The sequence below is a fragment of the Lepidochelys kempii genome, chromosome 11 (genome assembly GCF_965140265.1).
Source record: "Lepidochelys kempii isolate rLepKem1 chromosome 11, rLepKem1.hap2, whole genome shotgun sequence".
In the NCBI taxonomy this organism is placed as follows: Eukaryota; Metazoa; Chordata; order Testudines; family Cheloniidae; genus Lepidochelys; species Lepidochelys kempii.
The window spans coordinates 80,412,270-80,696,851 of NC_133266.1; the positions used below are offsets into that span (position 1 = coordinate 80,412,270).

The 284,582-nt window shown below is 51.1% G+C and overlaps 6 protein-coding genes, 1 long non-coding RNA gene and 2 pseudogenes across 24 annotated transcripts; 5 read left to right on the plus strand and 4 right to left on the minus strand.

Annotated features, from left to right (window-relative positions):
• The first annotated feature begins 5,600 nt into the window (after positions 1-5,600).
• On the plus strand, positions 5,601-9,956 carry LOC140895991 (antigen-presenting glycoprotein CD1d-like). The gene is given in 7 exon segments (XM_073307033.1): positions 5,601-5,697; positions 5,700-5,771; positions 6,249-6,527; positions 7,927-8,208; positions 8,537-8,833; positions 9,665-9,764; positions 9,845-9,956. Coding segments are annotated over 7 exon segments (1,152 nt in total). The 5' UTR covers positions 5,601-5,615; the 3' UTR covers positions 9,885-9,956.
• A 16,758-nt stretch (positions 9,957-26,714) lies between these two features.
• LOC140895989 (antigen-presenting glycoprotein CD1d2-like) lies at positions 26,715-30,841 on the minus strand. Its single transcript, XM_073307031.1, has 6 exons — positions 30,717-30,841; positions 29,961-30,239; positions 28,292-28,573; positions 27,656-27,952; positions 26,931-27,030; positions 26,715-26,850 (listed from the first exon to the last, which is right to left on the minus strand). Exons 1-6 carry the CDS (start codon positions 30,763-30,765, stop codon positions 26,811-26,813), a joined length of 1,047 nt encoding a protein of 348 aa, XP_073163132.1. The 5' UTR covers positions 30,766-30,841; the 3' UTR covers positions 26,715-26,810.
• A 13,064-nt stretch (positions 30,842-43,905) lies between these two features.
• Positions 43,906-60,475, minus strand: LOC140895993 (uncharacterized; annotated as a pseudogene).
• A 5,977-nt stretch (positions 60,476-66,452) lies between these two features.
• LOC140895992 (uncharacterized) lies at positions 66,453-107,944 on the minus strand. Its single transcript, XM_073307036.1, is given in 7 exon segments — positions 66,453-68,299; positions 68,301-69,696; positions 87,347-87,433; positions 87,435-89,373; positions 89,681-89,794; positions 105,806-106,009; positions 107,740-107,944. Coding segments are annotated over 6 exon segments (3,714 nt in total). The 5' UTR covers positions 105,945-106,009; positions 107,740-107,944; the 3' UTR covers positions 66,453-68,260.
• On the plus strand, positions 107,361-190,847 carry LOC140895982 (uncharacterized). 17 transcript variants are annotated; one of them, XR_012154412.1, is made up of 10 exons: positions 107,363-108,074; positions 115,880-116,011; positions 167,846-167,939; positions 171,831-171,957; positions 172,316-172,429; positions 176,229-177,111; positions 177,858-177,925; positions 179,183-180,662; positions 182,743-182,852; positions 190,504-190,582. XR_012154412.1 is itself a non-coding variant. In XM_073307014.1 (8 exons), coding segments are annotated over exons 2-7 (1,308 nt in total). In that variant the 5' UTR covers positions 107,361-108,074; positions 115,880-116,009; the 3' UTR covers positions 190,592-190,617; positions 190,755-190,837. The 17 variants fall into 17 exon arrangements, 11 of the variants coding, with proteins under 11 accessions (XP_073163115.1, XP_073163119.1, XP_073163109.1 ...); XR_012154409.1 differs by adding an exon at positions 187,449-187,564 and having other exon boundaries at positions 177,858-180,662; positions 190,504-190,563; XR_012154410.1 differs by lacking the exon at positions 190,504-190,582 and adding an exon at positions 190,758-190,824 and having other exon boundaries at positions 177,858-180,662.
• On the minus strand, positions 136,849-145,556 carry LOC140895983 (uncharacterized). 2 transcript variants are annotated; one of them, XM_073307020.1, is made up of 2 exons: positions 145,128-145,556; positions 136,849-140,330 (listed from the first exon to the last, which is right to left on the minus strand). In XM_073307020.1, the coding sequence occupies exons 1-2, from the start codon at positions 145,413-145,415 to the stop codon at positions 138,981-138,983; spliced, it is 1,638 nt and encodes a 545-aa protein (XP_073163121.1). In that variant the 5' UTR covers positions 145,416-145,556; the 3' UTR covers positions 136,849-138,980. The 2 variants fall into 2 exon arrangements, with proteins under 2 accessions (XP_073163121.1, XP_073163122.1); XM_073307021.1 differs by lacking the exon at positions 145,128-145,556 and adding an exon at positions 144,050-144,129.
• Positions 190,848-244,688: 53,841 nt separating the features above from the next.
• LOC140895987 (E3 ubiquitin-protein ligase TRIM39-like) lies at positions 244,689-252,743 on the plus strand. Its single transcript, XM_073307030.1, has 6 exons — positions 244,689-245,075; positions 246,659-246,754; positions 247,910-248,140; positions 249,062-249,084; positions 249,173-249,276; positions 251,716-252,743. The coding sequence occupies exons 1-6, from the start codon at positions 244,689-244,691 to the stop codon at positions 252,273-252,275; spliced, it is 1,401 nt and encodes a 466-aa protein (XP_073163131.1). The 3' UTR covers positions 252,276-252,743.
• Positions 252,744-264,791: 12,048 nt separating this feature from the next.
• Positions 264,792-269,292, plus strand: LOC140895997 (uncharacterized). Its single transcript, XR_012154417.1, has 3 exons — positions 264,792-264,915; positions 266,632-266,748; positions 267,539-269,292. It is a non-coding gene; the product is annotated as an uncharacterized lncRNA (long non-coding RNA).
• A 2,708-nt stretch (positions 269,293-272,000) lies between these two features.
• LOC140895279 (butyrophilin subfamily 1 member A1-like) lies at positions 272,001-277,502 on the plus strand (annotated as a pseudogene).
• Positions 277,503-284,582: the final 7,080 nt, after the last annotated feature.

Here is a 284,582-nt window from a genome sequence, read left to right on the forward strand (position 1 = left end):
CTACAAGATCAAACCTGAAGACGGTCCAGGGCAAATAAAGACGGTGCATAGAAACCTTTTGCTCCCTGTGGGGGAATTGGTAAGCACCCCTTGTGAGATGGGCCACGGCAGGGCCGCCGGGCAGAACAGAGGTGCTAGACCAAAGCCGCCATCCAACACAGACAGTGGGCCCCCTGCAGCTAACTTACCCCTATTCTGCACATCTGAGAGTGAGTCTGAGGAGGAAGACACAACCCTGGTGTATCCTGGGATGGAGACAAGATTTCAGTCTCGATCAGCTGAACCAAACGAGAGTTTTCCCTCTTCCGCCCTAAACCCAATGGCGGAACTATTTAGGCCCATTTCTGACACCCCTGTGCCGCTGATGAGACCCCCGTGTGATGACACACACAGGTTATTGGACAATGGGGACAGACAGGTAGAGGATGTCCTGGGCACCTTGGACCCTCCAGCGTTAGAACTAGGAGTGCAGGGGCCTACGCCAGTAGCCGAGGGACCCTCCAGGGAAGCCTCTCCATCCGTCACTCAAGAGGATGTTCCCCCTACCTCGGCAACAGAGATTCTCAATAGACGAGACAGGGTGATAAGACCAGTGAAACGGTTAACTTATGATGCACCTGGGGTGACTAGTGAGGAGCCAATACATTTAGCACACAGGCTTGTGGAAGCTAAAGTGGGCTTCCTGAGGCCCTTTGGAGGAAACCAATGAGTTGGTATAAAGGGAGTGTGATTTGTCGGGACGACAAAGTCTCGGCTGGGGGGAGGATGTAAGCAGTGTCAGGATGAGCTCCACCCTGACATCTGGTGGTGAGGTGTGGCAAGTTGTGGAAAAGAACTTCAGGGGCCGATCTCATTTGCATAGGCACACCCACCCCGCCTAGAATGAGACCATAGCTGCCCAAATGGTCACTTTGGCTGCTGTGGGATCCCCAGTGTCTCTGTTATTGGGGCAGGAAGAATAAATTGTTATTACCCTGATTATGGGAACTGTGCTTGGAACTGTACGTGGCCTTTTGTTACGATGGAGGGATTCACCATCAACTAAGTAGCACTCGCTAGGCAAGGGTCATGGGTTCCAAAACTGTGTGAATGGAGAGAGGCTGGGGACAAGTAGTAGTACTTGGTGGCATGGGCCCCTTGGTGAGGGCCTTACATGCTGATTGCACTTCCTCCTCTCTCCACTGTGGAATATCAGAGCTAATTTTGATTTCATTAGAAGTCTAGTTATAGGCTGCTGAGCTCACTTTGGGCTGACAGTGCACCAGCACTGGGGCTCCCCTACTATAAGCTGAATTCACCTAAGAGCTGAAATCACTGAGTGTTGTGTTAAGTAGTGGGGGAGCCTGAAGATATATTGTGGAGCAGTTTGCGGGACGGCTGGTGAAGCAGTTTGACGCGGAGCAGTGTGTGGATGGCAGGAGCTGCTTGTGGGCCGTGGAGCTGAGTTCGTGGGGCAGCTGAGCGAAGGAGTTCGTGGGGCGGCTGACGGAGCGGAGCGCAGCTGAGCGAAGGAGTTCGTGGGGCGGCTGGCGGAGCGCCACTATGGAGCTATGGGGCGGTCAGCTTCAGATCACGTAAGGTGCCTCTTACCCCCGTCCCATTTCCACCCAGGTTGGGAGGTAAAGCTCCGCCGATAAACTTTCGAACTCTGGGGCTGCCCTGACCAGGGACAGAGACTTTTGGGGCATTGGACTTTTGGGACTTTGGGTGATTTGGGGTTGCTGGACTCAAGAACCAAAGGGAAAGGGGCATGCCCCAATTTGCCTGGGGTGGGGTTGTTTTTGCTCCTGGGTTGTGTTATGAATCCTGTTGGTGGTGTTTCCCCAACATAATGCCACATTGTTTCTCTCTGTTATTAAAAGACTTTTGCTACACTCAGACTCTGTGCTTGCGAGAGGGAAGTATTGCCTCTGGGAGGCGCCCAGCAGGGGTGGTATATATTTGTCCCAGGTCACTGGGTGGGGGCTCGAGCCGGTTTGCATTGTGTTATTGGAATGAATCCCCTAGATATTGAACCCGGCCCTTGTTGCTGCCAACTCTGACGGGCAGAAGGGTTACAAAAGAAAACTTAGTTTGACGCATTCTGTCTGGCAGGCAATCACTTATCAATAGTTGTGGGTGTAAAATCCCCATTTCTTTATGGTTTTGTCTTTATGATCCCCACTTCTCTATAAGAAAAGGAGTACTTGTGGCACCTTAGAGACTAACCAATTTATTTGAGCATAAGCCTTCGTGAGCTACAGCATCCAATGAAGTGAGCTGTAGCTCACGAAAGCTCATGCTCAAATAAATTGGTTAGTCTCTAAGGTGCCACAAGTACTCCTTTTCTTTTTGCGAATACAGACTAACACAGCTGTTACTCTGAAACACTTCTCTATAGTTTTCTCTCTGGTCTCTGTCTGGTTCTTTGATTGTTTTTGTTTGTGACATGGCTCATTTTGTGAGGTGTGAATTAATTAAGGTGGTAGGATTGGTTAGAGAATTTTGTTACACTATGTTAGGATTGATTTCTAACATTTTAGTACAATGATTGGTTACAGTACAGCTAAGCAAGGCTCAAGTTTCACTATCTAAAGTGGGGTCCAAAAGGAAGTTCTTGGGAACCAACTCCAGGACACAGCTCCAAGGTCAGAGCTGCCAGACCTCAACAACCAGCCTCCCCAGATGACCTAATCCTGACTGTCCAGCAGGGAAAAATTATCTGCCTTTTTGGGACTGGGAGTAGTGAGCATTTTAGGGTTAATGTATGCATTTTTGGGTAATAACTGTTGCTGACGAGAGGGTAAGTAGGATATTACTGTGTAAGGCTCTGTCACTGGTAAGACACCCCCAAACCCGCAGTGTCAGGCTCCGCCTGAGCCCTTGGCATGGGGAAAGGGCGGGTGCCTACATTAAGAGGGTTACGCCTTGAGCCCTAGGGCCAGGGTAAAGGTGGGTGCCCCTAAAGGAGTGTGCGACTAACAGAGAATTGTGTGCTGGTAACACAGCCCCCCTGTGGTCCCCAGGCCATAGTTTAGCCCTCCCACCCTCAACTCTGCTCCTCTGGGTTCTTCACCTCCCCAGGCCTGGGGCCTGCCCTGGGGTCCCCTCTCTCCCACTTCCCAGGCTGGCAGGAGATCAGCCTGCCGGGGGCTGACAGCGGGAGCCTCTCTCCCACAGCAATGTCCTGGGGAGAGAACTCAGCTGCAAAAATATATCGGTGACATCTGAGAGTTCTAGCCCCGGAACAGAAGTAAGGCTTCATTTGACTTAGAAATCGCATCTCTGGCGATGAATTGGGGCGCGTTGGCATGTCAGTCCCTGGCACAGCATTGCTCTGCAGGCGGCAGGGGTGCCAGATCCCAGTGGAGGGGGAACGGGCGGGAGAGGTGTCTCTCCCGGGGGCGGGGGGTGTTTCTGTGTAAGGGCCACACACCATTTCACCCTTCTGCTGTCTAGCACTGAAAGACAGCGCGGATGAGACTTCTGTTAACTGCCTGCTGGAGCTCAAATCCCGGATCACCAGGCCTGAGTGCTAAGCCTGAGACCGGCTCTGAGACAGCTGAAAGCAGCTGCTCCTCCTGCCCGAGGTGAGGCCCAGCCGCTAACTGCTGGAGCCCCCCAGAGCTGGGCTGATCCGGGGAGCTCAGGATGTGGCATCGCCGAGGTGGCAATAGAAACAGGTGGCAGCAGAGCCGGCGAAGGCCCGTGGCCAACGGGGTGGAGACACAGCCGCACAGTGGCGCACAGGGTGAACGGTGGCACCTGGGAGCCACTTGCAGTCATGGCCGCAATAGCAGCTGAGGTGTCCCTCATTGTGACCGGGGTGGGACGTGAACTCCTGCCCCGTGAATGCAGCTCTGAACGCCGGGTCTTTGCTGGCCAAGGACAGCAACCGTGAGAGGGGTGAGGAGGTGGGTAAAGGAGCCTTTGTTTGTTGGACTTTCCCAACGCAAGGTGAGGAGCTGAGGCAAAGGACACTGCCCAACGTACTCAGGGGGTGGGCGTTTGGCTCACGGTCATATGCTGATGACTAGTGGTGATGGTGTTTTACCACGATAGTGCCGGGCTCCTTTCCTCTTTCTGTTAAAGGTTTTCTTTGCTATACACGACTCAGTGAGGGGGAAGCACTGGCTCTCAGAGGCGCTGGGGGTGGTGGTTAATTTTCCCAAATTACGGGTGGGGACTCAAGCGGGTTCTGTGCTGAATTGTTATGAGGAACCCCTCGATGCTGAACCTGGCCCTGGTTGCTGCCGACTCCCCCCGGCAGAAGGGTGGCATTTGTACGGCAGGGGCATGCAGTGAAAGGCCGTCAGAGTCTCCACAGCAGGGCGAGGCCAGGACAGTCGGGCAGCTACCACCCCACACCGGAGTCAGGACACCTGGGTTCTGTTTCCAGCTCTGCTGCAGTTCACTGTGTTACCTCGGGCAGGTCACGTCACCTCCCCATTTGCTTCTCTCTGGAACAGGGGTTAATGGTATTTCCTTGTTTGGCTGGAGTGTTAACTGTCAGAGCAAACCTGAAACCACAGAAGGAAATGGAGAGAAACCACGGTCTGCACCGCCCTGGTGCGAACACGTGGCCTGGCAGCGATAAACCGGCCTGGGCCCTGGTACTGCCACTCGTACCAGCCCAGGGACCGGACGCGCGGGTGTGTCAAGGACGCTCACTCGTGTGCTGCCTCGGGGCTCAAATGTCGACCCTAAAAGGCACAAAACAACAAAGCTCCCGGCTGCAAACGCCGACAAGCCCCGGCATCGGCACTGCAGAGCACCCACGGCACAAGCAGCCCGGCACGCCCCGCGCTGCGCGTCCAGGGGCCCGGGCGCTGCTCCCCCGTAGCCCCTGCTGTCTCGCAGCGCAGGGCCCCGCTGCCCCTGCTCCAGGGCGGGTACCGTGATGGCGCCTGGCTTCCTTCGGCAGGACGTGGGGGTCTGTCTGGGGCTACGACTGCCCTGGCCTCCTTCCCGCCGTCACGCAGTTCGGGGGCGGGGGGGGTCACCCTGGGGGACGGCGCCCCCTGCTGGGGGGCAGCAATTGTGTGCTCATTCTGCGCTGGCGGAAATAGGACTCGGTGGGCGACAGGCTCAACCCCCAGACCTGCCCTCACCCCATCAAAGGGGTTTAGAGATGAGCCTGGCTGCTGAGGATGAATATGGGGAGAGGGAGGGGTCGGCGGGGAGAGGGAGGGGCCACTGGGAGGGAGGGCAGATGGCGGGGGGCTCTGCCCTCCCTTCCACTCCGACTCTTCACCCTGATCTCCCCCATCACTTGGGGCAGCCAGGCCCAGCCCCACAGGGCAGGCCTGTCACTGCAGCATGAGTGGGGCGGACTCCCTCTCCAGGCCCCCAAACCTCCCCTCCACGCTAGGCCAGGTTTGGCTGCAGCGCCGGGCAGAGGGTGCAGCTGTGGGCTGCCCCTGGGCAGGGTGAGGACAGGACGCTGGCCACCAAGGCGAGCCCTGCATACCGGCCTAGTTTGCCTAGGCGTGGACCCGGCCCTAGTTCGGACCTTGCCGCCGGGGCTCCCCCTCCCGCGCGGCCTCCGCTCCCCGACTCCCTCTGCCCTGATTGGCTCGGGGCTGGCAGCTGCGGGCACAGAGCCGAGCAGAGACACACAAAGGGAGAAGTTGGTGATGAGGCTTGTGGCCTGGGGAGGAACTGACAGCCTGTGGGCGACCCTGGGCCCCTCGTCCCACCGCACTGACACCGGCCAGAGCCCGGATCCCCTTCCCCTGCCAGGATGCTGCTCCCTCTGCTGCTCCTCCCCTGGGCTTGGGGGGCCCTGGCCGGTAAGTGGGGACCCCCCTCCCTGCCCTTTTTGCTGCTGGGGGAGGTTGCGCATGATATAATGCCGGGGCCAGGGTGGGGCAGCACCACATAAGAACGGCCGGACTGGGTCAGATCAAAGGTCCATCTAGCCCAGTATCCTGTCTTCCGCCAGGGGCCCGGGCCAGGGGCCCCAGAGGGAACGAACAGACAGGAATCATGCAGTGATCCATTTCCTGTCGCCCATTCCCAGCTTCTGGCAAACAGGGGCTAGGGACACCATCCCTGCCCATCCTTGCTAATAGCTATTGATGGACCTGTCCTCCAGGAACTTATCCAGCACTAGTGACCTTTGCTGGGGTGCAAGAGGAGGAGGGAGGCAGGTTAGGGTTCAGCAGGAAAACCCTGGACCTGGGGAGCATTAACAAGACTGAGACGCCTTAATCCCTCTCCTCACCCACTTTGTCCTCCACTTCTTTCCTCTCCCCTCCCTCCCACAGCCTCCCCTCCTGTCTCCCCAGGGTCTCTCACCCTCCGGCTGCTCAAAACCACCATCTTCTACAACGCCAGTTCTAGCAACGTGGAAGGGATGGCCCTGCTCGGAGACCTGGAGACCCACTTCATGGATTGCAGCACCTGCAGGATCCGTTTCCTGCAACCTTGGGCCCACCAGGGCCTGACCCCGAGGCAGTGGCAGGACCTGGAGACAATGTTCCATGGCTACCTGTCCAAATTTATCCTTCTCATGAACAAAGTGGTTAAGGATGAAGGGGAGCACTGTGAGTATGGAGCGGTCCCCACGCCCAGCTGGGAGCTGAGAACTGACACACTCACTGTAGTAACTGAGTGTGTCCTGACAGGGTGGATGGGGGTCAAGACAGCCAGTTCCTGGCCCTTAGGCTGAATGGAGCCAGGGTGCCCTAGAAGGAAATAGCCCCATTTTCCATTCTCCACCCCGCTGAGCCAGTCCCCCAGCTCTGCGGCCAGATTGCAGCCTGTGCATCCTGGAGGGGAAAAGCCCCGTGTCCTGTCCCCTGAGCAGTGGCAAATGGTTTTTCACAGCCACTTGCCCAACCAAAGGCCCTTGTTCATGCTACCGGAACCTGGCCAGCCTGAACACTGAGAACTGACACCTTCAACACACGACTTGGAAGGGCAGGAAATGCAGAGCTAAGCAAATCCCGCCCCGCACCCCCACAACCAGCGCTGCCCCAGGGCATGGGACAGACCCAGCAAGCCTCTTCTCAGCTGCTCAGCCCAGTGTCTGCACTGGGTGTCTGGTGCTGGAGCACTAAAAGAAGGTCCTCGGGGGAGACTTTCTTTCAGGAACCCTTTACCCACCTGCCCCCAAATTTGCACCACAAAGTCTCCCTTGCACCTTGCTGGGGCAGAGCTAGTTTCATGGCAACTTGCCTGGGCATGTGCATTTCATGACAGAGCGACAGCCGGCCCTGTGATCACAGCTCACAGCTGCAGGAACCTCTCGGTGACAGGGCTCAGACAGATGCTCCTGGGGCTCAGAGGTTTCTGCCTCTCCGGCTGACGTAGTGTGAGACTCGGTGTGTCATGCCCTGAGGCGCTGCTGAGGAGACATTTGCTGGCAGAGGTGTGAACTGTCTGTGGGCACAGGTGCGTGTCACCGCCCGGCGTAAACACCACAGACAGAACCAAGGCCCAGGGACTTTTGTAACGCTGAGAAGCCAGACTTGTCCTTGCTACCAGTGAAGAGCTGAGATCGGGGAGCCCAAGGATGTAAGTTTATTGAGGCTCAGGGCCATAATTTACTCTAGAGCATCATAAATCACTTTTTAAAAAATTAACATTTAAAAGTCTGGTGATTTGGGCAGGGGGTCTGTATCTCACAAAACCCATGAGCAAGGGACCCCAAATTTGCACCACAAACTCTAAGGCCCTGATGGAGAGCAGCGATTTTCAAGCCAATCTGACTATGTGTGTGGACCTCAGAGCACTTTGAAAACATCAGCTTTAAACAGAAACTGCAACGTGCCCTTAACTCCATCCAGGGCCGCCCCACAACCCTGCCCCCATCTTTTGGCCTAACATCCTCATTGCTCCTGACATGATGCCTTTATTCTCTCATCTTTCTATTTCTGGCCCCTGCCCCCCCGGTGACCTCCTAATGACCCATCCTCATTGCCCCTGCCCTTTCTGTGCCAGATCCCTTTGTTATTCAGGTCTCCATCGGTTGCGAGCTCCACCTCAACGGCACCTCACGGCAATTCTGTGACGCCGCGGTGAACGGCGAGGATTTCATCAGCTTCAACATGGACTCGGGCACCTGGGTCGCTCAGCACGAGGGTAAGTTGGCCCTCAAGAAACTGGACTTTCTTAACCAGGATAAGAGCACGTCTGCCACGGTTCAGTTCCTCCTGAGAACAACGTGTGTCAGTGAACTCCAGAGCTTTGGGCAGTACGGGAAAGAGTCTCTGGCGAGACAAGGTGAGACTGGACACCACTCCCTGCTCACTGAGATGCAGCCACTTCTGGGGTGGGGTGCAGGGGGCTGTTTAATCAGGTGTCGTGTACCAGTGCAGCTATAGCTGGGGTGGAGCGCAGTCGCGATTTCATAGCCACACTGCACAGCACTTTAAGACAGGACGTGAAGGGGGATTCCGTCAGCAATGCTAACTGCAGAACTGGGGTCTGGCCAGGACAGCGGGTCCAACGCCGGACCCCGGGGGATGGAGCTGGGCTTGGCTAGTGAGTCCCTGAGACTCAGGCTGAATCGTCCCCTCTCCCCCACCCCGTCTCTCTCCCCCTGTCTCAGAGCGGCCGGTCGCCGTGGTGTTTGCCCGAGCGCCTCCCCCAGCCGGGACCCCCGCGCCGTTACTGCTGGTTTGCCGGGTCACTGGTTTCTACCCCCGGCCCATCCGCGTGGCCTGGCTGCAGGACGGGGAGGAGGTGGGGCCGGGCGGGCGGCTGAGCTCCAGCGGGATCCTGCCCAACGCGGACCTGACCTACCAGCTGCGCAGCTCCCTGGCCGTGGGGCCGGGCGACGGGCACAGCTACGCCTGCCGGGTGGAGCACAGCAGCCTGGGGGGCCAGAGCCTGCTGATCCCCTGGGGTAGGTGCATGTCCCCGGGGGGTGGGGGGCTGCAGTCATGGTCTCTGCGGACTTTTCCTGCACATCTCAAGCAGGGTGGGGTCCAGGCAGTGAGACTGGGGTGAAGGGAGGCAGAAGAGGTGTGTGGGGATGGATCGGGGGATCAGGGTAGAGGAGCTGAGGGGAATGGGACAGGACTTGCACAGGAGGGGCAGGGTGGGGGCTGAGGGGAGAAGTAATGGGATGGGGTGGGGAGAGCTGTATGGAGTGTGGCAGAGGGGAGACAATGGGGCAGAGGTAGGGAGGGCTGGGGGGGTTGGGGAGAGAGGCAGGAGTCCAGAGGCGATCGGATAGAGGGACTAGGACTGGCATGCGGGAAGGCTGAGGGGCTGGGAATGTGAGGGGAGCAGTGAGGGTGGGACGATAGAGGGCAATGAGGGAACAGGGTCAGGGTAGGTGCATCTGAGGGCAGTGGGGCTGTTTCAGGGGGAGCAGGGGAGGTGGGATGGTGGGGATGGCAGAAGGAACAGGGCTGAGGTAGGGCAGGGCTGAGGCCAGTGGGTTGGGTGGGGGCAGCAGGGGGGACTGACGGGGTGGCTGAGGGAACAGGGTCAGGGTGGGGAGGCTGAGGGCAGTGGGTCGGGGCTGGGGGAACGGGGGGGGCTGTGGGGAGGCTGAGGGAAGTGGGTCGGATGGGGGCAGCAGGGGGGACTGACGGGGTGGCTGAGGGAACCGCGGTGGGGTGTGGCAGGGCAGATGGCAGGGGGCCCAGGTGAGGAGATGGGGGGACTGCAGGGGAGGCTGAGGGAACAGGATGCCCATTCCCAGCACATCACCCCCTGTGTGTTACAGGGCACAGCAGGCCCTGGGGCCCCGGCCTGGCCGTGGGCATCACGCTGGGGGCTCTGGCCGTAGCCGCCATGGCCGTGGTGCTGTGGTGGAGAATACGCAGGTGAGTCCTCTCCCACTCTGGGGTGGGGGTGGGGAGGCCGTTACACCCCATAACCCATCCCCTCTGCTCTCTCCATCCAGGGGCCACCGGGATGTCAGACCAGGAGAACCCAGAGCCTGAGGGGGCAGCACCGGCTTAGATGTGGGGATCGGCCCCCCACTTGGGGCCATGGACCTTGGGGCTGAATCCGCACCTGGCTCCAGAGCTGAGGGCCCTGAGGCCCCTTCTGGATCGGGGCACTGGGAGTTCAGGGCCCTGATTCGGGGATGGGATTCTCCTCCCTCTGGGACGTTTAGGACACGTTGGTCACTTGGGATACAGGATCCACATGGAGCCAGCACTAGCCTGTGCCATTCAGGAAACCCTGCAGGGAGGTGCTGCTCAGCAGGCCCCTCCAGGGGCTACAGGAGCCAGGGCCTGGATGCAGGGTTCAGGCCCAGCTACATACACAAAAGGAGAGGGTAAGGTGGGGGCCATGGGAACCAGGAGGGGATCCTGGCAGGGCATTTGGGCTGAGCTGGGGTGCCCGGGAAGCAAGCGGATTGGCCGTGGGACATAGGCCCAGCTACCCCCTGACAACAGAATGGCCCATGGGATGCCAGAGAAGCTGCTCCAAGCCACTGGCTGGGTTGAGCGCTCCTGGGGGCAAGGCCCCTCCAGAGCTGGGTGTGCGGCACCACGTGCTCTGGGGATAGATTCTGTTGGTTTGTTCTGTGTCTGCACAGCACCTAGCACAAGGGGTCCAGTGCAACCCTTCTGCCCATCAGAGCTGGCAGCCACGAGGTCCGTGTTCATTATCTCGGGGTTCCCTTTCAATGTAAAACCGGCTCAAGCCCCCGCCCAGTGACCTGCAACAGTTACACACACCCCCCAGGGTGCCTCGAAGAGGCAATAATTCCCATCTCGCAAGCACAGAGTCTGAGTGTAGCAAAAAAAAACTTTTAATAAAAAGAGGGAAATAATGGGACATTAATTTGGGGAAACACCACAAACAGGATTTATAAACATATACCATGAGCAAAAGACCCACCACCAAGTTGGGCAGTGTCCTTTTCCCCTTGGGTTCTTAAGTCCAGCAACCCAAAAGTCCCATTAATGTGCCCATCCCTTCTCTGCACCCCACTCACAGTTGCTGTCCTTTCTCAGTGCATCCGCAGAGTTCACCTGCCACCTTGGGGATGGAGGTAAGGAGGCATCTCACTTGCTCCAGTCTCTGAGGGGCTCTGTTCTGGCCCTCTCCATCAGCCACCCTCCTGGTCACATCTCCCTGCCAGCTCACACACACTGGAGAGTCTCTTGCATCAGAGACACTATCCAAAAGCAGGTCTAATACTTAGACCTAGATATTAATAGCTGTAATTCTGCAACATATAAAACAACTTTTTATTGAATCAAAATTAAACCTCCTACATAACTGAGAGACACCTGATGCCTGTACAAAAGAACTCCTGCTTCCACCACCCCCAATACAAACATCTAGCTCCACTCTCAAGTCACTAGGCTTTGAACCCTTGTCACCTGCCTAGCAAGTACCATTGAATTGGGGGTGAGTCCCTCAGTCAAAAAATGACAAGTATAGTTCTGCTGTCCTTGATTCACACAACCAGGATAACAACCCTTTATAACCCCTGCCCCAATAACAAAGAGACTGGGGATCCCACACCAGCCAAAAGTGACCGTTAGGCCAGCAAGCCCATCATGCTGAGCACCTAGGCAGGCTGGGTGGGTGGGCCCATGCAAATGGATCAGCCCCTGAAGTCCTTTTCCACAGCTCACCACCAGACGTAAGCATCGAGCAAGGGGCCGGGAGGTGGGCGTGAGGACTCCTGGGTTCTAGTCCCAGGTCGGGGAGGGGAGTGGGGTCTAGAGGTTAGAGCAGGGGGTCTGGGAGCCAGGGCCATCCCTACCAACTGTGCTGCCCTATCAGGTGGGAGCGGCCCCTCCACGGGGCGGGGTTCTGCGCTCGAGGGCTGTGGGGTTGCAGGGGCAGGAGCTGTGTGGGGGAAGAAGCAGGGCAGGGAGACTCACCTGAGAGGACGGGGGAGCAGGCAGGAGGCGGCAAGAACAGTGGAAACTGCTGGTGAACAGTGCGGTTTGGGGCAACTGCCCCGGGCCCCAGACTTCGGGGGGCCCTGCAGGGCCCAGGGTGACCCGGGGGGTTAGCAGGCGGGCCTGGCGCCGGCAGCAGGGATCGGGACCACCCCTGCACTTGCCGATGGCGGGAAGCGGAGTGACGTGGCTGGGAGCCGGCGGAGTGGAGCAGACTAGGGCAGGGTCGCTCTCCTTCCCACCACCATCGGCGAGTGTAGGGGCGGGCCTGACACCTGCCGCCAGCGCCAGACCCACCGCTAATCCCCCACCCTGGGCTGCGTCACTCAGGGGAGGAGGCTTGGGGGACGGGGTGGGGTGAAGGTGGGGCAGAGGCAGGAAGAGATGGGTGGGGCAGAGCAGGGGTGGGGGTTTAGGGGAAGGGGTGAGTGGGGGCAGGGTGGGGTGAGGGCGAGGCAGGGGTGGGGCAGGAAGAGGCGAGTGGGGTGGAGCAGGGGTGGGGGCTTAGGGGAAAGGGTGGCGTGGGGGTGGGGAGGAGCAGGGGCAGAGGGGGAGTTGTCCTGAGCCCCGCAGCCCCCTAGTGATGGCCCTTGCAGCGGGCGCAGCCCGTGGCGGGGCTGGCCGGGGGATAGGGCTAGCCACCAGAGCCAGTGCTGCCATATATGCAGCACGCAGCTGCCTAGGACAACACGAAATTCGGGGCAATTTGGGGCCCCAGATTTCCTGGTGTCCTACGCAGCTGCATATGCTGCGAATGCCTAGGGATGGCCCTGCTGGGAGCCAGGACTTCTGGGCTCTATCCTCAGCTGTAGGAGGAGAGTGGAGATCCTGTAATAAAACCTGCTCAATGAATGGAAATAACCTTTAACTATGTACTGCCATCTGCATGACACGGCTGGACCCTCCCACCAGGGCCTACTGGGGTCCCCACAGTCACTGCTTGGAGTGTAATCAGCCCTGCCTGTGAGGATCCCGGAGCCCCAGATGCCTCATTCCTTGCACCTTGGATCAGAGGCTCCCAAAGGTTCCCCGAAGGCAGCAGAGTCAGTGAGAGGGTATGTGGGGCTCAGCTTGGGCAGGGAAAGTGTTAACACAGGAGGGGTTGCCCCTGAGCACTGCTGGGACTGTAAAGTATCAGGAGAAAGGTTATGATCTGCCAGAAGTCATAGTTCTGTCTAGATATGTATATCCTCAATGCATATGAAATTACAAGAATTGTACGGTTTCAGAGTAACAGCCGTGTTAGTCTGTATTCGCAAAAAGAAAAGGAGTACTTGTGGCACCTTAGAGACTAACCAATTTATTTGAGCATGAGCTTTCGTGAGCTACAGCTCACTTCATCGGATGCATACCGTGGAAACTGCAGCAGACTTTATATATACACAGAGAATATGAAACAATACCTCCTCCCACCCCACTGTCCTGCTGGTAATAGCTTATCTAAAGTGATCATCAGGTGGGCCATTTCCAGCACAAATCCAGGTTTTCTCACCCTCCACCCCCCCACACAAATTCACTCTCCTGCTGGTGATAGCCCATCCAAAGTGACAACTCTTTACACAATGTGCATGACAATCAAGTTGGGCTATTTCCTGCACAAATCCAGGTTTTCTCACATCCCCCCCCCACCCCCATACACACACAAACTCACTCTCCTGCTGGTAGTAGCTCATCCAAACTGACCACTCTCCAAGTTTAAATACAAGTTAAACCAGAACATCTTGGGGGGGGGGGGGTAGGAAAAAACAAGAGGACACAGGCTACCTTGCATAATGACTTAGCCACTCCCAGTCTCTATTTAAGCCTAAATTAATAGTATCCAATTTGCAAATGAATTCCAATTCAGCAGTTTCTCGCTGGAGTCTGGATTTGAAGTTTTTTTGTTTTAAGATAGTGACCTTCATGTCTGTGATTGCGTGACCAGAGAGATGGAAGTGTTCTCCGACTGGTTTATGAATGTTATAATTCTTGACATCTGATTTGTGTCCATTTATTCTTTTACGTAGAGACTGTCCAGTTTGACCAATGTACATGGCAGAGGGGCATTGCTGGCACATGATGGCATAGATCACATTGGTGGATGTGCAGGTGAACGAGCCTCTGATAGTGTGGCTGATGTTATTAGGCCCTATGATGGTGTCCCCTGAATAGATATGTGGACACAGTTGGCAACGGGCTTTGTTGCAAGGATAAGTTCCTGGGTTAGTGGTTCTGTTGTGTGGTATGTGGTTGTTGGTGAGTATTTGCTTCAGGTTGCGGGGCTGTCTGTAGGCAAGGACTGGCCTGTCTCCCAAGATTTGTGAGAGTGCTGGGTCATCCTTTAGGATAGGTTGTAGATCCTTAATAATGCGTTGGAGGGGTTTTAGTTGGGGGCTGAAGGTGACGGCTAGTGGCGTTCTGTTATTTTCTTTGTTAGGCCTGTCCTGTAGTAGGTAACTTCTGGGAACTCTTCTGGCTCTATCAATCTGTTTCTTTACTTCTGCAGGTGGGTATTGTAGTTGTAAGAAAGCTTGACAGAGATCTTGTAGGTGTTTGTCTCTGTCTGAGGGGTTGGAGCAAATGCGGTTGTATCGCAGAGCTTGGCTGTAGACGATGGATTGTGTGGTGTGGTCAGGGTGAAAGCTGGAGGCATGCAGGTAGGAATAGCGGTCAGTAGGTTTCCGGTATAGGGTGGTGTTTATGTGACCATTGTTTATTAGCACTGTAGTGTCCAAAAAGTGGATCTCTTGTGTGGACTGGACCAGGCTGAGGTTGGTGGTGGGATGGAAATTGTTGAAATCATGGTGGAATTCCTCAAGGGCTTCTTTTCCATGGGTCCAGATGATGAAGATGTCATCAATATAGCGCAAGTAGAGTAGGGGCTTTAGGGGACAAGAGCTGAGGAAGCGTTGTTCTAAATCAGCCATAAAAATGTTGGCATACTGTGGGGCCATGCGGGTACCCATAGCAGTGCCGCTGGTCTGATCACCAACAACCACATACCACACAACAGAACCACTAACCCAGGAACTTATCCTTGCAACAAAGCCCGTTGCCAACTGTGCCCACATATCTATTCAGGGGACACCATCACAGGGCCTAATAACATCAGCCACACTATCAGAGGCTCGTTCACCTGCACATCCACCAATGTGATATATGCCATCATGTGCCAGCAATGCCCCTCTGCCATGTACATTGGTCAAACTGGACAGTCTCTACGTAAAAGAATAAATGGACACAAATCAGATGTCAAGAATTATAACATTCATAAACCAGTCGGAGAACACTTCCATCTCTCTGGTCACGCAATCACAGACATGAAGGTCGCTATCTTAAAACAAAAAAACTTCAAATCCAGACTCCAGCGAGAAACTGCTGAATTGGAATTCATTTGCAAATTGGATACTATTAATTTAGGCTTAAATAGAGACTGGGAGTGGCTAAGTCATTATGCAAGGTAGCCTGTGTCCTCTTGTTTTTTCCTACCCCCCCCCCCCCCCAAGATGTTCTGGTTTAACTTGTATTTAAACTTGGAGAGTGGTCAGTTTGGATGAGCTACTACCAGCAGGAGAGTGAGTTTGTGTGTGTATGGGGGTGGGGGGGGGGATGTGAGAAAACCTGGATTTGTGCAGGAAATAGCCCAACTTGATTGTCATGCACATTGTGTAAAGAGTTGTCACTTTGGATGGGCTATCACCAGCAGGAGAGTGAATTTGTGTGGGGGGGTGGAGGGTGAGAAAACCTGGATTTGTGCTGGAAATGGCCCACCTGATGATCACTTTAGATAAGCTATTACCAGCAGGACAGTGGGGTGGGAGGAGGTATTGTTTCATATTCTCTGTGTATATATAAAGTCTGCTGCAGTTTCCACGGTATGCATCCGATGAAGGGGGGAGGGATAGCTCAGTGGTTTGAGCATTGGCCTGCTAAACCCAGGGTTGTGAGTTCAATCCTTGAGGGGGCCATTTAAGGATCTGGGGCAAAAATTGGGGATTGGTCCTGCTTTGAGCAGGGGGTTGGACTAGATGATCTCCTGAGGTCCCTTCCAACCCTGATATTCTATGATTCATCTATGATAAGTGAGCTGTAGCTCACGAAAGCTTATGCTCAAATAAATTGGTTAGTCTCTAAGATGCCACAAGTACTCCTTTTCTTTTTAAGAATTGTACGGTTTTCACTGAAACATGCTGTAAATTGGGGAATCAGCCAGATATTAGCTCCCCCAAAGGCAACAGCAAGGAAAGTGACCAACGCCCAACCAGGGTGTGAAACAACCATCAACAGCCATTGTCCAGCAAGGAAGCAACAATGCAATGACTCACCTGCCTGAGGCCACACCAGGGGAATTGCTCAGCCTGACCTTGGAGACTCACTATGGCTCCCAGACATGCCTGGACTTCTGCTCCCAAGCATGTGAGACTGAGAGTATAAAATAGAGACTGTGTCCAGAAGGGGCCTTTCGCCTTCACCCACCTACACTGCAAGCAACAAGGACACTGAAGACTTGAGACTCCAAAGACTGGCCCAGATTTCAGTCTGTATCCTATGGACTGCAATATCCAGTGGGGTGAGAAAAACGGCTTCATCTAGTTGTTGCCCCATCTATGAGGGTTGAGAGTTCAGACTGTGTGCTTAGGTGTTTATTTCTTTTCGTAACTAACTCTGACTTTTTGCCTATCACTTAATACCACTTAAAATCTATCTTTTATAGTCAATAAACTTGTTGACCTGTTTAACTTTACCAGCGAGTTTGCCTGAAGTGAAAGGTAAATTGCTGTTATTGAAGGCTGGTGTATATCCACTTTCCATTGATGAAGTGGTGAACCAATTAATAATATACACGGCATATTCCTGAGGTACAGGGCTGGGAGCTGGGGGGATCTGGCTGGTGCCTCCCGGTGTGATTCAGGAGTGGCTCTGGGAGCATTCATGCAATCCAGCTGGATGTGGGGGGCTCCCCATGTGGTTGTGCTGAGTGATCACAGCACCTGGCGGGGTTGCTGCTGGTCACTGGCAGGGCATTGTGAGAGACAGCCCAGGCTGGAGAGAGTTCAGGGGGCACAGCGGTCCCACAGTCCCAGCCTGCACCCTGGGGGCCTCCTGTCACACTGGGTACTTGGAGACACATCAAGCCCCTCTCCACCGTCTCTGGCTAGGCTAACTATATGTAGCTCCATATGGCTTTCCCAAAGAGGCAGGTTTTTGGGCCTTGACTCATCTTTGTAGCTCTTCTCTGAGCCTCTCCAGTGTCTCCATGTCCTTTGGGCAAGGCAGAGCCCAGAACTGGACCTGGGATCCAGTGCCAGTCTCACCAGAGCCATATGCAGTGGTGACCCCACTGATGTGCTCCTGCTCCCTCTCGTCCTGTGCATATAGCCCACGTCGTGCGTGCCCTGTTCACCACACTCTGCACTGGGCGCTCATGGCCAGCCATGGCCTCGATGTCCTTGTCAGTCTCCTCTAGACCCTCCTGCAGTACTGCTGCGTCCCTGGCTCCCAGCAGGGAAGGTGCCCCTGCTGATGTAGGCAGCCTAGGGTTCAACTCTGCAGGTTATCTCATTGGTTGTTGCTGCCCTTCTCTGTTTGTGTCCTTGGCACGAATGCCACTGGGAGCCCTTTGCACGTTGACAGGTGTTTCCCGAGCCTGTTTCCCCCCCAGACTGCGTATGGGTCACTTAGAGTCCAGATAACAGTGTGCCTAGCACGGGGGTCCTGGGTTTCTCCAACCCTCAGCCCAGCTGACCACCCTTTTACCCAAGGAGAAACCCTGGTGCTGCCATTGTAGAGAGAATTTTTCAAATCGCCATTTTGTTTGCTTATGTTGTGGTTTGTCCACCATTGTGGTACTCCTTCTTGTTGGGCCAGTTGGTGCCCTTTTCAGTGAAGGTGGGAAAGATGCTGTCGTGTGACCTAAATAATCTGCCCAGTAACAGGAGGACATAAAAGGTCACACACACTTCAGTTGAAAAGCAGCCGGCAATTGAGTAGGATGCCCCTGGAAGGATGGGACTGAGAAACCTGCATCATGTGACACTGTACCTGCCCCATGAGGCATTGCAAGCCCTTCCCAAAGCACCCTGCGGCCAGTTGCACAGTGGGATTGGTACCCACAGGGCACTGCTCTCTGTGTCAATGCAAGAGCTGCTAGTGTGGATGCGCTCTGCCGACACAAGGAGCACAGTGTGGACATGTAACGGCAGTTTAATTAAAGCTGTGGCTGTATGTCGTCATAACTTTTGTTGACAAAACTCTGTAGACCTGGCTTAGGACTCATAAAAGGGTGCACACTGGAGATGTGCCATCTGATCAAGATGACTCCAGAGCAGTAGAGGGCACAGAGGCAAACACAGGCTGAACTGGGTGTGAAGCAACACACTGGGGGATAGATGTGGGAGGACTGGTTGGGGATTGGTTGGGATTGTTGGGGATTGGTCCTGCTTTGAGCAGGGGGTGGGACTAGATGACCTCCTGAGGTCCCTTCCAACCCTGATATTCTATGATTCTATGACTGCCAGAAGTGGTGTAGGTGATCCAAAATAAGGATGTGTGCACACAAACCTTGTACCGATAGAACTCATGCCAGAGTAATGTCACTTCCAAAGAGGATTCATTAAAGAGGGATAAGACAGCAGATAAATAAATGGAGCTCAGCTGTTCTCAGTGGTGGCAGATGACAGAACAAGAAGCAATGTTCTCAAGTTGCAGTGGGGGAGGTCTAGGCTGGATATTAATGTAACCCTTCTGCCCATCAGAGTTGGCAGCAACAAGGGCTGGATTCAGTATCTAGGGGTTCCTTTTCAACAACACAATGCAAAAACAGCTCGAGCCCCGCCCAGTGATCTGGGACAATTACACACCACCCGCGGGGGGTACCTCTAAGGGGCAATACTTCCCTTCTTGCAAGCACAGAGTCTCAGTGTAGCAAAAAACCTTTTAATGAAGGAAGGAAACAATTAGGTTAGGGAAACACCACAAACAGGATGCATAAACAGAAATCATGAGCAAACAATTCCAGCAACACAAAAGTACCATTAATGTACCTGTCCTTTCCCTGCATTTCACTCCCAGCTGCTGCCCTTGATGGTGCATACCCAGAGTTCAGAGGTGCATCCACAGAGTTCACTTCCCAACCCGGGCAGAAGGGGCAAGGGAATAAGGAGACACCCTATGCACTCTGCCCCAGGGACACTCACTGCCTGCACTGGTACCCAATTGCCACACCTCCCTACCAGCCTTGCTACTCCACTAGCGCTCCGCCAAGATGTCTTCAGGACCCCCACATATCATAGCTCTTAATGATTTCAGCTGCTAGTGAGGAATCATATACAGGGGGAAGTGCATCATAGATACTGTCCCAAACCAGGTCTAGTACCTAGACCTAAATATCAACAGCCCCCCTCTACAACATATAGCAAAACTTTCAATTCTATCTATTAGCTGTGTTATTACACAGGGCTTTGGAACCCACGTCCCATGCCTAGTGAGTGCTGTTCAGTTGAGGGTGAGTCCCTCAATTGGACAATGCCAAGTACAGTTCTGTTGTCCTTCATTCATACAACCAGTATGATGACCATTTATTACCCCTGCCCCAATAACAAAAAGACTGGGGATCCCACACCAGCCAAAAGTGACCATTTAGGCCACCACATCCTGTCATGCTGAGCACCTAGGCAGGGTGGGTGTGCCCATGCAAATGAGATCAGGCCCTGAAGTCCTTTTCCACAGCTCACCACTAGATGTCAGGGGAGAGCTCATTCAGACTCTGCTTACATTAGGAAACACTTTTTCACTAGGAGGGTGGTGAAGCACTGGAATGGGTTCCCTAGGGAGGTGGTGGAATCTCCTTCCTTAGAGGTTTTTAAGGCCGGGCTTGATGAAGCCCTGGCTGGGATGATTTAGTTGGGGATTGGTCCTGCTTTGAGCAGGCGGTTGGACTAGATGACTTCCTGAGGTCCCTTCCAACCCTCATCTCCTATGATTCTATGATAACATTTCCTAAGCAAGCCTTCTTTATTCTTAAGTTAAAAAGCATTACAAAGAAAACATTGAAAACAACAAAAGAACCTACATGCATGCTAATAACCTTACCAGAGTTAGCCCCACTTCTAACATGGATTCTGGCTGCAACAGTTCTTCAGCCACCCTGGGACATTACCAGGGTACTATCTGGACTGATGGACATCCACATCCCCTCAATTCTCCAACCTGGGATGAGAGCAACCACTCCTGGTCTGTTCTCACAGAGCCTCCAGCATGGAAATCACCCCAGATTTACTGTATGTGTGCTCTTCGCCAGCCACTACTGAATTCTATTAGAGAGAGACACGAGCAAATTCCCAGTCCCAGACTTGGCCCCAGAAATGTGTGTCGCACCCTCCTGGACAATACAAGCCCATAGAAAGTCCACTGTTTTATTAATAGAGAATGTGAGGTCAGGGGTCAGCAGCCTTCGGCACATGGCCCATCAGGAGCTGTGAGGAGCAGCGGCCAGCATGTCCCTGCAGCCCACACCACTTCCAGCAGCTCCCACTGGCTGGGAGCAGTGAACTGCGGCCACTGGGATCTGCGGGGGGGCCGTGCCGTGGACGGTCCGCATAAACAAAGTGTCTTGCAGCCCGCCAGCAGGGTTACACTGATGGGTCACGTGCCAAAGGTTGCCAACTTCTGTGCTAGGCACAGACCCTGTTATCTCAAATGGAAGTTCCCAGACACTTCGATCCAAAGACACTGTCTGAGAAAATAAAGCAAGTTTATGAAGTAGTGGTTAGTTCTGGGAGCCAGGATCCCCTACTGAACTTGCCTGTGCCCTCTGGGTAGGCCCCGTCTCCCCACCAGGCCCAGAGCTACATTGAATCCCTGCCCTGGGAGCCCTGTGCCAGGGAGCTGTGTGATCTGGGTTATCGGTTATAACACAAATCGTGGGTTCCAGCTCCCCCTGGGGAGGGGAACCTGACCCCCTCAGTCCCCCCCATGGGGACTCCTACAACCATTTCTTCTATGAGGTCCACTCCCTGTCTCTATTCAAGCCTAAGTTAATTGTATCCAGTTTGATACAGACAGCCCCCCAACCTGAAGCAAATACTCACCAGCAACCACACACCACAGAACAGAACCACTCACCCGGGAACCTATCCTTGCAACAAAGCCCGTTGCCAACTGTGCCCACATATCTATTCAGGGGACACCATCACAGGGCCTAATCACATCAGCCACATTATCAGAGGCTCGTTCACCTGCACATCTACCAATGTGATATATGCCATCATGTGCCAGCAATGCCCCTCTGCCATGTACATTGGCCAAACCGGACAGTCTCTACGTAAAAGAATAAATGGACACAAATCAGATGTCAAGAATTATAACATTCAAAAACCAGTCGGAGAACACTTCAGTCTCTTTGGTCACTCGATTAGAGACCTAAAAGTGGCAATTCTTCAACACAAAAACTTCAAAAACAGACTCCAACGAGAGACTGCTGAATTGGAATTAATTTGCAAACTGGATACAATTAACTTAGGCTTGAATAGAGACTGTGAGTGGATGGGTCATTACACAAAGTAAAACTATTCCCCCATGTTTATTCCCCTCCCCCCCACACACTGTTCCTCAGACGTTCCTGTCAACTGCTGGAAATGGCCCACCTTGATCATCACTACAAAAGGTTCTGCCCCCCTCCCCCCCCCCGCCCCCGCTCTCCTGCTGGTAATAGCTCACCTTAAGTGATCACTCTTGTTACAGTGTGTATGCCCCCTGTATTTTCCACTGCATGCATCCGATGAAGTGAGCTGTAGTTCAAGAAAGCTTATGCTCAAATAAATTTATGAGTTTCTAAGGTGCCACAAGTCCTCCTTTACTTGATGAAGGAATCCATCAGCTATCGCATCCAGGAACATCTGAGCCCTATTATTATTACTAGCACTCGTCCTCCAGTCTATATCTGGGAAGTTAAAGTCTCCCATGATCACGCAGTTCTCATTAGTATTTACTTCATTAGAAACATTAAAGAGGGCTCGATCCATATCCAGATTAGATCCCGGTGGTTTATAGCACACCCCAAGCACTATCCCAGGGGAGGCTCGAGTAGTTTTCTTCCCCAATGTGATTTTTGCCCAGACAGACTCTGTCTTAACCATTCCATCGCTTCTTATTGCTTTACATTCTACCTCATCATTGATATACAGTGCTACTCCACCACCTTTGCCTTTATTTCGGTCTTTCCTAAACAGCACAATACCCGTAGTCCAGTCACGACGACTATTCCACCCTGTTTCTGTTCTCCCTAGAATATCTGGTTTCACTTCCTGCACCGGTAGGTCTAGTTCCTGCATTTTGTTACCTCGGCTCCTCGCATTAGTGTACAAACATCTTCATTTTTGCTGTTTGGCCTCGCTCACGTTCTGTACCTGATTAGGCACGGTCATTCTACAGCCAGTATAACCTATTAGACTGGTATCCACACTGCCCTTCCTCCTTATAGCCATTCTCCTACCCACGGCTGTATCCTTTCTTACTTTGTTTTCTTCCCTCTCAATGCTAAAATCCGGCGTGGAGATTACCTGGACATCTCCCAACCATCTCCCCCAAATTCCTAGTTTAAAGCTCTCTTAATCAGTTGTGCCAGTCTCCACCCTAGAAGCCTATTTCCTTCCCTACTCAGATGAAGTCCATCCGGAGAGAACTGTCCTCTGTCCAGGAATGCCTCCCAGTGGCCATACATCCCAAAGCCCTCCTTATAGCACCACTGCCTGAGCCATCTGTTGATAGTCATAATCTTGTCACACCTTTGATGCCCTTCTCTAGGAACAGGCAGAATCCCACTACAGATCACCTGAGCCTCGATTTCCTTAAGCATCTTCTCCAGCCTGGCATAGTCTCCCTCAATACGTTCCAGCGAGAATCTAGCCGTATCATTTGTTCCCACATGAGGGACGATCAGTGGATTCTTTTCTGCTCCCCTTAGGATCCTCTTCAGCCTCAGGGCCACATCCCATATCTTAGCACCAGGCAGACAGCTCACCCTTCTGTTCTCTGGATCAGCTCTGGTGCCAGGCCCATCTGTTCTTCTCAGATGGTGCTCTGCATGATGGGACTGCTGGCCTAAATGGTCACTTTTGGCTGGTGTGGGATCCCCAGTCTTTAAGGTGCCACCGGACTCCTCGTCATGTTTGCGGATACAGACTAACACGGCTACCCCTCTGGTACCTGTTTCTTTGTTATTGGGGCAGGGGTAATAAAGAGTTTTTATCCTGGTTGTGTGAATCAAGGACAGCAGAACTGTACTTGGCATTTTTTCCTTGAGCGACTCACCCCCAACTCAATGGCAGTCGCTAGGTAGGGGACACGGGTTCCAAAGAGCGGTCAGTTGGAAAGGCGGGTAGGTGGTGTTGGCTGTCTTGTGACTAGTCTGCTCTCACTTCTGTAATAACAAAGCTAATTGATATTCAACTGAGAGTCTTGTTACAAGCTGCAGCCCCTGCTACCTAGGGCTAAGTATTGGGCCTGCTTTTGGACATGGTTTCTGATGCAAGAGGCTGCCTAATCTACCATTGTTTGCTGTACACCAGCAGTGAGGCTCCCCTCCAATCACTGTAGTCATAGAATCATAGAATATCAGGGTTGGAAGGGACCCCAGAAGGTCATCTAGTCCAACCCCCTGCTTGAAGCAGGACCAATTCCCAGTTAAATCATCCCAGCCAGGGCTTTGTCAAGCCTGACCTTAAAAACCTCTAAGGAAGGAGATTCTACCACCTCCCTAAGTAACGCATTCCAGTGTTTCACCACCCTCATAGTGAAAAAGTTTTTCCTAATATCCAATCTAAATCTCCCCCACTGCAACTTGAGACCATTACTCCTCGTTCTGTCATCTGCTACCATTGAGAACAGTCTAGAGCCATCCTCTTTGGAACCCCCTTTCAGGTAGTTGAAAGCAGCTATCAAATCCCCCCTCATTCTTCTCTTCTGCAGGCTAAACAATCCCAGCTCCCTCAGCCTCTCCTCATAACTCATGTGTTCCAGTCCCCTAATCATTTTTGTTGCCCTTCGCTGGACTCTCTCCAATTTATTCACATCCTTCTTGAAGTGTGGGGCCCAAAACTGGACACAGTACTCCAGATGAGGCCTCACCAATGTCGAATAGAGGGGAACCATCACGTCCCTCGATCTGCTCGCTATGCCCCTACTTATACATCCCAAAATGCCATTAGCCTTCTTGGCAACAAGGGCACACTGCTGACTCATACCCAGCTTCTCGTCCACTGTCACCCCTAGGTCCTTTTCCACAGAACTGCTGCCTAGCCATTCGGTCCCTAGTCTGTAGCTGTGCATTGGGTTCTTCCGTCCTAAGTGCAGGACCCTGCACTTATCCTTATTGAACCTCATCAGATTTCTTTTGGCCCAATCCTCCAATTTGTCTAGGTCCTTCTGTATCCTATCCCTCCCCTCCAGCATATCTACCACTCCTCCCAGTTTAGTATCATCCGCAAATTTGCTGAGAGTGCAATCCACACCATCCTCCAGATCATTTATGAAGATATTGAACAAAACCGGCCCCAGGACCGACCCTTGGGGCACTCCACTTGATACCGGCTGCCAACTAGATATGGAGCCGTTCATCACTACCCGTTGAGCCCAACAATCTAGCCAGCTTTCTACCCACCTTATAGTGCACCTTATAGTCACTGACAGCTGAATCGGTAGGTGGCTGGTAGAGAGGTGTGGTTGGTGAGTGAGTGGGTGGCTGGTGGGGAGGCCTAGCTGGGGGGAGGGGGGCAAAGCAGAACCCCACAGAGAAGGGTGGCAAGTGAGGGCCTGAGCAGCAGAGCGAGTAAACTGCCTCCTTTCCACCCCTTTGCCCCCTCCCACCTCCCCCAGCATGGGAGGTGACCTCTGCAGATGCACCGCTGAACTCTGGGTCTGCACTGTCCAAGGATAGCAACAGTGAGTGGGGTGCAGAGGGGAAAAGGACACTGCTTTGGTGGTGGGTTTTTGGCTCATGGTTTATGTTTTTTATAAACCCTGTTTGTGGTGTTTCCCCAGATTAATGCCGCATTATTTTCCTCCTTCCATTAAGTTTTTTTTTGCTAAACTCAGACTCTGTGCTTCTCAAGAGGGGAAGTATTGCCTCTTCCAGGCGCCCAGGGGGATGGTGTGTAATTCTCCCAGGTAGGATTGCCAGCTGTCCCGGGACCGGACACCATTTTGCAGTGCCGGTGTCCCCATGTGTGTCAAAGGCATTCCTAGTCCCAGGTCACTGGGTGGGGGCTCGAGCCAGTTCTGTGTTGTACTGTTGAAAGGAAACCCCTAGGTACTGAACCTGGCCCTTGATGCTTCTGGATTACCACAGGGTCGAGGAACCCCAGTCGTGCCCAGGACCCCCTAGTGCTCAGTTTCGCACAGATGCAGAACAAAATGGGGGGTGGGGGGAAGAGGGATAGCTCAGTGGTTTGAGCATTGGCCTGCTAAACCCAGTTCAATGAGGGATCTGGGGCAAAAACTGGGGATTGGTCCTGCTTTGAGCAGGGGGTTGGACTAGATGACCGCCTGGGGTCCCTTCCGACCCTGATAGTCTATGATTCTATGAAAAGGACAGAAGCTATCCTCAGAAAGCCCATGGTGCCCCATACCCAGCTCTGGAGATGGGCCCTGCACCCAGGACCTCTCAGCCCAGCCAGCGAGTTGGAGCGGCCTCCCTGGTGCCCCACGGGCCATAGTGTCATCAGGGCTCCTTGCAGGTAGCTGGGCCTATGTCCCAGGGCCAATCCGCTTGCTTCTCGGCCATCCCAGCTCTGCCCGAATGCCCTGCCAGGACCCTCCTGGTTCCCATGTTGTACTTAAAGTTCTGTACAGGATTTTTTCAGGGGGGATAAGGCAAAGTGCCACATTTATTGGTAATCCATGTATCAATCAACACTGTATCATAGGCACATGATATATATTATACTCATGGACTCACACACACACACACGTATACCCCATCTTGTTGCTGTTACCACCTAGTCGCTCCCCTTAACTTCACCGGCCAGGTGAGTTAGATGGGGGAGGGGGTGGAGCCGAGCTTCTGTGGATCCTGATTGATGCTCCAATGTTCACAAGACCCGGGGTCCTCTGCAAGACACCTCACATTTATAGCAGCTTCCCTCTCATGCAAATCTACCCCAGATGCAAAATCTGTGTCTCTGCCCATTGGTCACCCGTGGCACTTCCTTCTGGGTGTGGTCTTAATGCTGCCACATTTATTTTCAAAGAAGAGGGTGTTTTCAAAAGAAGGTGTCAATATGTCTGCTCTCCTGTAGTGAGCCCACTTGACAAGTTTTATTGTTCTTGGATCTGGCTTCCATCCCCCCTCCAAAGGTTGCAGCTGTCTGGAGGTGCTTGCCTTCCACGCCTTACTCATTCACACCTCATTCATTCAACAGGGCAATTGATTAAAAGGGGGGAGATCTTATGCTACTCCTAGTGAAAAGACATTTTTCTTCTACCTTAACCATCCTTAGGGGCTATAACATTATACCAAGGCTCAATACAAAGTTTTTATACAAGGATTTGATACAAAGTTCCTATATCAAATACAAGGTTATATGAAGAGGCATAATACAAAGTCATACAGAGTTATGCAAAGATGCTTAATGCAGAGATTTATCGACACCCATGACCCCCACCTGTACCCTCTCCCTTTGTGTATGTAGCTGGGTCTGCACCCTGCCCCCAGGCCCTGGCTCCTGCAGTCCCCAGAGGGGCCCGCTGGGCAGAGCCTCCCTGCAGGGTTTACTGAGTGGCACAGGCTTGTGCTGGCTCCATGTGGACCCTGGGTCCCACCACACCCTCACATGTCCAACATGCCCCAAATGTCCCAGAGGGAGAAGAATCCCACCCCCCATCCCGTGCCCCGATCTCCCAGTGCCCCGACCCAGACGGGGCCTCAGGGCCCTCTGCTCTGGAGCTGGGGGCAGATTCAGCCCCAAGGTCCATGGCCCCAAGTGGGGGGCTGATCCCCACGTCTAAGCCGGTGCCGCCCCCTCAGGCTCTGGGTTCTCCTGGTCTGACGTCCCGGTGGCCCCTGGATGGAGAGAGCAGAGGGGATGGGTTATGGGGTGTAACGGCCTCCCCACCCCCACCCCAGAGAGGGAGAGGACTCACCTGCGTATTCTCCACCACAGCACCACGGCCATGGCGGCTACGGCCAGAGCCCCCAGCGTGATGCCCACGGCCAGGCCGGGGCCCCAGGGCCTGCTGTGCCCTGTAACACACAGGGGGTGATGTGCTGGGAACAGGCACGGCAATATGGACCCTGTTCCCTCAGCTTCCTCCATAGTCCCCCCTGCTCCCCCCACCCTGACCCACTGCCTTCAGCCCCCCAACCCCAGCCCTGTTCTCTCTGCCTTCCTCACTGTCCCACCCCCACTGCCCTCAGACACCGCTACGCTAACCCTGTTCCCTCATTGTCCCCCATCGTCCCACCCCCACTGCTCCCCCCACATTCCCAGCCCCTCAGCCTTCCCGCATGCCAGTCCTAGTCCCCTCTGTCCGATCGCCTCTGGACTCCTGCCTCTCTCCCTAACCCCCCCAGCCCTCCCTACTTCTGCCCCATTGTCTCCCCTCTGCCACACTCCATACAGCTCTCCCCACCCCATCCCATTACTTCTCCTCTCAGCCCCCACCCGGCTCCTCCCATCCCAGTCCTGTCCCATTCCCCCTCAGCTCCTCCACCCTGCTCCCCCGATCCATCCCCACACACCCCACACACCTTTTCTGCCTCCCTTCACCCCAGTCTCACTGCCTGGACCCTGCCCTGCTTGAGATGTGCAGGAAAAGCCCCCAGAGACCATGACTGCAGCCCCCACCCCCCGGGGACATGCACCTACCCCAGGGGATCAGCAGGCTCTGGCCCCCCAGGCTGCTGTGCTCCACCCGGCAGGCGTAGCTGTGCCCGTCGCCCGGCCCCACGGCCAGGGAGCTGCGCAGCTGGTAGGTCAGGTCCGCGTTGGGCAGGATCCCGCTGGAGTTCAGCCGCCAGCCCGGCCCCACCTCCTCCCCGTCCTGCAGCCAGGCCACGCGGATGGGCCGGGGGTAGAAACCGGTGACCCGGCAAACCAGCAGTAACGGCGCGGGGGTCCCGGCTGGGGGAGGCGCTCGGGCAAACACCACGGCGACCGGCCGCTCTGAGACAGGGGGAGAGAGACGGGGTGGGGGAGAGGGGACGATTCAGCCTGAGTCTCAGGGACTCACTAGCCAAGCCCAGCTCCATCCCCTGGGGTCCGGCGTTGGCCCCGCTCTCCTGGCCAGACCCCAGTTCTGCAGTTAGCATTGCTGACGGAATCCCCCTTCACGTCCTGTCTTAAAGTGCTGTGCAGTGTGGCTATGAAATCGCGACTGCGCTCCACCCCAGCTATAGCTGCACTTGTACACAAAACAAGGGGTCCCTGTTTAAACAGCCCCCCCCGTACCCCACCCCAGAAGTGGCTGCATCTCAGTGAGCAGGGAGTGGTGTCCAGCCTCACCTTGTCTCGCCAGAGACTCTTTCCCGTACTGGACAAAGCTCTGGAGTTTACTGACACACGTTGTTCTCAGGAGGAACTGAGCCGTGGCAGACGTGCTCTTATCCTGGTTAATAAGGTCCCGGATGCTGAGGGCCAACTTATCCCCACGCTGAGCGACCCAGGTGCCCAAGTCCACGTTGAAGCTGATGAAATCCTCGCCGTTCACTGCAGAGTCACAGAATTGCCGTGAGGTGCCGTTGAGGTGGAGCTTGCAGCCAAGGGAGAACTGGGTAACAAAGGGGTCTGGAACAAGAAGGGCAGGGGCAATAAGAGTCAGTGGGGAGAGCGGGGCGGGGGAGGAGGCAGAAATAGAGAGACAGGGGAAATAAATACATGTCAGGTGGAATTAGGGTGTTAGGCCACAAGACGGCAGCGGGATTGTGGGGCGGCCCTGGATGGAGATAAGGGCACATTGTGGTTTCTGTTTAAAATTGATGTTTTCAAAGTGCTCTGAGGTCCACACACATAGTCAGATTGGCTTGAAAATCATTGCACTATATCGGGGCCTGAGGCAGAGTTTGTGGTACAAATTTGGGGTCTCTTGGTCATGGGATTTGTGAGATACAGACCTCCTGCCCAAATCACCGGCCTTTTAAATGTTACCTTTTTTTAAGTTATTTGTGATGATGCTCTAGAAAAAATTATGGCCCTGAGCCTCAATAAACTTACATCCCTGGGCTCCCCTGAGCTCAGCTCTGCACCGGTAGCAAGGACAAGTCTGGCTTCCCAGCGTTACAAAAGTCCCTGGGCCTCTGGTGCGTACGCCGGGCGGTGATACGCACCTGTGCCCACAGACAGTTCACACCTCTGCCAGCAATTGTCTCCTCAGCAGCGCCTCAGGGCATGACACACTGAATCTCACACTCCGTCAGCCGGAGAGGCAGAAACCTCTGAGCCCCAGGAGCATCTGTCTGAGCTCCGTCACCTAGAGGTTCCTGCAGCTGTGAGCTGTGATCACAGGGCCGGCTGTCACTCTGTCGTGAAACCACATGCCCAGGCCGATTGCCGTGAAACTAGCTCTGCCCCAGCAAGGTCCAGGGGAGACTTTGTGGTGCAAATTTGGGGGCAGGGTGGTTAAGGGGTTCCTGACAGAAAGTCTCTCCCGAGGACCTTCTTTTAGTGCTCCAGCACCAGACACCCAGTGCAGACACTGGGCTGAGAAGAGCTGTGCTGGGTTCTCTCCTGTCCCCTGGTTGTGAGGGTGGGGGAGGCATTATTTTAGCTCTGCATTTCCTGCCGATTCTTATGTTGAGAGTTTCATACTGGATAGTATCTCTTTTCAACATTCAGGCAGGTCAGGTGGCACCGTGAGCAGTCTTCCCGCTCCTTCAACAAAGGCCTTTGATAGGGCAAATGGCAGTGAAAAACAGGGTCAGGGGACGGGACACGGGGCTTTTCCCCATAGGGTGCACAGGCTGCGATCTGGCCGCAGAGCTGGGGGACTGGCTCAGCGGGGTGGAGAATGGAAAATGGGGCTATTCCCTTCTAGGGCACCCTGGCTCCATTCAGCCTAAGGGCCAGAAACTGGCTGGCTTGCCCCTGATCCACCCTGTCAGGACACACTCAGTTACTACAGTGAGTGTGTCAGTTCTCAGCTCCCTGCTGGGCGTGGGGACCGCTCCATACTCACAGTGCTCCCCTTCATCTTTAACCACTTTGTTCATGAGAAGGATGAAGTTGGACAGGTAGCGATGGAGCATTGTCTCCAGGTCCTGCCACTGCTTCAGAGTCAGGCCCTGGTGGGCCCAAGGTTGCAGGAAGCGGATACTGCTGGTGCTGTAATCCAGAAAGTGGGTCTCCAGGTCCCCGACCAGGGCCAACCCCTCCATGTTGCTAGAACTGGCATTGTGGAAGACGATGGTTTTGAGCAGCCGGAGGGTGAGAGACCCTGGGGGGACAGGAGGGGAGGCTGAAGGAGGGAGGGGAGAGGAAAGAAGTGGAGGACAAAGTGGGTGAGGAGAGAGATTAAGGCGTCTCAGTCTCGTTAATGCTCCCCAGCTCCAGGGTTTTCCTGCTGAACCCTAACCTGCCTCCCCCCTCCTCTTGCACCCCAGCAAGGGTCACTAGTGCTGGATAAGTTCCTGGAGGACAGGTCCATCAATAGCTATTAGCAAGGATGGGCAGGGATGGTGTCCATAGCCCCTGTTTGCCAGAAGCTGGGAATGGGCGACAGGAAATGGATCACTGCATGATTCCTGTCTGTTCGTTCCCTCTGGGGCCCCTGGCCCGGGCCCCTGGCGGAAGACAGGATACTGGGCTAGATGAACCTTTGATCTGACCCAGTCCGGCCGTTCTTATGTGGTGCTGCCCCACCCTGGCCCCGGCATTATATCATGCGCAACCTCCCCCAGCAGCAAAAAGGGCAGGGAGGGGGGTCCCCACTTACCGGCCAGGGCCCCCCAAGCCCAGGGGAGGAGCAGCAGAGGGAGCAGCATCCTGGCAGGGGAAGGGGATCCGGGCTCTGGCCGGTGTCAGTGCGATGGGACGAGGGGCCCAGGGTCGCCCACAGGCTGTCGGTTCCTCCCCAGGCCACAAGCCTCGTCACCAACTTCTCCCTTTGTGTGTCTCTGCTCGGCTCTGTGCCCGCAGCTGCCAGCCCCGAGCCAATCAGGGCAGAGGGAGTCGGGGAGCGGAGGCCGCGCGGGAGGGGGAGCCCCGGCGGCAAGGTCCGAACTAGGGCCGGGTCCGCGCCTAGGCAAACTAGGCCGGTATGCAGGGCTCGCCTTGGTGGCCAGCGTCCTGTCCTCACCCTGCCCAGGGGCAGCCCACAGCTGCACCCTCTGCCCGGCGCTGCAGCCAAACCTGGCCTAGCGTGGAGGGGAGGTTTGGGGGCCTGGAGAGGGAGTCCGCCCCACTCATGCTGCAGTGACAGGCCTGCCCTGTGGGGCTGGGCCTGGCTGCCCCAAGTGATGGGGGAGATCAGGGTGAAGAGTCGGAGTGGAAGGGAGGGCAGAGCCCCCCGCCATCTGCCCTCCCTCCCAGTGGCCCCTCCCTCTCCCCGCCGACCCCTCCCTCTCCCCATATTCATCCTCAGCAGCCAGGCTCATCTCTAAACCCCTTTGATGGGGTGAGGGCAGGTCTGGGGGTTGAGCCTGTCGCCCACCGAGTCCTATTTCCGCCAGCGCAGAATGAGCACACAATTGCTGCCCCCCAGCAGGGGGCGCCGTCCCCCAGGGTGACCCCCCCCGCCCCCGAACTGCGTGACGGCGGGAAGGAGGCCAGGGCAGTCGTAGCCCCACACAGACCCCCACGTCCTGCCGAAGGAAGCCAGGCGCCATCACGGTACCTGCCCTGGAGCAGGGGCAGCGGGGCCCTGCGCTGCGAGACAGCAGGGGCTACGGGGGAGCAGCGCCCGGGCCCCTGGACGCGCAGCGCGGGGCGTGCCGGGCTGCTTGTGCCGTGGGTGCTCTGCAGTGCCGATGCCGGGGCTTGTCGGCGTTTGCAGCCGGGAGCTTTGTTGTTTTGTGCCTTTTAGGGTCGACATTTGAGCCCCGAGGCAGCACACGAGTGAGCGTCCTTGACACACCCGCGCGTCCGGTCCCTGGGCTGGTACGAGTGGCAGGACCAGGGCCCAGGCCGGTTTATCGCTGCCAGGCCACGTGTTCGCACCAGGGCGGTGCAGACCGTGGTTTTTCTCCATTTCCTTCTGTGGTTTCAGGTTTGCTCTGACAGTTAACACACCAGCCAAACAAGGAAATACCATTAACCCCTGTTCCAGAGAGAAGCAAATGGGGAGGTGACGTGACCTGCCCGAGGTAACACAGTGAACTGCAGCAGAGCTGGAAACAGAACCCAGGTGTCCTGACTCTGGTGTGGGGTGGTAGCTGCCCGACTGTCCTGGCCTCGCCCTGCTGTGGAGACTCTGACGGCCTTTCACTGCATGCCCCTGCTGTACAAATGCCACCCTTCTGCCGGGGGGAGTCGGCAGCAACCAGGGCCGGGTTCAGCATCGAGGGGTTCCTCATAACAATTCAGCACAGAACCCGCTTGAGTCCCCACCCGTAATTTGGGAAAATTAACCACCACCCCCGGCGCCTCTGAGAGCCAGTGCTTCCCCCTCACTGAGTCGTGTATAGCAAAGAAAACCTTTAACAGAAAGAGGAAAGGAGCCCGGCACTATCGTGGTAAAACACCATCACCACTAGTCATCAGCATATGACCGTGAGCCAAACGCCCACCCCCTGAGTACGTTGGACAGTGTCCTTTGCCTCAGCTCCTCACCTTGCGTTGGGAAAGTCCAACAAACAAAGGCTCCTTTACCCACCTCCTCACCCCTCTCACGGTTGCTGTCCTTGGCCAGCAAAGACCCGGCGTTCAGAGCTGCATTCACGGGGCAGGAGTTCACGTCCCACCCCGGTCACAATGAGGGACACCTCAGCTGCTATTGCGGCCATGACTGCAAGTGGCTCCCAGGTGCCACCGTTCACCCTGTGCGCCGCTGTGCGGCTGTGTCTCCACCCCGTTGGCCACGGGCCTTCGCCGGCTCTGCTGCCACCTGTTTCTATTGCCACCTCGGCGATGCCACATCCTGAGCTCCCCGGATCAGCCCAGCTCTGGGGGGCTCCAGCAGTTAGTGGCTGGGCCTCACCTCGGGCAGGAGGAGCAGCTGCTTTCAGCTGTCTCAGAGCCGGTCTCAGGCTTAGCACTCAGGCCTGGTGATCCGGGATTTAAGCTCCGGCAGGCAGTTAACAGAAGTCTCATCCACGCTGTCTTTCAGTGCTAGACAGCAGAAGGGTGAAATGGTGTGTGGCCCTTACACAGAAACACCCCCCGCCCCCGGGAGAGACACCTCTCCCGCCCGTTCCCCCTCCACTGGGATCTGGCACCCCTGCCGCCTGCAGAGCAATGCTGTGCCAGGGACTGACATGCCAACGCGCCCCAATTCATCGCCAGAGATGCGATTTCTAAGTCAAATGAAGCCTTACTTCTGTTCCGGGGCTAGAACTCTTCAGATGTCACCGATATATTTTTGCAGCTGAGTTCTCTCCCCAGGACATTGCTGTGGGAGAGAGGCTCCCGCTGTCAGCCCCCGGCAGGCTGATCTCCTGCCAGCCTGGGAAGTGGGAGAGAGGGGACCCCAGGGCAGGCCCCAGGCCTGGAGAGGGTGAAGAACCCAGAGGAGCAGAGTTGAGGGTGGGAGGGATAAACTATGGCCTGGGGACCGCAGGGGGGCTGTGTTACCAGCACACAATTCTCTGTTAGTCGCACACTCCTTTAGGGGCACCCACCTTTACCCTGGCCCTAGGGCTCAAGGCGTAACCCTCTTAATGTAGGCACCCGCCCTTTCCCCATGCCAAGGGCTCAGGCGGAGCCTGACACTGCGGGTTTGGGGGTGTCTTACCAGTGACAGAGCCTTACACAGTAATATCCTACTTACCCTCTCGTCAGCAACAGTTATTACCCAAAAATGCATACATTAACCCTAAAATGCTCACTACTCCCAGTCCCAAAAAGGCAGATAATTTTTCCCTGCTGGACAGTCAGGATCAGGTCATCTGGGGACTGGGTGTTGAGGTCTGGCAGCTCTGACCTTGGAGCTGTGTCCTGGAGTTGGTTCCCAAGAACTTCCTTTTGGACCCCACTTTAGATAGTGAAACTTGAGCCTTGCTTAGCTGTACTGTAACCAATCATTGTACTAAAATGTTAGAAATCAATCCTAACATAGTGTAACAAAATTCTCTAACCAATCCTACCACCTTAATTAATTCACCACCTTAATTAATTCACACCTCACAAAATGAGCCATGTCACAAACAAAAACAATCAAAGAACCAGACAGAGACCAGAGAGAAAACTATAGAGAAGTGTTTCAGAGTAACAGCTGTGTTAGTCTGTATTCGCAAAAAGAAAAGGAGTACTTGTGGCACCTTAGAGACTAACCAATTTATTTGAGCTTTCGTGAGCTACAGCTCACTTCATTGGATGCTGTAGCTCACGAAGGCTTATGCTCAAATAAATTGGTTAGTCTCTAAGGTGCCACAAGTACTCCTTTTCTTATAGAGAAGTGGGGATCATAAAGACAAAACCATAAAGAAATGGGGATTTTACACCCACAACTATTTATAAGTGATTGCCTGCCAGACAGAATGCGTCAAACTAAGTTTTCTTTAACCGCCTTAAGGTCTGTTCCTTTATCTGGTGATGGTGGGTGCCATTAGGACAGGGGCCTTCCTTACAACCCGATATTACCCTGTTTTAATGTATTTTAGATGGATGTGAGGATGTAATAGCTCATGGCTGCTGCTCTCCTAATCTGGCTGCAGACAAAGTCCTCAGGCTTCATAGAATCATAGCACATCAGAGTTGGAAGGGACCTCAGGAGGTCATCTAGTCCAACCCCCTGCTCAAAGCAGGACCAAGCCCCAACTAAATCATCCCAGCCAGGGCTTTGTCAAGCAGGGCCTTAAAAACCTCTAAGGATGGAGATTTCACCCCCTCCCTAGGTAACGCATTCCAGTGATTCACCACCCTCCTAGTGAAATAGTGTTTCCTAATATCCTACCTAAATCTCCCCCACTACAACTTGAGACCATTACTCCTTGTTCTGTCATCAGCTACCACTGAGAACAGTCTAGATCCATCCTCTTTGGAACCCCCTTTCAGGTAGTTGAAAGCAGCTATCAAATCCCCCCTCATTCTTCTCTTCTGCAGACTAAACAATCCCAGTTCCCTCAGCCTCTCCTCATAAGTCACGTGGCTAGAGGAAAAGCCCTAATCCTTACAGCCGAAGTGAGGAAGGTGAGGGCTGATGGGGTGGCAGGGGCTGTATTGAGGGTGTGAGTAGATGGTGTGAGTGCTGGGAGGGTGAACTGAGGGTGGTGCTGTGTGCGGGAGGGTAGGGGCTGAGGGACTGAACTGAGGGAGAGTTAAATTGAGGGCGGTTGGGGGGCAGAACTGATGGGGGGACAGAATTAATTGCTGGGCAGGAGAGGGGCAGATTTGGGGGTGAGAGCTCCTGGAGCAGGGGCCAAACTCCCCTTCCCCAGTACACGTGGGAGTGGGCAACGCTAATCATCACATGGGCACACCCTGGGGGCGGGGGGCAGGGGGAGTTCAGAAATCAAGAGGCTGACCTAAAAACCCAGTATAATCTTTTTTCATAAAATCTCACGATTTGGGGGCCAATCTCCTGATTTTGGGGGGGAGTCTGATGCACGCTTTTTGATCTCTTGAAGTTGGCAATACTGGTCAGCAGTGTCACTCCTGGGCTCCCAGCCCACCAGGTTCTGCACTCGCCAGGGTGGGATCGAATTCAGGAGCTGGCAGGGAGCCAGGGGAGAGGCATCAGCTCCTGTTAGTGGGGCGAGCGGAGAACAAGGTGGAGTCAAAGTTCAGCTCCAGCCCCTCCCGTTCTCTTCATTTCATTTAAGGGAGATTCTGGTGCTTTTCGGAAGAGCGTTGTACGGCTGGACAGCGGGTGAATGAGATCTTATGGCTCATTGGGAAAATAATCAGCGTGCGTGTGTGCCACCCACGTACGTAACAGAAACGCAGGCGTCATGCACTCGGCCTTTCGACCTGCAAGTTATTACATGCTTTTTATGCATTGAGGCAAAAAGGGAAACACTGTAGAGGGTACCATAAATAAGCCTCAGAATTCAGGGGTGGGATTGCTGTTGCGTTTCTCATGTGAGTTTGGTCTCCATATTTTTAATGGGGGAAGTGTATTTGTTTCATAACTAGAGAGAAATTGGCTGATTTACAGACACCACCAACTGTGCCTGCAACTCCGTGACGTTCCAGGAGTGTGGGGGGCTAGAGAGGAGACCGGGAGGGGAGGCCAGGAGACCACAACTGTAGCTCGGAATCGGAATGGTCTGACTCAGATTTAAGGGAAGCCAGGAGCTGGGATTAGCTCCACACTTCCTGGCCGTGGGCAGAGAGATGGGCAGGAAGCTCCTTGGTCACTAGAGAACTTGATTCATGCTGGAAGGGGAAGCTAAAGTAAATTGTGGTGAATCAAAATTCTAGTGAAACCCTCCAGTGCGATTTCATCATGGCCCCACTGGGGAGTCATTTCCTGGTGCCGCAGTGCTGTCCCGGAGCCATTCACCTTTCTTATTCCTCAGGCGGACGAGCACTCCCAAGACCATGAAGACCAACCACAGCAGAGCCCCGACCCCAGCCAGCATCTTGTCCCTGGCAGAGTCGGCCTGCGCCTCTGTGAATAGAAGAGCACGGGTGGTTTGGGCTAAGCCCAGCCTCTCCTTCCCTTTGGAACGTCCCTGCTCCCTGCCCCCAGGGATGGGGACAGGTCTGAGACATGCCCATGTCTCCCGAGGGCTCCACAGAGCTAGGGGTGCCCCAAGGGCTCAGGGAATGTGCCAGGTTCAGAGTCTCTTACCTAGTAAGAGGGGGCGCTGCAGGCTGATGTGCTCTACCTGCCAGGTGTAGACACCTCCGGGCTGGGAGCTCATCTCCATCATCACCAGGATCTGGAAGGGCCAGTCTCCGGCTGTGCCTTCCCATTCTTGCACTGCTTGATTTCGGTCCCTGAGGAGTAAAACCCCGTCAGGACAAGTGGCACCATGAGTAGCCTTCCCCCTCCTTCAAAAAGGGCCTTTGATAGGGCACATGGCTGGGGTTGGAGCACGTATGGGGCATTTCCCCTCCAGGACACAGAGCCTACAATCTGACCGCAGAGCTGGGGACTGGCTCAGTGGGGTGGAGAATGAGAAATGGCTGTCCCAATCCACCCTGTCAGGACACCCTCAGTTACTGCAGTGAGTATGTCAGTTCTCAGCTCCCTGCTGGGTGGGGGATTCGTGGCCTCTGAGAATAAACAAATAAATGACTACATGGGGGAACCACCCCCATCACAGACACACAGAGCCCCTTACTGTGCTCAAAAACTACCTCCGCCCCTGCAGCTCCTTGTCTGACGTGAGCTGCTGGGGGCTTCGCTGGTGTTCGGCAAGACATGCTGCTAACTGTGGCTTGATGCCGCTTTTTGCGGAGGCATGATCAAGATGGGGTAGCTGGAGGGAAGGGGCTGGAGAGAATTGATGGCAAAAAGTCAAGTTGGGGGTGGTGGTGGAGGGGACAAGGCAAAGTGAGTGAGCCAGGGGGATTAGCCAGGCGGGGGCGGTGCTGTGGGGAGTGTGCTGCAAGCTGGGGTGGCTGCACGGATCACGCGTATGGGCATGGAGCTCTGTGATTATGGGTGTGAGTAACGCGCAGCGATTAATGGTGCTGGGGATTGGGGATGAGCGCAGATTGCCCCAAGACCCCCGACGTGGCTGGGCAGAGGGACCCATATTTAGCTGGGCCCGTATGCTAAGTGGGTTGACTGTGGCCCACCCAGGGCTACCCCACATTGGCCGGAGTGACCCACATGCTTCCAGTTCCTCCCCCAGCCACATGCCTCTCTGCCCAATTCTCTCTCGTCCTTGTCTCTGCTCAGAGACCCGTCCCTAGAGCCACCAGTCAGGGGGATCCCCGGCTGCAAGATCGGAACCAGACTCTGTCCCAGGGTCAGGGTGTGGGAGAGACCCCCTCGATCTCCTCCAGTCTGGGGTACCGCTGCTCCCAGCACAGTCCCTAGCATTGCACATGGGCAGGGGGCCAGCTCTGACTGCCAGGAGAGAGCGGCTGCTGCTGAGCCCAATGCATGCACCACGGGCCCCTTAGCGGGTGACTTCTCCACCACAACACCCCACTGGGCTATGTGACGGAGGGAAGGGGGCTCAGAGGTCACAGCCACGGACATATCCCACGTGTCCTGCTGGAGGATGTCATGCACCATCACTGTATCTGCCATGGAGCGCGGGCAGCAGGTCCCTGCAGAGTGAGACACACCGGGGAGCAGCCTCTGAGGACCCTGGGAGCACAACAAGGTGAGTGCCGTGGTGTTCACACCGTTTTGGCAGTGCTTGTTCTACCGTGTGTGCTCTGCAGTGCTGATGCTGGGGGTTGCTTCTGCAGCAGGGGGCTGTGTTGTTTTCTACATTTTAGGGTTTGAGCCCTGAGGCAGCAGACAAATGACTCTCCTGTGGCACACCAGCGTGTCCAATCTCTGGACTGTTAGTGACAATACGACCGCACATGCTGGTTTACTTCGACAAAGCCACTTGTTCGCACCAGGGCTGTGCAGATTGTAGTTTCTCTCCATTTCCTTATGTGGTTTCAGGTTTGCTCTGACAGTTAACACGCCAGCCAAGCAGGGAAATACCATTAACCCCTGTTCCAGAGAGAAGGAAATGGAGCAATGATGTGACCTGCCCAAGGTCACACAGTGAAACAACAAGATAATGATGGCCTGATAATGATATACATATTTAGAGAGAACGGTGACGTTCAGCAGACCGTAACCTAGCCATGGATCCCTCACATGGTCTGCTTTATATGCCATATCACAATTATATATGTAACCCTTCTGCCCGTCAGAGTTGGCAGCAAAAAGGGCCGGGTTCAGTATCTAGGGGATCCATTCCAATAACACAATGCAAACCGGCTCGAGCCCCCACCCAGTGACCTGGGACAAATATATACCACCCCTGCTGGGCGCCTCCCAGAGGCAATACTTCCCCTCTGGCAAGCACATAGTCTGAGTGTAGCAAAAAGCCTTTTAATAACAGAGAGAAACAATGTGGCATTATGTTGGGGAAACACCACCAACCGGATTCATAACACAACCCATGAGCAAAAACAACCCCACCCCAGGCAAATTGGGGCATGCCCCTTTCCCTTTGGTTCTTGAGTCCAGCAACCCGAAATCACCCAAAGTCCCAAAAGTCCAATGCCCCAAAAGTCTCTGTCCCTGGTCAGGGCAGCCCCAGAGTTCGAAAGTTTATCTGCAGAGCTTTACCTCCCAACCTGGGTGGAGACAGGACGGGGGTAAGAGGCACCTTACATGATCTGAAGCTGACCGCCCCACAGCTCCATAGGCCTTCGCTCCGCTCCGCTCGCCGCCCCATGAACTGCTTCCCTCAGCTCCACTCCGCAGCCCACAAGCAGCTCCTGCTGTCCTATGAACGGCTCCACCAGCCTGTCCACAAGGCGCTCCAGCCGTCCTGCAAACTGCTCCACACTATATCTTCAGGCTCCCCCGCTACTTAACACAATGCTCAGTGATTTCAGCTCTTAGGTGAAGTCAGCTTGTAGTAGGGGAGCCTCAGTGCTGGTGCACCATTAGCCCAAAGTGAGCTCAGCAGCCTGTAACCAGACTCCTAATGGAATCAAAATTAGCTCTGATATTCCACAGTGGAGATAGAAGAAAGTGCAGCTAGCATATAAGGCCCTCACCGGGGCACATACCACCAAGTATTATTACTTGTCCCCAGCCTCTCTCTATTCACAGAGTTTTAAAACCCATGACCCTTGCCTAGCGAGTGCTACTTAGTTGATGGTGAGTCCCTCCATCGTAACAAAAGGCCACGTGCAGTTCCAAGCACAGTTCCCATAATCAGGGTAATAACAATTTATTCTTCCTGCCCCAATAACAGAGACACTGGGGATCCCACAGCAGCCAAAGTGACCATTTGGTCAGCTATGGCCTCATTCTAGGTGGGGTGGGTGTGCCTATGCAAATGAGACCGGCCCCTGAAGTTCTTTTCCACAACTTGCCACACCTCACCACCAGATGTCAGGGCGGAGCTCATCCTGACACTGCTTACATATAGAAATGAGGAATATGGGGATTACAGGGCGCTCTCCCTAGGTATAGAATGTCAACATTAGCATCCTAGTTTGGTCCGGAGTCTCTTTGGAAAGAAAACAATTCCCTAAAGTCATTACAAAAAGTCCACGTTCGGGGAGAAGGTTCTATTGAATGGAGCATAGCGGTCCCCTCGCCCGCCCCCCACCCCGTAAAGCCAACCCCCGATCCTGCACCAGCCCCTATTCTGCCCTCGGTCTGGCGCATCCTGCTTCCTCTCCGGGGGTAAGGCTGTCTGGGGCACCAGCCTCTTCCTCGCCAGTGGACACAGAGGCTTTGGTGCATCCCCAGCGACTGCTCGGGGACACACCGACGGTCCAGCAGGTTTGACGAGCCAGAGGGGTTTTTTTGAGATCCAATCCTAATTCCTGGTCCATGGGTCACCGGATTGGGACACGCCTGCCCCTCAGGCAACTCTGGGAGGTGTGACGGGGCAAGGGGCAGCAGCCACTTTTGTAAGTTGGGGAGCAGCAGGGGTGCTGGAACAATTTGTATAGTGGAGGTGCTGAGAGCCATTCAACCGCACTGCAAAACCTGTATATCGGGGTGGCCAACCTGTGTCTCCGGAGCCGCATGCGGCTCTTCAAAGATAATATGTGGCTCCTGCTAGGAGCCAACTCTGGGGAAAAAACGGTGGGTGCTCAGCACCCCCTGGCAGCCCTATCAGCGCCCCCCTCCTCCCCATGCCTCCTGCCCGCTGCAATCAGCTGTTTTGTGATGTGCAAGAGGCTTGGGTGGGCAAAGAGGCGGGGCAGAGGTGTGGGTGGGGACTTGGGGAAAGGGTTTGAGTGGGGGTCGGGGCCTGGGACAGAGCCGGGGTCCAGCACCCCCTGGCTGGCACCAGTGTCGAGCGTGCTTGAATAAAGCACATGGTGCCTGTAAAAACGTGCCTCACTGATGTGATTCCAACCTTGTCACCAGAGAACGAGAATCTACAGAAGAAAATTTCTGGCCTGCAGCTTTCATGCCACACAATAGAATGCAGAATCTCCGACCTGAACAGTGACATTGAATCGCAACTGCACTCGCAACTTCAGCAGTGTGAGTATCTGAGCATCATTTTGGTTGCACAGGATAAACCTTATTATCAGTATTTGTCCACACTGTGTCTGACAACTGTGTTGTAAGGGAAGAACTCCTCGATATCATGTCACTAGAGGACAGAACTCGTGGCCGAGATCTAAAGGAGGCATTGATGTTGGTAGTTGCGAAAGCCACTTGTCTTTACACAAGCTTGCTACCATTGCAATGGATGGGCTTCGTCCGTGTGGGGATCTGCAAATGGATTAGTAGGGTTTTGTAAGTCTGACGAGAGCTTTCCCGAATTTTGGACATTTTGCTGTATTATTCATCGGAAGAAACTGGTATCTAAAAATCTCAAATTTGATCATGTCTTGACATTGTGAAATTCATTCTCTCAAATGCACTCAGTCACAGACAATGTCAAAATCTAATTGAAGAACTCGATGAAGATGACTCCCCTGACCATTTGCCATTTCACTGTGTAATTCGATGGCTCCCGAGAGGTAAAGTTATTTCTCATTTTTTCGAGCTCCTGGAACAGGTAAAATTGTTTATGGAGGAGAAGCACAGGATACACCCCAAGCTTACCGATCCTGGATGGGTTCTAGACTTGGCATTTCTTGCAGACATGCTGCTACATTTGGATAAACTAAATGTGGACTTACAAGGACAATTCCGGCTGCTGTCTGATCTAGTGCAAGGCATATTTGCGTTCATGAACCATCTGCAGGTGTTTCACAGACAAATGCTTGAGGGAGAGCTGACACACTTTCCCTCAATGTCACAACTTCCAGCCAGAACAAAAGAAGACGCAGCAGAACCCCTAAAACTGAGCACCACTAGGTATGCAAGCGTGATTAAAGATCTTAAGGACAGTTTTGAGGAAAGACTCCAAGATTTGCAGCAGAAAAGACCTCAAATCAGATTTCTGATTGGCCCTTTTAGTGCTGAAACTGATTATCTGAAACCCCCTTTAGTCACTGATGAAGCAACATCCCAGATGGAAATAATAGAACTTTTGGAAGATGACAGATTGGAATCTGTTCAGAAGACAGAGGGGACCCATACTTTCTGAAAATCTGTACCAAAGGATAAATACCCCAACATCAGAGGTGCAGCCCTAAAATTAATCTTGATATTTGCCTCGATCTATCTTTGTGAGTCTGTTTTCTCGACACTCAAACATGTGAAATCCAAGCACTGATCCATTTTGACAGCCAGCCAGCTAAGAGAACTGCTCCGTGAGCACAACTGAACACAAACCAAACTTCAAGGGAATTGTTGAAAGCAAAGATTGCCAGACATCCCATTAAGTAAAAGATTAAGTTGTTACTATCATTAACTATACATTATAAATGTCACTGTCAACTTATATAATGATCGTGTGCGTGTAGATGTAAGCAGTGTCAGGATAAGCTCCACCCTGACATCTGGTGGTGAGGTGTGGCAAGTTGTGGAAAAGAACTTCAGGGGCCGGTCTCATTTGCATAGGCACACCCACCCCACCTAGAATGAGGCCATAGCTGACCAAATGGTCACTTTGGCTGCTGTGGGATCCCCAGTGTCTCTGTTATTGGGGCAGGAAGAATAAATTGTTATTACCCTGATTATGGGAACTGTGCTTGGAACTGCACGTGGCCTTTTGTTATGATGGAGGGACTCACCATCAACTAAGTAGCACTCGCTAGGCAAGGGTCATGGGTTCCAAAACTCTGTGAATAGAGAGAGGCTGGGGACAAGTAATAATACTTGGTGGTGTGTGCCCCTGGTGAGGGCCTTATATGCTAACTGCACTTTCTTCTACCTCCACTGTGGAATATCAGAGCTAATTTTGATTTTATTAGGAGTCTAGTTACAGGCTGCTGAGCTCACTTTGGGCTAATGGTGCACCAGCATTGGGGCTCCCCTACTACAAGCTGACTTCACCTAAGAGCTGAAATCACTGAGTGTTGTGTTACGTAGTGGGGGAGCCTGAAGATATATTGTGGAGCAGTTTGTGGGACGGCTGGAGCGCCTTGTGGACAGGCTGGTGGAGCAGTTCGTGGGACAGCGGGAGCTGCGTGTGGGCTGCAGAGCTGAGCGAAGCAGTTCGTGGGGCGGCTGGCGGAGCGAAGCGAAGGCCTATAGAGCTGTGGGGTGGTCAGCTTCAGATCATGTAAGGTGCCTCTTACCTCTGCCCCCCATCTCCACCCAGGTTGGGAGGTAAAGCTCTGTAGATAAACTTTTGAACTCTGGGGCTGCCCTGACCAGGGACAGAGACTTTTGGGTCATTGGACTTTTGGGACTTTGGGTGATTTGGGGTTGCTGGACTCAAGAACCAAAGGGAAAGGACATGCCCCAATTTGCTTGGGGTGGATTTTTTGCTCCTGGGTTGTGTTATGAATCCTGTTGGTGGTGTTTCCCCAACATAATGCCACATTGTTTCTCTCTGTTATTAAAAGGCTTTTTGCTACACTCAGACTCTGTGCTTGCGAGAGGGGAAGTATTGCCCCTTGGAGGCGCCCAGCGGGGGTGGTATATATTTGTCCCCGGTCACTGGGTGGGGGCTCGAGCCGGTTTTGCATTGTGTTATTGGAATGGAACCCCTAGATATTGAACCCAGCCCTTGTTGCTGCCAACTCTGATGGGCAGAAGGGTTACATATATATATATATAATCATCACATATTACTGTGGCTTTTTGGTAATGTACATTGGTAAGTTCTGGCTCCTTCTCAGGTTCAGGTTGGCCACCCCTGGCATAGCGGGTGCACGGGGAAGTGTGTGTGGGGTTGCATGTCTGCTGAGTGGTGTGGGGTGTTGGTATGTAACAAATGAATCTCATCATAAGGTGGGAATCTTATCATAGCCTCTTAGTCTACACAGCTCTGTTCCAGTAGAATGATTTCATGCTCAGCTTTAATAATACTTGCAGGTCCCTGTTACATGGCTACTCCAGCCTGGCCTGGCCCTCTGAGATTTGTGGGACTCAACAAAGGTGTTATTCCCTTGGCCCATTCCTAGCCAGGACATTCCTGTGTGGAGTCTGCGATGTGTAATGAGGATTGAGCTTGCACTGAGGCCTCTCCCACATTCAGCTCACTTATAGCATCTCTTTTTGTGTGAGTTCTCTGGTGCTTAATAAGGGTTGATTTCCGACTGAAGCTTTTCCCGCAGTCGGGGCCATTATAGGGTCTCTCTTCTGTGTGGATTCCTTGATGGTGAATAAGGTTGGAGCTTTGATTGAAACTTTTCCTGCACTCATTGCATTTGTAGGATCTCTTCTCAAGGTGGGTTCTCTGGTGATTGCAAAGGGCTGAGCTGCTACAGAAACTTTTCCCACAGTCAAGACACTTACAAGGTTGCTCTCCACTGTGCATCCTCTGATGTTTCTTAAGGGATGTGATGAAATGGAAGCTTTTCCCACATTCAGGGCATTTAAACCATTTCCCAGCCATCTGGATTCTCTTGTGAGTAACAAGGGTTGACTTCAGTCTGAAACTTTCCCTGGACTCAGGGCAGTTATAGAGTCTCTCTCCCGTGTGAATTCTCTGATGCATATAAAGGTTTGAACTCTGATTAAAGCTTTTCCCACACTCACTGCATTTGTAGGGTTTCTCCCCCGTGTGCGTTCTCTGGTGACTAGTGAGATATGCAGTGTGATCGAAGCTTTTCCCGCACTCGGGGCAGATATAGGGTTTCTCTCGTGTGTCCATTCTCTGATGTGACAGAAGGGTCGATCTCTGACTGAAGCTTTTCCCACACTTGGGGCACTTATAGGGTTTCCCTCCCGTGTGAATTTTCTGCTGTTGAATAAGGTTGGAGCTCACACTGAAACATTTCCCACACTTGGGGCACTCATGGGGTCTCTCTCTCCTGTGTGGGTTCTATGATGTAATAGAAACTTTGGGCTCACACTGAAGCTTTTCCCACACTTGTTGCATTTGTAGGGTTTCTCTCTCATGTTGTTTCTCTGATGGTGAATAAGAGTTGAAGTCTGACTGAAGCCTTTCCCACAGTCACCGCACAAGTAGGGTCCCTTTCCAGTGGGGATTCTCTGTTCAATAGTTTAGTTTAGTTTATTGGCTCCTCTACTCCTGTGGGTGGATTTACCCTGTCTCTCCTCTGAGTGGTTTCCATGCTGCCTCTTTGGCCTGCTCTGGCTCTCACGGGCTTCTCCCTCCTCAGGACTCTGGGAAACGTCCCCTTCACCTCTTCCCAATACCATCCCCTGTGGTTCCACTTTCTCAGGATCTTCCTGCTGAAGATTCTCCTCCTCGTTCCCAGTCACCATTCCATCACTTGCTGGGACAGAGAGAGGATCCGGACAGGAGTCAGTCCCTGTGCTGGGGGACGGGGAACCTCAGAAAGGGAACAGGAAAGAGGGGAACAAACCCAAATAACTGCTGAGAAGATTGAAGTATCAGGAGCTGAATCCTATCCTCCCCCACAGGCCCCATCCCAGAGGAGAGAGGACTGGACCCATCCTTCCTTCACACCCTCTGAATACAGATGTAGGCAGGGGCTGAAGAGTCAGACAGGCTGGGTGTAAAATGAATAAATGACATCTGCCAGGAGGATAGAACAACTGGTTTTGGAATCACTTTAGCTGATCCCTTACTCATGAGGGCATCTCTTGGGTTCTTCCTTTCTTCGTAGCCCTGGAGATCAGGGACCCCAGCTCCTCCCCTCGTTCCAGCCTGGAGATCACATCAGGTTTGGAAATTGGGAGTCCTGCTTGGGGGACAAGGAAACAAGTGTTGATCCTGTTCATTAAGGTCAGGGCTCTTACTCCTTGCAGACCTAGTGTCTGAGTAGGCTATGCAAAGAGACTCCTTGCTCTCCCCACCCCCAATGCTATGGCGACTAGGCTATAAATCATACAAAATCCCATGACGCACTGGTCTGGAGCAAGGGTTTATCCACCTGGCCTAGGGAATGGCCCCAACTTATTCCCCTGGGGAGCTGAGCAGAGCTGTGACACGCTGGAGGTATCTGGAGTTGTAATCACTGCCAGTCCCACCTCCCCCTTTCACATACCCATATCCCTTCCCAAACAAAGCCAGGACAGGAAGCGGTTACCCAGACTGTGAACAGTTTGGTGTGGGGAATCTCCTAGTACTTGTCCATGCAACACCTGGCTTAACAGGGCCGTGATCCCTGAGTCAGCAACCTAGGTGCTTCCCCAGTTCGAATAGGAAATAGCACCCTGGGCTGGGAAATAAAGATCCTGACACCTGCCCCCATCCAATGCAGAGAGCAAAGAGCCTCCTCTCCCGAGCCATGATAGACTAGGCAGTAGGGCCCCCATATGAGGCCATTCAGCCCTTCCCCACCATGCATGAGGCACGCTGGGCCCCCACCAGTGTCTGGTGCCCACACCTCAGGTCTGGTGCTGGCTCTCCTCACGCCCTCTGCCTGCTTCATACACCTCAGGACAGCTCTGCAGGTGGAGTTGACTTTCTCCTCCTATGACAGCTCGTATCTCGGAATCATAGAAACGGATTGCTGGAAAGAGGTCACCTGTCCCAGACACCAGCACTGAGTCGGAACCAAATACCCTAGCGACCCTAACTGGTGATTGTCTATCCCGTCCTTAAAAACTTCTAGTGAATGGGATTTCACACCATACCTTGGTGACCTATTCCACTACTGAACTGTCCTTACAGGTAGAAAGTTTTTCTTAACCTACATCTCCCTTGCTGCAGGTTAAGCCCATCACTTCATGTCCTACCTTCTGTGGACGTAAAGAACAATTGATCACCATCCTCTTTATAATACTTTAACATCTGTAAAGACTGGTATCAGGTCTCCCATGCAGTCTTCTTTTCTCAAGATTAAACGTGGGCACTTCTTTTTGCCCTTTCTCATAGGATCGTGTTTCTATAACTTTCATCATTTTCATTGCTCTCCTCTGGACACTCTTCAATTGTGCACATCTTTCCTAAAGCATGGCACCCAGAAACAGCCACAATTTCCCAACCGAGGTCTCAGCAGTGCCAAGTAGAAATGACCAATTACTTCCTGTGTCTTACACACAACTCTCCTGTTAATACACCCTCAAACGGTATTAGACAGTTTTGCAACTACATCACATCGTTGGCTCACATTCATTTTGTGATCCACTATAACCCCCAGATCCTTTCCCATAGTACTACTGGTTAGCCAGTCATTCCCCATTGTGGATTTGCGTATTTAATTTGTCCTTTCTCAGTATAGCAGTTTGGACTTGACTTTATTTATTTTTGACAAATCCATGTTGGCTATTACTTATCCTCTAGGTAACAAATTGATTATTTAATAATTTGCTTCAGTGTCTACGTCGGTATCAAATGATTGGCTTATAATTCCCAAGTCATCTTTGCTCCCCCTTTTAACAATAAGTACTAGGTTTGCCCTTCTCCAGTCTCTGGGACCTCAAGTACCCTAGTTCCTTCAGTACCCTAGGGTGAATTTTATCAGTCCCTGATGACTTAAAGAATATTTAAATAAGTTTGATGTATTCAATCTGTTCTTTCTCTAGTCTGTTTTGTTCCTTCCCCCTTGTTTTTGACATTAGTTGTGTTAAGCATCTGTATAACATTAACTTTTTAAATAAAGACTGAGAGAAAAAAGGCCTTTACACCCCAACCATCTTGACGATGTCATATGTTAGCTCTCCTACCCCTCCAAGTAGTGGGCCTACATTGTCCTCTGTCTTTCTCTTGCTCCTTATCTATTTACAGAATCTCTTCTCATTGCCTTTTATGTCCTTTGCTATTTGTAACTCATTTTGCACCTCAGACTTTTTGGTTTTCTCCCCACATGCTTCTGCTGTTCTTTCATCCTCACCCTTTGCAATCTGTCCATGTTCCCATATTTTGTAGGGTTCCTTTTCAATGTTCATGTCATTCAAGACCTCCTGATGCAGCCATATTGGCCCCTTGCTATTCTTCCTGTCTTTTCCTGTCATTGCTGTCGTGTCATAAATACTTTCTGAGAAACCACCAGCTCTCCTGAATGCCTTTTTCCTTTAGATTTTCTTGCCATGAGACCACATGTACTAGTTCTCGGAGTCTGTGAAAGTAAGTGCATTGTCCTCTCCCTCTTTCCTTTCCTTAGATGCAGGAGATACTCCGTACAAACAGATCCCACCAAACACCCCCCGATAATCTCCCAGGCTGCCTCGTGGAGCACACCACTGAAACTTAGTGCTTGAGACCCATTGACTTTAATGGAGGAAATCATGTGTTTATGTGCTTGATAAATAGGGACATTTGCTGAATTGTGGCTTGAATCAACAGACAAGGCTAGCCAGATTTTTGACTAATCTGCATAACTGCAAATATACATTCACAGATGATAAAGTCAGAAGGGAATATTATGGTCTTCTATACTACAGAGGCAAGAGAACCTCACCCTTGAGATTCCTTGCATCAAGCCCATATCTCGTGGTTGAGCTAGACTATATTTATTAGAAAGAGATATCCAGGTTTCATTAAAAGACTCCTAATGATGAAGAAGCCACCACATCCCTGGGTAAGTTAATCCAGTGGTTCACTCACCTCACTCTTAAACATTTTCACTTTATGACTAGTCAATTTATCCAACTTCAGCTTCCAGTCACTGGATCTCCTTCTGAATTTGTCTAGTAGATTAAGGAGCTCTCAGCTGTCAGAAATATACTCCCCATGTTAGGTACCTAGGACCTCTGTTCAAAACATGGCTTAACCATCTCCTGGATAAATTAACTAGACAAAGCTCCTCTAGTCACTCACTCTAAGGCAGATTTTCCAGACCTTGAATCACTCTTGTGGCACTTGTATAGCCCCGTTCCAAAGTGTTGACTTTCCTCTTCAAGTGTGGACACCAGACCGGGACACAGTATCCAGTAATAGTCTCCTAATGCCTCAAACACAAGCAAAGCCAGGCTGGCTGGCTCATGGGGGGAGGGGGCAGAGGCTAATCCCAGGTGATGCTTTCACTCAGGCCGGTAACCAGTTCACGTTGCAGTGAGGATGCAGGTTATATTACTCGAGTGCTAATAATCGCTCAAATCCTTCCCCCAATTCTCACCCTGTGCCTACAATGACACACAAGTTCTCCCATAATTCATAGAGCGGCTCAGCTGCCTGCAGTGCTAAGACCCCAGGGACGGGCCCCCAGAAGTTACAGGGACACACACAAGGTGAGTGCAGCACCAGGGAGGACAGTCACTCGGGCAGGGCTTTGCAGCGGGGCTGCTCACAGCCTGGCTAGACTAACCCCAGTGCTCACCCCCTGGTGTCGGTTAAATCTGCAGTGAAGATACATCCAGCGTTTCTCACAGACAATGTCCAGTCCCACACACACAGCCAGCCACCCCCTGGGCTGGACACAGGTGCCAAACACCAGACCTGCCCCCATCCCCAGCCATGTCGGGCTGCTCCCGACTTCAGACACAAACCAGAACTCTTCCGTTAGCAAGGGTTGCTGAGCTCATCCACGCCAGCTCCCCTGCGCACCACAGGCCCAGAGGGGCAGAGGAGCCGCTCTAGTCCCACCTGGGCTCAGCCGCAGGCACAGAGTCCCGCTAATCCGTGAAGCAGCAGCAGTGACCATCATGCCCCATCCCCAGGAACTCATGAAGACGCTACAGAGGCCCAGGAGCACAAAGACCTGTTAGCAAAGCACCACAGGGGTTTCCTTAAGTCTCTGCTGCTATTGTCAGAGCTCTCGTGTGTGACGCTTCCTGGGGGTTCCCGGCATCGTCAGGCACCTCGCTACACCTGCCCTTGGCATGGGGGAGCTTTGTCTGTGCCCACTGGGCCTCAGCTCCCTACCTCCACCAGCCACTGTCACCAGGAGCTCTCTGCTGTCACTCTGCAGGGATGTTCCAGCCTTCCCAGTGTGTCCCTGGAGTGCCCCGCCCCTGGGCTGCTGGACTCTCACGGGATGCTTCTAGAGCTGGGACTGAATGAAACAAGAATCTCTCCTGTCTAATACAGTGGGGCCCACCCTAAGTTCTTGCAGTATTTTACAGCCAGGAGGCTGGGACCCTTTTTCATGAGAGAAGCGGGCTGTCAGTTTGCCACCTAGGTGACTCCCAGACATACCAGATCGCTCCATTGTCTTTAGTCATCCAAAGAACACGCCACGGCTGCTTCTGTCTTCCTGTCGCTTTCCTCTCCTGTAGACTTCTCACCCTCTCCAGGTGACACCCGGCTCAATCTGCAAACAGCCACACAGCGTGAGGCATTCGGAACAGTGACGGCCAGGCAGGGAGATGGCTGACACTTACCAGCGACACAGACAGGGAGACGGCCAGGCAGGGAGATGGCTGACACTTACCTGCTGCCTGAGTTTTTCAATACAGTATGACAAAGTTCCTGCTCTACCTTGGTGGGTCTTGCGCTTATTGGCGGATTTGCTCACCTTGGAGCTTCACGGCAGCCCTCAGCTTGGCTGTTTTTCTGAATCCACAGTCCAGGTCGACTCCTCCTGTGTCTGACCAAGAGTTGGGAGGTTTGGGGGGAACCCGGCCCGCCCTCTACTCCGGGTTCCAGCCCAGGGCCCTGTGGAACGCAGCTGTCTAGAGTGCCTCTCAGCTCCTCACACACACCACAAACTGAAGTGAGCTCCTTTTTAAAACCCAGGTGCCCTGATTAGCCTGCCTTAATTGATTCTAGCAGCTTCTTGATTGGCTGCAGGTGTTCTAATCAGCCTGTCTGTCTTAATTGTCTCCAGAAGGTTCCTGATTGTTCTGGAACCTTCCCTGTTATCTTATCCAGGGGAAAGGGACCTGCTTAACCTGGGGCTAATATATCTGCCTTCTATTACACTCCTATAGCCATCTGGCCTGACCCTGTCACAATAGATACATAATTCCTCAAATATTATCCACCCACACATTTCACAGTGGTGACAACCAGTGGGCTACTGGCCCTTGGATGAGCCCTCCTATGCCACCCTTCAGTGAACTATTATGCAGGTCTCTGACCCAGGGGATTCCTGAAAAATGTTATGCCCCCATGGGTGTCCTCTGCCAGTTGGCACCAGGGGATGCCTGGGTTACACCCTCCCTATTCTCCATGGTCCTGAGCTAAATTCCCTCTAAGCTGTGCAGCAGGCTATCAAGGCAGCACAGGCGGGGAGAGGTGCCTCTCCCCCAGCCCCAGCTCCGGAGCTGCTGCAGCCAAGAGAGGCTCCTCAGCCCCAGCCAGGGAGCTGCTGCGGACGGGGACAGTTGCCTCTCCCATGGCCCCAACCCCAGTGGGAAGAGGTGCTCTACCCTGGCCCTGGGCTGCTGCAGTGAGAGAATCATAGAATATCAGGGTTGGAAGGGACCCCAGAAGGTCATCTAGTCCAACCCCCTGCTCGAAGCAGGACCAATTCCCAGTTAAATCATCCCAGCCAGGGCTTTGTCAAGCCTGACCTTAAAAACCTCTAAGGAAAGAGATTCTACCACCTCCCTAGGTAACGCATTCCAGTGTTTCACCACCCTCTTAGTGAAAAAGTTTTTCCTAATATCTAATCTAAACCTCCCCCACTGCAACTTGAGACCATTACTCCTCGTTCTGTCATCTGCTACCATTGAGAACAGTCTAGAGCCATCCTCTTTGGAACCCCCTTTCAGGTAGTTGAAAACAGCTATCAAATCCCCCCTCATTCTTCTCTTCTGCAGGCTAAACAATCCCAGCTCCCTCAGCCTCTCCTCATAAGTTATGTGTTCCAGACCCCTAATCATTTTTGTTGCCCTTCGCTGGACTCTCTCCAATTTATCCACATCCTTCTTGTAGTGTGGGGCCCAAAACTGGACACAGTACTCCAGATGAGGCCTCACCAATGTCGAATAGAGGGGAACGATCACGTCCCTCGATCTGCTGGCTATGCCCCTTCTTATACATCCCAAAATGCCATTGGCCTTCTTGGCAACAAGGGCACACTGCTGACTCATATCCAGCTTCTCGTCCACTGTCACCCCTAGGTCCTTTTCCGCAGAACTGCTGCCTAGCCATTCGGTCCCTAGTCTGTAGCTGTGCATTGGGTTCTTCCGTCCTAAGTGCAGGACCCTGCACTTATCCTTATTGAACCTCATCAGATTTCTTTTGGCCCAATCCTCCAATTTGTCTAGGTCCTTCTGTATCCTATCCCTCCCCTCCAGCGTATCTACCACTCCTCCCAGTTTAGTAGTCCTCTCTCCCCACAACAGCCCTGGGGCAGCCTGCACCCCAAACCCCTCATCCCCGGCCCCACCCCAGAGCCCTAACCCTCCCATCCTCTGCCCCAGACGTGAGCTCCCTCCCATCCCCAGCCCCATCCCAGAGCCCACACCCCCAGCCAGAGCCCTCACCCCTCCTGCGTCCCAACCCTCTGCCCCAGCTCTGAGCCCCCTCCCGCACCTCAAATCCATCATCCCCAGCCCCACCCCATAGCCCGCACCCCCAGTCAGAGCCCTCACCTCGCCCCCCATATCACCACCCTCTGCCCCAGCCCTGAGCCCCCTCCCACACTTCGAACCCCTCAGCCCCACCCTGCCACACATCACCTCCATATCATTGCACAGAACAAAATTGACTCCACACTTGCATGGGGAAAATTAGAGGGAACATTGGCTGGGGCAGCTGCAGGAGCTAAAGCGGGAACAGGGAGGCTGGTGATGGCTTACACACAAGCAGAGAAAGAGACTTCAGGACAAGGGATTCTTGTAACTCTTACACCACAGCTGCTGCTGCTGCGGGAAGCCAAATTATTAATTACAGCAGAACCTGGAATCCCCAGTGGAAATCAGGACCCCATTGGGCTACAGTGGTATTTATAGGCCTCTCTCCCCCGTTACCCCGTAACTGGGTTCCTCGCAGTACTAAACATAATGATCCTTCCACTCCTGTGAAACAAGAAAGCAATGACCGCTGCTGGGCAGGTTGGGGACCGAAGCGCATACAATCTGTGTGACTTGCAAAAGGCCACAGGGCAGGGAACTGAGCCAGGTCTCTGAAGACTGAGTCCAGCTGAAGCAGAATACAGGCAAGATGGAGGTGAAGCACATTTGAAAATCTGGCCCCTGGGGACTTAGGCAGAGTTGAGACACGAGATGCTGAGTCCATTTCTGAGAACCCAGAGAATGGAACTTGACCTGGGATGGGGAGAGATTTCGTCTCACATGAAAAACTTGGTTCAGGACAGAGCAGCACCATCGTGTCCCTGAATCACCTGTCCTGTGGGAATGGATGCAGCGGGAACAGTCTCACGCTATCTGGGGACAATTAGGACAGATCCCCCTGAAATCTGGGGGACCAGTGAAGAATTCTGCACAGACCCCTTCCTCCCACTGTCTAATACCCGAGGGAAGAGGGATTCTTACCCAGCAAGGTCACAGTCTCATAATTCTCCTGTATGACATCCCTGTAGAGGGCTCTCTGACCCGGGTCCAGCAGATCCCATTCCCCCTGGGTGAAATACACAGCCACCTCCTCGAAAGCCACCCGCTCCACTGCAGCCATTTCCCTTCCTTGTCTCTCCATGGATGGGACAAACTGGAGCAAACGAGGATTTTATTCTGCAGCCTGTCAGGGTGAGAAGGGCATTTGAGGATGTTCTAGGGGGGGTTGAGCGCATTTCACACCCCAATTCTTTCCTTGTTGACATTCTAGACTCTGCCATGCTGGGAAAATGCTTGAGCCATGATATTAAAAATCCACTGCCTAAAGTTCGGTCCCCAAACCATATTCAGTTCTCTCAATAAATGGCTGGAGTAAGGTTCAAAAATGCCGAGCCTGCAACATTGGGATGTAGTTCTGTGTCCAGCTTTGTTGATAATCAGGCCAATTAGTCAGCTGCCTGAACACAGCTGCAGGCATCTACGTTAGGTTCCTGCTTCTAAAAATCCTGGCCTTCATCACTGTATTTATGACACAGATCCATCCCCGCACACAAGGACTAAACCCATGCAGGCTTTTTAAAGCCCTATCAGTGACTGAGATGAAATGAAGTCAATGAGACCACGCAGATGCTAAATATTAAACATATATGTGAGTTTTGTGAGATGAAAGCCTAAGATTCATAGAGTCTGAACCCAAAAGGGATCAGTAGCTTATCAACTCTGATTTCCTGTAGGCACAGCCCATTTAGGGTTGCCAACTTTCTGACTGAAAAAACCCAAACACCCTTGCCCTGGCCATCCTCCAAGGCCCAACCCTGCTCAATCCATCCCCCCTCCCTCCGTCGCTTGCTGTCACCCACCCTCACTCACTCGCTCATTTTCACCCTGCTGGTGCGGGTCCCTGTTCGACCAGCAAGGCATCCAGTGTTGATCTGAAGACATCAAGAGACGGAGAATCCTCCACTGCCTTTGGTCCAGGGATTAATCATCTTCATTACTGAAAACGTATGCCTAATTGCTAATCCGCATTTGTTGGCTTCAGCTTCCTGCTATGGGTTCATGTGTGGCCTTTAACCGCGAGACTAAAAAGTGCTTTGGTAACCAGTATTTCCCATCTGTGAAGGTACCTGTACTTAAAATGACGTCACCTCTTAGTTTTCAACTTATTTATTCTTTTAGGATAAATTCAACATATGGGGCTTTTAAGTCTCTCAGTGTAACAATTCTCCCTCCCCACATATGTATGACTCTTTTCTGCCCTCTCCCCCAACCTACCTCACAACAGAGTTTTCCCAGCCACTTTTCACAGGCTCCTTCTCAAAAACAAGCTGAGTGGTTTTCCATCAAACTTGCAAACCAAATTCACCCGGGGAGAGAGACTTTCTACTGGAAAGATGAACACAGGAGTTGTCAGACCATAGCAGACTCCAGCTCCGTCCAGTCATTTGGGTATGTTAGAAGCACTTGAAAAGTTCCCTGAGACTGAAATGGGGCAGCTGACACTGTCAGTGTCACTGTGCTCCGGGGCCCCCAGCTGCAGTGAAAGAGCAGAGTCAAAGGACCTGCTTTGGGGGATCCCCCGGACATGCGCCCAGCACCGCAGGCACTAGGCCAGTGGTTTTAACAGGGACTAGGCCAGTGGCTTTTTTCCATTTGTGGACCCCTAAAACATTTTGAATGGAGGCGCAGACTCCTTTGGGAATCCTAGGCACAGTCTGCAGCCCCCCGGGGAGCCATGGGCCATAGGATGAAAACCAGCCACGGCACCAGGCAGAAACAGGACCTGGCTTTTCCTCTCCCTGCCCCTCCCCTTGTCCCCAGGCCAGATACTGCCCCAGGGCAGGGGCTGCAGGGAATGGGGTGGGGGGCGGCGGGGCTGGGACCCTCCCCCCCACATTGCTCCTGCTGCCCCCGCCCCTCACCTGTGGTCTCTGGGTGGGGCTGGGGCGGGCAGAGCCCGGGGGTCTGTGTCCCAGGAGTCCAGCCCCCCACCCAGCAGCAGGAACCCCCGAGTCTGGAGCTACAGTGTTAACCCCTCCGCTGCTGGACGTCAGCCACAATCCTTCTCCCCTTCCCGAACCGAGAGAAACCCGGCCCAGCGTGCCTAAGCAGAGACAGAGTCCTGCAGAAAGGTGCCCCCCGGGGCCATCCCGGGCCGGGCAGCCCGCTGGGGCCTGGGGCACACCTTGTCTCGCCATGAAAGGGCTTGCCTAGAAAAGTTAGTACGAAGTCACTGGCACACGCGTCCCCATTCAGCCCCGGCTGGGAGGCTGATGCATTAGCTACACGCAGCGCAGCAGGACATCCAGAGGCTGGGGCATGTTGTCCTGTTGCTGGCATGCATGCCAAGTCAGAGCGGACCAACTATCCCCCGTGTAACGCTGGGGGCCCTCTTTGCTGTGTCAGTCTCCTCATAATTGGGGGGGGGCCCTCTTCTTGCTTTTACACTGCGATTGTAACGGCTTGGGAACCACACCTTGTGTACAGCCAGGGCCGGATTAACCTTTTGCGGGCCCAGCGTCAAACATGTTTGCGGGCCCCAAGTGGCTGTGATGGGCCCCTTCCAAGTGTGGGCCCGGCCTGACAGCCCCGTTGACGCCACATTGCCGGGATGGGGATGAAAACATTTACTCACAAAGTAAGATATTTGAAGCCACACTGAGACCTCCATTCAGCCCCCAGAGAACAAACTGAGCTAACATCCATGTACCCAGAACACCACTGAATTTGGTTTGCCTGGAAGGGGGTTGTTAGTTAGTTTTGTCTTTTTGTTTAAACACTCAGGACCTGCTTGGGGGCCTTGAACAGAAGTGCTTAATTCTCACACTTATGAGCTATATTAAGCCCGGATGTAGCAGTTAGTGGTGCTGCACCTGCATAGGGTGACCAGATGTCCCGATTTTATAGGGACAGTCCCAATTTTTCTTGGGGGCTTTTTCTTATATAGGCACCTTTCCCCCCCCTCACCCCGATTGTTTACACTTGCTATCTGGTCACCCTGCACCTGCATCTCCCCACCACCATCTCCGCCACCCAAAGTTATGTTTCCTAAATACATGTTTTGAAATCTTCATTTTCTACTTTGGTACAATAATGTTTCCAAAACACTGGGGTGGAGTGTGGGGAGGAATATTGCGGGTGCCCATCTTTTGCAGGGAGAAAGGGCCGCTGAGAGACAACACACACTTCACCACAAAGGCCACCATAATCCAGCCTAAAGTTCCTACCCCAATCTTCACATCTGGGATCTCCCCCCGGATCCTCCTGTCCCCATCCCACGCAACTCACCCCCAACACAGGCTCTCCTCAAACTCCCTGCTACTGCCCCGCCCCCCAGTCACCCCAGGGCTGTCACATCCCTCTCTTCTGCTACCCCCCCCCACGAGCCAACCCCCACCTCAGCCCAGACTCCCCCCGCTTCTCCTCCGCCCCCCCACGACTCACCCCCCAACACAGGCTCTCCTCAAACTCCCTGCTACTGCCCCGCCCCCCCTTCTGCTACCCCCCCACACTGAGCCAACCCCCACCTCAGCCCAGACTGCCCCCCACTTCTCCTCCGCCCCCCCAACTCACCCCCTAACACAGGCTCTCCTCAAACTCCCTGCTACTGCCCCGTCCCCCCTCTTCTGCTACCCCCCCACACTGAGCCAACCCCCACCTCAGCCCAGCCTCCCCCCCCGCTTCTCCTCCGCCCCCCCACGACTCACCCCCTAACACAGGCTCTCCTCAAACTCCCTGCTACTGCCCCGTCCCCCCTCTTCTGCTACCCCCCCACACTGAGCCAACCCCCACCTCAGCCCAGACTCCCCCCGCTTCTCCTCCGCCCCCCCACGACTCACCCCCTAACACAGGCTCTCCTCAAACTCCCTGCTACTGCCCCGTCCCCCCCTTCTGCTACCCCCCACACTGAGCCAACCCCCACCTCAGCCCAGACTCCCCCCCGCTTCTCCTCCGCCCCCCCACGACTCACCCCCCAACACAGGCTCTCCTCAAACTCCCTGCTACTGCCCCGCCCCCCCTTCTGATACCCCCCCACACTGAGCCAACCCCCACCTCAGCCCAGACTGCCCCCCGCTTCTCCTCCACCCCCCCACGACTCACCCCCTAACACAGGCTCTCCTCAAACACCCTGCTACTGCCCCGTCCCCCCCCTTCTGCTACCCCCCCACACTGAGCCAACCCCCACCTCAGCCCAGACTCCCCCCCGCTTCTCCTCCGCCCCCCCAACTCACCCCCTAACACAGGCTCTCCTCAAACTCCCTGCTACTGCCCCGTCCCCCCCCTTCTGCTACCCCCCCACACTGAGCCAACCCCCACCTCAGCCCAGACTCCCCCCGCTTCTCCTCCGCCCCCCCCACTCACCCCCCAACACAGGCTCTCCTCAAACTCCCTGCTACTGCCCCGTCCCCCCCTTCTGCTACCCCCCACACTGAGCCAACCCCCACCTCAGCCCAGACTCCCCCCCGCTTCTCCTCCGCCCCCCCAACTCACCCCCTAACACAGGCTCTCCTCAAACTCCCTGCTACTGCCCCGTCCCCCCCCTTCTGCTACCCCCCCACACTGAGCCAACCCCCACCTCAGCCCAGACTGCCCCCCGCTTCTCCTCCGCCCCCCCAACTCACCCCCTAACACAGGCTCTCCTCAAACTCCCTGCTACTGCCCCGTCCCCCCCTTCTGCTACCCCCCCACACTGAGCCAACCCCCACCTCAGCCCAGACTCCCCCCGCTTCTCCTCCGCCCCCCCAACTCACCCCCCAACACAGGCTCTCCTCAAACTCCCTGCTACTGCCCCGTCCCCCCCTTCTGCTACCCCCCACACTGAGCCAACCCCCACCTCAGCCCAGACTCCCCCCCCCGCTTCTCCTCCGCCCCCCCACGACTCACCCCCTAACACAGGCTCTCCTCAAACTCCCTGCTACTGCCCCGCCCCCCCTTCTGCTACCCCCCCACACTGAGCCAACCCCCACCTCAGCCCAGACTCCCCCCCGCTTCTCCTCCGCCCCCCCAACTCACCCCCTAACACAGGCTCTCCTCAAACTCCCTGCTACTGCCCCGCCCCCCTTCTGATACCCCCCACACTGAGCCAACCCCCACCTCAGCCCAGACTCCCCCCCCCGCTTCTCCTCCGCCCCCCCACGACTCACCCCCTAACACAGGCTCTCCTCAAACTCCCTGCTACTGCCCCGTCCCCCCCTTCTGCTACCCCCCACACTGAGCCAACCCCCACCTCAGCCCAGACTCCCCCCCGCTTCTCCTCCACCCCCCCACGACTCACCCCCTAACACAGGCTCTCCTCAAACACCCTGCTACTGCCCCGTCCCCCCCCTTCTGCTACCCCCCCACACTGAGCCAACCCCCACCTCAGCCCAGACTCCCCCGCTTCTCCTCCGCCCCCCCACGACTCACCCCCCAACACAGGCTCTCCTCAAACTCCCTGCTACTGCCCCGCCCCCCCTTCTGATACCCCCCCACACTGAGCCAACCCCCACCTCAGCCCAGACTCCCCCCCGCTTCTCCTCCGCCCCCCCAACTCACCCCCTAACACAGGCTCTCCTCAAACTCCCTGCTACTGCCCCGCCCCCCCTTCTGATACCCCCCACACTGAGCCAACCCCCACCTCAGCCCAGACTCCCCCCCGCTTCTCCTCCGCCCCCCCACGACTCACCCCCCAACACAGGCTCTCCTCAAACTCCCTGCTACTGCCCCGCCCCCCTTCTGCTACCCCCCCACACTGAGCCAACCCCCACCTCAGCCCAGCCTCCCCCCCCGCTTCTCCTCCACCCCCCCAACTCACCCCCTAACACAGGCTCTCCTCAAACTCCCTGCTACTGCCCCGCCCCCCCTTCTGCTACCCCCCCACACTGAGCCAACCCCCACCTCAGCCCAGACTCCCCCGCTTCTCCTCCGCCCCCCCACGACTCACCCCCCAACACAGGCTCTCCTCAAACTCCCTGCTACTGCCCCGTCCCCCCCTTCTGCTACCCCCCACACTGAGCCAACCCCCACCTCAGCCCAGACTGCCCCCCGCTTCTCCTCCGCCCCCCCAACTCACCCCCTAACACAGGCTCTCCTCAAACTCCCTGCTACTGCCCCGTCCCCCCTTCTGATACCCCCCCACACTGAGCCAACCCCCACCTCAGCCCAGACTGCCCCCCGCTTCTCCTCCGCCCCCCCAACTCACCCCCTAACACAGGCTCTCCTCAAACTCCCTGCTACTGCCCCGTCCCCCCTTCTGATACCCCCCACACTGAGCCAACCCCCACCTCAGCCCAGCCTCCCCCCCCGCTTCTCCTCCGCCCCCCCACACGGAGTCGCCCCGGCTCCCCCAGCGCACCCCGACTTGCCCCGCAACTGCCCCTTTGCGCCGCACTGGGGGGGGCGGGGGCGGGGCCGGGGCATCCCCGGGGCAGGGGTGCGGCAGCCGGCACCGACCGGCCCCCAGACCCCCCCGGGCAGGCCCCCCCCAGGAGCGGGGCTCGGGGGGGGGCAGGAGCTCCGAGGGGGAGGGGCCGCAGCACCAGGCCCCCACCTTCCCGCGCGGGGCGGGGCTTTCTGGTGCGCTCCGCCCACTGGCGCGGGGGCGGCGGGCCGCGTGGCGCGGGGCATGCTGGGACGCGTAGTGCCGCTGGCCGCGCGGGTCCCGGGGCCCCTGCGGAACACAGCGGCGTGGAAACTACAACTCCCAGCAGCCCCTGCAGCCCCCCCGCCCCTGCGGCGCCTGCGCACTGCGCTCCCCGGGCGGGGGGCCGCGTTAACCCTTTGTGGGCCCCTTCCCCGCGTGGGCCTGAGCCGCCCCTCCTGGGTTAGTAATGGAAATCTATTAATCCGTATTTCTGTAGATAATCCGCCCGCTCGCAAACGCGGAGGTGTACACGATAGATACCTTGCATGCGCAGACACAGCTCTCCGACGACGTTACCTATAGCTCTTATTCTGCATTGCCATTTCACAGCTTCTATGTGGGGCCCATATTTTTTTATGACACATTTCAGTGATGTTCCTCGCTCTGACAAGCTTACCGCCAAAAGCAGAGGCTGGGTCTACGCTACAGCCTGAGGTTGATGCAAGGCGGGGGTTACGTCAAAGCCTAGGCTGCCATGCCGAGTCGCCGGCTGGCCCGGCCTAACCCCACCGGAAGGAGAGGCAGGGTGGCCTCGTGGCGCCCCAGCGCTGTGACGCGGGTGCCGTGTCAGTGTAGACCCTGTGTTACCCCACCGGAAGGAGAGGCAGGGTGGCCTCGTGGCGCCCCAGCGCTGTGAGGCAGATGCCGTGTCAGTGTAGACCCTGTGTTACCCCACCGGAAGGAGAGGCAGGGTGGCCTCGTGGCGCCCCAGCGCTGTGAGGCGGATGCCGTGTCAGTGTAGACCCTGTGTTACCCCACCGGAAGGAGAGGCAGGGTGGCCTCGTGGCGCCTCAGCGCTGTGAGGCGGATGCCGTGTCAGTGTAGACCCTGTGTTACCCCACCGGAAGGAGAGGCAGGGTGGCCTCGTGGCGCCCCAGCGCTGTGAGGCGGATGCCGTGTCAGTGTAGACCCTGTGTTACCCCACCGGAAGGAGAGGCAGGGTGGCCTCGTGGCGCCCCAGCGCTGTGAGGCGGATGCCGTGTCAGTGTAGACCCTGTGTTACCCCACCGGAAGGAGAGGCAGGGTGGCCTCGTGGCGCCCCAGCGCTGTGAGGCGGGTGCCGTGTCAGTGTAGACCCTGTGTTACCCCACCGGAAGGAGAGGCAGGGTGGCCTCGTGGCGCCCCAGCGCTGTGAGGCGGATGCCGTGTCAGTGTAGACCCTGTGTTACCCCACCGGAAGGAGAGGCAGGGTGGCCTCGTGGCGCCCCAGCGCTGTGAGGCGGATGCCGTGTCAGTGTAGACCCTGTGTTACCCCACCGGAAGGAGAGGCAGGGTGGCCTCGTGGCGCCCCAGCGCTGTGAGGCGGGTGCCGTGTCAGTGTAGACCCTGTGTTACCCCACCGGAAGGAGAGGCAGGGTGGCCTCGTGGCGCCCCAGCGCTGTGAGGCGGGTGCCGTGTCAGTGTAGACCCTGTGTTACCCCACCGGAAGGAGAGGCAGGGTGCCCTCGTGGCGCCCCAGCGCTGTGAGGCGGGTGCCGTGTCAGTGTAGACCCTGTGTTACCCCACCGGAAGGAGAGGCAGGGTGGCCTCGTGGCGCCCCAGCGCTGTGAGGCGGATGCCGTGTCAGTGTAGACCCTGTGTTACCCCACCGGAAGGAGAGGCAGGGTGGCCTCGTGGCGCCCCAGCGCTGTGAGGCGGGTGCCGTGTCAGTGTAGACCCTGTGTTACCCCACCGGAAGGAGAGGCAGGGTGGCCTCGTGGCGCCCCAGCGCTGTGAGGCGGATGCCGTGTCAGTGTAGACCCTGTGTTACCCCACCGGAAGGAGAGGCAGGGTGGCCTCGTGGCGCCCCAGCGCTGTGAGGCGGATGCCGTGTCAGTGTAGACCCTGTGTTACCCCACCGGAAGGAGAGGCAGGGTGGCCTCGTGGCGCCCCAGCGCTGTGAGGCGGATGCCGTGTCAGTGTAGACCCTGTGTTACCCCACCGGAAGGAGAGGCAGGGTGGCCTCGTGGCGCCCCAGCGCTGTGAGGCGGATGCCGTGTCAGTGTAGACCCTGTGTTACCCCACCGGAAGGAGAGGCAGGGTGGCCTCGTGGCGCCCCAGCGCTGTGAGGCGGATGCCGTGTCAGTGTAGACCCTGTGTTACCCCACCGGAAGGAGAGGCAGGGTGGCCTCGTGGCGCCCCAGCGCTGTGAGGCGGATGCCGTGTCAGTGTAGACCCTGTGTTACCCCACCGGAAGGAGAGGCAGGGTGGCCTCGTGGCGCCCCAGCGCTGTGAGGCGGGTGCCCTGTCAGTGTAGACCCTGTGTTACCCCACCGGAAGGAGAGGCAGGGTGGCCTCGTGGCGCCCCAGCGCTGTGAGGCGGGTGCCCTGTCAGTGTAGACCCTGTGTTACCCCACCGGAAGGAGAGGCAGGGTGGCCTCGTGGCGCCCCAGCGCTGTGAGGCGGGTGCCGTGTCAGTGTAGACACTGTGTTACCCCACCGGAAGGAGAGGCAGGGTGGCCTCGTGGCGCCCCAGCGCTGTGAGGCGGATGCCGTGTCAGTGTAGACCCTGTGTTACCCCACCGGAAGGAGAGGCAGGGTGGCCTCGTGGCGCCCCAGCGCTGTGAGGCGGGTGCCGTGTCAGTGTAGACCCTGTGTTACCCCACCGGAAGGAGAGGCAGGGTGGCCTCGTGGCGCCCCAGCGCTGTGAGGCGGATGCCGTGTCAGTGTAGACCCTGTGTTACCCCACCGGAAGACCCTGTGTTACTTACCTCGATTTTAGCAGCCTCTGGGAGGCGCCCTACACTGACCCACCAGGACCACTCTGGTCACCCTTCTGAACTCTGCTTCTTCGTGGCCAGGTACATAAGAACATGCCTCTCCCCTGTTAAAGGCCTGCGAATTTTTGAAATTCCATTTCCTGTTTGCTTGGCTCACCTAGCAACTGCCCAGCTGAGCGTGCTGGCTCCACGCTCCGACTGTGCTCCCAGCTGGAGTACGCCGAAGGTGGTGGGTCTCCCAGCTCCGTCGGGAGAAGAGTCTGTGCAGGCAGAGCTCCCATCTGGCCCGAGCAAAGCGGAGAGCGATGAGCAGATCGCTCCTGGTGTGGCCAGGGACTCGCAGCAGTGCCGTGTAAAAGTGAGGAACTGCAGCAGACGCCAGAAGACAAGGGAGGCAAACAGTCGCTCTGGTCTGGCGCCACGGACATGCCCCTTTTACAAGGAGCTGCGTGCTCTGCTCTGCTCTGCCCCCACCTCCACCACCAAGGGCCCCGTGGACACATCACAGTCACGGGCCATGGTCAACTGTGTGGAAGAGGAGGAGGAGGAGGAGAATGGGGGCAGGCGACCAGGGAATCCAGTCACGGTGAGCCCGGAGCTGTTTTTAACCCCGGAGCAGTCCAGGCAGCCCCAACACTCCAGCACGGGCGAGCCAGCCTGGTGCCGGGGAAGGCACCTCTGGTAAATGTGCAGTTTGCATTGCTATTGCAGGGACTCATCTTCTCATTTACTATTCTTTATTTGTGTTACAAGTGATAGTGAAATAACCCCTCTACCTCTACTGGTTGTCCACTTCTCATTCCCTGGCACAGGCACAAAACAGTTTGTTTATGCGCATGGGGATGTCCCGTGAATCCTCCAGAGAGCTTGAGGAAACTTTCCTGGAGGTAATCTGTAATCCTCTGCCAAAGATTTCTGGGGCGGGCTGCCTTATTTCTTCTTCCACAGTAAGACATTTTCCCGCCACTCAGCAATTATTTCGGCAGGCATCATTGCAGGCAGGGGCAGCAAGCTGGAAACCATGGCATCTCCAAGCTCAGCTCAGACTGGGAAGAGCACATGGGAGTGGCATTCCAAATTTAAGAAAAAAGCAACATTTGATCCTTGTTGGCATGGAGTCGAGCGTTGAGATGATGCTGTTTCCCCATCGCACCTGCAACAGCAGGGTCCTTATCTGTCATTAACACCTGGCAAATCTCCTGTGGAAGTGAGAGAGAAGGGAGAACATGCACGCTGGTCTTTTAACTGCATCCCACCAGAGGGCCAAGGCATCAAGCATGGAGGGCGGTTTCCTTTCGGCAAGCTCGCAAGGGAGCTCACGGACAAAGGACAGGACATGCAGGAAAGGACACTGGAGGCAAAGAGCTCCACTCCTCGTCTGGCTATATCACCAGCCAGCTGCCATTACATAAGGAGCACCTCATTTGAATGAATGGCAGGATAGCGCAGCTCAGTGATGTTTTCTCCCTGCTGCCTGAGAGCAGTTTGAAAATTGTGCTGATCTGCAAAAACAAAAACAAGTTAAAAACAAAAAAACCAACAACAACAGATGAGTTACGGGATGTCGAGCAAAGAATTGTGGGCATTTGCTAGTTTGACCCTATGCCCCAGAATTCCAAGAGGGAACCCATGATGCACTAGGAGCATAATCCAGCCAGGCAGAGACACCTCCCTGCAGGTGATCCAACCAGATTTTCGTGTGGTTATTTTCATAGAATCATAGAATACCAGGGTTGTAAGGGACCTCAGGAGGTCATCTAGTCCAACCCCCTGCTCAAAGCAGGACCAATCCCCAATTAAATCATCCCAGCCAGGGCTTTGTCAAGCCTGACCTTAAAAACTTCTAAGGAAGGAGATTCCACCACCTCCTTAGGTAACACATTCCAGTGTTTCACCACCCTCCTAGTGAAAAAGTTTTTCCTAACATCCAACCTAAATCTCCCCCACTGCAACTTGAGACCATTACTCCTTGTTCTGTCATCTGCTACCACTGAGAACAGTCTAGAGCCATCCTCTTTGGAACCCCCTTTCAGGTAGCTGAAAGCAGCTATCAAATCCCCCCTCATTCTTCTCTTCCGTAGACTAAACGTCCCCAGTTCCCTTAGCCTCTCCTCATAACTCATGTGTTCCAGTCCCCTAATCATTTTTGTTGCCCTCCGCTGGACTCTTTCCAATTTTTCCACATCCTTCTTGTAGTGTGGGACCCAAAACTGGACACAGTACTCCAGATGAGGCCTCACCAGTGTTGAATAGAGGGGAACGATCACGTCCCTCAATCTGCTGGCAGTGCCCCTACTTATACATCCGAAAATGCCGTTACCCTTCTTGGCAACAAGGGCACACTGTTGACTCATATCCAGCTTCTCGTCCACTGTAACCCCTAGGTCCTTTTCCGCAGAACTGCTGCCGAGCCATTCGGTCCCTAGTCTGTAGCGGTGCATTGGATTCTTCCGTCCTAAGTGCAGGATTCTGCACTTGTCCTTGTTGAACCTCATCAGATTTCTTTTGGCCCAATCCTCCAATTTGTCTAGGTCCCTCTGTATCCTATCCCTACCCTCCAGCGTATCTACCTCTCCTCCCAGTTTAGTGTCATCTGCAAACTTGCTGAGGGTGCAATCTACACCATCCTCCAGATCATTAATGAAGATATTGAACAAAACCAACCCCAGGACCGACCCTTGGGGCACTCCACTTGATACCGGCTGCCAGCTAGACATCAAGCCATTGATCACTACCCGTTGAGCCCAACAATCTAGCCAGCTTTCTACCCACCTTATAGTGCATTCATCCAGCCCATACTTCTTTAACTTGCTGGCAAGAATACTGTGGGAGACCGTGTCAAAAGCTTTGCTAAAGTCAAGGAACATCACATCCACTGCTTTCCCTTCATCCACAGAACCAGTTATCTCGTCATAGAAGGCAATTAGATTAGTCAGGCATGACTTTCCCTTGGTGAATCCATGCTGACTGTTCCTGATCACTTTCCTCTCCTCTAAGTGCTTCAAAATTGATTCCTTGAGGACCTGCTCCATGATTTTTCCAGGGACTGAGGTGAGGCTGACTGGCCTGTAGTTCCCAGGATCCTCCTGCTTCCCTTTTTTGAAAAAGGGCGGAGCTGTGTGTACTCTTTCACTGTGGTTATCCTGATCTAGTTACAGTGGGAAACACACACCCGACAAACTTAGCTGTGTAGACACCTGACTTCAGGGATTCCATCAGACTTCAATTTGAGTTACACAAACTGGATTCTATCTTTAGCCCAGTAACTGTGAGCTTATCTGTCCATGTCACCAGTATATAAAGCAGCAGATTAACTTTTAAATATAATCTCTTATTATTATTGCTTTTGTTCCATACTCAGTTGATCAGGTATATTGACATTCCTGGAAATTAGCTTCAATGTATTTACATAACTAGCTAATTACAACCTTCTGTATCTCGTCAACACAATATAATATTGCAGCACTCAAAGAAACTTTTGGTAGCATTAAGAAGTAGGGTTGCCTGCGATTATATCTTTATGGTCCTTAAGAGAAAGAAATTCAGCGACCACTTTGTTAATTGAATTAAACTGTTCTACACTAATCCCTCCTGCCGTGTGATCACCACGAGCTATATTTCAGAACCGTTCTCATTACTGAGAGGAACAAGCCCAGGCTGCCTGCTATCCCTACTGCAACAAATTCAAATTACTCACTTCCTCGCCTTCGAATTCAGCCCAGGTGCACTTGTTCTGTCCAAAGCTCCCAAACATCTTACATTTTGTAGAGAGTTGTACCATTTCACCAGATTGGCAGCGATGACGTTTGACTTCCTAATGACCCACCAAAAGTTAACATGCAATAAGGCAAAAATGGAACGAAGAATTGCCAAAAAAAATCTCACTCCCATCATGGAATTGAGCAATACAAAATATGAAAGAAGTGATCCTAGATCTCCAATTCCATGCCATTCAATAAACAAACAAAAAAAATCATCTTTACGTGGAATCGGCCACCCCAAAGAATTTACAAAATTAAAGCTATCCCCGATGATCTGTGTTGGAGGTGTGGGGTGCAGGAGCAATGTGTGCACATAATTTTGTCACATCCTGTTGTTTCAAGCTTCTGCGATGATATTAAAACCAGAATTAGCAAGATTCTAGAGGCTTCACTCAGCCTTAAAGCAGACACCTGCAGAAGGGAACATATATCCAGCAAATGGAGGCTATACCAAAGGGAATGGGTTTTGAGACATCACATTTTGCTACACTGGAAAAGTAAATCCCCCCTCAGGGCATAGAGGCCAGTATAGCTGCTTGGCGGATCTGATTGCAAAGGAAAGGATGACATACAATACATAGCGAACCCCAGGAAAATTTGATTCTCTTTGAGACAGATTACTAGAAGTTGTGGACTAATGATCCCTCCAGGAAATCTGGATGAAAGATAGGAAATAAATCACCCTCTTCCTTCCCATCCCTTCTTCTCTTCCTCTCCACAACCCCCACAGCCTTTTTCCTCTTTGATTTTGATTTCTTTAATTTTTATTTATTTATTTTTATATGCGCCATAAAAACTAGCGTGCTGGGAATACTGTGATTAATACTTGGGAGTCCAAACAACGCGTAAACGTCTTGGTCGTTTTTCTTTTCTGACATACGGTACTTTTAAACTTGTTCTGAATTTTGGCACCTGGAATTCCTTCTGTTTGTTATAGGAAAAAAAGATTGAAAATATTTAATAAATTTAAAAAATGCAGTGACTTATTTAATATAAGTGATGCTATGTATTTGTGTTAGAGAAGGCAGGGTCACAAAAATGTGGCTTGTGTTGGGAGCAGAAGGTGGGGAGGTTTGTGATGGTCCTTAGTTCCTGGGGAATAGTCCATTCCACAGTCTCGGACTGTCTCCCAAGAAAGTTCTGTTTCATGCACACACAAGCTTTACCCTTATCGTAGAAAGTTCCATTATGCAAAAGGAGGAAAGAAGTTGACCGTGGTTTTTATCCCAGAGCTGTAGATGGTGTTTTATTTATCCAGGGCCCTGGACACGGAGATAAGGACTGAGATCTTGAACTTGATTTGATGTTCTATGGCCTGATGTGTCCGTGGTAGAAGATGTGCTGCAGTGTTCTGTGCTAGCTGGAATTTCCTAAGCGCTGATGAGTTCATGCCCAGGTATATCACCTTGTTGTAGTCCAGCCATGCAGTGACAAAGGTGTGACTGAAGAAGGCCAGGTCTTCATCCACTAAGACATCTCCTAGCCAACCGGAGATGATAGAAACTGTTACTTGTGGATGTTGGGGATCTTAGTGTCAGCAAGGAATCCAAGAACACCCCTAAATTAGAGAATGAATCGACCAGTTGTTGGTAATTAACTTAAATGTAGGAACTGAACAGAGGATATCCAGAGCTTCTTGAGAAGTAATCATCAAATCCAGTCACAAGGTGGATATCTTATCTCAGCCTCTTGCTCTGCACAGCTCTAGTCCAGGAAGGCAATTTCATTCTCTGCTTTAATAACTATGGCACGTCCTAATTACATCACCACTCCAGCCTGGCCTGACCTCTGCGATTCCTGGGAATTGGCACAGGTGTTATTCACGTGGTCCATACGGAGACACGGGCATTTCTAGCGTTCCTCTTCCAAGTGGATTCTCTGATGCCTAATAAAGGCCGAGTTGATCCCTGAAGTTTTTCCCACACCCAGGGCATTTGTAGGGCTTCTTGTCCGTGTGGATCCTCTGGTGCATAGGGAGGGTTGAACTGTGACTGAAGCTTTTCCCACAGTCCAGGCAGTTGTAGGGTTTCTCCCCTGTGTGGATTCTCTGGTGCATAATAAGATTTGAGTGCCAATCAAAGCTTTTCTCGCACTCAAGGCATTTGTAGGGCTTTTCTTCTGTGTGTTTTTTCCAATGCTTAGTGAGGTCTGATCTGTCACTGAAGCTTTTTCGACACTCGGGGCATACATAAGGTCTCTCCCCTGTGTGGATTCTCTGGTGTATAATAAGGACAGATCTCCGACCGAAGCTTTTCCCACATTTGGGGCAATTGAAGGGTTTCTCTCCTGTGTGGATTCTCTGATGTTTAGTGAGGTCTGATTGGAAACAGTAGCTTTTCCCACAATCGGGGCACTTGAAGGGCTTTTCTCCGGTGTGTTTTCTCTGGTGCTTAGTGAGATCTGATCTGTCACTGAAGTTTTTCCCACAATCATTGCATTTATAGGGCTTCTCTCCTGTGTGGATTCTCTGGTGTATAACCAGTTGTGATTGCCGAACAAAGCTTTTCCCACACTCGGGACACTTATGGGGTCGCTCTCCAGTGTGGATTCTCTGATGGTGAATGAGGGTTGAGCTGACAAAGAAGTGTTTCCCACAGTCGGGACAACTATAGGGTCTCTCTCCTGTGTGCATTCTCTGATGTTCAGTAAGGCGGGAGCTCTGAGTGAAGCTTTTACCACAATCGGGGCATTTATAGGGCCTCTTTCCTGAGTGGATTCTCTGATAGTTAATGAGGGTTGAGCTGTTACAGAAGCATTTCCCACAGTTGGGGCATCCGCAGGATTTCTCTCCTGTGTGCATTCTCTGGTGTTCAGTAAGACAGGAGCTCTGAGTGAAGCTTTTCCCACAGTCGGGGCATTTACAGGGCTTCTCTCCTGTGTGGATTCTGTAATGTTTAAGAAGGTTTGCATGCTGTCTGAAGCTTTTCTCACAGTCAGGGCAACTGTAAGGTTTTTCTCCTGTGTGGATTCTCTGGTGAGTGATATGGGATGATCTCCAGCAGAAGCTTTTCCCACAGTCATCACACGTGTAGGGTCTCTCTCCTGTGTGGATTCTCTGGTGAGTAACAAGGGCTGAGTGGTGACTGAAGCTTATCCCACACTCATTGCATTTGTAGGGTCTCTCCCCCATGTGGGTTCTCTGGGGTTTAGTGAGGGCTGAGCTGTCCCTGAAGCTTTTCCCACAGTCACTGCATTTATAGGGCTTCTCGCCAGCGTGGATTCTCTGGTGAGTAATAAGGACTGATCTCCAGTGAAAGCTTTTCCCACAGGCACTGCACTTGTAGGGTCTGTCTCCAGCGGGGATCCGCGCCTGGACAGTTTCTTTGATTTTCCTAACCCCTTTGCTCCTGTGAGTGGATTTATCCCATCTCTCTGCTGACTGGATTCCCTGCTGCCTCTCTGGCCCACGCGGCCTCTCACGGTTTTCTCCCTCCTCAGGGTTTGGGGAGATGCCCCCTTCAGATGTTCCCCGTACTGTCCTGTGTGGTTCCTCTGGATCAGGATCTTCCAGCTGAGGATTCTCCTCCTCGTTCTCACCATCCCATCACCTGCTGGGACAGAGAGAGAACCCAGACAGGAGTCAGTCCCCGTGCCGGGGGAAAGGGTAAGCAAGGTACAAACTCTAGTAATGGTTCCCCCTCAAAACCCCTTCCCCACTGGACAGAAAGGATGGGATTGATTCTGCCTTCACATCCCATCGAGAGAGTCAGAGAAAAAGCGAGCGACTGCCAGGTGACTGGGAAACCATGACTGATGTCTCCCGTGAGGATCTGTCACTTGCTGGGGCAAACCTGGCCTGGGTGAGACAAGGCAGAAGAAACCAGAATAACCGCTGGGCAGATAAATAAATTCATAGATCAATCAGGGATAAATCCCCTCCAAACCTTCCCCAGAGGAGGGAGAGGAAGAGAGCGATTTTGCCTCCCCATCTCCTCCGTATGTGGATGAGAGGAGGGGTTTTTGCGGTCAGATATCTTTGGTGAAAACCCATTAAGGATGCCTGCCATGAGAATATAAAAGCGGAGCCAGTTTCACTGATTCCTCACCCCTGTGGATGTCTCCTGGGATCCTCCTTTCCTCATAACCCTGGAGACCATGGACCCACGACTCCTCCTCTCGTTCCAGCCGGGAGATCACATCTGGTTTGGAAATTAGAAATCCTGCTGGGGGGCAAGAAATCAAGTGTTGATCTTGTTCATTACGGTCAGGGCTGTTAGTATTCCAGATCCAGGGTCTGAGCAGCCCACCCAGAGAGGTGTTTCCTCTCCCCAGCCCCACCCTGCAGGGACTGGGCTATAAATGGTACAAGATCCCATGACGTGCTGGTCTGGAGCAAGGCTTCCTCCACTCTGCCTAGGGAGTTGCCCTGACTTAGTCCCCTGGGGATCTGAGCTGAGCAGGGCTGCTACCCTCTCCGGGTATCTTGTTTGCATCTAAGCTTCTGTCACTGCCAGTTAACTCCTCTCTCCATCCCCCTCCCCCATATCCCTCCAAAACACAAGCCAGAACTGGAAGCTATTACTTGTGAGTGTGAGCAATTTGGGGTGGAGACTATCCCTATTTCTCCATGCAGCACCTGCCTCAACGGGGCTGTGATCCTGTACTGGGGCCTTGAGGTGCTTTCTCCGTACAAGTGGTGAAGAAACAAACAGAAGAAACGCCAACCAGGGCCTGAAAAGAAGATCATTAAACACCTGTTCCCTGTCCAGCACAGAGAGGGAAGAGCCTAGTTCCGTGGGGTCACAATGGACTAGAGGTAGGGGCTGAAGGGTAAATCGGCCCTTCCCCATCACCCAGGAGACCCACTCTGCTCCCACAGAGGGGCAGACACTGTAGGCCTGGTTCTGGGTCTCCTCACTCCCCCAGTCTGCTCTACAAACCACAGACCCAGAGAGGGAAACTCTACGGGAGGAGCAATTATTCTCCAACCTCTACTCCCCCGGGCTCCAATGTGGAAGACGCCCCCCGCCCGACAAATCTCACCAATCCCATCTGAATTATCTCCAAGGGGCCCCCCCTGCGCAAAGCACTCTAGCTCAGGGCTTGAGCCCCATTGACATTACTGGAAGTTAAGCCCACGCTTCAGTTCTTCACTGAAGAGGGATGCTTGTTGTAACTGGGACCCAAGGAAAAGACTAATTGGGTATCCGGGTAATTACAAAGCTGAAGACTTAGAATCAGACATGCGATGGCCCAAAGGACCATTACAGTCGTTTAGCCTGACCTCCTGCATCACACAGGCCAGAGAAAATCAACCAGCTATTCCTACATTAAGCACACCCAAAACTCCCCTCCCCTACCAGGCATGGATGGGTCTTGAAGGATGGACTGATCACTCCAGCCAAATACCTCACGCTCCTGAATCAATCCTACAGCTAATGGAATGCTCGCGTGCAAAGACCAGATGCTCTCCGTCCTGCAGATGTTTGGCCAGCAGCCTGCCTTGCACAAAGACGTACGAGTGCAGTGCAGACAGGGATCAGTGTGACCACGTGTCTAGAAGTGGCGGCCTAGATGGAAATGACAATGGTGATGACTTTGATGAACAAGGGTTTTCAGTCGCATATGTCAAGGCTAACTTCCCTAGGATTACCAACGATCAGGGTTTTTTCTATGTAAGTAATGTGTCCCTGTGTTAAAATATAAATTAAAAAAGTTGATTTTTAAACATTTTCTCTATTAGGTATCTACATGATTGTTCTAGGTTTGTCATGTTTGGTACCGTTATGTTCATGGAAGAAAAGGCTTTTGAATGATACCCAACTCAACCCTTTCCCTATGACACTGTATTATCAAGATTTCCACTAACTGGAGGAACCTGGAAGTGGGAGCCTGGAGGGATAGTCAGTTTCCCCTCCCAAGCTGCAGAGAGTGACACCATGGAAATTACGGTTCTGTAGATTTTTATGAACCAAATGACACTTCCCTTACCTTTCTATCATGAACATGCCCACGGAATACGATTGTACTACATTAAGCTCCCAAACTATGTTGTTTCCTAGATTGAAAAGCCCTCTTCTCTTCCCCTTGTAGGTATTTTTAAGCTATCAAGTCACCACTCTACTGTCTCTTTGTTTAGGTAAACATAGTGAGCTTCTTAAGTCTCGCACTGTAAACCGTCCTCGGAATTTCTAAAGGTTGGAGAGTAAAACATCCTATATCAAAATGTGTGGCATCCAACATGGGGGAATTCGAAACCTCATCTTGACAAATAAAGAAGAACTGATTAGAAAACATTAGTAAAAGTTAGAACAAATTAGTAATAGCTTAGGTGTAAGCCACAGAATCATAAAAATGCAAGATTGGAAGGGACTTCAAGGGTATGTCTACACTGCTGCATTGTAAACACAGGTCTGTGGGACCCATGCTTGAACAGCCTCACTGAACTGTAAACCTGCCTTACAAGTACCGGACGTGGGTCTTGTTGCCATGCTAACGTGTATGTACTTCACTCTGCAGCCTTCCCACTTGGGTCTCCATCTCGAGCTGCATATATGCTGCAAGATGACAGGGCTTTGCCCTACCTTCGTAGCAGGGTCCTAGGCTGTGGGTCCTGGGAGCTTGCTGAACCATGTCAGAGTGAGGTGTGTGTGCAGGGAAGGGGGGCTTAAGCTTAACCATGAGTGAGAGGCCTGTCTTAGTGCAGTCGTACCCAGAGAAATCAACAAACCCTTCCCCCTGGGCTGAGGCAAGATTAAGTAAACCTAAACCATCCCTGCCAAGAGTTTTTTCAGCCTCTTCTTACAGCCCTCCAATGACGGGGATTCCACAACTTCCCTGCTTGGCTTTCCCAGTGCTGAACTATTCTTAGAGTCTAGATAGTTTTTTCCTGATATCTAACTGAAATCTCCCTTGCAGCGGACTAAGTTGATTCCTTCCTGTCCTGCCCTTGGTGGACATGAAAAACAATGGATTACCATCCTCTTTACAACAGCCTTCTAAATAGTTGAAGACTGGTATCATGTGTCCCTGGAGCCTTCTCTTCTCTAGACTAAACATGCCCAATTCTTTCAATGTTGCAAAGATTAGCATAATGGGAGGATATAACCCATCACACAGAGGAAAGAAAAGGCAAAAATAGGCCCCATATTTCTGGATCACGGTTTCATTAATGTCTCTGTTTTGGAGTTATTATGAGGCAAATTGTCCACAAGGTGCTACACAGACATTACAAAAAAGAACAAGTGAAAGTCAAAGGCCACAAGGGACCATTGTAATCACCTAGTCTGATCACCTGTGTAACACAAGCCATTAAAAGAACTTCCCCCAAATAATTCCTAGAAGAGATCCTTAAGAAAACATTGAATCTTGATTTTAAAATGGTCAGAGATGGAGAACCCACCCTGACCCTTGGTAAATTGTTCCAAAGATTAATTACACACTGTTAAAAATGTATTCCTTATTTCCAGTCTAAATCTTTCTAGCTTCAACTTCCAGGCATTGAAATAATAGAATCATGGGACTGGAAGGGACCTCGAGAGCTCATCTAGCCTGGTCCCCTGCACTCATGGCAGGACTAAGTATTTTCTTCAGTCTAGATTCTAGATCATCCCTTGTGTGACCTGCTCTTAAAAACCTCCAATGATGGAGACTCCACAAACTCCCTGTGCAACTTGTTCCAGGGCTTCACCACCCTGACAGTCAGGAAGTTTTTCCTAGTGTTCAACCTAAACCTCCCTTGCTGCAATTTAAGCCCACTGCTTCTTGTTATTCCTTTCTCTGGTAGATAAAGAGCCCATTGCTAAATATTTGTTCCCCACCTAGGTATTTATTAGACTGTGATCAAGTTACCCCTTAACCTTCTCTTTGTTATGCTAAATAGATTGTGCTCCTGGAGTCATTTACTATAAGGCAGGTTTTCTAATCCTTTAATAATTCTTGTGGCTTTTCTCTGAACCCTCTCCTGCTTATCAGCTTCCTTCTTCAATTATGGGCGTCAGAACAGGACACAGTATTCCACCAGCACCAAAACCAGAGGTAAAATAACTCTCTCTGCTCCTACTTGAGAGTCCCGTTTATGCATCCAAGGATTGCATTAGCAATTGGACACAAAAATCACACTGGAGCTCATGTTCAGCTGATTATCCACAACAACTCCCCATTTTTTTTCCAGAGTCACCACTTCCCAGGACAGAGTCCCCCCCACCCCCATCCCGTCCTTGTGAAAGTATGGTCGACATTCTTTGTTCCTAGATGTTTTCATTTATATTTAGCCAAAATAAAACACGTATTGTTTGCTTGCCCCCAGCTTAGAAAAATAAAAACTGGCTAACTGATAAATCTCAAAACATAGCTGTAAATGGAATCATTGTCAAGCATGTTTGTTTCTAGTGGGGTCCAGTCTTGGCCCTAAGCTATTTAACATTTTTATCAGTGCTGTGGAAGAAAGCATAAAATCATCAATGATAAGATTACAGATGACACAAAGACTGGTGTAATGGTAATTAAAGAAGTGGACAGGTCACTCATACAGAACCCTTTGGATTGCCTGGTGAGATGGGTGCAAGAAAACACTGTGGGCTTCAATATGGCCAAATGTAAAATGATACATCTAGGAACAAGGAATGCAGGCCACCCTCATAGGCTGGGAGACTCTCTTTGGAAGCAATATCTCTGAAAAAAGATGTCAGGGTTATGGTGGATAACCAGCCGAACAGGAGCTTCCAGTGTGTGACACTGAGGCCGGAGTAGCTGCTGCACACCTTGGAGGCATAAACAGGGGACTCTCGAGTACCAGTAGAGAGGTCATATTACCTCTGTGCTTTAGAATCATACAACCACTGCTGGAATACAATGTCCATTTCTGGTGCCAGCAATTCAATAAGGCTGTTGAAAAATTCTGGGGGGGGGGGAGTTCAGAGAAGAAACATGAGTGTGATAAAAGGATTGAAAACAGGCCTTATAATGAAAGCCTCTAGGAGCTCAGTCTCTCCCGTTGATCAAAGAAAAGGTGAAGGGGAGACTTGACCGCAATCTATGAATGGCTACATGGGGAACAGAAATGTAACAATAATGGGCTCTCTGGTCTCGCAGAAAAAGGTATAACAAGATCCAATGGCTGGAAGTTGAAGCTAGACAAATTTAGACTTGACATAAGTTGCAAAGTTTGAACAGTGAGGACAACTGACCATTGGGAAAGACTTAGCAAGGGTTATGGCGGATTCTCCATCACAGGGAATTCTTAAAATCAAGATTTGGGTTGTGTTTTTGTTTTGGTTTTTTTTGCTAAAAGATGTGCTCTATTTTAAACAGGGTAATTCAGGGGAGCTCCTATGGCCTGTGTTACACAGGAGGTCAGACTAGATGATCCCAACGGTCCATTCAGCCCTTATAAAATATGAATCTCTAAAGCAGATTTTCCAGTTGACAAATCATTCTTATAGCTCTTTTCTAAACCTGCGCTAATTTGACAACATCCTTTTTTCAGTGTGAACACCAGAACTAGACACAGCACCCATCAATGGTCTAACCAATCCCATTTAAAGAGGTAATATCACCTCGTTATTCCTATTTCCTATTCCCCTGCTAATCTATCCTAGAATCATTACTAGCCGTCTTTGCTACAGCATTGAACTGGAAGCTATGTTTCCACCATGACCTTTTGGTTCTCTTCAGAGTCACTGCTTTCCCAAAGGGTCCCAGAGCCATGGACAGAGATGCTGTCTGACATGGTGATGAACCAGGCTCATGGTGTTGGGGGACTTGGACATCCACACAAATAATTCCACAGACACAGCAGCAAAAAAACCTTCCATTAGATTTTCCAGCTCCTATTCTCACAGGACGCCTCCAGTCCCACACGTGTAGCCAGCCACACCCTGGACTGGACATGGATCTCAGAAACACCAGAACTGCCCCTCTGCATCCATTTGAGCTACACTATGCAACACAGAACACCAGCACTCGCTGAATAAAAACTCTACCCCGCCAAGAGGACAAGGAGCAGAAAGATTAGCCAAGCATGACACTCGCTTGCCATCCTCCACACAGACCTCCACAGTCCTGGGCACCTGCAACAGCTCCGGCAGGGATGGGGCAAACTGGAGCATTGACGATGGGGAGCCCCAGCAGAGAGGGAGACTTTGGCGCTAGGAATTCTTGTAACCCATTGCCACGGCTGCTGCCGCAGGAGGGAAAGAGACTATTCATTACACCAGCACTTGGTGTCTCCAACTGAAATAAGGGCCCTGTTCTGCGGCCACTGGTTCTGACATGGCCTCCACCATTACCATAGTGTCTGAGCCGCTCACAGTCTTTAATGTATTTATCCTTACCCCTCCCTTGTGAGGTAGGGAGGGGCCATTCTACCCATTTTACAGATGGGGAATGGAGAAACTGAGACCCAGGGCTAGATTCACAAAAGGATTTAGGTGCCCAAGTCCTATAATCGGGCCCCACTGAGCTCAACCAAATCCCTGCTCAGCGGCTGCCGAACCCCGTAGGCCCTGAAACTCAAGCGGCACCTAATTTTTGCAGTAAACATTCTCTCGGCACCTCTGAGCACATGCAGGGCCTCTCTCGCCAGGTCTCCAGGTGGGCATGGGCACAGGAACTAGGGGCATGGGGGGTGCTGCAGCACCCTCAGGTTTTACGCCAGCCTCGGCCCCCTTACCCCTATCCCCTCCCGGAGCCGTGGCCCTGCTCCCATGGGGGTGGGTAGTGCAGATGGGGTAAGGGGGGGCACAGAACCCCCACTCTAGACAGAGTTCCAGCACCATTACAGATGTGGAAGACAGGCGTGCCTCTGCCTGACTTGCCTGTGGGACCCAATTTGGCAAGAGTCCCCAGAGCTCACCTACCGGACTGCATCGCTATAGACAAACTTCCATACAACAGGGAGGAGGGAGAACTCCCTCCCAACTTTTAGTCCCGTGGTTAGGATATTCCCCTGGGCAGTGGGAAGCCCGCCGCTCTGTCTGTGGGATAATCTGATGCGGGTCTCCTTCAGTCTCTCCTGTTGAAGCGTTTCTGCTCTCAAACTCTCCTGGGAGGATGGGCCAGGATGGGATGAGCTATAGATAGTCGAAGAGGTGCCTGAAACTGTGGCTGTGCTAAACAGATGGCAGGGGCTGCATCTGATCCCCCTTTCCTTGACTTCCATTTTTGCATTTCCCCCCACGATGGATAGAGTTCTGGCCATGGCTGCCTAGAATGTTGCCTGGAATTTTGGAACTGATTCGACGCAGCATTCAATAACTATTGTGTTACAGGCAGACAGAGGAAAGCCTTCCAGTTGCAGGTAAGGCCTTCGTTGTCTCAGCAGGCTACTTCATGAACCCTCACTCAGCACCGAGCCCCTCTCCCTGCAAGGAACCCTTTCGCAGAGATCAGTCACGGCCAGGCAAGGACACCAGGAAGACCACCTTCCTTCCAAGAATTCAGCACATGGGCACAAGAGGTGTCCCTGGAGACGCTAATGGTAACTGGATCCTGTCCCGTGACTATGGTCCATGCCCATCTGGGCTGGTGAAAGAGAGCTGAGAACATCTGGGGCTTCACACTAACACAGCTGGCAGAGACAGAAGATGTGCAAATGGAGATGAAGCACATTTGAAAATCTGGCCAGTGAGGACTTAGGCAGAGCTAAGTCACAAGACATTGGTCCAATGGCTGAGATGGCTGAGGGGCCGGAAGACCCACAGAATGGTGGAACCAGCCTCGGTTTTTATGTGCCTGAATTGCCTGTCACATGGGAGGGGATGTGGATGGGACAGTCTCTTGCACACAAGATCTGATCCCTCTGAAATCTGGGGGACTAGTTAAGAAAACTGCACAGAATCTGACCCCTTTGCTTCGAAGACCACCCAACTTCTAATACCTGAGGGGACAGGAATCCTTACCCCGCCAGGTCACAATCTCATAACTCTCCTGCATGATGTCCTTGTAGAGGGCTGTCTGAGTGGGGTCCAGCAGGGCCCATTCCTCCTTGGAGAAATACTCAGCCACCTCCTCAAACGTCACGGGCTCCAGGGAAGCCATTTCTCTTCCCCGTCCCTTGGAAGGATGGGCAGATCTGTAGCACAATGTGGATGTTATTTTGCAGCCTGGCAGGATGAGAAGGCAATTGAGGATGTTTCAGAAGGGCTTTTAGTCCATTTTATATCCCATTTCTTCCTGGGTTTGTCCCCTACAGACAGACATTCTAGACTCTGCCATACTGGTGAAAGGCTTGACCCGAGTTTTCAAAAACAGCAACCTAATGTTCGGTTCTTAGAGCCACGCTCAGTTCTCTCAATAAGTGGCCTGAGTTTGAAACGTGCCGAGCCTGAGACATGACGGTTATCGTCAGGTGCCCAGCACGGCTGCCAGTCAGAGCATTTATTCAGCTACCTGAATACAGATCGAGAACATTAGCTATGGGCTTAGGGTGACGGGATAGAAAGTGTGAGAATCGGGACAGGGGGTGGGGGGTAATAGGCTCCCATATAAGAAAAAAGCCCCAAATAGTGGGACTGTCCCTAACAAATCGGGACATCTGGTCACCCTATATAGGCTCCGGTATGTAAGGACATGGTTCTGTAACACAGCACAGACACAGCCCCTCCCAGCACCCCAAAATCAACTAAGGCCGTTTTAAATCCTCACCGTTATCTACAGGGAGTGAAGGGCAGGGGGCCACTCATGTTCACACACACCATGTGTGTCAATATTTGCCAGGCTGGCACTTAAGTCAGTAAATAAGTGTGATTGACTGGCAAAGAACCAGGCTGGGTACCCTCGGAAACAGAGTTTGACTGGACTACAGAGAGGAGAGGGGCTCCCTGGGATCTCTCTATCAGACGCGCAGCCCAAGGAGGCTGGAGCTCTTCAAAACTGGATCATTTTCGAAGTATTAAAGGGTCATTTCTCTCCCTTCCTCCCAGGATGCTTTCCAAACAGGGGCGAGCCGTGTGTCCCCCCAGCCTCCGAGACCAGTCGCCGGGAGCAGCCTGCCAGTGACCCGGGCAGGGCCATATCGGCTCCGAGCCGTCGGCCCTGCAGACAGACGCTGCCCGGAGCTGACGGCGGAGCAGGGCCAAGGACCCGCTGTGGGGACCCCTGGACCCCCTCCGACCCCTAGCGGACCCCTAGCAGACCCCCGGACCCCCCGACCCCTAGTGGACCCCCCGGACCCCCCCACACCTAGCAGACCCCCGGACCCTCCCGACCCCTAGTGGACCCCAGCAGACTCCCGGACCCCCCCGACCCCTAGCAGACACCTAGCAGACCCCCTGGACCCCCCCTGACTCCTAGCGGAGCCCCCGGACACCCCCCCAACCCCTAGCAGACCCCTAGCAGACCCCCGGACCCCCCCGACTCCTAGCCCCTCTCCGACCCCCTGACCTGTGGGGACTCCCCCGACCACTAGTGGACCCCCCGGACACCCCCCCGACCTATGAGGAGTCCCGAACCCCCCCGACCCCTAGCAGACCCCCAGTCCCCAGTGACCTGTGGGCAGCGCGTCCCCCAGCAGCGGGCACCGGGCAGAGGCAGGACCAGGCTTTTCCTCTCCCTTGCCCCCCGGGCAGTGACTGTTGGAGGGGGTTCAGGGGGCAGGGGCTGGGGGGCAGGCAGAGCCCGAGGGGGGCCGGCTCTCACACAGAGGCAGCAGCGGCCTGGGCCGGTGTCACGCCCTGGAGCTCAGCCCCGGCGCCGCAGGCCGCGGAAGGGGGGGCAGGATTCGCTGGGGGGGTGTTTGGGGCGGGGAGGGGAGGAGGCGTAGCTGGTGTGGGTAGGCCAGGGGTGGGGGCTGCGGAGAGTGGGGTGGGCAGGGAGGGGAGGAGGCATAGCTGGCATGGGTAGGCCAGGGCTGCGGAGAGTGGGGTGGGCGGGGAGGGGAGGAGGCGTAGCTGGCGTGGACAGGCCAGGGGTGGGGGCTGTGGAGTGTGGGGTGTGCAGGGTGGGGTGGAGGCATAGCTGGTGTGGGTAGGCCAGGGGTGGGGGCTGCGGAGAGTGGGGTGGGCAGGGAGGGGAGGAGGCATAGCTGGCATGGGTAGGCCAGGGGTGGGGGCTGCGGAGAGTGGGGTGGGCAGGGTGCGGTGGAGGCATAGCTGGCATGGGTAGGCCAGGGGTGGGGGCTGCGGAGAGTGGGGTGGGCGGGGAGGGGAGGAGGCGTAGCTGGCGTGGACAGGCCAGGGGTGGGGGCTGTGGAGTGTGGGGTGTGCAGGGTGGGGTGGAGGCATAGCTGGCATGGGTAGGCCAGGGGTGGGGGCTGCGGAGAGTGGGGTGGGCGGGGAGGGGAGGAGGCGTAGCTGGCGTGGACAGGCCAGGGGTGGGGGCTGTGGAGTGTGGGGCGTGCAGGGTGCGGTGGAGGCGTAGCTGGTGTGGGCAGGCCAGGGGTGGGGGCTGCGGAGAGTGGGGTGGGCGGGGAGACAAGGAGGCATAGCTGGCATGGGCAGGCCAGGGGTGGGGGCTGTGGAGTGTAGGGCAGGCAGGGTGGGGAGGAGGCATAGCTGGCATAGGCAGGCCAGGGTGGGGGCTGTGGAGCGTGGTGTGGGCAGGATGGGGTTGGGAGGAGGCGTAGCTGTGTGGGGCGGGGCAGGCCAGGGGTGGGGGCTGCGGAGCGTGGTGTGGGCGGGGTGGCTATCAGGGCCTGAGGCGTTGTGATGCTCAGGCTGAGTGTGCAATGAGCAGGGAGAGGAAGGCACCTAAGAATGGGATGCACACCGCATTTTGTGATGACAAGCCAGGAACCCTTCTCCTGGAGCCAGGTGGCCCTGGTGCCTCAGCTGTTCCTTGTGAGAACAAGTTCGGAGTCTCCTCACCCCACACCCAGTGGCCGGCGGAGGCAAAGGTGGTGCCCACCGTGTAGCTCTTCTGGGTTAGAGAGCTCAGCCTGGACCTGGATGAGCCAGGTTCAATCCCCCCTTTGCAGCCCAGGAGCCAGAGGAGTTCCCTCTGCCCACTGCGGCCCCGGGGCTGGGAAAGTTCGCTGTCCCTGGCACAGCCCCAGGAGAGAGGAGCTCTCGCACTCTCCCTGCCACAGCCCAGGAGCCTGCGGAGTTTTGTGCCCCTCGCCAGGCCCCATTGCTGGAGCAGTTTGCTCTCCCCCTCCCCAGAGGAGTTTCACATCCCTCGCCAATGTGCCCCACCCCAAAGCAGTAAAATTTAAATTCCTGCACATGTCCCTGCTTCTAGAGATTGCTGGGCACTGCCATGTTGGGTTAGGTTATGATCTATTAAAAAGAAAAGGAGTACTTGTGGCACCTTAGAGACTAACCAATTTATTCGAGCATAAGCTTTTGTGAGCTACAGCTCACTTCATTGGATGCTGTAGCTCACGAAGGCTTATGCTCAAATAAATTGGTTAGTCTGTAAGGTGCCACAAGTACTCCTTTTCTTTTTTGCGAATACAGACTAACACGGCTGCTACTCTGAAACCTGTCATTATGATCTACTGAATCTATTCATCCTATTTGTATGCATGTGTAATTTTTTATTTGAAGTTATGAATATTGACTGTGTACTTGTTTAATTTTAAGTAGCCTCAGTGAAACAGTTGGTCAGCTTCCTGAGAAAAGACTATTCTCAGTAAGTGCCCAATCAAGAAACACTTAAGCCAGCAATGAACTTGGAGACACCAATCCACATCTGGGCTTTCCCAGGAATGTGGCCTGGCTGGTAAGGAATTCAGTCATGCATAGACATGTGACTTGCCCAGGTGACTCCAAAACTCCATCTTGGAGCTGAATTCCGGATAGGAGAGAGGAGGAGGTCTCCACTCACAAGAGAAAGTCTATTTAAGCCCCTGGGAGACCCCTCCATTTTGTCTTCAGCTGGCTCAAGAGATAGCCTCTCCGCCCCCAAAGGTTACCTGAAAGAGACTGGAACAAAGGACAGTAACCACAGGGGTGAGAGTGATTGCTAGACCCAGACTAGAAGGAGGCTAGTCTGTAAAAGAAGCTTACTGGAACATCTTCGAGAGTGAGATTTCATCTGTAATCACTTTCTTACTGTATTAGGCATAGACGTGCATGTTTTATTTTATTTTGCTTGGTAATTCACTTTGTTCTGTCTGTTATTACTTGGAACCACTTAAATCCTATGTTTTGTATTTAATAAAATCACTTTTTACTTATTAATTAACCCAGAGTATGTATTAATACCTGGGGAGGGGGGCAGGCAAACAGCTGTGCATACCTCTCTATCAGTGTTATAGAGGGCAAACAATTTATGAGTTTACGCTGTACAAGCTTTATACAGGGTAAAACGGATTTATTTGGGGTTTGGACCCCACTGGGAGCTGGGCATCTGAGTGTTGGAGACAGGAACACTTCTTAAGCTGTTTTCAGTTAAGCCTGCAGCTTTTCAGGGATGTGGTTCAGACCTGGGTCTGGGTTTGTAGAGTGTCTGGCTCAGACAAGGCAGGGTTCTGAAATCCCGAGCTACACAGGGAAAACAGGCTCAGAGGTAGTCTCAACACATCAGGTGGCAGTCCCCAAGGGGGTCTCTGTGATCCAACCCATCACAGATACATGTGTACAAAGAGGATAATCATATTCAGTAAATCATAACCTTTGTGATGCTACCTCAACATGACCCGGCTTGCATAAAATATGTTATGATTATGACACAATTATATCATAATTTTACTATGAAAAATATGGGAAGCAGCATCACAGGAGGCTCCTCCTCCTTCCTTTCAGCCTTCCAAATGCCCATTTCAGTGCAAATCTGCATTGACTCAGAGTAGAGTTAAGCAGCTCCTTTCTCCTGTCCCAGTGCCCAGGACAATGATTCATAAGCCAGGGATGCAGACGGTTTCCCAGAATGACAGGAGTATGAGGTACAAAGGGGTTGAACACCGGATGATATTCAAAGTAAATTTACAAACAGAATGATACAATTATCAAAACTGATAATTAGGAGATTCAAGAATTAGGTGGAATTATTAAGTAATTGCTTCTTATCTGAGTGGTTCAAGGAAAGCAAATGAAAACATGGAATTACTGATTATGGTTATTAATGCATTAAGGAGGTAACCACAAACGTTTACCAAGGATTCTTTTTCCTGTGCATTAAGGGAAGTCCAAAAATAAACAATTGAACTTGGATTTGAAGTAGAGAAATGTTTATTTCAGTAATCAACTGGTTTGTCAATTAAGAAACCCGTAATCAATTAAATCAACAAGATGTATGCAAACAAGATACAACAGATAAAAAAGGTAAATAAAACAAGTGATACAATGTAGCAAAACTTAACCCCCTAACTAAACATGACATTCTAAAATACCATGTAAATGAAAAGAAGGTTGGTTAGCTACACTGAATGGACGAGTGGTATAAAATTGGGTTTAACATTCAAAAAACTGTGTGTGATCCATGAGTGTCCCCTAACAGCACCGACAGGTTGTATTATGCTAATTAAGATGAACCACTAGTTCAGCATTATGAAAATAATTCAACAGCGGACCTTTACGAATAAACAGTTTCCGGTAACCAAGAATAAGCTCAATGACGTGATTAGATTAGAGCAACTCTAATGCAACTTGGTATTACAACTTTTGAACTAAAAACCAAGTTAGAGGAAACTGGATATTTTGGCTAAGGTAATACAATTGAAAGGAGGGCCAAGCACACAAAAGCTAACACGGCCATTATTACACTGTTTATTTTTTATTAAAGGCAATGCCATACATCAACAGCTGAACACTCTGTTGCTCAAATACAGAAAGAGAACTACCTCAGAGTACCCTGCTTTTGTTATTTAAAATAGGCAAAGGTAAAATAGAAACCAATGAAATTCCCACCCCAGGACAGGAATGGGGCTAGCGTGGAGTATAAAGTAGGACAACTCTGTAGTTAGAAACACACAACGGCGCTGAAAGTAATGTAGAAGTATTCACCCAACACAAAGGTTGAAGTGAGCCTCAGAAGATGGCTGTTCTTGCTCACACATGCGGAGTGGCGTGCCAAGGGAGAGAGATGTCAGGATGTTTCTCTCACCAGCAGGTAATGCTGTCTCACACATGCAAAGGCAGCACCGGGCGGGTGTGTGTGTAACAGACTGATTGACAGAGTTGCCAGCTCTCAGTAGCTCTTAAAGTTAGAAATTGAGTTGAAACAAGGCAACAACAGAAAATTAGCCCCCAAGCAATGGATTTCCACAAACCAAAGATTTGAAGGGCAGCTCGTTTAGGCAGTAAGATCAATTTAGGAAGCCCGCTCTAGTGAGCTGAGCACCACTCAGACAAGGTGGGAGCAGAAACTCTGGCTGTTGGGAATCCAAACGTGGCAGTTGAAATTGGCACCACCTCACTTTTAGTCACAACGTTGCCCGATTCAAACCCTGGAACTTCGTCCGGTGATGTTCTTAGGAGATTTTTCCTCACTGTTTTGTGCAGACTTAGTTGGCGTCTGAACCCACCGCCTGGACCAGGCCCCGTGGCAGAGGAGCATCCACCTTTCCCGCTTTGTCAATCCCAAAAGGAGATAGGTTCCGGCAGCCAAGAGCGGGAGGGTTAGCACACACCCGTGTTCCCTCCTTGCTGCGCAGCCCCCCAGCAGTCAGTCAGCTACCAGCCCGCTCTGCCTTGGAGCCCGGGGCCAGCCGGTCCCAGGAGCATCCTGTTTGCTGCGCAGACCGGGGAGGAAGGTGGGGGTGCTGATGTCAGGGTGTTCCCCTCCCCCTGCTCATGTATCCCATCTCCGCAGAGCGGGGTGGGGGGGCACGTGGAAGGGAGCTGCTGGTGGCTGCTGTTGTGTCTGAACAAGCAGCCTTCAGACTGGTAAGTGCCGATCTACTTAAAGGGGCAGGGCATCTCTCATACCCTCCCCCTGCACGCACACACATGCCTGCACACACACACAGACACACACAGTGTCTCTCCCTCTCACACACAGTGTCTCTTTCTCTCTCACACACACACGTCCCTGCCTCCCCCCTCTCTCTCTGACACACCCACAGAGTGTCTCTCTCTCTCACACACACACAATGTCCCTGCCTCCCCCCCCTCTCTCACACACACACAGTCTCTCTCTCACACACAGTGTCTTACTCACACACAGTCACACACAATCTCTCTCTCACACACAGTGTGTCTTACACACACACACATCACACAGAGTGTCTCTCTCTGTCGCTCTCTCTCTCTCTCACACACACACACACACACAGTGTCTTTCTCTCTCACACACACACAGTCTCTTTCACACTCACCTCCCAACACATACTTGTATTATTGTTTTGGGTGTTACTTCTTGGTACTTCCCGCAATGCACATTTATTCTCTGCAATTTTATTCTTTCAAAGTGCTGTTGTTTTAGTTCTTTGACTGGTCTATGCATTTCATACTTTTATTTCTCTCTTACACTTCAATTTAATTCTTTGAGTAGTGAGTTCTAAAATGCCCAACCTGTCCTGGCTGAAGTAATTATCCTATGGTAACTTTTTAAAAAGATAGATTATAGCTAGGTTTTTTGTTTCTACTGGTGGCGCACATCCACACATACCTCAGTGCACATAACAAAATTCATTCCACAAATGGATGCAAAATATTAGCGGGACCATAGCCAGAGAGCTGTGTGCCAATCTCCCATTGATTAGCTTAGGCAGTGCCCTGCCTAGTCTGCTGTCTTTTGTCAATCATACCTCTCTTCATTCATTGTACAGGGAGCCAGTGCCCCGAAATCAGGCTTCATTGCTCCAGTGTTGTTCCTGTGATTTTCTAGGTGCCTAAAAATTTAGTCTTGGCATTGCTGAGTGTCACAGCACCTAAGTCCCTTGGCGGATCCCAGCCTACAGTACTATCAACACTTAATGAGAAGTCAGAGCACATAACATAAGGTTGAGTTTAGGTATATAAAACCAAACATCAATGGAGAACCTCAATGAAAACTGGTTGAAAATTATACTCAGATCCCATCACAACGTGGAAGACTTATCTCAGACTCTTATCATGGAATCATAGACTATCAGGGTTGGAAGGGACCTCAGGAGGTCATCTAGTCCAGTGGTTCTCAAACTTTTGTACTGGTGATCCCTTTCACATAGCAAGCCTCTGAGTGCGACCCCCCCTTATAAATTAAAAACTTTTTTATATATTTAACAACATTATAAATGCTGGAGGCGATGCGGGGTTTGGGGTGGAGGCTGGCAGCTTGTGACCCCCCAGATAATAACCTTGTGACCCCCTGAAGGGTCCCGACCCCCAGTTTGAGAACCCCTGATCTAGTCCAACCCCTTGCTCAAAGCAGGACCAATCCCCAACTAAATCATCCCAGCCAGGGTTTTGTCAAGCCGGGCCTTAAAAACCTCTAAGAATGCAAAAGGAGGACTTGTGACACCTTAGAGACTAACAAATTTATTTGAGCACAAGCTTTTGTGAGCTACAGCTCACTTCATCGGATGTATGCAGATTCCACCACTTCCCTAGGTAACCCATTCCAGTGCTTCACCACCCTCCTAGTGAAAGAGTTTTTCCAAATATCCAACCTAAAGCTCCCCCAGTTCTAAACAGCTCTGCTCCAGGCAAGTGATTTCATTTTCTGCTTTAATAATTATGCCGTGTCCTCGTTACATGGCCACTCCAGCCACATCTTGTCTGACCCTCTGAGATTTGCGGGAATTGGCAAAAGTGTTGTTTATTTGGCCCACTGCAAGCCAGGATGCTTCTTGGGTTTGTGTTGCCTGTGGATTCTCTTATGTGTTCTGAGGTTTGAGCTGTGACATAAGGCATTTCCCACAACCAGGGTACTTGTAGGGTCTGTCTCTCATGTGTGTTGTGTCATGTGGTTGAATGTGTGAGATCTGACTGAAGCTTTTCCCACAGTCAATACATTCATTGGGTCTTTCTCCACTGTGAAGTCTCTGATGTGTAGTAAGGGCTGAGCTCACAGTGAAGCTTTTCCCATATTCTGGACATTAAAAGAGAGTTTCTTCCCTGTGTGGATTATCCAGAGAGAAACAAAGGCTGACCTGTGACTGAAGGTTTTCCGCAGTCATGGCAGTTAAAGGGCCTCTCTCCTGTGTGGATTCTCTGATGTAATTGGAGGTGTGAGCTCTGGCTGAAGCTTTTCCCACAGATAGGGCAATTATAGGGTTTCTCCCGTGTGGATTCTCTAATGTGATACGAGGTGTGCGTTCTGATGGAAGCTTTTCCCACACTCATTGCATTTCTAGGGTTTCTCTCCCATGTGGAGTCTCTGATGTTGAATAAGAGCTGCTCTCTCATAGAAACTTTTCCCGCAGACAGGGCAGTTAGAGGGTCTCTCCTCCGTGTGGGTTCTCTGATGTAAGAGAAGGGAATATTTCCGAGTGAAGCTTTTCCCACACCCACTGCATTTGTAGGGTTTCTCTCCCATGTGGAGTCTCTGATGTTCAATAAGAGCTGAGCTCTGATTGAAGCTTTTCCCACAGTCAGAGCAGTTATAGAGTTTCTCCCTTGTGTGGATTCTCTGATGTGATAGGAGGTATGTGTTCCGACAGAAGCTTTTCCCACACTCATTGCATTTGTAGGGTTTCTCTCCCGTGTGGATTCTCTGATGTTGAATAAGGGCTGTTCTCTCATAGAAACTTTTCCCGCAGAGAAGGCAGTTATAGGGTCTCTCTCCTGTGTGGGTTCTCTGATGTAAGAGAAGGGAATACTTCCGAGTGAAGCTTTTCCCACACTCACTGCATTTGTAGGGTTTCTCTCCCATGTAGAGTCCCTGATGTTCAAAAACGGGTGAGCGCTGACCAAAGCTTTTCCCACAGCCAGAGCTGTTATAGGGTTTCTCTCCTGTGTGGATTCTCTGATGTAATAGCAGATGTGAGTTCTGCCTGAAGTTTTTCCCACAGTCAGGGCAGATATAGGGTCTCTCTCCTGTGTGGATTCTCTGATGTGATAGAAATTGTGAATTCTCACGGAAGCTTTTCCCACACTCCAGGCATTCATAGGGTCGCTCTGTTGTGTGGGTTCTCTGATGTCTAATAAGGTGTGCCTTGTTCCTAAAGCTTTTTTCGCACTCAAGACATTCATAGGGTCTCTCTCCTGTGTGGGTTCTCTGATGTGATAGAAGGGCGTTCTTCTGACGGAAGCTTTTCCTGCACTCACTACATTCATAAGGTCTCTCTCCCGTGTGGATTCTGTGATGGAGAATAAGGATTGAGCTGTTCCTGAAGCTTTTCCCACACTCAGCGCAGTTATAGGGCTTCTCTCCTGTGTGGATTCTCTGATGTGATCGAAGGTGTTTCCGACTAATGTTTTTCCCACACTCATTGCATTTGTAGGGTTTCTCCCCTTTGTGGAGTCTCTGGTGTTTAATAAGGGCTGAGCGCTGACCAAAGCTTTTCCCACAGTCAGGGCAGTTATAGGGCTTCTCTCCTGTGTGGATTCTCTGATGCTTGAAAAGGGTTGACCAGTATCTGTAGCTTTTCCCACAGTCAGGGCAGTTATAGGGTTTCTCTCCTGTGTGCGTTCTGTGATGTGATAGGAGGTTTGAGTTCCGACTGAAGCTTTTCCCACACTCATAGCATTTGTAGGGTTTCTCCCCTCTGTGGAGTCTCTGATGTTTAATAAGGAGTGAGCGCTGACCAAAGCTCTTCCCACAGTCAGGGCAGTTATAGGGCTTCTCTCCTGTGTGCAGCGTACGATGCCCACTAAGGGTTGACCTGTGTCTGTAGCTTTTCCCACAGTCTGGACACTTGTAAGGGCTTTCACATGTGTGGATTCTCTGATGTCTAATAAGCTCTGATCTGTACCGGAAGCTTTTCCCACAGTCACTGCACACGTGGGGTCTCTCTCCAGTGGGGATTCTCTGTTGAATAGTTTCCTTGACTTTCTTCTCTCCTCTTCTGCTGTGAGTGGATTTAACCAGTGTCTCCTCTGAGTGGTTTCCCTGCTGACTCTCTGTGCGGCTCTGACTCTCACGGGCTTCTCCCTGCTTGGGACTCTGGGAAACGTTCCCTTCATCTCTTCCCGATACCATCCCATGTGGTTCCTCTGGATCAGGATCTTTCAGCTGAGGATTCTCCTCCTCGTTCCCACTCACCGTCCCATCACCTGCTGGGACAGAGAGAGAACCCAGACAAGAGTCAGTCCCTGTGCCAGGAGAGAGGGAACCTCAGAAAGGGGAACAGGAAAGGGGGGATCAAATCCAAATAACTGCTGGGGATATTGAACTATCAAGAGCTGAATCCTGCTCCACCCATACCCTTCTCCAGAGGAGAGAGAAACGGATCAATCCTTCCTCCCCACCCCCAAGTATAGATGACGGCCAGGGCTGAAGGGTCAGACAGGCGTGATGAAAATGCATGAGTAACGTCTGCTAAAAGGAGACAACAACTGGTTTCTGAGTCGGATGATTCCTCACCTCTGTGGGGATCGCTTGGGATTTCCCTCTCCTCACAGCCCGGGAGATCGGGGACCCATGGCTCCTTCCCTTCTTCCAGCCAGGAGATGGTCTCTGGTTTGGAAACTGGAAATCCTGGTAAGGTGCAAGGAAACAAATGTTGATCAGGTTCATTCCATATCACTGTTACTGGTTGTACTTCCCTGGTCCAGCACTCTCAGGACCTGACTGGTGATGAACCAGGGAATTTGCTGGACCAAGGTAGGTCAACATCGGCCGGCCCCTCTGCAGCCAACAGGTTCCTGGCCGCCGGGCTTCACTCCTGGCCCTGACCGGGCTCTGCAGCCATCCCCAGCTGTGGTCCCAGCCTGGGCCAGTGAGGGGCGTGGACAGGGTAAGGCTGGGACCACAGCTGGGGGTGGCTGCGGAGCTCTGGGTCGGGGCCAGGAGCGGAGCCCGGCGGCCAGTAACCTGGCGGCTGCAGAGGGGCTGGCAGCTGCCATGGGTGGCTGTAGAGGGGGCTGAGGGGGAACTGGGGCCAGCGGCTGGGACCCCGAGCGGCTGCAGAGGAGCTGGCGGTGGGGACCTGGGGCCACATCTGCGCTTCTGGCTGGGAACTGCCAGCACGCTCCACCTATGCCAGACAACGGATGTTGCCGGACCAGGGAGTGCTGGTTTACAGAGGTACGACCCGTACTACAAAATCCAGCGTCTGAGCAGCAAAACCCAGAGAGGTTCCTTCCCCTCCCCAACCCCACCCTACAGGGACTGGGCTATAAATAGTACAAAGCCCTTGATGCACTGGTCTGGAGCAAGGGTTCCTCCACTCTGCCTAGGGAATGGCCCCAACTTACTCCCCTGGGGAGCTGCGCAGTGTTGCTACCCTCTCTAGGTATGGGGGGGGTACAACTATGTCCCCATCACTGACACTCCCCCACCCCCACGCACATACTCCTATCCCTCCACAATGCCAGCCAGAATGGGAGGAGATCTCTCTGGAGTGGGGACTGTCTCTCACTACATGTCTGGGCAGCAACTGGCTCACTGGGGCTTTGGTCCTTTATTGCCACCTCTCGCTGATGCCTAATTTAAGCTGTGAGGAAATCAAGAGAGGAACCTCCACCCCCGGCCTGGAAAGATGGTCACTAGACCCCACCGCAGTGCAGCAAGGAGAGCAAAGAACTTCCTTGTGTAGTGTGTGTGATGTGGCATTTCATATGCTTTATGAAAATATGCTTATGACATGAATATGACATAACTGAAATATAGTTTATGCAAGATGGCTCTTGCAAGGTATCATTGGAAAGGTTATGATTTACTGAATATGATTATCCCATTCGTATGCATGGATCATTTTTGTAGATGAAGTTAGGATACCTGTGTATCTGTTTTTCATATTTGCTGCTTTGGGTCACTTCCACTGCTGACACTGCAGGTACAACAATGGAAAAGCCAGACAGTGCTAATGGACCATCAGCACTGACAATGAATTGTAAAAGAGCTTCCTCTTCCTTTGAATGTGTGGGTCAGCCTGTGAAGAATGGCTACAGGGGCCTTGCAGAAGCATGGGACCACATCACCGGATGCTGGAACCCACCTGGAATTCTGTACTTTTCCATGAGAAGCGGGGGGGGTGGGGGGGAGGGGGGAGGAGAGAGGGCAGGGTGGTCAAATTAGGAAACAAAGGACTCCTACCTTATGCAAATCTTATTTAAGGGCCAGGAGTGAGTGTGACATTGCACTCCATATGCTTTATGAAAATATGCTTAGGAATATGATTATGACATAAATGGAATATGCTCTTGTAATATATCACTGAAACAGTTATAATGTACTGAATTTGATTTCCCTATTTGTATGCATGTATCGTTCCTATATCTGAAGTTAGAAATATGAGGTATGAACTTGTATTACTGATGTAGTCTTAGCAGGTGAGGGCCGTCAATGGGGCATTAGGAACTTGATGGCTCCCATTTACCAGGACAATTAGCTGCAAATGGCCTTGTTTAACTGCAAGCCTGCCTGTATACATGTGAGCCAGCCTGTGGGTAATGGAGAGTGGGGTCTTGCAGGGACATGTGACCATGTCACCTGATACCAGCATCCATCTTAAACCTTGTACTTTTCCATGAGAAGCTGGGTTTTTTTTGTCAAACTGAGACAAAGAACTCCTGCCTTTTGCCAAATTTATATAAGGGGGTGGAGCAGGACAAAGGAGATGGTCAGTCATGAGAAAACCCCTGCTTACCACTTAAGATGTCTGCTGGAACTAACAAAGATTGAATCAGGGAAGGACTGGGCCCAGACTAGGAATGAGTCTAGTCTGTAAAAGAAGATTATTGGAACATCTTTGAGGGTGAGATATTACATGCCATCAGTTTCTTAGCGTAACAAGCTTAGCCTTGCGTGTTTGTTTTATTTTAGTTAGTAACTTACTTTGTTCTGTCTCTTATTACTTATAACCACTTAAATCCTACTTTTTATACTTAATAAAATCACTTTTGTTTATTAATAAACCCAGTGTAAGTAATTGTTCCCAGGAGGGGCAAACAGATTGTGCATATCACTCTTTCAGTGCTGAAGAGGGCGAACAATATGAATTTATACTGTATAAAATTTTATACAGTGTAAGGCAGATTTTTCTGGGGTTTAGATCCCATTGGGGCTGGGGAACTGGGCGCTGAAGACAGGTACCTTGCTGAGCTGTTTTCAGTTTAGGTCTGCAGCTTTGGGGGCATGGCCCAGACCCTGGGTCTGTGTTGTAGCAGGCTAGCATGTCTGGCTCAACAAGACAGGGTTCTTCTGGAGGCCCAGGTTGGCAGGGAAAACAGGCTCAGAGGTAATTTCAGCGCATCAGCTGACAGTCCCAAGATGGGCTCTTTGACCAAACCTGTCACAGTGAGGTAATCCTGGTGGTCAGTTCTCCCCTGCTACCCAAACCAAGATGACTGCTGGAAATAATTAAGATGAACATGAGGAAAGAACTGGACCCATCCTGGAAGGGCATCTGGCCTGTGAAGAAGATTATTAGAACGACATTTAGGGTGAGAACTCACACGTAACCAGTTTCTTTAGTGTATTATGCTTAGTTTGCAAGGTCCGTTTTATTTTCTTAGTAATCTGCCTTGTTCTGTCTGCTACCTCCTTAACTACTTAAAATACACCTGTTATAGTTAATAAATTTATTTCTGGTTTATAATATAACCCAGTTTATGGCGATTTCTAACTGGGGGATGGGGGTGTGGGTGAGAAATTTTGCATAATCTCTTCCACACTGAGAGAAGAGGAGAATTTCATATAATGTGTGGTTTGTACTCCAAAGGGGGAGTGGACATCTGGGTGTTGTGGCAAGTCCCTTAAGCTGAACAGACTCAGAGCAGATCTCTGTCTCTCTGTGCAGCGGGGTGTGGCCCTGCCTGTGTGTGCTTGGCTGGAAGAGGCTGGGTAGACTAGCCCAGCAAGTCCAGGTAAAAGGGGGCCCAGGCTGGCAGAAGAGTCTGACTCAATGGTGTCCCGGTGTCTCAGGTGACATCCCAACCCGCCACAGTGTGATCCTTTGTGGGTTCACTCAGAGCAGTAGGGGGTCCCTGCCCAGCCTGCCTCTGTCCTGTGCAGCTTGGCTCAGATCCCTGCCACCTGCAGCAGGCTCACAGAGCAATGGTCTCACCCTGGCTTCCACCAGCCTGGGTACTCCCTGCAAAGGGACCCCAACAGCCCTTCCAGACCTGAGTCTCCCCAAAACCATATCCCTGGCCATGCCCAGGCCCTCCCACTTCACCCTCACAGACGTCATTAAGCTTGTTGCATTCAAGGAGACAGAACACACACCAGCCTGGTAGTTTATCCAAATTCCCACACATCAGTTCAATAGAACAGCACTGAGATGCTTTTCTAGTAAAACCAGAGTAAGTTTATGATGACAGAACGTAGGTTTAAGTGTTTTCAAGGAAGCATGAGAGAGCTATGAAATGTTACAAACACAACATGCTTTCTAGTGATTCAAAGTTAACTGTGTCAACTTACAATCATTGTCTAAGCAGGTTTCTCACCTCTAGTAAGTTCCCAGAGATTTCAACCCCTTTTGACCGACAGATCCCCTTTTCTCAGAAGATCAGAGCTCTGGCCTCTCGTATTCCTCTGGTGATGGATGCCAAGATAGCTCTCTGGCTCTGCTCAAATCTCCCAAAGTTCATCGCCCTGTTTCCAGTGGCAGAAAGGATTCCAGGAGTTGCACCCTCCACCCCCTGCCATGATTGTTAAGTGGCATCTCCCCCACTTGGCAGTTTGATGTACTTCCATTCTTTTGAGCCTCACCTGCTTCAGTTTACACTGGAGACACAGTCAAGCTTTTGAAACAATTTTCCTTTGTCTAGGACAGGCTGGCTTTATGCACTGAAATATGTTTAAAGAACATATTTCAACACACGTTTATAATTATTTATACAGCACTCCTAGGTACATCACTCACTCATATTGATCATGACCACCAGCTTGTTACCAGGTCACCTAGGATTCCTCACATGACCCCTTTTAGATACAGATTATGACAGCAGTGAGCTGCGGCAATGAGCGTGCTAGGCCTGGTGTGAGTTAGACTATGGGGTTACCTCTGCCGGCTGGCATTGAGGGGCTCCATGGGTCACACATGAGTCATGATGGACTAGCACCAACGCCATACTCCCATGCTGATCAATGGTCATTCAGCCCTTCCCCATCACCCATGGGACCCTGGCTGACACCACCAGCCTGGTGCTGGTTCCCCTCACACCCTCAGCCTCCTCCATACAGCACAGACCCAGAGAAGGGAACTCTGCAGGAGAAATATCCAGTCTTCTCCCACATGGGCTGAAATGCGGGGGACGCTCCGTCCCAATGAACAACTGCACGTCCATCTGTTTAGTCTGCCAGGCACCCCTTTGAGCAAAGTACTTAAATCTCAGAGCTTGAGTCCCATTGACATTATCTGGAGTTAAGCATTTTCTGAGGTGTTTTTCTGAACAGGGAAGATTTTTTGGACCTGGGACCTGAATCCAGAGACAAGACTAACAAGTATCCAGGTAACTTACACACCTGCAGGTACAGAACCAGACATCTGACGTCCAAAAGGACCTTTATTTCATTTAGTCTGACCTCCTACTCAACTCAGGCCAGCTATTTCTGCATCAAATCGGCATCATCTCGTTAACCTAGAGCAGGGGCTCTCAGCCACTTTCTTTCTGAGTCCCCCCTCAACATGCTATAAAAACTCCTTGGCCCAGTGCCAGGCAACTGAGCCAGGACTGGGGAGTAGCAAGCAAGGCTCTTCCCTAGGGCCCTGCGCCACAGGGGGCCCCACAAAGCGAAGCTGCTCAGGCTTCAACTTCTGCCCCGGGTGGCAGGGCTCAGGGCTTCAGCTTTCTGTCCTGGGCCCCAGCAAGTCTAACACTGGCTCTGTTTGGCGAACCCCCTGAAACCTGTTCGCCCATTCAGCTAGACCCCATTGTAACAAAGAGATCTCCAGATCTGATTTACATTTCTCAAGTGACAGAAAATCCACCTGGTCCCTGAGGAAGACGTTTCAGTGGTTAATTCACATCACTGTTCTGTATTTACACTTCATCTCTAGCTTGAACTGATCAAGCTTCAGCTTCCAACCATAGCAGCTTCTTTTCCTTTTATTTGCTAGACTGAAGACCCCTGTCCTATTTCCCATGTTAACCTTTGTGTACCAGGATCAAGTCATAAGAACATATGAATGGCCATACTGGGCAAGACCAAAGGTCCATCTAGCCCAATATTCTGTCTACCAACAGTGGCCAATGCCAGGTGCCCCAGAGGGAGTGAACCTAACAGGTAATGATCTAGTGATCTCTCTCCTGCCATCCATCTCCACTCTCTGACAAACAGAGGCTAGGGACACCATTCCTTGCCCATCCTGGCTAATAGCCATTAATGGACTTAACCTCCATGAATTTATCCAGTTCTCTCTATAGTACTAGCCTTCACAACCTCCCCAGGCAAGGAGTTCCACAGGTTGACTGTGCGCTGTGTGAAGAAGAACTTCCTTTTATTTGTTTTAAACCTGCTACCCATTAATTTCATTTGGAGGCCCCTAGTTCTTATATTATGGGAACAAGCAAATAACTTTTCCTTATTCACTTTCTCCACACCACTCAAGATTTTATATACCTCCATCATATCCCCCCTTAGTCTCCTCTTTTCCAAGATGAAAAGTCCTAGCCTCTTTAATCTCTCCTCATATGGGACCTGTTCCAAACCCCTAATCGTTTTAGTTGCCCTTTTCTGAACCTTTTCTAATGCCAGTGTATCTTTTTTGAGATGAGGGGACCACATCTATACGCAGTATTCAAGATGTGGGCGTACCGTGGATTTATATAAGAGCAATAAGATATTCTCCATCTTATTCTCTATCCCCTTTTTAATGATTCCTAACATCCCGTTTGCTTTTTGGACTGCCGCTGTACGCTGCGTGGACGTCTTCAGAGAACTATCCACAATGACTCCAAGATCTTTCTATTGATTTGTTGTAGCTAAATTAGACCCCATCATATTGTATGTATAGTTGGGGTTATTTTTTCCAATGTGCATTACTTTACATTTATCCACATTAAATTTCATTTGCCATTTTGTTGCCCAATCACTTAGTTTTGTGAGATCTTTTTGAACTTCTTCACAGTCTGCTTTGGTCTTGACTATCTTGAGCAGTTTAGTATCATCTGCAAACTTTGCCACCTCACTGTTTACCCCTTTCTCCAGATCATTTATGAATAAGCTGAATAGGATTGGTCCTAGGACTGACCCTTGGGGAACACCACTAGTTACCCCTCTCCATTCTGAAAATTTACTATTTATTCCTATCCTTTGTTCCCTGTCTTTTAACCAGTTCTCAATCCATGAAAGGATCTTCCTTCTTATCCTATGACAACCTAATTTACATAAGAGTCTTTGGTGAGGGACCTTGTCAAAGGCTTTCTGGGAATCTAAGTACACTATGTCCACTGGATCCCCCTTGTCCACATGTTTGTCGACCCCTTCAAAGAACTCTAATAGATTAGTAAGACATGATCTCCCTTTACAGAAACCATGTTGTCTTTTGTGCAACAATTTATTTTCTTCTATGTGTCTGACAATTTTATTCTTTACTATTGTTTCAACTAATTTGCCCGGTACTGACGTTAGACTTACCGGTCTGTAATTGCCAGGATCACCTCTAGAGCCCTTCTTAAATATTGGCATTACATTAGCTATCTCCCAGTCATTGGGTACAGTAGCTGATTTAAAGGACAGGTTACAAACCATAGTTAATAGTTCCGCAATTTCACATTTGAGTTCTTTCAGAACTCTTGGGCGAATGCCATCTGGTCCTGGTGACTTGTTACTGTTAAGTTTCTCAATTAATTCCAAAACCTCCTCTAGTGACACTTCAATCTGTGACAATTCCTCAGATTTGTCACCTACAAAAGACAGCTCAGATTTGGGAATCTCCCTAACATCCTTAGCCGTGAAGACTGAAGCAAAGAATTCTTTTAGTTTCTCTGCGATGACTTTATCGTCTTTAAGTGCTCCTTTTGTATCTCAATCATCCAGAGGCCCCACTGGTTGCTTAGCAGGCTTCCTGCTTCTGATGTACTTAAAAAACATTTAAAGTATTTGAAGTATAGAGAAATTTTGTCTCTGCATTTTGTCCTGAGGTGACATGTACCCAGTCAATATGGAGATAACTGAAATCCCCCACTATTATTGAGTTCTTTATTTTGATAACCTCTCTAATCTCCCTTAGCATTTCATCGTCACTATCACTGTCCTGGTCAGGTGGTCGATAATACATCCCTACTGTTATATTCTTATTAGAGCCTGGAATTACTATCCATAGAGATTCTATGGAACATGTGGATTTGTCATAACCATACAGCTAAAGATAGCCTAGAATTCCTCCTTTCCTGTAAGGGGTTAAGAAGCTCAAATAACCTGGTTGGCACCTGACCAAAAGGACCAATGGGGAAAGAAGATACTTTCAAATCTGCGGGGAGGCTTTGTTTGTGTGTTCTCTGGGGAAATCAGGTCAAAAACTCCTTCTCCTATAAACCATCCTGTACAAGTCTCTGATATTACAAAAAGAGTAAGTAAATAAGGGAAGGAGCATTAGATTACCTTTTGTTTTCAACTTGTGAATTTTCCCTTTGTTAGAGGGAGGTTTATCCCTGTTTTTTTCTCTCTGTAACTTTGAAACTAAAGCTAGAGGGGGTTCTTCTGTGTTTTTGAATCTTTTGTTATTCTGTAAAGTATTTACCATCCTGATTTTACAGAGGTGATTCTTTTACCTTTTCTTTAAATAAAATTCTTCTTTTAAGAACCTGATTGATTTTTCATTGTTCTTAAGATCCAAGGGTTTGGGTCTGTGTTCACCTGTACCAATTGGTGAGGATATTATTCTCAAGCCTCCCCAGGAAAGGGGGTGTAGGGCTTGGGGGAATAGGACTCCAAGTGCTCCTTTCCCTGATTCTTTGTCTGAATCACTTGGTGGCACCAGCATACTGTTCAAGGACAAGGTGGAATTTGTGCCTTGGGGAAGTTTTTAACCTAAGCTGGTAAAAATAAGCTTAGGGGGGTCTTTCATGTGGGTCCCCACATCTGTATCCCAGAGTTCAGAGTGGGGAAGGAACCCTGACAGGATTCATTTAAGATTTTTATTTCATTTGATTCTACATTTTCTTTCACATATAGTGCCACTCCCACCCCCGCACGACCTGTTCTGTCCTTCTGATATATTTAGTACCCCGGAATGATTGTGTCCCATTGATTTTCCTCACTCCACCAGGTTTCTGTGATGCCTATTATATCAATATTCTCCTTTAACACGAGGCACTCTAGTTCACCCATCTTATTATTTAGACTTCTACCATTTGTGTACAAGCACTTTAAAAACTTGTCACTGTTCATTTGTCTGCTCTTTTCTGATGTGAATGTTTCTCGTCTGATCTGGCCCATACTTTATCCTCTTCCAGCCTCTCCTCCTGACTAAAACCTAGAGAATCTCTATCAATAGACTCTCTGAGAAGAGACGTCTCTGTCCGATCCACGTGTGCCTCTGCAGTGATCGGCTTTCCCCCATCTCTTAGTTTAAAAACGGCTCTGCAACCTTTTTAATGTTAAGCGCCAGCAGTCTGGATCCACTTTGGTTTAGGTGGAGCCCATCCTTCCTGTATAGGCTCCCCCATCCCAAAAGTTTCCCCAGTTCCTAATAAATCTAAACCCTCCTCTCTACACTATCGTCTCATCCACGCATTGAGACTCCGAAGCTCTGCCTGCCCACCTGGCCCTGTGCCTGGAACTGGAAGCATTTCTGAGAATGCCACCCTAGAGGTCCTGGATTTCAGTCTCTTTCCTAGCAGCCTAAATTTGTCCTCCAGGACGTCTCTCCTACCCTTCCCTTCGTCATTGGTACCTACACGTGCCACGACCACCGGCTCCTCCCCAGCACTACGCATAAGTTTATCTAGATGCCTCGAGAGATCCGCAACCTTCGCACCAGGCAGGCAAGTCACCATACGATTCTCCCGGTCATCACAAACCCAGCTGTCCTTGTCTCTAATGATCGAATCTCCCATTACTAACACCTGCCTTTTCCTAATGACTGGAGTTTCCTCCCCCGGAGCGGTAACCTCAGTGTGAGAGGATACCCCAACATCATCTGGAAGGAGGGTCCTCACTATGGGAAGGTTCCCCTCTGTTTCCGTTGACTGCTCTCCTTCTCTGGGTCTTTCATCCTCCTCAACAGCGCAGGGGCTGTCTGACCGACGGTGGGACAAATCTACGGTGTCCCAGAAAGCCTCATCAACATACCTCTCTGCCTCCCTTAGCTCCTCCAGTTCCTCCACCCTGGCCTCTAAAGCCTGTACGCGATCTCTAAGGGCCAGGAGCTCCTTGCACCAAAAGCACACATATGCCACCTGCCCACAGGGCAGGTAATCATGCATGCTACACTGAGTGCAATAAACAGGATAGCCCCCACTCTGCTGCTGGACTTCTGCCTGCATTTTCTCCTACAGCTACCTAGGTTAATGATAGGGTTTTTGTTTAAATCAAGAAGTTTTCATTATAGTTTAGTTAAAAGGTTTTAAAGAATGGCAAGTGTATCTCGCCCCCTTCCCACTCCCCTGCCAAAGTCCCTCTCGAAACTCCCCTGGTCGCTTGCTCACTGCTTTATAGCAGTGATAGCCTCCTTGATAGCCTGGCCCCCTAACTAAGTCTCAGCCACTGAACAGAAACTTCTAGATTTCAAACCTTATTTAGAAGCTCACAGCTTCCAAATGCTGGCCACAGCACACAGTCCTTCAAACAAACAAACAGACAGACAGACAGACAAAACACAAGCTCAGCACACAGCAAGTAACCCCCAAACACAAACACACACTACAGACAGCCACTTACTCCAAGGGTCCCATATTTGCTCCTCCTTCACCTGGAAAACTCCCTCTCGAAACTCTGTTAGTGGTCCCTGTTCGCAAAACATCCCCTGGCAAAGAGTTCCACGAGTTGACTGTGCGTTGTGTGAAAAAATACTTCCTTTTATTTCTTTTTAAACCTTCTGCCTATTAATTTCATTTGGTCACCCATAGTTCTTGTGTTATGAGAAGCAGTAAACAACACTTCCTTATCTACTTTCTCTACACCAGTAATGATTTTATAGACCTCAATCATATCTCCCCTTAGCCGTCTCTTTTCCAAGTTGAAAAGCCCTGGTCTCATTAATCTCATATGAGAGCAATTCCATACCCCTAATAATTTTTCTTGCCCTTTTCTGAACCTTTTCCAATTCCAATATATCTTTTTTGAAATGGGGCGAACACATCTGCACACAGTATTCAAGATGTGGGAGTACCATGGATTTATATAGAGGCAAGATGATATTTTCTGTCCTATTATCTATCCCTTTCTTAATTGTTCCCAGCATTCTGTTTGCTTTTTTGACTGCCGCTGCACATTGAGTGGATGATTTCAGAGATCTATCCACAATAACTCCAAGGTCTCTTTCTTGAGTGGTAACAGCTAATTTCGACCCCATCATTTTATATGTATAGTTGGGATTATGCTTTCCAATGTGCATTACTTTGCATTTATCAACATTAAATTTCATCTGCTATTTTGTTGTCCAGTCACCCAGTTTTGAGAGATCCTTTTGTAGCTCTTCACAGTCTGCCTGGGTCTTAACTAGGGTGACCAGATGTCTCGATTTTATAGGGACAGTCCTGATTTTTGGGTCTTTTTCTTATATAGGCTCCTATTACCCCCCACCCCTGTCCCAATTTTTCACGCTTGCTGACTGGTCACCCTAGTCTTAACTATCTTTACTAATTTTGTATCATCTGCAAATTTTGCCACCTCATTGTTTACCCCTTTTTCCAGATAATGTATGAACATGTTCAATAGGACTGCTCAGAACTCAACCTTCTCTTTGTTGAGATAAATAGATTGAGCTCATTAAGTCTCTCACTATAAAGTGCCCTCAGAATTTCTTTAAAAAGATGAAAATGTCTAACTCCAAAGGTCTTACATCCAACACAGGGGAACTCTACAGCAGACTTCATCTCCATAGAGAAAGAGGAACTGGAAACAGAACAACAGAAATGTAAGGCTGGCAGTGACCTCAGGAGGTCATCTAGTCCAGCCCCCTGCACTCTCCCCCCATGCTTAATGAGGATTAAGCAAACTTCACCATTAATAACAGGTCTCTCTCAACTCCTCTTTAAAACCTCCAGTGATTCCACAACCTCCCCACACCACATTCTCCAGTGACAATATATCCATTAGCATTAGAAAGTTTTTCCTAATATCTCACTGAAATCTCCACTGCTTCATACCTTTTTGTCCTGCCCCTTGGTGAACATATGATACAATTCATCACCCTTCTCTATTTAAAGGCCTGTTACATACTTGAGGTCTGTTATCATGTGCCCCTACAGCCTTCTCTCTTATAGACTAAACCTGCCCAGTTCCTTTAACATTGCAAAAATTACCACAGTATAAGGATTTTACCCACCACCTACAGAAAAAGAAAAAAAAATCTGTAATCGATCAACGTTTCATTAAACTCCTCTGTCGTAGCGTTATTATGAGCAAATAGCCTAACTCACGGTACACAGACATTTTGAAAAAGAGATGTTAAAGTATATGAAAGAGTTCACTCCTTCTTTGGTGATACTGCAGAATTCCATTATTTATTTATTTTATTTGCAGTGCAATTTATTAACACCTTTCAGTTACAAAGGAGAATTTAATCCAAAGGTAATGCTCAAACATGGCAATGCAGCTCACTCCGCATTGCTCAGATTGCATTTGTTATGTGGAAATGGAACCAACTCTAAACCAAGAATATATCTATATCTATACACACATAAACAGACACACACTTTAGAAAGGTTTCAGAGTAGCAGCCGTGTTAGTCTGTATTCACAAAAAGAAAAGGAGTACTTGTGGCACCTTAGAGACTACCAAATTTATTTGAACATAAGCTTTTGTGAGCTACAGCTCACTTCAGTTTCACAAAGCTACAAACAACTATGTGGCAAATCTGCTGGGAGAATGAACTTATAACAGACAAATGCAAATGCGTGTGTAGAACTGTTCAATAACATTTCAGTAGATTTTCAAAAAAGCCACAATTCTGCAAAGAAGAAGGAAGGACATATTGTATAGTAAATTAACCAACAACCACCAGCTAAATGGGAAACAAAAGCATATATATATTAGAAATTGGGAATTGTAGAAAATTGATAAGGGAAGCAAAGTGACACAAAGAAAACTCTCTAGTCTGCAGAATAAAGGAGCATAAGAAGGAACTTTTAAAAGTACATTACTATATGGAAAGGGTAGAATGATAATGCAGAAAAAAGGAGATGGGGTCAATAAATACTAAATTAACCTGGTATCCTTTTTTGATGAGATTACATGTTTGATTGATAAATAGAGTATGTTAATGTAATACAGTTAGCGTTTATTTACTGTACTCCCAATTGGAGTTGGACAGTTCAATATAGTTAAAATCCGGTCCTCAGACATTTGACTTGGTAGCTCATGCCATTTTGATTAACAAATCTAGAAAAAACAAAATTAACAAAACTAGAATGATACAAAACAAATGTGGCACACATTAAAGGGGCTAACTGATAGGTCTAAATATGTAATTGCAAACTAGGGTTGTGCTCACAATTAAAGAAGGGTGCTGAAAAATTAGAGAGAGGCCTCAAAGAAGAGCCACAAGAATTATAAAAGGATCGGAAAACGGCCTATAAAGGAGCTCAACCTATCTAGCCTATCAAAAAAAAAGATTAAGGGATGACTTGATAACAATCTAAAAGTCCCTACACAGGGAACAGAAATTAAAACAATAGATCGTGCTTCATTCCAGCAGACAAAAGTACAACAAGAGCCAATGGCTGAAAGTAAAAGCTAGAGATATTAAAATTTGAAATAAGTTGTAAAGTTCACGGTGAGGCTAACTGACCATTGGACAAAACTTACCCAGGGCTCTGGTGGTTTCTCCATCACTGAAAATTTTTATATCAAGAATGGAGTTTTATTCCAAAAGAATCACCTTGTTTAAACAGGAATTAATTCAGGTAACTCCTATTGACCTGTGTAACAGAGGAGGCCAGACAAGATTATCACAATGATCCGATTAGGCCTTAAAAACTATGAAACTATAAAGCAGGTTATCTAGTCCTCTAATCATTCTTGTAGCTCATTTCTAAACCCGTGCTAATTTGTCAACATCCTTTCTGCAGTGTGAACATGAGGACTAGACGCAGTTCCCACTAATGGTCTAATTAATGCCATATGACAAACTAATGAGGTGCCCCTCATTACTGCTACTTCATAGTCCTCTGTATAGCTTCCCCAGGATCACATTAACTCTCTTAGCTACAGCATCACACTGGATGCTCATATTCAGATGGCTTCCACCACAACCCTTTGGCCCTTTCCAGAGCCACAGATTCCCAAAAGCTCCTCATAGCAGGGGACAGAGACACTGTCTGACATGGTGATAAACCAGGCTCATGGTGCTGGAGACAGTGACAACCTTACAGACAATTCCTCAGACACAGCAGCACAAAACCTCCCCTCAGGTCTGTCCAGCTCATTTCCTTCCAGGAAATCTCTGCTCCCACAGCGCAGCCAGCTACACCCTGGACTGGGCACGGATGTCAAATGCCAGAACTGCCCTTTATAGCCACTCGAGCTACTCTGTGCACCACAGCCCCAGAGACCTGGAGTAACTTCTCCGCTCACAGCTTTACTCCAACGCAGACACAAAGCCCTGTAAATCTGTTCCATTCCCATCATGCTTCACTGCTGGAAATTCGTGAACCTCAAACAATGGCAGCATTGACTGAATGCAAACTCCACACAGCCACCAGGAGCAAAAGAATTAGCCAGGCATGACAATCAGTTCCCCACTGCTGCTGTCCACCGCCTGGCACTGCGGAGCCCCTCCATACAGACCTCTGCAGTCCTGGGGCTTCTGCAGCCCCTAAAGCGGGGAGGGAGAACAGAAGAGCATTGACGATGAGGAACCCCAGCAGAGACAGAAAGTTTGGCACAAGAAATTCTTATTACCCTTTGCCACTGCAGGAAGGAAAGAGAGTATCAACTACAGCAGCAGCTGGAATCCCCAGCTGGAATAAGGGCCCCTTTGTGCTGTCAGTGGTACTTATCTGTCTGTCCTTGTACCATTAGCACAGGGTCCGAGGACTACAAGACACCAAACAGAGATCTCTGGCACAGAGGGAGCTGGAGCCGGAGATCACCCACAGCCACACTTGCAGCTGAGACTCCAAGGCAGAGCGAGACGCCTCCCTGCAGACGGGATTTAGGTGTTTCTTTCAGAGAGAGGGGCAGGGCTAAGCAAACACCCCTCTGTTGGGCATCTCTAGCTGGCGAGGTTAGGGGAGGAGCCACCTAGGCTGCTGGCTGTTGTGAATCCCATCCAGGTGTGCCATCTCTCCTCACTACAGGGAGCGCAGGCGCGTAATGCAGGCTTTGTGAGTCCCAGCAGCTAGACCTGGCAACACTCAGTGTCACCACAGCTAAGTTTCTCTCTGAATCTAGCCCCAGGTTATTAGCATAAGGTCAGGCACGATGTTGGGGCAGAGCAGGGAATTGAACTCGGGTCTCCAGAGCATCAGGTCACTGCCCCAACCACTGGGTCACCCTTCCTCTGACAGCAGGCCCCCAACATTCACATAGTGAGACACAGTCCCTGCCCCAAAGGGCTTTCGCTGTCAAGAGACGAGCCAGACAAAGGGCAGAGTCTCCACTTCACAGAGGGGAAACTGAGGCCCAGAGAGATCACAGCTGGGACTTTCAAAGCAGCATAATGGGAGAGGTGTGCAAGTCACCTCCCTCTGGACCCTCTGAAACCAGCCTAAGTGACTGCCAAGAGCCCAGACAGGGAGTCTGTGGCACAACCAGGGATCTACCCGTCTCCTGAGTCCCAGCCTGGTTCCTGACACAGGAGAGCAGCCTTCCTCTCTTGTGTCTGTGCAGAGAACAGCCCCCACAATTCTTCTGCATCACTCTGGTCGCACACCTCGCTGCTTGTGCAGACCAAGCTCACTGCACACACCGGAGACTCCTTCCACCCTGTCACCCCCTTCCAGGGTTTGTGTTGTGTGCCCCTTTCCCTCCCCCTCCCATAGCAGGGCTCCTCATTCTACTCCATAGCAAAGACTCTATGTGTCCCCATTTCCCCCTCTCCCCACCCCCGCTGCCCCCTATTGCCTATACGCCATCTCTCCCCTCCAGTGCGCCCTTCATCTCCCCCCACTCTCAAGTCATCTCTCCCCTGTCAGGGATTCTCTGTGCCCCCTATTACCCCTCCCCCTAACTCCCATTCCCCTCCACCTACCACTTGCCTTCCTGCATCTGTCCCCATCCCTCACCCCCAAATAAATTTCCATTTCTCCCCACAATAATCAGCTTATGGCCACTGAGGTACAGAACATTCCCTGACCCAGGGACAGTATCTTACACAAAGGGGCTGCAAATTACATGGCCTGATCCCCCTGAATTCCGGGGGGCCAGTGAAGATTCCTGCACAGACTCTGACCCAGATGCTTCTCACACCCCGGGGACAGGAATCCTTACCCAGCCAGGTCACGGCCTCATAGTTCTCCCGCATGACGTCCCTGTACAGGGCCCTCTGAGCCGGGTCCAGCAGGGCCCATTCCTCCTCCGTGAAACACACAGCCACCTCCTGGAAGGTCACCGGGTCCGCCGCAGCCATTTCCCTTCCCGCGCACCCGGCAGGATGGGACCATCACCAGCGAAACGGGGACGTGATCCTGCAGCCTGGCAGGGTGAGAAGGGAAACCGGAGGTTTCAGAAGCGGCTTGTGTCCAGTGAAACCCTCCGTTTCTCCCAGACTCTTCCCCTGCGGACGGACGGTCCAGACTCCGCGGTCCCACGGAAACGGCTCAGTTCAGACTTGTGAAAAAGTGCTGAGGCTGCCGGACCGTGGTCCGGGTCCGGGTCCGAGAGCCCGGCTTGTCCCGCCCCGGGGTCCGGGTCCGGGTCCGGGTCCGAGAGCCCGGCTTGTCCCGCCCCGGGGGCCGGGTCCGGGTCCGAGAGCCCGGCTTGTCCCGCCCCGGGGGCCGGGTCCGGGTCCGAGAGCCCGGCTTGTCCCGCCCCGGGGGCCGGGTCCGGGTCCGAGAGCCCGGCTTGTCCCGCCCCGGGGTCCGGGTCCGGGTCCGAGAGCCCGGCTTGTCCCGCCCCGGGGGCCGGGTCCGGGTCTGGGTCTGAGAGCCCGGCTTGTCCCGCCCCGGGGTCCGGGTCCGGGTCCGAGAGCCCGGCTTGTCCCGCCCCGGGGTCCGGGTCCGGGTCTGGGTCTGAGAGCCCGGCTTGTCCCGCCCCGGGGTCCGGGTCCGGGTCTGGGTCCGAGAGCCCGGCTTGTCCCGCCCCGGGGTCCGGGTCTGGGTCCGAGAGCCCGGCTTGTCCCGCCCCGGGGTCCGGGTCCGAGAGCCCGGCTTGTCCCGCCCCGGGGTCCGGGTCTGGGTCCGAGAGCCCGGCTTGTCCCGCCCCGGGGTCCGGGTCTGGGTCCGAGAGCCCGGCTTGTCCCGCCCCGGGGTCCGGGTCCGAGAGCCCGGCTTGTCCCGCCCCGGGGTCCGGGTCCGAGAGCCCGGCTTGTCCCGCCCGGGGGTCCGGGTCCGGGTCCGAGAGCCCGGCTTGTCCCGCCCGGGGGTCCGGGTCCGAGAGCCCGGCTTGTCCCGCCCCGGGGTCCGGGTCCGGGTCTGGGTCCGAGAGCCCGGCTTGTCCCGCCCCGGGGTCCGGGTCCGGGTCTGGGTCCGAGAGCCCGGCTTGTCCCGCCCCGGGGTCCGGGTCCGGGTCTGGGTCCGAGAGCCCGGCTTGTCCCGCCCGGGGGTCCGGGTCCGGGTCCGAGAGCCCGGCTTGTCCCGCCCGGGGGTCCGGGTCCGGGTCCGAGAGCCCGGCTTGTCCCGCCCCGGGGTCCGGGTCCGGGTCTGGGTCCGAGAGCCCGGCTTGTCCCGCCCGGGGGTCCGGGTCCGGGTCCGAGAGCCCGGCTTGTCCCGCCCCGGGAGGCTCGTGGTAGAATGCAGAGCCGACGGCACTAAAGTTGCTGGGACGGAAAAGAGATTTTTTTAATTAGAAAAATATTACCCCCCCCCGCCCAAACCGCTGCTGTTTTGTACGTGCCTCCCACCTTCCCAGCATGCCTCCCGGGACAGAGGAGTCCAGCCCGAAGGATGCACACCGGGCTGCCTCCACCGGAGATGCAGCTGGGGACCTGGACGGGGGGAGAAGCCCATTCAACAGGCCCCTGCAGACGGAAAGGCTGCAGCGGACACTGCCCGGCAGGGACGGAGCAGGACCGAGGAGCCGCTCCGGGCGACCCCGGGCAGCGCGTCCCCCCAGCAGCGGGGACCGGGCAGAGGCAGGACCTGGCTTTTCCTCTCCCCGCCCCCAGGCCAGGCACTGCCCCGCGGCGGGGGGCTGCAGGGAATGGGGGGGGGGAGCGGAGCCGGGAACCCCCCCCCCCCATGGCTCCCGCTGCCTCCGCCCCTCACCTGCGGGCTCCGGGTGGGGGCTGGGGCGGGCAGAGCCCGGGGCTGGTCCCCCCGGCCGTGCCCAGAGGGGGGGTCCGTGCCGGGCTCTCCCGCACCCCCCGCGGGGTCCAGCAGCGGCTCCGCCCGGCTGTGAGCCCAGCCCACAATGGAGGCAGCCGCGGGCTCCGTGTCCCGTGGAAACGGGTCCCTGGGCAGGAAGTGAATCGGATTCACTGCCGCGTTCAGCCCGGCCCCGTAACCCCGCTGCTGGCCCCGCCCGTGTCCCGCAACCCCTCCGCTGCTGCTGGCCCGGCCCAGGCCCGTCTCCTCGCGGGGACCCCCCGCGCCCCCCAAAGGTGAGCGAGACTCGGCCCCCGCCTGCCGCGGGGAGAAACCCGCCTGCCGGGGGGGCGGGTTATGGGGCCCCCGGGGGGGGCGGCGGCGGGTTATGGGGCCCCGGGACGGACCCCTCCACAGTCTCTGGTTAAACTGCCCCACGGCTAGAGCCCTGACTTGGACTTCGGGAGAGGGCTGCTGGGGTCTGAGCTCCGCTCCAGCCTGGGTGCGACGCTGGGCCATTCACTGGGCCCGGGCCACAAAGGTATTTCGGCTCCTATGGGGGTGGCCAGGTAGCAAGTGTGAAAAATCGGGACAGAGTGTGTGTGCGAGGGGCGTAATAGGCACCTGTATCAGAAAAAGCCTGGACTGTCGGGACTGTCCCTATAAAATCCCACCCTCCGGGATTATTGTCCCCTGATTTCAGTGGGTGATTAGATATTTTTGTGGACCTGGGCAGGCTGCAGACCTGTTTTTTTAAATGCGACTGGGCCCCGCTCGGCTCTTGGGGAGAGGTTCCGAAATCCTGGGCGTAGGGAGGCGGCACCGCCCCCTGCGTGGGGGTCTCCCCTGCAGCCCTGTCTTGGCCTTCGGGCCTGTGCCCTGTTCGCAAGGAAGAGGCGGCGTTTAGCCCAGTGTCAGAGCGCTCAGCTGGGGTATAAAGCAGCCCTCCTGCGCGTCCCTTCTCCACCGAATGCAGCCTTATTGGGAGCCTTGCAATTAAAGGCATAAATATAGCGTTTATGCCATTTTCTGAGAAAAAATATGGGGATTCTGTACATTTAGTGCAATTCTAAATCAAGTCCAGCAGACAGGTGTTCCTTGTCTTAATGGCAGAAGAATACATTGCTAACATGCATTCTTAGCAAAAGCGAATTTTAATGCAGTCCGTGCATTTCTAAATAGTCATTAAATAATTGACAAAACCTTAGGGCAGGCCTACACCTAAAACCCTGCTTTGGCAGAGATGCAGTACTTTAATGTAAAGACGTTCTAGGCCGAAGGGAGAGACCTTTCCCATTGGCATAGTGAATCCACCTCCAGGAGAGGAGAAGGGAGACCCTCCCACCGACCTCCCTTTGGCTACTCTAGGGGTTAGGTTGATATAACCATGTCCTTCGGGGTGTGGATTGATGTAAGTCTGTATTATAGCCCACACCTTGGTAACAGCAGCATAAAGAAGTATCAATACATATATAGAAGCATTAGAGAAAAATAATTTTAATGCGGTTAATACAACGAGCAATCCTGCGGCACCTTAGAGACTAACAAATTTATTTGGGCATAAGCTTTTGTGGGCTAAAACCCACTTCATCAGATGCATGAAGTCTGTGGTTAATGCCATTCTAAATAAAGCTGATTAAACAATTTCACAAAGGTGACCAAATATGAGTGATAGAAAGAGAAACTATAATCATAGACCTAGTTACATATTACAGAGGTATAGCCACCTTTCAGAGATAACCGGGAAAGTTTTAAAACAGCAAGAAAGGGGGAAAAAGGCAGAAAAGAGAAAATATGGCATAGAATCATAGAAGTGTAGGACTGGAAGGGACCTCAAAGGTCATCTAGTCCAGTCCCCTGCACTCATGGCAAGACCATGTAATAACCAGGGCCATCCCTAGGGGGGGTGCGGGGCCCGGGACAACCCCCCACGCTCCACCCTAGGCCCCGCCCCTACTCCACCCCTTCCCCCAAGCCCTGCCTCCGAGCGATGCCAGGAGCTGGCAGGGCGCAGCAGGGCCAGGCTGGTAGCACGGCTGCTGGCCCCTGCTCCCGCACTGCCCTGGCCCTGCCAGGTCCTCCTGAGGCGGGGGTGCGGTGGAGGAGCAGGGCCACCCAAAGCGCAGGGCCCGGAGTGACTGCCCCAATCCGTCCTATGGACGGCATGGCTCTCTGGTAATAACTATACCATTCCTGATGGGTGTTTGTCTAACCTGTTCTTAAAAACCTCCAGTGACGGAGAGTCCACAACCTCCCTAGGCAATTTGTTCCAGTGCTTAACTACCCTGACAGTTAGAAAGTTTTTCCTAATGTCCAACTCAAGCCTTCCTTGCAGCAGTTTAAGACCATGTCCCCCCAAATACCCACTCCTCTTTTTTTCTAAGACAGCCCTTCTTTGCAGCACCTTCACTGAAGTTGGCCCAGTAAAAGATATGACCTCACCCACCTTGTCACAGGATCGTCGGTCAAGGGCCACAGTTTATCTTTGTGAGGCTGCCTGGGACGACGTGCCTGTGTTAAAGTATAATTTAAACAAATTACAAACATGCTTGGTACATGCGTGTTCATGGGAGGGAGGCCTTTCGAGTGATGCCCAACTCAGCCCAGTTCCCATGACACTGTAATAAAAATGTCCAGCAACTGGAGGACCTGGGAGCCGGGTGACACCGAGTCCCTCCGCCACAGCGCAGAGGGTGAGACAACTGAAATTACAATTCTGTAGATTGTTACACATGGAATGACACATCTCCTACCTTTCTGTCATTTACTTGCACACAGAATTACACATGCTCCCATGCCTTGGGGAAGGGGCTCTATGTGCTCTAGACCAGACTTTCCAACTTGTGGATCGGGACCCAAAATTGGGTCACTGGAATGTTTCGGCTGACAGTGCTTGTGATGGCTGCAGGGAGATTAAAGAACAGGAGCCTGTCTGTGCAGCCTGTTGCAAGGCTTTCTGCTGCCGCCATCTTTGCTGGGATTAACTCCTGAGGCAGAGACCCCCGGGGAGTGAGGGAGAGGTTGAAAGGGCTGGGGATGGGCAGGAAAGTGACTGTCTGCCCCAGGAGCCTCAGATCTTGCACCCTGGGGAATCAGCTCTCTTGTTAATATGTATGTAGGAGGGATCAGAGCCGAGGAAACGGGCAAGGGGGCTGCTGCCTTCAGCTAGGGTGACCAGATGTCCCGATTTTGGGATCTTTTTCTTATATAGGCTCCTGTTACCCCCCATCTCCTGTCCCAATTTTTCACACTTGCTGTCTGGTCAAGGAGCAAACCTGGGAATGGGAGGAAAATAGTGAGAAAGGGATGGCCGCGGGGTCATAAACAGGCCCCCGGAGGGGTTTCTCCGCTGTATCTCTGGGGAGCAGAGTTGCCAGGATGAAAATAAGATGGAGAGAACAGGAAGGAAGGAATGGGAGGGGAGGGGAGGGAGAGACAGTTTGAAATGTGGTAGGTTTAACAAGTAACAGGGAGAGGAGAAGAGCAAGTAGCAGAGGGGACACGGGAGAAGGAGGGCTTTATTCCTCCTTTATCTAATCTAACCCCCTTCCCAGCCCCTCCTCCCTCAAAGCCTGCGTTGCCAGACAGACAAATCTACCCAACATGGAAGTGTTGGCAGTGATGTGTTTGCTTTGTCCGACATGTCAGGCCCAGCATGACGTGGAGCATGTTTGTGTTTATGAACCTTTCCTCACGCACACCTCTTGCTGGGAATAATGCGACGGTCCCTGAAATGCTGCACACAGATCTCTTGGAAGCATCAGGGTCCTGCTCTCCCTCCCTCCCCCCCACATCTGAGCAAACTGACTATTTTTTATTGAGGCCACACACAGAGCAAGGGGGCCCCTTAATAAATCTCTGTTTGACACACCCAGGCCTTAATAGTGGCTTTAAAAATAGTGATGTTTTGCTGGGGAGAAAAGGTCTGTCACATTTCATCCCCAAAGGGAGACATTTCCTCTCCTAGTGTTGGCACTTTCCCTGTCCCCTCCGCATGCTATTTATTAGAGCGACTACACGATGGCAGAGAGCTCTGATTACAGGTTTAGCCAGTTTACTTAGCTTCTGTTGCTTCCAGCCAGAACAGCGAGTCAGATGGTGTACCCAGGGTTTTTAAAGGTGGCCTGCCGAAGAACAAACTGGCCAGTTTTGTGACCCTTTTTGCTTTTTTATGATCAGTAAAAAGGTCCAAAGGTTTTTTTTCTTCTCCCCTGCTATGTCTGTTTTTAAATATTGTAAGTTCTTGTCTTAAGTACCCTAAGAGAGGCTGTGGCACCTGGAGAACCAGTAGATCTGTAGCATTGAAGAAATAGAATCAATTTTAATTTGCCTTATCTCAGGATTTTTTTTAGCACTAATCCCCGTAGTACCTCAGAGCCAGATTTTCCATCACTGCACCAGAAATCAGTGGTAGTTATGAGTGCTCAGAGCCTGTGAAAATTTGGTGCTGTATGACTTGATTGAGAGGAGAAGGGACTTTTATTCAGATAGTTTAAACATTTTTTAATTGGTTTGATTCTAGTAAATACTTGAAAGAAAATATCTGTTTGTTCAAAATTCAGCAATGCCCCCCATTTTCAAGCTGCCCTGATGTTTCTGAAGGGGGGTAAAAACAGAATGTTCTTTCTTTCTCCCCCTCCTTCTCTCCCCCCTCTCAAATTCTTGAAGATTATCCCTCTGATGTTGCCTTATTTTCTCACTAATAATACACAACATATAAAAACCTTGGATTATGCGGTGTTTCCTACCCTTTTAATCTGCAACAATTTCCCCTTGTTTTGCAGAGAAGGTGTTGCCCTGAGTTACTATCGCAGATATGTGGAGAGGACCTGAAGAAGGGGAATAAACTCCCCACTAATCAACTTTCCCCCTCATGTCTTAATCCCCCCCCCACACACACACTTTATGTACATTAAAATTGACTCACTTGCTGTCTTGCCCCATATGTAGTAAACATCACAGCCGGGAGCCTCCCCCCATTCAGTCTCTGCTGCTCAGTGGTCTGGGCCCAGGGGACCTAAATATCATTTGAAGCTTCAGGAGAAGAGCCATGGTCCACAGCTCCGTTCCTCGGGCACAGCGTAGCCGTGAGCAGGTGGGGTAGAGCTCATTGGGGCTGGAGATAAAGAGCTACACAAAGAGCTTTCTCAGGAGCTGCTCCCAGGCTGTGGGACAAGAGCATCCCCATGCTGCCTTCCCAGGGCCAGGTGCACTTTTTACACCTGCCTTCAGTAATTCGCAGAGACGACAGGCATCACATCCACAGATACACAAATAATAAATTACATTTTAAAAAACCTCATGGAAATTCCCCTTTGGGGAGAGGAGGGAGCAGGCGAGAATCCCAGGGGACGAATGTGAGACGTGTGGCTGGTGCCCAGCTAGACGGTGCTGGGACCCTGCAGGCATGAGGGGCTGTAAGGACCAAATAGAACAGAACACGGGGGAGTGGTGCTGCCCGGCTGCTAACGGGGCAGTTGGCTGGACCCTGAGTGACTGGGTTAAACTCCCAACTACTCATTAAATACTGATATGAAATCCTCTGCAGACAGTGCCCCATTTCCCCAAATTATGGAATATCAATAAACTGCCCAGCCCGTTTGCCACACCCCAACTCCACAGTTCCCCTCAGCCCAACTTCGATCCCCAACCCCAGCTGCCAATCACCGGCCCCTCCTCCATTGCTGGAGTACGGGCCATATTTTTAAAAAGGACTTAGGTGCCTAAACATGCAGATAGGTCTCTAGTGCAGTTTTCAGAAGCATCCATCTGTGTCTTTAGGCGCATAAATATTGCTTAAAAATCTGTCCCTTAGTGTCCTCAACTGAGACGAACCCCAGTTTGCCCTGACCCAATTTGCCAACCCCCTGTCCATGCTCCACTCCTGCCGCTCCCAACTGCCCTGGGACCTTCCAGCTCATCCTGTCCCTGCCCCTGTTAAGGCAGCATCACCCAGAGGTCCCTGCTGCCCATGTCGGTGGCTGACCTGGGGGCATCAGTTACGCAAGATAGAGATAAAATCTCCCCAGATTTTGTACATTTTCTCTCTAATTATCTCTTACTAATGCTGTAAGAAAGTTGGGGGTATGGGTGTATTTTTGTTCAAAAGTCATGGCCACGGCTATTTAAAATAGCTGTTTTGGTGCAGTCAGTACCACAAACAGGCCCTAAACTCTTGTTCAGTGTCAGGTGGGCGGCAGAGTCCTGTACCCTCCAAAGGGGATGGATACCGTCCCCCATTCCTCCAGTCCCCACAGAGTGGCAGCTCTGGTGGGCCTGGGCTGGGCCGGTGGAGGGGCACCTCTCCCCACCTGCCTGGGCGGCTCTTGAGAGCCTGGTGCATGGCCACGCAGCTTAGAGGGAACGAAGGTGGGTGTTGCAACCTGGTGCACGGGGTCGCAACACCACTCACATTTGTGGTGTGTGCTAAAAGTTGTGCTTTCTGCAACAAAGCAATTTTCTTACTGAATTCTTCAATTCTGAGTACAGATCTAAATTCCCCTTGAGTCGCCTCTTTTCTCCCTAGTTACTGAATAAGGATATAAAATCCCCTCACATTTTTCTCCAGTTATCGACTATTAATATCAAATCTCCTCAGATTTTGCCATTTTCCATCTCATCCTCAAAGTTTGATTAAAAAAAACAAAGCTCCTCACACCTTGCCCCCGTTCCCGCTATTTTAAAAATATTTATATAACATGTTCTCAGATCCCCCTCCCCTCCCATACATACACCTTTTGAACTGAAGGAATTTGTCTGTATTTGGAAAGAAATGTGACTGACGAAGACATACTGCTGAGTGTGTTTTTAGGATTGTACTGCTTTATAACGGGCTCAGGTTTAAAATCACGGAACATGCTTTGTGAGAAATATCCCGCAGAATCATCAGGTCTCGCTTGTTCTCTTTCCCCTGAGCAGGATTTCCAGGGTTGATGTAGTTTCCCGGTTGGAATGGGGTGAAAAGCCAGGGAAAGGAAAGGGAGCTGCTGAGAGGGTGAGGAATAAAATCACTTGACACAGTTAAGTATCAGCAAGCGAAGCTGTAATTCCCACCAGCGCCTTCTAAATAGGGTTGCCAGGTGTCCGGTTTTCGACGAGAACACCCAGTTGAAAAGGGACCCTGGTGGCTGACAGCACTGCTGACCGGCCGTTAAGGGCCTGTTGGTGAGGTGCAGCAGGGCTGGGCAGGCTCCCTGCCCAGCTCCGCGCGGCTCCCGGGAAATGGCCAGCATGTCCTACTCCCAGGCAGAGGGGTGGCCAGGGGGGCTCCACGTGCTGCCCCCACGCAGCAGCAGCTCCCATTGGCCGAGGCTTGAGTTGCGGTCCGTGCCCTGGAGGTGACCCTGCCCTCTGTCTCCCCGTCGCCAGCACCCAGGAGCTCAAGGTATCCCCATCTCGGAGCGCTGCAAGGGGCTCTGGGAATGGGGCTGCTGGAGGGGAGGCAGATGTGAGAGTCCCTCTCGGGGCTCTGTGGCCTTCAGGGACTCCTGCACATCCTCCCCTGTAGGGCCCCACATCCTGTCGGTGCTGCGTGCCTCAGCCTCTTCCCAGCTCACCAGTGGGGCCCTTCTGGTCTCGGACCTCTGGCTCTTGCCGATCCTGGGCCCTGGTGCAGTGGCCTGGCCCTGCCTGGGTCTGCGGCCTATAGCAGTGCCACGGGCTAACCCTTGCCACCCCCACTGTGTTTGCTAACCTCCGCAGGCCAGGGAGCAAGCTAGAGGTTGGGGATGAGAATTAAGCAAGTGTCAAACCTGTTTGTTAAAGCTGCAAAACTTCCCAAATGAACTACGGTACACAAGAAATTAATGAAGGTCCTGTAGCTGCTGGAATGAAAAGCAAGTTTAGTAGTTCCCAGATGTTCTGTCCTTTGGTATTAAGGGCCCTGTTTGCTCTAGCCACCACAGTATCTGATACTCCTTCCTGAGATTTCCCTTTAGTGTTCAGGCCATATAATTAAAAACATGTCCAAACTTTAAATCCAATCAAGGATTTGGAAAAGTCCCACCATTGCTGAAATTGCCATGTATTTATGAGTGATATTACAAAGTAAAAATCACAGTGAGATTATAAAAGTCCTGTAATTTAGTATTTATGTGCTTAGATACTACTGTGATGGGTGACACAGACAAAGAAACATAGCTACAGAGTGGAGCAGTCCAGCTCAAAGAACAGAACGATTCAGGCTGAATCATTCAGGATTTCTGTTTCTGCTTCTAAATTTGAAACAGCAAATGTAAGTAAAATTAATGTTCAAAAAGTTGTTTTTAGCACCAAAAGAGACATTAACGTACAATCATACATGATTAAGAAAATATACATGATCTTTAACAACAACCCTGCTGAAGTACATATTCTGACAGAACTAGGACTTATATGTTTAATTTCTAAAATTCTTTTTGAGGACTCTTGGTAAAGGAAAAGCTCTTTTATAAGGAAAACCTTGCCCACACAAGATATGATAGCGTCTAACTCCCAACTCAGGAGCTAAATATGAACCCTTGTCTGGGAGGGGGTGGCAGCAGGCAGAGGGGTACTTGATAACCAGGTGGCAGAGCAGAGAACATGCTAAGGATGGGTGAGTGAGTAATATGGCCTTGTGGTACAGCTAATTACCTTGTATGCTAGTTCATTCTTGTGTGCTGTTTAGAAGCTGGTAAGTAATTCCAGCTAATTCAGTTTTGTTCTGTAGGGGAGCTCCAGTGGCTGTGAGAAATAGGCTTGGGGGACTCGGGGTCACCAGCTGTTTTTATCCCCCTGAGGTTGACCTGCTGAATCCTTCTCCTCCTTTTTTGAGAATTTTTATTTCCTTGGGATGGAATTTTTTCCAAGGGCCCCTGTTGTCAGTTCATTTGGGGCCATGTTGGAATGTTACTGTCATGGACAGGCCAGGGGCTGTGAATGTTTGTTTACTGCCCGTGACCTGTCCATGACTTTTACTAAAAATACCCAGGACTAAAATGTAGCCTTATCTGTTAGTGAGGAGAACAGTGTCCCAACAATGAAGGGCTGGGAGATTAGGAGGCTCAGAGTACTAGTTAGTGGGAGCCAGACCCTGTCCTCTTCAGGTCAAGGGTGTGAATCCAGCTGTAGGCCAGTAATTAGTCCCATTCGGTTCCATAAGAATATTCAGGTGAACAAGGGCTTGCAGCATCACGCCCTAGGTTCAGTCCCACGTTCGTGTTATAACTGGCACTCCCAGCAAAGAGACAGAAGTGGGAATCAAGAGCAACAAGATACCTCATGGCTGGGAGGCTCCACCGCACAGCTGAGGCACGTTGGTGAGGGCAACACAGAGAAGCTTGCATTGCCGTTGCTCCCCCTGTCTGTTCGCTAGATCCACCTTTTGTCTCATATGTAGACGGTAACACCTTTGGGGCAGGGACTGTATGTTACAGACGTGTACGTTGCTTAGCGCAATTGTCTGGTGTAAGTGCTACTGTCATACAAATAAATAATGTTTACAACATTACTTCAATGTGTCGAGCACTTAAGGTGGAATCATGTTGCACTTTTTATAAAAGATATAACCTAGAAGATATATCACTGGATTTAATCTAATTCTCTGTCCTCTATACAGCTAGTATTTTTGCACTGGAATGGTGAGACTTTTGGCTGGTCCCCACGTAATAGGAATGTAATTAATCCAGTATTTCAGATCCTTTTGTTTTTTCCAATATAAATTACTCGGTGGTAAAAAGCAGTGAGTAGCAGCTTTGTATCGACTGAGTTATGGAAAAGGTGACCTGCATCAGTGATTAATCTTGCTTTTTGATTAGTCTGAGTCCTAAAGCGCCTACCCAGTATTTTGCACTAAGGTAGATGTTTAATCATAATGATAATTAGCTAGCAGAATGCAGTTTGATGTTACTGAAATCTACCTAGGGCCATTTATAACCAATTTTACATGTAATGCACTGTTGTTTTCCTTTATCTATATGTATATAAAACCTTTAAGACATGGCTTTTGGGGTGTGTGTGGGGGGGGTTTAGTTATTACATACATTTTCTCCAGTTAACCGGTGTCCTCTTCTTTTGTATAGCATTTAGCAATAACCACTATTCTAGCAGAGGGTCCAAATCCTATAAATTAAGGGTTGCCTTCACTCCAGATTGTGCAAGTAAACCACCATTTTTGGTATGGCCAGAAGTCTCAAGGTTACTTGGCACCCATAAAAATAGCACCCCATTGCAACTGCCCATCACCAATATGGCGATATTTTGAGATGAGGTGACAATGTAAGCGTCAGGACAGGATGATGACCATTGAATATCCCCATCTTACTATGTATATGGCAGATAGATATTTTTTAAACTATGCCCTGCTCTCTTCTGGGTGGGTTTTTTATTGTCTTAAAGGTTAAAACAAAATTCTGACTCTATTATCTTAATACAGTTGAGTTAATATATCAACAGGTTAGTGCCTTGTTTTGTGAATCTTGAGAGCAGCTGGTATCCAGAGTAAATGATATTGTTATCTTATAGCTCTCACATCATTTTGTCATGGCTTAATAAAACTGTACTAACCATGAAAAATGGTGACACTGTAAGCATGCCGTTTTCTGTTTGATGTGCCGGCTGCAGTTTCATGCTGTTCGCAGGGTGGTGCTAATTGAACTGATGCAAATATAGAGAGGTCTTTGCAGAACCGGATGTTACACACGCTGGTCAAAACACCTGTGTTAACTTTAGCTCCACTGAAAACAGAAAATAGCTTATGACAAATTATAGAGGCTAATATAATACAATAGAATAGAATAGAAAAAGTCCAGTTTTAAGGGGACCTGTGCAATCAGAAGTATTGACCGGACACCATAAGTCCGGTTACAATAATTTTCTATCATTTTCTAGTGTGCTGTAAAAAATAAAACCTAAAATTAGCGTAATATATCTGTCAAAACAATATATATGATTGAATCTTTGAATAACTTTTTCAGTCTACAATCAGAAGCAGTAGGGATCAACTAGCCTTTAAAGAGCTAAGCCAGCCGGCATCAACGGTCAGTAATGTAGTTAGCGTTTCCCCATCCACAGTCAACACTGTTTTATCTATCAGCTAAATTGTGCTGCAGTTACACTAGTGCGAGGTGAAATGGCGGAACCCGAAAAGAAAAGGATTCGAAGGCTGTGCTCTTTTAAAGACGAGTGGTTGCAACTCCCAGAGTATCAGAATTGGCTTTCAAAGGCAAGTGAGGAGTCGGGATACTGTTCTATTTGTCGTGTTCAATTCAAGATTCAGTTTGATTCTGTAAAAGCTATCCAGCATCATGCAGAGACAGCGGGTCACGAAATCAAAGTACGAGCACAAGTCCAGTCCAATATAATCGATAAATTCTTCGTATTGCCTGATACCTCCGAAGAAGAACAGGTGTGCACGGCTGAATTGCTCTTAACATACCATGGAGTTAAACACCACCACAGCTACCATTCTCAAGACTGTGGAAATAAACTGTACCCCTCCATTTTCACTGATTCCAAGATAGCTTCCAAAATTCACTGTGGAAGGAGAAAAGCGGAGGCTTTGATTGAGAATGTATTAGCCCCTCATTCATTAAAACTGGCTGTGCAAGACATTGGATCAGCATCGTTCTCAATAGTGACAGATGCTTGGAATAAAGGGAACACAAAATTATTCCCAGTTGCCCTCCACTACTTTAATAAAGATAAGGGAAGCTGCACATGTATCCTAGACTTTTTCGAGGATGCAGATGAGACCTCAGAGGCAATCGCAAACAACGTAAGAAGTTGTCTTCAAAATGCTGGTCTGATACATAATAAAATTGTGGCATATGGAGCAGACAACGCATCTGTCAATTTTGGAAAGCACAAGTCTGTTTTGGTGCACCTAAAACAAATGTTGGATTTACCAAATCTTGTGCCAGGGCATTGCAGCACTCACATAGTGCACAACACAGCAAAACATGGCTTGAAAATGCTCTCTTATGATGTAGAGAACTTGGTCATCAAGGTTTTCAGTGAATTCTCGTCCAGTGCAAAGAACATTAGTGAGCTTAAAGAGTTCTTTGACTTCCTGGAGACAGACTATTCGGAAATCTTACGCCATGTACCTACACATTTTTTGACCCTTTTCACTGCCGTAGACAGGTTACTGAAGCATTGGCCTGCCCTCAAATCTTACTTTGTGAAGAAAGGAGAGGAAAAAGTGAGCTGCGCAATATGGGCCTTTCTCTCTGAGCAGGAGGATGCAGTATCCGATGATGACATTGTTACACTTCCCGAGCTGTACGTCTACTTTGTGCACAACATTCTGAGCCAATTTAACAACACCGTAAAGGTTCTTGAAAGTGATTACATTCAGGTAACTGAACTGTATGGCGTATTCAACAGGCTGAGAAGAGAGATTCAGAATCGACAAGAGCAAGGCTTCTATGGGTACAAGGCGACACAGTTCTTGAAGAAACTGCCGCCTAATGAGCAGAATAAATTTGTTGGAGATGCCCAACGGGCTTACACACGCATGCTGCAGTACCTAGAAAAGTGGTTTGATTTCAGCGAAAACTCTTTCTATGTGCTGTGTGCACCACTCAACCTAGACGGACCTCTTGAGCTAGACAAACTGTGTGCTTTGACTGCAAACTGGGACATTCAAGTAGACGGAGATGAACTATTTACAGAAATGTGCTCACTGAACGATGCGCTACCAGCCCTAAAGAGTTTGACAAATGATGCTGAATTGCCATTGTCCCCCCAGCAACAAGAGCGCCGCCATCGAATCAGTGTCTCCGAGGTGTGGGTAGAATTCTTTAAGCGCTGGGAGGCCCCAAATTTACTTAAAATTGTGCAGCATGTGCTTGCCGTACCACCCACCAACGCCTTTGTGGAACGCGTTTTCAGTGTTATGAAGAACTTGAGGACTGGCGAAAGGAATCGGCTCCGTGTGGGCGCGGTGAAAGCTGAGCTATTCGTGCACTTCAACTACACAATGACATGTGCCGAGTTTGCTGGATTTTTGAAGACAAAAGCAGCGAAGGAGCTTGTGGCGGCAGCGAGGCAAGAGCAGAAGTATGAACGTAAGTCGCTTCACTGGCCACGCTCATTAAACCTGGTTTTGTTTTATTTTGTTTGTATCTTCGTTGCATTGCAGACGCAGTTAAAAAGTAGTGTTTAAAATCTCTCCCTGGTGAGGCGAAGGCTATGTGAGTCTCACGTTCCGTCTCCCACATTCAAACTATTGCAGCTCCTGGCCTTCTACCGGTGCCTGCTCAGGCCTTGCAGTGAAAATGAGCGAGTGAACGAAGGTGGGAGAGAGCGAGCGATGGAGGGAAGGGGGTGGAGTGAGCAGAGGTGGGGACTTGGGGCAGGGGGCGGGGCAAGGGTGTTCGATTTTCTGCAGTTAGAAAGTTGGCAACCCTACTTCTAAAGCCCCCCAGGGTCTGCTTCATCTTAGCCAGATCAGAGTTGTTCCTAGAACTCTAGACACTTGGCAGTAGCGCCCTCTCTCCTGCCCTCACTACCTCTGATTTTTCAGATGGGACGTGGTGTCCAGATTTGTCCCTTTCTCTCTCTCCCTTGGGAAAAGTTTGGGGAGGATTTTGTTCCTGATTTTTCAGATTCTCCAGTGCTATTTGGGTTTGTTTCTCTCCTTTCCTTCTCCAGCGCAGGGAATGACTCATGTTTAGATTCTCTCTCTCTCTGTCCCAGCAGGTGAGGGAATGGTGAGTGAGAATGTGGAAGAGAACCCTCAGCAGGAAGATCCTGAGCAAGTTGAAACTCACGGGACGTTATTGGGTAGATCTGAAGGGACTGTCTCCTGGAGTCCAGAGCACGGAAAAGCCGGTGGGTCTCAGTGCAGGCCAGAGAGACAGCAGGGAAACCAGCCAGGGAAGAACGCGGGTAAATCCACTCAACTTGACGGTGGTTCGACGAATCTTAGTAAAAACATGATGCACCAGAGATCCTCCAAAGGGGAGAGGAAAAACACCTGCACCGAGTGTGGGAAAAGCTTCAGTCGGAGTTTATACCTTATTATACATCGCAGAACCCACACAGGAGAAAGACCTCATAAATGTCTTCAGTGTGGGAAGAGCTTTATTGGCATCCCAACCCTGAAAAAACATCAGAAAATCCACACGAGAGAAAAACCCTATAAGTGCCCTGACTGCGGGAAAAGCTTCGGTGAGAGATCACACCTTATTGGCCACCAGAGAGTCCACACAGAAGCAAAAACCTTCATATGCTCTCAGTGTGGGGAAACCTTCTGTAACTGGTCATCCTTTCTTAGACATGAGAGAATCCACACCGGAGAGAGATCTAAACCTCATAAGTGCCCTGAGTGTGGGGAGAACTTCCGTGATAGGACTGGTCTTATTAGGCATCAGACAACTCACACAGGAGAGAAACCCTATACCTGCCTGAAGTGTGGAGAAAGCTTCAGTCGGCGCTCAAACCTTACCAGGCACCAAAAAGTTCACACTGGGGAGAGACCCTATAAGTGCCTCAAGTGCGGGAAAAGCTTCAGTCAGAAATCAACCCGCAGTAGACATCTGAGAACGCACTGGGGAGAAAGTGAATAAGTGCCCTGACGAGGGCTGGCTGAAGTGGGTTAGACCGGAGCAGTTGCAGTTAAAGTTGAGACTAGCTTCCTTTTTAACTGCCAGTTTTCCTGTGTGCTCTAAAACCCACATGTGGGCTTGGATTGTCTTGAAAATTGCCGTGCCTCCTCTGGGCCGCGGGCAGAGTTAGTGGTGGGAGGTTGTGGTCGTTTGGTCTTGGGGTTCCTCAGATACAGCCTCCCAGTAAGGAGCTGCTTTTACCATTCAGATTGCTCTGAAACCCTGTGCAAACTTAACCCCCATGAAAAGCAGGAAATATTACATTAGAGTAAATGCTACCCCCACAACATAACCTTAACTCTGCCCTCTTTGAGTGAAGTCCCAACATACCGATAACACACATTTGCTCTCTACCTTTGCAGATGTGACAGAACACTTCAGGAATAGAGCACTGATGAGCAGTGTAGGACAAATTCGGCCACCTTCTGTTGCTAAGGGAAGACTCTGGGGTAGGTCAGGCACAGTGAGCAGCTCTCACTTACACTCAAAAACTGAGCGTGCCCCACACAAACCACCCCAGAACGACAAAATGTTCCCATGTTCCCATGGCTTCACCCTTGCCCTGAGGGACATGGCTTTCACTGGCAGAGTTAAGGTTGCACAGTGGGAATGACATTTACCTTAATTTCTTGGATTTTAGAGGTGTAAGTTTAGCCACTCTCCACATTGTGGAAGGGCACAAGGCAGCACCGGGCAACCTTAGCTCTGCATTAACTAAGGTTTTGGACAGTTAATATATTTGCTGATTCCACAAATGTCGTCACCGTTTGACTTTTCAGAGTCTGGTTACCCATCTCTGCTGTTAGGAGACAGCAGCCCTCCTCTGGCTCTGCCTGGGTCAGCAAAGGAAAAGGCCCGATCAGCCCGTCCACCTTCCCAGCTGCTGGGATTCCCTGCCTCAGCTGGAATCTTCTCCCCCATCTTGCCTGGTTCCCCAGCCAGTGTCCTATGGACTGGGTATCTGAGGAACCTTTTGTGCCCTTTATTCACAAAGACCTCCAGGCACCTGGAGCGATCCAGTGTTTAGGGACTAGGAGAGATGGGTGTTGGGCGGGGAAGAGCCTGTGTTTGAGCACAGGGGGATGGGAACCCAGGGACTGAGTGTGTGAATCAGTGAGTGATGGTGAGAGCGCTGACACTGGAGAACTCGTTGCACTAGCAGAGCACAGCTCCTCCTTGCAAAGAGGAGCAGCAGCCACAGCCAACACCCAGAGAAGATAAGACAGCATTTGCCCAGCTGCAGATGGCTCATTGTTACAGTCTAAAGGGATCTGGCAGCCCCTGCAGCTGCCAGCGGCTTGGAGAGAGACAGGCATTCAGCTCAGGGAGTTCAGCCAGAGCCCTAACGCTTTCTCTCGCGGTTGTAACCTTTGGTTAAGATGCCAGCAGAGTGCAGTGAACTCAAAGGGAAATTAACGAATGGCCGGGGTTTTGCCTCCTGAAGAAATGTCAAGAGCAATGAGGGCACAGTTCTACAGTAATTCTCTGCAATTGGCATTGGGCATGTGGTGTCCTGTGTGTGTGTGTTTGAAAAACAGGATCTGGATTATATAAATGGATGGGGAGGTACTTTGGACATTTAAATAAAACACAGTTACTGTTCCCTTTCTTTTCAGTCCCTCACTATAGAAAACAATCCCCAGCGACAGTTAATTTGTCTTCCTTGGAATCAGCCTGATGAAGCTCCTTAGGATGCCTATAAATGACGTGCACATGGCTGGTGATGCCTTTCTCCAAATACAGGGCAGCGCTCAGTGAGGCTCCTGCATGATAACACGCTGGTCACAGGGTTCAACGAATGGAGTTATTCTTTGACACATGGGGCCCGTTTCAGGTGACGTTTTGCCCCCTCTACTCTGGGTCGTCCTTCTCTCAGAACCATCATCCAGCCACTCCTGTTATTTCTCTTTATGCTTCGTTCTGGTGAAGGAAACCTGCAGACACAGACACATCTGGAATCTGTTTCTTCAGTCCCCAACCCATCTGTGAGAGGAGCTGGGATTGTTCATTCCAGCCATGCAGCCCTTGGGATTCAGATCCAGATTCCTTACCTCCCACCTAGCTCCTCTCTGCCCTTCTCCCCACATCCTGCCAGCCCTTCCCCTGCTGTCTCAGACACCTCCTATCCAGTTCCAATTTCTTCCAGCCCCCCTAGGGATAAAATGATTTGCCACAGTCCCACCTTGGTCACCTATTGCTGGGGCTGCTGCAACCACTTCTCTGAATTCCCCCTATTGCCTTGCTGTCCCCCAGGCCCGACCCCAAAATACCACAGCTGGGCCCCTCCCCTTTGCAAATCCCCTGCTTGTATCTCCTGAGATATTAAGTTCCAGGGCCTGGTCCCGCCTCACCCGCACTGGCATCTGGCTGAGTCTGGAGTCCTGGGGAGACGAGAACAGGAATCACACTGGAGTCGCACGAGGTTGGTTCCTCCAGGGCTCCATCCGGAGAGCAATAGAGCCAGCAAGGAACTAGCCTGTGTCACAGCTTGCTCACCAGAAGGGGCCCCAGGCCAGTGCCTAAGGGTCTTGGTGTTTTCCCATCTTCCCTGGGCCAGGAGACGGGGCTCAGCCCTCGGGGATGCAGAACCTTGATGTAGGTATCACACGGTCGTCAGTGGGCGGGATAGAACCTGGGGCCTCTGAAGCTTAGGGTGGGAGCCTCTGCCACATGAGCTAAAAGCCAACTGGCCGTTAGCTAAGGCTAAACATAGAGCAGACTCATTTTACCTCTGTCTCATGGAATCATAGAATATCAGGGTTGGAAAGGACCTCAGGAGGTCATCTAGTCCAACCCCCTGCTCAAAGCAGGACCAATCCCCAATTAAATCATCCCAGCCAGGGCTTTGTCAAGCCTGACCTTAAAAACTTCTAAGGAAGGAGATTCCGCCACCTCCCTAGGTAACACATTCCAGTGTTTCACCACCCTCCTAGTGAAAAAGTTTTTCCTAATATCCAACCTAAACCTCCCCCACTGCAACTTGAGACCATTACTCCTTGTCCTGTCCTCTTCTACCGCTGAGAATAGTCTAGAACCATCCTCTCTGGAACCACCTCTCAGGTAGTTGAAAGCAGGTAGTCTCTCAGTGGTCTCGGTGCCCCTAGATGGGCCAGAACCCCACACCCAGCAGGTGTGTGGGGGTTACATAGGCACCCAGCCCATTGTCATCGACTTGTCCCCCCCATGGGGGTCATGGCCTGTAAACCTCATTTCTAAGAGTTACACTCAGACAATCAGGGACCAGGAATTACAGCTTGTGACAAGGGTCAGTCAGAAACGGTTCCCACATTCAGATTGTTTCCAGGTTTATTTGGAAAAAACCCTTGGAATAACGAATAAGTCCAGGAGCACTGAGCTCCGTGTCTGAGTGAGTAATATGTAGGGAAAGGATCTGAATTCCTGCCTCTCGTTCACTGCACGCTCTGTGCTCGGCGATGCTGGGAGCCCTTTTCTCATCCCCTCTCTGGGGTTCTGCCTCTTCCTGCCTTTTATTCCCCCTTTGCTCTGCCTGGGAACCATGAGCAGGGCTGCGGTTCCCACCATGTGTAGAGAGAGCCCTGGACAGGCCAACTAGAACTGTGGTTCCCACCATGTGTGAGCTCACAGACTTTTGCGCTGCCGGCAGGATTACTGTGATTCTTAATATCACTGGCTGCAGCCCAGCCAGCCCCACAGACATGGCCCTGCCCAGGGAGCTCATGCACTGCACAGCCCTGGGGCACTGACCCGTGTTTAAATGCTCCAGGCACAGAGGGAAGGGCTGAGTGTTCCCTAGAGAAGAAGGTTTGAGGAGGGGCGGGAGGGAGGGTGGAGGCTGGAGGAGCAGGGTCCAAGGCAGAGGTGAGGAGGTGTGTGTTTGTGTGGCCAGGGGTGAAAAGTGGGCCCATTGCTCACACAAGCCCTGGGGCTGGGCTCTCACTCCCCTTCCCCTAGTCCAGCTACTGAATCCCCTTCCCCAGCTCTTCCCACCCCTCCTTCCAACGCGCTGGGACCAGGTCCCCCCCAATGCGGCTGAGTCTGCAGCGCAGAGCAGCCCATACAGCAGGGTCCCGGCGCTCTCACTCCTGCCCCCGCACTGCCCCTGTGGCCATTTTGCTCCCCTCCATGGGCGGAGATTCCCCCGGGCCAGGAAATGCCGGGACATACCTGCCACTCACTGGCCCCCATCGTACTCACTGGGCTCCTGGGTTTGCCTTTTCTTTGGGAGTCTGATAAGGTAGTTAATAGCCCTGACAGGACCTGGAAATCCCCCAGTTCATCCCATCACCACCACCAGGTAATGCTGAGTAGGACCCTGTCAGGGGTAGATAAAGGTCTCTGTCACGTTGGTCCTTGTGTGTAATGGGGGTGAATTCAGTTCAATGGGCCTAGGGTGATCGGACAGCAAGTGTGAAAAATCGGGACAGGGGGTGGGGGGTAATAGGCGCCTATATAAGATAAAGCCCCAAATACTGGGACTGTCCTTATAAAATCGGGACATATGGTCACCCTAAATGGGCGTGAAGCACATGCTGAGGGGCTGTAGTGACTTGGCGAGCGGCTAGTTGCCATTGGTCCCCATGCTCACGGCTTCCTCTGTTCAGCCCCGGCTGGGTGGGAGCGTTTCTCTGACTGTCATTCCCACTCATTTTAGAAAGAATGGGATCTGAAACATTTGCAACACGAGACACATATGCCTCACTTTTAACCCCTTTTAAACAACATTGGGTAGTGGGTGCAGGGCAAAACTGAAGTTTGGGCTCCTTGCAGTGAGGGGGTCTGAGATGGTAGGGCAGGAGAAATCACTGAGGCCCATCTGGGGCCCATCTGCCAGCAAAAGCCCTGTCTCCCCCAGCAGCCACCATGTCTCCTGATACAGAGAAATCAGACCTGGGGTGAAGGAGTAGGGGGTTGAAAACTTCTTGTCCCTGGCATTTCTATGTTGCACGACCCCATTGTAACTCCCTTATCTCTGTCCCATTCTCTCTCTTTCTCTCTGCTAGTTGGCTGCCCCCCGTTGCTGGTCACTGCCCCTTCCCCAGTGTTGCCAACGCTCGTGATAATGATTGTTTTCCTTAAAGCCCCAGCTACTGGAGTCAAGTGAAGAGGTGATGATTTCAGCCTTCATTCTCAAAGAAAAAGAAGTTTCTTGCCCTCGTGGCTGTGGAGGAAGCTTCAAAATGTGACCCCCACTGCACCCTAAAGGCTCAAAAAGCAGAAGGGAAATAAAATGAACCCCAAAGCTGTTGTTCTTACATAATCTCATGATTTTAAAGCCAGTCTTCTGGGTTTTGTTGAGCCTGATTCATGATTGTTGAACAGTTGGGTTGGCAATCCTGTTTCCCCATCAGTGGCCTGTTCTCCCTCACCCCTCCCCATCTGTGGGCCTGTCTGCACCATCAAACCACCAGCCTCAGAATCTGATCCCTGGACAGAACGACTCTGGCCCGGCTAACACCTGAATGGGGTTTGCAGTAGAACCCAGTTCTGATCCACATTCCCCTTCCCTCAAGTCGTGCAGGGTTCTGCAGACCCCCCCTGGGGTGGTGCAGCTCAGGTCTCAGATGGGAGCTGGGTCAGTCCTGTCTACACTGCGGAACCCTCAGGGTGTTGGGAACCACTATGCACTTAGTGGCACTCCCAGAACAAGAGTGAGAATGCAGGCAGGGCCCAGACCGCTCCCACACCCTTCCCTCCTCCACGTCCCGCGCTGCTTCCTGCAGCCCCCATTGGCCTGGAACAGTGAACCACAGCCAGTGGGAGCAGCAGGTAAACAAACCGGCCCAGCCAGCGAGTGGATTTCCCTGATGGGCTGCGTGCCAAATGTTGCTGATCCCTGGTGTAGACATAGCCTTAGATCTAAAGGTGCTTATACCAGTATAATATATTTCTGCAAAGGAAGGGGAATAATCCATACTGGCATAGGATACCTCTGTCCTGATTCAACTATGTCCTCAGTGGAGATTGTATTGATTTAACTATATCATATAAAATCACCCCTGTGAATGACATAGTTTCCCAGGGTAAGGACTGGGTGTACACCAGCTCTTACTTTTCTTTAAAAAATGAAAGCTGAGATTCCCCTGTAATTACAAGACCTCCAAGAATAGGGGCTTAAAGAAAGACCCCCAAATATTGTGAGAAATATTCCATCAGAACAGGAGCCATTGGGTTTGTCCCAGCCAGTAAAATTTCTAAGTCCCCAAAGCTGCCCGTGTGAGTGCGTGTGAGAACGCCATTCGGCGAGGGTTTCAAGGTGCAGTGGGGGAGGTTTAGGTTGGATATTAGGAAAAACTTTTTCACTAGGAGGGTGGTGAAACACTGGAATGCGTTGCCTAGGGAGGTGGTGGAATCTCCTTCCTTAGAAGTTTTTAAGGTCAGGCTTGACAAAGCCCTGGCTGGGATGATTTAATTGGGTATGGGTCCTGCTTTTGAGCAGGGGGTTGGACTAGATGACCTCCTGAGGTCCCTTCCAACCCTGATATTCTATGATTCTATGATTCAGCGTGGTCGCAGGGAGAGCGGAAGCCCATCTGAATACTCTTCTATCATGACAAATTTCCCAGCAGCCAGTCCTCAGGGAAAGAACTTGAAACTCATTCCATTCGCTGCTTGGAATATTGTGCTGAAGCTGCTAAAAACTCAGTCTCGGTACAGAGCCGTGGTCTGGTTGTGAAAAAGGAAATATTCACAATGGAAAAGCCCCTCCACTGTTGAAAGCGATTCATAAAACCTTTCAGTAGCAAATCTACCTCTGCTCTGAGGGACGAGCAAACAAACAGAGCGGAAAGTGGTAGGAATGATTTGGACTCGTGTGATATCAAACAATGAAAAGGATGTGAAAAGTCTGGCAAAAATCTGTCAGCCTTGTTTGATGTTTGCCTGCAATCAGAGGGTCTGGACAGCTGAAGCAACGTCTACGCTAGGAGCACGGTGCTGGTATAGCTTTCCCGGTACACCCTACTGGCAAACAGCCATTTATACTTTAACCGGTGTAGCGCATCCTAGCCCCCCAGATGAAACAAGCTCATCAGTCTTGCTGGCGTAGCTGCATCTGGACTACAGACTTCTGCCTGCACAGCTCTGTCGCTCAGGGACCACACCTCTTCACACCCCTGAGCAACAGCAGAAGTCTACCGAGTAGGCCTGGTCTGAGGTCTTTTTTGCTTAAGTAAGCAGCTCTTTTTGTAGAATGAGCCTGAGACATTACGTGAAGCCAGGAGAATGTTATAAATCCATCCATGAATTCTCCTTCATAGACACCTGTCCCAGATCCACAGAATTGGTACAGCACCCTAGCTTTTAAGCCATCCCTAGGAGGAACCCCTTCAGTGTGTCAGACCCTGAAGTGATCTCATTTTTCCTTCATGGTGGGCCAAATGGCCTCAGTGCCTCCAAGGCTGAGCCCCTGGGCTCCAGCTCCCCCTGCTTCAGACCCACAACATTTTGGCACCTGAGCGGGGGAGCTCAAATGACGGCCCCATGCCCCTCACCTGGGCCAAAACTTCGAAAGGTCTCAATTCTGCCTTCTTCCTGTTCTACTCCTCTCATGGTCCTGCTCTGCTACTTACCCCAATAAAGGAGAACTAGCAACTTAAAATGCCTTGTTCGAAAATTTTAAGTAACACTTAACTTTCAAATGCCTGAATGGCAAATGTAACTTTTCTTGTCTGCATAGTAAACACCGGCATTTTTATCTGTTTGAATAGTCAAAGTGGTGCTTTCCGTGCCTTCCTGGTTGCAAAGATTTGAACTGCTTCCTGCTGAAGGTCCACAGTCTGGGCCAGCTCATGCTCTATTGAGCTGGTTGCAAGGCCGACCAGCCTCTCCTGTGTCATTGTGGAGTGTAGATGTGTTTTTATTAATTTCAGCTTGGAGAAGCTGCATTCTCCACTGGCAACTGTTACAGGAAATGTTAGAAGTATGCGCAGAGCAACAAAAGCATTTGGAAAGAGGGTGGTCATCTTATTTGTGCACATATTTTCCAGAACAGCCTTTGGAGTTGATCCTGCTGAAATGTATCTTGAAAGGGCTTTCAGTTCATCACCTAAATCACTTGCATCAATATTGCACATGTCATTATGTGTCAACACTGTCTCTAGTGCCCTGCATTGCTGGCGTAGGTCTTCTTCAGGTATAGTGAGGAGTTTTGGAATATCATACAACATCCCAAATATACTGCTGTGTTCCTTGAGCTGCATGAAATGTTCTTCAACTGACTGTATTGCACAATCTAGCACCTGGTTAAAGAATTCAACTTTGAATTGTTGTTTGGGGTCTCTTATGGGATTATCCCATGCCTCATAATCAAAATGTCTTCTTCTTCGGTGACTCTTGTATTCCTGAATGGGTGGGAAAATAGCTTCAGTGTGAAGTCCCTCTGCCAACTTCTGTGGACTCTTCAGAACGTTTTGAAATCCCTCATCTGACCGGTAAGATTGTAGGTATGACTTTGCTTTGTCCAGTTTTTCCATTGCTCCAGATATATCAAGATCAACACCTTGGAGTCTCTTGCTTATAACATTTATTTCAAACTATCAAGGTTCCTTCCCCACTCTGAACTCTAGGGTACAGATGTGGGGACCTGCATGAAAACCTCCTAAGCTTACTTTTACCAGCTTAGGTTAAAACTTCCCCAAGGTACAAACTATTTTACCTTTTGCCCTTGGACTTTCGTTGCCACCACCAAATGTCTAACTGGGTTTATTATTGGGAAAAAGCTATTTGGACACGTCTTTCCCCACAAAAACCTCACCAAAACCTTGCACCCCCCTTCCTGGGGAAGGTTTGATAAAAATCCTCACCAATTTGCATAGGTGACCACAGACCCAAAACTTTGGATCTTAAGAACAATGAAGAAAGCATTCAGTTTCTTACGAGAAGAATTTTAATAGAAGAATAAGTAAAAAGAATCACCTCTGTAAAATCAGGATGGTAAATACCTTACAGGGTAATTAGATTCAAAACATAAAGAACCCCTCCAGGCAAAACCTTAAGTTACAAAAAGACACAAAGACAGGAATATCCATTCCATTCAGCACAGCTTATTTTCTCCAGCCATTTAAAGAAATCATAATCTAACGCATACCTAGCTAGATTACTTACTAAGTTCTAAGACTCCATTTCTGTTCTGTCCCTGGCAAAAACATCACACAGACAGACCCAGACGCTTTGTTTCTACCCCCCTCCAGTTTTGAAAGTATCTTGTCTCCTCATTAGTCATTTTGGTCAGGTGCCAGCAAGGTTATCCTAGCTTCTTAACCCTTTACAGGTGAAAGGGCTTTTCCTCTGGCCAGGAGGGATTTTAAAGATGTCAACCCTTCCCTTTATATTTTTGACACAAACAGTATGTCATGCCACAACACTAAACCACACAGAAATTGGAAGTTATTTATGTTTCTGGTGATTCCATTTCCCTCTGCCACTGTTCTCCCATGAACAGTTCCTGTCATAGCATTATCCTCCATAATGGCAACTTTGGCATCATCAATCTTCCCAATTTGGTGTTTGATAGGTTTTATTGCCTCCACTCGACTTTCCCATCGTGTGGCATGCAATGGTTTCAGTGTCAGAAAGGATGTTCCCAGATGTTGATTCAAAATTTGCCATTGATGAGTTGATGCAGAGAAAAATACATCGATGCTTTGAATTATGTTAAAAAATTCAGCAGCCTCGCTCGAAGCTGATGCTGCATCACTGACCACCAAGTTCAATGAATGAGAACTGCATGGGGCAAAAAAACCTTGAGGGTTTAACTCTCAGATCCGTGTCTGCACTGCTCTGTTCTTTCCTCTCATGTTGGCACCATTATCCTAGCCCTGACCTCTCATGTCAGCTATTGAAATTCCTGTATCTTCCAGCTTTTTAAGAAGCACATTTGTCACACCAACTCCTGTAATATCATCAATGTCAATAAATTCTAGAAAATGCTCTCTGACAGTCACCACTGCAGGGACATTTTCACTAGGTTCTCTTGTTGTTACAAAATGCACCATGAACATCATTTGTTCCGTATGGCTGATGTCAGGTGTGCAGTGCAGAATAACAGAGTAATATTTTGCTGACTTCAGATCTGCCCCAATCTTCTGTTTGACTTTTGTTGCCAGTAACTGTATGGTCTCATTTTGAATTGTTTTTCCAAGGTAGTGGTGTGTGTACATTTCTTGGGTGGTGACTCTTCTTCGATGCTCCTGGAGTACAGCATCAAACGCAGCCATCAGCTCCACAATTTTAAGGAAGTTTCCATTGTTTGGCACATACGGCTGATCTGAAGTGCCACGCAGTGCGAGGTTTTGGGTTGCAAGCATTGTCGCAATGGCAATGAACCTTTTCAGAACATTTTGCCAGTAAAGAGACTCTAATGCAATCTTCTCTTGTTGCTGATCATCTATGGTGGCCTTTAACCTTAATCTCATCTCAAGCTCTTTCCACCTATGGAATGCTCTCTGGTGATTTGCTGCCTTCTCATGGCATGCCAGATTTCTTGCCAGATTTTTCCAGTCCTTTGTTCCTGTAGAACCCAATGTGGCTGGAACATTAGACTGGCAGTTTGCAACAAAAACAGTATGCGGCATTCTGGGTTTTTGAGTACATAAGCCATGGCCTCTCTACTTTGTCACCACTGGGGATTTCACACCAGTAATGTGTTGGATGGAAACTTCTGTTTTCATTGTCTTTGGGGAACATGAAGTTTTTCACTTGCTGTGGCCCACGCAGTACAAGGAAGTCCCTCAGGCTACTGCTCAAGTGGGTCCACAATCCTGGATCCTCTGGACTCAAGGAACTAAACTCAGCAGCAGCTGTTTCTTGAGCCTCCACCACACTCTTCTCTGATCTACACTTTTCTTCAGGAATGTGCAGGGCTACATCCACTTGAGATGGAGATATGGATGCTGCAGTAGCTGCTAGGTCACCTGCACTCTGACTAACTGGAAGATCAGGCATCTCCTCACCACTCACATCCTCCCTGGGGCCGGAAGGCTCACCGTGAACATTTGTGTCTATGCATCTCAGGAGAACTCCTTCCTGCTTAGATAGAAAAGCTTCCTTTGCTTTCTTTCTTTTTGCTGAATGCTGCCCCAGAGGGCCGTTTTCTTCTTTCACTCATGGCTGCTGTTCTGGGCCAGCTAGAGTGGCTCCCGGCACTCAATTGAAGGGGACAAATAAGCAGGCTGGTAGCAGCGCCTGAGTGAGGGAAGATGTCAGCGTCTTAAGGGCCTAACTGGCTCCTACTACTTCAGCTGACGGCCTGTTCTCCTCAGGTGGGTTCAGGGAAGCAGCAGGAAACAGGAAGCTCCCTGAGATGCTGGAGTTAATCAGTCCAGGCTCCTGGGGTGCTAGAGAGGTACATAAGAGGCTCCTTCTCCTCTCTCTCCCTGTAGCTCTGCTGCTTTCTGTTATTCCCTGTCACCTTTTCTCCTACATGCCTGTCATGTCTCTTGTGCCCTCCTTCCTCCAGCACAGCACTCCACCCTCTCTGTGCATCTAGAGCAGAGAAAATCCAGATGCACCAGCAGCAGACACCATTTTCTACACTCTGGGTCCTAGTGGCGCCCCCCCACAGTCTGGCACGTGAGGCGGCCGCCTCAGTTTGCCTCATGGTAAGGCCAGCCCTGTTCAGACTGTCCAACTTCTATCACACTCCTTATTCTCTGAAGTGGGAGGATGAGCCTTGTGTTAGGAAAGTGTTAAATACACAACTTACGCTCAAAAGTCTGCCCCAACCTGGACAGGGACCTGCCAGGCCCAGAATGCTGTCACTGCTCATGAATGGCCGCAGTGCACAAGAAGAGACCAGCTCCGAGGGACACCTCTCGCTCATTCAGCAAGAAAAGCACACACAACTTACCTGTGCTAACAATCCAGGGATGCTCAGCAGCACTTACAGTGTGGGTTCGTTTTCCGACCTGCTGGGAATGCCCTGCGCGATGCCCGCACTGGGATACCTTACAAGGCCTGCTTTGTATGTAAGACCGCGCTGATATAAAAATGAGGCGTACTGTATGGGGGTTCTGGGACTCTCCCCCAAGGTATAGAATGTTACACCCTTGTTCATGGCTTGTGTTCTGGATTAGTTCCCTCCCTCCTTTTCTCTGGTGATAAATATTCATAATTAATAATTGGGTTGTGACAATCAGGGTCCAGACACCACAGGGGGCAAACAGCGGGTCTGAGCCCCAAAGAATAAGCTGTCGGATCAACTGGCTGTATACAATATTATTGTGCTGTTGAAGTGTGTGGAGTAAGGTATCCTGTGTAAAGGGGTCCGGTTCTCCCGCAGGGGAACCCAGTTTGTCACATGGCGTACTTGTCTTTTCTTTAATCGTGATGTGCCCTCAGTGATGGCAACAATCCCAAATTCACATCCCCGAGCTGGCGCTGAGATTAGGCCTCTGCCATTTCTCTATACTATGATGTGGGAGGAGAAAACCACTTGGCGCTCAATGCCCGAACACACCCCTCTGTACCCACAACCTGCAGTGGTCACCGAGCCATGCCAGTTAGTCCATGCCCTAGGATCTCCTCCTCCTGCCCACTAACACAGTGTGTGTCTTGGGGAAGCGCTCACCGTTCTGTAATCAGAGATGCCGTTTTGACCCCTGCCGTTGGAGGGAAGGGAGAGAAGTTGTCCTCCATGGGAGGCATGGGGGAAGAACCCTCCACAGCTGCAGGAGGAGCAGAAGTGGGGCTGGGGGTGAAGGACAGATGTGGAGCTGGTGGGGCAGAATTGATGTGGGTCTGGGAGTCGGGGCAGATGCCAGGGTGGGAGGGGGGCACAAAAATTCATAAGGGGCTGGGGAGACCTAATCAATGAATAGGCTGGGGATGGACAGATGTGGGGCTGGGCGGGTGCAGAGTTAATTGATTGGCATTTGGGGTGGGGGTGGGGAGAAGCCGGAAGCTCCACACTTTCTGGCAGCCCTTTGTACAGTGTTGTGCAATAGGACCGCAGTTCGGTGTGGAGGCCAAATTCCCTTTACTCACGCTATGTCAGGGAGAGTGTGTAGGGAGCACATACAGACACACACATGGCAGGGGGAGCTCAAACTGAGAAGACAGACCAAAAAAATACGCCACCCTATACACTTCCTCAAGGCATGACTTTGGGGCAGCCTCATGCTTTCTGGGGGGAATCTGAGTCGTGATTTTGAACGTTTGGGGTTGGCCATGCTGAGCTCACACACTAGGGCAGTGCCAGCCATTTGGGTCTCTCTGGGGCATGCGGTTGGGTGCCCTATTTGTCAGTCAGGATCCAGATCCAGTTCCCCCCACCCCCGGCAAGGCTCTGTGTGTGTCCTTCGAGGCTAGGTATGTGCCCCCTCTAACTTCCACTCTGTCTCTGCTGCTTTGCCCAAGCCCCAAGCTGGCCAGCTGGCGACACAAATAATATGTCAGCTTTGGTTCCATAAAATCCCTCCACCGAGCTCCCAGAGGAACAGAAAAGCCAATATCCCCCAAGGGTTCAGTGCACCAAATATCTATTCAGTTCGCAAAAGTTCTGAGCATTTCACTCATTCCAGCCTTGCACCAGCCCACAGTTATCCCCAAAGGAGTTAACAGGGACTCTCTGGATCCTTGCTGCAGAGAGCAGAGGGGAACCCAGAACAGAAAGTTTGGGGCATGGTGTGATCATTTCAATGGCATTAATGGGCCCAGAGAGTCAAAGGTATTAACCTAGCCCTGTCACTGTACAGCAGGGACACATGGTGAGTTCTATCCTTGCAACAAAGCCCGTTGCCAACTGTGTCCACATATCTATTCAGGGGACACCATCATAGGGCCTAATCACATCAGCCACACGATCAGAGGCTCCTTCACCTGCACATCTACCAATGTGATATATGCCATCATGTGCCAGCAATGCCCCTCTGCCATGTACATTGGTCAAACTGGACAGCCTCTTCGTAAAAGAATAAATGTACACAAATCAGATGTCAAGAATTATAACATTCAAAAACCAGTCGGAGAACACTTCAATCTCTTTGGTTACTTGATTACAGACCTAAAAGTTGCAATTCTTCAACACAAAAACTTCAAAAACAGACTCCAACGAGAGACTGCTGAATTGGAATTAATTTGCAAACTGGATACAATTAACTTAGGCTTGAATAGAGACTGGGAGTGGATGGGTCATTACACAAAGTAAAACTATTCCCTCCCCCCCCCCCCCGCCCCACTGTTCCTCACACATTCTTGTCAACTGTTGGAAATGGCCCACCTTGATTATCACTGCAAAAGGTTCCTCCTCCCCGCCCCCCCCCCGCTTTCCTGTTGGTAATAGCTCACCTTACCTGATCACTCTCGTTACAGTGTGTATGGTAACACCCATTGTTTCATGTTCTCTGTGTATATAAAATCTCCCCACTGTATTTTCCACTACATGCATCCGATGAAGTGAGCTGTAGCTCACGAAAGCTTATGCTCAAATAAATTTGTTAGTCTCTTAGGTGCCACAAGTCCTCCTTTACTTTTTGCGGATACAGACTAACACAGCTGCTACTCTGAAACCTGTCATGGTGAGTTCAGCGACCGTGGCCTGCTCAGAATCATGACAACACACTAGAAAATCCATGCCACGGTTTAATAATTGATTGATTAGGCTACACATGAGAAAAAGGATTGAAAACAAAGCACAAATCATTCTGGGACTGAAATGGAGCATTAAGGAAGAGAAATTTAATCGAAGCCTCTGCAAGCCCCTTTTTCAGAGGGAGGATATTGGTTAGAGTATCTCGTCCCGTTGGGAGACCCTTTGTACTGGGGACGAAAGGACTAGTTCTGTGGTGGGGCTCTGAGCTGATTCCTGTGAATGATGGTTCCCTTTCCTGATCTTGACAAGACAGACAGACACAACGGGGGAGACGAGACAGCACAGTATGAGTGGGGGAAATACAGCTTTGGTTGATGCTGTCAGGACACCAGGTGGCTGGTCAGTCACGGATGTAGGCTTTGGCTCTGGGCTGGCAGATTGGCCATGATACCTGTTGCTCTTGCCCTGGCTCACTACGCTGGTCAGGGACCTCATCTGGCTGGTCTGGCTAGGCCCCTCTCCTTCACTGGTCCTTACTGGAAAGAGCCTCCTGTCACGCTGGCGCCATGTCGTGCAGCTGGCTGCAGGGTCGGGAATAGCTGAGAGAGAGAGATACGAGGGGAGGAAGAGAATAGAGAAAGGAAAGCGATACGTGAGGAGAGGGCAGACAGAGCAGGAGCTCACCTGTATCAAGCAGGGTGTTTGCTGGTCTAGCAGTGATGGCCAGGTGTCCTCGCCAGGGTGCTGGCCTGGATGGCCTGGTGATCCAGGCTCACCAATGAAGGACAGAGTCTCTGAAGCAAACCAGAGGCCTGCTGGCTTTTCCCCCAGGAGTCCACTCCACACTTTCTGGTCCCCAAAGTCTCCTTTTGAAGCTCTAAAAAGGATGAGTGGGGGAGGGGGAATGGAGAATCCCCTCATTAGTTCATTCACTAATTATCCTGATTTCTGACACACCATGTTTGGTCAATTGATTTCTGAGTCTGTCCTTCCTTGGTTTATCAGTCACGATCCTAATACAGTGCTGGGGTTGCATTTTTGTTTGGACGAATCCTGTCTTTCTGATCCCTTCTCGTAACCCTCCTATCTATCATCACTGTTACAGGTTATTGCAATGTTTTCTGAACTTCCACCCACGCCACGTCCCTGCACGTGATCTGACAATTAGGAGAGATCTGCAGGTCCCAGTTACTGCAAGGGTATCTTGGTAAAAGTGGATCAGATTGATAGATTAATATACATCAATGAGGCAGAAAGGAACTTTCTAACCATCATGTCTGAGCTTCTGGGCCACACAAGCCAGAGACCCTCACCTAGAGATTCCTGCACTGAGGCCAGTATCGTGTTGTTGGATGAGAACAGATCTTTTACCACGATATCCTAGACCTAGCCTGATTTAAAGACCTGAAGTGACAGAAAATCCATCACATTCCCAGTACATTGCTCCAGTGGCTAATCCCCTCACTGCTTAAAATTTGAGCCAATCTGTGGAAAATTCCTGCACAAAAGGACTTTTAAAAACTATCTGAATGATGCCATCGTCGACTTTTCCCAACCAATTCTGATGACAAAGCTTAAATGCCTGTGTTTTGGGTGCACAAAATGAGAAGCTTTATGGGGATAAATTTCAAACCACCTAGGAGATTTAGGAGCACCACTTCCAGTGACTGCTAATGAGACTTGTGCTCCTAAACTCCTGAGGCACGTTTAAAAATGTCCCCCGATGGTGGCTCATTTCGGAGAGGCCGGGTGCTCAGCACGCTGTGCAAACCACCCTTTTTTAAAGTGTCTGAAGTCGGTCATCCAAAGTCTGTAGTTGGTTTTAAAGATGGAGCCCAGTCCTATTGCATGGAGACCTTCGAACCCAGGGCAGCCGGTGGAAGAGACTCTCCTGTTGAAATGGCTTGAAGGTGCTGTCTAAGATTCTGGGTCGGAGGGAGATTTTTTTTTTATGACATTTTAAAATCTAAAGAGACAGATAGAGGAAATGGGTGGAGTCTCTGCATCCGTGGGGCAGGGCCTATAGCACTAATAGATTAAGGTAGCTGGTTCATTTCTTCTCTGCTGTGGTGTGAAGGAGCCAGACAAGCACCCAGTTGCCCCTTCCCTCCCCAGTGGGCATGTCACGGGGTGCACTCCCTCCAGGCTGCCTTTGGGTCCTGGCTGTAACACCACTGGTAGTCAGAGCTGTGGTACCCACAGTAGTGCTGGGGGGAGCAGCAATAGTCCCAGTTGTCTCGATAATCTGTATAGCACCAGAAGTAACTTGTCTCATAAAGGCCACAGGGATGGTCAGCCCGACAGGCCTTCCCAGAGACGGTCACCGTGGAGTACTGGGGTGAGCATTCTGTGGTGGAACCATCTCCTCGTGGGCACTCGTATCGTTTAGACCTTGGATCCACTGTGCACTTCTCCGTACAGCAGTAATCCCAGTCATTCTTGTAAGACGTGTAACACCAGCTGTATTTGTATCCATGCTCGCCACAGGTCTGCCCAACACAGCTCCACCCTTTGGCTGTTACACCAGAGTTCAGCAGGTGTTTCTGCTCCTGGAGGGTGCAGACTCTGTCCGAAATCCCGGAAGCCTTTGCCACTCCAGCCACAGCAGGGGCCAGCACACAGGCCAGGTTGTCCTGTTCGTACGTGTTCTCAAACTGACTGTGCCAGTCTGCCAGGCTGGAAATACCCATCAGGAACCCAATGCTCGTCAGCTGCATCTTGTTCTGATCCAAGTTTGTGCTTGTCATCACCTGGGTGGTCTCCCTGTCCAGTTTACTCCTTTTCGCCGGTGGAAGGAGCTGGGAGTAAGAGTCTATTACAAAGTTCCGGAAGCTGTTGTACAAGGCTTTCTTTACTGCTGACAAAACCTGTAGTCCTTTCGGGCTCCTGGAGCCACAGTCATCTGCAAAGACCTCGACTGGCTCAGAAGTCTTGTACAGATGTGAAAGGTTTGTGTTTAGCTGCTCCACAGGGATGATTTGAAGACTGGATGCCTCCTTGTTCTCTCCTATGAAGGAGAAGGAGAATTTGCGGTTGTTGTCCCAATGGTCGCAGCAAACAGCTGTCCAGATGTGGGTGGGCACCGAGACCCGGTTGTATGGCCGGTTACGGTCCCCTTCCTTGTCCTCCCCCTCTATGGGGATTTTCTTACTGTCACTGGGAACAGCCCCTGTCACCAGGTACGGGGTGCCTCCCACATTTCTGCAGCTCCCAGTTAGCTGTGTCTTGAGGGTTTCCTCCAGCCTGTACCAGTGGATCCGGTTGAAGCAGGGGTCCATGGGGGCAGCGTTGGTGAGGGTGAAGGTGGCTGTGCGGCCATCATTACACTGGAAGGCGTTTGGGTTCAGGTGCCCCCGGTCGTATGACGTGTCTTCATAATCCTCATTGACGGCCTGGCTGGATCTCCGCTCGTCCAGGCTCAGTGCTGACTCAGCCTCCGTCTTCATTTCTGGGGACTTACTCGGATCAGCCAGCTGGAGACACACAAGGTCAAAACATCTTGGCTTTGTTTGGGCTTCCCCTTCCTCTCGTGGGATCTCACACAGACCCTGGACCCGCCTCTCCCCCAGAATCTCACCCCTGTCCCTCCCTCCCTAGGGTCTTCCTTCCTTCCTTCCCTCCCTCCCTCCCTCCTTCCCCCAGGATCCCCCCCTTCCCATGCCTCCCCCCCTCTCCTCCCTCCTCCAGGAACATCACTTCCTGCCCCTCCTACCCCCAGGATCCCACCCCATTCTCTGGAATCCCACCCACAGCCCCAGTGTGACAGAATTGGAGATTTTCTGTAATGGTTTTCTGAATGCTGTGCAGGGCAGTGACTTACGGGACTAGGGATTGCTACCCAATAGGCATAGAAGCATCAAAATGCCAGGACATGAGGGGTGTGTGTGTCACGTAGCTGTCTGGGGAGGAATGACTGGGTCACGGAGGGTTTGGCAGAGACAGTGGAAACCCTAGTGGCTGGGACCTTCACACCTCATGACCCACAGCCAGGAGGAAGGAGATCCCCCCATCTTTCTTCAGGGAAGCCCAGCAAAGGCCTGAGATGGAGAACAAAGGGGGAAGGTGTCACCTGGAAAGGTTATGAACTGAGCTCACAGAGACACAGGGCTTATGTCTTAGACTGATGGATAAAGATACAGAGAGACAGGGCCAAAGTGATTCCTTCCTACACAACAGCGTGGCTGGGTGCAGAGCTGGCTGGGCCAGGGTGGACCATGTCTTCCCCTTTGCTTCCCTCTGCTAACCTGAAGACTTCATAGAATATCAGGGTTGGAAGGGACCTCAGGAGGTCATCTAGTCCAACCCCCTGCTCAAAGCAGGACCAATCCCCAACTAAATTATCCCAGCCAGGGCTTTGTCAAGCCTGACCTTAAAAACTTCTAAGGAAGGAGATTCCACCACTCCCTAGGCAATGCATTCCAGTGTTTCACCACCCTCCTAGTGAAAACGTTTTTCCTAATATCCAACCTAAACCTCCCCCACTGCAACTTGAGACCATTACTCCTTGTTCTGTCATCTGCTACCACTGAGAACAGTCTAGAGCCATCCTCTTTGGAACCCCCTTTCAGGTAGTTGAAAGCAGCTATCAAATCCCCCCTCATTCTTCTCTTCCGTAGACTAAACATTCCCAGTTCCCTCAGCCTCTCCTCATAAGTCATGTGTCCCAGTCCCCTAATCATTTTTGTTGCCCTCCGCTGGACTCTTTCCAATTTTTCCACATCCTTCTTGTAGTGTGGGGCCCAAAGCTGGATCCAGTACTCCAGAGGAGGCCTCACCAATGTTGAATAGAGGGGAACGATCATGTCCCTCGATCTGCTGGCAATGCCCCTCCTTATACATCCTAAAATGCCATTGGCCTTCTTGGCAACAAGGGCACATTGTTGACTCATACCCAGCTTCTCGTCCACTGTAACCCCTAGGTCCTTTTCTGTCGAACTGCTGCCTAGCCATTCGGTCCCTAGTCTGTAGCGGTGCATGGGATTCTTCCGTCCTAAGTGCAGGACTCTGCACTTGTCCTTGTTGAACCTCATCAGATTTCTTTTGGCCCAATCCTCCAATTTGTCTAGGTCCCTCTGTATCCTATCCCTACTCTCCAGCATATCTACCTCTCCTCCCAGTTTAGTGTCATCTGCAAACTTGCTGAGGGTGCAATCCATGCCATCCTCCAGATCATTTATGAAGATATTGAACAAAACCAGCCCCAGGACTGACCCTTGGGGCACTCCACTTGATACCGGCTGCCAGCTAGACATGGAGCCATTGATCACTACCCGTTGAGCCAGACAATCTAGCCAGCTTTCTATCCACCTTATAGTCCATTCATCCAGCCCATACTTCTTTAACTTGCTGGCAAGAATACTGTGGGAGACAGTGTCAAAAGCTTTGCTAAAGTCAAGGAACATCACATCCACTGCTTTCCCTTCATCCACAGAACCAGTTATCTCGTCATAGAAGGCAATTAGATTAGTCAGGCATGACTTTCCCTTGGTGAATCCATGCTGACTGTTCCTGATCACTTTCTTCTCCTCTAAGTGCTTCAGAATTGATTCCTTGAGGACCTGCTCCATGATTTTTCCAGGGACTGAGGTTAGGCTGACTGGCCTGTAGTTCCCAAGATCCTCCTTCTTTCCTTTTTTAAAGATGGGCACTATATTAGCCTTTTTCCAGTTGTCCGGGACCTCCCCTGATTGCCATGAGTTTTCAAAGATAACGGCCAATGGCTCTGCAATCACATTCGCCAACTCCTTTAGCACTCTCGGATGCAGTGCATCCGGCCCCATGGACTTGTGCATGTCCAGCTTTTCTAAATAGTCCCGAACCACTTCTTTCTCCACAGAGGGCTGGTCCCCTCCTCCCCATGCTGTGCTGCCCAGTGCAGTAGTCTGGGAGCTGACCTTGTTCGTGAAGACAGAGGCAAAAAAAGCATTGAGTACATTAGCTTTTTCCACATCCTCTGTCACTAGGTTGCCTCCCTCATTCAGTAAGGGGCCCACACTTTCCTTGGCTTTCTTCTTGTTGCCAACATACCTGAAGAAACCCTTCTTGTTACTCTTAACATCTCTTGCTAGCTGCAACTCCAGGTGTGATTTGGCCTTTGTGATATCACTCCTGCATGCCCAAGCAATATTTTTATACTCATCCCTGGTCATTTGTCCTGTCTTCCACTTCTTGTAAGCTTCTTTTTTGTATTTAAGATCAGCAAGGATTTCACTGTTAAGCCAAGCTGGTCACCTGCCATATTTACTATTCTTTCTACACATCGGGATGGTTTGTCCCTGTAACCTCAATAAGGATTCTTTAAAATACAGCCAGCTCTCCTGGACTCCTTTCCCCCTCATGTTATTCTCCCAGGGGATCCTGCCCATCAGTTCCCTGAGGGAGTCAAAGTCTGCTTTTCTGAAGTCCGGGGTCCGTATTCTGCTGCTCTCCTTTCTTCCCTGTGTCAGGATCCTGAACTCGACCATCTCATGGTCACTGCCTCCCAGGTTCCCATCCACTTTTGCTTCCCCTACTAATTCTTCCCCGTTTGTGAGCAGCACGTCAAGAAGAGTTCTGCCCCAGTTGGTTCCTCCAGCACTTGCACCAGGAAATTGTCCCCTACACTTTCCAAAAACTTCCTGGATTGTCTGTGCACCGCTGAATTGCTCTCCCAGCAGATATCAGGGTGATTGAAGTCTCCCATGAGAACTAGGGCGTGCGATCTAGTAACTTCTGCGAGTTGCTGGAAGAAAGCCTCGTCCACCTCATTCCCCTGGTCCGGTGGTCTATAGTAGACTCCCACCACGACATCACCCTTGTTGCTCACACTTCTAAAATTAATCCAGAGACTCTCAGATTTTTCTGCAGTTTCATACTTGAGCTCTGAGCAGTCATACTGCTCCCTTACATACAGTGCAAGTCCCCCACCTTTTCTGCCCTGCCTGTCCTTCCTGAACAGTTTATTTCCATCCATGACAGTACTCCAGTCATGTGAGTTATCCCATCAAGTCTCTGTTATTCCAATCACATCCTAATTCCTTGACTGTGCCAGGACTTCCAGTTCTCCCTGCTTGTTTCCCAGGCTTCGTGCATTTGAGTATAGGCACTTGAGATAACTTGCTGATCGCCCCTCTTTCTCAGTATGAGGCAGGAGCCCTCCCCTCTCACGTGCTCCTGCTTGTGCTTCCTCCCAGTATCCCACTTCCCCACTTACCTCAGGGCTTTGGTCTCCTTCCCCTGGTGAACCTAGTTTAAAGCCCTTCCCGATGCTTCATTCCAGTTGACTAATAACCCTTCTGGTCTGTTTGGAAAAGGCTGCCGGGTGTCACTGCAAATATCTGCCGGAGGTGCATTGATCCCTGAAGAGGGGACAAGTCTCTGACCAGGAATCTACCTCAACTGGATTTGCTGGGCAGAGCTCACGGTGTGAAGCTGGAGTGCTGGACCCCAACAAGGCTCAGTCTCAGTGGCACTGAGGCTGTGAGGATCGCCCTTAAGGAACAGTGGGATCCTTGGTGGGAGGGGGGTTGTCTGGCCCATTAAAGGGGTATCTTCAAGAGATTATTTAAAAGCTGGGGCATAGCACAGATCCTGGGGAATCCATGAGAGTGGGTGCAGAGGGTGGGACATTGAATGCACCAAGAGTATTCTGCAATAATTAACTTGCAGCAGTAAAAAGAAGTTTAGTCCCAGAAGACAGCAAGACATGACATACATCCACCTTCCTGAGACGAGCATCACTGAGCTGGGCGGGAGGAGAGGGGTACGTGCTGGGAAGTTAAACGAGCTGCAGAGGATTGCATCGCTGGAGCAGGATGATCAAGCCAAGATCTAGGGTCCAGACCCAGACAGAGATCCAAGAGAGTCCAAGAACAATGAAGGCAGCAGCAACTGGGCGTCCCACGGCCCAATTCCCCGTGCGGCAGGGCGTCCCACGGCCCAATTCCCCGTGCGGCAGGGCGTCCCACGGCCCAATTCCCCGTGCGGCAGGGCGTCCCACGGCCCAATTCCCCGTGCGGCAGGGCGTCCCACGGCCCAATTCCCCGTGCGGCAGGGCGTCCCACGGCCCAATTCCCCGTGCGGCAGGGCGTCCCACGGCCCAATTCCCCGTGCGGCAGGGCGTCCCACGGCCCAATTATCTGCGCGACAGAGCGTCCCATGGCCCAAGCTCTCTTGAAGAGTGACCCCTCCCCTTTTCCTTCTCCACCCATTTCTCCTTGCACCCCCTTATTCATGGGCTGCCTAAGCAATTCCGACCCCTGGAGTGCATTAGACAGAGCTCTGGGACTGACCTGGGGCTCCACAAACCACTGGCTCATCTTCTTGGCCTGCCCTGGGCAGGCAGCATCACCCAGCTTGTACGCCGACCAGCACGGGATCCGGTTGGCCCTGTCATAGAGGGTTGCAAAGTAGTATAGATTGTTGTACTTCTGGCAGATCTCGGCTGTATTAGCCACGTCCAAGCCCTGTGGCTCAGCTCTGTGGTAGAAAAAGTTTCTGCAGTCACTGAACGACCCCACTTCAGCCAGCGCCAGCCCCACCCACAGCGAGACGCAGCCCAGGAGCATCAGCAAGTCCATGGTTCTGTTGTGGAAAAATGACCACGCGTTGTGTTTGGATCAGAACCAGCCCGAGGCCCACTTATTTCAAGCATGTGCATGCAATTGAGAGACAGCCAGGGCATGCTGCTTTGCCAAATACAGAAACACAGGAGCGTATATAGCTTAAAACCACAACCGGTTACACTTCCGCATCGATATTTTGCCTTATTAGGAATCTATTAAAACAAGCGCCCTTATTTGGGCTATAGAAAAACAAGCTTTTTCCTGTTATTCACAAGTGTTTCTCTTGTGGTTTAACATCTTTTCTAACACTACTGTTGTGGTTATACTTTAACATGCCTGTCTATTACAAATTGTTCTGCTTAAAATTTTCCATTCTGCCCCCCCTCCTGCCCCTTATACACAGGAACAAGCTTGACTATTGTCTAAGGGCTAGACAGGCTTGACCAAAGTCTGAGGTCTATTAAATTATCCTTCTCAGTTCGGTGAGACATCAGCACTGAGTGCTGGGCACCTGCAATTTGTCACACCCTCGCTAGGTCCCCTCCTATTTATAGGATCCTGGGAGCTGTGTGTGATTTTGTTCTTTGCAGGCTCCTTGCCAGGGGCTAGCCAAGTAAACACATCCGATGAAGTGAGCCGTAACTCACGAAAGCTCATGCTCAAATAAATTGGTTAGTCTCTAAGGTGCCACAAGTACTCCTTTTCTTTTTGCAAAGACAGACTAACACGGCTGTTACTCTGAAACAAGTAAACACAGTGACTCAGCCTCTCCCAGGCCTGTCTCATCTGTTCTCAAATCAAGGTGAAATCTGAGCATGCCAGTTTTTGGAGCCAGCATTAACATGCACCCAGGGATGCTGGGCTCTCTCTGCCTGCCCAGAATGCAGCTGGAGAGATGTTTTTCAAGGATGGAAATGGATTGTGGGACCAGCCTTGCTCGCTGTGGGCAGGCAAATCACAAAGAGTTTTAAGCAATGGGAGACGTCTGAGATGGGATTAGAGCAGTGCCATGGTGGAAGAGGGGTTCCTTGGAGGCGGGGTGTCATGGATCCACAGGATGGGTGCTACCCCCAGCTTTTAAACAGTCTCTTGGAGGATTCCCTTCAGTGGGCCAGACCCCGAAGGGGTCCCACGCTTCCTTCAGGAGAGGTAATGCAGCCTCACCGCCTCCTGGATTGAGACTGAGCCTTTGGGCTCCAGCCCTCCAGCTTCACACTGCGAGTTCTGCGTAGCGAGTCCAACTAAGCCCGACTTCTGGGCAGAGACCTGCCCGCCCTGCAGGGACCAGTGCACCTCAGCCAGCATTTGCAGGGACACCCGGCAGCCTTTTCCAAGTAGAGCAGGGTTTCTTAGTGGGCCGGGACCCAGCATGGGGAATCCCTGAGATCAGCAGAGAGAAGCCACAGGTAAGATTAAGCCAGGCCTCCCTTGGGCCCTGCTGCTGTAGGAAAGATCTCTGCTCTCACTGCCTTTGTCTGTCAGTCCCAGATGCAGAGCTCTGTGTGTCTATGAGCTCAGCACTTAGCCCCTCCCTGACACCTTTGCCCTTTGTCCTCCTGTTAGAGATCTTTGCTGGGCTTCCCTGCACAGAGGTGGGGGGGATCTCCTTCCTCCTGGTCCTTGGCTGCTAAGTGTGAACATCCTGGCCAATGGGAATTCCTTTGTCTCTCGGATCCCCCGATCCCTTGTGTGCACTCTGTATGTTAACAACTCTGCTCACCAACGAGGTGTGCGTGTGTCACACCCCTTGTCCCTTCCCTTCACACTCAGTGTATAGCTGTGCAAAGTCCACGGGAACCTGGAGAATATGACCAACATTCCTATCTTTCAGAGTAACAGCCGTGTTAGTCTGTATTCGCAAAAAGAAAAGGAGTACTTGTGGCACCTTAGAGACTAACCAATTTATTAGAGCATAAGCTTTCGTGAGCTACAGCTCACTTCCACATCTGAGGAAGTGAGCTGTAGCTCACGAAAGCTTATGCTCTAATAAATTGGTTAGTCTCTAAGGTGCCACAAGTACTCCTTTTCTTATTCCTATCTTTGTCACATCTCTTCCCCCTTCAAGACCAACTGAGCAAGGTCACTTTTACCAGCGACCACGGGCAGTTCAAGGCCACAAACGCCATCCAGCGATGCCAACAACAATTTCCCATCCTGGTGGTGTCTGGCGTACTAGGCACTTTCAAGATTCTTACAGTCCAGTTTCCAGTTCATGGTTCCGAGCAGTTTTATGTCCTCCCCTGGGTCTGGGCTGTCAGATGACACTTGTAGGGTGCACATGGGGAGTTTTCATGTGGCTCTTTTGCCACCCTATTACGCTGGCAGACCAGGGGCCAGCTCATGCCAGAGCCCCAGGCCAAGTCATTTGTGTATTAGAGAGCAAAGTGATTGTTAAATATATGAGTGTAGCTGGTGTTTCAACTTCATGAAAACTAATGGGCTGTTAACTTCATTGTTTTCATTTATCTGTGGCGGATTATGGTATGGTCTGACGGGGCCTGTGCCCAGTAGCCCTGGTCAACTTAAGGGCCCCACAGGAGTGCCAGGACTCTGGCCCCACCCCTTGCTCCTCCTTCCCCTCGCCCCCCAGACCCTCAGCCCTGCTCCTTCTCTCCCCCCCGAGACCCGGCCCCCAGGCAAGCCAGACAGTGAATGAATATATCCCCCCACACTCTCTCCCTGCGTGGATCCTGACCCAACCCCCCTCTCCCTTCCCCTCCCAACCCCCACGTGGAGCCTGGCCCGAGCCCCCTCTCCCTTTCCCCCAGAGTAGGGATTTCCCTACACCCCCTCTAGGGAGGGTGTACACCCCCCTAAAATTTCCACAACACCCCCACCCCCCCAGTTTTGTAAACTAGTTACATGCAGTGTTGCCAATTTAGTGATTGTTTGGAAAATTAAAACATTAATACACCCTTTAAAAGCATATAAAGTGTATGATAAAATACATGTATCTGAAAAAGTATAATAGATTTGAAAAGTATGAACACAAACTAACTTCCTTATACAGCTGTTGTTTTTTATGACAATGTCAGTGCATTCATGCCGGTGATGTTGGCCAACCTAATAATTTCAAATGATGATTTGTAAGCAAAGTCTAAATGAGCTCTCCCTGACAGCTAGTGATGAGCTGGGGGGAAAGGCTTCAGGACCAGTTGGTATTTACATTCACACCTATCTACCTAGGTATCCAGCAAACAGAGCTGTGTTGCCCAAGTGATAGATTTTGGCTGGGGTTGGGTTACAAATCCCTTGAACAGGGGGGTAGGGGAAGAAATGTTGTTGTTCTTATTGTCTGAGTAAAGGGCAGTAGACGTGCACTTAGCCTGTGCTGACTGAGGGCATCGAGAGAGCGGGTGGGGACAGGTGTTTTGCTTGATGGTCTGCCTGAGTCACAAGTACTAGTTGACCTGCCCCTCTCCACTGATTAAAGACAGAGCTGATTAGGCTCCATAGAGAGTCTTTTGTTCTGTTCAGTGACCATTGCAGCTGAAATCACTGATAAGCAGGTCTAAGCACGTAGGCCGGCTGTGGGACAGGGTTTCTGTGGCAGAGACGGCCCAGTCTGCACTCGCAGCGAGGTTCCCGCACTGAGAGCTCGGCTGAAATCACTGAGAGCCGGTGGAACCTCCAGAGACCCACTGGCAGAGGTCACAGGGGAGGTGGCAGCCGAAGGTGACGGCGCAGGGCCATGGGCTACAGCGCGATGGAGTGAACGGTGGCACAACGAACAACAGCGGCCAGAGCGAACACTGAGCAGCTGGAGGAACGAGCAAGGTGCCTTCTTGACCCCCACCTGGGAGATGAATTCATGTGAAAGCACCTCTGAACCCCGAGTCTCCGCTGACCAAGGACAACACCGGTGAGTGTTCATGAGGCAGTTAAGAATGCTGGAGACACAACGCAGTTCATGCGACCAAACATGGCTGTGGCATCCTACCTTCTATTTCAGCAAGAGATGCCACAAAACTACAAACTGGAGACCAATGTTAAGTGAATTGACACTTGTTCATCCTGAAGTTGAACACTGGCTCTGAACAAGACCAGCAAATGCTCACCGTCTTTCTGCAAGAAACCAGCTGACTGGCTAGACACGTGGTGCAACAGTGAAAGACTCAACAGTTGAAAAAGTGAAGAACTCTCTCCCCACATTCAAAAAATTTGCATGCATGGCTGATGAACGCACCGATGCAAATGGTCATAAAATATTAAGTCATTGTGTACGTTATCTTGATGTCAGTGGTAGGCCAGTAGATGCATTTCTAGATGTTCACGTTATAGAAGACACATCGGCGGCATCTGTGACAACCCACATCTTAGAAGAGTTAAATGCTTGTCAGTTGGACCCCAAACAGATGGCTGCTTGTGCATTTGATGGAGCTGCAAACTCCTCTGGAAGACATGGTGGAGCACAAGCTTTGCTCAGAGAAAAGTGTAACCCTAGTCTCTCCTATACACACTGCAGAGGCCATCTACTCCAACTAGCGCTAATACGAGCTGCAGACTCTTCAAAAGACATTTAAAAAGCTATAAATTTAATATCTTCATTACAGACTTTTTTCAGCAAGAGTCCAAAAAGACTGAATATCTTGGAAAACATAGAAGATACACTGGGACTGAAGTTCAGATTAGTCCAACCTGGGAAAACCCTCTGGCTTTCTCATGAGCGATCCTTGGCTGTTGTCTTAAAATTATTCCAGCCGGACTGGCTTTGGAAAGTATCTACCAAGATGAGATGGATCTAAGTAGTGAGGCTGGTGGATTACTTTTGCGACTACGTTCAGAGAAGACTATTGCCATTTTCTCTCTTGTAAGTCTACTGTTGAAACCACTTGGGTCATTAAACAATGCCATCCAGGCATCTGCTACAACAGTAGTAGATCTTTGTCCAGCAATAGAAGATACGTTTGGATCAATCCGAGAGCTAGCCATTGAAAAAGTACTGGAAGAAGCAAAGATTTCAGTCCAAAAGTTAACTAATGAAGGCATTTATATTGAATCCTTAAGTGAAGAGGACAGGAAGTGTTTGTCCTGAAAAAGTACTGAAAACTGAAAAAGTACACAGACTTGTTTTGCGTGGCAACCCGGGGAGCCTTCCTCCCAGAGCCCCACATGGAGCCTGGCCCAACCCCCCTCTCCCTTCCCCTCCCAACCCCATGTGGAGCCTGGCCCAATCCCCCTCTCCCTTCCCCTCCCATCCCCCATGTGGAGCCTGGCCCAACCCCCTTCTCCCTTCCCCCAAGAGCCCCGCATGGAGCCTGGCCCAACCCCCCTCTCCCTTCCCCTCCCAACCCCACATGGAGCCTGGCCCAACCCCCCTCTCCCTTCCCCTCCCAACCCCATGTGGATCCTGGCCCAATCCCCCTCTCCCTTCCTCCCAGAGCCCCACATGGATCCTGGCCCAACCCCCCTCTCCCTTCCCCCCAGAGCCCCGCATGGAGCCTGGCCCAACCCCCCTCTCCCTTCCCCTCCCAACCCCACATGGATCCTGGCCCAACCCCCCTCTCCCTTCCCCCCAGAGCCCCGCATGGAGCCTGGCCCAACCCCCCTCTCCCTTCCCCCCAGAGCCCCGCATGGAGCCTGGCCCAACCCCCCTCTCCCTTCCCCTCCCAACCCCACATGGATCCTGGCCCAACCCCCCTCTCCCTTCCCCCCAGAGCCCCGCATGGAGCCTGGCCCAATCCCCCTCTCCCTTCCTCCCAGAGCCCCACATGGAGCCTGGCCCAATCCCCCTCTCCCTTTCCCCCAGAGCCCCGCATGGAGCCTGGCCCAACCCCCCTCTCCCAACCCCACGTGGAGCCTGGCACAACCCCCCTCTCCCTTCCCCCCAGAGCCCTGCATGGAGCCTGGCCCGAGCCCCTCTCCCTCTCCCTTCCCCTCCCAACCCCACATGGAGCCTGGCCCAACCCTCCTCTCCCTTCCCCTCCCAACCCCACATGGAGCCTGGCCCAACCCCTTTCTTCCTTCCCCCAGAGCCCCACATGGAACCTGGCCTGAGCCCCCTCTCCCTTCTCCCCAGAGCCCGACGTGGAGCCTGGCCCAACCCCCGTCTCCCTTCCCCCCAGAGCCCCACATGGAACCTGGCCCGAGCCCCCTCTCCCTTCTCCCCGGAGCCTGACGTGGAGCCTGACCTGAGCCCCTTCTCCCTTCCCCACAGAGCCCCCAGTGGAGCAAAGCCGGTTTATGGCAGCTGGGGATCTGGGGTGGAATAGCTGCCCCCCAAAAGAAGAACTGGTTTTATTGCAGCTGCAGAAATAATCCACTGCCCCAGATAACACAGACGTTGCCGCCCAGAAAATCAGCCCTTGTGTAATCTCTCCTGTTGTTCTATTTTTGTATTTATTTGAACAATCCACATTGCACTTTGCTTTGTAAAGGCTCAAATTCCCCGAAGTGGGGTGGTTTACAGTCCGGAGCACTGGCGCAATCTGAAGCTGCAGGCACAGAGTATTTCCAAAAGAAAACGTGACCCACTGCATCTGCCACGAATCGATTGCCCAGAAAAATGAACCCAGGGTGGAGATTTCAAAGGAGCTCAGCTGGGTCCTGCAGTGCCTGAGAGGACCACAGCCTTCCTCTGATGGTACCCAGCAAAGCCTCTCTTCAAGGGGACCCATCACAGCCTGTCTCCAATGCCAGTCTTGAAACTGGGCCATGCATCCTCTCATTGGCCCAGCAGTAGATTGACACAGACCATCACTGGGTAGCGGTTTGTCCTGGCTGGACATGGCACCTGCATCACCCCCGATCTCACATTTGGGCCACTCCCACGGCCAGACACCCCGGAGGGAAAGGGTGACCCACACCACCAGCAGGGCGCTGTGAGTCTACTGAGGCCTCAGGCCTGGTGTCAAGGCCATAGCCTGTTTGAGATGATGTTGACTGGGGAGAGAGGGGGGAATTAGAGAATGCAGGAAGGGAGATGTACTGTACTGTGGGCCTGTCTAAAACAAGCCCTGTGTAGTGCCCGTGGGGCTGTCTCACAGGAGCTGGACACGCTCCGAGCTGCATGCTCAGAATCTGGGAGCCATCTAGTTACGTAGCTAATAGAGAGAGCTCTGGTTAACCTCTATGGCAGAGGTTCTCAAACTGGGGGGGTGAGACCCCTGGAGGGGCACAGAATGTATTCTGGGGGGGGGGCATGCAAAACTTTAGGAAACAAACCTTACTGTGCCCGTTCAGAGCTGAGCTCCTGCAGAGCAGCAGCTGCTGGCCGGGCGCCCAGCTGTGAAGGCAGCGTCGTCTCCAGCAGCCGTGGAGAAGTAGGCATCGCATTGAAGGGTATTGTCACCCTTACTACTGCACTGCCGCTGTCTGCCGCGCTGCCTTCAGGGCGGGGTGCTCGCCTGGCAGCCGCCGCTCTGCGCTCTGGCTTCAGAGCTGGGCGGCCGGAGAGCGGTGGCTGCTGGCCGGGTGCTCAGAGTGGGCTGGGGAGCGTAAACTACTGCAGCGACAAAGAAGGGCAGGGGGCGCAATCCTTGCCCTAGATCCCTGGCCTCCTTCAGAGTTCCTAAAGTACCAAGGCTGCAGCAGACTCACAAGGAGATTGTCTCAGCTGCCTGGCCCTGCTGGAAAGCCCCACAGAGCTGCCCACTCTCCTCTCTGTCCCCTCTCTCTGCCTGAGCAGCAATGCATTGCCTGTCCCCAAACCAGCCCTTGCACAGTCCCCAGTGCTGCTCAGTTTTTGTATTTGTTTTAACAGGGCACTTTGCTCTTAGGGCCTGGGCTTCCCCGAAATGCTGCAGCTCAGAGGAGCCATGTTGCTTTAAGCTCAGGAGAACGGGCACAGTCTGAAATTCCACCCACCGGGTATTTGCAAAAGTGAGCATGGCCCGTGGTGCGCGCTCAGGAAAATTCAAAGGGGTGCAGATGGGTCTCGCAGTGCCTGAGATGGGGCCCAGCCCCAGCTCCACTCTGCCTCCAGCACAGCTCCTTGGGCTGCTTGTCTGGCTCTCTCGGGCTGCTGCTCCCATAGGCGCCGACTTCTGCTTGCACCCCTGGGCGCTCAGCCCCCCACCCTGACTCCACCCTGCCCTGCCCCATTGCAACCCCTTCCCCGCCTCCTCCCCTGAGCACGCTGCATTCCCGCTCCTCCCCCCTCCCTCCCGGAGCTGGCTACAGCTGTTTGGCGGTGACAAGCGCTGGGACGTAGGCGGAGGAGCGGGGACGCGGCGCCCTCAGGGGAGGAGGTGGAGAGGAGGTGGGGCGGGGGGAGGCGGGGCAGGAGCTTGGCTGCTGGTGGGTGCAGAGCACTCACTAATTTTTCCCTGTGAGTGCTCCAGCCCCAGATCACCCACGGAGTCGGCGCCTATGGCTGCTCCCCTTAACTCAGCCCCGCTCCGCTCAGCCACCTCCAGCTCACATGAAGGACAGGACCCCATGGTCCTCACTGCCTCATTGGCCTGCCTGCCTTGTCAACCAGGTTGACCTGGAGCATTGGCTTCCCCCCTTTCACCCTGGGGACTGTCAGTGTTAGGGTCTTGATTTCTCATCACCCCTTCTCCATTCTTTTGGTGCCAGAAGAGGGCAAACCAAAAAACCCCCAGTCCATTTCAGTAAGGGGACACAGGACTCAATTAATAAAGAATTAAAGGGAGGTGGTGTAATTATGCAAATCAACAAGGGTTTATAGAAAATACATCCTGTCAAACTAACTTGATATCTGTTTTTGATGAGATAACAAATTTGGTTGATAAAGGCAACAGTGTTGACATAATATACTTACATATACAATCAGTTGCACACCTAAAAAAGGGGAAATGACTGCCTAGGAAGGAGTACTGCGGAAAGGGATCTGAGGGGGTCATAGTGGATCACAACTAAATATGAGTCAATGAGTGTAATGCTGTTGCAAAAAAAGCAAACATCATTCTGGGATATATTAGGAGGAGTGTCGTAAGCAATACAGAAGAATTTTTCCACTCTACTCAGAACTGATACGTCCTCAGCTGGAGTATTGTGTCCAGTTCTGGGCGCCACATTTCAGGAAAGATGTGGACAAATTGGAGAAAGTCCAAAGAAGAGCAACAAAAATGATTAAAGGTCTAGAAAACATGACCTATGAGAAAAGGTTAAAAACACTGGGCATGTTTAGTCCTGAGAAAAGAAGAACTGGGGGGGGGACCAGTCTTCAGATATATTAAGGGCTGTTCTAAAGCAGACGGTGATCGATTGTTCTCCGTGTTCCCTGAATGCAGGACAAGAAGTAATGGGCTAAATCTACAGCAAGGGAGAATAACTAACCCTAGGTTAGTTATCAGAAAAACCCTTCAAATTTTTAGGGTAGTTAAGCTGCACAGACACACGGTGACCCAGATCAGGCCCCCGGCGCGCCAGGCGCTGCACAGACATACGGTGACCGAGATCAGATCCCAGCTGGGGTCAATGGACCGTGGTTCCATTGGAGTCAATGGGGCCAGATCCCAGCTGGTGTAAATCAGTGTTGCTTCACTGGAATTAATGCCAGTTTACACCAATTGATTGTCTGGCCCAGTACTTTCTGCTCTGTAAAAATATACTATTTGTTGCCATGGACAAAGTGCCTGGATGGTTCAAGGTAATACAGTAATACACATACCGACCGGATTCTCCACTCCCTCAGGCCAGTGGAAATCTGGAGTAACCTCACTGGAGTCACTGGGCTGGTTATACAACGTAGCTTCCACTGGCCCCACGAGGCTATTTTGCAGCATAGTGATTCTCTTCCAAAAACTGCCCATGTCACCTGAAGCCTCCATGCTACCTGTACTTGGGGGGTAACCATCGCTCCCTGCCTCAGAGGGGGCTGTGAGGGTGAACTCATCATGCTCAAAGTGTGAGATGTTCAGACATGACAGTAATGGGAGCCAGATAAGCACTGAGAGCTCCATCCGTCAACAAAACCCAGCCCCCATTGCTCTAACGAACCAGACCCCACTCTCCTCCCAGAGCCGGGGAGAGAACCCAGGAGTCCTGGCTCCCAGCCCCCCTTGCTCTAATCCACTAGACTCTACTCCCCTCCCCTCCCCGAACCAGGCATGGGCAGTGGGTGAAGCTTCCACTTGGGAAGGAGGCAGTAATTCCCAGCCCGCCTCTTCTGCCTTTGCCCCCGCCCATACTCCACTCCTGCTCTGCCCCAGGCCATGCCCCTTGCTCCGCTGAGGCTCCACCCCCTCCCCACTGTTCCCTCCCCCTCCCCACCACCGCGTGCTTGTCCCCTTCCAGCCAAATTCCTGAACCCAAGTAAATGATATTTGAAAAAAAAACCCTCCACTTTTCTGCAATTTCTTTCTAAACAAAATGGAGCATATTCTCCACTCTGTGCAGATGGTGTGTGCGAAGACTAGACATGCAGCAGGTACCTAATTAAAAGCACTAATCTTGGGAATAAAAAATGTCAGTCATAGGTTTTTTTTATATGTGGATAGCGGACATGCGGGCAGCCTGCAAGTGCCCCAACCCCTTCTCGTTGATCCTGGGGAACATATAATGGCAAGCAGCAGTGAAAGCTAATTGAGAAAGCTCTGCCCTTTCTTCACACAGTAAAACAAGGTGCCGGGCCTCACCCTGAGCTGGCATTTGCCCCCTGACAGGAAGAAATAGCTGGAACCAGATGGCAAAAGCTGCCCCCTCATTTTCACTTCACACAGACTAAGCTGGAGCACTTCCCGTGTTTACACGTTCACCAGCAGCAAGTGCCTCAGGCAATGAATAAGAACTGCCCAGAGACATGGCTCCTGGCAGGAAAATAAAGGCTGGCTGCTACTTTAACAACGACACCCGCTCAGCTCACAGAACCAAGGAGGCAAAAAGTCCCACGGAGGCAGCATGGTGATGCCAGCTTTATGCACCAGACCAGCAGACGCTATATCCCGAGGGGTGAAGGAACCAAATCCCCAACCCCATTCTCATGAGGAGCTGGCCACCAGGCAAATGCAATCTCCCATCCACTGAAAAGAGTTGAGTCCTATCCTGCCACCATGTCCCTCCTCCCTCTGCCCCGTTCCTTCCCTCCACACCCTTCTCCCCCCACCCCCGAGGCTCCTCCCACTCAAGCTCTCCCCCCCCCCCCCGTGCTCCCCCTGCCCATTCCAGAATTTGAACAAATACAAAACACCTAATTGCCCCCAGCCCATTGCTTATCCGTGGGAATGCTCTGAAGGGCTCTGGCCCAGGGGGATCCATTGCTCCTGGCCATTTATTGCTCCTGGCCAGTTATTGCTCAGCCTCAGCCGCCCAGTCCCACTTAGCTGGCACTGGCCCAGAGGACAGGACAGCATCGGGTGTCTGGTGCCATAAGTGATCCAGCCCTTCCAGCAGCACACTGACTGGGCTGGCTGGCCTGCCTGCATCTTTGCCTAGCCCTCCCGCCTCCTACTTTGAAAGTTATGATGGGAGCAGGCCTGGCCAGGCCCTGCTTCCCCGCTTCCGGCCAGCTGCTCCAGCATCACACAGTGGGAGGAGGTGTCATCCCATGAGAGTGACCAGACAGCAAGGGTGAAAAATCAGGACAGGGGGTGGGGGATTGTCAAGGTTCCTTCCCCACTCTGAACTCTAGGGTACAGAGGTGGGGACCTGCATGAAACCCCCTAAGCTTATTTTTACCAGCTTAGGTTAAAACTTCCCCAAGGTACAAACTATTTTACCTTTTGCCCTTGGACTTTATCGCTGCCACCACCAAGCGTCTAACAGATATATAACCGGGAAAGAGCCCGCTTGGAAACATGTTTCCCCCCAAAATCCTCCCCAAACCCTACACCCCCTTTCCTGGGGAAGGCTTGATAAAAATCCTCACCAATTTGCATAGGTGAACACAGACCCAAACCCTTGGATCTTAAGAACAATGAAAAAGCAATCGGGTTCTTAAAAGAAGACTTGTAATTGAAGAAAAAAAGTAAAAAAGTCACCGCTGTAAAATCAGGATAGTAAATACCTTACAGGGTAATCAGATTCCAAACATAGAGAATCCCTCCAGGCAAAACCTTAAGTTACAAAAAGACACAAAAACAGGACTCTACATTCCATTCAGCACAACTATTTTATCAGCCATTTAAACAAAACAGAATCTAACGCGTATCTAGCTAGATTACTTACTAAGTTCTAAGACTCCATTCCTTTTCTGTTCCTGGCAAAAGCATCACACAGACGGAGAGAGCCTTTGTTTCTCCCCCTCCAGCTTTGAAAATATCTTGTCTCCTCATTGGTCATTTTGGTCAGGTGCCAGCGAGGTTACCTTTAGCTTCTTAACTCTTTACAGGTGAAAGGGTTTTTCCTCTGGCCAGGAGGGATTTTAAAGGTGTTTACCCTTCCCTTTATATTTATGACAGGGGTATAAGAGCCTATATAAGAGAAAGACCCCAAAATCAGAACTGTCCCTATAAAATTGGGATATCTGGTCACCCTACGTCCCATAAAGTCTCAAACTGAAATTCTCCTGTGATCCAGGAGGAGGGCCTACTGCATGAACAAAACATAAAGGTTTGGGAATTGTAAAAAACACTTTGAAAAATTGCACTTCTAAGCACTTTCCATTTGAGGACCTCAAAGCACCTATCCAAAACCAAGGAATTTACACAAACTCCTGTGAGGCAGGCTTGTGTTCTTATTATCCCTGTCTTTCAGATGGGGAAATTGAGGCACAGGCTAATTAAGTCCCCTTTCTGCTGCCTTTTTAAATCAATGGAAAGACTACCCTTGAGATCAAGCCTTAAAAGACAGGTCCAACGTCACACTGGAAGTCTGTCATGGTGAGGAGGGGCATTAATAAAACCCCAGCTTTTCACATTTCTAGCAGTGGGGAGCACAGGCCACCAGCTGCATTGAGGTGGGCAATCAACTTGAAGCCCCCACCTCCTCCAGTACAGCGACTCAGCAGTGAGGCTGCACCCGACCCTGACACATGCAAGAGCTGGGCCTGCCCCACAAACAACCCAGAGCCCTGTCCCAGGCGCACCAGGTGAGGGCGGGCTCAGCCCAGCAGGATCCAAGTGTGGAGGGATCCAAGTGTGGGGCAAGAGGTTTCTGTGTGGGGCAATCTGGGTGTGGGCAGCTTGGTGGGGGGATCTGGATGCACAGGGGCTCGTTGCTGGGTTCTGGGTGCAGGGGCCATGGGATTCTGCGGGATCCAGGTGATGGTGGTTGGGCTCAGCAGGGGTGTGGGGGGGTCTGGTTGTGAGAGATGGGACTTGGTGGGGGGGTCTGGGTGCTGGGGAAGTGGGGCTTGATGTGGTGGGGGTCTAGGTGCAGGTTGTTGGAGCTCAGTGGGGTGGGGATCTGGGGGTGGGAGGCTCGTCGGAGGGATCCAGGTGCAGGGGGCTGGGGCTTGTCCGGGAGAGGGTTCAATGGGCCTGCTTAACGGGGGAGGCCCAGTGGCTGCTGAGGGGACGCCTCATGCTGGGCTCCTACTTCCCCCTGCGATTCCCCTTTTCTTCTCCACTCCCCTCCCCACCCTATTCCACCCACTTCCTTCCCCACTGCCTCTACCCCCCACCCCCACGACCCTTCCCTCATTTCTCCCACCCCTCTACCCAGCCCCACAGGAAACAGGAAGGCTCCCAGCACGCAGAGGGGCAGCGCGACTGGTTCTAGGACCCAGGGGGCTTCGTTCAGCTGCTGGGTCTGTGGAGCCCCAGACAGCAGGGCAGCTCTGCGTATGGGGGGTGGGGGTGGCACGTGACCCGGGTGCCCTCAGACAGCCCCCCCCGCCCCGACCTGGCTGCGGCCCCTGTGTGGGAAGGCAATGCCTCCCTGTGCCTCAGATACGTGCCCACCCATGGAGCCAGGGAGAGAACCCAGGCGTCCTGGCTCCCAGCCCCCCTGCTCTAACCACCAGCCCCCACTCCCTTCCTAGAGTCAGGGAGAGAACCCAAGAGTCCTGGCTCCCAGCCCCCCTGCTCTAACCACCAGCCCCCACTCCTCTCCCAGGGTCGGGGAGAGAACCCAGGAGTCCTGTCTGTTACTGCTGCCTCCATGCGCAGAGGCACAAGCCGCAGCTATCTCAGCGCAGGGGATTAGCTGTCTCCTGCACCCAGGGTTGCCATGTCCCGAGCGTGATTAGAGGTGACCTGTGACTGGGACAAAAGTCTACCCTCCTTGTTGCGTCACACTTTGAGTTGTTTTCCAGGCTGCTGGCAGCCTCTCGGAGGGAAGAGGACTGAACCCAGCAGGGTGGGAGATTGCCTGGCCCCCAGCCCCGAACCAAATTCCAACTGCCCAGCACTGCTGAGGGCAAGGCTGGGCACCAAGCCTCATCTCGGCAGGCGCTTCAGGGGCTGGGAACACATGGGGATTGGATAAGCAGCCCCCAAAGGATCTGTATGAGCCAGGAGGGGTCAGGCAGCAGCTAGGCCTGAGCAGGTAGGAAGGCATGAGGCGAGTCCCTCACAATGGGCAATTCGTATGGGTGGACCGGGTGGGTCAGCGGATAGGACACTAGGCTCGGAAGCAGGACTCCTGGGGTCCATCCCTGGTTTGGAAAGGGGAGTAGTGAGGTCTAGTGCGGGCCTGGGATCCAGGACTCCTGGGGTCTATCTCTGGAAGGGGAGTGGGGTCAAGTGGGTCAGAGCAGGGGGGCTGGGAGCCAGGACTCCTGGGGTCCATTCCTGGTTTGTGGAAGGGAGTGGGGTCAAGCAGATTAAAGCAGGGGGAGCTGGGGTCAGGTCTCCTGTGTGATCACAGTTAGTCTGTCTATGCGTCAGTTTTTCCTCCATAAAATGGGTGTAGTGGTCCCATGCCCTTATAGGGGGGTTGTGCGGATAATTTAATGTTGGCTAAGGGAGGTGGGATAGTCTGGCAATGGGGGTGGGGTGGCTCAAAGGTATACCGACAAGTCCCATAGAAAGGACAGTCCCTGTGGGATGGCGGCACAGAAGCTGGAAGTTATGTCTGGCAGGTTCGTTCCACAGCAGCAGAGATTCTCCTCCAAGGATCCACTCCGGATAGCTGCTTTAGCTCCTGAGCCGGAGGCTGGTTGGTCACTGCAGATCCCATATCCCCCTTTGGCTGCCCACATCCTAGCTGTCCTCCTGGGCTCCGATTCCTTGCGGGGTTACCTCAGGATGAAGGTCTACAGAGAAAAAGGTAACTACTGCATGGTTCCCAGGGTATCAAAGAAACAGACCCCTGCAGGCCCCGGTGCAACGTCACGGGGCCCTACGCACCAGCTAGCCACACCATCGAGATACCCCATTCTCCCATCCTCTGCAGGGAGACGGACAATCCCCACCCCCCTCTGCTGCCCTGTGCCCATGATACTGTATAGCCACCCCTTCCCCTTCCCCACCCGACCCTCTGCTGCCCTGTGCCCATGACACAGTATAGCCACCCCTTCCCCTTCCCCACCCCACCCTCTGCTGCCCTGTGCCCATGACACAGTATAGCTGCCCTGTGCCCATGATACAGTACAGCCACCCCTTCCCCTTCCCCACCCCACCCAACCCTCTGCTGCCCTGAGCCCATGACACAGTATAGCCGCCCCTTCCCCTTCCCCACCCCACCCTCTGCTGCCCTGTGCCCATGATACTGTACAGCCACCCCTTCCCCTTCCCCACCCCACCCAACCCTCTGCTGCCCTGAGCCCATGACACAGTATAGCCACCCCTTCCCCTCCCCACCCCACCCTCTGCTGCCCTATGCCCATGACACAGTATAGCCGCCCCTTCCCCTTCCCCACCCCACCCCCTGCTGCCCTGAGCCCATGATACTGTATAGCCACCCCTTCCCCACCCGACCCTCTGCTGCCCTGTGCCCATGACACTGTATAGCCACCCCTTCCCCTTCCCCACCCCACCCAACCCTCTGCTGCCCTGAGCCCATGACACAGTATAGCCGCCCCTTCCTCTTCCCCTTCCCCACCCGACCCTCTGCTGCCCTGAGCCCATGACACAGTATAGCCGCCCCTTCCCCTCCCCACCCGACCCTCTGCTGCCCTGAGCCCATGACACAGTATAGCTGCCCCTTCCTCTTCCCCTTCCCCACCCGACCCTCTGCTGCCCTGAGCCCATGACACAGTATAGCCGCCCCTTCCCCTCCCCACCCGACCCTCTGCTGCCCTGTGCCCATGACACAGTATAGCCGCCCCTTCCCCTTCCCCACCCCACCCTCTGCTGCCCTGTGCCCATGACACTGTATAGCCACCCCTTCCCCACCCCACCCTCTGCTACCCTGAGCCCATGACACAGTATAGCCACCCCTTCCCCACCCCACCCCACCCTCTGCTGCCTTGTGCCCATGACACAGGAAATAAACTTGTTTGTCTTAGCGATTAACTGAGGACTGAGTGGACTTTATAAATGATCTGGAGGATGGTGTGGATTGCACTCTCAGCAAATTTGCGGATGATACTAAACTGGGAAGAGTGGTAGATACGCTGGAGGGGAGGGATAGGATACAGAAGGACCTAGACAAATTGGAGGATTGGGCCAAAAGAAATCTGATGAGGTTCAATAAGGATAAGTGCAGGGTCCTGCACTTAGGATGGAAGAATCCAGTGCACCGCTACAGACTAGGGGCCGAATGGCTAGGCAGCAGTTCTGTGGAAAAGGACCTAGGGGTGACAGTGGACGAGAAGCTGGATATGAGTCAGCAGTGTGCCCTTGTTGCCAAGAAGGCCAATGGCATTTTGGGATGTATAAGTAGGGGCATAGCGAGCAGATCGAGGGACGTGATCGTTCCCCTCTATTCGACATTGGTGAGGCCTCATCTGGAGTACTGTGTCCAGTTTTGGGCCCCACACTACAAGAAGGATGTGGATAAATTGGAGAGAGTCCAGCGAAGGGCAACAAAAATGATTAGGGGTCTGGAACACATGAGTTATGAGGAGAGGCTGAGGGAACTGGGATTGTTTAGTCTGCAGAAGAGAAGAATGAGGGGGGATTTGATAGCTGCTTTCAACTACCTGAGAGGTGGTTCCAGAGAGGATGGTTCTAGACTATTCTCAGTGGTAGAAGAGGACAGGACAAGGAATAGTGGTCTCAAGTTGCAGTGGGGGAGGTTTAGGTTGGATATTAGGAAAAACTTTTTCACTAGGAGGGTGGTGAAACACTGGAATGTGTTGCCTAGGGAGGTGGTGGAATCTCCTTCCTTAGAAGTTTTTAAGGTCAGGCTTGACAAAGCCCTGGCTGGGATGATTTAATTGGGTATGGGTCCTGCTTTTGAGCAGGGGGTTGGACTAGATGACCTCCTGAGGTCCCTTCCAACCCTGATATTCTATGATTCTATGACTTATAGGTGCTGAAGTTGTACATTGTTTTGTTTTTGGAGTGCAGTTATGTAACGAAAAACCTACATTTATAAGTTGCATTTTCATGATACAGAGATTGCACTACCATACTTTTATGAAGTGAATTGGAAAATACTATTTCTTTTATCATTTTTACAGAGCAAATATTTGTAATAAATAATAATATAAAGTGAGCACAGTACACTTTGTATTCTGTGCTGTAATTGTAATCAATATAGTTGAAAATGTAGATAAAAGAACATCCAAAATATTAAATAAATTTCAATTGGTATTCTATTGTTTAACAGTGCGATTAAAACTGTGATTAATCACAAATAATTTAAATGTGATTTAAAAAAAATTTTTTTTAGTTAATCGCGTTAGTTAACTGCGAGTAATCAACAGCCCTAATAGTAAATGTTTTTATGTTCTATGAGAATCTCTGCCCAGGGCCCTCCCTGCTGTAGTTAGTTTCCAGAGCCTGGGAAAGGGGAATGGATGAGCTCTTGTTTGAGCTACTGCAATAGGCTTTGCTGCTTCTATCTGTAAGCCTAGGATCTCCCCTGCTGGGTTGTCTCTCTCCACAGAGGATGTCATTCTGGACCCAGACACAGCTCACCCCAGTCTGACCCTTTCCAAGGACCGGAGAAGCGTGACAGCCACAAACACAAGGCTGGCTCTGGCCAATGACCCGGGGAGATTCGACGTTTACTCCTGCGTGCTGGGCTCTGATGGCTACATATCAGGGACGCATTATTGGGACATGGAGGTGGCCGACACAGGGGGCTGGGCTCTGGGTGTCACTAAGGAGTCCGCCAGCAGGAAGGGATGGTTCAATTTCAGTCCCGAGCAAGGAACCTGGGCCATCCAGCTCTCCATGGGCCAGTACCGGGAAGTCACTGCAGATTGGAGCCCGCTGGACCCGCCGCAGAGCCCCAGAATGATCCGAGTGTATTTGGACTATGAAGGTGGGGTTGTGTGCTTCTATGATGCAGACACCATGGCCCCCATCCACACCTTCACTACCTCCTTCAAGGGGAAGATCTACCCATTCTTCTGGGTCTGGTCTGTAGGGACTTCCCTTAGACTGTGTCCCCCCCGCAACTCTCCAATAACTGAGGGCACGGTCTAGAGGCTGCTGCCCTTTCTAAGGACATCAATGGACATTGGATGGTGTTTTGTCTCAGCCAGAGATTGAAGTGTGATCAGGGTAATGCGTCTGCATTTTAGCCTATGATGCAGCATCTCCCGTAAACACCTCTGTTCTGCCTGCCATGCTGCCCTTTGTGCATGGATGGGAAATGCTCCCTAATAAAACCCAAGCAGCCGCTACCTCTTCCTTCCCCTTCTTAATTGCCGTCTCTGCCACAATGCCTCCAGAACTCAGGCTGGTGATCATGGCTAGGCAGGTGATCTGCTGTGACTGACTCTTCTTTATCTTTCCTATCCTACTCTACCTCTACCTCCAGTTGAAAAGAAATACACTGGGTCCCCCTGTAGCTAGCTAAGCTGGTCCAATTCTTCCCTGTACCATGGAGAAATGAGAATTCTGGCTTAGCACAAACATTCAGTGTTTTGTTCTAGAGGGAACTGATGAAGATAAGATGGCAATGCAGGTCTTTCCTTCTAGGGGTATAGGGTATAAACTGGCAATAAATACACTGAAGCTGGAAATAAGGAGGAGGTTTCAATTCTAACCATCAAAGGAGTGAGTTTCTGGAACAGCCTCCCGACTGGAATCGGATGGGGTGGGGGGGAGCTGGGGGAAACAACCTATTCAAGGAGGGATTGTGAAAAGTTTGCGAACGAGATTATATATGGGGTTCTTTGCGATGGCACAGACTGAACTCTGTCACCCAGAAGGTCCCTTCCAGTCCTATGTCCCTAGGTGAAAAGAAACTAAGACAAGCCATGACCTTTAACACATTGGCTTCCTCCCTAATTTTCTTACCTGAGGCAAGGATGCAACCACCTGTCATGGGATAATTACATTTCTGGCGTGTTGAGACGGTATGTGTAGGGTGAGAGCAGAGATGCTGGGTAGGCCACTAGCTGTTTTTAAGAAACTACATAGGCTCATAATAGATGCTGATGGAGGCTAGAAGTAGTCCCTGTCTTCTCCTATTTTGAGCTTTTGAGAAAACATGGCATGTGGTTGCAATGGCAGATCTTTCCAGGGACCAGTCGCCCCGAGCAGGACTTTCCAGAGTGATTGAACTCACTCGCTCATTTGCACCATGCTGGGCAGGACAGGGGGTTGAGTTGCGGGAGGAGGTGAAGGCTCCGGCTGGGAGTGCGGACTCTGGTGTGGGTATGGGGATGAGGGATTTGGGGTGGAAGAGGGGGCTCCGGGCTGGGGCTGAGGGGTTCGAAGTGTGGGAGGGGGCTAGGGGCTGGGGCAGGGGGATGGGGCGTGGGAGATGGTGAGGGGTGCAGGCTCCCAGAGGTGCTTACCTCAAGCAACTCCCGGAAGCAGACGCATGTCACTCCTCCAGCTCCCAGGCGGATGTGTGGCCAGGTGACTCTGCACGGTGCCCAGTCAACAGGCACCACCCATTGGCCACTGTTCCCAGCCAATGGGAGCTGCAGAACCGACACTTGGGCAGGGGCAGCAGGCCGAGCCCCCTGGCTGTCCCTGCACGTAGGAGCTGGAGGGGTAATGCCCAACGCAGGCAGAGAGCCTGGCTTAGCCCTGCTGTGTCGCCGACTAAAGGCCGGAGCTGCCAGGGTCACTTTTTGACCAGGAGTTCCAGCTGAAAACTGGACGCCGACCTGGGAACCCAAACCCCTTTAAAAGTCCACACTGGGAAACGTGCCGGTAGTGAGTCCCTAAACGTCTGCCCTCAGTCCCTTCACTGGTTCTGCCTCTGCTAGGGCGGCCAGCTTGGGATGGGGTATTCCTGGGGGGCCCATCATGCGACACGATCTTTAATTAAAGATGAACCTTGATCCCTGGAGGCTGGCGCCCCTGGGAGCGCTGAGCGGAGCTGCCATGGAAACGTCCTCCTTCTTTTGCAAAGTACTCAGCAGACTTGTATGTTGCATGCTGTGCGGGGCGGGGGCGGGGGCGGGGCGGGATAAAAGGGATCCCGGTTAAAGTTGCTCCCCCACTGAGGGGGCGCCCCTGCCTTGCCCATTGTCTGCGCCCCCGCACGGGGGGGGGAAGCCCCGCTGGAGCCCGATCCTGCCCCCCTCCAAGCCCTTTGGCTGCATTTCCTCCGCCTGAACCATGAACCCCCCCCGCAGAGCCCGCCCCGGGCAGGTGGGAGCTGAGCGGGGGAGACACCCAGGGGCCTCGTGTCTGCGCCCCCCGCCCTGCAGCGGGCGTGTTCACCACTAGGGGGCGCAGCGTGGGCTGAGACAGAGCCTTCAGGGCTGCAGGCGGCAGCCAGAGACGTCGGCCGGTGGGCCGAGCAGCTCGGCGCTCCGCTTGTCAAGCCTGGGTCAGGCGGCGAACGGGCTGGAGGGCGGGGCTCGGCCTGGCGGCGCGCGGCGCGCAGCCGTTGCGGACCGGTGAGTGCGGCCCTTCCCCCCACCTCCCACTCACCTGCCTGAGAGCCTCCCTCACAGACCCCGCCCCGCGCCCCCGCCCGAGGAGACTCCCCCACAGAGCCCGCCCCCTGCCCCTCCCACACGGCGAGACCGCCTCCCACAGACCCTGCCCCGCCCCCTCTCCCACAGACCCCGCCCCTGCCCCTCCCACAGGGAGAGACTCCCTCCCACAGACCCTGCCCCGCCCCCATTCCCCCACAGACCCCGCCCCCTGCCCCTCCCACAGGGAGAGACTGCCTCACACAGACCCTGCCCCGCCCCCATTCCCCCACAGACCCCGCCCCCTGCCCCTCCCACAGGGAGAGACTGCCTCACACAGACCCTGCCACGCCCCCTCTCCCACAGACCCCGCCCCTGCCCCTCCCACAGGGAGAGACTCCCTCCCACAGACCCTGCCCCGCCCCCACTCCCCCACAGAGCCCGCCCCCTGCCCCTCCCACAGGGAGAGACCGCCTCCCACAGACCCTGCCCCGCCCCCTCCTGAGGAGACTCCCCCACAGACCCCGCCCCCCATGGGGAGAGACCGCCTCCTGCAGACCCTGCCCCGCCCCCACTCTCCCACACAGAGCCCGCCTTCCACCCCTCCCACAGGGAGAGACCGCCTCACACAGACCCTGCCACGCCCCCTCTCCCACACAGAGCCCGCCCCCTGCCCCTCCCACAGGGAGAGACCGCCTCACACAGACCCTGCCATGCCCCCTCTCCCACAGACCCCGCCCCCTGCCCCTCCCACAGGGAGAGACTCCCTCCCACAGACCCTGCCCCGCCCCCACTCCCCCACAGAGCCCGCCCCCTGCCCCTCCCACAGGGAGAGACTGCCTCACACAGACCCTGCCCTGCCCCCCCGCCTGATGAGACTCCCCCACAGACCCCGCCCCCCATGGGGAGAGACCGCCTCCTGCAGACCCTGCCCCCATGCGGAGAGACTGCCTCCCACAGACCCTGCCCCGCCCCCTCTTCTCCACAGACCCTGCCAGACCCCAAACATTTTTCACACCGCAATAACAATAGCGACAATAATAAGGAAATAGAAAGATTTTGCGATCCATTCAAAAGCTTCTGGTGGGTCCAGATGTGGTCCGTGGTCCACCTATTGACTGCCCCTGAGGGGCAGGGCGGGAGTGTTGGTTTAGTGGCTTCCCATAGAAACCAGGAAATCAGAGGCAAAATAGACACTCATGGCCCCCCAAAATGTGGCAATCCCCTGCGAGGTTTCCATGTGCACAAAGCTGCTTTTGTGCCACAGACGCCATCTGCACGTTCACCTGGGGGATGGGCAGGAGGGGAATGCCTGGAAAATGATGGTGGGAGCAAGTTCACAGGATGATCCCGGTCACCAGTGCAATTGAAAAGAGGGAGGGTTTTCCCAGCGTGAAGAGTCTAAGTGTCTGGCTTTGTCTACACTGACAGCGGCAGCGTTTTAATGCTATAATGCGGTCGCGGCGCCAGCACTGTAGGAAAACCACCTCCACGAGGGGCGTAGCTTCCAGCACTAGGAGCCTGTCTACACTGGCAAGTTACTGCGCTGAAACTTGCTGCGCTCGGGGGTGATTTGTCACACCCTTGAGCGAGAAAGTTTCAGCGCAGTAACTTGCCAGTGTAGACAGCCCCAAGTGTGTAGGGCCTGGGCAGTGGAATCAGGGAGTGAACTGAAGCCCATTCTGAAACCTCTTCAATGCCCTTTTCACCCTGACAGGCTGCAGAGTAACAACCAGGTTTCGCTCCAGATTCACTCCAGATTGTCACCTTTTCCCAAGGGACGGGAAATGGATTCCGTGAAGCCAGCTCAGGTAGGGGATTGTCAAGGGGTTGTGGAAGCAGGGCTTTTGCCTGACTGTGCAGTGGAAAGGGGAGGGAGCAGGATATGCAGAAGTTGGGGAGACCATTTACTGGTCATGGCAGAGGGGCCATGTACATTGGCCAGACCGGACAGTCTCTACACAAAAGAATAAATGGACACAAATCAGACGTCAAGAATTATAACATTCAAAAACCAGTAGGAGAACACTTCAGTCTCCCTGGACACTCAATTGCAGACCTAAAAGTCGCAATTCTTCAACAAAAAACCGTCAAAACCAGACTCCAATGAGAAACTGCAGCACTGGAATTAATTTGCGAACTGGATACCATTAAATTAGGCTTGAATAAAGACTGGGAGTGGATGGGTCATTACACAAACTAAAAACTATTTCCCCATGCTAATTTTTCACCTACTGTTATTGACACCTTCTTGTCAACTGTTTGAAATGGGCCATCTTGATTATCACTACAAAAGTTTTTTTTTCTCCTGCTGATAATAGCCCACCTTAATTGATTAGTCTTGTTAGAGTTGGTATGGCAACCCCCATCTTTTCTTGTTCTCTGAACATATATATCTTCCTACAGTATTTTCTACTGCATGCATCTGATGAAGTGGGTTTTAGCCCATGAAAGCTTGTGCCCAAATAAATTTTAGTCTCTAAGGTGCCACAAGTACTCCTCTTTCTTTTAGCTCTGAGGTAGTGGTGAATACTGAGCATCTGCAAATGAAGTAATTGCTTCCAAGACTAGAAAGGTATACTAGATGAGAGCCAGCATGCAGAAGGGTTTGGATTAGAAAAAAAGAGAGAGTCGATCAGGAAAAGTGGGACAGGCAGGGAAGCCGGAGAAGAGCTACTGGAAACATATTAAAAAAGGTGCTTCAGAGAGAGAGAAAGAAAAACAGAGCGGAGCAAAATTGACTGACCAGGAACTGAAAAGCAATAGCGATTAAAGAAAAATACCAAAGCATTTATAAGAGCGATTTAAAGGGATACCAATGGACTTATAAAGTAAACCTGCTATTCTTTTAATTATAGTAGAGAATAGACATAGTGTAGGATAGTATATAGGATTTGTGTTTTTGAGTTTATAAGAATGCATACATTTGTGTTACCGATTGCAAGCTAACTATGCAAACTTGAAAGCAATTTAAGAAATGCTGTCAGCAATTTGTTACAAACTGGCCATTTCTAGCAAAGTGCTTTCCTTAGAATCATTTAAACTGTATGCTGTTGCAGTTTCAATGCTTTGTAATTTGCAGTAAGGGATTTGTTTGATTCCTATTTCTAGATTAGATTGTAGGAGGCATTGTTACTTTAATAAAAGGACACTGTTGTTTAGGAAAGAATACTGCCTGTGTCAATTACTTTATCTGAAGGTTATATTGTGTCCTTTAGTATTTGCCTTAACAACCCTGGGAATTTATACCTTGGGGAGGACAGATTAAGGGAGCAACAGGCAGGTCATTACCTAGGGGCACCCAAAACCTATTTTGGGGTAACAAGTTTGCTGCCTATTCCCTGGACCTCCACACCTGCAGCACCTTCCTCAGCTGGTTACCCACCTCCCTGCCACAAGTAACCCCCCTGCATCCTCTTCATTCTGCCTCCCGTATCCCATCCACTGCTGCTTATCCTCCCCTCCTCCCGGGGCCTCTTCCAGCTACCTCCTGCCAGTTCCCCACAACACATGAATCCCTGTGTGCCCTTAAGGGTCAGTCTGCCTCCCCACCTCCCACTTACCCCCCATGCATCCTCCTGTCCAGCCCTCAGTCTGCTCCCACCCCTTCCCAAACACATCCCCTGTGACCTCCTTCATCTGCCTCCTGCCCACACTCACGCTTCCTGTCCGATCTTTGGCCTACCTTCTGCCTTCACTGCCCTGCACGCAACTTGGTCTGCCTCCTAGTGGCTGTCGCAGATCCACAAGATCCATGCTACCCCCCCAGCTTTTAAAAAGCTCCTTGGAGGATCCCCTTCAGTTGGCCAGACCCCCAAGTGGTCCCACTCTTCTATAACGGCCTCACCGCCACCAAGAACGAGGGTCTGGGCTCCAGCCTTGCTGCTTCATGCCGTGAGCTCTGCCCAGCGAGTCCCGCTGAGCCAGGGTCCTGGGCAGAGACCTGTCTGCTCTGCAAGGACCAGTTTATCTCAGCCAGGATTTGCAGTGACATCTGGCAGCCCTTTCCAAACAGAGCAGGGTTTACTACTGAGCCGGGACCCAGCATGGGGAAGCCCTGAGATTAGCAGAGAGAAGCTATGGTTAAGGTTTAGCCATAGCCCGTCCTGGCCAGGCCAGTGCAATCAGCCAGCCAAGCTGTGATGGATTCCATTACCGGCTCTGTCTCTTTGGATGTGTCTACATAGCAACTAGACACCCGCAGCTGGCCTGTGCCAGCTGACTCGGGCTATGAGGCTTAGGCTGTGGCGCTGTTCCATTGCTGTGTAGACATCTGGGCTGGAGCCCTGGCTGTAGGACCCTGTGAGGTGGGAGGGTCCCAGAGTTGGGGCTCCAGCCCAATCCTGGAAGTCTACACAGCAATGAAACAGCCCCTCAGCCAGCGCCTCATGAGCCCAAGTCAGCTGGGACAGGCCAGCAGCGGGTTTCTCTTTGCTGTGTAGACAGATTCTGTCAGTCCAAAGTGAGAGCTCCATGTCTCTCCAGAAGGCAGCACCTAACCCTGCCACCTGGCACCTTTCCCCTTTGTTTTCCAGTTGGGGCCTCAGCTCATCTTCCCAGTCCAGCCATGGGGGAGGTTGGGGGGAGTCTCCTTCCTCTGGGTCGTTGGTTGCCAGGGGTGTGTCCCAGCCACTGGGGCTCCCGCTGTCTTTTCAGATTCTCCATTGATCTGGGGGTTGGTTTCCAGCAAGCCCTTTAATGGCCCAGTCATTCCACCCCAGACAGCAAGATGACCACACCCCCCACACTCCCGGCCCCCTGCATGTCTTCTGTGCTGCTCCAGAAGAGGTGTTAACCCTCCTGCACCCACTGGGTAGCTATGCAAGGTAGAGAGGAAAACTGAGACATGCACGTAGGAATCACAGAAAATATTAAAGAAAATTTCCACTTGGTCACACGTACCCCAACACGCATCCATCTGCACCCCCCCAGCCTGCCCCCACCCCAGTGACCCTGCACTCTTCCTGGTTAAGCTCCTCCCCACACACATCCCTTTTCTTTCTATTTTTCACAAATCCTCCTTCCCCTGCCAACTGACTCCCTGTTGTCCCCCTCATCCCTCCTCAGTTTGCCACCCCAAATATATGCCCTCCTCTGCATCCCGCCCCGCCACACACACGTCCCCTGTGACCTTCCCAGTCTGCCAGCTCACCCCACACACACACGCCGTCCACTTGTTTCTTCCTCTTCCCGCCTCTAGCTCTGTACTCAGTCTGCCAACTCCAGAGCCCCAGCCACGTCCCCCCAGGAGAGCCTGGCTTCAGCCTCCGTGAAAACAATGGTAGCTGGTGGCCACCTTCGCTAGGGGAAGCCTCTCTTCCACACGTCAAATGGTGGGGAAATGGAAGACATCTTGAGTAAGGGCATCTTGGCATCAGGCTCTCCACTATCACAAAAGCAATGGCAGAGGCCAGCCATGTTGAACATGTGCGATTTCACTGCCAGGAATGCTGAGACCACACATGTCAATTCACAGATAAATACTGTGATACCCACGATAAAATTACTGGAGTCATGGTTTCACCACTGTAACAGCATGTTTTTAAGCTAATCTTTCAGAAATTAGCCCCCTCCCCATCATCCCCAAGGACTGTTCCTGCTCTCTGTGAATGTTCCCAGCTCTTTCTGCAACTGAGCTGGGGCGGGGTAGGCTGTGGCTGGGACAGCAGGTTGTAAGTGGGGGATGCTTGTTATTGATACAGATGCCAGTGACCTTTGAGGAAGTGGCTGTATATTTCACCCAGGGGGAATGGGCCTTGCTGGACTCGGGTCAGAGAGCCCTCTACAGGGACGTCATGCAGGAGAATTACAGGAATGTGACCTCGCTGGGTAAGGATTCCTGTCCCCTTGGTGTTAGAAACTGGGCATCTTTGATGTGCCCAGGTCGGCTTCTCCCCAGGGTTCTTCCCTGATCCCTTAGATTTCAAGGGAATCAGTCCCATAGTCCCAGGCTGAGTAGGGTTAGGAAGGTGTAAAGAGTTTGCACAGTGATGCTGTACCAGAGTCATAAAATCCCCCAGTGAGTGGAGATCCCAGAATCCCTTTCTGCCCTCCCCAAAGGCTCTCCAGGAACACTTCCCATCCCTTTGGTTTATACAAGGGCACCCATCCACCCAGCACACTGGAAATAGCTGTCTGAGAACAACGGTAAAACTCAGCTCTCACTTCATTTCTTTTCCCGGGGCAGGTTTTCCAATTCCCAAGCCCAGCATGATCTCCCAGCTGGACCGAGGGGAAGAGCCATGGGTGTCCAATGTCCAGGGGTCCCAGGTTAGAGAGATCCTGAGAAACATCCCCAGAGGTGAGAAATTGGTTAAACGCATGTGGAAACCGTCCGTCATTGACTTACAGTGCTGGGATTCCCACGCAGGCCCTCTGAGCTCCTCCGATTCTAACTCAATGCCCCCAGGTCAGGACTGTGCCTGGCATGTGTCGTGTCCTGCTGGCAGACGTAATTCATGGCTTTCCACTCACTCTGACAGACTCCTGACAGTAGCTCCCTGCCCCCTGAGTGTTCAGATGGGATGTGGAGGCAAAATTGGCTGTTCTCCTTCCAGGTGTGTGAGAGCTGAGTGACCTATAGCCAGAGAGTTTTCCCTGGTGGTTCCTGTCAGTTTGCCATGCATGTCTTCATGTATCCAGGCAAAGGAATAAAAGGTGGAGACACCCAGCACCCAGACAGCTCCTTCTCACCTGCAGTGGCTGGTGGTCAGAGCTCTCCATCGGCTGTTGTTCACGGGTTTCCTTCTTTCTTCCGAGGAGACTTTTTTCTGTAAATAGTTCTAGTAACTTATTGTGCACCCATGTTTTTCCCACTAGAGATTTGGTTCTTTCTTATTTTATAAAGTTGTTTTTTCTTGTTTTTCTCTGCGGCTCTATTACCTGGTACCTAGGGGCTTGGTTATGTCAAACTCTCCTAGAATTCAGCACTGTCTCACTTGCAGGGTGTCTAATCCACTGAACAACCCTCACACTCGGTGAGGGGCACATTAGAGACAAATGCTCTATTTGTAGATCCTTCAAGAAAAGAACACAAAAATATAGGGACATAAGGTGGAGTGTGCTGTACATCTCTTCTCAGACCTCAGTCATCTGGAGTCCAGTACTTTGTCCTAGGCCAGGAGTTTTCCTATGGATCTTTGTTCCCCTTATCTCACCATATCCTGTAAGAGCTGTAAGTCAGTCTCACAGCAAGACTTCACTTATAAATCAAAGACCTTTTCTTCTTCAGAACTGGACCCTGGGAGCTGAAAAGCCTCAGCAGAGTCCCCATGAGAACTCTCAGGTAACAAGGTTAGAGAGCAGGTAGAGATTAGCTGTTGCCCAGTGCTGACAGTCAATCAGAGCAGGAAATCCAGCCATTGACTCCAGGACCAGAGCATGTTTCCTTGAGAATGGCTCTGACAATGTGATAAAGGCATCAACTTCAGTACTGCCAGAAACATTATTGTGACCCACGACACCTGATGCTCATGCAATGTCATGAGATTTGCTCTGTCTGTGGGTGCAGGATTCCCCTTTGGTGCAACAAGGTCCAACTCTGACTACTCATAGGGACAGCCTTTATTACAGTTGGAGATGCCCTCATCACTGGCTAGAACATGTGTAGGACCAATACCATCAGCCATGGCATTCTCGGCCTCTTCAAAGCCTCCAGTACCGGTTTCTTCTACACAGATTGTTCCTATATGACTCAAGCCATCAGTACCAACATTAAAACCTACCGCCAAGAGGCACAGATCCAGAGGCTGTACTCTGGTGAGTCCTCCTAGTATCACACCACCGATGGCCACCGACTGCCCATATTCATTATCAGATTCAGAAGAAGAACCCTATATCTTGTTCTAGAGAGGGAGATCTGGATTCTCTCCATTACATTTTTTGGTGACAAAATAGAGCATTCAGTGGAGATACCACAACGGTAGATCTAGACATAGATCTCAATGATGTTGCCGATAAACCCCGTGTCATATGAGTGCATGCAATAGCTGTACTAGAGCCTATGCAGCATCCCTCCAACCTCTGGGCTGGCTTCTCCAGACTGTTTTTTAAGAGAGTTTTGTGTGGGCGGGAGTTGAGTAAGGGGTAAGACTCACCTTATAACTCAGGCTAATTGTGCAGAGAAGACACACTCTGCCAATAAGATTTGTGAAAAAAATAACTAGTCTTTTTTCTCAAGTTACGGTGCCAACAACCCTGAGATTAGAGATTAGCATTGTCTCCTCCCCAGGATCTCCCTTTGAGCCTATGGCTTTTGTCCTCTTCAGTACTTAGAATCATAGAATCATAGAATATCAGGGTTGGAAGAGACCTCAGGAGGTCATCAAGTCCAACCCCCTGCTCAAAGCAGGACCAACACCCACAAAATCATGGGTGGCCACTCATGCAGTCCCGGAAAACAGGACATTCTGGTACTTCCCAGAATGTCATGAGCCTGTTCTTGCTGACATGACCCCACCCCACCAGTGTGACTTCTCATGCATGGTGTGTGTGAGCTCACTGCACGTGGGGGGTGGAATTTTTAAGAACACGCCACCCCACACTCACCAGCATGCAAGGACACACTGTCAGGGGTAGAGCGATGCACTCTTCAGTATGGCATCTCCTGTCTGATACGGGACAAAACCAGTTTTGTCTGAGTACTGGATGGGGAAGTGCTCTAGAAAAGCAGGGCTATCTGGTTCAATACCAGACCAGTGGCCTGCCTGATTTATCAGCTAAGATCACCTTTCCAGTGGCAGTTACTTCTACTAGAAGGGTTTGGAAACCACAAGCATGAATTTCATATCACTCCCCCCACCCCTTGGTGTACTCTTTTTATAAGAATAAAGTTGCTTTAAGGCTTCATCCACAGTTCTTCATCAAAGGCGGTTACCGATTTCCATCTCAATCAAACCATCTTTTTCCCTCCCTTTCCCCCCAAACCATGTTCACGTAAGGTTGAGGAGAAACATTTGCTGGATGTCTGCTGGCCCTTGCATTTTATCTGGACAGGACAAAACAGTTTCAGTCTTTGCCACAATTCTTTGTTTCCTGTATGGAGAGAATGAGAGGACAGGAGGTTCCCATACGGTGAATTTCTGGGAGGATCACCTCTCATTCACTACAAGTTATGATCTTGCAAAGTTAAAACCTCCTTCCAAGCTGACAGCATCTTGTGTGAGAGCCTCGGCAGCTTTCCTACAGGATATTTCCATCCCAGATAACTGCAGGACAGCAACCTGGTCTTCAATTCACACTGTTCCCAAGCACGGTGCCCCTTCAGCCACTTCCAGAGACTGTGCTAGCTTTGGAAATTCTGAAAAGCAATTACAGAACAGCTAGACTTCAAACCCTTCTCCATAGAACACTGTTTGGGAGTCACCTGAAGTGGACTAGGCATACAGAATCACTCAAAGAAAAAAAATACATACCTGTACTGGTTGTTTTCCAGGGCATCTTGCACATATCTATTCCAGCACCGGCCCTGCTCCCTTCTCCTTCAGAGTCCATTAGGACAGGATCCTGGTGGGAGGGATAGCTCAGTGGTTTGAGCATTGGCCTGCTAAACCCAGGGTTGTGAGTTCAGTCCTTGAGGAGGCCATTTAGGGATCTGGAGCAAAAATTAGGGATTGGTCCTGCTTTGAGCAGAGGGTTGGACTAGATGACCTCCTGAGGTCCCTTCCAACCCTGATATTCTATGATTCTATGGTGCAAATGAACTGAGATGGTGCAGGGGGAGCTCTGTCCTTCATGTCCTCACCTGGATGCATGAGGGCATGTATGGCACATGTGCCACCCCAGTGGGTACCACTACAGAAACTCTCCAATTACAGTGCATTCAGCATTCACACCCATAAATTGGAATAGACATGAAATGGAACAGACATGTGCAACATTTTGAAAACATCAAATACAGTGCATGTAGGTAGCTGATTTTCCCCTTCTCTCTTTCTTCATGGAAAGGTTTTGGGTGGGAGGGGGCGGGATTCAACTCCTGATTTGTCATTGTTCCCAGCAATTATTTTGGTTTGTTTCCCCACTTTCCTGTTCTCCTTTTCTGACCTCACGTTCCCCCAGCACAGGGACTGACTCCTGTCCGGATTCTCTCTCTGTCCCAGCAGGCAATGAGACTGTGAGTGAGAGCAATGAAGAGAATCCTTGTCCCACAGGTCCTGAGCGAATGGAACCAAAGGGCACATTGCCTGGAAAGTGTGAAGGGGATGATTCACAGAGTCCTGGGCAGGCCAGAGAAACTCAGTGCAGGCCAGAGAAGCAGCAGGGAAACCCCCCAGGGAAGACATTGGATGAATCCACTCACCGAGGGGGACGTTTGGAAGATCCCACTGTGGCCACGATCCAGGCGAGAACCTGCACTAAGGAGAAGCGGTTTGAATGTGCTGAGTGCAGGAAATGCTTCAGTTCTGGATCACACCTTATTAGACATCAGAGATCTCACACGGGAGAGACCCCCTATAACTGCCCTGAGTGTGGGAAACAATTCAATGACCAATCAAACCTTATTAGACATCAGCGAACCCACACAGGAGAGAGACCCCATAAGTGCCCTGACTGTGGGAAATGCTTCAGTCAGAGATCAGGCCTTATTGTACATCAGAGAATCCACACAGGAGAGAAATGCCATAAATGCCCTGACTGTGGACAAACCTTCACTCAGAGTGCACATGTAACTCGACATCAAAGGATTCACACGGGCGAGAGACCCTATGGATGCCCAGAGTGTGGAGAAAGCTTTGCTTGTACCTCAGACCTGATTATACACCTGAGAGTCCACACGGGAGAAAAACCCTATAGCTGCCCCGACTGTGGACAAAGCTTCACTCAGAGTCATCACCTTACTGACCATCGGAGAATCCACACAGGAGAGAGACCCTATATCTGCCCCGACTGTGGGAAAAGCTTCAGACAAAAATCTGGTTTCAATGTCCATCGGAGAAGGCACACAGGAGAGTGCCCCTATCAGTGTTCTGTCTGTGAGGAAAGGTACAAGACCAAGACTTCCTTAATATTCCACATGAAACTCCACATAGACTAGTGCCGGCCATTTCCCCTCCTCCTCTCTCTGTATCTGTAGCGATCGGAGGAACGGGGGGATAATAAACAGTTGCCCAATGCCCTAGGGAGCCAAGTGGCACCACTGTTGACGTGTGTGCTGGGTGTCTCAGGAAGATGGAGGCACCGGGAGCTTGACATTATTATTACAGTATTGCATTATTCTCTGACCTTCTCCCATTCCTTCCCAGCGCTCTGTGTCCCAGGGAGACTTTTACCGAGCCAAAGGGTTCAGCTGGGTTTCCTGTTTTCAGCCAGGGGCTCAGTTCACATTGTTGCACTCTGGGATTATTCTGGAAATTGCCGCCCTGGGAGGCATTTTCTCCCTGTTTCTGCATGGTGGAGATGAGGAGAGGTCTGAAATTTCTGGAAATTCGGATGTCTGTGGAGTCTTTATGGCTCATTGAATTATTTTCTCACTATTAATTATGTGTTTTTTATCCCCAAATAAGATGCAAATAAAACTTTTCTGGCAAATCCCATTTTCCTGAGCAGCCTGGGAATTTCAATGGTTCTTGAGCTCTGGGAGGGGGAGAGGCCAAGTGTCCCAGACTGGGCGAGTTGTTTGCCTCAGCAGGAATCACTCATTCCCCCATGTTCAGCCCTTTCACTGATGTCCCAGCCCATCCAGCCTTAGAAGTGGGAATGCAGGTACATCTATATCTTTGCTCTTGCAGCTCTACTGGCCTCTGAGCTTGATCTTTGGGTCTTGCCTTCCCCTCCACAAGGGTTCAGGTGTACTCTGGTAAGCTTATGAGCATGCATGAAGGCTCGTTCATTGTTTTCAGTATGTTTTCTCTGGAGTTCTTTTACGTGAAGACTAAAATAGGGTTGTATAGCAGGAACTGTGTGGTGACACGTAACTGCTGACAGTCACTGTTTTCAGTCTCTGAAGAGACACTGTTTTCAGTCTCTGAAGAGACAGCAAGCAGGTGCCCTGGGGCAGACTGTCTGAGCTGGGAATAACACAGGGAAGGCAGGGAGCTTTGCAGCCTGGAAATACTCCACACAGAAATGTAATGCCTGCGGAGCAGAAGCCTGAGATAGGTCCCCTGGCTGCATAGACAGCTAGTGCCTCCCTAGACGGGGCGGGGCACAATCTAAAGGGGAGGAGGACATGTGACCACCCCATGTGTCTCCCCTGCACAGTGCCACCCCCCGCCCCACCCTGCATGCAGCCTCGGGTCACAGCTCTCTTCCTGCCTGACATTACCTGAGGGGAAGGGAGTTTACTCTCTTTCCTTCTCTCACAGCGCCTCCCCACCACACATTTGGCCACTCTCCCTGCAAGCTGGGTGGGAACGAGGATGGAGCCACTTCTGCCTGAGAGAGCCTGGCTGGGAGGCAGCAGCGGCCCGTTTCCTGCCCAGGCTCAGCAGCCGGGGACAGGGGGCAAGCTAAGCTCAAGCTCCCCCCTCCCAGCAGCTAATTGGGGGCAATGCCAAACAGCTGATAGGTGGCACTGCCATCGGCAGCTTGGGGGAGGGTGGAGACCAGTGAGCAGCCAGTGGGGGCCTTGTGGGGATGGGAACAGGTGGAGTGAAGGCAGGGCCCTAGGAGATGGGCCCTCAGTGCAGAGAGAAGGTGGAGCACCCGGGTGTGGGGGAAGTAAAAGTCAGCATCTTTGCTTAGCCTGTCTGGATTGAGGGGGGCACCCTCAACTGAAATGAACTTGCTAAACCAGAGGCTTGAAGGCTGGACCCCTGTGAAAATAAGAGGGGGTGGGGACAGGTGTCCCTGCCAGAAGGTGTTGGCTCTCTCTCTGAGTCCCAGGCATGGTTTAACCTGCCTCTCCCCACGGTTCAAAGATAGAGCTAAGTAGGGCTCCATTTTTTTAAGTGCTCACTAAAGCTGAAATCACTGGTTGTGGGACAGCATTTCTGCCCAGCATGCTTCAGCAGTGAAGTTCCCCCCCTCAAGAGCTGATAATCACTGAGAGCTGAAAGTCACTAATAGCTGGGGGTGGGGGGAACTTCAAGAGGCTGACTTGGAGAGGTCACAGTAGAGAAGCAAGTGGCAGCAGAAGGTGACAGTGTGCAATGCAGCAGCTGGTAGAGTGGCCAGTGGAGTGGAACGGCAACTGGCGGGGCGGCCAGCCAGAGCAAGTGCTCAGAGGGCAGCGCAAGCAAGGTGCCTTCTCCCCACACCCCCAGGTGGGAGGTGACCTCACACAGATGCACTTCTTCACTCTGGGTCCTCACTGACCAAGGACAACCACTGTGAGTAGGGTGTGGTGAGGGAGTAGTGGGGGGCATGGTAAAGGAACTTTTGGTTGTAGAACTCAAGAACCTGAGGCAGAAGACTCTGCTCCATGGACTCTGGGGTCAGCGTCCTGCTCACAATTTCATGAGTATGAATCCTGTTTGCAGCATTTTCCCTGATTAATGTCAAGTGACTTCCCTCCTTTCAGTAAAAGTTTCTTTTCTACACTGAGACTCTGGGGAAGGATTGCCTCTAAGAGGTGCCCAGAGATAGTGTGTAATTTTCCCAGTTACTGGATGGGGGCTTGAGCCTGTTCTGTGTTCTGTTGTTGAAAGGGAACCTCTAGATATTGAATTGGCCTGGTTGCTGCTGACTGCACATGGCAGAAGGGTTACACATACATTAGTTTATTTTTTAGCTGCCTAGTGTCACTCTCTTATGGGCAGGTGAAGCATCAGATTATGCAGTTTTTCACTGGTACATTTTAGACAGGCCTAAATGTTTCCACTCCATGGCTTCTGAGAATACGGATGGCAGCGTATGAATATGAGCTCTCAAGGGATATTTTCTCATATTTCCACGGGACACACATAGCTCAGGTATTTCATCTTGTCCCAAAGAATGAACAATCAGCTTGTCCACACATTCATCAGGAACTTAATATCCATATCGGTGAAACATAACTTCATCTGTATCAATCACTCTTCAAAAACATGTCTTCCTTACCAGAGGATCCGCCTTTGGCGAAAGATACCTTCTTTGTGGATCCATTTGTATTGATCATAACTCCAGTCATCTTTTCTAACCTTTTGCCTTTCATCGTTGTACAGGAACAGCTTTCCATTTTGGGGTTTAGGGGCTGGGAGAGTCTGTGACGGGATCCCTGGGGTGCAACCTGGAAATAGGGTATCACTGTGCCCCCTTAACTCTCCAGCCTGGGCTGTCTCTCACAATGCTTTGCTAGTGACAACCAGCAGACACCTCCATACGCTGTTACTCAGCACAAAAGCATGTGGAGCCCCACACCCAGCTAGATTGCATGAATACCCCAAAGCCACTCACAAATCACACAGAGAAAGGCACCAGCCAATTACCCCCCAGCTTTGCACATCACAGCTGTACCGTCCTGCCCTGCTCAAAAGCCTGACCGGTGTATTTTGTATTTTGTATTTATTTTGTGGTCCGTGCCTTCCTCGATGTGGAGAGGATATGCAAAAACATTTGTAAACCTTTGTAAGCTGAGGTTTCCCAAGCTCTTCAAGCAAAATACATGGTTTTAGGTAATGTATAAAACAGATTTATTAGCTACAGAAAGATAGATTTTAAGTGATTATAAGTGATAGGCATAAAAAGGTTGGAGATCGTTACCAAAGAAAGTAGAAGATAAATGCACAATCTAAATCTTAAACCTTATTACACCAGGCAGTATTTACAGCAGCAATTTTCCTCACGCCTCTGGATGTTACAGTTCATAATACACAGGTTTCCTTCTTTCACCTAGACCAGTCTCCGTAGGTGAAGTTGTTGTGTTCTCAGTGTTCCTGTTGATTCCAGAGTTGGCGGGGGGAGCAAGACCAAGACACAATGCCACTGTCCCTCAGTTTATATTCTCAGTCCATGTGCATGGGTCGGCAATGTGTCTGTACACTGAGACAGGTGTCCACCATAAAAATGTTTAGGTCTGTGGGCTCAGGGCAGGAGGGAGCTGGGGTGGGAGAGGCTGCATGGCACAGCCGGGTTCTGGGAGGGAGTTTGAGTCCGGGAGGAAACTCGGGGTGGGGGCTTGGGGAGGCTTGGGGTGCCGCATGGGGGGTGCTCATCTCTGGCAGCTCAAGAAGCTGCCTGACCCCGTCCCTGCTGCTGTAACTGGTGGGAGTGGCAGAGGCACAGCCGGACGGCTCTGCACGCTGTCTCTGTCCCCGCTCCCCAAGTGCTGACTCCATAGCTCCCAGCCCATTGGCTAGGCTGCCGGGAACTGTGGCCAATGGGAGCTGCGGGAGGCGGCACCTGCAGATGGAGGCAGTGTTCATGACCTTCACAGAGTTGCCTGGCCAAGCCTCCGCCAGCAAAAGCAGGCACGGCACGGGTTGCTGCTTGTGGGGAGCTGCTGGAGGTGAGTGCTCCCCCCACCCCATCCAGCACCACGCCCCCTCCCCCGCACCCCAACCCCCTGCCCCTGTCTGTTTTGGAGAAGGGAGGTTGAAAGCATGTATGGGGGCAGGCACTTTGTCTAGTGGAGTAAGTGTCTGTTCAGCTTGGGGAAGGGTATCAAAATCTGAGTTGCCAACTCTCATGGTTTTATCACAAGCCTTGTAATATTTGGTGTTTTAAGCACTTGGTTAGACAATACTGGAATCTGGTTATTAGACTATAAATTGCTGAGGGCAGGGAGCCTCCTCCTGGTCCTAGACCCAAACTCCCTCCCAGAGCCTGCGCCCCCCCCCACTTTCAACCCCCCCCACCCCCCCGCACAAAGGACTTCAGTGTAGCTGTGGTGGTGAGGTACATTCAAAACCGCTAAAGTGAGTTGAATTTATGATTATTATTGTTATTATTAGCTAGCTAGCTAGGTTACTGGGGTTTTTCAGTGTGGAAAATTGTGTGCTATTTTGCGGGTTGAATGACTGAATGACATAACCACTCTCCAATGTCTGTCACTAAGTCCAGTGATTTTGTCAAGGGTCCATCGTGCAACATGGTGGTGCCGACCCCTGTTCATGTGCCTAGAAGACACTTGCCCAGACATATCCCAGATCAGCCATGAACGAGTAAACCCCCATTGTGCAGGCTTGTGCAACTGAGCCATAAAGTTGATTAGTGGCTGATTAACACCCACCTGGCAGTAGAGATTCTCGAACTTACAACGTGTTTCAGTACCAACCATACAGCAAAAACTCATAACTGCATACACATTAATGATATGCATAATGGGGCAGACCAATGAGTTTCAGTAGATCATGACTTCTCATACGATACCTTACATGGCATGTTTTTTATGAAATATCACAGCCATTTATGTATAATGAATATGGGGGTTACAGGGTGCTATTTTGAGGTACATCATGTCACAGAGTCCAGTGCTTCTTCATAGAATATAAGGGTTGGAAGGGACCTCATCCAGTCCCACCCCCTGCCCAATCCCCAATTTTTGCCCCAGATCCCTTAATGGCTCCCTTAAGGATTGAACTCACAACCTTGGGTTTAGCAGGCCAATGCTCAAACCACTGAGCTATCCCTCCTCCCCTCTTTCTTTTGGTGAAAGTGGTCCCCATTTATTCATATAAACTAATCTACTCATGCTGGAGAAAATAAAAACTAAACCATGTATTTTACTACAGTTGTGCACTTTATGAACTGCAGGTTTCATTAAAGCTTCCTCAAAGCTTTGCACAAATCATGCTTTGCACAGTGAAGAGTCAGACATGCTGCCGGCTGGACAGCTGTCAAGAGGCAACCGATCATAGAGCAGGGTGAGTAAAAGGGAATACTGTATTGCAATTACGTGGCACTCACTACCAGCTGAACTATTGGCAGCCACAAAAGGGACCTAGAAATTGAGAGGCCTATTCTGGAGCTCTTTACTCCACATATCAGTTGCGCCCGTGGGATTTCCATACCCGCTCCGTGGCTTTGTGCATTTTTGATACCGACTGAAAGCTGCAAGCCGGCGGGAAATGCCAGGGCTCCATACTTCAGGGGAGCACAGATGAAAATACTGGGTAAACAGCAAACTGTAGTCAAGAATTAGTTCTAGAAGAGAAATGGTTTCAGGAATGGAACGAGCCTTCAGATTCTTTCTCTCATGCATGATCTTGAGCTTGCCAGAATTTTTCACTGACTAAACGGTACCAACCAAAAGCAGGTGCAAATTTTCTGCATGATCAGAAATAGTGGTAAACATTGCCTAAATCTGGTACAGTATCATGATGGACGTGTAGCTCATGTCTGTGTGTGGAAGAGAAACAAGGACATTTATGCCTCAACAAAATTACCATCTCCCCCCCCTCCCCCCCCACACACCCCCTACCAAAACTCCCTCTCTGAAGTTGTTACAATTTGTCTCATGTGATGGAAAACCTGCCAGAGTTAGACTCAGAGGAAAAGGGTGGGAGTTATACTTTGATGGATTTCTTTTTTGATTGGGAGAGTAAAGTTTCCATCTCTCCCTGAGCAGTGACTTCCTAAGTTGCAGACACTAGGGAGATGGCTGAAAGACAAATCTAAATGGTGGTTCTAGCAACGTCACTCTCTCCCACCGCCACTCTCACTGGCCCACTGGAAGCAGTCACTTTGCCCCCACAGCTCCCTCCATATAAGCAGTGCAGCTGGCTGGAGAAGAAAATGCACATTCTCCTGGGTCTGTGCCTGTGCCCTTCTCCCCACACACTTAGCTCACCTTTGCACGTATCCTTCCCGAGAGCAGGAAAATGAAAGGAGGCAGTTGATTCCACTGCCCCCTTACCTGTGCTCCACCTGTCCACATGGGTTGCAGCATTCTTATTCTGCACAGGCAAGGAGTAACCTCTCTCTGCCGGACCCAGTGAGCCTTACCATGGCATCTACTGGGGGCAGCCAGAACAGCAGTCCTACCCTAGCAGCTGAGCGCTTTCAACAGTGGCGTCTAGCGGCAGCATCAGCTATAGCTCAGCCAGGCGCCGGAGCTGCCGGGCCAAACAAAAAATTTAAATGTCACCCTGCCTGGTGCATGCCTACGCCTCCTTAGGGAGGTGGGCCCCACAGCTTGAGAACTTCTGCCCTGCTCCCTTCAAGGGCACCAAGAGACACCAGCTTTCCTTGAGCATTTTGATCTTTATCAGATATATACAAAGGAAGAGACAGGTGTTGTTCCTAGGGAAACTCTCCAGCCTCCACGCTGTCTGCCGGATCTCTATTCTGAACAAGCAAGAGCTACTTCACACTAAGATGGGAACTGCCACTCCTCAGCGGATAGAAAACTAGGGTGCCCATGTGCTCTGTTTTGCCGGGACAGTCCTTTTTTTAAGCCTTGTTCCGGCCATCCTGACTTTTTTTTTTTAGCAAAAATGGGCATTTGTCCCGTTTGCTCTTGCCGATTGAACAAGTTTCCCACTTTTGTCCAAAATGTAGGGTGCGGAGGAACAGGAGGGAGGGGAGCAGCTCAAGTGAGCAGCAATGCCAATGCTAGCCTCACATGGGGGGCGAGCTGCGATACCAGCTCCAGCCTCGTGGGGGGGGGAGGGGGCGGGGGGAGCGGCTCAGGCCAGCCCCGCATAGGGGTGGAGGGAGGGCTTTGGCTAGCCTCACACGGTATCCCATTTCCCCTTTGGGAAATATGGTCACTCTACAGAAACCCCGCAATTTCTAAGATGGCAAAATGCTGTGTGTGTGTGTAGGGGTCGGCAGAATCATTACCCAGAGGTAAACAACGGCCAGCCTCTGCCAGGCTAATGGCTACTCTGCATGTGTGGGATGAGCGGTGAGAGAGAGGTCAGTAGCTGACTGGTCACAGCCTGCTCAGACGGGTTACAACTAGTTCTACAGATTAGCGCTGTCCGTCATCGCTGGGAGAGAATGGCTGATACTGAGCATCTGCGAATGAGGTAGTGGCTGCTAAGAACAGAAAGACCTATGAGGAAGGAGCCAAAGTGCAGAATAAAAAAACAGCTGCCAGGAAGTAGATATGGATTTGGAGAGAGCGCAGCTGCAGGGAGACGGAGGTAGGAATTGACAGTCAGCAAGAACTGCTGGAAGAGCTGCCAGAGGGAGAGAGCGCCAGGCCGACCAAGAGGGCAGAAGAACAGCTGGAAAGACAGTTTCGAGGTCTGAAGGAAGCTGAGGCAGCAACAGTGATACAGTAACGAACGCAGGACAGAGTGAGGAAAGCGGCTGCGAGCAGGGCAGAGAAGCAGGCAGCAACTGCAAGTTAAAGGGGTACCCATGGATTTATAAAGGAAGCCGGCTGTTTTAAATTATAGAGCAGGATAGTATATAGGACTGGCGTGTGTGTGTGTGTGCTTATAAGAATGCAGAAAACTCTGTTATTGATTGCAATGGACCTATGTAATCCTTAAAGCGCTTTCAAAACCTGCTGCCAGCGATTGTTTGCAAACTGCCGATTTGTAACAAAGTGCTTCGCTTAGACTCGTTTAAACAGCGTGCCATTGTAGTTTGATGCTCTTTCCACTTGCACTAGGGGATTTGGGTAAGGGTCTTTGTGCCTTGTTTAGGATTTTTAGACTGTAGTGTATGAGGGATTACTAGCTTCGTTAATAAAAGGAGACTGTTTTGGAAAAGAATACTGCCTGTATCAATTACTTCATCGGATTGTTATATCCGGGTCCTTTAGTGTTTCTCTTAACAGCCCTGGAAACGTATACCTCCGGAAGGACAGCCTAAGGGGGCAACAGGGAGGTTTTTCCTGGAATGGCCAAGAATCCATTTTTCGGGGTAACAAAATGAGTCAATATGGAAGGCTGCGGAGGGGCTACAAATTCCTCATTTACACAGCTCCAGAGGCCCAAACACCCTGACACTTCTCTCTTCCGCTGCCTTACCTGGAGTGTCAGGTGTAGGGCCCTGCACGCAAGTGTAGGTATTGCAGATTCGCCCTCAGGAACTAGAGAGGTCCAGCAGGGAGACATTAACCTTCTTCTTCAACCCAGGAGGATGCTTAGCCCTGGTCTACACTGGGTGGGGGCAGATATGCAAAATAGCGTAGCTGAAGTTGGCGTATCTTAGGTCGATTTACCTGGCCATGAGGACGGCGGCGAGTCAACTGCTGCCACTCCCCCGTCGTCTCCGTTTCCACCTCTCATGAGCTGGAGTTCCAGAGTCCACGGGGAGCGCGTTTGGGGATCAATTTATCATGTCTAGACGCGACACGATAAATCGATCCCCGATAGATCGATCACTACCTGCCAATCCGGAGTGAAGGCCTGCCCTGATGTTTTGCTGTTCTTACGCATTAAAGAAAAGTGTGTGTGTGTGTGTAAGCCTGACACAGATATGTTTTTTCCCCTGCAGATTAGATTTTTGGCCCTTTCTATAGAGAAAGCTGAGCAATCTGGGTTTTTATCTGATGCTGGGTTCAAGGTCTGTGATGGGCAAAGTTCATATGAAATCAGAGCGGGATTTATATGTGTGGGTCTAGAAATAGCCCTGGCAGAAAGTGCTTCAACATGAGCTTCTGTTTCCCTATTCTCTGAGACTACAGATGATCCAAACATGGATGTGACTGGAATGGACTAACGACAGTGCACTATTAATCAGTTCTTATTAGTGAAATGCTCTCAAGTTTGGCTAACTGTATTTGCTCTATTCTAAGTTAATTTTAGTTATGAAAATGTTGCTGTGGCTCAGTCTGTTATATTTTTGTTTCTCTGTGGCACTTTGGTTTTATTAATAAAGCTAACCAATTTATTTGAGCATAAGCTTTCGTGAGCTGGAAAGCTTATGCTCAAATAAATTGGTTAGTCTCTAAGGTGCCACAAGCACTCCTTTTCTTTTTGCGAATACAGACTAACACAGCTGTTACTCTGAAACCTGTCATTAATAAAACTGTATGCTGCCCAGCATGGGCACTTGAAGATAGGCTCAGAAGCGGTTTTCTGCAGTCTCGTGTTCTTCTGTTCATTATAAATATATCAGCGTGGTTCCCAAGCTGCCTCGGAACCAAGTGTTCTGGGTCCTTTTGAAAGGTTCTGGGCTGGAATGGGCTAATAACCATGCGTTGTTAGTGGGTTCCTATTACTGAAATGTTGTTCTTAGGTGTCTGTAACTTGATCCAGTGTTTTTGTGCAGGTTTCAGAGTAGCAACCATGTTAATCTGTATCCACAAAAAGAAAAGGAGGACTTGTGGCACCTTAGAGACTAACAAATTTATTTGAGCATAAGCTTTTGTGAGCTACAGCTCACTTCATCGGATGCATTTTTGTTTTTGTGCAATAATTGTATTTATTAAAATGCCATTCTGGCTTTTACGCCATGCCAATAGATGCACAGGGGAACACTGACTCCCCTAGCTAAGGAGGAGAACAGCTTCTTGTGTGAAAGTCAGTGATTCTGTGTGCTCTACAATCCTCGTGCAGGTGCGTATTGGTTTGAAATGTGGTGTGCCCTTTAAGAGGGAGCAGATTCTGAGATCTGAGGCTGCAGGGACCATCTCTGAACTAAGGGCAGCAGCTCTGGAACTCACCGAGATGGGGTGAGGAGGGGCGGTTTGTGCAGAGTCCAGCTTTCTCCTGCCAGTCCCCTGCAACAAACAAATCCCTGTCACCCTCCTCAGCCTGCCTCCCCACTGCCCACGCATCCCCGTGTCTAAGCCTTGGTCTGTTCCCATTCCTGCACAAAGACATCCCCCTATGAGCTCCTTCCTCTGTCTCCTGCACTCCCGACATCCCCGTCCAATCTTAGGCCTCCCTCCTGCCTCCATCCCGCTTATCCCCCTGCACCCTCCTCAATCTGCCTCCTAGCTGCTGTCACAGATCCACAGGATCGGTGCTACACCCCCTAGCTTTTAAACAGTCCCTTGGAGCAGTGGTTCTCCACCAGGGGCACACATATCCCTGGGTGTACACAGGGGTCTTCTAGGTGGTACCAATTCATCCAGATCACTGTCTCTCAGCCTGGTGATTGCACCCGCCCTGGGGGGTCACAGGATGGTTTTAGGGGGGTCCAAAGTGCAGGGCTGGCATTAGGAGATGGCAAGCAGGGCAATTGCCCAGAGCCCCCATACCAAAGGGGGCCCTGCAAAGCTAAGTTACATGCTTCAGCCCTGGGCAGCATTCCCCGGCATTCAGGAGATGCTGGGAGGGAGGCGAAGGAGTTGAGGGACGGGGAGGAGTTGATCCGTGGGGCCCGTAGACCCCCTGGAGTACCCTTGCAGATCCCCAGGGTCCGCAGACCCCAGTTTGAGAAACGCTGCCCTAGAGTGATCCAACTCTGCTTCTTCATGCTGTGTCCTCTGCCCAGTGAGCCAGGGTCCCGGGCAGAGACCTGTCCACTCTGCAAGGCCCAGTGCACCTCAGCCAGGATTTGCAGTGATACTCAGCAGCCCTTTCCAAACGAGAGCAGGGTTTTTTTAGTAGGGCTGTCAATTAATGGCTGTTAACTCACGTGATTAACTCAAAAAAATTAATTGGGATTAAAAAAATGTGGATTTTATTTACATTTTCAAATATATTGATTTCAATTACAATACAGAATACAAAGTGTACAGTGTTCACTTTAGATTATTTTTATTACAAATATTTGCACTGTAAAATGATAAACAAAAGAAATAGTATTTTGCAATTCATCTCCTACAAGTACTGTAGTGCAATTACTTTATCATGAAAGTGCAGCAGAGAAATGTAGATTTTTTTTGTTACATAACTGCACCTAAAAACAAAACAATGTTCAACTTTAGAGCCTACAAGTCCACTCAGTCCTACTTCTTGTTCAGCCAATCGCTAAAACAAACAATTTTATTTACATTTACAGGAGATAATGCTGCCTGCTTCTTATTTACAGTGTCATCTGAAAGTGAGAACAGGCATTCACAAGGCACTGTTGTCGACCACATTACAAGACATTTACATGCCAGATATGCTAAACAGATGTATGCCCCTTCATGCTTCGATAGCCATTCCAGAGGACATGCTTCCTGCTGATGATGCTTATTAAAAAAATAATGCATTAATTCAATTTGTGACTGAACTCCTTGTGGGAGAATTGTATGTTCCCTGCTCCGTTTTACCGGCATTCTGCCATATGTTTCATGTTATAGCACTCTCAGATGATGACCCAGCACATGTTCTCATAGACTCATAAACTTTAAGGTCAGAAGGGACCATTATGATAGTCTAGTCTGACCTCCTGCATATTTGGGGTCGGGAAGGAATTTTTCTCCGGGGCAGATTGGAAGAGGCCCTGGGGGTTTTTCGCCTTCCTCTGTAGCATGGGGCACGGATCACTTGCTGGAGGATTCTCTGCACCTTGAAGTCTTTAAACCATGATTTGAGGACTTCAATAGCTCAGACATAGGTGAGAGGTTTATTGCAGGAGTGGGTGGGTGAGATTCTGTGGCCTGCATTGAGCAGGAGGTCAGACTAGATGATCATAATGGTCCCTTCTGACCTTAATATCTATGAATCTATGAGTGCAGGGGACTGGACTTCGTGACCTTGCGAGGTCTCCTCCAGTCCTATAATTCTATGATTCTGTGAAAACAATGGGAGCTGGTGGCCACCTTCACTCGGGACAGCCTCTCTTCCACATGCCAAAGGGTAGTGAAATAGTGGCCATCTTGAGTAAGGGCATTTTGACATCAGGCCCTCCCTCACAATGGGAGAAGGTGGCCATTTCGAATAAGGGAAAATGTGCGATTTCATTGCCAGGAATGGTGCGATCATGAGAAATTTTTCAAATCCCAGATAAGCACTGTGAGATCCAGGATAAAATCACCAGAGTTGGCAGCTCTGGGCATCTCAGTTTCAGCATAGTAACATCATGCTTTTCATCTAATCTTTCTGAAATTTCACCCCTCCTCCCAGCCCCCGAGACTGTTCCTTCTCTCTGTGGCTGAGGGGGATGTTCCCAGCTCTTTCTGTGACTGAGCTGGGGGGACTGTGGCTGGGACAGCAGGTTGTAAGTGGGGGACTCTTGTTGTTGATACAGATGCCGGTGACCTTTGAGGAGGTGGCTGTGTATTTCACCCAGGGGGAATGGGCCCTGCTGGACCCGGGTCAGAGAGCTCTCTACAGGGACATCATGCAGGAGAACTATGAGAACGTGATCTCACTGGTTAAGGATTCCTGTCCCCTTGGTGTTAGAAACTGGGCATCTTTGACATGCCCAGGTCGGCTTCTCCCCAGGGTTCTTCCCTGATCCCTTAGATTTCAGGAGAATCAGTCCCATAGTCCCAGGCTCAGCATGGTTAGGAAGGTGTAAAGAGTTTGCACAGTGATGCTGTACCAGAGTCATAAAATCCCCCAGTGAGTGGAGATCCCAGAATCCCCTTCTGCCCTCCCCAAAGGCTCTCCAGGAACACTTCCTATCCCTTTGGTTTATACAAGGGCACCCACTCACCCAGCATACCTGGAAACAGCTGTCTGAGAACAACGGTAAAACTCAGCTCTCACTTCATTTCTTTTCCCGGGGCAGGTTTTCCAATTCCCAAGCCCAGTGCGGTCTCCCAGCTGGACCGAGGGGAAGAGCCATGGGTCCCCAATGTCCAAGGGTCCCAGGCTAGAGAGATCCTGAGAAACATCCCCAGAGGTGAGAAATTGGTTAAACGGATATCATTCTTCCCAGCCATTGTTTTGGTTTGTGTCCCCACTTCCCCATTCCATTTTCTGACCTTCCCATTCCCCCCACACAGGGACTGACTCCTGTCCGGATTCTCTCTGTCCCAGCAGGTGATGAGATGGTGAGTGAAGAGAATCCTTGTCCAGCAGGTCCTGAGAGAATGGAACCAAAGGGGACGTTGTTGGGAAGGTGTGAAGTGGATGATCCCCAGAGTCCTGGGCAGGGACAAGCCCCAGAAACTCAGTGCAGGCCAGAGAAGCAGCAGGGAAACCCTCCAGGGAAGACACTGGGTGAATCCACTCACCGAGGGGGAGGTTCAGAGGATCCCAATGAGGCCACGATCCAGCAGAGAACCTGCACTAAGGAGAAGCGGTTTGAATGTGCCGAGTGCAGGAAACGCTTCAGTTGTAAAGAACACTTTATTAGACATCAGAGATCTCACATGGGAGAGACCCCCATCACTGCCCTGAGTGTGGGAAACAATTCAATGACCAATCAATCCTTATTAGACATCAGTGAACCCACACAGGAGAGAGACCCCATAAGTGCCCTGACTGCGGGAAATGTTTCAGTCAGAGGTCAGGCCTTATTACGCATCAGACGATCCACACGGGAGAGAAATGGCATAGATGCCCTGACTGTGGACAAACCTTCACTCAGAGAGGGCATGTGACCAGATATCGGAGGACTCACACGGGCGAGAGACTCTACTGATCCCCCAGTGTGGAAAAAGTTTCACTTCCACCTCCGACGTTATTGTACACCAGAGAGTCCACACGGGAGAGAAACCCTATAACTGCCCCGACTGTGGGAGAAGCTTCAGTCACAGCCATCACCTTACTGACCATCGGAGAATCCACACAGGAGAGAGACCCTATATCTGCCCCAACTGTGGGGAGAGCTTCAAAAGTAAATCTGGCTTCAAAGTCCATCGGAGAAGGCACACGGGAGAGTGCCCCTATCAATGTTCCATCTGTGGAGAAAGATACAAGACCAGGACCTCTCTAACACCACCCATGAAACGCCATACAGACTAGTGCCGGCCACTTCCCCTCCTCTTCTCTCTGCATCTGTAGAGATGGGAAGAATCATGGGGACAATGAACAGTTGCCCAATTCCCTAGAGAATCAAGTGGCACCACTATTGACATGTATGCCGTGTGTCTCAATAAGATGGAGGCACCAGGCGAGTGACATTATTATTATTACTGTATTGCAGTATTCTCTAACCCTCTCCCATCCCTTCCCGGCTATCTCTGTCAGGGGCAGGCTGAAGGATTTAGCTGAAGTTCCTTGTCCCTGTTTTCAGCCCAGGGCTCCGTTCACATTATTGCACACTGAGATTATTCCTGAAATTGCCGCCCTGGGAGGCATTTTCTCCCCATTTCTGCATGGGGTGGTGGGGAGAGGTCTGAAATTTCTGGGAAGTCAGGTGTCTGTGGAGTCTTTATTGCTTATTGAATGATTTTCTCAGTATTGTTCAGTTATTTGTTCCTTCCCCCAAAATAAGATGCAAATAAAACTTCTGGCAAATCTCATTTTCCTGAGCAGCCTGGGAATTTCATTGGTTCTTGAGCTCTGGGAGGGGGAGAGGCCAAGTGTCCCAGACTGGGCAAGTTGTCTCCCTCTGCAGGAATCACTCATTTGCCCATGTGCAGCCCTTTCACTGATGTCTCGGCCCATCCAGCTTTAGAAGCGGAAATGCAGGTACATCCACGTCTTTGCTCTTGCAGCTCTGATGGCCTCTGGCTTGATCTTTGGGTCTTCCCTTCCCCTCCACAAGGGGTTGAATTGGGGCGGGAGAGAAACAGCCTCAGAAATAGAATCCAGGAGCCCTGGCCGGGTGGCAGCCTCAGAGGACACACACAGCTGGAGACGATGGGTAGATGGACATTTCTAGATGGGGAGCAGCCCATCTCTGTCTCTCCAGCAGCGTCTCCAGCATCTGTCCCAGCTGCTGTGTGACTCCAGGGCAGAATTGTGACATTTCCCATGGACACAGAGCAGCTGCAGGGCCAGAACATCCTGTGTGTGTAAGATGGCAAAGCTGGGTAGGTGGGGGAGAGAATAATTTGCCATGCAGAGACCGTATGGGAGGGCAGACATGGGCAGCACGACTGGCTGAGGGAGACTGACAAGAGGCCGGGAGTCGGAGCCAAGGACCCAGGAGTTTTCCATGTGATAAAACATCAGCAAAGGCCAGTGTGATTCTCAGGCAAAGGCAGCCCACAGAGCGGAGCAGGGCGGGGAGAGTCACTCTAGTCTCTGCACAGCTCTGGGGACACCCACCTGGGAGCCTGGACCCAGCTGGCTGCCCTGGGCCCTGAACTGCCAGGATCCTGATATTCCTGTTTCATGGTTCCCATTCTGGGGGATTTCTTAATGAAACAGGACGGTGCCCAAAGAACTCCTGAGAGGGGAAAGTTGCTTCAGGCACTCTTCTGTGGGGCTGCAGAGAACCGGGAATCTCCCAGGTGTTTGCCAGATCAAATTCATTAGTGCCGTATCTTCGTAATTTACCATACTGCTCATGAAATATGCACACTTTGCAACAGCAGTACAAAAGATAACATGGATAGAGATCCAACCCTGCTCCCAAATGCAAATTACACATAGAAACAGCCCATGAGACAATAAAAATACACCTACAGAAATGAATATGTGGATCCATTTAGTGCATAAAGAAAATGAATTTCACCCAGTTCCTTTCCTGGTTTAGTCACTGACCCGGCAAATAGAGCAACTGCCCGTGTCACTGAAATGGACCAATGTTCTTCTTTTTGAGCCAACAAGGCAAAACACATCTGTGCCAAGGCTGGAGAGAGTTGCTTATTGCCCTCCGGTAACAATGAAAATTACAAAATAATGTGGCAAATCTTTACCCTGGTGAGACCTGCTTAGGCATAAATGGTTGGGCCTCTTCAGTGCCAGGATATTTCCCCTCCTCCTGAGTGAGCCGACAGCCTGGTTTGGAGACTTTGCTCTGTAAATGCCCTCCTTAGGTTATTACTCTTCAGCATTTCCAAATATTGAACGGATGGGACCATTTCAAATAGTTGCTGTTGGTTTGTGCTTGTAGGGAACTCTTTTCATAGGTTTTATGCTACAATATAATATTTTTAAATAAAAACAGAGTTTTAAACATAGCTTTACTTTTTCTTACAATGGAGTATAGTTAGGCCCTATTTCTGAAAGGCAGTGATAAACTCATTTTATTTACACTCTTAAGCCTATATTGCAAAGGTCTGGAATTGGTGGTTACCTATTAACTGCAATTGTTTGCCCTAAGTTTAAACAACGTCTGATTAACACACAACTGTAGCGCTACAAAAGTGTCACAACATTTTATTGGCACATACTTACTGCCCCATTAGTGTCATAATTTTTTTTTTCCCCCTTGCAATTCAAAAACTTTTCTAGGGCACTAGCAATCAACCAGTTGAACTGATAGAGAACCAGAAAGAATGACTGAATTCTCACTGGCTTAAGAATAACCATAAAAAACCCCAGACGTGTTATCAGGAGCCATTTTTCCTTAGATCTCTAAGGGTGTGTCTACACAGCAGTTAGACATCTGTGGTTGGCCCATGCCCTGTGGTTGGCTCTAGCTCCGGGGCTGTTTAATTGCAGTGTAGACTTCTGGACGCCAGCTGAGACCTGGGGGGCTGTGAGGTGGGAGAGTCCCAGAGCTCAGGCTGCAGGGAGCTTGGAAATCTACACAACTCTTAAACAGCCCCCAGGTTCAGTCAGGTGGTACAGGCCAGCTATAGATGTCTAACTATAGTGCAAGCACTAAGGCTATGCCAGTGGATAGCTGGATATTGGGTTGCATGTCTGAGAAGAGTATGTTCTCAAGTTGAGAAGGGTGAAGGCATGGGTTCCCAAAATATGGGCCACGGCCCCCCACTCCTGGGTGGTCCACTGGTGCAACTGCATGCTCCAGTCAAGCTCTTAATAAATGTTTAATACCGTGTGACTCATATAAGCTAAGTAAACGCTACATAAATGTCGTGTTTTGAGCTGTATATGTTGGACAGAACATAGAAAAAACTTTCTTTCTTTCTTTCTTTCTTTCTTTCTTTCTTTCTTTCTTTCTTTCTTTCTTTCTTTCTTTCTTTCTTTCTTTCTTATTTTTTTTTAAAGAAGCTGCAATATGGCCAGTTTAATTCTTGTGAGTACAGCGGTGCATATTACTGCAAAGTGACCTAGCAACGTACACACAAGTCTGCCATTTACAACTGTAAAAAACAGCCAGCAGTATTTCAGTCTAATCAGGGGGGGTCACGTTTTTTTTTTGGAAAAGGTTTTGAGAAGAGTGCATGGGTGGAGAAGATCATCAAAGTCATGGACCAGCTACAGCAAAACGAAATGAGCCAGCCAATAACATAAAGTAAGTGTAAAAATGTAAGATGAGACATAATTGAAGTTTGGAGTCTTCTTTATGGGGTCAGATGAGAACCCATTGCTTCAGTGTGTTATAAAGCAAAAGGAAACCTGCACATTGTTTAGTCACAGTGTTATAGTTTATATCGATGTAACAGTTAGGATTATTTTTCCTCCAGAATTGTGACTACTGAGCCACTGTGCCTATTGCAGCTGCACAGGCAGACCTCGGGGGAAAAGTTTGGGGACCCCTGGGTGAAGGGCGTAGGCCACCATGTAGAACAAGTGCATAAAATCGTTCATGATGAATTTCTTGTAGTGTTGAATTCAACTTTTATAAAACTATTAGTGGGCAAAATCCTGAACTTCAAGAATGAAAAACATTATTGACTTAAATACGAAAAGAAATCATTATCAAAGAGTTCAGGGCCTGCCTGGCAGGGCAGCTGAGGGGGAGGGGGGCAAAGAGGGCAGCTGCCCCAGGGCCCAGTGATTTAAAAGGGCCTGGGGCTCCCAGCCCCTGCCGCCGCCACAGCAGTAGCGGCAGTGACTGGAGCCCTGGGCCCTTTAACTCATAACAGAAGCCCCAGGTGCTGCACGCTGGACGGTGCTGAAAGGCTGGCTGGGGGAGGCTAGCCCCCAGCCCCGCCACTTCTGCCTGAGGCCCCGCCCCTTCCAGCATACGTGGGGGAAGAGAAAGGCCGAGCCATGATGCCAACATCCCTCATTTTGTACCCTCAATCCATGTGCCTGTATGTCACTTGCCCAGATATGTCTTGGTGAGCTTCGCTGTGTCACAATGATGGACTAACCCCCCATTTATATTTACATATCTGACGAGACATACAAGTGCATTGTCACTAACAATTTACAGCATGCGGTGTCATTAAGAGATTGCTGGCAATGTTCATTTTTAAATTTCTAACTATGAATGGGCTCCCCCATCAGTTCCTGCAACCCTGGCTGGCTGGCAGATCTCTGTGTGAATTAAGCAGCAGGCAGTCTGCCAGGGAACCTCCACCAAGTGTCTCTATTACCCTTTATGGTGCATCACAACCTAGCAGCAGTTATGTGGCCCCACCTTCCTGCTCCCTGGTTCAGCCTTTTATACTGCTGCTTTCTTCTCAGCGCTGAACTAGTGACCTCATCAGGCCCCCTACAGGTGCCAGTGATCCCCTCTGTCCTTCCAAACCCAAACTACTCTGTCCCTCCTCCTCTAACTGCACCCGGTGCCCTGGGTGCTGGCTTTCAAAGGGCTCAGCTTGTAGCTGCTAACAGCCCCATCACAAGGCCATGATTGTGTAGGTGACCATGCAGTGACAATAACACCAAATGTAAACTGTTACCTCGTTATTATATTCAGAACCCAGATCTGCCAGTATCTGCTCTGGACAGCCATGCTGATATATAATTTTCACATGTTCTCTTTCTACCTCATGTGCTGTCAAGTTGGAGCGCATTAAATCAGCCCTGGGCACTCTAAACTGGAGGTGTGCACACTGGCAAGGCACTTAGAGCGCCCTGACACCACGGCTAGAGCACTCCTGGTAATCCACCTCGGCGAGAGGCGTAGAGCTTTCTGCGCCCGGGCCAAAGCGCCGCGGTTCCAGTGTGGATGCCCTGCTCTTTTGCTGCACTCTCATCGGCCTCCAGGACATGTCCCACAATGCCTGTTCTAGCCACTCTGGTCATCGGTTTGAACTCTACTGTCCTGGCCTCAGGTGATCAACTGTCAGACCTGCCCTTAAAATTCTCTGGGAATTTGGAAAGTCTCCTTCCTATTTATTCAGCAAGGCGTAGAGTGCTCTCTGCGCATCTTTCCAGGTGACGATGCCTCCACGTGCCAGGCGATCCCCAGCTGTTACCAGATGTGCCCGTTACTTTGGAGTATGCTCATTTATTAGGGTTACTTTTCGGGGGGGAGAAGGGGGCAGGGTTCTGTAATTCTATCGATGTACTGCTTGTGTTTTCATATGGAGCTCTACTTCTCCTTTCTGCAAGTCCCCCCCCCCAATGGAGCGATCTTGCAGGACCTAGGTTCCCCAGGGCTGGGTTCCTCCAGCCCCAGAACCAGATGAACACACACACACATTAACAGAGCAAGTCTGAGTGGACCAGGTCAATCAGCACTTTCAAGCCAACCCCTTATATGCCACAGGTACCGCACAGGAATAGAGTAAGCCTGAGCAGGCGGGGTCAAACAGCACTTCCAGGCTGCCACCCTTGTATGCCCCTGGACTCAATAGTCTGGATCCAGCAGCGCTTCCCAGTTGCCACCCTCGTATGTCCCAGGTTCAGCACGTCCCTATCCCCACTTTCACGTTACAATTGTTCTGGTCGTAACCCACTTGATGAGCAAACCCCACAGGATTTTTGGGCGCTACAGAGATCTTTAGCTTAGATAAGAGAAGCGTTGCTGCAGAGTAAATGAGGAAGCTAAAAACACGAAAGAGTAAAGTTCAGAGAGAGAGAGAGAGAGGGAAGCAACCAGCTTAACCATAAAAGTTATTTATTGAATAATAGTGATAACTACACAAGGAGAGCCTAAACAAACAGAGTTTGGATCCATGCATCAGAACACTTACTTGAACATAGGTAGGAGGTTTTGTAGAGAAACAACAATGGTTCAAGGGAGAACACTAGATTTGTTTATCGGTAAACTGATGACTCAAGGTTTTCTTTAGGCTAGACCAGGGGTCTCAAACTCAAATTACCAAGAGGGCCACATGAAGACTAGTACATTGGCCCGAGGGCCACATCACTGACACCTCCCCCCCGCTGCCCCCACCCCGACTCCACCCCTTCCATGAGGCCCTGCTCCTGCCCCATCTCTTCCCATCCCTTCCATGCCCCCATTCCAACCCCTTCCCCAAAGTCCCCACCCCAACTCCGCCCCCTCCCTGCCCCTATTACAACCCCTTCCCCAAATCCCCGCCCTGCCCCGCCTCTTCTCCACCTCCTTCCCTGAGCATGTGACTCCCCGCTCCTCCCCCCTCCCTCCTGGAAAGGGCTAAGTGCCGCCAAACAGCTGTTTGGTGGCAGGAAGCTCCTGGAGGTAGGTAGAGGAGTGGGGACATGGTGCGCTGGGAGGGGTGGCGGGGGAGAGGAGCTTGGTGGCCACAGCAAATAGCTCCGTGGGCCACGTGTTTGAGACCCCTGGGCGAAACAATAGGAGCTGATCACTTTTGGCTATGGATGGTGTTCCTTCCAGGGAACTCACAATGCAATTAGTCTCCTTCAGTATTTTGGACATCAGTCAAGGATTTATTACTAGAATTGGTCTGATAACTGCTGAGCTGGGTGTGTGCAGGCGTAGGTTCATTAACATTTGGAGCAGAGATCCCCCATGATGCCATGCTTCCCTGCTTTTCTGCTCCCAGAGTTCAGTGCGGTTCCTGCCTTGGAATCTCTGTTCTCCATTCTACATGCTAATGGAGATGCCTCCCTGTCCCATCTCTGATGCAGATGAGGCTATGGGATTTGCCTTAATCTTGTCACCATTGTCAGGAGGGGTCTAGGTGTCTCCCACCACCCTTCACTGCTCTCTGCAAGTCTTTTCTCTGATTGATTTTGGTTCAAGCAGAGGCTGGAGGGGAGAGGTGGGTGTCCTTCGTGGGTCAGACAGGCAGGATACTCCCCAAGAACACAGAGCTGACTAGTATCACAGCATGGAGCAATGCCGAGGGCTAGACCTCTCAGCATTTGGGGACAGGAGGCTATGCAGTCCCAGCTGCACTCCAGCCGTAGGATTACGATACCTATGGATGATATCAAGGGCCATGACCGAAAGGGGCCATGACTTGCATAACTTGCATAACTTGTCAGCAAGTTAAGGAAGTATGGGCTGGATGAATGCACTATAAGGTGGGTAGAAAGCTGGCTAGATTGTCGGGCTCAACGGGTAGTGATCAATGGCTCCATGTCTAGTTGGCAGCCGGTATCAAGTGGAGTACCCCAAGGGTCGGTCCTGGGGCTGGTTTTGTTCAATATCTTCATAAATGATCTGGAGGATGGTGTGGATTGCACTCTCAGCAAATTTGTGGATGATACTAAACTGGGAGGAGTGGTAGATACGCTGGAGGGGAGGGATAGGATACAGAAGGACCTAGACAAATTGGAGGATTGGGCCAAAAGAAATCTGATGAGGTTCAATAAGGATAAGTGCAGGGTCCTGCACTTAGGACGGAAGAATCCAATGCACAGCTACAGACTAGGGACCGAATGGCTAGGCAGCAGTTCTGCGGAAAAGGACCTAGGGGTGACAGTGGACGAGAAGCTGGATATGAGTTAGCAGTGTGCCCTTGTTGCCAAGAAGGCCAATGGCATTTTGGGATGTATAAGTAGGGACATAGCGAGCAGATCGAGGGACGTGATCGTTCCCCTCTATTCGACATTGGTGAGGCCTCATCTGGAGTACTGTGTCCAGTTTTGGGCCCCACACTTCAAGAAGGATGTGGATAAATTGGAGAGAGTCCAACGAAGGGCAACAAAAATGATTAGGGGACTGGAACACATGAGTTATGAGGAGAGGCTGAGGGAGCTGGGATTGTTTAGCCTGCAGAAGAGAAGAATGAGGGGGGATTTGATAGCTGCTTTCAACTACCTGAAAGGGGGTTCCAAAGAGGATGGCTCTAGACTGTTCTCAATGGTAGCAGATGACAGAATGAGAAGTAATGGTCTCAAGTTGCAGTGGGGGAGATTTAGATTGGATATTAGGAAAAACTTTTTCACTATGAGGGTGGTGAAACACTGGAATGCGTTACCTAGGGAGGTGGTAGAATCTCCTTCCTTAGAGGTTTTTAAGGTCAGGCTTGACAAAGCCCTGGCTGGGATGATTTAACTGGGAATTGGTCCTGCTTCGAGCAGGGGGTTGGACTAGATGACCTTCTGGGGTCCCTTCCAACCCTGATATTCTATGATTCTATGATTCTATGATTCTAAGATATTTTCAAAAGCTGGGAGGAGGGAGAGAAACAAAGGGTCTGGGTCTGTCTGTATGCTGCTTTTGCCGGGGACAGAACAGGAATGGAGTCTTTTTTAGTAAGTAATCTAGCTAGATTATGATTATGATTTCTTTAAATGGCTGAGAAAAGAACTGTGCTGAATAGAATGACTATCCCTGTCTGTGTGTCTTTTTTGTAACTTAAGGTTTTGCCTAGAGGGATTCTCTATGTTTTGAATCTAATTACCCTGTAAGGTATCTACCATCCTGATTTTACAGAGGGGATTTCTTTACTTCTATTAAAAGTCTTCTTGTAAGAAAACTGAATGCTTTTTCATTGTTCTCAGATTCCAAGGTTTGGGTCTGAGGTCACCTATGCAAATTGGTGAGGATTTTTACCAAACCTTCCCCAGGAAGTGGGGTGCAAGGGTTGGGAGGATTTTGGGGGGAAAGACGTGTCCAAACTACGTTTCCCAGTAAACCCAGTTAAAGTTTGGTGGTGGCAGTGGAAATTCCAAAGGCAAAGGGTAAAATTAATTTGTACCTTGGGGAAGTTTTAACCTAAGCTGGTAAAAGTAAGCTTAGGAGGTTTTCATGCAGGTCCCCACATCTGTACCCTAGAGTTCAGAGTGGGAGAGGAACCTTGACATGTAGATACTGGACAATCCGGTTCCATAGGTTCCTTGGCAACGCTGCTGTGTTCATTGTCCCATTAAGGGTAACATTCCCACGCCATTGTGCCAGTCTCGTCTCGTAGCTAGTATGCGTGGCGATATCATCGTCGGACTCCTCATCGTCACTTTGTAGTTTAAGGAGTGACTGGATTGCCATTTGTGAGGTGTTAGTGAGACCCATCAGCACATTCCTCACCAGGTCAGGATCCATTCCAACAGACCGAAGTGGCAGACAGAGTGCACAGTACAGAAACCATTGAAAGATGGCGCCAAATGGAGATGGAAGCAGTGGGGCTGCTGGGATGTGAAGAGATGAATGATGGGGCATTGGGACAAGACCCAGGATGCCCCGTGATCCCCCCTTCTGCCTTCCCACAAGCCCTTAGTGGCAGAAGGAGAAGAGGTGCTCTGTGGGATAGCTGCCCAGAGTGCACCGCTCCGAATGCCACTGCAAGTGCCGCAAGTGTGGCCACGCAATTGCGCTGGCAGCGGACGGTGTGAACACACAGCAGCACTTTCCCTGGAGCGCTCTCTGATGGGTGGTTTAACTCCTTGCACTTTACATCTGCACATGTAGACATGGCCTCACTGGCTTAAGCTACACCAAAATAAACCACTCTGGACCACGATAAGCGCTTTGTTGTGCAAGTGTGGTCTTGCACGCGCTCCCTGTGCTCCTGGTAATCCACCTCCATGAGGGGAGTCGATCGGAGACTGTCCACACTAGTGCCTTAAAGCACTTAAACTTGCTGCGCTCGGGGGGTTGATTTTTCACACCCCTTAGCCAGCAAGTTAGAGCGTTTTAACTTGCCAGTGTAGACATGGCCTGAAATTGTTGTTTAAACCAATTTAGTTAAACCAGAGCAAACCCCTGTGTGGATGCTCCTCTTATTTCCTTTTAAATGCATCTTATGGAGGTTTACAATGACCTGATTCCTAGCTGTAGCTCACGAAAGCTTATGCTCAAATAAATTGGTTAGTCTCTAAGGTGCCACAAGTACTCCTTTTCTTTTTATGGCTGATTCAGAAGATGTTGCAAATGGTTTACCAGCCACACACACTATGGGGGTCATGAGAGCCTCACAGACATTCACTTTCCTTTTTTTTTATTTATGTAACCCTTCTGCCTGTCATAGTTGGCAGCAATAAGGGCCAGGTTCAGTATCTAGGGGTTCCATTCCAATAACACAATAGTATCTAGGGGTTCCATTCCAAAACCGGCTCAAGCCCCCACCCACTGACCTGGGGCAAATGTATACCACCCCCGCTGCGCTCCTCCAAGAGGCAATACTTCCCCTCTCCCAAGCACATAGTCTGAGTGTGACAAAAAGCCTTTTAATAACAGAGAGAAACAATGTGGCATTATGTTGGGGAAACACCATGAACAGGATTCATAACACAACCCAGGAGCAAAAAACCCACCCCAAGCAAATTGGGGCATGTCCTTTCCCTTTAGTTCTTGAGTCCAGCAACCCGAAATCATCCAAAGTCCCAAAAGTCCAATGACCCAAAAGTCTCTGTCCCTGGTCAGGGCAGCCCCAGAGTACAAAAGTTTATCTGCAGAGTTTTACCTCCCAACCTGGGTGGAGATTGGGGGGGTTAAGGGGCACCTTACGTGGTCCAAAGCTGATGGCCCCACCCCTCCATGGGGCTCCACTCTGCCAGCCGCCCCATGGGCTGCTCTAGGCCTCCAACAAACTGCTCTGCTCCACCAGCCGCTCCGCGTCCCGCAAACTGCTCCACCATATATCTTCAGGCTCCCCTGTAGTTAGCACAACACTCAGTGATTGCAGCTCTTAGTAGAAAGAAAAGGAGTACTTGTAGCACCTTAGAGACTAATCAATTTATTTGAGCATAAGCTTTCGTGAAGTGAGCTGTAGCTCACAAAACTTATGCTCAAATAAATGGGTTAGTCTCTAAGGTGCCACAAGTACTCCTTTTCTTTTTGCAAATACAGACTAATACAGCTGTTACTCTAAAACCAGCTCTTAGTAAGTTTAGCTCTTTTGTGATTTCAGCTTGTAGTAGGGGAGCCTCAGTGCTGGTGCACCATTAGCCCAAAGTGAATTCAGCTCAGCAGCCTGTAACTAGACTCCTAATGGAATCAAAATTAGCTCTGATATTCCACAGTGGAGAAAGGAGGAAGTGCAATTAGCATGTAAAGCCCTCACCAGGGGGCCCATGCCACCAAGTATTAATACCTGTTCCCAACTTCTCTCAATTCACAGAGAATTGGAACCCATGTTCCTTGCCTAGCGAGTGCTACTGAGTTGATGCCGAGTCCCTCCATCATAACAAAAGGCCAAGTGCAGGTCCACTGTCCTTGTTTCCCATAATCAGGGTAATAACAATTTATTCTTCCTGCCCCAGTAACAGAGACACTGGGGATCCCACAACAGCCAAAGTGACCATTTGGTCAGCTATGGCCTCATTCTAGGCAGGGTGGGTGTGTCTATGCAAACGAGATCAGCCCCTGAAGTTCTTTTCCACAACTTGCCACCAGATGCCTACTTGCACCCCACCACCAGATGTCAGGGTGGAGCTCATCCTGACTCTGCTTACATTTAAATCAGATTTTTGAGGAAAAAACCTATCTAAAGATAGTTTTAATTAAGACTATCATCTTCATCATGGAACAGGGATTATAAATTCTAATTCTATAGTATGAGTTGTCTCATACTATTGAGACAACTCATATATTCATGCCATGTTTAAGAAAAGTTTTGTAAATGAGTTCCAGTAGTTCATGGAGTAGGGACCTAATCTTATGGGGTTCCACAGGCTTCTGTATAGATTATTTAGGTTAATCTTTCTATCTACCCAGTGGGGCTCAGTGCTCAGTCTAGAAGATACCATCAGAGATGCTTAGTTTTGCTGTTCTCAAACTGTGGATTTGTGTCTCCAGAGATAACATGCTTGTTAACAGCAAAAATGTTTTTAAATAAATAAATAATATATAGAGGTGAGAAATAACATACCTCAACTCTATTGTCCCTCTGCAAATTTGTGTACACAGAGTCAATCCCTTACCTCTCTTTAAAAGTGAAAAGTTTCAAAAAGTTCAATGAATAGAAGATTGTTGGGGGCAGAATAGATCTGGACAAGGAGAAGAAGTCTGGAGATAAATGTGAGAAGTGAGGGACATATGCTTTTTTGTTAAAATATTATGTTTGCTGTTGAAGAAAAAAATCAAGAATACTTAACGTTGTTGTTTTAGTTAAGTAAAACAATTTAAATGTCTGTCTAGTGATGTTCTCCTCCTAATACAGCCTGGCAAGAAAATCCTCCAAATATTAATGATTAACTTGTTGAACTGGAGATAGTTCACCTCCCAGTGACTTCATAAATATCTGCTTCAATTATCTTTAGTAAATGAAATAACCAAACCAAACCAAATCATTCATTTTCTGATATAGCTGTAAAACTCATCTGAAAAGTTTTCAAAATAGATCACGGTTTAAAAATGTATAGTGTGTACCTTCTAAAAATGAAACCTACATCTATCTCTGAGTTGTGAAAAATATGTATTAAGGTTATAACAACCAACAAGAATGCACTTTTAGGTAGAAAACCATGATTAAATCGAGTCTTTCTGACCAGTGATTTAAATTGTGATTTAAATCAAATCCACCTTGCCCGCTGTGCTCTTGCCCCTGGCCTCTTCATTCCCCAGGGGGGCCCACCAATATGTTTGGCGCCGGGCCCACAAAAAGTTAAACTGGTCCTGTTTAGAGCTACTTCCAGTCACTGCAAACAGAGCACGGCAGGCACCACATCCACCAACGGATAAACAGATTTAAAATCCCTGCCACTGGGGAGAGAAGGGAGCAGGAGAGAATCCCAGGGACGAATGCGAGTTGTGTGGCTGGTGCCCAGCTAGACGGTGCTGTAAGGACTGAATAGAACAGAACAGAACATGGAGGAGCGGTGCTGTCTGGCTGCTAACGGGGCAGTTGGCCGGATCTCGACTGACTGGGTTAAACTCCCAACTACTCATTAAATGCTGATATAAAATCCCCTGCAGCCTGTGCCCCATTTCTCCAAAAGATTAAATAATTAACTCAACCCAGCTGCCAATCACTTGCCCCTTCCCCACTGCTGTCTCCCCCAACTCGCCAAAGGAGCTTCCTGCTCCATCCCGCTCCCTGCCCAGGCATCACCTACAGCACCATGTCAGTGGCCGGGCTGGGGCATGGGGGGGCAGGGTTAAGTGCAGATTTTCAGCCACTCTGTGCCCTGCCTGTGGGGAGCAGGGACCCAGTCACACACAGAGCATCCCCCCTTGGGGGAGGGGGGAGTGACCCCTCATCCTGCTGCATCTGGGACTAAAACCAGATCAGGTCTGGCCAAGTGTCCCACTAGCAGCTGGGAGACCCCGTTTCCAAATGGGGAAGGCTCCTGGCTCTGATGGTCACCACCGACAGGTCAATTCTAATGAGTGTAAAGGGAGAAACAATTTGATTCTGAGACATGAGGGGAAAGTTGGTCACTGGGGGGGTTTGAGCCCCTTTCCCTGCAGCCCCCCAACATGGAGAATGACTCAGGGCAACAGCTTCCCTCCAGAAAAGGAGAAGTTGCTGCACTTAAAATGTGAGGGGGGAAAACCCCAATCTGAGAGAGTTTTCTGTCAGTAACTCATAATTATATGGGAAAGAGCAAAGCCAGAGGAGATTTTATATCAACATTCAATTATTAAAGAGGAAAGGGTGGGGGTTTAATTGATGTAAAGGTGGAAACAATCTGATGCTCAGACATGAGGGGAAAGTTGGTCCTTTGGGGGTTAGCTCCCCTCCCCTGCACTGGGGTAATGACCGAGGGCAACAGTTTCCCTTCAGAACAAGATGTGGTGGCAGACAGGGACTGGGGAGCCCAGAGCCGGAGAGGATTTTACATCAGTATTTGAGAATTAGACAGAAAGTCTGAGGAGATTTTATATCAATCACCAGTAACGAGAGAGAAGGGGCCGAGCTGAAGGGTGTTTTACATCTAATTTGGGAATTCAATAGGAAATGGGGGAAATCTTTGGGGGTTTGGTCAATATTGGGTTATCAGAGAGAAAAGGGCGAAATCCAAGGGAACTTTCCATCCACACTCAGGGATGTGCTGCGTCCCTCGGCCCTGCCATTGACGCGGGCAGCAGGGAGCCACGCCGCGTTACCAGGGCAGGGGGGCTGTAACCCCCTGACCATAAGGGGGGCAGTGACGCTTACTGGGGCCCAGCCAGGGCTGAAGTTTACATCCCCGCCATTGCTGCCCCCTGCCAGGTGACCCCCCACCCCTGAAGCAGGGAGGAGGCTGGAGGGACGGCACTGAAGCAGCAGCTGCCTTGTGAGCGGGGAGCTCTGGGGGGTTCCTGACCCCAGAGCCCAGGTGCCAGGGAGGAGTCATCCCCTCCCTCGGGTGACAGCTGCCAGGAAGGAGAGGGCAGCGCGAGCCAGAGAGCAGGGACCATCCAGCTCCCTGCACTGTGCGGCTATTCAGCTGTTCCCAGGTCTCAGCTGGGAAACTCCCTAGAGCTGGTCCCCACAGGGCCTGGCCCAGCGTGGGGAAGGGAGGGACGGCCCCACGGGAGCTCAGCTGGCCCCTGCCACTCAGCTTCCAGCCTGGTCACTGACAGTCCCTCAGCCGCAGGACGAGTGGGAAGCCGAGAGCTAAGCTCGGGACCCTGCGTGAGGAGGATTCAGAGAAATCCTGGGAGTGGAAAGGCTGCGTCAGACCCAGCCGGCTCTGTGGGTCACCGGCCCCCTCAGATGAGACAGACCTCGGAGCACAGCGCCCCACCAGCCACAAGCGCCCCACCCACAGGGACTGGCCTGGGGCCTGACGTGTTACCGGGCTGGCTTAGCAGCTGGAGCAGGGACACTTTGCGGGGGCATGTTAGTGACCAAACAGACACCAGAGAGGTTACGGCAGCCTCGGGGGGTGGCCGCACAGAGACGGTTCAAACCCCAGCCCCCTCGGGTGTGTGTATTAGAGTCACTGGCTCTGTGCATGGGGCATGTCTGCCATTGCTGGGGTTTCTGTCCAGCTGAGTGGGGCTGTGGGGCGGTGTGAGAATTGGGCACGTACCTAGGCAGTGAGCACAGTGTGGGGGGTGGCCCCCATTAGCTCCCAGGAGCCACTGCCCTGGAGTAGCAAAGAGCCCGGCTCACCCATGGGGGGCGGGGGGAGTTCAGCAGGGAGACCCACCCTGGCAGCGGGACCCAGGACCCAGGAGGTAAAGCCCCCGCACCCCCCACTCGCCAGCCTGTACCGGCCAGGTGCCAGGGGCTACGGGGAGCTGGGCTTCGCATGGCAGTTGGGAGGGGACAGCAGCGGGGGAGGGGCAGGTAACTGGCAGTTGGTCGGGGGATGGGGAGCTGGGCTGGGAGGGGGCAGCAACTGGGACAGGGGGGCCTGGGGCTGAACTAGGGTTGCCAACTCTCCTGGACTGGGTGGACCGGACACTACTGACGCAAACAGGGACGCCGTCGCTACAAAATGGCATCCGGTCTGTCCGGTCCGGGAGAGTTGGCAACCCTAGGCTGAACAGTTTCCTTTGGGGATATTTGAGAGTTAGGGGGGAAATGGGGCAGAACCTGATTGGGGGGTGGTCATAGATCAATATTCAATAATGTGAGAGAAAAGGGAAATCTAGGGGGATTTTTTTCTCCATATTTGATAATTAGAGACAAAAAGAGGCAAAATGGGAGATAATTTTCTTTTCAATAGTTCAAGTGACAAAACCTGAGGTGATTTTCTTTCCAAGTGAGAGAAAATGGCAAAAACTCTAGGTGACGACACGTATCCAGTAATTTATAAACTGTCCGTTCCTGAAGCTGAGCTGAAGAGGGGAGAATAACTAGGGGGCTGAGCCCCTTTGTGCATCTCTCGGGGCACAGGGGAGGCCTGACAAGTTCCTGGAGCTTTTCCATCCTGAAAAAAAGAACCATTCTGTCATTTGTCTGTTTCCCTCCAGCAGCCTCCAGGCAGTGGAGCCTGGTCTTCCCTGCTGCTTCTGGGGCTGGTTGAGGACCCCCACTTATGTCAGAAGGTTTCTTATTGGAAATGGAGGGGCTGAATCTGGAACAAGCAGATCTTTTCCCCCAGGTGTTCTGCAGTTGAATAAGTGTCACAAAAACAAATAAATAAAAAAATCCGTTTGAACTGACAGAATGAAACTAACTCCCTCTCTCAGTCCATTTAAGGCCACGCGTTTAAAAGTATGTAGGCACCTAAAGATGCAGATAGATGCCTAGTGGGATTTTCAAAAGTGTCTGCGTGCCTAATGACCATTAATTTCTTATGTATTAACAAGCACCTATAACTGAGGGACCTTAGCGTTGTAGCAACCCCGGCAGTCTGTAGCAAAACTGCAATTGTCCCTGCCTCAGTTTCCCTTACCTGGTTCAGGGATTAAACCTAGATCTGTCAGTCTTTGGCTGTAACTCCAGTCCTCCGGCTGATTTACTTGAGTCTCTTTGCTTTCAAGCTGAAAGGAGTCTTGCCCCACCCTGAGTGCTCCTGGCTCCTTTAGTGGACCTTTGCTCAAGAGACCCAGAAGTTTGGGCCTTTGTCTCAGGGCCTCTCCTGACCCCTTTTCCGCTACTCCTCCTGTACAGATTTCTTCCCTTCTTACTTCAAAATACAGAAATACAGTAAATTACAGCAGGAACACAAAGGCAAAGTTCACTATTCCTGTTCCTGTTACCACCTCTGGTCAGGGTTCTCAGCAGTCTCTACCCACATCCGTTCCTAGGTGGTAGTGGGACCCAGGCCCATCCTCTCCTCTGGGTCCCAGCTCAGGGAGCCTGAGTGATGCAGTCAGGGACTGTATTTAAATCACCTCCTGTCTCAGGGCCTTGCACGCACCTCCTGCCTGGTAACCTTCTCTGGTTCTGGCAGAGAACTGCTTTCTGTGGGCAGGGCCGGATTAAGACCTTTAGAGGCCTTACACACTGAAAAGATTATGGTGCCCCCCCATATGTAATTCAAAATAAAAACAATACCATACTGTAAAATAAAATTGTATTTTTCGAAATGACACAAAATGTACATGTATGCTGAATTTAAAATAGCTTCTTTCTAAATTTTCTGATTGCAAAATTCTGGATAAGCTCATCGAAGCTGACTCGATGAAGCATGTCCGCTTCCATACACAATCGAGAAAGTGAATCAAGTCTGTCCTGACATGTTGTTCTCTGAGGGTTTTTTATTCTTTTCAGCTGAGAAAAAGAGCTTTCTGCAGAGCAGTTAGTTATCATCAACGTTAGAAAAACACGTCGTGCGATCTCTACATTGGGAAATAGAATCATAGAATATCAGGGTTGGACGGGACCCCAGAAGGTCATCTAGTCCAACCCCCTGCTCGAAGCAGGACCAATTCCCAGTTAAATCATCCCAGCCAGGGCTTTGTCAAGCCTGACCTTAAAAACCTCTAAGGAAGGAGATTCTACCACCTCCCTAGGTAACGCATTCCAGTGTTTCACCACCCTCATAGTGAAAAAGTTTTTCCTAATATCCAATCTAAATCTCCCCCACTGCAACTTGAGACCATTACTCCTCGTTCTGTCATCTGCTACCATTGAGAACAGTCTAGAGCCATCCTCTTTGGAACCCCCTTTCAGGTAGTTGAAAGCAGCTATCAAATCCCCCCTCATTCTTCTCTTCTGCAGGCTAAACAATCCCAGCTCCCTCAGCCTCTCCTCATAACTCATGTGTTCTAGACCCCTAATCATTTTTGTTGCCCTTCGCTGGACTCTCTCCAATTTATCCACATCCTTCTTATAGAATGGGGCCCAAAACTGGACACAGTACTCCAGATGAGGCCTCACCAATGTCGAATAGAGGGGAACGATCACGTCCCTCGATCTGCTCGCTATGCCCCTACTTATACATCCCAAAATGCCATTGACCTTCTTGGCAACAAGGGCACACTGCTGACTCATATCCAGCTTCTCATCCACTGTCACCCCTAGGTCCTTTTCCACAGAACTGCTGCCTAGCCGTTCGGCCCCTAGTCTGTAGCGGTGCATTGGATTCTTCCATCCTAAGTGCAGGACCCTGCACTTATCCTTATTGAACCTCATCAGATTTCTTTTGGCCCAATCCTCCAATTTGTCTAAGTCCTTCTGTATCCTATCCCTCCCCTCCAGCGTATCTACCACTCCTCCCAGTTTAGTATCATCCGCAAATTTGCTGAGAGTGCAATCTACGCCATCCTCCAGATCATTTATGAAGATATTGAACAAAACCGGCCCCAGGACCGACCCCTGGGGCACTCCACTTGACACCGGCTGCCAACTAGACATGGAGCCATTGATCACTACCCGTTGAGCCCAACAATCTAGCCAGCTTTCTACCCACCTTATAGTGCATTCATCCAGCCCATACTTCCTTAACTTGCTGACAAGAATACTGTGGGAGACCGTGTCAAAAGCTTTGCTAAAGTCAAGAAACAATACATCCACTGCTTTCCCTTCAAAACCTGAGTGTCTCTGGATTAAGTTTAGAAGTGTGTGCAACAAGAGTGATGTAGTGGTGGGAGTCTGCTATAGACCACCGGACCAGGGGGATGAGGTAGATGAGGCTTTCTTCCGGCAGCTCACGGAAGCTACTAGATCGCATGCCCTGATTCTCATGGGTGACTTTAATTTTCCTGATATCTGCTGGGAGAGCAATACAGCGGTGCATAGACAATCCAGGAAGTTTTTGGAAAGCATAGGGGACAATTTCCTGGCGCAAGTGCTAGAGGAGCCAACTAGGGGGGGGGCGCTTTTCTTGACCTGCTGCTCACAAACTGGGTAGAATTAGTGGGGGAAGCACTTCTATTCCATTGTATTCCGTCTTTCAATATTGTGTCATGAAGATCAATGTGACTGAATTTCATTTTTCCTGCTTCATTAAACTTTGCATGCATATAATAGTGGAACTGCTGTACTTCTCCACAGAGATTCATGTTCAAGTCAACAGAGTATGAGTCAACTATCTCCTGGGAACCTTGTGAATATTGTTCATCAGATAAGTCCATAGCATTTAGAAAAGAAAATCTACTTGATACTTCTTTGTACACTTCACTTCTCCTCTTCATATGAGCTTCAAGTGTATCAATTATAGTGTAGTAAGTAGATACACGAAATTTGTCTCTAGAATTCAATGCTGTTTCTGTTGCACTGCTATAATTTGCTTGTTTTTTCCTGATTCGCTTGTGGGACTGGGCTTTTTGTAGTTAGTATCAGGCAAGATATCTTTTGATATGTCTTCAAATCTTTCAAAATCATTCCTCAAAGTGTGTAAGTGGTCTGCTAATGATTGACAGAGGTCTGCACATGTTTTCAAATCCAATTCTTTTTCTTTGAGAGCTTGACTTGTGTGGTAAAAGTGTTGTAAAATTTCATTCATCATGGTCAACATGAATACAAACTCTAGCTCTTGCATCTTGTTTGCCATATTTCTGCCTCTCGTATAGTTTCTCCCTTTTGTGATTGGTCTTCAGCTATACCTTCTAATGCATCCACAGTCTTTGAGTAGGACTCCAGAATTGCACTTGCTGCCACTGCATGTGCCTCCCAGCAAGTATTAGAAAGAGATTTCAACACACCATCATTGCCCAAATATGTTTTAAGAATTGCCCATCAGTGTGTTGAGGCAGAGAAAAATGTATAAAGTAACTGGACTGTTGAGAAAAAATACTTACTGCCACTGGACAACAATCAACAGCACTGCGGCCAACAAGATTGAGAGAGTGTGCAGCACATGGTGTGAATATGGCATATTTGTTCTGTTCTAAAAGCTTCTTCTGCATTCCTTGATAACGCCCTGACATGTTGGCAGTGTTGTCATAAGATTGACCTCTGCACTTTGAGAAATCTATTTTGCAAACTTGGCACAGATAATGCAGTACTTGATTTGCCATTTCTTCACCAGTGTGGCTTTTCAAATTGAGGAATGTTATAAATTGTTCAATTGGTTTTCCATCTGTGGGAGACACATATCTTAGTACAATACTCAATTGATCAATATGTGAAAGATCAGGTGTAGAGTCGACAGATAACTGAAGTACCCAGCAGTACTTATTTCATCCACAATAGCTGAACTAACTTTGTCACTCATTAGACCAATGAGCTCATCACATACTGTCCTGGATAAGTATGATGGGTTACCTTTGCCAGCGTTCCCATATTTTGAGATATGGCCTGCTAAAAATGTGCCAGACTGAGCCACAAGTTCCAACAATCCCAAGAAATTTCCATTCTGCAATGATCCAAATGTGTCATTTGATCCCCGGAAAGGCAGACCATGTTCAGCTAATGTTTGAACAACAGCTATAACATGCTGCAAGACATGTTGCCAGTATTCACACTCCCCTTTAATTTGTTCTTCTAATTTTTGTGTCAATCCAAAGCCCTGTCTTTGATTTAAACATGTCAACATTGAATCTCTGTCAGTAGTGCTATTTTCATGTTGTTCAATTAAAACAGTATTCCACCAGTCACTAAATCCATCTGCCGCAAACCAGGATGTTGAAGGGTCATATGCAAAAAGTTTGCAAACAAAACAGTACACAGACCGCATTGATGGTGAATACAGTAGCCATTCTCAAGTATATTTCTCACTATTCGCTTTCATGCTGAAAAATATTTTTTGTGGACAATATCTTGTTTGTTTGCCAGTGGTAAAAGTCCGACATGATTTCTCAAATGGCTCAGTGTGGTGTTGACAGTCATTTGGTCCACGATCTATCTAGTAAGCTACATCATCGGTTCTGAAATCAACCCACATCCCAGGATCTTTTCTCCTATTATTTACAGCATGAGCAGATTCAGTCTCTGACACATCCACACCTTCTAGAACAATGTCTGTTTTACCACCAGGAGTAGGATGATCAGTTACAGTCTCTGACACATCCACATGTTCTGGAATGGTGTTTGTTTCACCAATAGAAGAAGGGCCAGTCTCTGAGTGTGTAGTGGAGTGTAAGGAAGTCTAACAAAGTTCTGATTTTTCCCATGATGACTACTTCAATGCTTTTTTTGAAATATCAAATATCAAATTTTTTCAAAAAAAAAATCTAATTTTTTTTTATGCCCCCTGCTTTGCTGGTGCCCTAAGCACGTGCTTAGTCTGTCTGTTGGGTAAACCAGCCCTGTCTGTGGCCAGCTCCCTCCAGGCCTCTCCTTCCCTGGGTCTCCCTGTAGCTCCCCCAGGCAGATCCTGAGCAGAGCTGAGAGCTGGGTGAGGGCAGCAGCTTCACTGATGTTCACACAGCTCAGAGCCCTCCTGCAGGCACATGAACAACAAGGGGCAGATTCCCAGGGGCAGCGAGATCAAAGGCTCCTGGGGCCCTTTGTGCAGTTTTGCTTTCGTGCAGGCCCCAGCACTTTCCCCCAGGTCTCTCTCACCACCTAGAGCCTCCAGCTCAGGAGTTGGTGTCAGCAGAGCCAAGCGCTGCCTGGGGGGCTGGTTCCAGCCACAGGAAACCCATCCTGGGCTGGGCACAGAAAGGGGCTTTAATGAAGGTCTCTCCTTGGCACAGACCCCCCTGGGGAGCAGCAGCTGATTAGCCTGGGATCCCAAATCACAATGAAGGCAGCAGCATCATGTAACAGACTTTATCACTAACTCAGGGCTTGTCTACACTGGCAAGTTTTGTCACCAAAAACTGCCTTTTGGCGACAAAACAGCGAGAGCGTACAAACTGAAATGGGACTTTTGTCGGAAAAAACGTGCAGTTTGGCGACAAAAAACTTCAACCTCTGTGAGAGACTTTTGTCTTTTCCCCTCCCTTTATTGTCAACAAACAGCCAGGGTAGACAGCACGCCTTTTTTTGCTTTTATTGGCCTCCAGAAAGTGTTCCACAATACCCATGCTGCCACTCTGTTCAGCAGTTTGAACTCCGCTGCCCTTTAGGCAATCCACCTTGCAAGCCCTGGGAATTTTAAATCCCATTTCCTGCTTGCTGGCTCAGTGTGAAGAGGTGTCCTGGTATCTTCCCAGGTGTTGCTGGCACAGAGTGCCTGAGGCAAGCAACAGCAGGGTTTGTTGCCCGGTGTGCGTCGCCCAATAATCACAACGGGGTGGAGAAGCAGAAAAGTTTATTTGAAGCTTCAAGTGGTACAGGAAGACATTAATCTCAAATCCTGCACACAGAGCAGGAAGTTACACAGACTTTTATACATCCTTTTTTTCAGCATACTTATCCAATAGCAAGCTGCCCTAAGTATCCATATAGCCAGCCAATCCGGTATACCGGCTAATTCCCTTTTTCTTTGTAGCATCTGTTAAACTATATATGGAGTTGTTTTGTTCAGCATTGTTTTGCCATATCTGCCCTGTCTGACCTTGTTCGGTTTTGGACAGTCTGCACTTGCAACATATTGTTGCAAGATCCTCAGCATAACTGCTGCGAGTGCCTCCAGGTGGGGGGGGCAAGGTCACTTGGGCCTAGTGCGAGGGGGCTTCATCGACACTCGTGGTCTTCCATCCCCTCGAGTTACCTAGTGGCCATACCCAGTGTCCTCAACACAGGTAAGCATGGCTGGCTATCGTACTGAACGCACTCCCACTTGGACCACCGTGGAGCTGTTGGATCTGATCAGTATATGGGGAGAGGAGTCTGTTTAGTCACAGCTGAAAGTGACCCCGTAGGAACTGGGACACATATGGGCAAATTTCTTGAGGTTTGTGTGAAAAGGGCTATGATCATGACACGCAGCAGTGCAGAGCGAAGATAAAGGAGCTGAAGCAGGCCTACCATAAGGTGAGGGAGGCAAACCATCGCTCCGGTGGTGCACCTAAGACCTGCTGCTTCTATAAGGAGCTGAATGCTATCCTTGGCAGTAACCCCACCTCCATCGCTGATAGCCCCGTGGATACTTTGGAGGCAGCAGAAAGAGGGGCTAACCTGCAGTCTGAAATTCTTGATGAAGAAGTGGAGCTAGAAGAGGATGAAGAGCGCCCAGCAGGATCTCCTGGTAGGGCAGGCAGCCAGGAACTTTTCTTCACTCCAGAAGTGCTCTCCAGGGAGCAGGAAGCAGATGAGACGCAGTGTAAGTTGCTGTGGCTTGTGTCAGGAATAGAAGAGTGGGAGGCAGGTTGTGTTTTTATGAGAGCTGGACATTGCCCTGTGTAGCTAATCTGCATGGCCAAGCAGGATGTCAATGGACATCGAGATCTCCATGGAATTCTCCAGAGAGAGGCTCTGGAAAATTTCCAAGAGATACTTGTTAATCCTCTGCCGCAGATTCCAAGGGATTGCAGCCTTGTTAGTTCCTCCATTGTAGGAAACTGTCCCCTGCCATTTAGCAATCACTGGAGCTGGGACCAAAGTGGCACATAGCTGAGCTGTATATAAATCAGGGTGAAAGCTGCAGGAATGCAGTTGTTGCGCCCTAGTTTCCCTGATTACCTGCAGCAGTGAGATGTCAGCTAGAGATGTGCCCGCCTGTGGAAAAGTATTTGATAATTTTTAGAATGAGTTCCCTGGAAAGCTGCACTGCAAGCCGTGACTGTTTTGTCCATACGCACAACCACTCTCCCCCCGATCCTGACACTCACCGTGATTTGGGTGCTTGTGGAGCTGTGTGCCTGCCTAGAACCAGTGATAAAGTTATTGCTACTAGTTGCAAAAGGCCCTTATTACCAAAATGTTTCAATCATTTGCTGGAATGTAAAAACATAAGACCATAAGAATGGCCAGACTGGGTCAGACCAAAGGTCCATCTAGCCCAGTATCCTGTCTTCCAACAGTGGTCAGCACCAGGTACCCCAGAGGGAATGAACAGAACAGGTAAACCTCAAGTGATCCATCCCCTGTAACAATCCCTCTTCTATGTATTGACCTCAGCAGCCGAGACCTTGAGGAACACACCCTGCCGACTGGCTTCAGCAGATAAGGAAGAAGCCAAGATGCAGCAAAGAAGATATGTTCAGAGAGGTGCTGCATCGCTTTGACTAGGGAACACAAGAGTGCTGGGAAGCCAAAAGGCAGGACAGAAAAGAGAATCAAGCGACTGAGTAGATGTTAAAATTAATGGAGGATCAGACAGAGATGTTCAAGCCTTTGATCCAGCTGCAGACTGAGCAGATCCGTGGTCGACCTCCACTGCAGCATGTGTACATGCACAATTCTTTGCCAACCCCACCCCCCTACGCCCACACATTCCTTTTCACTTTATGGTGCTCCTCAGTTTCCCCATCACTCCACCCCTCTCACAGCTTGGACAATGATGGCTGGAGCTACACACAGTTGTGAGGTTTTACCCTTTTTAACAATAAATAAAGGCAAAGGTTTCTAATGGTACAATGTTTTTATTCTGTGTTCTACAAAATCATATAGCAATCAGTTCAGCATCAGGAACAGGCTTCTAAAGCATTTTCTTGCACGGATCTTGGGCCTCAAAATTTAACATGGATGCACCAGGAAAGCACCTCCAAAGCAGACATGTGTTAGTGCCCCTCATTGTCAAAGTGGTTCCTCAGAGCCTCTCTGATGTTAATAGCAGTCCTCTGGGTTCCTTTGACAGCCCTAGCATCCGGCTGTTCAAACTGTGCAGCCAAGTGCTCTGCCTTAGTGCTCCACAACTGAGCAAACATTTCACCCTTAGATTCACACAGCTTATGCAAAGTGCAGCACGCAGCTATGACCATGGGAATATTATCCTCGGTAAGGTCTAACCTGCCATTGAGACACCTCCAGCGAGCTTTCAAATGGCCAAAGGCACATTCAACTATCATGCTGCACCTGCTCAGCGTGTTATTATGCAACCCTTCTGGCCGTCAAAGTTGGCAGCAACAAGGGCTGGGTTCAGTATCTAGGGGTTCCGTTTCACTAACACAATGCAAAACCAGCTCGAGCCCCTGCCCAGTACCTGGGACAATTACATACTACCCCCCTGGGCACCTCTAAGAGCAACACTTCCCCTCTCGCAAGCACAGAGTCTGTGTGTAGCAAAAGCCTTTCAATAAAGGAGGGAAACAATCATAGAATCATAGAATATCAGGGTTGGAAGGGACCTCAAGAGGTCATCTAGTCCAACCCCCTGCTCAAAGCAGGACCGATCCCCAATTAAATCATCCCAGCCAGGGCTTTGTCAAGCCTGACCTTAAAAACTTCTAAGGAAGGAGATTCCACCACCTCCCTAGGGAACGCATTCCAGTGTTTCACCACCCTCCTAGTGAAAACGTTTTTCCTAATATCCAATCTAAATCTCCCCCACTGCAACTTGAGACCATTACTCCTTGTTCTGTCATCTGCTACCACTGAGAACAGTCTAGAGCCATCCTCTTTGGAACCCCCTTTCAGGTAGTTGAAAGCAGCTATCAAATCCCCCCTCATTCTTCTCTTCTGTAGTCTAAACATCCCCAGTTCCCTCAGCCTCTCCTCATAAGTCATGTGTTCCAGTCCCCTAATCATTTTTGTTGCCCTCCGCTGGACTCTTTCCAATTTTGCCACATTCTTCTTGTAGTGTGGGGCCCAAAACTGGACACAGTACTCCAGATGAGGCCTCACCAGTGTCAAATAGAGGGGAACGATCACGTCCCTTGATCTGCTGGCAATGCCCCTACTTATACATCCCAAAATGCCATTGGCCTTCTTGGCAACAAGGGCACACTGTTGACTTCTATCCAGCTTCTCGTCCACTGTAGCTTCTCGTCTCTTAGGTCCTTTTCTGCAGAACTGCTGCCGAGCCATTCGGTCCCTAGTCTGTAGCGGTGCATTGGATTCTTCCGTCCTAAGTGCAGGACTCTGCACTTGTCCTTGTTGAACCTCATCAGATTATGCAGAACCAGTGCAGCATTATGTGGGGAACACCGCAAACAGGATTCATAACATAAACCATGAGCAAAAGACCCACCCCCAAGTAAGTTTGGCAGTGTCCTTTTCTGATGAAGTGAGCTGTAGCTCACGAAAGTTTATGCTCAAATAAATTTGTTAGTCTCTAAGGTACCACAAGTACTCCTTTTCTTTTTGCGAATACAGACTAACATGGCTGCTACTCTGAAACTTTTCCCTTTAGGGTCTTAAGTCCAGTAACCCAACAGTCATCCCACCCATGGTTTCTGTTCTTGGTCAGTGCAACCCCCAGAGTTCAGAAGTTCATCTGCATAGTTTACCTCCCAACCTGGGTGGAAGGGGACAGGAGGTATGGGTGAATTTTACATGCTCTACTGCTCAGGTCAACAGCCAATTGCCACACCTCTCCATGGGGTTCTGCTGCTGTCTTCATCCCCAGCCTCGCCTTGCCTCCCTGACTACTCCTCTCTGCCAGCTGCTCACCAATATTATTTCAGCCCCCAGCCCCACTTAACACAGCTGTCAGTGATTCCTGCTCTTAGCAGAGGAACCTCAGTGCTGCCACTCTCAGAACCACTAGCCCAGAGCAGGTCTAAGGCTTAGACCTACAGATCAGGGATTTCAGCTCTACAGTATATAACAAGACTCCTAATGAAGTCAAAATTCACTCTGTAAACACAACCCTACACCTAACCTCTCTCAATTCACTAGGCTTTGGAACCCATGTCCTTTGCCCAGCAAGTGTTACTTAGTTGAGAGTGAGTCCCTCAGTCATAAAATGCCAAGTACAGTTCTACTGTCCTGGATTCACATAACCAGAATAACAACGCTTTATTACTCCTGCCCCAATAACAAAGAGACTGGGGATCCCACAGCAGCCAAAGTGATTATTTGAGCAAGCAGTCCCATCATGCTAGGCAGGATGGGTGTGCCCATACAGAAGAGATCAGCCCCTGAAGTCCTTTTCCACAGCTTACCACCAGATGTCAGGGTAGAGCTCATTCTGACTCTGCTTACAGTTAAAACGCTCCTTGCTGCTGCCAGGTGCCCTGTGTAAGGTTTCGTGAGCCAGGGCTGTAAGGGGTAAGCTGGGTCTCCCAGGATTACTATGGGCATTTCCACATCCCTCACTGTGATCTTGTGGTCTGGAAAGAAAGTCCACGCCTGCAGCTTTCTATACAGGCCACTGTTCCTGAAGATGTGTGTGTGTCATGCACCTTTCCAGACCAGCCTGCATTGATGTCTGTGAAACGTCCACAGTGATCTACAAGCGCCTGCCACACCACAGAGAAGTATCCCTTCCTATTGATGTACTCTGATGCAAGGTGGTCTGGTGCTAAAATTGGAATGTGTGCGCCATCAATCGCCCCTCCACAGTTAGGGAAATCCATCTCTGCAAAGCCATCCACTATTTCATGCACATTTCCCAAAGTCACGGTCCTCTGTAGTAGGATGTGATTTATTGCCCTTCACACTTGGAGTAATACAGCCCCAGCAGTGGACTTCCCCACTCCAGATTGATTTGTGACTGACCAGTAGTAGTCTGGACTCGCCAGCTTCCACGCAGCAATTGCAACATGCTTCTCTACCGAAAGGGCAGCTCTCATTCTGGTGTCCTTGTGCCGCAGGTCGGGGGCCAGCTCAGCACATAGCTCCAGGAAGGTTGCTTTACGCACCCTAAAGTTCTGTACCCACTGGTCTTCATCCTACACCTGCATGACAATGCGATCCCACCAATCAGTGCTTGTTTCCCTAGCCCAAAAGCGAGGGTCTACCATATGCAGCTGCTCTGTGAATGGCAAAAGCACTACGTTGCTGCTGTCCATATCATTCAGAATGTCGAGCACCTGCGATTCCCCCTCTGTCAGTAACTTCACGAGTAACTGTGCTGCCATGTGCAATGTCCTCACGACAATTAACAGCTCATAGAGAGACATGCAGGATCCATCCTCGCTCACTGCAGATGCTGGCGCGCGCTTGCAAAGACTGACCGTTGGAAAAACGGTGCAAAAGGAAGCTGGAAACCATTGGAGGGCTGGGACGCAAAGTAGTGCATGACGGGACATTTTGCACATCCCAGGATGCACCGTGCTCCATTTCCGCCTTCCCACAACACCTAGCAACAGACAGGAGCAGCAGGTTTGTATCATTTTTGGTGGTACTCCCGCCCCCACCACACCTGCCTAAAGCTCTGGGAGGGAGTTTATGTGTGGGAGGGGGTGTAGGTTGCAGGCTCTGGGATGGGGTTTAGGTGCTGGGTGCTGGCTCTGGGCTGGGACAGAGGGTTGGGGTGTGGGGCATGGTGCTGGGCCAGGGATGAGAAGTTCAGGGTGCAGCAGAAAGGCTGCCCCGGGGCTGGGGCAGGAGGCCAGAGAGGAGGACTTCCCCCAGCCCTCTCCCCTCTGGCAACAGTGAGCTGTGGGGAGGGAGGGCCTCTCCCCACCCCAACACTCACCCAAGCCCCCCCAGGCTGCTGCTCAGGAGGTCCATCCAGGATAAGCCCCTCCCTCTCGGAGTCCCCTGCAGGGGGGGGTCTGCCATGCGCCTCCTCCTCTCCCCTTTCCCCTCCCCCCCCACAGCCGCAACAGCAGCCGCCTCAGCCTTCCCCCAGCACCGTTCCCTTGTAGTCAGCAGCGGTCAGTGATGGAGCTCAGTGCAGAGCTGCAGCGGGCAGCCACCCGCTGCCCAGGGCAGGCAGGGACTCACGGGGGAGGCAGATGGGGCTGGGGGACATGCGGGGGAGGGGGCACGCGTGGGTAGCAGGTGGAGCCAGGGGAGAGACCTGGCCCCGAACATTGGTGGAGCTGGGTCCCTGGGCTCTGAGTTTGCTGGAGCCCGGGCACTAAGGGCCCATACAACTCGCCACCCCTAGCGACAATGGTGCCCCTAAGGTGGAAACGATCTGTCGACACAGGGAGCACTGTTCAAGAGCACCAGACCTATGGCAGGGAAACAGCCTGGAGATGATGGTGCTGGGACGGAGTGGGCCTGGCCCAGCAGCTCTGCTGGGGAGCTACCTTGGAGCTGAGGTCACTTTTTCAGAGGTGTTGGAGAAGGGGGACCTGCTCAGTGAAGCCTCACTCTGCTCAGTGATGATGTTATCGCTGGACACAAACCAGTGACCCCAAACCAGCCCCCAGAGCCATTGTTTGTTTGCAGGAGCAAATCCTGACCCGCCTGCAGCATCTGTGGGAGGAGACAGAAGAGCTCCTGGGCCTGAAATCCGACTGGGACAAGGAGAGTGAGAGGCTCCTGGTAGGTGCCCTGCCCTGCCCGGCCACTTTGCACAGGGGTGTCAGCAACAGCAGCAGGGGGTCTCTGCGCTGCTTGGGGACTGGATCATTCAGAAGGTTAAAGGGTTTCCAGGGTCGCTACAGGGAGACAGGTGAGGGTCATTTTAACCAGTGCAGGGCAGACTCTGCTCTCAGGTACCTGGTGTACACCAGGAGTGAGCCCACCGAAGTCAGTGGGGTCAGGGTCAGACTCCTCTGGGACTCTGATGTTAGTTCCCACTTGGGTCAATGGGTTTACACCAGGGTAGCTGGGAGCAGCCTCTGTCTCTGTCTCTCTAGCACGGGGGAGGGGGAAAGGGGGGGCGGAGGGAGAGGCCAGTAAAACACTGAATAGGCACAGATGTGGCAGGGGTCAGGGCAGAGCAGGGGGAGACTTTTGCTGATCACAGGGTTCGAGTGTCAGACGTTCCAGTGATGCCATTGGGCAGTTTGGGAAGCACCATTTACCACAGCCTGGTCTGCACTTCACTCTGGTGCTGGGACAGTGGTGGGGACGGGCTGGGGGCTGGTGATTTTGGGTCACGTTTTTATACTAGCAAAAGCTCTAGTGTAGCCACAGTTACTCTGGCAAAGAGATTGAATGAAACGCTCTGGGGAGCCCGGACAAGGCTTTGTACCATTTCCCAAGACACCCGCTCTCCCCGTGTCCCTGCCCTGCCCCTGTGTCTCTCTGTGCACCCCAGAGGCAGACGGAAGTGGAGCGGCCTCTGGTGGTGTCCAAGTGTGAGGGGCTGCGCCAGTTTCTGGCCGAACAGGAGCGCCTCCTCTTAGCCCGGCTGGGAGAGCTGGACGAGGAGATTGGGAGGAGGAGGGAGGAAAATGCCACCCACCTGGGTGAGGAGATTTCCCGGCTCAGCGCCCTGATCACGGAGCTGGAGGGGAAGCGTCAGCAGCCGGTGCTGGAATTGCTGCAGGTGAGACAGTGTCGGATGCACCCAGAGCCCAGTGCAGGGAGGAGACGGTCCCTGAGTCACTCAGGCTGACAGGGTAACTCAGTGCAGGGAGCACGGCCCGGGGCGTCTGCAGGGCCAGGGGCCCAGGGCTGCAGAGAGACAGGAGTTTGGGCTGTTGGGGAGGTGGAGGGAGGCTGGTGAAATGCTGTTCCAGCCCTGGGGCTCAGTGCAGGGGGCCCAGCCGTCTCTGCAGGGCAGCTGGTGTGAACGGGGCTCTGCTCCCACTAGCACAGCCCTTCAAAGTCTCCACCCCACTGGGGGAGCAGCCTGTGGGGCCGGGGCTGGGGAGCAGAGTGACCTGTCTGGGGCAGGGGGCCAGCTGGGCCATGGCCACTGACTCTCTGCTCTGTCTCTCCTTCCCCTCTAGGGTGTCAGAAGTGCCATGAGCAGGTACGTCCAGGCTCCGTCTGCCCCTCACGCCCCGTTGTGCTGGGAAGAGACTCAGAGCCCCGGCTACAGACCCAGCCCCCAGCGGCCCAACCGTGGGACAGTCTCACCCTCTGGATCCAGCCCCCCTCCGTCCCCATTGCCCTGAGGCTGAAGCCACTGGGTCTGTGTGACCCACTCTGGGGAGGGGAGTGCCCCACAGCTCTGGGCTGCAGAACCCTCCCTGGGGGCCTGGCTGGCTCAGGGGATCATTAATGGGGCTGGGGGCCTGTCACTCCAAGGGCCCAGCTAGGACCTGGCCCCAGCTCTGTCATGGCCCAAAGCCTGTCCCGTGTGAAGGGGATGCTAGGGCCTGTGGGGAAAGAGCTGAGTGTCCCAGCCAGGCCCTAGTGGGGCAGTGTCTCGGTCCCAGAACCCCCACCCCACGGGGAATGACCAGGCCCTTTGGAGGCTGAGAGGAGAAGCTGAGGAGAAGCTGGGCCTGGAGAATGAGCCCCTCTCTCATCCCTGGGAGAAGCCCCTCCAGGCCCTTGTGGGGAACGTGGGGCTGGGCCAGGTGTGAGGGGAGCTGGGGCTGGCCCTGCCCGGGCTGGGTTTTCTCTCTGGATGGAGAGGCCGATCCTGGCAGATTGTGCAGGCAGTAAATTCCCTGGGAAATAGAGGTCATGGCCCCGTTAGCCCTGCCTGTGGCCCAGCTCCCACCCACTCCCCATCTGGCTCTGGAGGGCAGGAACTTAGGGCTGAGGAATGGGAGGAATAAACACGCTCGTGTCTCTGCAGGGATGAGAAGGCCATGTCTCCGCATCCGGTGCCCGAGTCCCCTGAGCTGGAAAAGAGAATCCTGGATTTCCCTCGAGAGAACAATCTCCAGGAGGCGGTGATGGGATTCCTGGGTAAGGGGCGCTGCTGGGGGCAGGGGGAGGGATTTGGCCCAGCAGGTTGGGTTATTATGAGTTCCTGTGTGCCCGTATTACTCGTGGATCAGAGCTTCATTCAGAGCACTGTGACTGCCCAGCCCAGAGAGGCCCAGATCCTGGGAGAGCCCTTGGGGTCCCAGCTTCCCTGGCTGCTCAGAGCAGAGCCCAAAGGGGAAGATTTCAGGAGAGCAGATAATTCATAATCATGAATCTGTGTGCCCAGTGCTGTCTCCTGCTCTCTCCCTGGCTATCTGAGTGCAGGGGCAGGTGCTCTTGGTTAACAGGAGATGTTATCACGGATTCTCAGCCTCTCTGACTGACACCAGCTGAGCCTCAAGGCCCTAGTGTTTAAGCACCTTGGGCCACACTTTCAATGGTATTTAGGTGTCTGGTGGGAACCTCCAAAGCACCTAACTCCTATGGACTTGCCTAACCTGCTTCAGCCCTTTTGAATATCCCATTCAGTGTCTACCTGCATCTTTAGGTGCCTAACTATCTAGGAGAAGCTCCCTCCTTGTGCCTTGGTCGCCAGCCTGTCCTGTGATATTGTATCAGCTTGAAAGAGCTGTGACTCTAGTAGTGGTGAGACAGGGATTGTGACTAATTATTCTTTCTCTATCTCTCCTGCCAGAGGGGCTGGCTGCAGAGAGAGGTGAGACTCCTGGGTCTCTGTGCTAGGGCAGGGCACGACAGCTGCTGGGAGCTTGTTCCCCTGTATGGAGCAGCTCCCAGGCTGGGCGTGTGTGCACAGGGGAGAAACCCAGCGCGTGAATGTGGGACAGAAAAGAGGAGGGGGAGTTGGAGCCTGTTGAGCTCTGGTCTGTTGTGAGATGGTGCAGAGCCGGGTGCTGTGGGGAGCAGGCCCATGTACGGACCTGGCTATAGCTGCTGCTGAACAGTCAGGTCTGTTTGTGTCAGGACTTTGGGTCTGCCCCACAGTCTCTGCAACGAACCCTGCTCTGGGTGACTCTGCTGTGTGAATTCTCACCTCTCTTTCTCTGCCGGTTGTTCCAGGACTCACAAGAGGATATGCAGGTAACTGAGGCCAACCCTGTATCAGTGACTCCAGCCCCCTCCCTTGGAAGAGGTTCACTCTCTGCAGCTGCTCCTGGCACCACCCCCAAATGATGCCTGAGACCTGGGTTCCCGGCTGGCTGGGCACAGGGTCTCCAGCAGGGCTGTAGGTGCTGGTACCGCGCTCGCTGCCAGAGCTCCCAGCCCCTGACCCAGCCTGGCCTAGTGCCCCAGCGCTGACCCCTCCCCTGCAGGTGGGGACCCTGTCGCTCTGCCTGGCTGAGCCCCCCTCTCTGCCGCTGCCTCTGCTGCTGGGCTCGCAGGCTCAGTCCATGCCAGGACCCATGCGGCGCTGCTGGGGCTGCTCCTCCCTCGGCACCTGGATTCTCTGTGTCGGGGACAAATGGCCGGGCGAGTGGAATGGGATCTGCTCAGAGACACATGCCCTGTGCTGCACCCAGAGGGCAGACACCAGCCAGGGCCGGGCAGCAAAGCACCACCGTGCTGGGATTAACCCTTTCCTTCCACCCAGCCTACCAGCCCCAGTGCCACTCGACTGCCTGAACTCTGATCCCAAGGACCCATGTCCTACAGCTTGGGGGAGTCGCTGGATGTGTGGGGCAGTAACCAGGGCTCCCTGCGTCCCAGGGTCCCCGTGTGCAATGGGGAAGGCCCTGCGCTGTCACAGGCAGGCTGGGCCCTGACTCCCCTTAAAGGGCTGGCCCCCATGACCTCCCTTACCTGGTTCCCCAAAGCCGAACTCTACCTAAAGGCAGGATTGACCCTGGCTAACACTCGGTTATGTTCTGCAGCCAGGAGGCACTTCCTGCCCGACTGCCACAAGGAATCCTACAAGGCCCTTTTGACCATATTTTTATTCTCATCACTGAATTGTGAAAAAATGTAGAGACCGGGAGTTGTGTTCCCCACAGTCCTATGTCACTCATGTGATGGGCAAAATCCCCCCTAGTCTTCACCATGGCGTAGTTCAGAACAGCTTGTACTCTGTAAGTCAGGCCCTCTGGCCGTAGCGGAGGTAGGCAATAGCATTGGGCTTCCACCGCTGCTGTCATGCTGCTGTGACAAATACGCACTGGCTACAGAGCTTCCCTCTCAGCCAGGTACACACCAGGTGTGTTCATCCCAAGGCCCTTCAATGCTCTGCCAGGTCTGGCTGGGGTCAGTTTAAATAAGGGCTGTTACACACAGCACTGCCTAGTGGCTGAACAGTAAAATACAGTTTAGTGTTCCATGACAGGTTTCAGAGTAACAGCCGGGTTAGTCTGTATTCGCAAAAAGAACGAAGAGTACTTGTGGCACCTTAGAGACTAACCAATTTATTTGAGCATAAGCTTTCATGGGCTAGAACTCACTTCATCAGATGCATGGAGTGGAACATACAATAGGAAGATAGATAGATAGATAGATAGATATACATATATACAGAGAACATGAAAAGATGGAGGTTGCCGTACCAATTCTAAGAGGTTAATCAGTTAAGGTGAGCTATTATCAGCATGAGAAATAAACGTTTTTAGTGATAATCAGGATGGCCTATTTCAAACAGTTGACAAGAAGGTGTGAGTAACAGTAGGGGGAACTTACATTGGGATGTAGATATCAGTTTGTGTAATGACCCAGCCACTCCCAGTCTTTATTCAAGCCTAATTTAATGGTATCTAGTTTGTCAATTAATTCCAGTTCAGCAGTTTCTCGTTGGAGTCTGTTTTTGAAGTTTTTTTGTTGAAGAATTGCCACTTTTAAGTCTGTTACTGAGTGACCAGAGAGACTGAAGTGTTCTCCGACTGGTTTTTGAATGTTATAATTCTTGACATCTGATTTGTGTCCATTTATTCTTTTGCGTAGAGACTGTCTGGTTTGGCCAATGTACATGGCAGAGGGGCATTGCTGGCACATGATGGCATATATCACATTGGTAGATGTGCAAGTGAACGAGCCCCTGATGGTGTGGCTGATGTGATTAGGTCCTATGATGGTGTCCCCTGAATAGATATGTGGACAGAGTTGGCAACGGGCTTTGTTGCAAGGATAGGTTCCTGAGTTAGTGTTTTTGTTGTGTGGTGTGTGGTTGCTGGTGAGTATTTGCTTCAGGCTGGGGGGCTGTCTGTAAGCGAGGACTGGCCTATCTCCCAAGATCTGCGAGAGTGAGGGATCGTCCTTCAGGATAGGTTGTAGATCTTTGATGATGTGCTGGAGAGGTTTTAGTTGGGGGCTGAAGGTGATGGCTAGTGGCATTCTGTTACTTTCTTTGTTGGGCCTGTCCTGTAGTAGGTGACTTCTGGGTACTCTTCTGGCTCTGTCAATCTGTTTCTTCACTTCAGCAGGTGGGTATTGTAGTTTTAAGAATGCTTGATAGAGTTCTTATTGGTGTTTGTCTCTGTCTGAGGGATTGGAACAAATGTGGTTGTATCTTAGAGCTTGGCTGAACACAGTGGATCATGTGGTGTGTCCTGGATGGATGCTGGAGGCATGTAGGTAAGTATAGCAGTCAGTAGGTTTCACTTGGTATAGGGTGGTGTTTATGTGACCATCACTTATTAGCACCGTAATGCCCAGGAAGTGGATCGCTTGTGTGGACTGGTCGAGGCTGAAGTTGATGGTGGGATGGAAATTGTTGAAATCCTGCTGGAATTCCTCAAGGGCTTCTTTTCCATGGGTCCAGATGATGAAGATGTCATCAATATAGCGCAAGTAGAGTAGGGGCGTTAGGGGACGAGAGCTGAGGAAGCGTTGCTCTAAGTCAGCCATAAAAATGTTGGCATACTGTGGGGCCATAGAATCATAGAATCATAGAATATCAGGGTTGGAAGGGACCCCAGAAGGTCATCTAGTCCAACCCCCTGCTCGAAGCAGGACCAATTCCCAGTTAAATCATCCCAGCCAGGGCTTTGTCAAGCCTGACCTTAAAAACCTCTAAGGAAGGAGATTCTACCACCTCCCTAGGTAACGCATTCCAATGTTTCACCACCCTCTTAGTGAAAAAGTTTTTCCTAATATCCAATCTAAACCTCCCCCACTGCAACTTGAGACCATTACTCCTCGTTCTGTCATCTGCTACCATTGAGAACAGTCTAGAGCCATCCTCTTTGGAACCCCCTTTCAGGTAGTTGAAAGCAGCTATCAAATCCCCCCTCATTCTTCTCTTCTGCAGGCTAAACAATCCCAGCTCCCTCAGCCTCTCCTCATAACTCATGTGTTCCAGTCCCCTAATCATTTTTGTTGCCCTTCGCTGGACTCTCTCCAATTTATCCACATCCTTCTTGAAGTGTGGGGCCCAAAACTGGACACAGTACTCCAGATGAGGCCTCACCAATGTCGAATAGAGGGGAACGATCACGTCCCTCGATCTGCTCGCTATGCCCCTACTTATACATCCCAAAATGCCATTGGCCTTCTTGGCAACAAGGGCACACTGCTGACTCATATCCAGCTTCTCGTCCACTGTCACCCCTAGGTCCTTTTCCGCAGAACTGCTGCCTAGCCATTCGGTCCCTAGTCTGTAGCTGTGCATTGGGTTCTTCCGTCCTAAGTGCAGGACCCTGCACTTATCCTTATTGAACCTCATCAGATTTCTTTTGGCCCAATCCTCCAATTTGTCTAGGTCCTTCGGTATCCTATCCCTCCCCTCCAGCGTATCTACCACTCCTCCCAGTTTAGTATCATCCGCAAATTTGCTGAGAGTGCAATCCACACCATCCTCCAGATCATTTATGAAGATATTGAACAAAACCGGCCCCAGGACCGACCCTTGGGGCACTCCACTTGATACCGGCTGCCAACTAGACATGGAGCCATTGATCACTACCCGTTGAGCCCGACAATCTAGCCAGCTTTCTACCCACCTTATAGTGCATTCATCCAGCCCATACTTCCTTAACTTGCTGACAAGAATACTGTGGGAGACCATGTCAAAAGCTTTGCTAAGGTCAAGAAACAATACATCCACTGCTTTCCCTTCATCCACAGAACCAGTAATCTCATCATAGAAGGCGATTAGATTAGTCAGGCATGACCTTCCCTTGGTGAATCCATGCTGGCTGTTCCTGATCACTTTCCTCTCATGCAAGTGCTTCAGGATTGATTCTTTGAGGACCTGCTCCATGATTTTTCCAGGGACTGAGGTTAGGCTGACTGGCCTGTAGTTCCCAGGATCCTCCTTCTTCCCTTTTTTAAAGATTGGCACTACATTAGCCTTTTTCCAGTCATCCGGGACTTCCCCGGTTCGCCACGAGTTTTCAAAGATAATGGCCAATGGCTCTGCAATCTCAGCCGCCAATTCCTTCAGCACTCTCGGATGCAACTCGTCCGGCCCCATGGACTTGTGCACGTCCAGCTTTTCTAAATAGTCCCTAACCACCTTTATCTCCACAGAGGGCTGGCCATCTCTTCCCCATTTTGTGATGCCCAGCGCAGCAGTCTGGGAGCTGACCTTGTTAGTGAAAACAGAGGCAAAAAAAGCATTGAGTACATTAGCTTTTTCCACATCCTCTGTCACTAGGTTGCCTCCCTCATTCAGTAAGGGGCCCACACATTCCTTGGCTTTCTTCTTGTTGCCAACATACCTGAAGAAACCCTTCTTGTTACTCTTGACATCTCTGGCTAGCTGCAGCTCCAGGTGCGATTTGGCCCTCCTGATATCATTCCTACATGCCCGAGCAATATTTTTATACTCTTCCCTGGTCATATGTCCAACCTTCCACTTCTTGTAAGCTTCTTTTTTATGTTTAAGATCCGCTAGGATTTCACCATTAAGCCAAGCTGGTCGCCTGCCATATTTACTATTCTTTCGACTCATCGGGATGGTTTGTCCCTGTAACCTCAACAGGGATTCCTTGAAATATAGCCAGCTCTCCTGGACTCCTTTCCCCTTCAAGTTAGTCCCCCAGGGGATCCTGGCCATCCGTTCCCTGAGGGAGTCGAAGTCTGCTTTCCTGAAGTCCAGGGTCCGTGTCCTGCTGCTTACCTTTCTTCCCTGTGTCAGGATCCTGAACTCAACCAACTCATGGTCACTGCCTCCCAGATTCCCATCCACTTTTGCTTCCCCCACTAATTCTACCCGGTTTGTGAGCAGCAGGTCAAGAAAAGCACCCCCCCTAGGTGGCTCCTCTAGCACTTGCGCCAGGAAATTGTCCCCTACGCTTTCCAAAAACTTCCTGGATTGTCTATGCACCGCTGTATTGCTCTCCCAGCAGATATCAGGAAAATTAAAGTCACCCATGAGAATCCCATGCCATGCGGGTACCCATAGCAGTGCCACTGATTTGAAGGTATATATTGTCCCCAAATGTGAAATAGTTGTTGGTGAGGACAAAGTCCAGCCACCAGGTTTGCTGTGACATTATTGGGGATACTGTATCTATGTCACTCATGCGACTGTATCCCCACGCTGATTCTGTAACTCTCTCCCCAGTGGACATGACTCTGGATCCAGACACGGCTCATCCCGACCTTGTCCTGTCTGAGGATCGGAAACGTGTGAGATGTGGAGATAAATGCCAGGATCTGCCCGGCAATCCTGAGAGATTTGATCCTTTGCCCAGTGTCCTGGGCACTGAGGGATTCACGGGTGGGTGGTGTCAATGGGAGGTGGAGGTGGGAGATAATCCTCACTGGATTCTGGGGGTTTGCAGGGAATCTGTGACCAGGAAAAAGTGGATTGTTGCATCACCTAGCAATGGATACTGGGCCATGTGACTGAGGGATGGGGAATACAAGGGCCTCACCTCCCCCTTGACTCTGCTCCCCGTGAGTGTCAGACCCAGCCAGGTGGGGATTTTCCTGGACTCTGAGTGGGGCGAGGTCTCATTTTACAAAGTGACTGACAGGTCCCATCTCTTCACTTTCACTGACACCTTCTCCAGGACCCTTATTTCTATACTGGTCTCAATGCTGACAGTAAAAATGCGGCTCCCCTGATAATCAGCCCGGTCCCAGCTCAGGCTGGAGAGAATCTCAGTCCCTGACAGTGACCCTGCGGCAGAGACTGTCCCCTCTGAGTGCAGGCTAGCCCCCAGGCCTGTTCCCGTGGGGAGGGTGTAAAGGGCATCACCTGCCTCCCCCAACCTTCAGCTCCCAGCCCCAGGCCTGTGAGCTGTGAAAGGGGAGAGGGGGAGAGAAGGGGTGGAGGGAGCTAGCTGCTGGTCTGTGGGGTAAGGGGCTGTGGGTTGGGTGGGTGCAGTGTCAGAGGTGGATGCTGAAGGTGGGGAGAGAAGGGGAGATCCATGATCACAGGAGGAAGACTGGGAGGGAGATATAATGAGGGGGGAGGGGAGAGAGGCCCAAGGAGGAAGAGCCCCTGGCAAAATGACCCAGGGGGGAGAGGAGTCCAGTGAGTGTGATGGGGCCAGTGAGCGATGGGAATAGCCCGATACTTCCTGCCCCTGGGGGAGTCTCTGCCCATGGAGGGGGTGAAACAGCCACAGGGGCAGTGTGGGTGCAGGAGTGAGATCGCCGGGGCCCTGCTGTAGGGGTAGCTCTGCGCTGCAGACTCAGCTGTGGGGGGGGCGGGGCGGGGCAGGGGAGCTGGTCCCAGCGCGATGGAGGGAGGGGTGGGGAGAGCTGGGAAAGGGGATTCAGTGGCTGGCCAGGGGAAGGGGAGTGAGAGCCCAGCCCCAGGGCGGTATGAGCGAGGCTCCAGGCTCAAATCTCCATTAAAGTTTGCCTTGTCTATGTAGCATCATTTGTACAGGCAGTTCTTGACTTTATGACATTCAACTTATGAAACACAGCACTTACGACATTCTGAATTGATCCCCTGAGTTGACTTATGACGATTGGTTTAAACTTTACGATGTTTCAACTTACGATGCAATTTTCAGGAACCAATTGTGTCATTAATTATTATTAATTAAACTGTCAGACAGGTTTGTTCTGTTACAATGTACATGTGTCATAAACATCACAACTACGCACATGTGCAGCTGCTCTCTCTCTCTCTCCTTATTGTCTTGACTGGTTCCCTCTGGAAGCTAGGGCACATGCAGGACTCACACTGCACCTTTGCCAAGTAATAGGTGAAAAAAATGATAGGACAGAATTAATAAAGCAAAATATTTCAATAACTCACACAAGATAATAATATTCCTAGAACTTCTGCTACTATTAATTCATGTGATTTGCAGCTTTATAGCTACATATAATCATTAATCAAGATATGACCCTCCCCCCTTTCTTGTTCTCCTTCTCACAATCAATTAACAAACCATGGTCCCCAACCTCAAATTCTGTTTTCCTATATATCGAAATCTCTTCTACCAGATCCTTTTGTGTTTGTTTTTCTTTAGAAATATTATTCACAGCCAATGTGCTGTCTGTGTCCACTGCTGATTTTAATGGGCTCTTTGTGTTCTTGGTTTTCAAGACACAACAAAAGTAATTTGGTAAAGAAACAGAGAAGGGGTGTGTGGGGTGGAAATGGGGCTTTTGTTGGTGTTCTCAGGATTCCGGTGGCAGGTAAGTCACAGACGGATGCTCTGGGTTGGCAGGTCAGCCATGGAAGCCATTACCCGGGGCTCAGGCTCCTCTTCCAGTCTGTGGTCTGGGATGTCATCTGGCTGGTCTGGTCCCTCTCCTCTCCAGTCTCCCTCAGGCTGGGCAGAGCTGGATGGGTCATCTTCTCTTACTGTGCTGGTGCCGTGTGGGCGGCTGATCTTAGGGTCAAATGGAAATCCAGGAGAGAGACAGGCCAGGAGGACAAATAGTGGGGGTCGAAGGAACACACAAGGGAAGGGGAGACAGAGCAGGCTCTCACGTGTCTCCAGATGGCATGTCTGGTGTGACAGTGGTGGCTGGGTGTCCCCACTGATGTGCAGAGGTCTGGGCTTCCTGATGATGCGATGACTTTTGAGATCCCCAGGTGAAGGACAAAATCCCTGGGGTGGTGGTGACAGTTGCCCCCCTCTGGGAATCCCGCAGTCCCCCCACATGTTCCTGCCCCACAAAGTATCTTTTGAAGGGCCCCTGAAAGAGGGTGATGGACAGAATTGTCCATCCTCTTATTCTTCTGTTCACCAATTAGGCCTCACTTCCAATTTTTGGCCCATTAACTTCTGGTTCCCCACTCTTTTTGTTTACTAGAGATGGTCTCAACACCATCCTTCAGGTGCATCAGAAAAGCCCTGCTTGTTTAGATTCATTTAGTTTTTCTGTTTTTCACTTTTACCGGTTTTTTATAAACAGTCTTATGTAACAGGCTGAGTTGGACTTTTGTTACCTTTTCCCTTTGGTGTTTATTATTGCAGGTGCCATAAACATACAGCTAAGGATAGCCTAAAATCCCTCCTTTACCTGTAAAGGGTTAAGAAACTCAGGTAACCTGGTTGGCTCCTGACCAAAAGGACCAATGAGAGGAGAAAATACTTTCAAAATCTGTGGGGGCAGGGGGTTTGCTTTTGTTCTCTTTGTTGTTTGCTCTGGGGTCAGTGAGGAACCAGGACAGGGAAAATACATCTCCCTGAGCCATATCTGAATTAAGCATCTAATTTTACAGAAATAGTAAGTAATAGCAAGGAAATGTGTTAGATTATCTTTTATTTCAGCTTGTGAATTTTCCCTGTGCTAAGAGGGAGGTTTATCCCTGTTTTTGTAACTTTAAGTTTTGCCTAGAGGGGAATCCTCTGTGTTTTGAATCTGATTGCCCTGTGAGATTATCTCCCATTCTAATTTTACATAGGTGTTTCTTTTACTTTTCTTTTTAATAAAGTTCTGATTTCTTTAAGAATCTGATTGGGTGCCGGCAACAGCTTTTGGCGTCTCAACGTGGGGCGACGACGCTGCAATTTAGCCTTGCCTGGATCCCTTCCGGCGGTCGAGGATTGCAGCAACAACCGACGCCCAGTGCGCACCGGTGAGTTCATCAGGGGCCTTGGAGGAGACGCAGTTTGATCGACCCTGGCGGGCACAACGGTGCAACGCACTCACATAGTGGAGAAGCAGCTGTGGGCAACGGTGGGGAACCAATCCCTTGGATAAGGTAAGAACCTTTTGAAATCCGGATTGTATGCTCTGTTGGAACCTGGGGACGCCCAGAGTTACCTTGTAGGTATGGGACAGGAACAGAGCACGGGAGGTAGGGTATGGTGCACGCCCCTAGAGTGTATTTTAGTAAATTGGAAGGTATTTGGGTCAGATCCAATGACTAAGGGTAAATTGAAGTGATTCTGTACGGTTGACTGGCCTCAGTACCAATTAGAGGACCAGGAACAGTAGCCTCCTGGAGGATCACTAAATCATAATACAATCCTCCAGTTACTCCTGTTCTGTCAGTGAACGGGGAAGTGAAATGAGCATTCGTATGCTTACTTGTTTATGACCTTGTAGTCTCCTACTGATATTTTATGACGCTGTAATTTAATCCCGATTGGCCCGATAGCAATTAATGTCAGTCCCCAGACCCCCACCCCAAATGTAATGGCAGATCCGGTGTCTCCTTCGGCCCCTACACCCACACAGAGTGAGGCTCCTTCGGCCCCTACACCCACACAGAGTGTGTCCCCTTCGGCCCCTACACCCACACAGAGCGAGGCTCAGAGTAAGATTCCTAGTGAAGCTCATAGTGAGGTTCGAGCTCCATCTGCTGGACTATACCTGTTACTTACCGAGACTAAAATCACCCGTAATGCAATAGAAAGGACAAGCTCTTACCATGCAGGTCTATACTCATGCACCTTTTAATCCTATGGACCTGGCCGCTTTCAAAGCACAGGCTGGAGAATTTTCTATCAACCCAAGCAAGTTTGTATTGGTTTTTGAGGGATTTCTTAGTAGCTACAAGCCAGACTGGGATGATTGTAATGTCCTTCTGCGAACATTATTGACTGTGGTTGAACGAGAACAGGTCATAGCTAAAGCAAGGGAGGAAGCAAAGAGGCGATATGATCAGGACCGTAACAATATCCCGACCCCAGATTATCAGGTTCCTATAAAGGATCCTAGGTGGGACCCAAATGGCAATCAGGCTATGACCCACCTCACCTCCTATAAGGAGCTGCTACTGTATGGAGTCCGTCATGCAGCTGTCAGACAGAATAATTGGACTAAACCATATGAGGTAGCACAGGATCCAAAGGAAAGCCCTGGAGCCTTTTTACAGCGTATTCGAGACACGATCCGATAGTATACCAATGCAGATCCTAATGATCCACAAACTGAGGCAATTATTAAAGGAGTATTTACAAGCAGGGCAGCCCCCGACATTAAGAGAAAGCTACAGAAAAAGGAGGATTTGATGGGTATGACCATGGCACAGATTTTAGAAGCAGCAATTCGAGTGTATAGTTTAAGAGAAGTGGAGAAGGAGAAGAAGCAAGTGAGATTGATGGTAGCAGCAGTGCAGACAGGCACGAAGGGAAGTGAACGAGAAGGAAGGGGCTGTGGATGCGGACATCCAGGCCCGCGGGAGAGATGACTGGGGCGCAATCAGTGTGCCCTGTGTTGGCAAGAGGGACACTGGAAGAATGAGTGCCCAAACAAGAAGGAAAGGGGGGTACCTCTATGATGGCGATAGAAGAACAGGAATAGGGGTGTCAGGGGAGACGGATCATCCTACCCCCGGAACCCCGAGTAAAAATGCGGGTGGGAAATGAAGAAATAGATTTTTTAGTAGACTCTGGAGCGGCGCGAACTGCTGTAAATCAACCCCTTCGGTTGCCAGTAGCAGACTCCCTCACTGTGACAGGAGCCACAGGCAAAGATACCAAGCAAAGCTCTTAGAGAACCCTGAGGTCACGCTGCAGCCTTGTCCATCCCTTAACCCTGCCACCCTCTTACCAGAAACTGAGAAACAGGAACATGACTGTTTGGAGATCATAGATGCCCAATATTCTAGCCGCCCGGACTTGAAGGATGTGCCCCTCCCAAATGCAGATTATGAGTGGTACACTGATGGCAGCAGCATGGTGATAAATGGGCAAAGAAGGGCGGGTTATGCTTTTGGGGTGCTGCATGCTCATGCTGGCCTGTGGAATCAGAGGGGAATGCTGACAGCCCAAGGCTCCCCAGTCAAGTACGGGCCCCAAATTCTCCGGCTTCTAGAGGCAGTGCAACTCCCTTTGGAAGTGGCAGTGGTACAAGCGGATTGCTTAGTTTGTCAAAAGAATAACCCCCAACCAGGACACCCAGTACCACCAGCGGCCCTGGAACCCACTCCAGGCCCCGGACGGGTGTGGCAAATAGACTTTACTGAGTTTCCCCAGACCCAAGGGTTCAAGTATCTCCTTGTTATAGTGAATAGATTCAGCGGATGGCCGGAAGCCTTTCCATGTCGCAACTGCACTGCCAGGACAGTGGCTCTCAAGTTTGTTAAAGAGATTATTGCTCGCTTTGGACTTCCCCAGTGGATGGAATCTGACTATGGAACACGCTTCACGTCAAAAATCGTCCAAAGCATCTCAGACGCCTTACAGATTCCTGGAAACTCCATACACCCTGGAGACCGCAAGCCAGTGGGGTAGTGGAGCGGACCAATCAGACCCTTAAGCGACATCTCTCGAAAGTATGCCAGGAGGCCTCCCTACGGTGGCCTGATGCCCTGCCCCTAGTTCTGCTCTGCATCCGTGCTCTCCCAAAGGGTAGATTAGGGCTCAGTCCCTTTGAAATTATGTTTGAAAGGGCATGGCCTATGAATGGTACACCGGTTGTGTCAGGGGGAGAGTGGGAATTGGGGAATGGGTTTTTGTCTCAGTATATGTGTTCCCTGTCTGCTGTTCTTTTGTCTCTTCACAGGTATACTAAGGATTCCCAGTCTCTACCCTTGGATTCGCCCATCCACTCCCTGCAGCCTGGTGATTCAGTGCGTGTACGTACCTGGAAAGACGAGCCCCTCCAGGAAAAGTGGAAGGGACCCTATACCGTCCTGCTGGTCTCCCACATGGCAGCAAAGGTCGAGGGACACAAGAATTGGATTCATTATACCCGGCTGAAAGCGGTGTCAGCCCCCCCCCCCCCGGCTGAAAGGTGGACCGTGCATTCAGCCCCCTCCACTGAGGATCTTGGACTAAAATTATTATTTAAACGGCAGCCCGCTGGGAAGGCAGGAAAATAGATGGGAGGGTATATTTTATTCCCCCTCTTGGCCATGTGCCTAACTGGTACTGCTGTTTCAGGCATTGTACCCGTAAATACCTGGCTGGCACTGGCCCAGAGTGCAGTGAACGCAACGTCGTTCTCAGAGAACCTTATTCTCAGAGAGTGAGGCAGCAGCTCTGGCCTTTTCCTTAGTTGTATCCCTGGGCTTGTGGTGCATAATTATCACGCAGCAGAGCACCTTGCCTGCACGGTGGCAAAGGCCATTAACTTAACCTCAACCGTCCTGGCCCAACTCTCACATGAGTTAGGAGAAGTACGTCAGGGTATGCTACAGAACAGGCTGGCTGTGGACTATTTGCTTCTACGCCATGGTCACCTATGCCAGGAGTTTGCCGGCATGTGTTGCTTTAATATAACAGATGCAGGGCCATCTGTAGAAGCTGATTTACAACGCCTAAAGCAGCTGGTAAAGGGCATTCATTAGCAAACTAGGGAGGATTGGCTACGCTCTTTATTTTCTGGTTGGGGCCTTTCCTCATGGCTAAGTGGGTTCTTTAGCCTATTATTTAAGGTTTTTTTCCCCTGTATTAATCATGTTATGTTTATTGTGTTGTATGTGGTCCTGTGTAAAAATACTTATTTTGCATAGTTTTGAAAATTTTAATTTTATGCATAACCCGCTAGTAAGTAAATAAAGATGAGAAGACTCAAGCAATAGAAATGAGTATTCTCAAAGGAGGGAATTGTTGGAGACCCCAGGGCATGGCCACTAGTTAAGTCGAGGGGATGGAAGGCCATAAGGGTCGAGGAAGTCTCTTTGCTGAAGGCCTAAGGGCTTCTTCTCACCCCCCGTTAATAGAATTCAGGCCTGGCTGGTTAGAGTAAGCTCTTTTGCTCTTAAAACAATGTTGCAGCCGCAGATAATGCCTCATAGTGTAAGGTTTGCTGACGCCAAGCTAAAGATAATAGGAGATAGTTACAAGGCCAGACAGAATGTGCTGGTTGTTTAAGTTGCTAGGAATGCTTGTTAGAGGTTGCAGGAAATACACATTGTTGTAACCTATATAAGGAAGGCAGAGTATTTGTGCAAAGTTTTAATTGGCTGATGTGTAGTGCAGTAGCATTAAGAAATATAAAAGTGTGTGTAAAGACCTGCTCTGGTGTGCAGGATTAGAGATTCTATTCTCCCTGTACCTTGTTTGCAGCTGCAAATAAACTTTTCTGCTTCTCCACCCCATTGTGATTATTGAGTGAAACACACCGGGTAACGAACCCCTGCTGTTGTTTTGCCTCTCGGCACTGGGTGCCGGCAACAGTTTCAGCTTGTGAATTTTCCCTGTGCTAAAAGGGAGGTTTATCCCTGTTTTTGTAACTTTAAGTTTTGCCTAGAGGGGAATCCTCTGTGTTTTGAATCTGATTGCCCTGTGAGATTATCTCCCATTCTAATTTTACATAGGTGTTTCTTTTACTTTTCTTTCTAATAAAGTTCTGTTTTCTTTAAGAATCTGATTGGAGTTTTTAGTATCCCTAAAAACCCAAAGTTGGTCTGTGCTCATCTTGTTTATTCTCAAGCCTCCCCAGGAAAGGGGGTGTAGGGCTTGGGGGGATATTAAGTGGGAGATAGGGCTCCAAGTGGCCTGCCATAAATGTTTGAATCACTTGGTGGTGGCAGCGTTTACCTAATCCAAAATACAAGGGAGAATTTGTGCCGTGGGGAATTTTTAACCTAAACTGGTAAAAATAAGCTTAGGGGGTCTTTCATGCGGGTCCCCACATCTGTACCCTAAAGTTCAGAGTGGGGAGGGAACCCTGACAGCAGGTGATTAAATCATTTCAGAAACTTCCATCCACTTTCCCATAGTTAGGCCTACCTCAGTTGTGAGCCTAACAGGCCCCAATTATTACAACAACGTCACCTCATCCTTCTGTGTCTTGCTCATGGATCTACAGGATCTGTGCTGTGCCCCCACAGGAACCCTTTCTGTGTGGCAGACCCCCTGTCAGGGTTCCTTCCCCATTCTCAACTCTGGGGTACAGTTGTGGGGACCTGCATGAAGGACCCCCTAAGCTTATTTTTATCAGCTTAGGTTAAAATCTTCCCCAAGGCACAAATTCCTTCCTTGCCTTAATATTGCTGCCACCATCAAGTGATTTAAACAAACATTCAGAGAGGGCCACTTGGAGCCTTACTTTCCCCAAATATCCCCCCAAGTCCCTACACCCCCTTTCCTGGGGAGGCTTGAGAATGATATCCTCACCAATTGGTATAGGTGAACACAGACCCAAACCCTTGGATCTTAAGAACAATGAAAAAATCAATCGGGTTCTTAAAAGAAGAATTTTAATTAAAGAAAAGGTAAAAGAATCACCTCTATAAAATCAGGATGGTAAGTACTTTACAGAATAACAAAAGACCCAAAAACACAGAGGATTTCCCCTCTAGGCAAACTTAAAGTTATAAAAACAGGGATAAACCTCCCTCTTAGCACAGGGAAAATTCACAAGCTAAAACAAAAGAAAACCTAATGCATTTCTTTCCTATTACTTACTATTTCTGCAATACTAGATGCTTAGTTCAGATATAGCTTAGGGAGATGTATTTTTCCCTGCCCTGTTTCCTGGCTGGATCCGAGAGACACAGACAAAAAAACCTTTCCCCACAGATTTGAAAGTATCTTCTCCCCTTATTGGTCCTTTTGGTCAGGTTCCAACCAGGTTATCTGAGCTTCTTAACCTTTTACAGGTAAAAGAGGAATTAACCCTTTACAGGGTAAAGAGGGATTTTATGCTACCCTTAGCTGTATGGTTATGACACCCCCAAAGGGGTCTCACTCTTCCTTAAGGGTAGACCACATGGCCTCTGAGACTCAACCTCTGGCTCCAGTGCTCCCATTTCATACCATGAGCTCTGCCCAGGGAGTCCAGCTGAGACAGGCTCCTCGTCAGAGGCTTGTGCACTCTACAGGGACCAGTGCCCCTCAGCAAGTATGGCAGCCCTTTCATCATGGAATAGGGTTTATTAGTTAAGCAAAGAGAGCAGCAGAATTCCTTAGGTTAGAGAGAAATAAAGGTTGAGAGACGTTGTCCTCCTGGCCAAGCCAGTGCAATCACCAGCCAAGCTGCTCTGGCCGCCACTTCTGTCTCTGTCAGGCCAAGGTGAGAGTCCTGTGTCTCTCCAGAGGCCAGCACTTAACCCCTCACGTGACACCTTTTCCTTTGCTCTCAGGCTGGGGCTTTGCTCTGCTTCTCTGCAGAGAAGTGGGGAAAAAATCTCCTTCCTCTTGGTCACTGATTGCTGGGTGTGAATGTTCTGGTCCCTGTGGCTCCACTGTCTTTTCGGGTTCTCCATGGACATGGTGGGCCTTGGCCAGCCCTTCACTGTCCCATTCAGCCCGCTCCAGACAGCTAGGTGACACACACACCCCATGTCTCCTGTGCTGCTCCAGGAGCAGGTTAACCCCCCCGGGCAGCAGTGCAAAGTACAGAGGGAAACTGATACACATAGGCTTCATAAAAATATTACAGAAAATTCCCCTTTCACCACAGTCCTAAGGGGAGAGGAACAGAGCCCTCCCTGGATGGGACATGGCTTCTCATCCCAATCTCTATTTCCAACTCACCCCGCAGCAGCAGGAAGTTTGCAGAAGAGAAATGGCCGGTTGCTGTTATGGCAGCACTTTTATGGGAACAGGGAAATGAAATTAAACCTGTTATTCCTGGTTCACACAGTGGTGAGCAACAGAAAATCAGTCCAAGTGAATGAGAGGGAGCTACCAAATGGCCTGTGTCATTTTCCAAGTCTGCAGCAGCTGCTCCGTGCAGAGCAGGGTGGGGAGGATACACCCTGACAGGCCTGGGCTGTTGTGCCTGTGGGCGGTCTCTCTCCCCAGGCCCCAAGGGAGATTGGCACCTTTGGGTGGAGATGACACAGCGCTGCTTTCTCCAGGGCATGCAGAGAGGCACCGAACTCGGGAGGAGCCGGGGGCTTGGCAGCTCCCAGGATCAGAGAGAGCCTGGGGAGACACAGAGCCCAGAGACAGAAAGGTGAGGAGCCCCACCATCTCTTCATTCAGGCCCTAAGCCAGGACAGAGTCCCAGACCCTGGAGACAGATTCAGGGTCCCGTGTGTCTCTGACTCTCCCCAGGATACAGAGCAATTTGTCTCCGTGCAGCTGGGGCAGAGCTGATGGGGGATCCCACTGCTGCCTGCATGCCCCGGAGAGGAGAGATCTCTGCTCTGGGGCAGGGCGCAGAGACAGCTGGGCTCACCAGCCCCCAGGCCCAGGGTAGGACAACAGCAGGGCAGGGCTCATCAGTAACCGGGGGCTGTATGTGGCTCAGCTTCAGGGCTTGTTTGGGCCACCAGGGTTTTTATCCCCAAGGTGAAGGGTTTGTGCAGACGGGGCTTCTCCTCTCGGGAACAGAAGCCCTCCAAACCTTCTCATGCCTGGGGTATCTGCAAAGAGGTACTGGAAACCTCCCTTCCCCTCCCTTCACATCACCTGTGGATCCAGGCAGATCTGGGAGCTGGGACTCTCCCTCCTAACTTATTGCTCCTGCTGCCCTTTTCGGTCTCTCCCTCTTCTTCCCCTTTCCTCCCTCAGAGCGTTCACTCTCCTGCGTTCAGCAGCTCTGGGACTCGCAGCCCCCCCCCCCACCAGGTAACCGTGATTGTGTAATGCGGGTCCATTTGTGCAGAGTCACTGTCCTGCCCGGCCCCAGCCTTTTCCCCTGGGTCTCTCCCCTCACCTGCAGGCTCCGGGTGCGGGGCTGGTGCGGGCAGAGCCCGGGGCTGCCCCAGGGGCTGGCTCCAGCCCCCGCAGAATGTCCGCCTTTGGACAGAATTCTAAGTTTAAGTAGAAGGTCCAGGGAGGCTCAGGGCTGGTGCTGAAGGCCTGTTGTGGGCTGAGACAAGGAGGCAGCAGGATGCCCTCTCAGTGTTGTCCTAAGGGCAGCAACAGCAGCAGCCCCAAGAAAGGGACCCTGCCCCCATCCAAGCAGGGTTTGAGGGGAGGGCTGGGGTGTCCATGGGATCCCTGGGGCTGGGCCAACGGGCTGGATTCTGATCAATCCTGGCTCCTTCCACAACAGGAAATGGGAGCAGGAGGGGAGCAAATAGCCCAGATGGTGCCATGTCTCTACCGCTCAGCACAGATGCTCCCAGCTGCAGAGACCCTCTGTAACATCCCCCTCAGCACAGCACTGCCTGCTACTGCCTCCTCTCAGTCCCCAACACTCCCCTTTCTGCCCAGGATCCCCACTCTTCCCCCCAAGCATCACACTTCATCTCCTCTGCCCATCCTCACCCCTGCCGCCCCCTATGCCCTGAGCCCCACTAATGGGCAGGGTAGGGACAAGTGGTACCAGGGCCAGGTATAAATTTTTCTGGAAATTTCCATGGCAATCGGTGGAGCAAGCAGCCCCCAATCCTCCTTTTGTTACACAGGCCTGAAGGCACCTTAACCCCTTTGGAAATCTGGCCCATTGTGGGTAAAGCTGAGAGTAGCCAGACTGATCTGTCTGAGTCATCACATGTGGGGCAGGAGTTCACAACCCCCAATTCTGTCCTGGCACCTCAGCTGTGCTGAGAGGCCCCAGCTCCCGTTGAAACTGAGGTGGATTGCAGGTTCGCAGCCTCTGAAAAATAAGGCCATGAACCATCCGTGGGAGCTGGGGGCCTCTGCCCGAGAACCTGCCCTTGCACCTCCACCACTCAGCTCTCCTGACAGCAGCTGTCAATGGCTCCCTGAGAGAGGGCAGGCACTGGCTTCTCTCTTGGGATTTGTACTACAATTTCAGCTGAAGAAACTCTCCCTTGGTGATGCTGAGAATCCAGCCGACCCCATTGTAAGGGACCAGGACCTAGGCAGCCTTGCCTAGGCATCACTGATGGGCTGGGGTCTGCACATGAGTGACAGCAGACGCTGAGCAGGACTGAGAGGAAAGCAAGATCATGGACAGAGTCCAGCCAGGGTTGGAGACCTGAGATCACAGCCAGGCCACAGCGAGGAGGCAAGACTCAGGCTGCGATAGAGACCGGCAATCAGGAGACAAGGCAAAGTGTAGCAAGCCAAAGCCGGGGGTTTCCCAGACAACTTCCTGGGCAACGCCCAGGGTTAAATAGGGTGCTAGGCAAATCAGAGGGCAGCAGGGTGCCGTCACGCCAGCTCCCTTGGGTGGTAATTTCTGAGGCACGATCGCACCACAGTGATCCCCAGCTGTGCCTCTGTAGATCCAGGCTCTAGGTCACAGGCCCTGACAACCACCAATACCTAATCTCTTCCTGCTTTATTACACCAATATAGATAAGGCTGAGATGAGCTTATTGTTTCATAGCTGGTCTTTGAAGTGCTCTAAAATCCACATGCTGGTTTGGGCTCTCTTGAAAGCTGCTGTGCCCTGTCGAGGTCTGTGGTCATGTTCTTGGTCCAAATTTAAGGTTATCTGAGCGAGATGTTCCCAAGATACAGTCCCTCATGTTATCTGCACACTCTGGGGGCACCCACCTTTACCCTCTTCCTAGGGCTCAAGGCGTAACCCTGTTAACTTAGGCACCCACCTTCATCCTTCCCTGGGCTCAGGGTATAACCTCACACTCTGTGGGTTTGCAGGGTCTTTTACCAGTGAAAGAGCCTTACACAGTAATATCCTACTTAACCTCTCGTTATTAACAATCACCAAAACAGAATACACACACTAGGTATATATTGCTCACCACTCCCAATAGACGAACTTTTTCTGCCGGCCAGTAAGAATCAGGTAACCTGGGAACTCCAGTTTCTGCACGATCTAGTCGGCAGGGTGTTGAGACCTGGCAGCTCTGCTCTGGGGCTGTGTCCTGGAGTTAGGTTCCAAAGAACTTCCTTTTGGATCCCAGTTTATATAGTGAAACTTGAGTCCTGCTTAGCTGTACCTTAACTAATCATTTACTAAAGTATTACAAAATAATTCGTTGACCAATCCTACCATATTGAGAAAAAATCCTCTACCCACCCAGACCCCACCACCTTAGCTCATTTACGAACTTGCAAAATTAGTAGTTATGTAATAGACATAAACAAGCAAAGAACTGAACAGAAACCATGCAGCTAAACAATAGAGAAGCAGGGACCATAACGGCAAAACAATAAAGAAATGGAGGTTTCACACCTACAACTGTTCATAAGTGATTACTTGCCAAACAGGATGCTGTCAAACAAGGTTTTCTTTAAACGTCTTAAGATCTGTTTCTTTATCTGGTGACGGTGGGTGCTCTTAGGGCAGGATCACTTCCCTAACAGCCCCAAATCACATGTTTTAATGTAATTTTGATAGAATGTGAGGATGTGACTTCCTGCTTTCTCCTAATCTGGCTGCAAAAAAAGACCTCAGAACATACACCTGCTCCAAAAAAGGGATAGGGACATTTCCCGCTCGCTTCTTAGATTTTTGCACAAACGTACGGCTCTACCTTTGGCTCTGAACTGCCCCACGTGGATCTCAGCTGATCAGGATTGAGCTCAGGTAACGTCCAGCACCCACGGCCCCTTTGGGGAAGCAATCCTGGAGTTGTTAGGAGGGGTTAGCGTTAGCTCCAATCGCCAGCTCCAGTCTGCCTGACACACTGGCTGCTGCTCTGTGGCCGACAAGTGTGTGTAGAAGCACAGCTGACATCGGTCACGGGGTAGCTCAAGGCACCGTGCTGTATAGACCAGAGACCAGAGGTGACAGTAAGCTGGTACGCTCCGTACCGTACTGGGGCTGCCCGGCTTCCCCAGGCGGCAATTTAAAGGGCCTGGGGCTTCCAGCCGCGGCTGGAGCCACAGGCCCTTTAAATAGCCCCTGGAGCCCTGCTGCCAGAGCCCTGGAGTAGCAGAGGCAGACCGGGGCGCCGGCAGCGGTTTAAAGGGCCTGGAGCAGGTGCAGCGGCCGAGCCCTGGGCCCTTTAAACTGCTGCTGTAGCCCCCAGCTGCCGCTGCTACCCTAGCGGAGGAGGGCACTTACTGGTACAGGGCAGGTCGGGGCTGGCTCTGACCCCCCCATTCTTGGCCCTTCCGCCCAAGGCCCAGCCCCTTCCAGGGGCCAGAGCCGGCCCCAACCCAGCCCGGTATCGGTAACTCCTTATTTCTACTTTCATCCCTGCCAGAGACGGAGTTGGAGCCGGTCCCTTGACAGCGGTCTGAGGCTGTCTGACTGCTGGGCATGTTATTACTCAGTCTGCTCCAGGAAATGGGCGTTTCTTGGAAGTTTTGCCTCAAGAGCAGAGCTTTCCTCTCAAAGAGCCAATAGTTCCAAGTGCTGTAAATCCCCCTGCAGACTCAGATTACTTTAAATATTGTTGTGTCAGGTTAGGGCTGGGTTAGAGTGAGTGGTGCAAGTTGGAGTCATTTGGTCAAGGGGTTCCTCTGATATAGCTGCCCCCAACCCCAAAATAAAGAGTTAATGTTAACGAAGTGCAGTCAAATCCATCTCCATATGAGGCTCCAAAACCCTACAGAAGGTCAATAATCGTGTCTTACCTGTTCTCTTCTCTCCATCTCACCCCATTTCACTTTCCCACCTTCTCTGTGGCACCCCCCCTTCTCCCCCCCCTCCTCCTGTTCTCACCTTATTCTGGGCATGTGAAGAGCTGATTCAGGCAGCAAGGGGACCGCCCATCAACAAGACACAGAAGACAGCCATGGCCTCAGCAGCGCCCATAGGGAAAGCGTTAGAAGAAGCCACTTGCTCCATCTGCCTGGAGTATCTGACGGTGCCAGTGACCATAGACTGTGGGCACAACTTCTGCCAAGCCTGCATCACCCAGTACTGTGAGCAAAGGAAGCCTGAATCAGGCACACAGTTCCCCTGTCCTGAGTGCCGAGCGCTGTTCCAGAAAGGGAATTTCAGGCCAAACAGGCAGCTGGCCAATATTGTAGAGAGCATCAAACCACTGAGGTTACAGCCTGAGAAAGCTCAGAATGAAAATCTGTGTGAGACACACAAGGAAAAACTCCAGCTTTTCTGTAAGGAGGACGGAAAAGCCATCTATGTGGTCCCCATAGAGGAAGTTGCCCAGAGTTATAAGGTAGGAATCACTGCTGCTCTTGCTGAAGGAACCCCTTAAATGCCCCATTGTGTTTCTCCAGAGCCAGCTGCTGGGAGGGGGGAGTGGGAACTCACACGACTTAAGGGAGGTGGATCCAGGGATCCAGGTGCTGCCAGGCTGGGCAGTGAGGGGTCCGTCTGGCTCCATCTCTCTGCCAGGCAGGGCTTCCAATGCGAGGTGACCACGGCCACCTTATGGCATCTGAGTGGAGGAAACCAGGACTGGTGCTCTTCCCTCGTCAGTGTGTGGGTGAGGGCTGAGGGGTTGGCTCAGACTGTGGGTTTGGGGCTTGCTTGCAACTTTGCAACATCAGGAAGGAAAGGCCTTGGATTCTCCATTTTGCAGGCATCTCCCATGGAGACCCGGGCATATCCCATTGGGGCTTTACCCAGCATGGGTGTCTATGTGTGTTATGGGGTTGGGTGAGGGAGGGTTGTTTGAAGAGGGGCCCAAAGGGGAGGGGAAGTGGAGTGTGTGAGAGCAGGAGAGGGAGGTATGTCCAGTGTGGGACATTGGGAGCTGGCCTGAGATGAATGACATCCCCCAAACAAATGACACCTGTGAGATGAGGAAATGGGGAAAGGGGAATAGAGATGGGGCTGGATCCTGGGCCCCATGGTCTGTGCTTGGTGTTGCACCATAGACACATAGATCTTCCCCCCCACGTGAGGATTCCCCTGCCCTGGTTAGCGCTAGGGGCTGCAGGGCCTGGGCTGGACTCAGTGTCTTGACACTTCAGCTAAACTCCTGCGTTCCAGAGGACTCTGAGTGCGACAGCCGGGTGGGGAAGAGTCTCCCCTGGGATCAGCGTCTCAGCCAGACCATGCCCCAGGCCCTGCAGTGCTGCCCCTGCTATCTCTGCCCAGGGCATTCTCCTGGCTTTGTTACTGAAATGTGCATTTCACACAGGACCAGATTGAGGCCACCCGAGGCCCAGGCTCCACACACTGTCACCGGGCCCTGCTATGACCCTGCCCCACTGGCAGTGGCTGTAAAAGGGACCATACACCCAAGGGCTGTCTGCTGCGGGTGGGGCCTGCAAACTTCTTTGAACAGGCAGGGCGTGTGGCTGGGGGCTCCCTCCCCTTGGGGACACTGGGGACAGGAGCGGGGGGGGTCCCCTCTCCCCTGAGAAAGAGAGATACAGGATCAGGGAATCCCCTCTCCCTGCAGTACTGTCTCTCTTTTGGTGGGTGGAAGAGCTCTCCCCTTCCTGCCACACACAGCGTCCTCTGCGGGGTTACGGTTGGCAGGTTAACACCCCCTACAGACACATGGCATTACCTTTCTGGGTGACTGGCTCAGGCTCTCTGCAGACTTAGGCAGGTGTCACTGTGTCTGTCACACTCAGGGCATGTTTCAATATTTAATTTGCAACCCGGAGGGTTTGAATCATGCATTTTTAATGGATGCCAAGAGCCTGAGGTAATCACATGACTCCAGTAGCTGGGGTCTAGACATGGTCCTATAGGGCCTCTGCTTTCACCAACCCTACCTCCTGCAGTCTTCACCCAACAGACAAGCAGACTAATGGATGTTTATCTCACACGGTGCCCCTGAAGGTGAAACTCCAGGAAGCCCTGGGCCCTCTGAGGCAGGCACTGGAGGAGGCCCTGGAGCTGACATCTAAAGAGCAGAAGAAATACATGAATTGGCAGGTGGGTGTCTGGGTTCATCCTTCCCTGAGCCCTTCCCCCTGCAGTGCTCCTGGGGATGCGGGGCTGTAAAGCTGCAGGCTGAGGTTATAACCTGCTCTGGCTGTTTGCCCTGGGACAGTGCAATGGTGCCAGGAGCAGGAAATGTCTCTGACAGGGATCCTAGTGCAGCAGCCCTGGTTGGAGGAGCAGTTCCTGGCCCATGGGTAGCAGCACAGACTCACCACAGGACTGTCCATACACCCAATCCCCACTCACTGCACCCCGACCTCTGCACCCCCCCATCTCATCCTGCACCCACCCACCCACTGTCCAGTACACGCAGACCCACTCGCTCCTCATGCAGCCAGAGCAGCCAATTGGGGGGGGGGGGGTTCAGACCCTTCTAAAGAGTGGGCAGGAGACACCCCTCGTTTGAGGGGAAATCCCCTCTGATTGGCTGCCTTTCCCCTTCCTGATAGTGAAGGGCAGCCAATCAGAGCTATGATGTATGTTGATGGACAGCCTGGTCCCTCAGCTTGTGTAGCAAGGAGAGCTCCTGCCCCTATTCCCACATGCCTCCATATGCTGACCCCCACCCATGTACCACTGTCCCTGTGCTGAGCTTTATCCAGCACCCATGTACCACTGCCTCTGTGTGTGGACCCTTATCCCACTCCCCATGATTGATCCTATCCTCCCCCAGTCTGTTCCCCCCCCCCCCGAGTCCCTGGTCCCAGCTCGCCCTTCTTACCACAGGGGTCTTCTTGGGACCTTCTGATTTCAGGGAGAGGCCAGATGATCCCATCCCAGCTTCACTGTTCAAAGGGTCACCAAGGGTGGCCACTACCTGCCCCCAATGCAGCAAGAGCACCAGGATCTACAGGAGAGGGACACGGCCCTCCCACCCTGCCCCTGAGACTCCCACCCCCAGATCAGGGGAGGGGGTGGGGGTGGAGATACAGGAGCAGCGATTGGGAGTGTGACCCAGGTACTTTTTCTCAGAAGAGCATTTTGCATTTCCCTTATGGTGATCCATTACTCTAAAGCCTCATATGGATACGTGATCATCGCAACCCAAGACTAGCAGCCCTGCTCACTAACCCCGAGGCAGACTCAGTTCAGTGTGTGCCCAGCTCTGGCTCCTGCTGTTTGTTCCTTCTCCATTTTTTACTAAAGGACAAAGTGGAGAATCGGAGACGGTCGATCACACGTGAATTTAAGAAACTGCACCAGCTTCTGAGTGAGGAAGAGCAGCTGCTCCTGCGGAGACTGGCGGAGGAGGAGAGAGAGAGTCTGCAGAGACTACAGCACAATATAACAAAGCTTTCAGAGCAGAGTGCTGCACTGATCAGTCTCATCACAGAGATGGAGGAGAAGCGTCAGCAACAGGCTGCTGAACTGCTGCAGGTGAGACTGTTAACAATCTCCCCATCCATCCTGTGGCCTTAAACTCTCTGGTCAGTGACTAGATCCCAGGAATTAGTGACCAATCCTATTTCCTGTGCCTGCTCTGACAGTTTCCCGACATGAACAGAAGCCCAGGCGTGACATCCTGTCGGTGCTGACACGCGCAGTCTATGTTGGAGAGAAACGCAGATACAGCAGGGGCTTTGCCTGTCGAATGGGTGGAGCAGAAGGAGCAAGGGGCTGATGTGGTCCCTGCTGAGCCAGCTGGAACCTGCCCCAATGCTGCTGATGAGCAGAGATTCTCAGTGGTGACAAGGGGGCGTCCAGAGGGGGGAAGCACAAGACAAAGTGAACTCTCAAATTCATGAAATGAAAGGGCCAAGACTCTCATCACTGGCCATTGGTGCTGGGGGCCTTCATCTCTGGGTGCCAGCCTGGGATACCTGGGGGCTGATATTGGGAAGGGCTGAGCACCCACACAACAGCTGAAGCAATGGGAGCTGCAGCTGCTCAGGGTGAGGATCTGGGTCCTGTCTCCTTAGATCTGCAGCAGGAAGCCGCACAGGTGTGAGGCTGGGAACAGTTTGGTGGAAAATCTGCAGGTAAGTGGCGGGACAGACAGAGGTGTGTTAGGGATTCTGCTGCTTTCCTTGTCCCAACACAGCTCCTTGTTCAATGTTCGCAGAATGTCACATCCCCCGAGTCTGTGCCATTGTCACATGACACTCAGCTCCTCTGAGAGTCAGAGCCAGGGTGACGGGGCACCTGAAATCGGTGATCACTGCTGAGTGTCCTGCAGAGAAGCGGCTGTGTTAAATATTGTGGATTCAATGTGGTAGAGAATGGAAAGTCTGAAGCCTTTTTTTGAAGGCTTTTGCACATGGTGTTAACCCAGCTCCCTGTCTTTCTGTCTCCTTTCAGGGTGTGAAAAGTACATTGATCAGGTCTGTGCCGATTTCCATTTCTCCTTCTGTTCCCATGAGCGATGTGGGTGCAGAGCAGATGAGTGATCATGGGACGTTTTCTTCACAGGAGTGAGCATGTGACACTCCAGCCACCAGAAGCCATTTCTCCTGCCCTGAAGAATGGGTATAAAATCTGCCTTGACATGAGGGAAATGCTGGCGAGATTCACTCGTGAGTGAGAGCTGCTGGCTGGGTTTCCTTTACATGTGGGTGGGGAGGAGAATTGGCATGTGTTGTGCATGGGGACAAATGGTGTAGGCCACATTGTGACCAGCAGGCTGGTGTGGCAGCAGCCCCAAAGCCAAGACCTGGCCTCCCTAAACTGGGAGAAATCCCCTTGCTAGGGTGTTGACAGTCATTCACTGCAAGTCACCGGGATCTGGGCTCCATTTCTTAGAGAGGTTTGAAGTAGAGCTGGGCAAAATGTTTTTAGTTAACTTGCCAGAAAATTATATTTCAGGTTGACTGAAACGATTTGTGAATTCATGCTGAGTTTTCTGAATAGTTTCAAATGAACTGAAAAAGGTGCTGTGGTGGGCTGCACTCCTGGGGTGGAGCCTGGAAGCTACTGGAACCACTGCCCTCCCCCGAACTATCCATCTGGGTTGGCCTCTCACACAGCTTTTGCTGATGGCGCACAGCCAGCCCCTCCTGGCCCTGTTATCACCCAACATAACAGTAGGTGGCGCCACACCCCCAGCTGAGTTACCTGAGTGCTTTACCTAAGCCATGGAGGCACCAGCCAATTTCCAAGATCCCAAGCCCTGCCCTTCTGGAGTGTAAACCCAGAATTATACCATCTTGCACTGGAGAGGGATCTGTACAGTGCAAGCTCATTAATTATTCTGCTCCCTCCTCCCTGTAGGGAAGATATGCACCAGCCTTTGTTAACAGAGCTAAGATTCCCTAACACTTTACTCAAAAACTCACACTGGCTAACATAAAACAGATTTATTAATGACAGAAAGATAGATTTTAAGTGATTATAAGTGATTACCTAGCAAATAAACAAAAATGCAATCTAAGCCTAATATACTAGACAGGATTTAAATCAAACAGTGTCTCACCCTGTTAGCAAGTACAAGCAGTTTGTAGATGTTCTATACACAGGCAGGAATCCTCTCTTCCAGCCTAGGACCAGCACTTCCCCCAGGTCAGTCTTTGTTCCTTAGGTGTTTCCGAGTGTTGAGCTGTAGAGGGAGTGAGGCCCCTTGGTGAGATCACTTCCCCCTTTTATAGTTTCTTTCATATGTCAGGAACCCCTTTGTTCCAAGCCAAGTTCCCAGCCCAATTTGTGGAAAAATACAGGTACCCAAATGGAGTTCAGTAACATTCAGTCTAGTCACATGCCCTTGCATGCTTGATGAGTCATGGCAGCCATTATCCACAGGGTGGCTGAAGCGTCCCCAGGTGAAGACAAGCCTTTTCCATGGCCTGCTGTTTTCGCTGCTGAACCATTGGCACTGTCTAGCTTTTTAATTGTTGTACCTGAAAGGCTAGTTGTGGGTGTTACCCAGAGCACGCACATTTGAAATACAGATACATAGTCAATATTCATAACATGAGAGATAAAAATGTTACATGCACACAAATAGGTTAATCATATTCAGCAAATCATAACTTTTCCATATACACCTCACATGGCACATTTTGTACAAGATGTAGCATAAAGTGTAAAGTGGGACTGGCAGCCCGTGCAGCTTATCCTAGATGGAGGAGGCAGTAAGTGGGGTAAAGGCCCCTCCCCTCCTCACTGCCCCAGCCTCATTAGCAACAGCCCCTGTTCCCCCAATGCCCAGTTACAGTTCCCAGCACCCCCCTCTACCCTGCCCAGTCATCCTTCCCATGCCCTGGGGGAGAGGCCGGGTTGAGCAAGGGAAGGGCCTGGTTGTGGGGTTTGCCTGGCTGGAAGGTGATGCCCATCGGGCCAGCATGGAGAGTCCCTGCTGCACCCCCTGGGGCAGGACTGCCCATCCAGTGTGTGTGGGGACAGCGCCGACCTATGCTTAGTAACAAACCAGCCACACATGGCCTCAAAGCAATAGAGCTTCCCTGGGGCCTGGCCCTTCCATTGCTCCCCTCTGCACCCTAGGCACCCACCTCTCTCCTCATTCCCTCTACCCCTCCCCTTCCCCCTGCCCCCTCCAATACCAGCCAGTCCCTTCCTCCTACACTGTGGCACTCTTACGCTCCCCCTTTCCTACTCCCTTTGACACTCCCAATGCCTGCTTTTCCTGCATTGGTTCCAGGGCCACCCCTCATCCTCCAATGCCTGCCCCTCCCCACACCCTTGGTTCCCCCAAGCCTGATCCTCCTCTTCTCTTTGCTTTCCCAGCCTAGTATCTGCCCTCTGGGGCCTGCCCCTCCCCTACCCCCACTGATATCTCCCCTTTGTCCTGCCCTTCCCCTCTAACCCCACTGACACACACACACACGCACTCACATGCCAGTATTCTCCTCAAGTTCTTTCCCGTGGGTGGACAAGGCCCTAACTCCCCTTTAAGGCAACAACACCCCGACACAGCGATTAACTGGGACACAGGTTAATTTCCCTTAGATCTTAGTGACCAGCCCCTGCCCTCAGCACTAACTCTGTGACTTTCTCCCCAGTGGGCGTGACTCTGGATCCAGACACGGCTCATCCCAACCTTGTTCTGTCTCAGGATAGGAAACGTGTGATACGCAAAACCAAACGACAAAATCTGCCCAATAATCCTGAGAGATTTGATCCCTGTGTTTTTGTCCTGGGTGCTGAGGGATTCACAGGAGGGAGGCATTACTGGGAGGTGGAGGTGGGAGACAAGACTGGATGGACTCTGGGGATTTGTAAGGAGTCTGTGAGCAGGAAGAGTCCAGATCACCTGTTGCCTAAAAATGGATACTGGACTATGTGTCTGAGAGATGGGGAATATGAGGCCCTCACCTTCCCCGCAACCCCCCTCCATGTGGGCATCAAGCCCAGCCAGGTTGGGATTTTCCTGGACTATAAGGCAGGCGAGGTCTCATTTTACAATGTGACTGACAGATCCCATCTCTTCACTTTCACTGACACCTTCTTTGGAACAGTCCGTCCTTTCTTCAGTCCCTGTGCCAATGCTGGAGGTAAAAATGCAGCTCCCCTCATAATCTGCTCAGTCCCAGCTCAGGCCAGAGGGAATCCTGGTCCCTGAAGGTGACACCTAAGCTGGCCACTCACACATTGCTGGAATACCAGACTTCCTGACACTTCTGGAAACAGCCTGCTTCTGCCCCCCCTGGTGTGATGGTGAAAAGGACATCAGCTTCCCCCCACTTCCCACCCTCACTCCTTTCACTTTCCAGAACCCAGCCTCTGATGTGGGGGAGAGGAGATAGGGGTGCAGGCATGAGGGGATGGGGTGCAGGCTGCTGGGCTGTGTAGGATCCAGGGCAGGGAGGAGTTTGTAGAAGCAGGAATGGAAAAGCCCAGATCACAAGAGGCAGGCTGGGCGGAGGCAGTTGTAATGAGGGGGTAGGGGAGAGAGGCCCAAGGAGGAAGAGCCCCTGGCAGAAGTGACAGAGGGGAGGAGAGGAGCCCAGTGAGTGCGATGGGGCCAGTGAGCGGTAGGTACATCCCAGCATTTCCTGGCCTGGGGGAGTCTCTGCCCATGGAGGGGAGCGAAGCGGCCACAGGGGTGGTGCGGGGGCAGGAGTAAGAGCGCCGGGGCCCTGCTGTAGAGGCTGCTCTGCGCTGCAGACTCAGCAATGGGGGGGAGCTGGTCCCAGAGCGATGGAGGGAGAGGTGGGGAGAGCTGGGGAGGGGATTCGGTGGCTGGGCAGGGGAAGGGGAGTGAGAGCCCAGCCCCAGGGCGGTGTGAGCGAGGGCCCGGGCTGGGCGAATGGCACCCACTTGCTGGGAGGAGCAAGCTTTTTCCCCCCTTCCAATTTTTTGCTCCTCCCTTGTGCATTGTGACAAACGGCTCCCAGCACGGGGCAACACTGGCGAGAAATACTCAGATACCGCTAACGGATTTCTGCTCCTCCCTTGTGCATTGTGACAAATGGCTCCCAGAACGGGGCAACGCTGGTGAGAAATACTCAGATACCACCACTAATGGGCTTTTGCTGCCCCGTCACAGTTTGTTCCCCCTTTTACCCATCCCCTTGTCCAGGGGTTGCAGATTGTGATGGACAGGAATCATTCACTCCTGTCAGACTTTCTACCCACGTAACAGCTCAATTTTAAATACTGAGAGAAAGAAAAAAAGAGATTTTTCTGATTTAGAAAATGCTATGATTGTAACAAGGTGTACATACGAGAATATTTTAATTTACATTTCAACAGTATTTCAAAAACATGCCTCTAAACACACTCTTAGAAATGGAATTAGCACGTATTGTTTGAATGTTCATTGACAAGTACATTAAAATTTAACTTCTCTAAATAGCTGATTTTTGTTGTTGTTTTAACTGTTATTTCAAGAAATCCCAAATATTTATTGTTACAAAATAATTATAAAACTGTCAGACCAGTTTATTCAATTCTACGTACAGCACAATGTTCACGGGTTATAAACATCACTACACACGCGCTCAGGCAGCTCTTCCTTTCGCCCACCAGGGGCCGATGTGGCACGACAACAGCTGGCTGCTGTCATCAGAGCAGCCTCTGGCGGAGCCAGGCTCAGGGGCAGAGGGGGGCCACACAGGGCTGCTGAGGGGCCACAGGCTGGGGTTCAGAAGGGCTAGTTGTGGGGACAGACTGGGGCGTGGGCTCAGGAGCTAGTAGGATGACAGCACTGAGCTAGGGTCTGAGTGGGTGGGGGGCTCCATATGCGGATGGAGGGTAGGGTGAGTGATGGGGCACATGGGGATGGAGGGAAGGGTGAGTGACGGGACACATGAGGAGGGGGAACGGGATGCAGGGATGGGGCAGATGTGCCTGACTGAATGGGAGAGGCTCGGGGTCAGCCAGAGTCTGCAGGGGGGAGGTTCCCCAACTCCCTAACAATCCCTCCCCCCCAAAAGAAGCTGTTCCAGGCTTCTCCCACCCACACTCAACAACCCTCCAGATTCACTCCCAGGCTTCTTCCCTCTCCCTCAGCTCGTCCGTTACCCTGACTCCCGCAAGCCTTTGCATGGCTTCTGAGGGGTGCGGGAAATACGTTTCTGTATTGTAGTTTAAATGAATTAGTACTCAACTGTCATAAATATAAAGGGAAGGGTAAACCCCTTTAAAATCCCTCCTGGCCAGAGGAAAAATCCTCTCACCTGTAAAGGGTTAAGAAGCTAAAGGTAACCTCGCTGGCACCTGACCAAAATGACCAATGAGGAGACAAGATACTTTCAAAAGCTGGGAGGAGGGAGAAAAACAAAGGGTCTGTGTCTGTCTGTGTGATGTTTTTGCCGGAGACAGAACAGGAATGGAGTCTTAGAATTTAGTAAGTAATCTAGCTAGGTGTGTGTTAGATTATGATTTCTTTAAATGGCTGAGAAAATAGCTTTGCTGAATAGAATGAATATTCCTGTCTGTGTGTCTTTTTTGTAACTTAAGGTTATGCCTAGAGGGATTCTCTATGTTTAAATCTAATTACCTTGTAAGGTATCTACCATCCTGATTTTACAGAGGTGATTCCTTTTTTACTTCTATTAAAAGTCTTCTTGTAAGAAAACTGAATGCTTTTTCATTGTTCTAAGATCCAAGGGTTTGGGTCTGTGGTCACCTATGCAAATTGGTGAGGATTTTTACCAAACCTTCCCCAGGAAGTGGGGTGCAAGGGTTGGGAGGATTTTGGGGGGAAAGACTTGTCCAAACTACGTTTTTTCAGGAACCCAGATAAAGTTTGGTGGTGGCAGCGGAAGTCCAAGGGCAAAGGATAAAATTAGTTTGTACCTTGGGGAAGTTTTAACCTAAGCTGGTAAAAGTAAGCTTAGGAGGTTTTCATGCAGGTCCCCACATCTGTACCCAAGAGTTCAGAGTGGGGAAGGAACCTTGACATCAACGTTCTGTACTAATACGCCTAGTAAAGAATCTATTAGTCAATAAAAAAATTGCTGAATCTTTTTATTTGTATTGTTACAGACATACTTGTTGACAGGTATTTTGAAATAAATTACCACTTATTTCTCCTGCTGCCTCCCCTTTTTCCTCCCCTTCCATCTCCTTCCCCCTCTGCCCAGGAGTCGGTCCCTGGGGGTGTTTGCTGTCCTGGAGGGGCTGTTGGTGCAGAGTCACTTTCCTGCCTGGCCCCAGACCTTTCCCCCGGGGCTCCCCTCACCTGCAGGCTCCGGCCTCGGGGCTGGTGCAGGCAGAGCCTGAGGCTTGGACAGACCCCACTAGGGAGCAGCAGTGGCTCGGCCCAGGCTCCCAGCTCACAATGGAGGCGGCTGGAGCAGCCTCTAACCCAGGCAGCTCATCCGCTGGAGGGAAGGGCCAGGGGAGACTCTGCAGGAAATTTCCCACGCTGTTGAGCTGTCACGGGGCAGGCTGGAGCGAGCGGGCCATGCCCAGTAACAGCTGCTGACGCTGCTGCTCTCACTTGCCATCAGACTCTCCTCCCCGCTGAGGGCTGCAGAGGGGCCTGGTTTGTAGCAGGGGGAGGAATGGGGAGAATCTGTGCAGGGACCAAAACATGGCCAGAGGCAGGTGGAACAGGTGGTGGTGGCAGGGGAAGGGAGAGAACCAGGGAGAAGGCGCAAGAAACCAGGTTAGTGTAGGGGGAGATGCGCTGCCAGACAGGGGCAGAGGGGGAAACACCGGGATAGGGAGGGGCAGAGGGGCTATGAGTTACTACAATGGGATGAGCCATCTGCTGTGGTTGCCAAAATAGGACATGGGGGCAGAGGCTGGTGTTCCTGGCTGGCCCATTGCAGCACCCCCCTCCCCAGGGCTGTGGTGTTAAAACACATTGCCCTATATGTCTTGTTACATAATAATTCATGGTCACTGTATGTGGGTGTGATCTGCTGTGCCGATGCCTGACAGTTACTCTGTTTCCTATAAGCCACTGTGAATGCAACTTCACTCCATTTTATTTGTTTATTTTTAATTCCTTTTTAAAAGCAGTGTTTTGGTTACTCCTGCTTTTCTTAGCACGCCTTGGTTAACACTATGCACATGGGTGTTGTGCTGCTTAGTGTATGGTTTTAATAATAAATAATCACATAAAATAGTAATTGATGTTACTATTAAGCAATCACTCCCAGTGTTTGTAGCGGAACAAGGTCCCTCACCAAAGGCTCTTACTTAAATTAAGTTGTCATGGGATAAGAGGGATGATCCTTTCATGGATTGAGAACTGGTTAAAAGACAGGGAACAAAGGGTTGGAATAAATAGTAAATTTTCAGAATGGAGAGGGGTAACTAGTGGTGTTCCCCAAGGGTCAGTCCTAGGACCAATCCTATTCAACTTATTCATAAATGATCTGGAGAAAGGGGTAAACAGTGAGGTGGCAAAGGTTGCAGAAGATACTGAACTGCTCAAGATAGTTAAGACCAAAGCAGACTGTGAAGAACTTCAAAAAGATCTCACAAAACTAAGTGATTGAGCAACAAAATGGCAAATGAAATGTAATGTGGATAAATGTAAAGTAATGCACATTGGAAAAAATAACCCCAACTATACATACAGTGGAAGGAAAAGGCCTGGGTAGAGACCGTCAAATCGTGGAAGTCAACGAATGGCTATGCAGGTGGTGTCGGAGAGAAGACTTTGGATTCTTTGGCCATGGGATGGTGTTCCAAGAAGGAGGAGTGCTAGGCAGAGACAGGCTCCACCTAACAAAGAGAGGGAAGAGCATCTTCGCAAGCAGGCTGGCTAACCTAGTGAGGAGGGCTTTAAACTAGGTTCACTGGCAGAAGGAGACCAAAGTCCTGAGATAAGTGGGATACCAGGAGGAAGCACGAGCAGGAATGCGTGAGAGGGCAGGGCTCCTGCCTCATACTGAGAAAGAGGGACGATCAGCGAGTTATCTCAAGTGCCTATACTCAAATGCACGAAGCCTGGGAAACAAGTAGGGAGAACTGGAAGACCTGGCACAGTCAAGGAATTAGGATGTGATTGGAATAATAGAGACTTGGTGGGATAACTCACATGACTGGAGTACTGTCATGGATGGATATAAACTGTTCAGGAGGGACAGGCAGGGCAGAAAAGGTGGGAGAGTTGCACTGTATGTAAGGGAGCAGTATGACTGCTCAGAGCTCAAGTACGAAACTGCAGAAAAAACTGAGAGTCTCTGGATTAAGTTTAGAAGTGTGAGCAACAAGGGTGATGTCATGGTGGGAGTCTGCTATAGACCACTGGACCAGGGGGATGAGGTGGATGAGGCTTTCTTCCGGCAACTCACGGAAGTTACTAGATCGCAGACCCTGGTTCTCATGGGAGACTTCAATCACCCTGATATCTGCTGGGAGAGCAATACAGCGGTGCACAGACAATCCAGAAAGTTTTTGGAAAGTGTAGGGGACAATTTCCTGGTGCAAGTGCTGGAGGAACCAACTGGGGCAGAGCTCTTCTTGACCTGCTGCTCACAAACCGGGAAGAATTAGTAGGGGAAGCTAAAGTGGATGGGAACCTGGGAGGCAGTGACCATGAGATGGTTGAGTTCAGGATCCTGACACAGGGAAGAAAGGAGAGCAGCAGAATACGGATCCTGGACTTCAGAAAAGCAGACTTTGACTCCCTCAGGGAACAGATGGGCAGGATCCCCTGGGAGAATAACATGAGGGGGAAAGGAGTCCAGGAGAGCTGGCTGTATTTTAAAGAATCCTTATTGAGGTTACAGGGACAAACCATCCCGATGTGTAGAAAGAATAGTAAATATGGCAGGCGACCAGCTTGGCTTAACAGTGAAATCCTTGCTGATCTTAAACACAAAAAAGAAGCTTACAAGAAGTGGAAGATTGGACAAATGACCAGGGAAGAGTACAAAAATATTGCTTGGGCATGCAGGAGTGAAATCAGGAAGGCCAAATCACACCTGTAGTTGCAGCTAGCAAGAGATGTTAAGAGTAACAAGAAGGGTTTCTTCAGGTACATTAGCAACAAGAAGAAAGTCAAGGTAGGTGTGGGCCCCTTACTGAATGAGGGAGGCAACCTAGTGACAGAGGATGTGGAAAAAGCTAATGTACTCAACACTTTTTTTGCCTCTGTCTTCACGAACAAGGTCAGCTCCCAGATTACTGCACTGGGCAGTGCAGCATGGGGAGGAGATGACCAGCCCTCTGTGGAGAAAGAAGTGGTTCGGTACTATTTAGAAAAGCTGGATGAGCACAAGTCCATGGGGCCGGATGCGCTGCATCCGAGAGTGCTAAAGGAGTTGGCAGATGTGATTGCAGAGCCATTGGCCATTATCTTTGAAAACTCATGGCGATCGGGGGAAGTCCTGGACGACTGGAAAAAGGCTAATGTAATGCCCATCTTTAAAAAAGGGAAGAAGGAGGATCTTGGGAACTACAGGCCAGTCAGCCTAACCTCAGTCCCTGGAAAAATCATGGAGCAGGTCCTCAAGGAATCAATTCTGAAGCACTTAGAGGAGAGGAAAGTGATCAGGAACAGTCAGCATGGATTCACCAAGGGAAAGTCATGCCTGACTGATCTAATTGCCTTCTATGATGAGATAACTGGCTCTGTGGATGAGGGGAAAGCAGTGGACGTGTTGTTCCTTGACTTTAGCAAAGCTTTTGACATGGTCTCCCACAGTATTCTTGCCAGCAAGTTAAAGAAGTATGGGCTGAATGAATGGACTATAAGGTGGATAGAAAGTTGGCTAGATTGTCAGGCTCAAAGAATAGTGATCAATGGCTTGATGTCTAGTTGGCAGCCGGTATCAAGTGGAGTGCCCCAAGGGTCGGTCCTCAGGCCAGTTTTGTTCAATATCTTCATAAATGATCTGGAGGATGGTGTGGATTGCACCCTCAGCAAGTTTGCAGATGACACTAAACTGGGAGGAGAGGTAGATATGCTGGAGAGTAGGGATAGGATACAGAGGGCCCTAGACAAATTAGAGGATTGGGCCAAAAGAAATCTGATGAGGTTTAACAAGGACAAGTGCAGAGTCCTGCACTTAGGACGGAAGAATCCCATGCATCGCTACAGACTAGGGACCGAATGGCTCGGCAGCAGTTCGGCAGAAAAGGACGTAGGGGTTACAGTGAACAAGAAGCTGGATATGAGTCAACAGTATGCCCTTGTTGTCAAAAAGGCCAATGGCATTTTGGGATGTATATGTAGGGGCATTGCCAGGAGATCGAGGGACGTGATCATTCCCCTCTATTTGACATTGGTGAGGCCTCATCTGGAGTAATGTGTCCAGTTTTGGGCCCCACACTACAAGAAGGATGTGGCAAAATTGGAAAGAGTCCAGAGGAGGGCAACAAAAATGATTAGGGGACTGGAACACAGGACTTATGAGGAGCGGCTGAGGGAACTGGGATTGTTTAGCCTGCGGAAGAGAAGAATGAGGGGGGATTTGATAGCTGCTTTCAACTACCTGAAAGGGGTTTCCAAGGAGGATAGATCTAGACTGTTCTCAGTGGTAGATGATGACAGAACAAGGAGTAATGGTCTCAAGTTGCAGTGGGGGAGGTTTAGGCTGGATATTAGGAAAAGCTTTTTCACTAGGAGGGTGGTGAAACACTGGAATGTATTACCTAGGGAGGTGGTGGAATCTCCTTCTTTAGAAGTTTTTAAGGTCAGGCTTGACAAAACCCTGGCTGGGATGATTTAGTTGGGGATTGGTCCTGCTTTGAGCAGGGGTTTGGACTAGATGACCTCCTGAGGTCCCTTCCAACCCTGATATTCTATGATGGGGGCTAATTTAGCTACAACAAATCGGGAGAAAGATTTTGGAGTCATCGTGGATAGTTCTCTGAAGATGTCCACGCAGTGTGCAGCGTCAGTCAAAAAATCAAACGGGATGTTAGGAATCATTAAAAAAGGGATAGAGAATAAGATGGAGAATATCTTATCTATACTTACACCAAGACAAGGAATACAGGGAATGAACTGGAAGCATTAGCACATTAGCTAAATTATGACTTAATTGGCATCACAGAGACATGGTGGGATAAATCTCATGTCTGGAATATCAGCAAAGAGGAGTACAGCTTGTTCAGGAAGGACAGGTGGGGGAAAAGGGATGTGGTGTTACGTTATACATCAAGAATCTATTCACTTGTTCTGAGGTCTAGAAGGAGATGAGAGGTAGCTCATTTGAAAGTCTTTGTGTGTAAGGACCAAAGGCGCCGGAAAAGGGGAGGGGACAGCAGAGGCCACCGCCGTGTGTGTGTGTGGGGGGGGAATGGCCCCCGCACTCCCCCACACTCATACACGCGTCACCCCTGCCCACAGTGCCACTGGCAGGATATGCGGAGGTACAGCCAGGGAGCACTGTGGAGAGTAGGCACTGCAGGAAGTACCGCCCAAGAGACCCAGAGTGACAGTACCCTGCAGCCCTCAGGGTGGACAGGTGTCCCTACTTAATCCAGGAAGATATCTGGGCAACCACATAGATCTTGGTCTGCTACATCTCCTGATTCCAGCCTAACTTTGACCCTGACTCATGATCCTAACCCGATACTGCCTCTGGTCTCTGACCCAGCCTGACCCGGACTCTTTTTTATGGAACTTGGCTTTGTGATTCCTCTAACATTGACCCAGTGACTCTCTTCCCTGGTAGGCAGACCTCATTCCAGCTGTGTTTTGTAGGCAAGACTGCCTATGCTCTGATCCCTTACAATGGGTTAAGATAAAAGTGTGGGGGGGAACAGAAGCTATGTCATGATAGGGGTCTATTAGTGACCCCCAAATCAGGAGAAGGAGGTAGGTGTGGCATTTCTAGAACAAATAACAGAAATATACAAAACATAAGACCTAGTAGTAATGAGAGGCTTTAGCAGATACCTGTTGGAAAAGAAATACAGCAAAACATAAATGGTTCCTATATGTTTTTGGAATGTATCCGGGAGAACCTTTTGTTTCTGAAGGTGAAGAAAGTAACCAAGGGAGTAGCCATTTTCAACATGATTCTGACTAATGGGGTGGAAGGAATTGGTCGTGAATCTGAAGGTTGGAGGCAGTTTGGGTGAAAGTGGCCCTGTAATGCCAGATGCCATGATTGGAAGGGAAGGAAGGAGTGAGAGTAGCAGAACAAGGACAATGACCTTTAACGAACTCAGCGAGCTGGCAGCTAAGATCCCACGGGAAGAAAATCTATGGGAAAAAGGAGTTCAGAAGAGCTGGCAGCGTGTCAAAGAGACACTAATAAAGGTCCAGCCCAACAGCAAGCTCTCCTGATATGAAGGACAGATAGGAAGAATAGTAAGAGGCCCATATGGCTCCATCAGGAGCTTTGTAATGACCTGCAAACCAAAAGGGAATCCTATAAAATGTGGAAACATGGACAAGTTGCTCGGAATGAGTCCAGATGACTAGCACAAGCACATAGGGACAAAATGAGAAAGGCGAAGTCAGAAAATTAGCTGCACCTAGCTAGGGACAGAAAAGGCAGTAAGACGAGGTTCTGTAAATAGGTTAGGAGCAAGAGAAAGAGGAAGGAAAGTGCAGGCCCCTTACTTAGCAAAGGAACAGGGCTAATAACTGACAACCTCAAGAAGGCTGAGTGTCAGGAATCAGACCCAGTCTCTGGGCAACCTAATGAGCACAGCTGGCCGGCAGTAGGCTGCTTGGCTGGCTACAGGACCGGATTGGTTGGAAGAGTCAGCAGAGCAGTTCTTAAGCCCAGCAGCAGCAGTTCAAAGGCTGCTCAAAGCGTCACCCATGTCTGTGATAGCACCTGCCCCTGCCTTGGCCCCAGCCTTGCCCCTTATTTGCCTCATTCCAGCTAACCCAGTTCTGACTTCTCAACTCAGATTCCTGATCTCTGACATCAGCGCTGATCCCCGACTCTGGCATCAAGGCTCTGACTCCAGTTTTGACCATGGGCTCTGATGCCTGGTTACTGACCCCTGCTCTGACCTCTAGGCATGATTGCCCATTGTGACAGATTTCTGTTACCAATCTGCCTGAAGCATCAGGTGATCAGTCTAAGGCCACAGGGAGGAGATAACGGAACCCAGCAAGGGTCTACATTTTAAAGCTTTATTGATAAAATAATAAAATAACAGCGTAGAGTACTGGAAATGCTTCCATGTCACTCAAAGGAAGGAAGGAAGCGTTAGTGCTCCAAGCCCTAACCCACTTTCATAGAATCATAGAATATCAGGGTTGGAAGGGACCTCAGGAGGTCATCTAGTCCAACCCCCTGCTCAAAGCAGGACCAATCCCCAATTAAATCATACTCATAAATGCCCCACCCAAAGCTGGCCAAGCCTGGGTGTGACGTAAGAAGAATAGGGGGGGAAGGGTGGACGGGAGTGCTGTCCTGGGCCCAGGTCGTCCGAGGATCAGCTGTGATCTCCAAATTGCTCCAGCTCTCGGGAGGGTTTTAAGTCCTGGGTACCTTGGGAGGGGGGATGCTTCGTTCAGGGACCCCTGCTCCTGGTGCCCTCTGTGCCAGTCCAAACCTGCTTTTCATGGTGTCTTCAGCTTTCTCAAAACACCCTGGCTCCAGGGACGCAAGACTCAGCTCCCCCTCTTGCTGTCTTGCTGGTGTTTTCAATCTTTGCAGTCTTAGACCTTGTTTTCTTCTTTGCTGGCCTCACTTGCCTCGTTTGTTATGGACTGGCTCTGCAGGTCTGTTAAGTTGAATCTCCTTTTCTCATGGCTGGTCGGTGAATTCCGGGCCCCCTCTTTCTTGGCAAGCAGCCGAAAGCCAGATGTGTGCCGTGGCCTTGAGCTGGCTGGAGTCAGCGTCTTATCTTCGGGCCTAGCATGAGCGTGGAGTTAACCCGTTCTCTGCTCTCTTCCCCCCACCCACCCACCCCCTGGCCTCTTGCAACCTGCAAAGGAATCCTCCATTCCACACTCACTCAGACCTTTGACCCTTTCCAAAATATCCTGCAATGCTTGCAACAGCGTTAGCAATATACAAAGCCTATCTGCCTTCCCCAGGGGACCCTTTGAGGGAGGGGGTCATCGGGGTGTGACACCATGTCCCGGTCACTGACACTGAGGTGTTTAATGCCTATTTAGCTTCATTCTTCACTAAAAAAGTCAATTATGACCAGGTACTCAACACAATTCATATTCACAACAAGGGGGAAGGAGCCCAGCCAAAATAGGGAAAGAACAGGTTAAAGAATATTTAGGTAAATTTGATGTATTCATGTTGGTGGAGCCTGATGAAATTCCCCTGAGGGCACTTAAGGAACTAGCTGACGGGCTGTCAGACCCGCTAACAGAGCCGTCCCATCCACAGGTCGGTTTGAGCAGGGGCGACTCTAGGCATACCTCCCAACATTTTTGAAAATTTAATTGGCTTTATTGCCCCCCCACCCCATGAATCACTTTACTGAGTGAAAGGTTTCAGAGTAGCAGCCGTGTTAGTCTGTATTTGCAAAAAGAAAAGGAGTACTTGTGGCACCTTAGAGACTAACAAATTTATTTGAGCACAAGCTTTCATGAGCATCCAATGAAGTGAGCTGTAGCTTATGCGCAAATAAATTTGTTAGTCTCTAAGGTGCCACAAGTCCTCCTTTTCTTTTTACTGAATGAGCTTTACTGAGCTTTACTGCTTCCGGAGGATGTGGGGCCTGGGCGGCTTGGGGGCCAGCGGCAGTGTCCGGCCCTGCTCCACTCCACTCCGCTACGCCCCTCCTCACTAATTTCCGGTGTCACTCAGGAGAGAAAGGGGCACAGGCTTGGGGAAGGGGTGGAATGGGGGCAGAACAGAGATGGGAAGAGGTGTGGTGGGGGTTTGGGAGAAGGGCCTGGGGTGGTGGTGGTGGGAGTTGTCCCGGGCCCTGCACCCCCCCAGGGACGGCCCTGCCTCTCAGAACTCATGGAGGATGGATGTGGACCCTGGGACTGGAGAAAGGCAAACACTGTACCTGTCTTTAAAAAGGGGAACAAAGAGGACACAGGGAGCTATAGACCAGTCAGCCTAACTTCAGTTACTAGAATAAATATTTTAGAGCACTCTCCCATGCAGGGCCATCCCTGGGGGTGTGCAGGGCCCACTAGGAGAACTAGGCGGTCGCCTAGGGCGCCAAGTGATTGGGGGCGGTGGAGCGGAGGTGAGCTGGGGCAGGGGGGCGCGGGGAAGGTCACCTGTAGCAAGTAACGGGGGGCGGCACACAGGGCAACCGCTCCCCACCCCGGCTCCCGTCTGCTCCGGCTCCTCCCCTGAGCCCTGCCCTGCTCTGCCTCTCTCCCTCCTAGGCTTGCGCACCAAGCAGCTGATTGGCCCGCAAGCCTGGGAGGCGGGAGAAGCAGCGGCGGTGGCCTGCTCGAGGAGGAGGCGGAGCAGAGGTGAGCTGGGGCGGGAGGTGCAGCACGCAGTTCCCCAGGCCGAGGGGAGGAGGGGAGCTGCCGGACGGCTCCCCGAGGGGGCGCTGGGGAGCTGCCGCAAGGGGGGTGCTTCAGGGCGGAGGGGGGTGCAAGGTAGAAGTTTCGCCTAGGGCTCCAAAACATCCTTGCACCGGCCCTGCCTACACTGGCACCCCCAGCAAACTACCCCTACCAGGCTAATTCCCTCCAGCTCAGGGCCCTGTGGGTTGGGTTGTTCCTTTAAGAGGAATTTCCTCTCTGCCCCACTCAGCCAGGGATGCAGACCGTTAGTTTCTGATGCTTTTTGTACTTTTGTTTTGCAGGGAGTGAAGGGACAGGAGGGGAGAGTGCTCAGCTCAGTCAATTCAGCTACAAATGTAACAAAAACAACCATGAAGAGTCTGGTCCCAACCACCCGGCTTTTTGTGACTCCCTGTGCAGAGTGGGGGCAGCAGCCTCGGTAAGTGAGAGGGGGATTTATGGTGCAAACTCTCCGTAAGGAACGGCCGCGGGTGTCAGAGACTCTGAGAGCCCCCTAACAAAGATGGGCACGGGTTCAAAGCTTCTGTCCAGGATTCGGCAGGGAGGGGTGCTCTGGGCACTGGATCCCCTGCTACAGTGCTTGGTCTGAGACCTCACATACAGCACTGACCCTTCAGATGAGCTGTTGGCACCAACAGGCCGCACTGAAGGAATTCTTAGGAGAAACCGGTGCCTCCTGACTTTGAATGTAAATCTGGCTGTGGGAATGTCCCTGCAAATGCAGAGATTGCTCCGTTCATCTGAATGCGGACTGGGTTGGCACAGTGCTGGGCTCATTGGCACTCATTGGTTCTGTTCAGTGATGTTAGATGTTGATTGGCCAGTAATCACCATGTGTAGTTTTCCTTATGTGATGTTGTGATGCGGGGGTTATTTGTTTGTGATTCTGCCCCCCTTCTTCCCCTTTATTATTAAGTCACTAAACTGAAGTTCCAGAGTGAGGGGGTGAAAGACAAGATGAGCAAAACCTTTGTCAGTGTACCCCTGTCAGCCCCTTGCCAGTCTGCGGGGCCGTTGCCCCGAGGGACGGCAGGTGCTGTTACTGCTGGCACTCATCCTATGGGTGTCTGCCAGGGCAGGGGGTGCTTCACCTGCCCCAGAGCCCTGTCAGTGGGAGTCACAAGGGGAGTGGTGGTGGGGTGGTGGCGGCCTTGAGTCTGTGCCCTGGAGCCTTGGTCAGGCTCCCTTCCTGGCCAATGCTGGCCGCTCTGTGGAAAACACTGGCTGGCGGCTGTCCCAGTCTAGGGAAAGTCCCGGGCACAGTCTGGTTCACACTGACCACTGCACGGCCTGGCAGGAGCCGCACGGCTGGGTGCAGCGTGCCCTGAGTGACTAAAACTAGTGCAATAAAAACAGCAGTGTAGCGGGGGGGTTGCGTGGGCGGTGGCTCAAGCTATCTTCTCAAGTACATACCTAAGGGGGTCCAGGCGGGGTTGTTCTCAGGCAGGTAACCCGAGCTGCTGCCCGGGTTACCCCAGCTACACTGCTAGTTTTAGTGTACTAGCTCGAGCAGACCTAGCATGTGTCTGTCTACACCCACGGAAAGCTCGCTCCCACCTGCAGTGCAGATGCACCCTGAGAGAGGTTTAAATGTTTCAGATCCCAGGGGGCAAAGAGCCGGGGTGACCCTGTTCTGAATTCATCCGACCTTTGCACCAAGGCTGGAGCCAATGAGGGTGGGTCACTGACATGTAAAATCACCAGGGCCAGGGACTCATCTGCTCATTGAGAGATCCCCAGAGAGCCTTCACCTGGGACAGGTGTGGTCAGGCGATGGAGCCACTTTTCCCCACAGCAATCAGTGGCCATTCATACCATGCTGGCTTGTTTTCCTTAATACGTCCCATTCTACAGTAGTGCCTAAATGCCCCAAGCGAGATACCCCATTGGGCCGGGCCCTGGACACACCAATAGTCAGGGACCATCCCTGCCCTGGAAAGTTCCTTACAATCTAATAGACCAGACAGCTCCACAACATCTGACCCTGCTCAGAGCCAGGCAGGCAAGACCTGTGGGGGAAATCCCTTCCCTTCTGGAGCATGGTTGGCTTGTTACCTCCTCCCCACTGCCCTGTGTCGCTGTCACCACGTCCCACTCACTCGCTGTCTTGTTTGTTGTTTCTCCTGTTCCCCAGACCCAGCTACGATGATGGGGAAGGTTCCCTTGTTCTCTCCCGGCTCCACAGTGAGCTTCGCTCTGCCCGGCTACGTCGCTCTCTGCCTCGCTCTACAGGTTCACAGTCTGGTGTCAGGTAGGAGCTCCGGCCTTCTCGCTGGGTTTGCTGCTGTTCTATTGCTGGTCACTAACACCCATCTTACCTCACTGCCTTTTCTTATAAACCACATCTGCGCAACCTGCCAACAACCAGCAACGTGGAGCAACCACAGGGAACAGCTGGGTCGCCAGTAACCGTGTTTGCTACCTATATACAGTCTTGTTGTCAGGCCTAGCTATACGCATGCTGCTGCTCTGACTAGAAGCTTCTAAGACATAGAAAATGGTGACCATCATTGTAGGGCTCTCATACTATTTAAAGGGACACTACCCAATTCCTATAGATTATACAGCTGGACTGTGTAAGTCACAGAACAGACTCTTAAGCCACAAACAAATTATGAATCCCCGTCTCTCTGGTTATGAAATGAAAACCCACAAGTTATTCACATTGCACTAGGCACATCTAACTAGGGCCGAGAGCGAGACCTCATCTCACAATGGGGATGTGAGGATATTTACTGGCTTCTTCATTCTGTGCCCTTGGTGAAGACCTTATGTCCCACTCCACCCCGGGGCTGCTCCCACAACTACTCAGGCATTTTGGTTCCTCCTGCTGTGGTTTCCATCCTGCTAATTTAACCAGCTCTTGCTGCGTCTCTGCCCATAGACACGCCTCCCCCCCCCCTTTTCTGTGCAGTTCCACAATGGCTGGTTCTCTGCCTCCAGCACTTTTCTATCTGCCGCCTTCTCCCTCTCCATTATCTGACCTGTAACTTTACCTGCATAGTGATGACGATCAATTTTCATATCTTTACACCTTGCAGGCCCTTACACCATCCCTACACCAGTTGGAGAGGCCCTCACGCTGTTGCAGCATGAAAAGTCCTTGGTGTATCAGAGAACCAGACCCCCCAGTATCCATTATACCCAAGGAGCCCTATTCAGAGATAATAGGGACAGTGTATAACATTCACATGTGAACTCTGGGTGACCGACATTGGAACCACATGCAATATTTTGGGGACTATCAAATTAACATGATGCATGTACTGTATATCTTTGTACCCCTTGATAAATAGTATCTATATGTAGTTTTGTGGGCTTAGGACTATAATCTCCTCCATCGGGGAGGGTGTGACGCTCTGTAACTCGGGGGAACACCAAGCACCCCATGTTCATCCTTGTAAAATGATTGTGTGGTATCCAATGCAAAGTTTGTCATGTTGGGTGTCTTCGGAAGGCTCAAGATGCACTGAGCATCCTTGTTACAGTAATGTTATAGTAATTGTTGTTACAAGTAACGTTCTAGTAATGTTATAGGTTATAATTTCATGTATGTAGTTATGAGGCTGAAAACATATTCTCCTGGCTTAAAATGAGCCCAGGCAAAAACTATCCAAGAGCAGAGGGGCAGTTCACACTTCATCAGGGCAGGTATGAAACAAACCCAGCCCAGCCTCACAGGAACAAAGGACACTGGCCTAGGCAGCAACAAAAGAATCTGTTGGACTCTCGAGTGAGTCACCCCTCCTTCCTTTGGTTAGTTTCGGACTGTGATGAGGTAATGCTCACCTGACTCTGAAGGGGTGCAGGGGACAAAGCCAAGAGGAAAAAAGAACAGGATAAACGGGAGAGACGTTTGCCATGCTCTCTCTCTTCCACCTACACCTACAGACACCACCACCAAGCGACTGAAGCGCTGATCAAAGGGGAGAGCCTGGCTGAAGAGCAACCAGCCAGCCTGTGGTGAGAAGCATCTAAGGGCATGGCTACACTTGCAAGTTAGAGCGCATTAAAGCAGCCCAGTGCACTCTAACTCACGACCCATCCACACTGGCAAGGCACTTAGAGTGCCTGGACTCTGCAGCTGGAGCGCTCCTGGTAATCCACCTCCACAGGAAGATTAATGCTTGCTGTGCCTCGGCTGAAATGCCCGGGCATCAGTGTGAACGAGGTGTTGCATTATTGCAGTCTGATCAGCCTCCGGAAATGTCCCATAATCCCCTTCAGGCAAGTGGCCACTCTTCTCATTGTTTGGAATCACTGCAGGAATGCGGATATGCCCTTTCAAAGCTCCATTTCTGACAGCCGGCTGCTTATAAAGCAACCATTACTGTGCAATGCTGTGTGTGTGTGTGTGAGAGAGAGAGGTGGGGGGGAAGGGGGTCTGAACTTACAAGACAGCATGCCGATATGCTCTCAGCCCCCCAAAAACCCACTCTCTCTCTCCCCCCACATACACACAACACACTCCCTGCCACACTCCCCCCCCATTTGAAAAGCACGTTGCAGTCACTTGCATGCTGGGATAGCTGCCCAGAATGCACCGCTCCCCATGCCGCTGCAAGTGCCGCAAATGTGGCCACGCCAGTGCGCTTGCAGCTGTCAGTGTGGACAGACTGCAGCGCTTTCCCTGCCATGCTCTGTAAAGGCTGGTTTAACTCAAAGCACTCTACATCTGCAAGTGTAGTCATGCCCTACATTTGTAAGGGCATTGAAAGTGTTAAGATCAGCTTAGAATGCGTTTTGCTTTCATTTCATTTGACCAAATCTGACTTGTTATGCTTTGCCTTATAATCACTTAAAATTTATCTCCATAATTAATAAATCTGTTTGTTTATTCTACCTGAAGCAGTGTGTTTGGTTTGGAGTGTGTCAGAGACTCCCCTTGGAATAACAAGCCTGGTACATATCAATTTCTTTATTAAATTGATGAACTCATATCAGCTTGCAGTGTCCAGTGGGTATAACTGGACGCTGGAAGATGGAGGTTCCTAGGGTTGTGTCTGGGACTGGAGATATTGGCTAGTGTCATTCAGTTGCACAATCCAAGGAGCAGATTACATGCCAGAGGCTATTGCACTAGGAGGGTGGTGAAGCACTGGAATGGGTTACCTAGGGAGGTGGCGGAATCTCCATCCTTAGAGGTTTTTAAGGCCTGGCTTGACAAACATAGTGTTTCCTAATATCCAACCTAGACCTCCCCCACAGCAACTTGAAACCATTGCTTCTTGTTCTGTCATATGCCACCACTGAGAACAGCCAAGCTCCATCCTCCAAGTGCTTTAAAATGGATTCTTTGAGGACCTGCTCCATGATTTTGCCAGGGACTGAGGTGAGGCTGACCGGTCTGTAGTTCCCTGGGTTCTTTTTCTTCCCTTTTTAAAATATGGGCACTATATTTGCCTTTTTCCAGTCATCTGGGACCTCCCCCGATTGCCATGAGATTTCAAAAATAATGGCCAATGGCTCTGCAATTACATCAGCCAACTCCCTCAGCACTCTCAGATGCATTAGATCTGGACCCATGTACTTGTGCATGTCCAGCTTTTTAAAATAGTCCTTAACCAGTTCTTTCACTACAGAGGGCTGCTCACTACCTCTCCATACTGTTCTGCCCAGTGCAGCAGTCTGGGAGCTGACTTGTCTGTGAAGACCAAGGCAAAAAAAAGCATTGAGTACTTCAGCTTTTTCCACATCATCTGTCACTAGGTTGCCTCCACTATTCAGTAGGGGTCCCACACTTTCCCTTGATCTGTTTAATATCCTGTTGAATTCTATGTACCATCATTTCATGTGAAGTTATGAAGTATCGCTATAGGTTTGTTACTGAAATATGTGGTAAGTGGGAGACACCCAGAGCTAGCCTTTCAATGACAACAAAGGAGCAAGCGTCACTGGCCAGACAGGTGTTGATGGGCCATCAAGAAGAATCCACTCTCCCATAGGCTTCTCATAGAGGGCACGCATGCCACAGCGGCTACCAACCCCCACGTCACCTCAAGGATCTTTCTAGCATGTGGAGAGAAAATATAAGTGAGGGATGATGACATCCCAGCTGGGCCTCTCTGCTCCCCTCTCTGAACACCTCGAAGATTGACGGAAGACAGAGACTTTGAACTGGGGAGATTGGTCCCAGGCTGAAAGAGAATACAGCCTGTGTATTAAGAACTGTGAGCTGCCTGTAACATCAGTTAGGGTGAGAAACTACTTGATTCAAATCTTGCTTAGTCTGTACACTTTACACTGTGATTTTATTTTGTATGTAATTTACTCTGATCTCTCTGCCTGCTACTTATAATCACCTAAAATCTATCTTTCTGTAGTTCAGAGGTTCTCAAACTTCATTGAACCGTGACCCCCTTCTGACAACAAAAATTACTACATGACTCCTGGGGGGGGGGACTGAAGTCTGCACACCACTGCCTTGGTGGGGGAGGGGGGCAAAGCTGAAGCCCAAGGGCTTCAGCCCCAAGTGCGTGATCTGTATCCTGAGCCTCACCACCAAGGGCTGAAGCCCTTGGGCTTTGGCTTCAGCCCTGGATGGTGGGGCCTGGGCTTTGACTTCGACCCCAGGGCCCAGCAAGTCCAAAACAAGCCCTGGCAACCCCATTAAGAAGGGGTGATGACCCACTTTGGGGTTCCGACCCACAGTTTGAGAACCACTTCTGCAGTTAATATATCTGTTCTATATTTTACCTAAAATAATGTGATTTTAGTTGAAGAGCTTAGAGAATTTCAACCAAGGGCATTGGAGCCTTCCCAAAAGTGGGAGGACCGGGGGCCCGCACCCCCTGAGGCCCCTCCCCTTCCCCCCAAGGGCCTGCCCCGCTGCTCCTCTTCCCCTGGAGTCCCCACCACTGGCCAATTCTGGAAGCTGCCAAAAGCAGCCTCTGCCCGTGTCCCTGCCCCCTGGATCTCCACTCAGTGCAGCTGGAGGGACCTAGGCTCACCAAAGCTGCCCACGCAGCTCTCCCCAACCTGGCTCCAGGGCAGGGTCTTGGAGCCACAGCTGAGCTATGATAAGAGCTGCGTAGGCAGCTGTGGGGAGCCATGGCAGACTCTCCACATGCCTGCAGTGTGTGTGTGGGGGGCACAGAGAGCAGCCCCAGGCCCATGTCCCCATCCTCCAGGTCCCAGTTCCAGGTTATACTCTGGGGATCCTATCACAACCACCCAGAGGGGAAACTGCTTAAAGTAATTCAGACCAGCTCCCAGAAGTTGAAGAGAACAATTTTTGGTTAAATCCTTTATTTAAACTGAGAAGAGACCTGGGATTTTGGGCTACAAACTGACATCACCTGTTAAGCAAGAGGGATACCATTATAGACATTTTTAAAGAGTCCCATGTGCCAGATGAGAATCATTTGGTATAAGCATAACGTGTTCAGACCTTTGATTTACGATACGTTTTCTCTGTCAGGCTTTTGCTCTGCTTTGGAAGTGCGATTTGATTACTGGTAACCGCTCACACATGCTGTTTGTAGCTCTGGAAGAGAAGGCAAAATGCAGGTGCTGGACTTTTCTCAGGCCTGCTGGGAAAACCACGGTGAATTGCCGGGAGCTGTAAAACCTCAGTGTGGTGAGAGAAGGACATGGATCCCTGCCCAGAGAGAGGTGATGGCTGAAGGCTTGAGACCTAAGGGGACATTCCTTGAGCAGACCCAGAGGAAGTCAGAGGCCAAACCTGTGACTCTCTACACTCACAGACATGTCGAGAGCGCTGCCTGGGTACATGGTGTTCACTGCTAATGCAGGGTACTCTCTTACTGTATATCTTACTGCTGAATTAATGCCACCTCCAGCCTCTCGCCTATTTCATTTCCTTTTTCCATTGTACATTTCACAGCACAGTTCACAGTGATTGGACCTGACCATCCAGTCACTGCCTCCCTAGGGGATGAGGCCGTCCTGCCCTGCCACCTCTCCCCCAGGATGAGCGCTGAGAACATGGAACTGAGAAGGTTCAGATCCCCGTACTCTGTACCGTGATGGGCAGGATCAGTATGGAGAGCAGATGCCGGAATATCGAGGAAGAACTGAGCTCTTGAGCGATGACATCACCAATGGGAGAGTTTCCCTGAGAATATACAATATCCGACTCTCCGACAAGGGACAGTACACGTGCTTTTTTCAGTCCCGTGTCACTTATGAAGAAGCTTTATTGGAACTGCAGGTGGCAGGTCAGTAACTTGTGATACTTTGACGTCTTCAACAGGGTAATAAGTGGAGTCAGAGGGGCCATTGTGAGATGACACCTGATTTATCTCATTTTAGTGGGGCAGCAGCTCTGCTCTGGTTGAGGTTTATTCTAGTTGACTGTTAACAGCTGTTTTTCCTAAGGGCTCTAAAATCCAGACCCACACTCATAGAATCATAGAATATCAGGGTTGGAAGGGACCCCAGAAGGTCATCTAGTCCAACCCCCTGCTCGAAGCAGGACCAATTCCCAGTTAAATCATCCCAGCCAGGGCTTTGTCAAGCCTGACCTTAAAAACCTCTAAGGAAGGAGATTCTACCACCTCCCTAGGTAACGCATTCTAGTGTTTCACCACCCTCTTAGTGAAAAAGTTTTTCCTAATATCCAATCTAAACCTCCCCCACTGCAACTTGAGACCATTACTCCTCGTTCTGTCATCTGCTACCATTGAGAACAGTCTAGAGCCATCCTCTTTGGAACCCCCTTTCAGGTAGTTGAAAGCAGCTATCAAATCCCCCCTCATTCTTCTCTTCTGCAGACTAAACAATCCCAGCTCCCTCAGCCTCTCCTCATAACTCATGTGTTCCAGTCCCCTAATCATTTTTGTTGCCCTTCGCTGGACTCTCTCCAATTTATCCACATCCTTCTTGAAGTGTGGGGCCCAAAACTGGACACAGTACTCCAGATGAGGCCTCACCAATGTCGAATAGAGGGGAACGATCACGTCCCTCGATCTGCTCGCTATGCCCCTACTTATACATCCCAAAATGCCATTGGCCTTCTTGGCAACAAGGGCACACTGCTGACTCATATCCAGCTTCTCGTCCACTGTCACCCCTAGGTCCTTTTCCGCAGAACTGCTGCCTAGCCATTCGGTCCCTAGTCTGTAGCTCAGGGTTGTCTTGAAAATTGCTGTGGCTCACTGGACTCTGGGGTAGTGTTAGAGAGCTAAATTTAGGGTCATTAGAGCCAGGGATTAATGAGACACACAGACACCAATAAAAGGTCACGTGATACTAACAGATAGTTATTAGAACGTTTTTGTGCACATCAGGGTGTCAGACGATGGCTCTGATCCTCCCCTCACTGATGTCACCAGTGGGGATTGATCTCGGCTGGTGTCTGGCACCCACAGAGTAACAGTGGTTGATACAGAGAGTCCTGTAGCCCAGGCCTGGTCTAAGAGTGGGAGAGCTGAGGAATTCTCCACGAGGACAGGTGAAGGCAGGAGGTCTGACCCCTGAAAGTGCTGCCAGACAGACCAGCCAGGGGTCAGGTGTAGCTAATTCTGTGACCGTGACAGGAGGCTTAGGTCAGGTGCCGTGAACACCAGACTGCTGACAGACCCCGTGGCAAGAAGACGCCTCTGGGCAGTTCTGCTGACACAGTCTACCTCAGCACTGAAATAAGACACGTATGTGATCCCTCAAGGTACACACACCTCTCCTCTTATCACAGTGACAGCTCTGCCAGCTTGCTCGAATGAATCCCTCCCCCAGTCAGTACGGCGACTCTGAACATGGGGAAGGCAGTGGGAGTGCAGGCAGATAGATGCTGGAATCCAAATCCGAGAAACACAACACCAGCAACGGCACCTTCCCTAGCCCTTCCTCATGCCTGTGTATGATGGCACCACCCTTATTGAACTGTTTCCAGCACCTGTTGCCAGCCCAGGAGGCAGAGATCAGGGGGCACGGCTGGGGTGGTGGGTGCTGTTACTTTGTATCTCTTGCATTTCAGAAATTTAAGTTTAGCTGCTCTCTGCATTTTGGAAAGGGACAAGGGACTGCTGGGCAGCCTTAATTCTGCACTGACAAGTATTTTGTGGAGCACAGCAGGGTAATTCCCTTCCACCATAAGGGCACCTGTTCCAACCCCCCCACCCCCCATCCCCCAGGGTAAATGCACACACCCCAGAATAGTACCACAAATATAGGAAAGGGAAATATTGACTTACAGAAGGATGAAGGTAGACAAACAACAGGGGAGAACATAGTGGGAACAGGAAAACGGGGTTCGAGCCAACACGGGCCCAGTGGTACCACAATACGAGAGGGCAGACACACAGCACTGCAGCTACAGTCAGAGTTCAGGGATCCTGGGCAGAGATCCAGTGCAGCTTTGAGTCTTGGGTGCTCCTGGTCGTCTTCGGCGCCAGTGAACTTTCCCCAACAAACCCCTTCAGTGCCCTCTTTTGCTGCTCTCTGCAAACCCCACAGAGCGACCACCTCCCCATTTAACTGGCTACAGCCCCCTCCTTATTCCCACTGCAAAGTCACCAGCACCAGTAAGGGGTGACATATTCTTCCTAAAAGGGGCGGGGGCCACGAGGCCCCATCCCCTCTGTGGCCCTGAATCATAGAATCATAGAATATCAGGGTTGGAAGGGACCTCAGGAGGTCATCTAGTCCCACCCCCTGCTCAAAGCAGGACCGATCCCCAATTAAATCATCCCAGCCAGGTCTTTGTCAAGCCTGACCTTAAAAACTTCTAAGGAAGGAGATTCCGCCACCTCCCTAGGTAATGCATTCCAGTGTTTCACCACCCTCCTAGTGAAAAAGCTTTTCCTAATATCCAACCTAAGCCTCCCCCACTGCAACTCGAGACCACTAATCCTTGTTCTGTCATCTGCTACCACTGAGAACAGTCTAGAGCCATCCTCTTTGGAACCCCCTCTCAGATAGTTGAAAGCAGCTATCAAATCCCCCCTCATTCTTCTCTTCCATAGACTAAACATCCCCAGTTCCCTCAGCCTCTCCTCATAACTCATGTGTTCCAGTCCCCTAATCATTTTTGTTGCCCTCCGCTGGACTCTTTCCAATTTTTCCACATCTTTCCTGTAGTGTGGGGCCCAAAACTGGACACAGTACTCTAGATGAGGCTTCACCAGTGTCAAATAGAGGGGAACGATCACGTCTCTTGATCCGCTGGCAATGCCCCTACTTACACATCCCAAAATGCCATTGGCCTTCTTGGCAACAAGGGCACACTGTTGACTCATATCCAGCTTCTCGTCCACTGTAACCCCTAGGTCCTTTTCTGCAGAACTGCTGCCGAGCCATTCGGTCCCTAGTCTGTAGCAGTGCATTGGATTCTTCCGTCCTAAGTGCAGGACTCTGCACTTGTCCTTGTTAAACCTCATCAGATTTCTTTTGGCCCAATCCTCCAATTTGTCTAGGTCCCTCTGTATCCTATCCCTACCCTCCAGCATATTTACCTCTCCTCCCAGTTTAGTGTCATCTGCAAACTTGCTGAGGGTGCAATCCACACCATCCTCCAGATCATTTATGAAGATATTGAACAAAACTGGCCTGAGGACCGACCCTTGGGGCACTCCACTTGATACCAGCTGCCAACTAGACATGGAGCCATTGATCACTACCCGTTGAACCCGACAATCTAGCCAGCTTTCTATCCACCTTGTAGTCCATTCATCCAGCCCATACTTCTTTAACTTGCTGGCAAGAATACTGTGGGAGACCGTGTCAAAAGCTTTGCTAAAGTCAAGGAACAACACGTTCACTGCTTTCCCTTCATCCACAGAGCCAGTTATCTCGTCATAGAAGGCAATTAGATTAGTCAGGCATGACTTGCCCTTGGTGAATCCATGCTGACTGTTCCTGATCACTTTCCTCTCCTCTAAGTGCTTCAGAATTGATTCCTTGAGGACCTGCTCCATGATTTTTCCAGGGACTGAGGTGAGGCTGACTGGCCTGTAGTTCCCTGCCCCTACCCCTTCTCTCCCCCTCAAGGCCTCGGCCCCTGGCCAAGCTGGAAGCCAGAAGCTGGGCTGGGGAGCCTGGGCTCCTCCATCTGCCAGGGGTGGGGGGGCCTGAGAGCAGCCCCCTGCCCATGTCCCTGCCTCCCTGGCCCCCACCCAGTGCAGGTGGTGGGTGTGTGTCTCCCCAGAGCTGGCTGGGCTCCAGCTTCTGGCCTGGCTGGGGAGCATGGCCTCGGGAGGAAAGGGAGGGGCACGGGTTCTGCCCATACTGAAAAGTGGATGGGCCAGGCCCCCTGGAGAATGCCAGAAGTGGGTAGCAGAAAATTTGGTACCTCTGAAAGCCAGGAAATACACTGAGCAAAACAAAATCACAAACACTAGATAATGGAGGCCAAGGCAACTTGAACTCCCTTAGAATGACGATTTTTATTTGTGTATTATTTAAGGCTTGTCTACATGTACATGTGCACTGGTTTCAGTAAACTAGTGCAAACCTCTGTGTGGATACTTACATGGGTTTAGAAATGACTTATATTGATTTAGCTTGAGTGAATTTCTTCTTGATTTAAGAGTGTCCACACAGGAATTTGCACTTGATTAACTAAATCAGTTTAATTAAACTGGAGCAAGAAAAAGCCCTGACATTAACATTAATTTTACTGTGTATCAAATCGGAAGCTGACCAGATTAACTTACCTAACGCACTCGTGGTCTCCCATTCAATTATTAGTTTGAGAGGAAATGGCTTTTGATAACGCTGTAATAAATCTTTTGGCTCATTACTGGGCACTGTAGGATTATCACAAGTACATTTATTTCTTCTGTAGGTTTGGGTTCTGCTCCTGACATCTCTGTGGAGGGACATCAGGATGGAGGGATCCAGGTGGTGTGTTGATCATCCGGATGGTATCCACAGCCTGAGGCTCAGTGGAGAGATCTCCAGGGGCAGCTCTTACCATCAGCTTCTGAAAACATATCCCAAGAGGCCGGTGGCCTGTTTCAAACAGAGATTGCCATTGTTCTAACAGAAGAGTCCAACCAGAAAGTGTCCTGCTGTGTCAGGAACCCCCGACTCAACCAGGAGTGAGAGTCAGCGATTTCCATAGCAGGTCAGTGCCCGTCCGTGCCGCACATGGGTAGACAGAGACGCTACAGACGTGGGCAGAGACTATTTATCATTGTGTCTCCTGTGTATTGGCCTGGGCCTTCAACATGCTGAGCACTTCTTAGTTACTTCTGAGCAACCTTACTTCTCTTTGGATATGCCTACACTGCAATTCAAAATCCACTGGTGGATCATGCCAGCTGACTCAGGCTTGCAGGGCTTGGACTAAGGGCATTTTAAATTGCAGTGTAGACATTTGGGCTTGTGCTGGAGACCAAGCTGTAGGACCCTTCAAGGTGGAAGTTGTGCCTACTGCCTTAGGGAGCAGCCCCTCTCTGTTTTGGGTTCTTGTGTTTAAAGGTTTTGGATTCTAAGAAACAAAGTCATGTTACGCTTCAAGCAAAAGTATTTTTGTTAGTATTTGACGTGTGTGTGTGTGTGTGTGTGTGTGTTGTGAACATCACAGTTCTCAATGGGGGTGATGGAGAAAATTCTTATTTAAAAAAAAAAAAAAGGCTCAAGAGATGATCCTGACAATTACAGGCTGGTGAGCCTGACTTCAGTACCAGACAAATAGGTGGAAACTCTAGTAAAGAACTCTAGTATTACCAGGCACATAGGTGAACATGATTTATTGGGGGAAAGTCAACGCAGCATTTGTAGAGGGAAATCGCGCTTTGCTAATCTACTAAAGTTCTTTGAGGGGGTCAACAAAAGTGGAGAAGAGTGATCCACTGGATGTAGTGTACCTAGACCAGGGGTCTCAAACTCAAATGACCACGAGGGCCACATGAGGACTAGTGCATTGGCCTGAGGGCCACATCACTGACACACCCCCTTGCTGCCCCTGGCCCCGCCCCCACTCCACCCCTTCCATGAGGCCCTGCCCCTGCCTCGCCTCTTCCCACCCCTTCCCTGCCCTGCCCTCATTCCAACCCCTTCCCCGAAGTCCCCACCCCAACTCTGCCCCCTCCCTGCCCTCAGGGGGTGCAGGAGGGGTGCAGGGTGTGGTGGGGGCTCAGGGCAGGGAGTTGAGATGCAGGGTAGGCAGGGGGCTCAAGGCAGGGAGTTGGGGTATGGGGTGGCAGAGGGTTGGGGTGCAGGCAGGGGGATCAGGGTAGGGAGTTGGGGTGCAGCAGGGGGTTGGGGAAGACAGGGGGCTCAGGGCACGGGGTTGGGGTGCAGAAGGGGGCTTAGGGCAGGGGGTTGGGCTGCAGGAAGGGTGTGGGATGCAGCAGGGGGCTCAGGGCAGGGAGTTGGGGTGTAGCAAGGGATTGGGGTGCAGGCAGGGGGCTCAGGGCAGGGGGTACGGGGTGCAGGAGGGAGTGTGGGGTGTGGCAGAGGGTTGGGGTGCAGGCAGGGGGATCAGGGCAGGGAGTTGGGGTGCAGCAGGGGGTTGGGGCAGGCAGGGGGCTCAGGGCACGGGGTTGGGGTGCAGGAGGGGGCTTAGGGCAGGGAGTTGGGCTGCAGGAAGGGTGTGGGATGCGGCAGGGGGCTCAGGGCAGGGAGTTGGGGTGCAGCAAGCGGTTGGGGTGCAGGCAGGGGGCTCAGGGCAGGGGGTTGGGGTGCAGGAGGGGTGCGGGGTGCGGCAGGGGGTTGGGGTGCAGAGTGCAGGAGAGGTTAGGGGTGCAGGCTCCGGCCCAGCACCACTTGCCTAGAGTGGCTCCGGGGTGGCAGCGGCATGCACTGGGGCCAGGGCAGGCTCCCTGTCTGTCTGCCCTGCCCCTGGCCCTGGCCCCGCCCCGCCCCGCCCCATGCCGCTCCCCTCCGGGAAGCAGCCAGAACCATGTCCCTGCAGCCCGGGGGGGGGGGGGGGAGGTGAGGGCACAGAGCTCCGTGTGCTGCCTTGCTGCTCCTCCAGGTACCTCTCCCGAAGCTCCCATTGGCTGCGGTTCCCTGTTCCCGGCCAATGGGAGCTGTCGGAGGCGGTGCCTGGAAGCCAGGGCAACGCATGGAGCCCTCTGCCCCTCCCTGCTGCTGGGGCCAGGGACATGAGCCGCTTCCCAGGCAGCCGAGGAGGCAGCGCGGGGGCTCCAGCGGGCCCTGCTGGCGCAGCCTCAGAGACCGGGCGGGGAGGGGCAGGCATGGGCGCCTGCGGGTTCACCGGCGGGGGGAGGGCACTGTACCTATGTGCGTCCCAACAAGCAAGAGAGAAAGACGTCCCTCTGGCGTGTAAGGGTCGGGCTTTTTATTATGCAGGAGGCAGGCTAGAGGCACAAATGTAGCAGCGTGCCTGAGTTAATTGATCTCATTCTCTGAGGCACAAATGTAGCACCCTGAATGTGTAGTAAAGTTGTTAAAGTTGCTGTAGGCCTATTGTTCCTATTGTTAGTTAACTGGTCCCATTTTCAGTCAATTCCCCCAGGAGTATAAAACCTGTGAAACTTTTCAGGCCCCTACATTGCTGTGGTATGTACATGATCCTGGAGGGGGCACCTGGTAAGTGTTTTGTCTGCATGAAATGCCGTCTGATAGAGCTGATGGAGGAAAAGATCAGAGGTTTGGAGATGCAGGTGGAAAGTCTGGTAGAGTTTAGGAAGGGGTTTGAGCAGATTATGGAGCAAAGACATGAGGTATCTGAAGGGCAAAGTTCAGACTTGCAGATGGAAGCAGGACTAGGGAATTCTGAGGGGAGACTGGGTGAGGAAAGTGGTCAGTGGAAGCATGTGACTAAAAGAACTAGGCAGAGGAAAAGACGGGCTAGTGAAGGAGAAATAGAGCTTCAGAATAGGTTTGCAGAGTTGGAAAATGAAGAAGGGGCTCAGCAGGTAGTCACTGAAGGTGACAGGGCAAGGAAGAAGAGAAGAGCGGTTAGTCCTATAGGAAAAGGGGAAGAGTTAATGGAGATTACACCAAATATGAGCCCCAGGAGGATACAGGATGGGTTAAAAAGGATTACAAGGGAGAATGGGAATGGAAAGAACTTGCAGCCAGAGGGAACAGGGGATAGACTGGAGAATAGCACCGTCACTAGGAAAAGGCAGGTCTATGTGATTGGGGACTCTTTACTGAGAAGAATAGATAGGCCTGTAACCAGAGCTGATCCAGAAAATAGGAGGGTGTGCTGTCTTCCAGGTGCTAAGATATGGGATGTAGACCTGAGGTTGAAAAGGATTCTAAAGGGAGCGGGAAAGAATCCCCTAATTATCCTTCATGTGGGAACAAATGATACGGCTAGATTCTCGCTGGAAAGTATTAAGGGAGACTATGCTAGGCTGGGGAGGACGCTTAAGGAAATTGAGGCTCAGGTGATCTTTAGTGGGATTCTGCCTGTTCCTAGAGAAGGGCAACAAAGGTGTGACAAGATTATGACTATCAATAGATGGCTTAGGCAGTGGTGCTATAAGGAGGGCTTTGGGATGTATGGCCATTGGGAGGCATTCATGGATAGAGGACAGTTCTCTCGGGATGGACTTCATCTGAGTAGGGAAGGAAATAGACTTCTAGGATGGAGGCTGGCACAACTGATTAAGAGAGCTTTAAACTAGGAATTTGGGGGAGATGGTTGGGAGATGTCCAGGTAATCTCCACGCCAGAATTTAGCATAGAGTGGAAAGAAAATGAAGTAAGAGTGGATACAGCTGTAGGTAGGAGGAAGGGCAGTGTAGATACAAGTCTAATAGGTTATACTGGTAGTAAAATAACCGTGCCTAATAGGGTACAGAATGTGAGTGAGGCCAAACAGCAAAAATTAAGATGTTTGTACACTAATGCAAGGAGCCTAGGTAACAAAATGGAGGAACTAGAGTTACTGGTGCAGGAAGTGAAACCAGATATTATAGGTATAACAGAGACCTGGTGGAATAGTAGTCATGACTGGGCTACAGGTATTGAAGGGTATGTGCTGTTTAGGAAAGACCGAAATAAAGGTAAAGGTGGTGGAGTAGCACTGTATATCAATGATGAGATAGAATGTAAAGAAATAAGAAGCGATGAAATGGATATGACTGAGTCTGTCTGGGCAACAATTAAATTGGGGAAGAAAACTATTAGAGCCTCCCCTGGGATAGTGCTTGGGGTGTGCTATAGACCGCCGGGATCTAATTTGGATATGGATAGAGCCCTTTTTAATGTTTTTAATAAAGTAAATACTAATGGAAACTGTGTGATCATGGGAGACTTTAACTTCCCAGATATAGACTGGAGGACGAGTGCTAGTAATAATAATAGGGCTCAGATTTTCCTAGATGCGATAGCTGATGGATTCCTTCAGCAAGTAGTTGCTGAACCGACTAGAGGGGATGCCATTTTAGATTTGGTCTTGGTGAGTAATGAGGACCTCATAGAGGAAATGGTTGTAGGGGATAATCTTGGCTCAAGTGATCATGAGCTAATTCAGTTCAAACTGAATGGAAGGATTAACAAAAATAAATCTGCAACTAGGGTTTTTGATTTCAAAAGGGCTGACTTTCAAAAATTAAGGAAATTAGTTAGGGAAGTGGATTGGACTGAAGAATTTATGGGTTTAAAGGTAGAGGAGGCCTGGGATTATTTTAAATTAAAGCTGCAGAAGCTATCGGAAGCCTGCATCCCAAGAAAGGGGAAAAAATTCATAGGCAGGAGTTGTAGACCAAGCTGGATGAGCAAGCATCTTAGAGAGGTAATTAAGAAAAAGCAGAAAGCATATAGGGAGTGGAAGAAGGGAGGGATCAGTAAGGAAAGCTACCTTATTGAGGTCAGAATATGTAGGGATAAAGTGAGACAGGCTAAAAGTCAAGTAGAGTTGGACCTTGCAAAGGGAATTAAAACCAATAGTAAAAGGTTCTATAGTCATATAAATAGGAAGAAAACAAAGAAAGAAGAAGTGGGACCGCTAAAAACTGAGGATGGAGTGGAGGTCAAGGATAATCTAGGCATGGCCCAATATCTAAACAAATACTTTGCCTCAGTCTTTAATAAGACTAAAGAGGATCTTAGGGATAATGGTAGCATGATAAATGGGAATGAGGATATGGAGGTAGACATCACCATATCTGAGGTAGAAGCGAAACTTAAACAGCTTAATGGGACTAAATCGGGGGGCCCAGATAATCTTCATCCAAGAATATTAAAAGAATTGGCACAAGAAATTGCAAGCCCATTAGCAAGAATTTTTAATGAATCTGTAAACTCAGGGGTTGTACCGTATGATTGGAGAATTGCTAACATAGTTCCTATTTTTAAGAAAGGGAAAAAAAGTGATCCAAGTAATTATAGGCCTGTTAGTTTGACATCTGTAGTATGCAAGGTCTTGGAAAAAATTTTGAAGGAGAAGGTAGTTAAGGACATTGAAGTCAATGGTAAATGGGACAAAATACAACATGGTTTTACAAAAGGTAGATCGTGCCAAACCAACCTGATCTCCTTCTTTGAGAGAGTAACAGATTTTTTAGATAAAGGAAACGCAGTGGATCTATTTTACTTAGATTTTAGTAAGGCGTTTGATACTGTGCCACATGGGGAATTATTAGTTAAATTGGATAAGATGGGCATCAATAGGAAAATTGAAAGGTGGATAGGGAATTGGTTAAAGGGGAGACTACAACGGGTCCTACTGAAAGGTGAACTGTCAAGTTGGAGGGAGGTTACCAGTGGAGTTCCTCAAGGATCGGTTTTGGGACCAATCTTATTTAATCTTTTTATTACTGACCTGGGCACAAAAAGTGGGAGTGTGCTAATAAAGTTTGCAGATGATACAAAGCTGGGAGGTATTGCTAATTTAGAGAAGGACAGGGATACCCTACAGGAGGATCTGGATGACCTTGTAAACTGGAGTAATAGGAATAGGATGAAATTTAATAGTGAGAAGTGTAAGGTCATGCATTTAGGGATTAATAACAAGAATTTTAGTTATAAGCTAGGGACGCATCAACTAGAAGTAACGGAGGAGGAAAAGGACCTTGGAGTATTGGTTGATCATAGGATGACTATGAGCTGCCAATGTGATATGGCTGTGAAAAAAGCTAATGCGGTCTTGGGATGCATCAGGAGAGGTATTTCCAGTAGGGATAAGGAGGTTTTAATACCGTTATATAAGGCACTGGTGAGACCTCACCTGGAATACTGTGTGCAGTTCTGGTCTCCCATGTTTAAGAAGGATGAATTCAAACTGGAACAGGTACAGAGAAGGGCTACTAGGATGATCCGAGGAATGGAAAACTTGTCTTATGAAAGGAGACTCAGGGAGCTTGGCTTGTTTAGCCTAACTAAAAGAAGGTTGAGGGGAGATATGATTGCTCTCTATAAATATATCAGAGGGATAAATACCAGAGAGGGAGAGGAATTATTTAAACTCAGTACCAATGTGGACACAAGAACAAATGGATATAAACTGGCCACTAGGAAATTTAGATTAGAAATTAGACGAAGGTTTCTAACCATCAGAGGAGTGAAGTTTTGGAATAGCCTTCCGAGGGAAGTAGTGGGGGCAAAAGATCTATCTTGCTTTAAGATTAAACTCGATAAGTTTATGGAGGAGATGGTATGATGGGATAACATGGTTTTGGTAATTAAATATTCATGGTAAATAGGCCTAATGGCCTGTGATGGGTTTTTAGATGGGGTAAGATCCAAGTTACCCGGGAAAGAATTTTCTGTAGTATCTGGCTGATGAATCTTGCCCATATGCTCAGGGTTTAGCTGATCGCCATATTTGGGGTCGGGAAGGAATTTTCCTCCAGGGCAGATTGGAAGGCCCTGGAGGTTTTTCGCCTTCCTCTGTAGCATGGGGCACGGGTCACTTGCTGGAGGATTCTCTGCTCCTTGAGGTCTTCAAACTACAATTTGAGGACTTCAATAGCACAGATATAGGTGTGAGGTCTTTTTTAGGAGTGGTGGGTGAAATTCTGTGGCCTGCATTGTGCAGGAGGTCAGACTAGATGATCATAATGGTCCCTTCTGACCTAAATATCTATGAATCTATGAATCTATTGCCAGAGTGACATAAAGGAGTCTTCCTACTTATAAATGACAGGAAGGGAATCCTGGTTTTAGGAAGATCTATGTATTGTCTCACTTTTTTCTTGTGCCAAAGTGGCACAATGGGGTTAGATTACAGCTCAGGATTTATTGTATTTACCCATT

What these genes read in the sequence shown, in the direction of transcription:
- LOC140895989 (XM_073307031.1), bottom strand. Translation starts at nt 30,765, where the DNA reads ATGCTGCTCCCTCTGCTGCTCCTCCCCTGGGCTTGGGGGGCCCTGGCC. An exon ending in GAGCCTGCTGATCCCCTGGG is followed by an intron (nt 27,031 to 27,655) that starts GTAGGTGCATGT and finishes TGTGTGTTACAG; the next exon opens with GGCACAGCAGGCCCTGGGGC. An exon ending in CTGTGGTGGAGAATACGCAG is followed by an intron (nt 26,851 to 26,930) that starts GTGAGTCCTCTC and finishes CTCTCCATCCAG; the next exon opens with GGGCCACCGGGACGTCAGAC.
- LOC140895982 (XM_073307008.1), top strand. Translation starts at nt 118,868, where the DNA reads ATGGCGGAACCCGAAAAGAAAAGGATTCGAAGGCTGTGCTCTTTTAAA. An exon ending in GCAAGAGCAGAAGTATGAAC is followed by an intron (nt 120,807 to 121,437) that starts GTAAGTCGCTTC and finishes TCTCTGTCCCAG; the next exon opens with CAGGTGAGGGAATGGTGAGT.
- LOC140895983 (XM_073307020.1), bottom strand. Translation starts at nt 145,415, where the DNA reads ATGGACTTGCTGATGCTCCTGGGCTGCGTCTCGCTGTGGGTGGGGCTG. An exon ending in AGTGGTTTGTGGAGCCCCAG is followed by an intron (nt 140,331 to 145,127) that starts GTCAGTCCCAGA and finishes GTGTGTCTCCAG; the next exon opens with CTGGCTGATCCGAGTAAGTC.
- LOC140895987 (XM_073307030.1), top strand. Translation starts at nt 244,689, where the DNA reads ATGGCCTCAGCAGCGCCCATAGGGAAAGCGTTAGAAGAAGCCACTTGC. An exon ending in AGGCTGCTGAACTGCTGCAG is followed by an intron (nt 248,141 to 249,061) that starts GTGAGACTGTTA and finishes GTCTCCTTTCAG; the next exon opens with GGTGTGAAAAGTACATTGAT. An exon ending in GTGAAAAGTACATTGATCAG is followed by an intron (nt 249,085 to 249,172) that starts GTCTGTGCCGAT and finishes TTTTCTTCACAG; the next exon opens with GAGTGAGCATGTGACACTCC.